This window comes from Phocoena sinus, chromosome 2 (genome assembly GCF_008692025.1).
Source record: "Phocoena sinus isolate mPhoSin1 chromosome 2, mPhoSin1.pri, whole genome shotgun sequence".
Lineage (NCBI taxonomy): Eukaryota > Metazoa > Chordata > Mammalia > Artiodactyla > Phocoenidae > Phocoena > Phocoena sinus.
The window spans coordinates 130,097,013-130,385,370 of NC_045764.1; the positions used below are offsets into that span (position 1 = coordinate 130,097,013).

At 38.2% G+C, this 288,358-nt stretch overlaps 5 protein-coding genes and 1 non-coding gene across 12 annotated transcripts; 3 read left to right on the forward strand and 3 right to left on the reverse strand.

Moving 5' to 3' along the window:
• Window positions 1-539: 539 nt before the first annotated feature.
• On the reverse strand, window positions 540-45,520 carry ERO1A (endoplasmic reticulum oxidoreductase 1 alpha). The gene is made up of 16 exons (XM_032622777.1): window positions 44,965-45,520; window positions 36,265-36,384; window positions 35,139-35,222; window positions 33,039-33,077; window positions 23,463-23,539; window positions 23,292-23,365; window positions 19,397-19,517; window positions 17,353-17,399; window positions 14,878-14,889; window positions 11,613-11,639; window positions 11,397-11,489; window positions 10,292-10,538; window positions 9,719-9,788; window positions 5,373-5,459; window positions 5,156-5,289; window positions 540-3,682 (listed from the first exon to the last, which is right to left on the reverse strand). The coding sequence occupies exons 1-16, from the start codon at window positions 45,076-45,078 to the stop codon at window positions 3,622-3,624; spliced, it is 1,407 nt and encodes a 468-aa protein (XP_032478668.1). The 5' UTR covers window positions 45,079-45,520; the 3' UTR covers window positions 540-3,621.
• Window positions 45,521-53,951: 8,431 nt separating this feature from the next.
• Window positions 53,952-72,423, forward strand: PSMC6 (proteasome 26S subunit, ATPase 6). Of its 2 annotated transcripts, none has more exons than XM_032623306.1 (14): window positions 53,952-54,087; window positions 55,096-55,175; window positions 55,269-55,308; window positions 55,555-55,607; window positions 58,284-58,351; window positions 58,957-59,071; window positions 60,890-60,977; window positions 62,663-62,724; window positions 62,812-62,935; window positions 63,303-63,364; window positions 64,917-65,037; window positions 65,181-65,261; window positions 69,007-69,078; window positions 69,963-72,423. In XM_032623306.1, exons 1-14 carry the CDS (start codon window positions 53,961-53,963, stop codon window positions 69,971-69,973), a joined length of 1,104 nt encoding a protein of 367 aa, XP_032479197.1. In that variant the 5' UTR covers window positions 53,952-53,960; the 3' UTR covers window positions 69,974-72,423. The 2 variants fall into 2 exon arrangements, with proteins under 2 accessions (XP_032479197.1, XP_032479196.1); XM_032623305.1 differs by having other exon boundaries at window positions 53,958-54,087; window positions 71,922-72,423.
• Window positions 72,424-74,284: 1,861 nt separating this feature from the next.
• STYX (serine/threonine/tyrosine interacting protein) lies at window positions 74,285-107,009 on the forward strand. Of its 3 annotated transcripts, none has more exons than XM_032622274.1 (11): window positions 74,285-74,671; window positions 80,042-80,074; window positions 81,675-81,728; window positions 85,034-85,131; window positions 88,173-88,233; window positions 88,645-88,681; window positions 89,111-89,150; window positions 89,243-89,293; window positions 91,634-91,706; window positions 100,649-100,742; window positions 103,471-107,009. In XM_032622274.1, exons 1-11 carry the CDS (start codon window positions 74,615-74,617, stop codon window positions 103,542-103,544), a joined length of 672 nt encoding a protein of 223 aa, XP_032478165.1. In that variant the 5' UTR covers window positions 74,285-74,614; the 3' UTR covers window positions 103,545-107,009. The 3 variants fall into 3 exon arrangements, 2 of the variants coding, with proteins under 2 accessions (XP_032478165.1, XP_032478166.1); XR_004348399.1 differs by having other exon boundaries at window positions 74,291-74,671; window positions 91,634-92,586; window positions 103,471-105,672; XM_032622275.1 differs by lacking the exon at window positions 89,243-89,293 and having other exon boundaries at window positions 74,305-74,671.
• GNPNAT1 (glucosamine-phosphate N-acetyltransferase 1) lies at window positions 106,613-123,355 on the reverse strand. Of its 3 annotated transcripts, none has more exons than XM_032622277.1 (6): window positions 123,142-123,330; window positions 115,271-115,438; window positions 114,195-114,257; window positions 112,470-112,597; window positions 111,480-111,541; window positions 106,613-109,950 (listed from the first exon to the last, which is right to left on the reverse strand). In XM_032622277.1, exons 2-6 carry the CDS (start codon window positions 115,422-115,424, stop codon window positions 109,803-109,805), a joined length of 555 nt encoding a protein of 184 aa, XP_032478168.1. In that variant the 5' UTR covers window positions 115,425-115,438; window positions 123,142-123,330; the 3' UTR covers window positions 106,613-109,802. The 3 variants fall into 3 exon arrangements, with proteins under 3 accessions (XP_032478168.1, XP_032478167.1, XP_032478170.1); XM_032622276.1 differs by having other exon boundaries at window positions 108,733-109,950; window positions 123,132-123,355; XM_032622279.1 differs by lacking the exon at window positions 123,142-123,330 and adding an exon at window positions 115,556-115,604 and having other exon boundaries at window positions 108,747-109,950.
• Window positions 123,356-183,361: 60,006 nt separating this feature from the next.
• Window positions 183,362-253,726, reverse strand: FERMT2 (fermitin family member 2). 2 transcript variants are annotated; one of them, XM_032621775.1, is made up of 15 exons: window positions 253,496-253,726; window positions 252,928-253,093; window positions 231,946-232,179; window positions 213,324-213,458; window positions 203,545-203,770; window positions 202,923-203,025; window positions 201,440-201,547; window positions 197,695-197,829; window positions 196,715-196,764; window positions 196,381-196,505; window positions 189,838-189,944; window positions 189,479-189,700; window positions 186,124-186,248; window positions 185,663-185,804; window positions 183,362-184,068 (listed from the first exon to the last, which is right to left on the reverse strand). In XM_032621775.1, the coding sequence occupies exons 2-15, from the start codon at window positions 253,082-253,084 to the stop codon at window positions 183,964-183,966; spliced, it is 1,974 nt and encodes a 657-aa protein (XP_032477666.1). In that variant the 5' UTR covers window positions 253,085-253,093; window positions 253,496-253,726; the 3' UTR covers window positions 183,362-183,963. The 2 variants fall into 2 exon arrangements, with proteins under 2 accessions (XP_032477666.1, XP_032477665.1); XM_032621774.1 differs by having other exon boundaries at window positions 183,362-184,661.
• A 26,619-nt stretch (window positions 253,727-280,345) lies between these two features.
• LOC116750048 lies at window positions 280,346-280,452 on the forward strand. Its single transcript, XR_004348792.1, has one exon. It is a non-coding gene; the product is annotated as a U6 spliceosomal RNA (small nuclear RNA).
• The last annotated feature ends 7,906 nt before the right edge of the window (window positions 280,453-288,358 follow it).

Consider the following 288,358-nt stretch of genomic DNA (forward strand, 5'->3'; position numbering starts at 1 on the left):
GAAACCTCTCCTCCTTCACAGCTCCCTCTTAGGTGCAGGTCCCATCCCTATTCTTTTGTCTCTGTTTTTTCTTTTGCCCTACCCAGGTACTTGGGGAGTTTCTTGCCTTTTGGGAGGTCTGAGGTCTTCTGCCAGCATTTGGTAGGTGTTCTGTAGGAATTGTTCCACGTGTAGATGTATTTCTGATGTATTTGTGGGGAGGAAGGTGATCTCCACATCTCACTCCTCCACCATCTTGAAGGTCTCTCTCCCCCTTAGATTCTTAAACAGGTATAAATTTATCTAGCCCACAATTCTGGGCAGCTTTTTGATTATTCAAGAAACTCTTCAGTGATGTGTTCCCCTGAAGGAAGAGTTCTTACCATTTTTTCCATAATAGGCCCCTTACATAACTTGCCAAAACCACACAAAATTTTGAATACAGTTTGAGAAGTTTTATTGACCCCCCCCGCTAAAATCCACAGACCCTTGGGCATCTACTGACTCTTACTGTAAAGAATATTTGGAGTGAAGATATGACCATTAACATAATGAAGTTGTCACTTTAAAAGCAATTTATTCAACAAACATTTATTAAGCGTTCATATGCCAAAAACTATGCTATGGAGATGCAGAAATGGATAAAGTTCCTTTTCCTGCCCTTAAGGAGCTCACATTCTAGTAAAGGAGACTTTATAAAACAAAAACAATACAGTACAATAAGTGACACAATAGAGGTAGGTTGTAATTATAGTGATGACACAAAAGAGGAAGTGAGAGGATCTTCCTTGGATGGAACAAGGACAATTTCACAGAGGTGTTGCTTTATGCTGGGCCTGCAAGGATACACAGAAATTTTCCAGGTGGGGAAGGATGGCTAGGGCACTTGATAGAAAGAGAATAGCAGGTATCAAGGTGTGGAGGCCTGACTATGCTGCATCTGAAGAACTGTGTGTTTTTAGCAGAACATGGGGGCAGGGGAGCAGAAAGCCCCGTATCAGAGATGCTTGTACACCAAGGAAAGGGGTTTGGCTTTCTCCTAAAGCCTCATGAAATCTCTGAGGTGTGTTAAGCAAGGAGTAACGTTGTTTGAGTGCTTCTAGAAAGCCCACTTTGGTAGCATTGTGGGACGAAAGAAAGGAGAAAGGAAACAGGCTTGGGACAAGGAGGAAGGTTCATATTTAGGGAAGAGCAGTGAAAATGGAAAGACAGTGATATATCAGAAACATGGAGATAAAATCCTTAGAGATTAGACGTCGGCTGGACAGGGGAGAAGTGGAGGAGAGAAGTGAGCCTAGAGAATTTAGATGATGATGGTTCTAAAATTAACCAAAGGAAGAAACACAGGCATAAGAGTGGGTTTGGGGGAGAATGACTTTTTAAGACACACACAGGTGTCTATGGGACGACCAATTGAAGATGTGTAGAAGGCAGATGGACTGAGAAGTCTGGGGTAAAGATAAGGATTTAGAGGTCATTTAATTGGAAGGACTCAAGAGTGAGAAGTGGTGGTGGTGAAGAGAGCAGGAATGAAAGCCTGAGGTATAACTTAAAGAATAAATGAAAGAGGCACCTAGGAGTGAGTGAAATATAAGGAACCCAGGGGAAAAAAGCTTTTTAAAGGAGGGGCTATCAACATTGTCTAATGCAGAAGAAAAGGTCAAGTAAGAAATGGCTTGTGAACGAAACCATGGATTTAGAATTGGGATTTTAGACTTCAAAGTACAATATTGTTAAGAACTACTGAGCCAAAAGCCAAATTTCATTTAAGGAGCAAGTGGAGGGTGACAAAGTGAAGATAGGAATATTCTTTCAAAAACATTAGCTGTTTAAGAAAAAAAAAAAGGGCAGGGACATAAGATGAGAGAGAGTTATACAGGTGAAACAACCATTTAAACCGATCTACCATATTTTCAGAGTACTACAAATGTCCTTATAGTTTTATATTTGGCACTCACTTCATAGTCCTTTGAGTCTCCAAGAATAATGGCTTAATAGTAGGTTAGTATCTTTCTTCTCCTGCCCTATTCAAATGAGGGGTAAAAGGAAAATAGGACATATATTGTGAAATTTAGTTCTGTGATTATTAATTTAAATATACTGACTACATTTTCATACATTCATTCAACGAATATTTACTGGACACCTACTATGTGTTTGACACTGTACCAGGCCTTACAGACATAGAGAAGAAAAAGTATACAGTAGTATAAAGTGGCATTTCTAAGCCATTATATAAATAAACCCTGCTTTATTAATAATGTTACATCTCAATATGATATACCTGCCAAGACATACAGAGAGGGCCCATGACTTTGAGGTATACAGTTTCTTTTTTCCCTACAATTACCATGTGGTATAAATTCCTAAACCCCTTCATATATTTTTATCACTGAAGGTCTTTTCTTAATGAAAACCACTAAAAATTACAGTTTCGTTTTCATGAGAAAAAAGAAATGAACATCATGTACAAAAACCAAAAATTATATGCCTTATGACTATGCAGATCGAGCATTAAAAGGGTAACAAAACTCAAAAAGAATTTTAGATTGGAACTCAAAATGATTCCTGATTCTAAGGCTTATAGTATTATATAGTTCCAGATCTCTTTTCCTGAAAAAAATCATTAAAAAATTATTCACACTGAAGTGTTCATGGTTCAAAGGGCACAATGCCTGTAACTGACTTTCAAATGATGGAGGAAAAATAGTATACGTGTGTATGTATACAGAGAGAGCATGAGAGATAAAGCAAATATGAACAATTAAGGAATCTGGTAAAAGAGTTCTTTGTACTATCCTGGAAACATTTCTGTAATTTGAAATTATATAAAAATAAAAAGTTTCCCCAAAATTTTATTCAGAATTAGGGAAAGTATTATGAGAATAAATATATAAATCTATTCAACTTTTCACACTGTTTAGAAATCCCCTATGCCTTTGAGTTATCATTGTATCTTTCTACACACCAAAATAAGCCAATCAAAATAGCAAGATAATTCTAAAACTGATTTGTTTCATACCAATGTATTGTAGGGTTGCCAGATAAAACACAGGACTCCCAGTTAAATTTGAATTTTAAAGGAGGAATAATTTTTTGGTATAAGTTTGTCCCAAATATTGCATGGAACATACTTGTATTAAAAAACTATTTGTTGTTTATCTGAAATTTAAATTTAACTAGGCATTCTGTATTTTTATTTACTAAATCTGGTCACCCTACATGTTGAAAAATTTTAGGCTGTTAATAATGGGTCATCAGGGGCCTGCTTAGCATTTTCCTATAAATGCTTGTCACGTTGGCCATAGTTTTATTTATATTACATCTTCTTACACAAAATTATTAAAACATCATTTACTTAGGGTTACCATATATGAATTTGATAATCCTGATTTTACTTAATATTAAACTTTAAAAGTTGTACCACATCATCAAAGTTTTACTTTTACTCACAATAATATTATACATAGACTTAACACAATTTTAAAAATTGTTTACTTAAAACAATATAATTCCCTTTTACAAAAGCAGCTTTATATAAAATGTTTGGCTTAAGACTGTCATTGCTATTAATGCCTTTGAACGAAATTCCATTCTTTGGCCTCCGTTGTCCAAAAACAGGCACATTTCAACTTGTTTTCCTTAATGAATATTTTGTAACAAGTTCCTGAAGTTTTCTAATTCTTTCACACTTGTTGAAATTCTGTAACCAAAAATAATTTCACTTAGAAACTATTTTAGATAAATTTTCTCTATACGTTATTCACTTTCCATTTTCAGAACACAGAAAAATATTTAAGTAATTTATTTCAGCGAATGTAAAGGTGCATAAACCATTTAATCTATTTTGATGCACTTCAGTTTTTTTTTTTTAACATCTTTATCGGAGTATAATTGCTTTACAATGTGTGTTAGTTTCCACTTTATAACAAAGTGAATCAACTATACATATACATATATGCCCATATCTTCTCCCTCTTGCATCTCCTTCCCACTCTCCCTATCCCACCCCTCTAGGTGGTCACAAAGCACCGAGCTGATCTCCCTGTGCTATGTGGCCGCTTCCCACTAGCTAGCTATTTTACACTTGGTGATACCAAATGTAAAATAGATAGCTTCAGTTCTTAATTTGACATGTCAAAACTAAGATAATATTGCCCAGAAATTAGTTATTTTTAATTATTCATAACTTAGTATTAAAGTTTCAAAATGCAAAATTATAAACTATGTAAGTATTAAAATATTAGGATATTTTAAGAATTCAGAAGTATATTCATATGCTTAGTATTTAAAGTACATAGGTATAAAGTATATAAGCAGTAAAATACGTATTTTAAATATGCATAAGTATATGAACACTTAAACTAATCAATATACCGTATTAGGTAAATATACAAAGAATCAAAGCCTTTGGACTATAAAGAGTGAGAACAGTAATTGTGTGATCAAACTGTTTTCACTAACTTTTATAAAAAAGTAGTTTGTTATTTTAAGTGTACTTTAGCTCTGTTCTCCACCATGAAAAAAGTTGCAAAGTACTCAAATATAACTGTCAAGCTTCTGTATACTAGAGAATAATTCTGAAGGTCAATTACATCAAACCCAAAATATTAGTCATAATTTTTTTAAGTGAAGTAATGTAGTCCTTAGAAAATGTTATTTTAATAAATCTCTGCATTCTTTAGATATGATAGGTTAGAAGAAATGTATCTATACTTAAATTTTATAAGGTAAGTTCCTTATTTCAAGTTTATTTTCTAATGATTTTGATGCAAATTATTTTTAAAAGAACTATTAACCTTTTTACACAATGGTGAGTTCACATGGAAATTTTATGTGTACACCTATATTACACAACATGATTTTTCCAGGACCTTCAAAAAAACATTTGGGCAGCACAAATACTTTTAAATAATACAGAAAAAATATACAGTTTCAGCAAGATGAATATTGAAGTCCACTCAGTGAATTAATCATGATTATAAAAGTCAACAGATGAAAATAAAGAATATTATTTAATGATTGTGTGTATCTACAAAGTTATTTCATAAGATCACAGGATTCTGTAGTGAGATAATTTCACTAAAAAGGGTATTTCTTACCCAGTTTTATCTGAAAGTATACATGTTGCATTAGACTTACTTGGCTAGCAGAAACAATTTTGGTAGAAACTAACCTTCCAAATGCATTAAATAATGATACTATTTCTTGTCTGGTTAGATGGAATTCATAACTGGGCCCACTTTCTGGCATATTTGCAATAAGTTTCTCCGAAAACAAGATCTTCAGAGCAGTGCCCAAACCCTGAGTCTATAATAAAAACAAGAAAAAAAGAAAAATCAGAAAATTGTTTGTGCAAAAGATGAAAATAGGATTGAGCCTGATATGCTTACCTGAAGCTTTCCCCACAGTCGACATTTCAAACAACCAACACAATCCATGATTCTTGAAATATTTCTAAAATGCAGTCGAAAGTCCTCCTAAAAATAATTTAAAATTTTATTAAAATATAGTATATAGTCAAGTACTAAGTATTTCTGAGTGCCTTCTATGTGCCTCACAGTATGCAAGGCACTGGAGGGCACCAAAGTGGGGAACAGAACTGAAGTCAACATCCACCGAGTACCTCCTACACACCGGAATCTTTACATATACAATTTCATTTCATCTTCACCACAAATCCAAAAGTAGATATCATTATAGTCTACACCTAATGAATTAAAAAAACAAGGTTCAGAGAGGTTACGTAACTTGCCTAAATTCCCATACCTAGTAAACAGCAAATCTAGACCCCAGCCTGCCTGCCTCCAAAACTAGACTATTTATAAATATACACAAAGGTAACTGAGTTGAGATGTTCTGTTGTATGTGATTATTAACCATATGCCAATATCAGGGGAGGGGGGCAGGGGTCGTATGACATCATTTACCAAAAAAAGAAAGAGGAAAAAAACAAAGGAGGATGAAGAACCTCGGGGTAAGACGGGAATAAAGACACAGACCTACTAGAGCCTGGACTTGAGGATATGGGGAAGGGGAAGGGTAGGCTGTGACAGAGTGAGAGAGTGGCATGGACATATATACACTACCAAACGTGAAATGGGTAGCTGGTGGCAAGCAGCCGCATGGCACAAGGAGATCAGCTCGGTGGTTTGTGACCACCTAGAGGGGTGGGATAGGGAGGGTGGGAGGGAGGGAGATGCAAGAGGGAAGAGATACAGAAGCATGTGTATATGTATAACTGATTCACTTTGTTATGGAGTAGAAACTAACATGCCATTGTGGGGCAATTATACTCCAATAAAGATGTTTACAAAAAAACCCAAAAAAAACAAAGGAGGGAGAGAGAAATAAAAACCTTTGGTTTCATAAAAGTTAGATTAAAACACTTCTCTCTGGTATTAATTAGGTAAATCAACCAGACCTTTGATTATTATTGACATTATTATCACACACACAAAAATATATAGAATATAATGAAATCCATGTACCCTCCACCAAGTTTCAGAAAGAAACCATTACAATGAAGCCTCCTATGTATCCCTTCAAAGTCCCATATCCCACCTTCTATAACTATTCTGAATTTGGTGTTTATCATTCCTTTTTTATATTTATACTTTTAATAGATATATATATGTCCATGAACACTAGGGTATTATATTGTTTATAAAAGGGCAACATGCATTAAACTCATTCAAAAGTAGTACATGTCTTTAAAGAATAAAGAAGAAAGAAGGGAAGCCAAGAACATATCCTTCTTTTACTACAGTGGAAATTATTAATTAATCCTCCAAGTGATTCCCTCTGTCCTGAACTTATAGTGGAATCCCAAGCTTACGGTACTTGAAACAGGAAATTTGACATACAGTTCAGATGGAATATTCATTATACCAAATGGCCTATAACTTTGGAAGCATATAACGTTTTGTTTTTCTTATGTGATAAACCACACACTGGGCTCAATCAAAAGAGAACGAGACCAAAGATCTAAAAATGGGAATAAATCAGCAAAGATTGGAACCTGCTATTCAAAGCAGACCTCCATTCATACTCTGGGGACAGTCTTTCCCCAGATGCTTCATTCAGCCTGAGACTTTGAAACAGCCATTACATGTATTAATAAAAGATTTACAATAGGATCCCAGATCTTAAATCTTACTGATTTAATACAAAGCCCAAATAATTAATATTAAATGTCACCATATGTTAGCAATATTCTATATCTTGTGTTTCTGTACCTTTTGGACTGAGTTCAGTAAGAGGTCATTCTAATTTTAAACATACTTAGAAAAAATATTTACCCAGCAATATTTCCCTAAGTAGATTTTTGGTGATTTGAGGTTTCCTTTAAACTTGTGTTTCAACCTTGAATTTAAGGAAATTCACACTTTTAACATTAATAACAGAGCACTAAAATTAAAGTAGATGTTCTCATCCAATGAGGGGCTCACCTCTGGAGGATTTAACAGTTGGTATAAGAGTCTACAAAATCCCTGTGTAGACAAGCATTTGTTTATAGACAGAACAAATAGCTCACATGTATGCACTATAAATTTCCAAATGGATATAAATTTTATGATTAATAAAACACAACTTTTACTTTAAAAGTGTTACTAAATGCATAGTGGATTTTTGGCAGTTATATTTTCACAATCAATAGATGCTAAAAACACCACTGTCGTGGGGAGAGGCCTTGAAAGTTCTTGACTTAGACTCGTAAAGGTTGGAAGCCTCTATTCAAAATGATTGTGCTTCCTTTCGTACACATTGTCTAACCTTGGTATTTGAATCTATGTTCACTAATTCAAACACTTGAATATGGCAACTCTTGAGTAAATCCCTATGTGGCATGTACAGAGAATAAACGTGGTTGCTTACAAGAGCCAAAATAACATCGCAAAATTAAAACCAAGCACAATTGCTTAAATGTACTTAATATGCTAGAACCAAATTAATAAGCTAGAAATTTACTAGATCAGAACAAGGAGAAAATCCTTGTGACTTCCACAAATGACAATCAATGTCCAATAACATGAGTATATTCTAAAGTTAACCCAGATTAGGAAAATGTATGATCCTTAAAATAACCAGAACCTAAATCATTTACAAATTCTCCTTGTTAATTTACACAGTTTTGGAGTCAATACTTAAAATTATAGTCAGTGGGTAGAATAATCAAACATTCTGTGGTTAAACATTGTGATCTATATTCAATGAAACCAACTGATCAAAAAACAATTCTCACCCAATTCTCAGATATTTTATAAGCCTTCAGGTGAGATCCTATTCTGTTGTGAATTGAACACTAAACAATTCTCTTTCATACAAGTCCTCTCTTTCTAACCATACACTGATAGAGTATAAAGGAGACAAGATGAGATTTTCAAATGAACTTATATGACTGTTCAAATCCATTATATTCACCATAAACTGCTATTTTTTAAAAAAGTAAATATCTGATATCAACAAGTTTCCTTGGTGTTTTACTCCTTTCTTGTAAAAGGACTCAGAAAAATTATGTTAAATTTCACAGGATATGAAAGCTGAGTGTTTCAGAGTTTCGATAAAATGAAAACGATGTGAGAAATATTTTAATCTGTACAATATAAAATGAGTAAATGCCAAACACTCTCCATAAACCAGCAAGTGTATTAAAAATAAGAAAGATATCGAAAATAGTAGGGAAAAAAGTATTATTACAGCATCTTCCCCCTCACTTCTAAGTTCCTGGAAACTGTTTGGGAGGTTATATAAGCACTGAGATATATATTTCTAGCAAGAATGCTTTACGTAGGAGGTAGATGGGAGGTCAAAAATAACTATTATCTAACAGTAAAAAAATGGAGTGCACAAAGTATTTTGTTTGCAAGCTGCAAAAAAATCAGGTTATTTCATTATCGAAAGAAACAAAGAATTAGAAACAAAGGAAGATTGTTTGTTATAAATATTCTGATGAAATCAGATTCAGCCCAGTCCTACTGAGGGCCACCTGCTTTACTTACCTATAGCTTTATAACTGAGAACAGTAATATAATTTTACTTAAGTCCTCAAAAAGACTTAGAAATCCCCTGAGGGTAGAAGCATCTCTCCCTTTAGTGACAAAAATCATGCTCTACACCCAGTGAGCGTTTAATAAATCTTCCCAGTGAGATTTTTTATTTGTAGTATTTTGAGGCAAATATGCACAAAGATGGTCTTGCCTGGGGTCATACCTCTACTAAGAGGTAAGGCAAAAACCAGAGCCCATTTTGTGTGATCTCAGGTCTTCTGTTCTTCCCAGAACTGCATCCTGGTGTAACTAAATTTCTTTAATTCCCAGTGAATGAGATGAATTGACAAAACAATACTGTAACCTCTCCTCCTAAAGGGCATCCTGTAATTTAGCCAAAACTATTTTCAGAATTCTCTCCAGCGAAAGACTAATTCTGCCCCTTGTGCTCTAGATCCCTTTCCTTTCATTCATAAGTTCTATTTACTACATGAGAGCATCAATGTGAAATGAAAGCCTTCTGTAAAGAGTACACATTTCTGTTGTTATTTTGAAAACAACACAAACTAGATCTTAAGTTGGATCTGCTTTTGGACATCTTTTTTCTTGAGGAAAAGAGATTATGACTCTGACTTTTCTTCTAATTTCAGGATGTATATCAAATTTATTGTTAAGAATAAAAACACAGTCTTTATTCATACCTGCATGAGTTTGTATTTAAAAATTAAGTTAGAGTATAAAATTATTACCTTTAGTTTGTTTGCTTCTTTTTTGTCCCCAGCAAAAAATGAATTCTCATCAAAATGCAAAGGAAATGACCTACATTAAAAAAAAACACATAAATAACATATATTCTCTGCATAGAACAGAAAATATTTTCATGTATTATAAAACATTAAAAGTCCTGCTGATACCACATTTTGCTGGTCAGTGATGAATAATATAAGTAAAATAGAGTAGAATAGATAGTAAAATCAAAAATTCTATGCCCCCAAACAAATTCTTATCCTCAAATATAAAAGCTAACTGTATAATATAGTAGAAGTTATGCCCCAAACCCAACCTGTTCAACTAAATGTGAAAATAATGCAAGTATCAAATACCAAAAGAATGGCTCTTAAAACTAAAACTATGTGCCTTTTAGTACATAAGTCAAAATGAAAACAAAACCAAAACTCAATTCTAAAAGACCTATGAGCAGAATTAGCTTTTAATTATTTTTTAGATAGTTTTCCTTTCTCTAAGTTGAATATTTAAGAATTTAATTTTGGATACCACTTGTCACTCTTCTATTAATGTATAAGTTGTAATACACAATTTACTTGATTTCATGAAGTATTTCCAGAAGTAACATTTTGTTTTCTGCATCTTGAACTTTATTTCCAGTGAAGAGTTGAAAATCCTGGCGCTCAAAGAATGGTACCACTTTAGATAAAGCCCTTAATTCTATTAAGTAGAGAAAGTACAAGTTCTTAAGCCTTCGTGGACCTTCTCCTTCAGTTAAAATTCCATCAAATCGCTGCTGAAATTCTGTAATGTTATGTCCCCATATTTTTTCCAACCAGGTATCTGAGAAGAAAGAAGAATTAAATATTTAAAAAACTGCATTTTAAAATTAAATAAGTTTTATTTTACTTATATTAGGTTATTGATGCCTGCAGAAGCTAATGTGATTTTATATTTTAAAATATATAATCAATACAACCATGAAAACTGTTTTACATAATTTAGCCTTTAATAGTTCCATATTAATATTTTATCTTCTAGAAGCCATCCTTAAAAGGAAAATAAACTCAATATTTTACTGAGAAACCAGGACCAATAAAATCAAATTTCTGAATATAAACATATCCATAAAACCAAGATACAGAAGTCAAAAATGACTATCTGACATTACTAATGAGTTTGAAGCCCTAATTAAAGTTACTATGATTTTGTTTCTAAGAAGTAAAACATACTGTAATTCTAGAAGAAATATGTTATTGATGAAACTCCAACACGGTCTAATTTTTCAACAGCCTTCGTAAAGCATGAAGAGCTGCAGAAAAAATGCTCTTACCTGTTAAACTCCAGGCCTGAAGCTGGCACACAAATATAGGGATTCTGATACAGTAATATCTAATGAAAAACAAACTATGCTCTTGAGAGCTTTTTTAATTCCCACAACAAAAGAACATTTCCAAAGTGACATGTATGATTTTGAGCAGCTTCTTAAAAGAAGGTGAAGAGAGCTAAGAACAGGCTGAACTTTATTCCTTATAAGGTCCATGGTTCCCACATTCCTGATTACTACCATTTAAGAATAAATCTTTTACTGCCTAATATTCAATAGGATCAATCCTTTCTCATCCAGGTAAATACCAAGAAAATTTTAAGAATACCTGAAAATAAGTGTGGTAAAGTGAATAAAAGTAAAATGTCACATACCTTGTAGAAGATACCGTGCACTCAAATGCACATTAATGCTTGCATGGAGGCCAGAAATAAGTCTGTAGAATGCTCTTTTTTCTACACAGAGGCCTGCAAAAAGTAATTTGGAAATATAAATTTCATATGTGAAATCTGTAAGGCAGAAAATTAATTTTATGTGCATTTAAAAATGAAAAAAATGTTATTTAAATTTGCTTAAAAATGTTCAATTACCTTCTAGCCAACTGTAAAAAGTGTTCTCTGAAATAAAAAGAAATATAAGTCACGAGATTGTAAAAATGCCAAAACGTAAGTTTTTCAAAAGTTTTAAAATACTATAGCAAATTTTGGACAAACAGTGATTCAAAGGTCCAAATTCTGTTTGTAAAGGAAAGAGAGGTTCTTGGTATGGATTCACTTTAAGTTCTACTTGGCTGCTCGGTCTTTAGAAGGCTTTAACACTGCCTTAGGTGGCCCCAGCCTCATAACTTTCTGGATAAAATGTTTTATATGAGGTCAAAACACAGAATTTAAATAGTAAATCAATACATGGAAAAATACTTAGCCTTAGTAACAATTCATGCTATAAAAATTAAGAACTCATTATACACTTTTAAAATGAGAAAAGTTAAATAAAAATTATAAAATAGTATTGGAGGTATATTATTATAGCTGGTAGTATTATATGCTATTCAATATTTCAAAAAAGCAATTCAAGGAGATGTTACAAAAACCAAACATCGTTTATATTTTATGACCTAATAAGATCACTGTTCATATACTTAGACTTGACAATTCTGCTTTTAGAATTATGGTCTTAAGAAATAACTCAAAATGGAGGTGGGGGGTGGATAATCTGCAGAAAGATGATTATGTTATATATAATTTTTAAAACCTGAAATAATCAAAATATACAAGGCCTAAGCTGACATGATAGAATACTATATACTAGTTAACATGGTTGAATAATATAAAACTGTTAAAATGAGAAGAATGTGGAACACGACAATGCATGAAAATGTTTATTTGAAATAATATATAAAAAGGCATAGGAAATAATTATTATAACTATGTGAACATTCTATGTATACATTTACTAGCGATGACAAACATTGTACTATATAGTTCTTTTTACAAAGTTGTTTATAGTAATATTAATAATGAACCAAACAAGCATAAAAGTAATGGAAGAAATGACAAAGGAGGTAAGCAATAAATTTATATATTTATAGACTACATAAAAACATAAAACATCTGTGTGTCAGAAAACTTTATAAACAAATGCAAACAACAAACCGGGCAAAATGCAAATACAACAAAGGATAATATCCTAAGTATATAAAGTATATAAAGAGCTCACAAACTGAATAAAAATGCCAAAGTACCCATTAAAAATGGGCAAAAAATATGAATAGAGAATTCATAAAGGGAAAATATAAATGGTAGTAACACATAAAAAGTGTTTAGCCTCACTAACAATAAAATGCAAATTAAGCATATATTGTACAACACAGGGAATGTAGCCAATATTTTAAAATAACTATAAATGGAATATAACCTTTAAAAATTATGAATCACTATGTTGCACACCTGAAACTTATATAATATTGTACATCAACTAAACCTCAATAAAAAAATAAATAAAAATTCAAATTAAAACTATAAAGATACTACTTTAAAGAGTAAAGGTAAAAATTTAATGCAGATGGGGGTTAGGTAAAACTAGCAGGCACAATGACTGGAAGGGGTGTAAATTAGCACACCCTTCCAATGACAAAAAGCAATCTGGTCATATGTATCAAGAGCCTAAAATGTCCTTATCCTTTGATCCAGTAGATCCACTTCTAGAAATCTAGGCTATTATGGGTGAATGTTTGTGTCCCCCCTAAAATTTATATGTTGAAGCCCTAACCCTCCCCCTAACCCCCACTGCTCCCCATGTGATGGTATTTGGAGGTGGGTCTTTGGGAGGTAATTAGTCTTTGGGAGGTAATCAAAGTAAGGTCATGAGGGTGGGGTCACCATGATGGAATTAGTGTCTTTATAAGTAGAAGAAGAGACCAGAGCTCTTTCTCTCTCTATCATGTGAGGATACAGTAAGAAGGCCAGCTGTCTGTAAGCCAGGAAGAGGGCCCTCACCATGAACCAGATCTGCTGGCACCTTGATCATGGACTTCCCAGCCTCCAGAACTATGAGAAAATAAATGTCTTTTGTTTTAGCCACCTAGTCTATGGTATTTTGTTAGAGCACCCTGAGCTGATGAGGATATAGGCTAAGGAAGCAAGTAGACATGGTAATGATAATATATAAAACTATAAATATATCTATTATAAAAATATAAACATGTAAATAATAATAATTGTCAAAATGTTAGCAGAGAAGCAGTATGAGATAGTAACTAAAGCACAGACGCTGGAGCCAAACTGACTGATGTGAATCCTGACTCTGCTACTTACAAATCATAAGATTTTAGCGGAGTTGCTAAACATTTTTGGGACTCATTTTCCACCTCTATAAAATAGAGATAAAAATAATACCTCCTAGGATTGTTGGAAGGATTAAATAAACTCATATTTGTAAATTGCTTTGAAAAGTACTAGCATATCTTCTTAGCCATTATCATTATCTATTATTTTGGGGTTGTGGGATTACAAGTGATTTGTTTCCTTACTGGGAATCTCTAGGCTTTGAGGGTTTTTTTTTTCAAGTTTTGGACCATGAATTGGGGGGAGTAGGAGTGTGACATTGCTTGGGACCTAGCCTTCTAAAGAAATTTTCAGTTCAGTTTTATAATCCTGAAGTAGATATTCTCTGAATGTGATCCAGTTAGATAATCACCTAATATATCAGCTTTCATATTTGACTAAAATGAATACTTATAAATATACTCATAAATAAGATATTTTCTCTAAGGACAGCCTCTACAGGTTAATAATCTTTTCTCTGATAATGAGAGACAGGTTGAGATCTTCAAATAGTAACAAAAATCATTTCAATCTCACTCATAAAGCAAAAACGTTCCCAAAAAGACAGAGTAAACCTAAAATATGTTAAAACTTTTAGCTTTATAATTAACTTAAAGAGCTGGCAATGATACCTACACCCAAGAGTCACCACAGGCTTGGAAGATGGTAGCTCAACACTCTGATCATGTCTAGAACCTTCCTATATGAGACCTAGTAGATACTAGAGTTCAACCAGTAAAGGAGACGTTTTCCCTGACAGAGGCTGGGGAAATGCCTAGCTTTCACGTGCAATAGGTAAAATGTACCAGTGAATTATCAGAGGCTGAGGCAGGCTGTCTCTACTGCCTGATCCCTGGCACAAAGAGTCACATTTCCCTTAACCTATGCTGTCACCCCTAGAATTTCAGGTAAAGAAATAAAAATTAACTTTTTCTTCGTCTCACATGCGGGAAGAACAAAACAAGTTTGCCCAACAAACATCTGAATGTATAAGCAAATTCATATATGTGATGTATGATAAAGACATACTTACCTTCACTTTTCCCTGAAAAAAGAAAACAAAATGCTTATTATTAAAAACTCCTTCCAGATGCTCCTTTTAAACTGCTACACTTCCACAAAAATAAGACTTAGTAGAGGTTACCTTTAGTTCATCAGTTCACCCACATAAATAAAATCTTAGAGGGAGATGTGCCTGTGACTGCAACTCTTTCTGGTGATGAAAGGAATTATGCCTGATTTGACTAAACAGTTTCATCGCCAAGAGCCTGGATAAAGAGTATTTTCAGCTTGTCCAAGATTTAATATGGGCTGACAGGAAAGAAAAATCTAATCTATCACCTGAGAGTACTCTTAAATATCTTAAGGACTCACAGTTATTTGGCTGTCAGAGTCTTTTCACTTATTTATTTGTTCTACAGCTATAACACAGTTTCTGCTAAAGATGCGTGTTATTGCTTCCAAACTCCTGGGACTGACATTATAAAATTTTACCTTATTCAGGAATATTTTTAAAGACTATTTGTAAGATTCAAATTATGCACAATTCAGCAGTTTGTATGCAGCTGCTCATCAACTACTGAAAAACTGTCTCCACTTTGCCACTTTTATTTAATGCCATTGTTTATTAAAGTACCATATGCTCATTGCAAATATATGTTAAAAAAAAGAAGACAAAGATAAAATAAAAAATATCATCCATAACTCCCTCTGCCCAAAGATAAATACCATTTACATTTTGGTAAATGTTTTTTTCTTTGTGTACAGGATATTTAGATATTATATCAATTATGTTTTTATAAAAAATATATTATAGGGCTTCCCTGGTGGCACAGTGGTTGAGAGTCCAGCTGTCGATGCAGGGGACGTGGGTTCGTGCCCCGGTCCGGGAAGATCTCACATGCCGCGGAGCGGCTGGGCCCGTGAGCCATGGCTGCTGAGCCTGTGCATCCGGAGCCTATGCTCCGCAACGGGAGAGGCCGCGGCAGTGAGAGGCCCGCGTACCGCAGAATATATATATATATATATATATTATACATACTGTTTGGTACCTGCTTCTTCTCCTAAATGTGCTATTGATCACCACTGATATAAATGAATATAAATTCTCAGCAACATTTAGAATGGTTATATTCTACTATATGAATATACCATAATTCATTTAACTAGTTCCCTAACGATAAACATTGAAATTGTTCCCATTTATCTTTAAAATAAGTGAGGGTGGTTAATTAACTTATCAGCTCATAATGTGAGTTCATAGTGAAGATCATCTCTTGCCTGGGAATTTGCATTTCATCTGATAGTAAATCAATAGTTTCCACTGAGTACCATATGTGACTCCATATAAATCCAAAAGCCTTGTTTAAAGATGCTCTTTCATTTCTAAGAATGACGAGTCTGCCAACATTTAGGGAATGTTGCAATCTCACTGCCTTCCAGGAGGAAATTCATGTTTATTGACTCTATGAGATCAGCAGCTTTTCAAATAAATTTAAAAAATGAAAACCATTCCACATTTGCTAAAAGTACATCAAAGATTTCATCAGTAAGCGCATATTCAGAGAACAGGGATATATATTTCCTAAGGAAAAAGCCTGAAATCATACACTTGAAATGGTTTATTCAACAAACTGTTCTGTCTCTTATAGACTGGGCAGGGTTTGTGAGTTTCAATTTTACATCCCCTCTGCACCTATACAGTGCCTAGCACATAGTAAATGGTGGATAATCATTTGTTGGAGGAACAAGCGATTTTCACTACTGTAGACAAGACCGTTAAAGGAGGAGGGTGAATTTCATTGATCATTTATCTAACAAACTATTCCATCTGTTATGTTCCAGACTCTGTATTAAGGGATGAAATCAATAAATGCTGCCCATATGTCCAAAGTACCAGGGTAGATCAATAGATATATAAATAATAGTAAAATAATGCTAGCAAGTGGAAAGAGCTGTTAAGAGGAACAAAACAATACATAAGATCACTTTATGAGGAGAGAGAGATTACTTCCAGTTAAGAGGATCAGGGAAATTTGGGCGGGGAAGGCAGCATTTAAGCCAAACCCTGAGTGTAAGTAGAAAATGAAAAATGTTAATGAGATATAAAGTCATGTGAATTTGAAATCAGACTCCCAATATATATAACAATTTCAAGTTTTAGGAAAGATGTGAGGCAGAAGTTTTTTGGATATTCATTCAACTAAAAGATGAGTACAAATAGTAGAAAGCCTGAACACACACATTCTGCAAAAATGCATAAAAGAATAAATGTATAATTTAAACTTAATCCTATGGTAGTCTAACACAATGAACTTCATTACAAAAATACTCCTTACTGAAGCGTAAGTATTTTCAACACCAATTTCTCTGCAAGAATGAGGCATAACTTCGGTGAAAACAAGAATATATGATCTCAACTGCTCTATGCCAACCCTTATCTTGCCTTCTCCTTCCTTCTAACCAAAGTTCACTGGCTGAAAAATAACAGTGCAAATAAATAACTCACCGTGACCAGAAGCCAAAGGATTTAAAGGTCTTTTAATCGTCTGTGGCCTACAAACAAAAGAATTAAAGTATAAAATATAAATATGTTACCCATCATGTTATAATTATTTAAGTAAAAGTGAATTTATCTCAGAAAGTTTTTTAATGACTATATCCAAAATAAAATTGTTTCACTGATCTTATAAAATATTTATTTTCTCTAACTGCTTTAAGGGAGGGTGGTTATTTGTTTTAGTGATAATAGTTTCTGATCTTTTCCCATTGTAGCAGCCAGAAAGTCATTTCCTAATCACCTCTTCAAACAAAGGAAGAAAAAAATACCAGTCAAGCTCTTCTCCTAGAGTTACTAATATTTTTTTATATATATCATATATGTGTGTGTGTGTCACAAAGTACACTGCTACTTGAAAGACAAACAAGCAAAAACTGTAAATATCCAACACAAGCACTAAAATAAAAAAGGGAAAAAACAGTGTGGGTAGATTATTTTCCACTTTGGTAATTTTAAGTACATCAGTTTGCCCTGAGGCCATCAAGTTTGTTATGATTTCAATAATAGGTAGTTTTTTAACAAGAAAAAAAAGAGAGAGTTAGTATGTCACTAAAGTGTTTTTAAATCTCAAAATAAATACTCATTAGTATCTTTAGTAGAGTGTAGGGATTGCTTTAATGTCCTTTTATCTATTTCACAAATTTGCACAGCTTGAGACATTTTGAGAACAGAACATGTAAGTTGTATTTTAACATCCTCAATTTAGTGCCTCATACATTGTTTATATTTTAGAAATATTATGGGGACCATGATATAAACTAGTTAGGAAATAACTATAAAACTTATATAAAATCTAACAAATGCTTTAGTTGGACTTTATTTTAGTTCACGTCAAAAAAAATTAAGGAAAAAAACCTTTAAAGTAAGTCAATAAACTCAGTAAACCAAACATTCCTAATAATAGTCAAGAGAATTTAAATGATACACGTGGCAGAAATGAGTAAATAATGAAAACTCTCCACTTCCCAAACTGTAGAAATTCTGCAAGTCAAAAAAAGAAATTGCTGATCTCTTATGCGTATATTTGACATAAAAAGTGAAATGTATTTTTGCCACATTTGGGAACTCCAGAAATCTTCCCAGAACTATCCCCATCTCTGAGATAGCATAACGATTGTGTGCACACAGGCACACAAACACACGCATCCCTTCCAAAAACCAATACATACATTGTTTACAACCTAGAGGCTTACAAGTGGACAAACTTGAAGCATGTCTCAGTCTCTCAATGATCAAATTGACAGCTTCCACTGTAGTGGGTAACAGTACAAAGGGGGTTCTTCCACTTACTAGATCTTTGACACTGGACAAATCACTTAACCTTTCCAACTCTCAGTTCCTCCATCTATAAACAGTGATGACTACAACACAGGGTTATTACAAGGACTAAAGGAGAAGATGTATGTAACATGCTTAGCACAATACCTGGCACACCGTGAGTCCTCAAATGTTACTAATTATAATTATTCTCTGAAAAGAATTTAACTTTAAAGCAGGTAAAATAACTATAGCCACAAAAAGAGGAGTATAGAGCACCAAAAAGAGAATTAGGAATTATACATCCTAATCTATTCCCTGCCACTAACTATATGATCTCTCTGGCTCTAGGTTACTTCATCTATAAAATGAGATTCTAGTACAGCAGAAACTAACAGAACATTGTAAAGCAACTATACTCCAATAAAAATTAATTTAAAAAATTAGATTCTATAATTCACTTAAGGAACATTTGTGAAATGCCTACAATATTCCCATAAAAGTCTAACACTGTTCTAAGTCTTTTAAAGAACAAAGAATTATTTGTTGAAACGCATGTCCACATGTTTCCCCAGAGGGCAACTGGATTAATGAACAAGTACATTTCCATGTCCAAATACATCCTTTAATAAGGTGAATTTGATTTGTTCTTTTAAATCATTGTGATTCTGTTTATTTGTTTATAAAGAGAAATGAACACATCTTTCAGGAATTTCGAAATGAAAATGACACGTACTTAAAACAGTTTTCTTCATAGATGACATTCCATATCATCCAAGCATCTGGTCCCTTGTAACCCGTGTAGCGCTCAGGATTCAGGAGCAAATCGACATATTCAGCATCAGGAGACTGTATGTCTGTAAAATAAAATGTTTTAATAATCTTCCTTCTTTTCAGTAACCTTAAAAAGCTAATATGACCAGACTGTATTCCATCGATTCTAAGGCACCACAAATGTAACAATGCATCTAGGATTTAAAAACACCTTTTTAGGAGAAATCCTAAAAAGAAGGGAAAAGAAGGAAAAAACACAGCCACATTAAATTACACACTGTTTACAAAGCATCTTGGTTTTAGAAATGGTAAAAAAAAAATAGGAATATGTGAATTTTAGAATTGAAGGAACATAGTAATTCAATCCTTATAAGCTATCCAGGCAAAGAATATACCATACATTTCTCATCACATTAACCACAATGTGATGAGTTCATCAGTAACTAAGGTAAATGAAGACATATTACTACCATACAGTTTGTTACCACATACTTCCTTCTTACATGACCACCATCAGGATCCACTACAAAGCTGCCCCAAAGGTATAATCCTAAATATTCAAAAAGTTATAAGCAGGATGATATTTGTATCAGCATTATTTATAAAAGGGAAAATCAGAAGCAACCTAAATGTCCAACAGAGCAGAGCACAGTCCCTGGAGCGAGACTGCCTGGGTTAGAAATCCAGGACCCACTACTTATTCACTTCGGTACCCTGGTCAAGTTATGTAAATTCTCTATGCCTTGGTGCCCTCATTTGTAAAATGGAGATAATACTCATAGCATTACTGTGAGACATAAAGAAGTTTATATGTGCAGAGTGCTTAGCACAACAGTAAGAGTATAATAAATATTAACTATGGCATTGGTATTATGATATATCTTAATAGACCATTTTACAGTCAACAGAACTGTTAAGTACAAAGGCTGTCTAATAAAATGAAAAGATAAGGCATTATAGAAAAGTTAATTACAGAGATATATGGAAAACATACCAAAATTGGTGGGATATTGGTTTCTCATACGTTCTATAAATTTGTATAATGTGTTATAACTTTAAAATAAAACCAAAAAATTATGGCCCCTGGTCCTCAGTGGCTTTGGGGAATTAGTTAATAACACGGTAATACCGGACTCATCGATAAAGCTTAACAGTATGAACCAACAAAGAATGAGGAAGTGAGTGAAAATGGCCCCAAAGCAACCAAAGTAGATGACAAAACTCTGAGCAAAGATGCTTACACGAGACTCCATCAAGCTCTCTAGAGTACCTACTTCTCATTTAAAAAACAAAGATAAAACTATGCTTGGTTATTTTTATCCCAATTCACAGTTCATTAGAGTCATAAATTAGGGGAAAATTTGCTTCTATAAACAGCCCAGTGACAGCACCTAGAAATAACTGAGAGTCCAAGGCAGAAGTAGCAATTAAAATAACTAGAAGAAGTAAAAATAAAAATTTTAAAAACAAATATGCATGGAATCACCTAGTTCAGGAACAGATATCTCTGTTCATCTCAATTAATACTATAGGTATTACCTCAGTATAGCAAACTATAATAAATTCATAAAAAATAACTCTGACTCTTAAAATATATATATAAATAACACTCAGCATCGAGTACTTTAAGACAGAATACTAACCACCAAGGAATGATTAAATTTTTAATATCTTGCCTCGTTAGAGATAAACATTAGTTGACATAATTTTACTTACAACAAATACTTCCTCTCTCCCAACTTTACTTAAAAAAAGGTTACTATAACCTTATTTTGCCAGAAAACAAAAGCTCAAATTTCTAATTAGGATTTACAAAATACCTTTTATCCTCTACCTACCATTTACATACATTATTTATTGCTTACAAAGCTGTCCTTTTTTTTTTTTTAATATTTACCCTCCTTTAACAGAAGAAACAAATATAAATGGACAAGTTATTCACCCAAGATAACAGAACTACACCATATAAAGGAGTGACTTATTGATTTGTGACACAAATGTAAGCATGTAGTCTTAAAAGGATACTTTGGTTAAAGTAGTACCATTCTTTCTCTAACACTGCAGGCCTAAAAAAATTATGCTGCATGTTATAAGTTGAATTTTATCTCACATAACAATGTTTAAGCCAAAGAATCCTTGCAGAAAAGATGGCAAAGTTAGGGTTGGGAGAGCATTTTATCCCCCTTTCTTTACTGGCCTAAAGCTAGATATAAGTCTACAGTTCTTTACCCAACACCCTTGGGGCCAAATGTATTTTGGAAATCAGAACTTTTCAGATTTTAGAAAGGTAATACAGTACATGCAACATATGTTCAATATTATTCTAGCAGGGGCTGGGACAGCAACCTTTAATCAAACACATAAAAACATGAATATAAACGTGCAGTAAAAACATGAATATTCACACTGAATGAATCTGTACTAAATTTAAGGAGAAAAATGTTCATTTTTCAAAGTTTTCAGATTTGAGAATTAGGAATAAAGGATGTTAGATATGTATCTGCCAAAATATGGTCATGGTTTTTATTAAGGAAAGCATATGTATCTTTTTTTCCAAAAATGAAGCCACAAATTAAAAATAAGTACTTTCCCTTTTTCTTCCCTCTTTTTGCTGGGGGAAGGGGTGTTGCAAGATTCATCTTTTGCTTATAATTAAAATGATCTATATCGTTCTTTTCACTGATTTTTTAGAAGATCATTAATCTGTTCCAAAAGAACCAAAGAAGGATACAAAAACTCAATTTGGTTTAATTTTGTTTAGCCAATTAAAAGGCTAACAAACTTACAAAAAAGTAGATAGTAAAAAAAAGGAAGACTAGGAGAATCTATAAATCTAAATAAATAAATCCATAAATCAAATGGTTCTAATGGGTTCTAGGGCTCCTAGATTTTAATCATACCAGAGCTCTGGCTTAGTTTTAGGTGTCACAGACACAACTCATGGTTCATTTTTCTCTTTTCCAAAAATAACACAGCCCATCATTACGGAAAATATTTAACAATCCAAGGCCAATATATCAAAAGCAGGTTTTTGCAATCTCTACCTTTTATCTATTTATGCAAAATACCTGTACATATCACAAAAATTATATATATTACTAAGTACACAGAACTGCAAAACTCAGGAGGTAAATTTTTCTTTTGCAGAAACTGGGTTTTCTTTTTAAATTGTTTTATTGTGGTAAAATATATATAACATGAAATTTGCCATTTTAACCATGTTTAAGAGCACAATTCAATGGCATTAATTTTATACATTCACAATGTTATGCAACCATCATTGCTGTTTCCAAACTTTTCTATGACCTCAAACAGAAACTCTGTAACCATTAACCAATAACTCACCATTCTCCCCACCCCCTAACTCCTGGTAACCTCAAATCTACTTACTGCCTCTATCAATTTGCCTACTCTCTATATATCATATAAGTGGAATCATAAAATATTTGTCCTTTTGTGTCTGGCCTATTTCATTTATCTTAATGTTTTCAATGTTTATCCACATTGCAGCATGTATCAGAACTTCATTTCTTTTTATGGCTGAATAGTATTCCATTGTACGTGTATACCACACTTTGTTCATACATTCATCTGCTGATGGATACTTGGGTTGTTTCCACCTTTTGGCTGTTGTGAATAATGCTGCTGTGAACATGGGTGTACAAGTATATGCTTCCCTGTCTTCAATATTTTTGGGTATATGCTGAGGAGCTGAACTGTTAAGTCATATGGTAATTCTGTGTTTAGCTTCTTGGGGAACTGCCAAACTGTTAGAAATAATTTTTTTAATTATTTTAAAAGAAGTTCTTTTCCTTAGGCACAATCTTAATATGCATAGTATAAAAAAAATGTTATACCATCAGCTTCACAGAAGTTGTCTGAGGAATCATCATGCTTGGTCCACTGAAGAACAGCCTTCTGCGTTTCTTCACTTTAAACAAAGAAAAGAAATAGAGGTATTCTTTTTCTTAAGTTAACATTTCACATGAAAAAGCATAAAATACTACTGCAAAAAAAAAACCCCAAACCTTAGAGATTCATCCACAGCTCCAAGTCGTTCGGCCTGCTCACATTCTTCAATGAGATTATTGGCTTCTTCAGAATACTAAAACAAAAGGGAAATAAATAGAATTCAACTGATTGCATTTTTAAAACTTTTAAAAAAGAATTTCAAAGGAATTTGGGGTTCTTTTATACCTAGCACCATCCCCCTGGCTTCAAAACTTTAAAAAAAGGGCTTCCCTGGTGGCGCAGTGATTGAGAGTCTGCCTGCCGATGCAGGGGACACAGGTTTGTGCCCCGGTCCGGGAAGATACTGCATGCCGCAGAGCGGCTGGGCCCGTGAGCCATGGCTGTTGAGCCTGTGCGTCCGGAGCCTGTGCCCCGCAACGGGAGAGGCCACAACAGTGAGAGGCCCGTGTACCGCAAAAAAAAACTTAAAAAAAAATAAATTAGCCTCACATTCCTCCTGGAGCTAAAAAATAAAAGTCTTTGCCCTTTGTCTTGTTGGCAAACACGATTTACTATTATGTTGACAAAATAAAGAATAGTTTATAGTCTGATAACTCATTATCAAAATGTCCATTAAGAAAATCTTTGAGGTTAAAGAAATCAACTTGGCAAGGAGTCATGGAGCAATGTCCCACTTTCCTAATGACCTAACTGTCAGCATCGGTTTTCTCTTCCATAAAATACGTGGTTGGGCTAGATCTTGTGTGTCTACGATCCATTTCAGCTCTAAATGCCATGATTCTAAAAATGCCCTGGAATCTACCAAATCTTATAAAAAGTATTCCAATATCTTTAGGTGCTTAAAATATATTCTTTAACAACCATATTTCTTCTCAATGTCTAAGTCACTATATATATTCTGTTAGCTGTGTGCATGGCACAGGGGAAGTGAGTGTGGATCATGAGATTTCACAACACACAAGTCATCACCACCATACAGCTAAAAGACAACATTGGAAGCAGGAGGCCACAAATTCAATCACTCAACAAATATTAACTGAGTGCCTATTATGTCCTTATTGTTAGGATGACCACACAAATGACTGTTCAGACTAGGACTCTTTTGAGGATAAAAGGGAACACTAAAATAACTGAAATGATACAATTTTTTGAAATGCTTATGTACTGAATTATAACGTGTTTCATTACACTGGTCGACCTAAAGACAGTTCAATTCAAAAACTACTTTCAAAAATGAAATTCTTTTATACATAATTAAGTATTAATGCATAAAGGGATATGATGTATTCAGCCGACTCTCAAATGTTTCAGAAAACAATAAGAATATGTATATACAAAAAGCATGCTGGGCTTCCCTGGTGGCTCAGTGGTTGAGTCCACCTGCTGATGCAGGGGACACGGTCCGGGAAGATCCCGCATGCCGCGGAGCGGCTGGGCCCGTGAGCCATGGCCATTGAGCCTGCGTGTCCAGAGCCTGTGCTCCGCAACGGGAGAGGCCACAACAATGAGAGGCCCACATTCCGCAAAAAAAAAAAAAAGCATGCTAAAACAAATGAGGCAAAATATTAAAGATTAGTGAATGTTTATAAAAAGTGTACAAAATGCCTTTATATTAATATTGCTACTTTTCTATAAGTTAGACATTATTTCAAAATAAAAAGTTAAAAATACTTATCAAAAAGTAAACAAAATTGTTCAAAAGATAACATATACCTATGTATTTTAATATACCTATGTATATTTAAAACAAAATTTTTTTAACTTTATCATTATAATTACCTGAATATTAAAACATAAGTTAAACAAAATAACTTTTCTTAGTTCCTACTTAATAATTTAATCAGCTTTGTAAGTCACGTCTGTCTCAAAACTATGTCCATTGGCATTTTTTCTGAAGAAAAATAATTTTTCCAATATGCTTATTATTTTCAATGTTTCATAAAATTGCCCACAATCATCTTCAAAGTTAATTTTAAGGTTAATTTGAAATCATCCATACCTTCAACTGACTCTTCCCTGCAGATATAATTTTTAATTGAGAAAATATTCTCTACAGGTAAATATATGAAAATGTTTTAGCCCACATATTTTCGCAGTTCTATTCTTTGCCTCTAAAGTAAATTTCTTCAGTAAATATTCTAAGACAAAACTCATCAAATAAGTTGTCTCTATTTTTTAAATTATTTTAAATGTTTTGCCAAATAGAGATGCTATGAAATTGTAAGCCTTCTCAATTTCATTCCATTTCAGGTCAGAATATAAATTTATCCAGCTAAAAGCAAGCATTCAACAAGAGGAGACTCTTCCCACAAGGGGAGATTCTCCAAAATACAATTATAAAATTTCAGAATTTAATCTAGTATACCATTTGAGCTTTCCTCACTTAATGTGTACAATTCCTCCCTCGTTTTCATAGGAATAAATAGTTAAGGTCTTTGTTTACAAGCTTTGTTATAAAAAGTGCAACTTGCTAAACCTTCAAAAGCTGAAATTTGTTTTGTTCTTTTCTTTAAGCATTCCACTAATTCATACTTTGAATAATGATTTTCTACTGATTTTGAAAATGCAACCAACATTTAGAGGGCTCATTTATTAAAAATCAATCAACACCAAAGAAGGACTCTTGGGTTGTTTTACAAAATAGCTCTTCAAAGGCTCAAACATTTAAAAAATTGGATTGATGATGGACAGCAAAGAAAGTCCTAATGCCATGCTAAAGTAATATTCTCTTCAGCATCATCTTCATTTCAAAACTTTATAGTCATTACTTAGTGTATATAAAAACAAAAACCTACGTATTTTGGCAATTACCACTTCTATCTTAAGTGGTAAGATATCACAGCATGTTTGGATGCAATTATGAATTTTGTATGTACCTCAACCAATTACAAATTCATTTCTGCTCCACAGATTTCTTGATTTAGTAAGGACATTGTTTTTACCAGGACATTGTTTTTTATCAAAATCTGTAGGTGTATTATCACCACAAAACAAACCCTTTGTCTTCAATTTTGAACTTTAAATGAATTTATACTAACATTCAGTGACAAGTGTTTTCCTTCAACAGAATGAACTTCCGAAAGTTTTACTTTGAGTCCATCAACTGAATGAAAAACCCAAACAATTTTTGGAATTAAATGATTTTCTATTGGAAACAGCTGATAATGGCATCATCTAATTATATGCAAAGCTCTGCACTGGAGCCAACACATTAATAGCTATGACTTCACTCTGTGTATGAATAAGAAAATGCGGAATCAAAAATGAGCAAAATTAGTTTAGATCTAAGGTGGAAAAAGTGCAGAACAGTGGTTGCCTCTGGGGAAGGAGTATGGATTGACTGGGACAGAGTATGAAGCAACTTTCTAGGGTAATAGTAACGTTCTATATTGAGACAGAAGCCTAAGTTACACAGGTGTATGCATTTAACAAATGCACACTTAAGATTTGTGCACTTCATTGTATATTAATTTTATGAAACATACACGTAAGCAAATATTGGACTCTACTTAATGATATACTTCCAGTTATGTATATATCTAGTTAATGACATATAGTGAGGGCAATGTGTACTGATGCTCACAATTTATTTGAAATGAGTCAAAAAAATAAGATGGTTTAACGGATGGCTAGAAGGATCGACAGATGGACAGATATGTGGTAAAGTGAGTTTATGAAAATGTTAATGGAAGAATCTAGGTGATTAGTATAAGAGTATTCTCAGGAAAATTCCTTCAACTTTGCTGTATGCATGAAAATTTTCATAATAAAATATCAGAAAAATTTAATTTAGAACAGTTATTTAGTCTAAATGAAAAATCACATATCCCAGAATGATATGTAAATGCACTGTCTCCAGCTACACATGTCAAATTGTTGTCTTTAACACAGTCTTCTTAAAACGAACACTAACTTACAAAGTAGGTGCTAAGGCTGTGTCAGCAGATCTGTGTGTTTGGATTTTCATACGATCAGTGATACTTCCATGGCCCTTATGGAGAGTAAACGATGACCTTTGTGCAAGTTATATGTCATCAACTGTTCTAAGAAATGAAAATTCAGTACTTCATTTTTCATTAAACATGTACTTCCTTTTTCCTCTTTCAGTTATTTCAGGCAAAAGGATTCATTGTAAAATTTTAAAAGTACTAAATAGTAATAAGTGGTTGATTTGCACTATGCAGTAAAGGATAAAGCCACTATAAAGGACTACTCTCTGTATGCAGGATGGCTCATCCTCTGTTTCCCATATATATTTCTCATAAGCCTAATCTATAATTTCCCAGGTTTTTCACTGACCAGTCAAATGGCAGCTTGGCAGCTTAAGATATCTCACAGGTATGACATATACCACAGTACAAATGGCTGCTAACTCCAAAAGACCAGCAGCATAGCAGTGGCCAATGCTTCTCCCCCCGCTTGCCAAGACTGTAAGGACACAGGGAGGGGGAAGGGTAAGCTGGGACGAAGTGAGAGAGTGGCATGGACAGATATACACTACCAAATGTAAAATAGCTAGCTAGTGGGAAGCAGCCACAGAGCACAGGGAGATCAGCTCAGTGGTTTGTGACCACCTAGAGGGGTAGGATAGGGAGGGTGGGAGGGAGATGCAAGAGGGAGGGGATATGGGGATATATGTATATGTATAACTGATTCACTTTGTTATACAGCAGAAACACACCATTGTAAAGCAATTATACTCCAATAAAGATGTTAAAAAAAAAAGACTGTATGGAGTTAGCTGTCCCCAGCCATTTGTGACTGACTGAAATTATTTTATCAGTAATCACCTAGGATGTTGTCTTTGAAAGAAAGGTTTAGTTTCCTTACATCTAGAAAAGGTCAGGAGAGGAAGGACAAGATATTATTGGTCATCTTCGTGTTGAAGTAAGAAGTCTTTAGTGTACATACATCTGAAATATTATATAAGAGAGAAGACAACAGAGGAAGCTAGAAATACAAAGCATTTGGTCAACCAAATCTATCCTAACTTATTTTAATGCAACTGTTAATATTTTATTTAAAAAATTTAAAACTCGAGACAAATAATAAATCAGACAGGATGCCAGAACAACAAGCATAAACTGGTTCTGTCCCAGGCAAACCTTGGCATATGGTCACTTTATTTGCTCTTGTTACTAAATAAAGGCTTTGGATTTTACTCCAAGGGAGATGGGACACTTTAAACAGAGGAGAGATACAATCTGATTTCTTTGTTTAAAAAAAAAAAAAATCACTCTGGGGCTTCCCTGGTGGCGCAGTGGTTAAGAATCGGCCTGCCGATGCAGGGGACACAGGTTCGAGCCCTGGTCTGGGAAGATCCCACATGCCACGGAGCAACTAAGCCCACGCGCCACAACTACTGAGCCTGTGCTCTAGAGCCCACAAGCCACAACTACTGAAGCCCGCGCACCCTAGAGCCCATGCTCCTCAACAAGAGAAGCCACCACAATGAGAAAGAAGCCCGTGCACCACAACGAAGAGTAGCCCCCTCTCGCTGCAATTAGAGAGAGCCCAAGGGTGGCAACGAAGAACCAACACAGCCAAAAATAATTAAATAAATAAATTTATTGAAAAAAAATCACTCTGGCTGCTGTCTTTAGAACAGACTAATATAGAGAGTATGGTTAGAAGTAGGCAGACCATTTAACAGGCTACTGCCATAATCCAGACAAAAAGTGATGATGACTTGAAATACAGCAGTAGCAATAAAGATTGTAAGATTCTGGGTGTATTTTAAAACGCTGTAATCAAAAATTGAATTTGTTCACCAAAAAGGCCTCGAAACAATGACAACCCAGTAAGAATTAGCACCGCAATGGCTCAGGTTATGATCACTAAACACCATTTCTCACTAAAAGAGCTAAGCGTTCCTTAGAAAAGTGGTTAATTCCAAGACTGAAGCACGAAAGGTACAAACTAAGCCTAGGACATCTTTTCGTAATGGAAAGCAAAAAAATCTACTAAGACTACTAGGATCATCTCAAAAGGCAACAATTCCTAACTTGAAGGAGCTTCTCATGGCCAAAGATGGAACTCAAGTATTGAAACAAATAATGACTAAATGACTAGAGAGGATTCCAATACATTAAATATGTCAAAACTTAAGTTCATATTAATACTTAAAAATAAAAACCTTATTGGGCAACTTTGGAGGGTGCTGGGGCATCAACTCATAATTATTCTGAAAACTGGTAAACAAAGGAAAAGAATGAAGCGTTTATTCTATGTGTTCCATATAAACTGTATTTCAAGGCATCCAAAGAGTTGACAAGAAAAGGTCTTTATACAATAATAACAGATAGTTAGTATAGGAAAAATGATAAAATTAGAATATCAATATTTTCAAACCCCTAATGAAATGACGCAACTAGGTAATAAACATCAAGGCCGCTAAAACCTTCAGGTAAAAAGCTAGTAGGGAACATTATAATGGACGTATAACGACCCAAAGATCAATCTTAACATCATGAAAAAAAAGAGGAAACCAGACATTATGTGATGCAATTGTAAGTACACAGGAACTCTAATGAATATACATCAAAAAATTAGTCTGAGTCTGATAAGCCTTAATATCTAACTACAGGGCACCACATGCAAAAGAATGAAACTAACCCCTTTTTTACCCCATGTGCAAAAATCAACTCAAAATGGATTAAAGGCTTAAACTTAAGACCTGGACCCATAAGAAAACATAGAGGGTAAGCTCCTTGGTACCGGTCTTAGCAAAGGTATTTTGGATTTGACACCAAAAGCAAAGGCAACAAAAGCAAAAATAAACAAATTGGGACTACGTCAAACTAAAAACCTTCCGCATGGCAAAGGAAATCAATAACAAAATGAAAGGGCAGCCTACAGAATGGGAGAAAAATATGCAGATCAGTTATCTGGTAAGAGGTTAATATCCAAAATATATTAAAGAACTCACACAACTTAATGGCAAAAAATCAAACAATTCAATTAAAAACTGGGCAAGAGGAACTGAAAAGACATTTTTACAAAGAACACATACAAATGAGGTACCTGAAAAGGTGCTCAGCATCACTAATCATTAGGGAAATACAAATCAAAACCATGAGACATCACCTCACACCTGTTAGAATGGCCATCACCAAAAAGACAAGATAACCAGCATTGGCAGGGATGAAGAGAAAAGGGAACTATTGTGCATTGTTGGTGGGAATGTAAATTGGTGCAACCACTAAGCAAAACAGCATAAAGGTTTCTCAAAAAATTAAAAATGGAACTACCAAATGCCCGAGCAATCCCATTTCTGGGTATATATCACAAGGAAATGAAAACAGGGGAGCAAAGAGATATCTGCACTCCCATATTCATTGCAGCATTATTCACAATAGTCAAGATATGTAAACAATCTGTCAATGGTTGAATATAAAAAGAAGATGTGAGATATATATATATGATGAAATATTATTCGGCCATGAGAAGGAAGGAAATCCTGCCATTTGCTACAACATGGATGGGCCTTGAGGGCACTGTGCTAAATGAAATAAGCCAGACAGAGAAAGACAAATACTGCATGATATCAATTATATGTAGAAACAAAAAAAAGGTCAAACTCATAGAAACAGAGAGTAGAAAAGTGGTTGCCAGGGGCAAGGAGGTGGGGAAATCAGGGAGAGGTTGGTAAAAGGGTACAGACTTTCAGCTATAAGATGAATAAGGTCTGAGGATCTAATGTGTAACATGGTGACCACATTTGATGTATCATTGTTGTTGTATCATTTATATTTGCTGAGAGTAGAACTTAAATGATCTCACCAAAAAAAAAAAGATAAATATGTGAGATGATGGATGAGTTAATTAACTAAATGAGAGGAATCCTTTCAAAATGTGTGCATGTATCAAATCATCACAATGTACACTATAAACATCTTACAATTTTATTAGTCAACTGTATCTCAATAAAGCAGAAAATAAGTAATTTTAAAGGGGAATCTGACTCTGATAAGCTATAATACTTAACTACCAGTTTATGGAAAATGAAGAGAGTGATATGTTAAATGACATGACAGGGATACAATCACTAAATACATAATGTGGGAAATTCTATAGGATATTGATTCATTTCCTTCAACACATAAGTGGCAAAGAAAGAAAAAGGGCAGTGGGGTGGGGAATGAATCTAGATTAAAAGAGACTTAAGAGCAGGAAATGTTCAAGTAGAACCAGAAAATAAAGAAGTGCTAACAAAAGGGAAAAAAAAACAGTGATGGGGGTATGTCAAAGGGACACAGGAGCCAACTGAAACAGCTCCCAAGTGTGAAAACTGAAATGATATGAACAACAAAATAAAGGAGTACTAGGTTATAATCCACGATAGAAAATAAATACCCACAAGACAAAGAAATGATTGAACAAATAAGGAAATGGAGGGAAAAGATAACAAATCTCTCACACTGAAGAATTCCAAACAATTTATACCCTCAAGGAGATGAAGCATCCTAAAATGTGGGTGGGGCCTAGTAACTTCCTTCCAAAGAATAAAGTATGGAAAGGGCAAAAAAAGAATAAATCTGCAGTGGAGAAAGCTGACAAAAAATACCTCAGCCAGGTGATCAAGGTTAACATTAACAGTGATAAGTCATGTTGATAGTATGTACCCTTGATATAGGATGTGATGAAATGGCACTTTTTCTTTTTTAACATCTGTGGTCTTCTTTCCAAAAATACATAACCCCAGTCTAATCATGAGAAAAATATCTGACAAATCCCAACTGAGGGACACTCCACAAAATACCTGACCAGTACTCCTCTGAAACACCTTTATCGAAAACAAGGAAAGTCTGAGAAACCGTCACAGTCAAGAGGAGTCTAAGGAGACATGACAACTGAATATAATATGGTTTCCAGGATGGGATCCTGGAACAGAAAAAGGACATTAGGTGGAAAACTAAGGGAAATCTGAATGAACTATAGACTTTAATTAGTGATAACATATCAAAATTGGTTCATTAATTGTAACAAATGCACCATACTAATGTAAGATGTTAATTATAGAGGAAACTGGGTATGGAGTATACGGAAAAACTGTACTATCTCTACAATTTTTCTGTAAACCTAAAACTATTATAAATTTTTTAATTTATTTAAAAAGAGAGAGAGAGAGACATAGAGACATCAACCAAGCGCAATGTGTGGAATATGTTTGAATCCTGTTTCAAATCAACTATTAAGGCACATATGAAACAACTAGAGAAATTGGAACCCTGACTTTGGTTATGTGGGGCTGTTTTAGTGCTTTTTGTCTTAGAGATGTATATGAAGTATTTGTAAACAAAATGAGTTATCTCAGATTGGCTTTGAAATAACTGGGAGAATGGAATGGGAGGTACAAATGAAACAAGATTGACCACATATTGGTAATAGCTAAAGCTGCGTGATGGGTACACGTTTTATTTTGTTTTCTCCCCTCTACTTTTACCTTTCAAGCTTTCTTTAATAAAGGGTTAAAGAAAAGAAACAAAAGAATTACAGCCACTGAGTACAAATAACTTTCAAGGGGTTTCACTGCAAAGGGGAGCAGAGAAGTCGGGTAGTAGCTGGAAGGGGAAGTGAATTTTTTTACTTTTTGCTCAATACTAGACACATTAATAAGTATATGTACATACCTTGTAGCTTGCAGATTTAATTCCATCAGGAACTTCATCCTGAAAAAAATTTTTAAATGCTTTTAGATGACATTTATTCTATCTTCTGAAAAAATATTTTAAAGCTCTATGATTTATAAGAAAAATTCACAGAACAAACTACTGAAGTTAACAGGTTATTTTTTAACTGAGAATAGTTAGGCAGTCTTTATGTTATTTCTTAAAAGTAAACAAAAAATCCGGGATGCCCTGGTGGCGCAGTGGTTCAGAGTCTGCCTGCCGATGCAGGGGACACGGGTTCGTGCCCCGCTCCGGGAGGATCCCGCGTGCCGCGGAGCGGCTGGGCCCGTGAGCCATGGCCGCTGGGCCTGTGCGTCCGGAGCCTGTGCTCCACAGCGGGAGAGACCACAACAGTGAGAGGCCCGCGAACCCAAAAAGGAAAAAAAAAAAGTAAACAAAAAATCCAACAAGTTATGCTATGGATTATACACATGTTATATTACAGCACGGAAATGTAAAAATAGCCACTTAGCCATTATTCCATTTTTTTTGTTTGTTTTTTGTTCTTTGGGTTTTTTTGCGGTATGCGGGCCTCTCACTGTTGTGGCCACTCCCGTTGCGGAGCACAGGCTCCGGACGCGCAGGCTCAGCGGCCATGGCTCACGGGGCCAGCCGCTCCGCGGCATGTGGGATCTTTCCAGACCGGGGCACGAACCCGCGTCCCCTGAATCTGCAGGCGGACTCTCAACCACTGCGCCGCCAGGGAAGCCCGCCATTATTCCTTTTAATGCTCAAATTGTCCCACATTTGGCCACTAGAAAACCCACTAAGTGCTGACCTGTGTCTTTTTTATCTGACCTGTGTCTTTATCTGCACCTGTGTCTTATTTATATTACCCCAGTAATCTTTAACAGCACTTTTTGTTTTCTGTTATGACAAGATACTCCAGGTTCATCTTATATATCTCTTGTTCCAGTCTTGGAATCAACCATTTTTTAAGGCGCTTTCCTCTTTCAGAGGAAAATGGTACTAGTTTTTAGTTGTATGTTGGCCACTTAATAACACAGGACCTATCTGCCTATCCTCAAAGTGATGCCGTGAGTAGAGATAATGATGTATGTGGGACAGCTCTGTAAATTGCAGGGTCCTATTCTAATGCTAAGTATATTCAGTACATTCCTGAAATAGATTACACCTGCCCAAAGGGAAGGACCCACACAGAGACAATCACTTTATTGTGTACTCTTCTACACTCTGAACTAGGTCAATGTATAGTCTTTTCCTATGACCAGATATTTAGATGGTTTCTAATTTTTTCATATAATAAACTATGCCAAATTTATAGACTGATTTCAGCAGAACTGACATCTTTACAATATTCAGTATTGCTTTATGGCCATCTTTGGACATCTATCTAATTATTTTTAGTAAGTGAAATTCTTAGCAGAATTGCTAGGTCAAAGGATATGTACCTTTTTTATTGTTTGGATACATTTGCTGAATTGATCTCCAAAAAGACTTAGCCACCAGAGTACTCATTTCTTATTCCCAGACTAACACTGGATACTGTTTTTCTTTTTCACATTGGCCAATTAATAATGGAAGTGAAAGAACATTGTTCTGATTCACTGTAAAGGGGATAAATAACTGGCCTTTCGACTGACAGAGAGTCCAGCCTCTATGGGCAGCCTATCTGAGAATTCCTAAGTAAAGCCAGCGGTTTTGTCCAGACCCTCCCCAAGGAAGAAAATTAATACATCCACAGAAAAAGGGAGAGATTTTATTTGTACCTCAATTAATTTCATTTTTTTTAATACTACAAACATAACTTTGGGTAAGACATAAGAAGAAAAACAAATATCAAGCCAAAAGAACTATTAATCTCAGTAATAAATCAAAGGATTATATTAACCACAAAATTTAAATTCTATTATTATGAAGACAGAATAATTCAAAATAGGTTTTATATTTGTAAGTTTAGGTTTTTAATATGTTAATTTTAAACAACATTATATTTAACCTAAGGATTGAAATGTTATTTCAGTTATACTGGCCCCTTTCAAAAGTCACAATTATTCAAAAAAACATGTGACAGTTCTTAAATGTATACACCGTTCTTACCGATTGACAAAGCTTGACAGCACAATCCCTTCTTCCACACTGGCTGATATCATTCCAGAAAGGACACGGCCTTTTCAGGTTTACCTGTAAAATAAAATATTAGAAAAAAGTTATAAAAGTAAGAATTTTGAGATTATAACAGACAGATGTAGAATTATGATACTATAACCTGGTCATGTTATCAGCTACAATTATTCTATTTCTTCCACTAAACAGCTGTCAAATTTCAGTGGTGGTATAAGTGTGTAGCTGGTATGAATAAATTGGTAGACTTGGTTAAAATGACAAACTCTGCTACTAAACAGACTCTGAACAGATGGCAACGGGGAGCCAAAGTAGCTCATGTTATCACTGCTCAACTCACAGTCTTCTTATTTTTTTTCTTTTTCAACTCACAGTCTTTTTTTTTTTTTTTTTGCGGTACGCGGGCCTCTCACTGCTGTGGCCTCTCCCGTTGCAGAGCACAGGCTCCGGACACACAGGCTCAGCGGCCATGGCTCACGGGCCCAGCCGCTCCACGGCATGTGGGATCTTCCCGGACCGGGGCACGAACCCGCGTCCCCTGCATCGGGAGGCAGACTCCCAACCACTGCGCCACAAGGGAAGCCCTCAACTCACAGTCTTTTAATGAAAGTAACAGCTAACAGACAATTGTGAACTCCGATTGTAACTACATACTCCAATGATGAGGTTTTCTAAACTCTTTCAATAGATATCTCAAGATAAAATGTCACAAGTGACTTGTTAGAACAATACAGGTCAGAACAAAGTCATGCTTCTTCTCAAAAATATTTCTCTTTTTAAATGAATTGGAGTAAATCTGATGTTTTAGAATGTTATGAACAACTCATGACTTTGATAACGATATGACAGTTTCTGTTCTGACTTCAATTTGACCAACTAGGTTCTAACTCTAGTGTTCAAAACTCAATTACTGAAATTAAAAGTATCCAATGGGTCATTTTAGAACCATATGGTTCATTCTTGTGAACTGCATTTTCCTAATATAGCCTTGCTCGATTTTAAATAATAAGCACAATTTTGAAGCTTAGTGATTCCTAAGAAAATGTAATTACCCATTTAAACGTTAAGTGTTCCTATACCAAAAAAAAATTGTTTTAAATACCTTGTAATATCTAAAGTAGTCGCTTTCCAGGAGTTTTTGAAGTCTTGGGAAAAGCCTGTAGTTATTAAATTTATCAATGGTTTCAACATCACAGGTACAATCATCCAAGTAACCACTAACCTGTTACAAAGAAAATGCAATATTATATCAAAATGTCATAGACGCAACAGGGTTTTTTCCTTACATGGTTATGATAAAAGAGCCCTTTACTCAACCAACCCCTAACTTCCCTCCTCCCCATAATTTTCTGAGATGGGACATGACCATAATCTAGTGATGCTATTGCCTTTACTATATACCTATAGGAACGCAGTGGATACCTTTTGTAGGGTGGGTGTACTGAGCTCATAATGACATACATACCCCCAAAGAGTTGGTCCCCTGCAGCCACTCTATAACCCTGCTCCCCAAGACTGACCGGGGGTGAGCATCTAAGCCAAAACAAGTCATGGTCCCCTCTCCAGGAATCAGGAATTGAGGCTAGGAAGGAGCAATGTCTCCCTCTGTCACTAAACCAGTGAACAAGTAAACTCAGACCATATTCCATCACATGAACTGAAGAGCACGTGAGCCAGTTGGCAGAGAGAGGAAAGATTTTTAAAGACACAGAGAAGCAGAGATAGGAGATGGAGAACATATGCTAGGTGGATTCCCTAGGGTTTGCCTGCTCCCACTTCCACCATCTTTCCTGAAACCCAGTGGCATTCCCATCCTTGGTTTTTCTGAGACTCTATATTCTTATAATTCAGTTGTCTCTGTCTTTCCTTTATTTTAGTTTCCCACAGGATGTGTAGGTCACAGACTAGCTTGGTGACTGTATAAAAAGAAGTGATATTGAATTTATAAGAGAAACAATAACTCATTATAAGGATCTAACAACCCTCAAATGTTGGCCATGACAATTTTTATAGATTTGAAATGGTACTTAGAAATGACTTATCCTTAGCAAAACTGAGATAGCAAATTAACCACAAGGCCAATCCTGATCTTCAAATGCTTAAAACCAATGTCTTAACTGTATTTACTAAATCAAACTATTCAATCATGTTATAATTAGAGGCAACGGGAAATCATATTAAAATCAGACATTGTTAACAGTTGTGAAGCTAAAATTCTGAGATGTTTATTTGGGACTAGGCAAACACCTAACAGAATTAATTAAGCAGCGCTTTTAAGTAAGTAAAAAATATATTATGATTTTTTTAAACTAAAATTTTTATTTTTTTAATATACAGCATGCTGCAGAAAAGAGATCCTTATACTTTGGTCTGAATATTTACATTATAAACCACTTTGGGTTATATTTGAGGGAGAGTTATTGACAATAAAAAATAATTTTAAAATCTGTTGGTAAGGAAACAAATTAAGAATACTTCATTGAAATACTGAATTTAGGTGTTTTCCTTTTGGAATATGTAAAATCCTACACTATCTTTTAATTTTAGAACATCACGAAACAGTAATGGAAATTTTTCACCTAAGAGATAAGAATGCTTGGGATGATGACGACAATATTCAAGAGCTAAGTTTTTTGTTTGTCTGTTTCGCCAATTTGTCTAGTCTTATTTGTTTTGCACTAAAGAATTCAGTTTCTAGAAATCTGATCTACATATTTTGTCGCTGTAATAACTATTTTCATTTCATACGCAAATGTGTCCTTGTTTCCTGTAAAAATTATCTGAGTACACAAGAATCTTAAGAGTCCTAATTTTGGGTACCAACAAAACAAAAGCGCTTCTAACCCAGATGATTTGATTTTTCACACCTCTTTCTTTTGAGCCTTCAAAGCAAAACTTCTAAGAACATAAAATAAGCTACTGTTTCTCCTCTTGGATACAAATTATTATACAAAGAACAACAGGCACAAAGGCTGCAAAGGCCAAAGAGACACATGCCAGATAGAGATATTAAATCACAAGAGAAAAAAACACAAAAATCTTAAGAGGAAGGGTTTGAGGCAATCCATTTCTCCCCCCACCCCAGGAATTCATTTTTAAGGTAAAAATCTATCCTCCCCTCTTTGGAAAGCTGCCCCTCAGGTACCACTCACCCCCTGCTCAGTTAACTGTCTCTCGTATGTGTTCCCATGACACTCCACATACTCCTACACAAGAATTACCTCACTGTACTGAATGTATCTATCTCACTCCCACCCACTAGAGTTAAGACCCTTGAGAGCAGGCTCATGTTTGTTCACTTTTGTATTCCCGGTACTGAGCACTGTAGAAAGCACACAGCAGATGCTCAATAATTATTTGTGGAATGGGTTGGTGAATGAATTAATGAATGCTGTCCATTGTCACTCTCATTCACTGGAGCCCAGCACTGCACTGCCTAATTATAACTATGTACTTCCATGTCACCTATGGTGGTGCTCAGTGCCAGACCATGCCAACTCAAGGGGCAGGAATGCACTCACAGAGCAAGGAAAGCAAGCAGCAAAGGCAATCAACCCTTTGTGTCCAATATTCTACTGATCTATATCCTAATTACAAAGGGAATGATAAGAAGCCCCACATCAGAAAGAAATGCAAGATGCCTCCAGAGCAGAGGTGGCTTATAACCTAGAGGCCACAGAGGAAGAGAAGGCAGGACAATGGGAGATTTAAAAATCTTCTGCCCCTTACCTTAGAAATTGAGGAGGTATTACCAACAATGACAGGCCACAAGGCAGCTAAGGAGGTACAGCAGCGGGTGAAAGGAGTTTCACTGGATGGAAAGAGTCCAGCAAAGGAGAGGCAGGAAGATACTTGGAAATCCAAGCCATCTGACTGTTCAGATAAGCTTGCCAACAGGCAGCAGAACCTGATCCCTGGAAGGAAGTCTGGCAGGTATGATTCCAGGCCCAGTTCTAGAAATTAGAGAACCAGGCATGTTACCAGAATAGAGTCTCAGGAAAAGTCTAAGGCAGAACTCCAGTTGATGGACCCAGGGCAGAACGCTGGAAACAAAGCAAAGTCCTATTACCTAAACTAAGACCAAAAGACAGGTGCTGATTTATAAGAAGAATGGCTTGAGGCTGTACTTCAAAATGCGCTATGGCTGCATAAATAACCGCTACACTATCTCCCAAAGTGAAATAGAACTCTGGCCCTACCATAGGAATCCAAATCTTTTAAAAATGCACCCCCCTCCCCGCCTCTGCAACATACACACAAAGTGCTAGATGAATGCTAAAATTTGAAGCTTGCTGCTCTAGGCTTCAGGTGATGATCAGCTTTGGTTTTGTGGAGGGCCAGACTAACAGGAAGCAATGGAAAGGCCCTTGTTGAGGGTGGTAGATATAAGGACCAAGGTAGGCCTAACACACAATATCACCCAGTTTAAAGTCCTGGTCTCTTAAGAGCTGGAAAGCCTTTGAAGGCCTTCTCTTGCCATCTTCAGAGCAACCCAGCAATCCCCTCCCTCACACACCCTCAAGGGGAGGTAGTGTATAACAGTGGATAGCAGGCAGGCTCTGGAGTCAGGCCTTCTAGGGTGGAATCCCATCTCTGCTACTTATTAGTTGTTGACATTGCCCCTGCTTTTTAACTTCTCTAGGCCTCAATTTCCTATCTGAGTACAAAAACAGAAGTAACAGTAGTTCCCATCTCAAAGAGTTGATATCAAGATAAAACGACCCACAGTAAATGCCCAGTAAATGTTGATCATTACTATTACCCTACCACCGCTTAAATGCTTCCAGTGACAGGGATCTTGCTATTCCCCCAAAGCAAAAGGCCAGGTTTGCAGTTAAAATTCTCCAAAAACTTTACATCTGAAGCTCCAGTGCAACACACAACTAGATAACCAAATGTTAGCTCCATTATTTCTCCATTGACTCTGACTGGTTTGGACCAAATACCAAAATACAAAAGACAAGGGAAAAGAAAATACACTGGCCTGCTTGTTCTCTAGTTTTTGGATAGAGGTATCCTTTACTTTGCAATGAAAGACAAAACAAAAAACACTTTCTAAATAGTCTTCCTGTGTCCCAACAACTTCCAGTCCTACCATAGATTTTTTTTTCCCAAAGCACTGTAAGAATATATTCCTCATACTCGTATGAAATACCTTTCAAAAGTGCTCAAAATGCGCTTTATTTGGCAAAGAACCGCAGTTGTGCTAAATTTTATTGAGTTTTAAGACCATTAGAAAAAAAAAAAGAACATGAAAAACATTCATTCACTGACAGAGCAGACTGGGACAACTGTTAAAGAAAGAATAGAAACACCAAAAGATTCAATCCTGGCTAGTAGGCACCATTCTAAGAACATGGAATGCTATGAGCTATTTCTTCTTTAAAGTCTTGGTCTTGCTAGAACTTTAAATTGTTGCTAAATGACCCAAAGTATGGCAACCAACGTTAAATACACTTTGGTCCACTTGCTTTGTTCAGAAAAGCCTGGAATGTTGGAAGCATTCACAGTCAATGGACACCTCTCCAGTATAACCTGTTTCAAAGATCCCTCTGACTAAGTATTAATCCTGGACTTATTTCCACCCACCACTTAGCACATTCTCAAGTGTCTCTTCCGTGGCCCAGCCACTCTAACAAAAACTCTTTTTTTTAAATTGACCTAAACAAGACACCCAGACAAGTAAGTCTGCTAAAATACATGAATGCAGAGTGTATCTACAACGCACTCCAAAGGAAAAATAATCCACCTTTGAAGTAGCTATTATGGATTATCCGAACTACTCCCCTTTCATTAACCTGATGGAGATTTACTGCATTCAAGCAAGTGGATCTGAGGGTTACCAGCATTAGCTATATTAAGAGAGATAAAACATTCTGAGTATAGAAGTTTACAAACTCATCTCTAATTTTAAAAAGATGTCCATACTGCCTCCATATCTGGGCTTCAATATCTCTTCTGAGGTGATTTCTTTAAAATGCATCCTGGGAGTCCATGAATTGGGACTAAAGTTCTGTTACATTCGTTCTATCTAATGGTGCATAACGAGGAAATAATTGTCACAAAGGAATAAACTCTAAAAAATATTCATTTACTTCAAGCCCATACCTACTACAATACTATTGTGATTTAAAGAAAGGGTGAGTCCTGATTTATGAGGTTTTTACACAAAACTGTACATGTGGGCTTCCCTGGTGGCGCAGTGGTTGAGGGTCCGCCTGCCGATGCAGGGGACGCGGGTTCGTGCCGCGGTCCGGGAAGATCCCACATGCCGCGGAGCGGCTGGGCCCGTGAGCCATGGCCGCTGAGCCTGCGCGTCCGGAGCCTGTGCTCCCCAACGGGAGAGGCCACAACAGTGAGAGGCCCACATACTGCAAAAAAAAAAAAAAAAAAAAAAAACTGTACATGTGTTAGACTTCACAAACTTGTATACCAACAGGGGGAAAATAGCCAATTTTCTGTGTAAAAAAAATTTTTTTAACATTTTTTAACAGAATGATACAGGGATTGGGGGAAAGAGAATGTATATAAGGAAGATTTATAAGTTCCAGACAATTGATCACTTATTTTGAGCAACTAAGCGGAAGCACTGTTCTCAGAAGAACTTACAACATACAGTGAAAATGGTTTTAATAGGATGTGATGTCAACTAACAGGCATATGCAATAGCTCAGGGGTCCCCAACCCCGGGGCCGAGGACCTCTACCGGTCCGTGGCCTGTTAGGAACTGGGCCGCACAGCAGGAGGTGAGAGGAGGGAGAGCCAGCGAAGCTTCATCGGCCGCCCCCCATCGCACGCATTACTGCCTGACCATCCTCCCACCTCCCAACCCCGGCCCTGGTCAGTGGAAAAACTGTCTTCCATGAAACCAGTCACTGGGTCCAAAAAGGTTGGGGACCGCTGCAGTAACTGACTAAGTTTAAATATTCATTGGAAGCTGTCAACCCATCTTCAATTAAGAATATACTTCAGCTCCTGTAGTGTTCACATCTTGTATTATAATTTCCCTAACAGTTGCTGAGCACCAATTATTTACCAGTCTCCGTACTCTGGAGTGTCAGGAATTGGGACTAAATTGTAATTTTTTAATTTATTTTTTGATCTCTCAAAACTGTTCATAGCCTCAAAAAATGCTTATTGAATTTAGTCTGATTATTTGTAGAGCTTTGTACATTTTACTTCAATGACTTTCTGAGGTCGAATAACTAACTACGTGCTGCTCTGGCTCAAATCAGAACCCCAAAGTCAGGCACCCATGGAACGGTGTGGTGAGGGGTGATGGTGTGGTAACTCAGGGCAGAAGTGGTAAGAGGCACAGGCAACAGGAAGGAAGAAAGGGGTATGACTAAACAAAAAGACAGTCCACAGGACTGTGTGGCCAGTTGGAAACTGCAAATAGAACCAGACAAGATTTGAACTTGTATTTCCAAATCTCAGGTGAAAATTTAGTTTCTAGCAATATTTACTAACTTTTTAAATTTTTAAAAAATACCTAGGATCCCCACCTCTTCCCAAGCCCCAAAGAACATGATGTGCTGAACTGTAAGCTCTTCAGAGCAGGGATTATGCCATAGTTATTTCTGTATTCCAAACTCTCAGATCAATGTACATAGTGTTTATAAATGTTTTTTGAATGAATAATTTGTTCCTCCCCTTATCTTTTCTTTCTCCATTTTTTTCTTTTATCTGTCTCTCCCTCTGTTTCGGTATGCATGTCAATATGTTTGTCTCCATCTTTCTCTTCATGTCTATGCGTCGCAGTCCCCTCCCTCCTTTCCTCCCCTTTCCCCCATCCCTTCTATTACTGAACATAATAGAACTAAGGTACGCGTGTTTCATTTATTGAATTGGAATTGATGGTCTCTGTTTTTAAGTTTATTTAACTAAACCATTTTAAATTTCCCTTAAATTTTTTTTTACTCATTTTATTACTTTTTAATTTGGCTCTGGAAAGAAAAACAGTCACTCTTGTTCTAAAAGAAAGAGAAAGAGGTCTAACAGATTTTTGTGTATTTTAATCTTGAAAATATTGTGAAAGAGTAAAAAAGCCTAACACTAATCAGAAGAAAAAGTAAATGAATATAAAAAACTAAAAGCTCCCCAATTTTAACCAAATATCTAAAATGGTTATGGGGGAGGGGAGTGAACGTTTAAACGTTCAACATGTACTTTTATTCCATTATCCAAATCTCTAGAATGTAGTTGAAAATGTTACAATGGAATCTTTCTGCACTGAATACCTTATTATTATTTTTTTTTTTGCGGTACGCGGGTCTCTCACTGTTGTGACCTCTCCCGTTGCGGCGGAGCACAGGCTCCGGACGCCCAGGCCCGGCGGCCATGATTCACGGGCCCAGCCGCTCGGGGGCATGTGGGATCCTCCCAGACCGGGGCACGAACCCCTGTCCCCTGCATTGGCAGGCGGACTCTCAACCACTGCGCCACCAGGGAAGCCCTGAATACCTTATTTTTAAGTCCACTTATTTCTAATTTACTTATTTTTAAATGCTTAAACTTTGTGATACATTATATTTGTAAGCAGAAGAAAAATTACCCTTTTTCTTTTAAGTACTTGATTGTGTACTGTTTATAATCACTGAAGGTAAAGGAGCTTTTCAATCTCTTAGTTATAAAGCAGCAAGTTTCTTTCAATTTCTCTTACACCTTCCCAGCTATCACTCACCCCAACTTCCAAATCACTCAGCAAAAAATAAAATCCAAGAATTTAAAGCAGTGAAAGAGATGACACCTCTTCTCATAATATTTAAATTCTTCTTTCCTCTGTGAAATAGTATTACCCCCCCTACACACATAAAATGTTATTTCTGATAAGTTAATAGTAACGTCTACTTAAAAGGAACAATTTGGATACCCATATCTCAATTTTGTATAAAATGTAATTTTTATCAACAGAAGCCAACCAAAAGGTGACTTTAAGAATAATGATATTAAAATAGCAGATATTGTGGGCACCAAAAACCTGTAACTTTCTTTGAATTTTTTTCTCAAGGAACCCACATCTCTTACTAACAGAAGGAAATTACCATAATAAGCTTGTAATTAAACTTGTGCACTGAGGACCGTTCTCCCAATTCAGACCAGCAATATGGATGTCACGGTAAAAGAGTCTCACTACATTCGGGAAAAACAAAGGACACATAGGGCGAGTAGTCACAGGGCAACCGCGGCCCCCAAGACACCAGGCAGTTAGGCTTAGACACAGAAAAGCCACACGAAGGCATTCTCCTGCCTGACAGGGAGATCTGAGGGCAGCCCCCCTGCAAAAGCCTGTCCTGGCCAGAAAGGCTGGAGAAGACATCCAGCACAGGCACAGCTCACACTGTTCCAAGTCAAATTAGAAGTCAGGAAGACCCAGGTTCTGCGAAAATAAAAATACTGAGTGTGACTGTGTGTGTGTGTGTATGTTTGTGTGTGTGCGCGCGCGCGCACCTTCCCCGGGCAGGGAAGACCAAAAAAGATGCACAAACCAACTAGGTAGAAACAGCAGTGCACCCACACCTCTCGTCCCACGCCTGATCGGAAGCGCGGGAGGGCGATTCGACGTCGGTTCAGGCTGTTTGGGGCGGGGGGGGGCGGAAGGGGGGAACCGGTCCACACCAACCCAGGCGAGCTGCAGAGGATTCAGCCCCTGCCAGGGAGCAGAAGCACAAGGGGTTCCTTCCGGAAGGGTGGAGATGCAGAGACGCACCCCTAGCGCCCCACCTGCCCGGGCGCGCGGGACAGAGCGCACGGCGGAGGCAGGGGTCCCGGGATCCGCAGCGCCGCCACGCACACCCCTCACCTGGCAGAAGCACCTCTGCGCCGCCGTCTCCGGGGGCTGCTGCCCGCCGTGGCCCGAGCCCAGCAGCCCCACGGCGCCCAGGAAGCCGATCAGGAAGCCCCAGCGGTGGTCCATAGCCGCTCCGGCCGGTCTTCGCGCCGCGCCTCTGAATCCCCAGCGATCGGGAGCAGGCCGTGAGTCCGCAGATGAAGCCCGCGCGGGCCTGCCCCCGGCCGCGCCCCACCTCCCGGCCGCCTCCCAGGCCCGCCCTCGGCTCTCCAGCCTCTAAGAAGCCGCCACCTCCCGGTGCAGCCTGCGGACGTGCCGGGGACCCCGCGGTGGCAGTCCGGGGCCTGAGGCCCGCTTCCTTCCCCACGCGTGAGGCTGACGCACCAACCCGCTTCCCGGCTCGGCCCCTCCCGGCGCGCCGCGCCCGCCCCCGGCCCCTTTAACTCCCGGGGCCCGGAGACTGGAGTGGGCTGTCTGCCCCCAGCCCCGCGTGGGAGTCGAGGTCCTTCCCGCTCCGAGAGCCGAGCCGGAGCGAAAGCTGGAGGGGTCTGTGTCTTCCGGCAGGGCCCCGCCCCAGCCTGCTCACTCCCAGCCAATCCTTCCGTATCTCAGTGCGAGGAAATCAAACTGTGAATTATGTGTCCATAGTGGCCCTGACTGAGTCCTAAGGCTGAAAAGGATATTCGTGATCATCTATCTAGACCAGGGCTGCATATCTAATCTAGATTTTCTGGTAGTCACATCAAAAGAGCAAAAAGAAACAGGTGAAGTTAATTTTAATAATCGATTTTATTGAAACCATTATGTGCAAAATATTTCAAAATATACTCAATAGTAGATGATTCATTAAATATTTTACATTTTTTATTTTTAGCTTTGAAATCTGATGTGTATTTTTTACGAACTAACCACATTTCATAGTCAGATGTGGCCAGTGGCTACTGTGTGGACAGAGGGGGAGATTACTCTTTATTTTATAGGAGGAAACAGGCCCAGAGAGGTGAGGCAATGTGAGCTATAGGAATGGGAGCTGGGCAGTGAGAGAGCCAGGTCCTCTGATCCCAGCTATGGGATGGGTCCATCAGCTTTTTTTTAAGGATAAATTTTCAAGGTGAAACTGGAAAACTGGAAAAATCTTACACATTACATTAAAAGCTAAAATATTTCTATTTAGTTTTTTGGTAAATCTTTTCCTGTTTGTTTCTGCTTCTGTTTTTTCTTAAAAAGCCATCACTTATTGACATAACTCTAGGATATGGTAGGCCTCAAATAGATATTATACTCCTATTTTCTAGCTGAGAAGAATAGGCATAGAATTTATATACGTTATTAAAAATCACTTGGTATGGTAGGGGTGAGACTCAAATCCTATGCTCTGTCCATCACTGCCAAGTGAATTGACATGTAATTAAAAAGTCACCAATCATCTGACATCCTGGTGGGCCGGGGAAGCTCTGATCTTAGTATCTACAAAATGCAATGTGTGCATATTAATACAATCTCTCACTTTACTCCGAAAGTTACTTTTTCACTATACTGTGTATGGGTTCTACTTATCCTTCTAGGGCCAGACCCAGCTCACTCAATCCCTCATCATGAGTCTTCCTGGTTTCCTCTTCACCCAGTTCCACTGGGTGGAACTTACACTCTGCCAGATTGAGCTTGACATTAGAGATATAAAGATGTATAAAACCCAGTCCCTGCACATGGATGGACACCCCATGGAATTTAGTATGTAATCTTTTATGACAGTTCTACTTTATGTTTCTACCACTGAACTGTAATCTCTTTTAACTCCTTAAGCAGGGACTATGTCTCAAACATGCCGGTGACTCCCAGAAATCTTTGCACACGTTTGTAAAATGAATGAATATATTTCATATGGCCACAGTATTAATATCTGAAGATTAAGCTATCAAAAATGAGAGACACAGTATGAAAAGGGGGAAACTAAATGAATAAAGCCTAAAATTGCAGAAAGAAGCAATCTGAACATCATCAGCTCTGGATTTCACTCTGATGCAATAGCCCGTAATTAGGGAGAATTTAAAAACATCAATATTCCCAGGATGAAGGCCCTAGTCCATAAGATTCAAATTCTTTTCCAGAACAAATTTCTAGCAAACTTCAAATCAGAAACAATCACCATATAAGACAATTTTTTTAATTTATTGTCTTTTCCCCCCAGCCTTATTGGAGTATAACTGACAAATAAAATTGTCAGATATTTAAAGTGTATATCTAACTGGTTTGACATACATATACATTGTGAAAGGATTCTCCCCATCAAGTTAACCCATCTATCATCTTACATATTTACCCTTTTCCCCTCCCTTGGTGAGAACATTTAAGTTCAACTCTCTCAGAAAATATCAATGATACAATACAGTGTTATCAACTGTGGTCACCATGTTACACACTAGATTCTCAGAACTTATTCATCTTATAGCTGAAAGTCTGTACCCCTTTATCAACCTCTCCCTGCTTTCCCAAGCCCCTTGCCCCTGGCAACCAGTTGTCTACTCTCTGTTTCTATGAGTTTGCTTTTTTATTATTATTATTCCACATATAAGTGATACCATGCAGTATTTGTCTTGTCTGACTTATTTCACTTAGCATGGTGCCCTCAAGCCCCATCTATGTTGTATCAAATTTCTCATGCTGAATAATAGTCTATTGTATATGTATACGACATCTTCATTATCCATTTATCTGCTGACAGACACTTAGGTTGTTTCCATGCTTTGGCAATTGCGAATAATGCTGGATGGATGTGGAAGTACAGATATCCGGGTATATACCCAGAAGTGAGATTGCTGGATCTTACTTTATTGTCTTGAAAATTATATTTTTTCCTATCAGATTTGTAAGTGATTTTAGAATGTGTAAAATACAGTTTTATACACATTGTATAAATATTACTGACATTTCCCTGAGAACCCTTTTGAGTTGGTCCTTTGTGTGAGTTCACTTCTTCAACTCTGCCTCCTCTCACACCATCTTGCCTATGTTAAGGCCATGAAATAACCGATTAGTTATCAAATAACTAAGGAGCATCCACAGGGTACATAGTTCAACCTTGGATTTCTGAAACTACAGCCTCCCATATATTATAACTTTGCTAAACAATAGTAAATTTTTTAGAGATGAACAAGGCCACGGTCTTATTATTCTAATACTAGTGATCATAACAATAACATGACTTAGATTTAATGTACACAGCATTTCTTTTTTTTTTTTTTTTTTACACAGCATTTCTTGATGGAATTCTGTTTACTCTGCAAATAACAGCTATTATTATTTTTTTAATGACCAAAGCAGGAAATGGCTTGAGTCCAATTTCTCAAAATGGAATTTCTGTGGGAAACTTCTCAGTACATGAACACTTTCTGACGTTGAATTGACTAGAAGGAAATGATTAAGGAAAAAAAATGTGATCAAGGAAAAGGATTATTATGACACACAAGAGGAAGAAAGGCTAAGTAAAAACCTAAAGGTCTGGTTCCGATACTTGATTAGATCTATGTAATATTTACTGAATGTAAGTGTGCACATGTTGTATTGCTAGACTTTTCTATTGGGCTGCTTGAGATCATCTGAGTTGGGGAGACCTGCCACCTAAGCTCTGTCATCACCTTCTTTACCTCAGGTTCCTGAAAGGATGAACTATAAATAGTAACTGACTTCACTTCCTAACTTCAGGTTCATACCTTAGCCCAATGTGCAGTCTGGTTGCCAACTCCACTCTCTTACTCTTCTTTACCTGACCTTCTTATTGGCAAATCTAATTGCCATTTTTCATTGAAAGCATAACATCTCTGCTGCATTTTGACAAAGCAGATTCCTTCTTTCTTTGATTCAATTTCCTGTGCACTGAACATTCCAGATCCTCCTTATAGTTCTCTGATATTATTTAACTGTCTCCTTCATGGGCTTTCCCTGAGCTTTCCTCTAAGATGTGAGTGTTCCCCAGTATTCTATCCTTTCTTCAGTGCTTTTCCTCATCTATACTCTCCCCTGGAGAAACTTGCCCAATCTCATGATTTTAAATATTTCCTTTATGCTAATGACTCCCAAATCTATTTTTCCAGTTCAGATCTCTTCCTTGAGCCTCAAAATCCAACTGCCTATTGAACACAGCCATCTGGTTTTCTCAGAAATGTTTGATCACGTTGCCATACGTATCTAGACAGCTAGAAATCAGGAAACCATCCTCAGTTTCCCCCTCTTTTTCACCTTCCATAACCTATTCTGTCCTGCCAGTTCTGTCATCAGTTTATTTCCTCCTCTCCATCTTTATGACTAAGGACTAGTTTCAGCCCTGATTGTTGCTCACCTGATTTATTACCATATTTCCTTAACTGATTACCCAACTTCTAGGCTTGTACCCCTCAAAAAATAGTCTTCCCTGCTAGCCTGGTTTCTCAAAAACATAAATCACACTTCTGTCTAAAATTTGTGATGCTCCTGACCTGATGCTTCTGAATAATTAAATTCAAGATTCTCAGCACGACATTCAAGGTCCCTATCTATTTCTCCAACTTCACTTCCAACACCTCTCTGCCTTATAGTTAGTGAACTGCTAACGATTCCTCCAGAGACCTTGTTTCCAGCTGCAACTGTTAGAAGTACTGATGAAATCTTCTAGATAGTGAAAGAAAAAGGCAGAAATAGATGAGAAGAGATAGAAAAAAAATAAGGGGACTAATTCAAGGAGAACAGTCTGACTAATAAGAGTACCACTTAGAGAGAACATGCAAACATAGGAAATAATCTTAGAAGTAATTCAAGAAAATAGCCAAAATGGAGGGATGGCTATCTAGATTCACTGGGCATACTAAATGCCCAGTCAGTGGATGGAAAGTGTCCCTAACAGAGGTAAAACTTTCAAAAAGAAGAAAGAAATCTTGGTTCCTGACAAAGAATTGAGAATCAGAAGGGTACTACAGAAGCACTGGAAGCTACAGGACAATGGAGCAAGGCCTCCAAAATTCTGAGAATTCTATAGCCAGCCAAACTATTAATCAAGTATGAGAGTAGAATTAAGATATTGTTAGATACAAAGAATAATGTACATCTTTAAATCCTTTCTAGGAAAATTCACTGAAAGGATATGATCCAACCAAACAAAGGAGTAAAACAAAAAAGAGGAGACCTGGGTATCAGGAAAGAGAAGATAGTACACAAGAGAGGAGCTAGGAAAGTTCTAGAAGGGAGTTATGCAGCATCCCTAGAAGAAGATGGAGGCCTCCAGTAGGGGTGTCTCTAGTTAAAATTGGGACTGGAGGGATACCTGATGTGACTTTCTGAAAAACACTATTCAGAGGAATTTTACAATTGTATTGTAAATTTGGGAAGAAAAAGTGATTTTAAAAAATAGCTAAGCATATTTTTTAAATGAGGCAGCTTTTAATTATAGGACATTCAAAACAATTTTACAATAAAGCAAATGTAACTATAGTATATTGCTTGACTTGCATAGCCCCACAATAAGACAAGTGCTGGACGGTGATTTAACCAAAACTTGTATATATTGTATATGGGGGGGTGGAAGTAGGGAAAGTGGGAATCTGGAATAATATACGGGTGCTGAATATTTATCTTTCTTATTAGGAAGTCAAAAGATAAAGCCTAAAATTGACCTAACAAGAAATAGCAGCATAAGCATATTAGTTAGAAATGTGGAGGTAAATACAAAAAAAACCAAAGAATTGGAGGGGCTTCCCTGGTGGCACAGTGGTTAAGAATCCACCTGCCAATGCAGGGGACACGGGTTCGAACCCTGGCCAGGGAAGATCCCACATGCTGCAGAGCAACTAAGCCCGTGCTCCACAACTACTGAGCCTGCGCTCTAGAGCCCGCGAGCCACAACTCCTGAGCCCGTGTGCCGCAATTACTGAAGCCCACATGCCTAGAGCCCGTGCACCGCAACAAGAGAAGCCACTGCAGTGAGAAGCCCGCACACCGCAATGAAGAGCAGCCCCTGCTCACAACAACTAGAGAGAGCACGCGCACAGCAACGAAGACCCAACGCAGCCAAAAATTAAAATTAAAAAAAAATTAATAAAAAAAAAATTGGATAGTGGGGCTCAGGGATAGAATAGGGTGGGGCAGTAGACTCTTCTTTTTCAATCTAAGACTTGTAGTACTAAAAAACAACTTTATGTATTACTTTGATTAAAGAAGAGTATTTCCCAGAAGCTAGGAATTCTAACTTCTATTCCTACATCAACATTTTGCTGCTCGGCCATAGACACATTCAATTAAGTGCATTCTGGTAAGTATTTGGGGGTAGATATTTGGACTGACAAATTTCTAAAAACTCGAGTGTTATAGCTGATGTGTGAGCAAAAGTAGTTGCTACTTGCCTATCTGGTACTGTTTCTCAATTCTCTCTAGAAAAAGATCAGTTCCTGTTGTATTAGTTATCCGTCATCATGTAACAAATGACCACAAACTTAGTGGCTTAAAACAACAAACATTTATTATCTCAAGTTTTTGTGGGCCAGCAGTTCAGGAACAGCTGAACTGGGTTGCATGACTCAGTCTCTCATGATGTCGCAATTAAGACTAGAGCTTCTGTCATCTGAAGGCTTGCCTAGGGTTGGAGGCTGTGCTTCGAAAATGGCTCACTCACATGGCTGTTGGCAGGAGGCCTCAGTTCCTTGCTGGCTGTTCCTTTCCGTGTGGGTCTCTCCACAGACCTGCTGATGTGTCCTCTTGGCATGACAGCTGGCTTCCCCCAGAGGGAGTGATCCAAGGGTGAGTAAGGAGGAAACCCCAACGCCTTTCATGACCTAGGCTCAATGGTTGTCTACTGTCACTTCCACTTTATTCTATTTGTCCAGAACAAGTCACTAGATCCAGGGGAGGGAAATTAGGCTCCACTTCTTGAAATGGGAAGTATCAAAGAATTTGTGTACATATTTTAAAACCACAACACCCATCAATGCTACATTATACGTTAGTAGGTTAGGAGACTATCCTTAAAAATGATTTTTTGAAGATCTAAAAAAATTTCATCACTGTTTGTTATGACATCACTTTTAATGACCCCTCCTTCCAAAACTAAGATATACCCTACCTTGTCACCTCACTTCTTCTCTATTCTACAATATTTTAAGTTCCTTGAGAACTGATGACATTTCTTAGTCTTTTTGTATCTCTGCTTACCTATCATAGTGTCTAACATATTCACAAATTCATTCAATAGTATATATATATATATACATATATATATATACCTTCTGGGGATACAGTAATGAGCAAGAAATAGTCATAGTCCTTGTTTTCCTGGAGCTTATAGTCTACTAGAGGGAAAATACACATTTAATTGCATCTTTAAGAACACTTATGAATGTATAATTACAAATTAAGCTATATTTTCTGATGGACAGGGATACAGTCTTAGAGGTGCATATAAAAAGGAACAGGGCTATTCTGTTGCAGGCATACCGAAGACAGACAGGAGGTTCAACTGAAGTTGGGATTTTGCCAGATGGGTGAGAGAAAAAGAATAAGAGTCAAGGGAGTTTAAAATATTGGTGTGTTATGTTGAAATAACACACTAGTATGTGCTTATAAATATTTATTGAATTGAATCAAACTGAGCTATATATATTTTTTTTTTCTTTGCCCCATCCTCTCTTCTTGATGTCAGAGGTGATATACTTTTGGTATAGTTTGACCAGAATAGTTGCAGCTGAGTGGGAGAAGGGACTAACCCTGCTCAATCCACCTTCCTTGTTTATTGTCTAACTGCAATTACCAGTTATATTTAGAATAAACAGAATAGAATATTCACACAATATCCATAAGATTTTTCCTAATAAATTTGAAGGCATCTTTTAATTTCCTAATAATTTGTTTGTAATTTAATTCACTTAAAATTGCAATTTATATGTATATATAAGATATACCTATTTAAACTCAAACATCCAGGGCCACTGGATAAGATGAGATCAAATGGAGTCTGGGGAATGTGACTGATTCTTTTGGAACAGCAATAAATTCTCCCTAGGAGTAATGCTGGGAAGAGGTACAGCAATGTGGACCTGTCCCGCAAAAACTGAGGTCATTACTACCCTTAAAATAAACAATTTAAAATAACACTACTGAATACTTACTATGTGCCAGATGTTGTGTTGATAGCTTACAGGCACACTATGTTGTTTAATACTCATGACATCCCTATGAGATAGGTACAAATATTATGCTCATTCTACAGAGATTTTGAGAGATTAATTTGTCCAAAAGCACAGAAAGAAGGCATCTTTATCTTGTGCCCCTCATCTCTACAACCTGCCCCCTTCCAGGCTCATTGGCCTTCTTTCTGTTCCAAGAAATGAGCCAACCCCCTTTTCACCTTAAGATATTTGCATTTGCTGTTTCCTCTGTTTGGAAGGTTTTTCCCCAGTTTGTTGCACATCTAGCTCGTTATCTCAGATATCTGTCCTAAATTAGTTCTCCTCACCTTACTCTATAACACCACCATGTTTTATTTTCATTATAGTATTTATTACACTTTGAAGATTATTTTTTTATCTTCCCACCAGATCGAACCCTTAGTACCTCACTCACTGAGTGAATAAATAGCCTACTCCTTCTGTACCTGGAGATCCTGGATAGTATTGGGTTATACCAGTAGGCTATCTGTGTTATACCGATAAGCCATCAGAGCTCTTTAGAGAGATATGTATATATTCCCTATTTCATTCTCATCTTGGTTTATTACAAAGTCTTTTGTGGTTCCAGAACAGCAGTGACTTAAAAATACCAAGGCCTCTCAGGGGACAGCGCCCTTGCTCTACCCAGGCTGACCTGCAGGGGATGGTATATCTGGAGGTCTCCTTCGGTGCACGCCGGCACCCTACTGCATAGAGACGCAGACGTTGGAGAAGTGGCGTGCAGAGGCGGGGCAAACCGGAAGGGGCAGTGTCTTCCGCGAAACCCGCCCCTCCAGGGAGGCTCTCCTGTCTCGCCCCGCCCCTTCCCCCGCCCGGACGGCCATGGCCATTCCCGGCATCCCCTATGAGCGGCGGCTTCTCATCATGGCGGACCCTAGAGATAAGGCGCTTCAGGACTACCGCAAGAAGCTGCTGGAGCACAAGGAGATCGACGGCCGTCTCAAGGAGTGTGAGTGCACCTTTCTTTCCACATAATCTCGTGCCCGGACCCGCTCCCGTCTCTGACAAAGCGGAGGCCTTTGGCCGAGCTCGGCAACCGAGCCCCGAGGAGAGAAGGCCTCAGTTTGGAGACAAGGCGCTTTGTCATCCCCGCCTATAGCTTCGGAAGCCGAGCCTCTTCGGGCGTGAAAATGGTCCAGTCTGGTCCAGGTGACAGAGAGAACATCCCCAGTTCTGAGATGGAATTGGAAGATGACCAGAGGGGAGTGGGGAAGAAGTGGGTCACAGGGATGTTTCCAGGTTAAGGTGCAAGGAGTGCGGCGTTGGTGGAGTCCCGGGACCCGGAGGCGGAAAGAGACTTAAGTCAAAGAAGCTCAAGCAAGAGACGAGACTCGGGTAGTTGGCTTGTTAGTGGAATGGAAAGCCGAACGCGGAGTTTAAGAGAGAAGTGTCCATCGGTCAATCATAGTCCTCTTCTTTTTTCCTCGTGTTTTGAATTGTACTCTGTCAGGCACACAATTTTCCCTTACTCCTGAACCAAAAGAGTACTTCTAATTTTTCTTAGTGCACCGTCACTGACAAACCTGAATGGTTTAAATAATGAAGGAAGACCTTAACTGTATAATTCTGTGGCGCTTTATTTAGGTTAGAAAGCCAAAGAGTAACAGTTCATGTGGGTAGGTGAAGTGAGGAAGGGTCTAACTCTTTTATCATTCGGGTTTGTAATCTCAAATCCGGAAGTGTCAGAATGTCAATATCTGTTATGAATGTAACCTAATATGTGCTCAAACAAGTAAGTGTTCCTGATAAAGAAAATAAAAACATGGTGCTTTCTCTGTAACATTTCGTTTTGAAACATGTCATCTGCAAATGGCATTATGTTTTTTGTGGTTTGATATAGTGGATATAAAATACACGTAAAGTGAAATAGACTTAAATAAACTTAAATAAAGTGAGACTTAGTGACTTAAACTCGCTAAGATTATTTAATTTAAAATGTTCAAATTATATTTTTCAGTAAGGGAACAATTAAAAGAACTTACCAAGCAGTATGAAAAGTCTGAAAATGATCTGAAGGCCCTACAAAGTGTTGGGCAGGTAGGTAATGGAGTTTGGGGTATAGAGGGTGATGGTGATTTGTTTTTTTAGCTCTTGGCAAAAAGTAATGCTTTTTTTTTCTTTCTTTCTTAGATTGTTGGTGAAGTACTTAAGCAATTAACTGAAGAAAAATGTAAGTGTATTAGATTGTTAGTAAAGAAAAAAAGAGCAGACTCCCCTCCCTCCCACCACCAACTTTTGAAATGCTTATTATTTTAATGACTGTAATGAAGGTAGATGATATTCTTGCATAGACTTAAGTTGTCTTTCAATTCTTGTCTTTTGGAGAACAGAAATAAAACTCAATCTGCCATCAATGTGGATATATTTATTTTTTACTTTATATTTTTCAATTTGTTTTTTCATTTTCTTCCTCTAGTCATTGTTAAAGCTACAAATGGGCCAAGATATGTTGTGGGTTGTCGTCGACAGGTAACATTTTACATTTCTATAGTGCTTTATAATTGACAAAAGTGCTTTCATGTAAGGTATTTAATTCTCAAGGTAAGCAGGTCAGGCATTATGCCCATAACTCCCAAAGGTGACTTGTTCAGATATAGCTAATTATTAGCAAAGCCTGAACTCAGACCATGGGTTTGACTCCCGGTAGTCTCTACTTTTCTGCTCTATTGCATTGCCTCAGTCAGCTCTACACACTGAGAAATCAAAGAATTTTAGAAGTGAAAGAATCTCAGATTATTTTATTTTAGTGTCTTTTTTTGAAGAGGTCTTAAAAGTATTAGACCTTATAAATTACATTTTATATTTAAACATTCAAAAATATTACTTATAGTCTTTACTAGAGGCTAAATTGATTTTGTATGAGTTCATTTAAATTAGAATCGGCAAATTGAAATAACTCCAGATTTTATCTTGCAGTCATCAGAAATCACCAACAAATGGCTTTGGATCATTTAGTAGCCTCTGAAGCCAATTTATGTACTACCCTATTCTTTAGAAAGCGTCTTTAGCGAATTCTTATAAACTCATTGGAAGAGCTTTCTAAACTGAATATTTGTTATGTCAGGTTCAGGTTTTAAAACATTGATATGACATGGCTACAGAATTGAATTTTTCCTAGGGACTAAATTCAGTCTTAAGATTTTGCCTAGCATGTAAGTGGGATGACATTTTCTAAATCAAAATTTCAGTTGCCTAATCCGACAGGATATTTATGTCCCTTTCAGGGCCCTCTGGATGCCAAAAGTTGGCATTTCTAAGATATTTTGTGGTTGTATGAGGGGCAAGAGAGTATTTGAAAACTGGAAAATATTAGAAAAGCCAGAGTATATATCCCCTATAGATGTAAATGTTGAAATAGCTTCATATTCATCTCTATTTAAGCTCATTTTCAAGTACAGTGGTCCCTTGTTATCCGTGGGGTGTATGTTCCAAGACCCCCAGTGGATGCCTGAAACCTGGGCATATACCAAACCTTATATATGCTATGTTTTTTCCTCTACATACATACCTATGATAAAGTTTAATTTAAAAATTATGCACAGAAAGAGATTAATAAAATAGAGCAATTATTAAAAAAATATGCTGTTACAAAAGTCATGTGAATGTGGTCTCAAAATATCTTGTACAAATTTAATGCCTTTTCCATCTTAACTCAGCACTTGTCATGCCCTGTCGCCATAACTTTTGCAGTTTGAGGCGTGACAGCAAAACTAGCACAGGTTTCTTTTTTCTTCTTCACAATTGCATGGATAGAGGATTTGTTCTTACTCTAGATTATAGCAACCTCAGCATATGATTTTTATTTCCTTATTAAGTCGAGAACTTTCCCCGTTTCATTAGGAAGCGGTCTGTGGCTTCTCTTTGCCATATCTGAATGGCCAGCATCACTACCATTGTGCTTTGGGGCCATTATTAAGTAAAATAAGGATTATTTGACCACAAGTACTTCAATCAGCAGGACAGTGGATCTGATAAGCGAGAGGGCTACTACGCTGGACAAAGGGATGATTCATGTCCCAAGGACAGAGCTTTCATCACGCTACTCAGAACAGCATGAAATTTAAAACTTAGGATTAGTTTATTTCTGGAATTTTTCATTTAATATTTTCAGGTAACTGAAAATGTGGATAAGGGGAAGACTACTGTACCTGACAATTATTCTTAGTTTAATCCATTATATTAAACCTAGTATTTAGTATATCTTCACTTCATTTTAATTGGCACTAAATCCTAAACTGAGCGCTGTTTGCAAAATCCTGTGAAAAGTGGTCAGTAATTTGTATGATTCTGAAGTTGTATTGGCAAGCAGTTTATTATTTTTTTTGTTGCACTTTTCGAAAAAACTAAAAAATTATAGTTTTTTCGAAAAATAACTTTATTTTTGACAAGTAACAGCCTGAGTGTGATTTGAATCTATTTGGATAGATTATCTCCACTTCTATCCAAATAAGTTAAATACGCCAATAAATTGTTAAGTATGATTCAACTTAATATGTACAGTAATGTATTTACCATAGTGTCTGGCATGTAGCAAAAGCATGAATGAAGGTTGCTGGGTTTTTTTTGTTTGTTCTTTAGAATTTTAATAAAAAATCTCTAAGGGGAAATAGAGTGCATATCCCCCTTATCTCCTATGATCACATAACACATACTTCCCAAAACTATAGTTTTTAAAATAAATCTAATGGACATACCTTTAAGATGCTTTCCTTTCCTTCCCCTCCAAATGTTCATTAAGGGATTTCTGTATAAATGCTTTGGTACCAATTGCCAAAGTCACTGTACTACAGTGCCTAAGTCAAAATAATGAGCAAAACTATATTAAATAGTGAGCCTTTGAAAGTAAAATATTGCAGTCAGTTCCTTCTTCAAAAACAAGGTTGTTGCCACCTCAGACTTTATATATTAGTGATTTCTCATTTCACACTGAGATTGCACAAAAGGGCACTCTTTTAAGGAGCAGAAGGAAATAACTTTGAATTACTACTTTTTATAAACCCTTCCCTTGGGCATGGTGTTTATAATCTAATCTTAGTGTTCTCTCCGAAGGGTAAAAATGATTATTTGGCTTCTAACTATGCTCTTGTTAGAGTGTTATTCCCCTTTTCAAGTGTTTGTGTAACACCTTTTGTTTTACACAATTAGCTTGACAAAAGTAAGCTGAAGCCAGGAACAAGAGTTGCTTTGGATATGACTACACTAACTATCATGAGGTAGGTTTCTTGTACTATTTAGTTTACGTCTCATTTTCACGGAGGGAAGATTTTATCCAAAATATATGCTTCTTGAGATCACTGAATATTTTGCCACTTTTCCGCTTTTCCTAATTTCAAATTAATTTAAACATGTTTTTTTTAAAAAATAATAAATTTATTTATTTGGCTGCATTGGGTCTTCATTGCTATGCATGGGCTTTCTCTAGTTGCAGTGAGCGGGGGCTACTCTTTGTTGCGGTGCACGAGCTTCTCATTGCGGTGGCTTCTCTTGTTGTGGAGCACAGGCTCTAGGCACGTGGGCTTCAGTAGTTGTGGCACGCGGGCTCCGTAGTTGTGGCTTGCAGTCTCTAGAGCGCAGGCACAGTAGTTGTGGTGCACGGGCTTAGCTGCTCCATGGCATGTGGGATCTTCCAGACCAGGGCTCGAACCCGTGTCCCCTGCATTGGCAGGCGGATTCTTAACCACTGTGCCACCAGGGAAGTCCCAGCATGATTTTCCAAGATCACCTACAGGTGCTTGCATAAGCAAGTCATTTATACTCTATTTGTAGGCTGAGAGAAAATACATCTTTTAAAAGAAAAATACACACCTTATTATTACAGGTATTTGCCAAGAGAGGTGGACCCACTGGTTTACAACATGTCGCATGAGGACCCCGGGAATGTTTCTTATTCTGAGATCGGAGGTTTGTCAGAACAGATTCGGGAGTTACGAGAGGTTGGTAGTGTGTGCTTTATTCTCTGAACTTACTAAGAAGTAGTACGGGTTTTAAAATGCCTGAAGGGAGAAAGAGGATGTAAAATCACTTTGTCCAAATAGTGTTTACTGAATATTATATATATAATATTTTTGACAAGAGAAGAAAAGCACTGAATCTCTAGCTATGAAAATTATGGGTTTTTGTTAAATTTGGAGATAATTTGGTGTTTGAAAAATCCTGCTCTTTTTATGACCAAGAAGGAAAAAAAGCTAAGAATAATGGATGTAATCCACTGCCCATACCATCTGGTATTTTGTTTATCTTAGTAGTTTAGTTGGGTCAGAGCACATTTGGATAGTGTGTGTAATGTAGTTTTTCCCATAACCTCATTGATTTCCTATTGCCCTTAAATAGAGTAAGTTATCTGTGCCTTAAATATTTTATTTTGATAAAGCTGTTTGCTGTCATTTAAGAAAAATATTGGCTTTAGCGTGGCTTAAACTTTAAGTTCTTACATGAAGAATCAAATCAGGGTTGCCTTGCTTTACAACACAGATAGCTTCTTAACAATTCTCTTTTAAGCAAATTACATTGTTGTATTGATTTCATCTTAATTTAGGATGGAAATACTCAGGAATGAATTTGATTAATTAGAATGGCTTACATTATCTGATTTAAGCCCTAAACCAGTAGTTTTCAAACTCCAGCACTTTAAATTTTCTGGAACTCTTATTAAAGATACAGATTCCTAGGCGCTCTGCATGGTTTTGATGCAGTGGCTTGGGGGTGGGGCACAGGAATTAGCGTTTAAACAAGCATTCCAGGTGATTATGAAACCAAGTTGTTTTTTTTTTTTCAACCATACTTGCAGAAGCATTGGCCTAAGCATAAATAAAAGCCTATTCTTTTCACATTATAGTTAATGAAAAGAGGAAGAACAAGTGCTTCATGAAACAGTGAAATATTTTACAGCGATTTGCTGCATCAGCCATAGGAGCAGAATGAACCTCTCTCACACACACACACAGACACACGCACACACACCAAGGACATGCAGTATATACATCTGCAGACAATTGCGAATATTAATTTCTCACAATTTTGGCGTGTCTTAATCATACCTTATGGACAGAGTTATTCAGTAGAGGTTTATCTCTCAAGTAAAGAGTTTAAACTGGGCAGTCAAATCCTCACTTTTGCTGTTCTCCACTTTTCTTTCTTTGAATCAGTCTTAGAACATTGAGAGCAGAATTTATGTTTTTTTTAAAGACTACTATGACAAAATGCCAACATAAGAACATTTTACGTACCATTTCTCTTAGTGGCAGTTATATCTTACCAAAGTTCCCCATTTTATAATTACTTTTTGTTGTATTCAGAAGCACACCAGTGTAATCTTTTTGTTTTTTTGCTTAACTGATTTTTTGTAGTGTTAATTGTTTCGTTGAGGCATAATTTACCTTCAGTAAAATTCATATTTTTTAAATGTACAGTTCAAATGTGTTTGACAGATTATATGCCCGTGCAAACATCACTCTAGTCAAGTGTGTGGTTATTTTAGCAAGTGTGTTAAATAATAAATAAATAGTTCAAAGTACCACATGCTTTTTAATTAATTAATTTAAAAAATATTTTAAGATTTTTAGATTTAAGAGATATCTTACATCTATCTGAAGAAAAACCTCTAATATAAATGGTTTTACATAGCACTGAATTCTAGATCTATTACGAATTATGATGTATATATGTAAATCTGCTGATAGTTTACTTAAAATATTTGAAAGTACATCAAAATCTTTACTAACGTTTTAAGAAACATGCAACTTCTTTTCTAGGTAATAGAATTACCTCTTACAAACCCAGAATTATTCCAACGTGTAGGAATAATACCTCCAAAAGGCTGTTTGTTATATGGACCACCAGGTTGGTATTAAATCATGTCTGCCCCACTATGAGCGAATGAATGAATGAAGGAGTAAAAAAATGAGATGGAGATAATTAACGTGACAATTCCAGCCTCCATTCTGTTCAGAGTAAGGAAGGGATTGGGGATGTGTGTCTACTGTTTTCTTAGTCTTGCTTAGTCCTCTTGTGCTTCATAGGGTATATATATCTAAACATGCCATGTGATTCTAAGCAATGGTCTTGTGTGGTTCACAGACCTCTGGGTGTCCCAGAGACACTTTCAGGGATTCTGCAAGGTCAGAATTACTCTTGTAATACTAAGATGTCAACACAGTGAAAAAGAAAAAAGCAACTAACATCTGTGCTGATGGTGCAAAGCAATGAGGGTAAAGCTACTCATGCCGTAGTATGAATCAATTAAGTCAGTGGCACAAAATGGTATAGTAGTCATTGTGTTCGGGGCCACTCACATTTGCAGTATTTTTTAAAAAAGATGTCAGTTTCACTTTAAAATGTCCTTGCTAAAGCATTAAAAATATTAACTTTTGATCCTTGAATATGTGTTGTATTCTGTGATGAAATGGAAAATACATATAAAGTACTTCTGTTGCATACTGAATAAGATATCTCCAGGAAAAGCATTTGTGTGATTATTTGAGTTGCCTGCTGTATTAGCTGCTTTTCACGGAATGCCATTTTTACTTGAAAGGATAATTTACAGTCAGTTATCAGACTGGTTATTGGTTACCTTGCACACATTTTTTTTTTTTAATTTATTATTTATTTATTTATTTATGGCCGTGTTGGATCTTCATTGCTGTGCGTGGGCATTCTCCAGTTGCGGCGAGCAGGGGCTACACTTCGTTGCTGTGTGCGGGCTTCTCATTGCAGTGGCTTCTCTTGTTGCAGAGCAGGGGCTCTAGAGCCCAGGCTCAGTAGTTGTGGCGCACGGTTTAGTTGCTCCATGGCATGTGGGATCTTCCTGGACCAGGGATCAAACCCATGTCCCCTGCATTGGCAGGCGGATTCTTAAGCACTGTGCCACCAGGGAAGTCCCTGCACACATTTTTTTTAAAAAATGAATGAAGTTAGCCAGTCATGTTAAAGTAAACAACTGGCACCATCTGTAGCCAGTGATAAAACTTGAGCTTTCAAACAAAAATTGAGTTTTTGAAAACTTTACCTCTGGTACTATGAGCTTGACAACTTTCTAATGTATTTGTTAATATAAGACAGGATGAGATCGGAGATGGTATTAACAAATGTGACTTTTTAATATTATATAATGGAAAATGCCAGTATTTGGAAGATTTTCATAACCCACTGAATCAGTAATTTCCAAATAACAAATACTTGACATTACAATATCATATGTAGGCAAAGGTCCACTCAGTGTTCAGTATAGCCCAATGTATTTGAATGTACAAGTTTCCATCACAGTCTCTTTGTAAGTTGGCTTTGATATATTTCTAAAGTTATGTATTCAGTTTGCTTAAAATAAAATTAGAAGGGATATTTTGAATAAAATTTTAAATTTTAATATTGAGTGGAAGTGCTTTGGGATTTTAAATGATTTTAAATGCTTTTATTTAAGACTTAGCTTACATTTTGCAAAATTTACTATTCAAAGGATTACATTCTTAAAGGCTTTTGAAAATTTGTTTTACTTTCCATTTAATTAGGACTTCATTTATCATTCCTAGGTACAGGAAAAACACTCTTGGCACGAGCTGTTGCTAGCCAGTTGGATTGCAATTTCTTAAAGGTAAAGGGAATATTCTTTTTGTAGCTATTGAAAATAAATTTTATTTGAATTTTCCTATGTTTACCATAATGTTTTTCCTTTAATCAGGTTGTATCTAGTTCTATTGTAGACAAGTACATTGGTGAAAGTGCTCGTTTGATCCGAGAAATGTTTAATTATGCCAGGGACCATCAGCCATGCATCATTTTTATGGATGAAATAGATGCTATTGGTAAGAATAACACTTCTTAAAATTTATTTTAAACTTTTCTTGAACTGTTAGGAATATTCTTTTAATCTAAAAGAACTTTTTCCCTCTCTTTTCACCTCTAACTGCAATTTGTGTGAAGTAGCAAAATGAATTGAATGTTACTTTAAAAAAATTCTTAAGAAAATTTAACCACTCTCAATAAATAACCTTTAACACTGAGAAAATGATAAACATACCAAAATCAATTCTAATTTTGTCAGTGTAATTCTTGTTAATTTATTTTCATCTTAATGTTTTAAACCCCAGATACTATCATTTTCATATTTTCTTAAATGATGCTTAAAGAGGAAAGGAGTAATGCATATGAGTTTCCACATCATTATTTTAGGTGGTCGTCGGTTTTCTGAGGGTACTTCAGCTGATAGAGAGATTCAGAGAACTTTAATGGAGGTAATATTTGGTAAAGCCTGTTTGTAAAGAAATCAATGTTTATAAAGTGAAGAAGTGAACATTGGATATTTGAAGGTCAAAATATGGATAATGGTTTAAATGAAGAATGCACTTAAGTATGAAATTTGAAAGTACAGTATTGACAGGAATGAACACTTTTCTTTACCACAATCTCTAGTAAGAAAGTGAGTACTAGAAAATAATAGGGATATCTACAAAATTTCATGCGAGTTACAGCTGTACCGTTCTACATTTTTTGAGCAGACTGGCCATTTAAAAAATTATATATTGTACCTACATTGTGAATGTGATTTTGTGTTCGTTTTATTCAGATATTTTATGAGTGACAAATATATTTAAACTAGTGGCAATAAATGAATTGTAACTATGTATGAGGCTGCTCTAAAAATTACTAATACTTTCCTCTCTTTATTGCTGAGAATGAAAGGAAACTAAAATAGTTTTGATTATTGAAGATGGATGATGGGATATTGAAATGTATATTAAAGTCTTTTCCCACTCCACATTCTGTGAAAGTGATGGCAAGATTCCAAACACATTTTCCAACTCCTATGAATAGATAGGTAGCATAGGTAATGCATTGTCAACTACTGTCTCAGTAGGGATGTTTGAAAATTGTTTTTTATAAATTGCTCAGAAAAGACAGTATTTTAAAATTAGTTGTAGAGTCTATTAGAAGCCTTAAATTGAGGTATTTTTTTAAAACGCAGATACTAGTTTTATTCATGTAGCTGATATGTTGTTAGCTAACACTTAGGGTATGTTAGACATATTGGCATGAAGAAATAGACATATTGTCAGGCTAGCTTTGTTTTAAAGTGTTTGTTGAATGCAGTTAGATTTTTCAACATTTGTTCAAGAAAACTTTAGGAATTGAAGGAAAAGTGTTAGGTATCTCAGTATTTCTGTGTAAGTAGAATTATATGAAAAGATATTTAATGGATTTATTATCAAGTTTGTAGAAAATCATTGTTTCCAGTTATCCTGATGTAAATTTTATGTCTGGCATGCCATAAGCTCTTGAAACATTATTTTAAAAGTAATTGTAACAAAAAAATTCGAATGTTGGAAATCAGATCCACATAACTTAGTTTCATAATTCGTGACTGGATGGATGCCTTCAGATTTATTAAAACTATCTGATAGCTATACAAAGGTACATAGTTGAATAATCTATCTTGGAGACTTCCCTGGCAGTCGATTGGTTAAGACTCTGTTCTTCCCCGGCAGGGGACACGGGTTCGATCCCTGGTCGTGGAACTAAGATCCTGCATACTGCAAGGCACGGCCAAAAAAAAAACATTAAATAATCTATCTTGGAACTTTTAGAATGGAATATATATCCCTTTATGTAAGAGAGAAAAAAATATGATTCCATCAAACGATCATTCTGCACATCACATATGTATCTGTAAGCAATACATTTCATGGTCTTAGTCATTTTATAAAAGGTGTGTGCTATGTGTTTTTTTAATGGTTGGGATGCTTTATAAAATGTGCCTTTGATTTATATTCACAAATATATTCTTAGCTACTGAATCAAATGGATGGATTTGATACTCTACATAGAGTTAAAATGATCATGGCTACAAACAGACCAGATACACTGGATCCTGCTTTGCTTCGTCCAGGCAGATTAGATAGAAAAATACGTAAGTTAAGCTTTTGTGCCTGCTGTCCATTTCTCTTTGTCTATGTCCATTTCTCTTCCCATACCTCCTCCTCACCCCCTACTTTATTTAAAAAACAAAAAACCTGACTGCAAAAGAATTTCTTATAATTTTCTTATTTTCAGATATTGATTTACCAAACGAACAAGCAAGGTTAGATATATTGAAAATCCATGCAGGTCCCATTACAAAGCATGGTGAAATAGGTAAGTAAATAACCTATTTTATATATATTTACATTTGGTAAATGAAGTAAAATGCTATTGGATATCACTGATAGTCTACCAAATCTAGTTTTAAATTCAGGAAACATGTGGTCTTGAATTTAGCTAATAGTTATTGAGCATGTGCTATATGCTAAGAATTGTCCTAAGTGCTGAGGATATAGCAATGAACAAAACAGATAAATTCCTGCCTTTATATAACTTACATTTTTGTCAGGAAAGGCAGGTGAAGAAAGTAAAATATTCACTTGACCCTTGAGCAAAATGGGTTTGAACTGTGTGGGTCTACTTATACGTGGATTTTTTTTTTAACTAGTAAATGCTATAGTACGACCTGGTTGGGGTTGGTTGAATCCACAGATGCAGAACCATGAACATGGAGGGCCGCTATGAGTTACGTGCAGATTTTCGACTGTGCCACCAGGGAAGCCCGAATGTATACATTTTGAATAGAGATGGGGAGGAGGAGGCACAGGGAACGCCTTACCAAGGTGATTTTTAAGCAGTGACGTAAAAGGTGAAGGAGCTAAGTATGGATATTTGGGGGAAGATCATGCAGAGGGAACAGCAAGTAAGAAGGCCTTGAAGTAGGTGCGTGCATGGAACATTCCAGGAGCAGTATAGAGGTCAGGGTGTCTGTGGCAGAGTTATTGGGATGGTAGCAAGTGAAATAAATCATAGAAGTAATGGGAATCAGATTGTATAGAGCCTTACTGAGGCCGTTGTGTAGGAACTTTGGCTTTTGTTTTTAGTGAAATGGATTCCATTGGAGGATTGTGAGCAGAGGAATGATATGACCTTACTTTTTATTGTTTTTAACTTTGTATTACAGAAAATTAGAAATACATAAAAGTAGAGATGAGTATAATCTTATCAGGAATTCATCCCCCAGCTTCAGTAATTAACCCTTGGCCAATCTTGTTTCATCTGTAATCTCTCCCACCTCTTACCTTCCTTCTGGATTTTTAAAAAGCAAATTCCAGGGCTTCCCTGGTGGCGCAGTGGTTGGGAGTTCGCCTGCCGATGCAGGGGACACGGTTCGTGCCCCGGTCTGGGAGGATCCCACGTGCCGCGGAGCGGCTGGGCCTGTGAGCCATGGCCGCTGAGCCTGTGCGTCCGGAGCCTGTGCTCCGCAACGGGAGGGGCTGCAGCAGTGAGAGGCCCGCGTACCACAAAAAAAAAAAGGGCAAATTCCAGTCATTATCATTTCATCTGTAAATATTTCAGAATTCACTTATGTTAAATAGATCATCTGGCTGTAGCCAGAGGGACAAGGATAGAGACAAGAGGATCTATTAGGAGGTTATTTCAGTAATGCAGGCAAAAGATGATGGTGGCTTGGTCCAAGGTGGTAGCAAAATCTTTTAAAATAATGAGATTCTGGACATATTTTGAAAATAGAGGTGACAGGGCTTGCTAATGAATCAGATGTAGGGTGTGAGCTAAAGAGAAGAACCAGGGAAGACTTAGGTTTTTTACTCATGCAACTGAACAAATGGAATTGCCATCAATTAAAGCGAGGGAAGACTGGAAAGATTCGGTTTTAAAGGGAGAATGAGGAATTTGATTCTGGCAATATTTAATTTGAGATGCCAGTTAGATAGCCAAGTAAAGATGTTGATTAGTAATTCTGTGTACATCAATAGTTCGTTGGGGTGGTCTGTGCTAGAGTTATAAATGTGGCTAATATCAGCATAAAAATGGTTCCAAGGAAGAGAATGTTGATAGAGAAGGGATTCAAAACTGGAGCTAATTCCAGCATTAAGAAGTTGAGAGGACATAAAAAAAGTTGAGAGGAAGAACCATCAAAGGAGACTGAGGAAGGTTAGTCACAGAGATAGGAGTTAACCAGGACCTGATGGTGTCCTGGAGAATAAATGAAGAAATACTATAGGGAGGGACTAATTTCCTGTCAAATGCTGACAGTGGGTCTGATAAGAAGAGTTCTGAGATTGGATTTACTATGTGAAGATCATTGGTGACCTTATCAAAAGAAATTTCTTTGGAGTGGTAGGAGTGAGAGCCTTGTTCAAATGGATATCAGAGAGATGGGGACATGAGGCATTGAGTTTAGACACCTCTTTCAAGGAGTTCTCTAGTGAAGGGGAGAAGAGAAGAAATGGAGCTGCAGCAGAAATGGAGATGAGGACTTGGGGTTTTCTTTAAGATGCATGTACTTACAACACTTTTTTTTTATGTTGATGGGAATGATCTAGGAGAGAGATACAAGTTGATAATGTGCTATTTTTGAAGAGAGGTTGGCTTTGTCTATGAGCATAGACTTCTCAGGAGAATAAGAGGAAAGGCAGCATATATTAGATGCTGATGATAACAGGTTCTTAAATACGGCAGGTACTTAGAGGATTTTTCTTCTGAATGCATTTATTCTCTCAGTGAAATAGAAAGCAAGTTAAGAGTGAAAATGGGAAAGTACTGTTAGAGATTTGAGGACAGAGGAAAAATTACAAAATAGTTATCTATAGAAGTGAGAGACCGGACTAGTGTAAAGGCCAGCGAGCCATGTATTCTACTGTGGGCTAAATTCTGTATGCTTTCTGTTTTTGTAAATAAAGTTTTGTTGTAGCACAACCACTCCCACTCATTTACATATTGTCTATGACTACTTTCCCACTACAGTGGCAGAAATGAGTAGTTTTGACAGAGACCATATGACCTACAAAGTCTGAAGTATTTACTGTCTTGCCCATTACAGAAAGTTTGCTGACCCCTGGACTAGAGGCATCTAGTATAATTGCTAAGCAACTTTAAAAACTTTTTACAAGTTAGTGGTCCAAAATAATTACAAATAGTTGACCATTGCCTTTCTCATTACTCATGTGAAAGTTTTGAGTTGGAAAGACTGAGCTGAATTTACCAGCTTCTTCCAATACTGAGCTCTTGCTAGGTGCTAGATGCTGTGCTAACCTTAGGAATTTCTGCTCTCCAGAAGCTTACATGAACTTGAACCTGAATGAAGACTAATTAATGAATTATCTGTGTGATTTCAAATAGAGATTGACATACTCCAGATTGCCTGACAAGGGTGTCTTATCACAGTTTTTCACATTGTAGTAGCTTATGTGTCTCTTCTCGCTATTCTACATCAAGTCTGTAACTGCTACCTTAAACCAGCAGCAGCTCTTCATTTCGTCTGTCACGTGGATAGAAAGGTCACTTAACTATTACTGTTATCATAGATCTGATACCTCAACACTTGGAGCTTTCACAGAAACCAGAAAAGCTAGTCAATGTTTACTCTAGCATTTAAAAATTCTGTATGATAAAATGATGTCTGAAGACTATTTTTGGTATATTTTATATTTGCCTTATGTGATTAAATTCCATTATGGTTACAGTTGGTTTTGAATATTCTAGATTTATTCAAATTAGATACTTGGTTACAGTTTTAATAAGAGTCATAGCTTGACATATCTAAAGTTCACATGCGCTTAACAGTTTCTCTGTGTAGAAACAGGTTAAGATGCTTTCAGATCTTGCTATTTCTTGGTTTTAGCGTTTTAGAAGTATGTTTATTTCTGCTTGGTGCTGGTTTACTTAACAGAAGTATTGATTTTAGTTGTTAATGTTGTGTAATGTTAACAGAGATGATGCTTAGCTGACTAAATTTGAAGCAAGCTCTTAAGTTAAATTTTCTATATGGGAATAAATCCAAAAAAGGTCTCCTATTATTATTTTTTAACTGATTTCCAGTATTTTTCCTAAACAGATTATGAAGCAATTGTGAAGCTTTCAGACGGCTTTAATGGAGCAGACCTGAGAAATGTTTGTACTGAAGCAGGTAAGGGTTTAAAGTACAGTTTTTACTATTGATTTTGATTTGTTTAATTTGCTAAAAATGTGTTTGGGCTTGTCCAAAAGCAGAGCCTGAGCTTTGCAAGGATTTGAGTGCTTGTTATTTTCTGGGAAATTGATTCCAAGAAGTAGAGAATAGGGCAAGTGAAATGGGAAGAGGGAAAGCTGTTATAAGGGTGCATCTTTGAAATAACTGTTGTAAGCAAGAGGGGTTTGATTCTGATGAGACCTCAGAGAAACATACAGAATTCTTTCCAGGATTATCTGGCTGCAATATGGGAGACTAGACATTTATTTACCAGCTGTCATCCTCCATTCCTCCATGGGATGAGATTTGCCCTTGGGGATGTTAACTTCTTTGCACTTATGGATGCCTTAGGGTAGAATGTGGAAAGACATGCATAGTGATAGCATGCTGTCCCCCTGGAGTAAGTCTGAGACTGTACAGAGCTATCTGCCACACCTGTGGCTGAAATCCGACTGGGCCAGCACTGGGGGTATCTGCTACAAAATGGATGACATGCCTTCTGATACTAGCCTGTCAGTAGTTACCTTTGAAAGATTGATTTATGAATTTTGTGTTCATTCAACTTGTGGAAATGTAGTAGTTTTTTAGTATAATTTTCTCTGTGGATTGTGTGATTTTATTTTTATTTCTGGTACCAAGTGGCTTTAAAACCATACATACGGTCATTTAGTTTTTGTCCTCCACACAGAATCTTAAAATTAAAAAAATATCTACAGTAGATTTTATAGTCACTGACTTTCATAGATTGCATATGAACACTTTTTAAGTATTACAATATGTGATTTCTTCTTGTTTTCATATCACCATTAGCCTTATTTTAACATTTCTTGTAAATTCAACAGACAGTGTTTAAAGAGGCTGCTCAGACATGGCTTCTCCATAGGAGTATCTTCATGGGTATACTGTGACTCAGTATCTGGATCAAAGAGCTGCAGGTCCAGAAACTCTCAGTACAAATCACATAAATCATGCTCACAAAGACTTACTAGTAAACAAAAATATTAAAAGGTAAGCAGTCAGTAGCCTGAACTACTAGGGGTAACTTATGACATTCTCCTTTCAAAATCTACACTAGACCAAATTATTATTAGAAGCTTGCTTTGGTGAAGATGGAATCCAAACAAAAGCAGTATCTAAATCTTAAAGGCTGATACCATTAAATTATATTCTCTCTTTTTCCACATATTTTTAAAAAGTTTATTTTTAGCTATTTCCAATAAAGAACTATAACTTCTGTGTGGATTACAATTTAAGCTTTTTAAACTTCTCATCTAGAGACATACTGAAATTCTTGAGTTTTCTTTTTATTAGTCTTCAAACCTTTTTTGTTAACATATCTTTCTGTGAGTTAAAATATACTTGATTCAATTATAGCTGTCTTTTTCCATTCAAATCCTGAGATTGTCATCCTTTTTGGATTAGAATGTATCTCACATTCACTCATTCACTAAATAATGATTTGGAAACAGTAATATGCACAAGGTTTGGAAAAATAACTTGCCTAATTTAGTTACAGCCTTCTAAACAGGTTTTAAAACTTCACTATTAAAAAAACCAGTCATTTCCATTCACCTGATTTCTGAGGACAGCATAGAATGACTATCGCCAAGATTCCTTATGTAGAAATCTTGAAAGGAAAGGGAAGACAGGAAGTAACCCTTGCAATTTTCTATTGCAACCCACTCATTTTATGTTAGTGAAAATTCAGTATAAGCAGATCCTCAATGAAAATAGTAGTAGGATTCACTTAATTAGTAGATAATGATAACTTACCAGCTTTAGCTTATCATGCAATTAGGATTGTCTCAAAATCTGGTACCCATATCTATGACACAACTAATGTTTAAAAAAAACCCACAAACCTTTTACCTCCTTGCCAAGTAGTATTTGACAAGTAACTTGTCAAAAACTTGAAAGCAAAAACTGAATGGTGATATTTGAATATGGAAGTCTTATAAAATACCAATTTGTACATAAAAAAGGTAAATTTTCTCACGTGAATGATGACACTGATTTTTGTTGACTTTCTTTAATTCCTATTCTCTATGCTTTTGATTATTAACAAGGAAAAGCTATGAAAATTACTGAGGTGTTTTGTGTTTTCCCAAACCATACATGTGCCCCCTACTTCCAGGGGATTGCTGCCTGTAGAGTTAGGAAACTTCTGCCTAAAATGTGTATGTGTTATTGATAGTTGGGTTTTGTTTTGTTTTTTTCAAAATGACATTGGATACAGGGACTGTGTGAGGTGGAATTTAAGTATACAGATAATTGGCTCACTGTTTTCTAGCTTTTGGTTTGGAAAATAGTGCTCACTATAGTTACGGAAATTAATTGAACAATAGTAGTGGTTTTTAGGAAATTAGAACTATTGGCTGAGAAGTAATACATCTAAGCTCCTTCACATTTATTCCATAGAATAATATTACATTATTTAGTTTTCTTTAAAGTTTTTTTAGATATAATTGACATATTAGTTTCATGTATACAACATAATGATTCAGTATTTGTATATATTATGAAATGATCACCATAATGAGTCTAGTTAACATTCCATCATCACACATAGAAAAGTATTTTTTTCTTGTGATCTACTCAGCATCTTTCAAATACACAGTGCAGTATTAATAAGTATAGTCACTATGCTGTACATTACATCCCCAGGACTTATTTATTTTTTTAAGTGGGAGTTTGTACCTTTTGACCACCTTTACCCATTTCACCTACCCTCTCTCTTAGTTTTCTTATAATAAATAATTCACATATTAAATATAGCAGTCATGTTGTTTTATTCTCCACAGGTATGTTTGCAATTCGTGCTGATCATGATTTTGTAGTACAGGAAGACTTCATGAAAGCAGTCAGAAAAGTGGCTGATTCTAAGAAGCTAGAGTCTAAATTGGACTACAAACCTGTGTAATTTACTCTAAGATTTTTGATGGCTGCATGACAGATATTGGCTTAATGTAAAAATAAAGTTAAGGAAAATTATGTATTGGCAAAAATGATCTTATTAAAAGAGTATGAATAAAAATGTATATGAATAACATTGTAAAAATTAGTAATTCTACTTTTAAGAAGTATGGAAGAAATTTGTATGTTTGTTAATGTTGCATTTATTGCAGCAGAAGTTATAAAAGAAGAGTATGTTGAAGCTTTTTGTATTTGCTGTGTATTTTGTAAAACCTTGAAAATGGTTTGAGACGGTAGTACCAGATAGCATTTCGTATGACTTATTTTATATCATTTGTTTTCCTCATCCTAAAAAGTTTAATAAAATCTGTTTGATTCAGTTCTCCTACATATATTCTTGTCTTTTATGAGACTACATTTACTATGGTCTAAACTATTTAATAACCAAGATGAAGTTGGGTTTAGATCGTAGACTTTTGAATTTTATTTTAAAACAGTACCTATACTCTGTGTTCATGAGAGCATCTTGTTATATGTAACATAGATGTGTGTCTGTATATATTCCTCCTTCAAGAAAGCCTTTATTTATTCTCCACCTACCATGATTAATCCGTGTGATAGTTAATTGAAATAGTACATGCGCATCCATAACCATTTTTTAGATTATGATTAAAAGTAACATTTGCTATTTAAATGTGACTTGGTTTTCTTGAGTTATGTGAAATGATAGTTCCCTTTTGAGGAGGTTTGTACACTCTTCTCAGAAAGATTCACACATACATACACACAATTTTGCATATATTAAAACTTAGGAGATTTATTATTTCCCAAGCTCACCCATGGACACTAGGTATCTATGGATACCAGGCTAAGGATCTGATGTAGGGGATGTTGATGTCAGAAATGTTCAGAACAAAAGTTCCGTTACCTATACACGATTCTTTCTCATATTATGTGGTAATTAAAGCTTTAACAAATTACAATAGGAAATCATCATTGGGCATCAATTAAGATTATGTTATTATTAAAGGTGCTGTTAAACAAAAGAAACTTCAGTTTCATAAACACTGAAGAATGAATGATATATGACTCAGGTAATAATACAATCATTCTTCAAATTAAAAACTTGCTAGCAGAGTAATGTGTGCCTTTTTATAACTAAAAGGGAGAGAACTGTTTACATAGAGGTAGAGAAAATGGAGCCCTCAAACTAGCCATCTAATACTCAAATTATTGAACAGTTCTATTTCTATATATGTTTAGTAGTGTATTTCATAAATATGACTATATAAAGTAATAGTATGTCAGGTCTAGGTCCGATATCCATGTGGTCCTTTTTATTTTATCCGATGTAATCTGCAATTCAGTTAATGAAAGACTCTCACTTTTTTACTTTGGTGGTGGTGGTAGTGTTTTTTTTTAAAGAATCAGGTTGGTGTACAAATCTTGAAAGTTTATGTGTGGGTTCTTCCACTTCTAAGCTTGATTTTCCTCATCTGTTTAAAAACAAAAGAGATAACATTATCTCCCTAAACCCAGAGAAAGTATTATATACCTGAACTTTATTAACAATATAGTATTAACTGACGCAAACTCCTTTTAAAGATATTGAAAGCCATATAGTTTAATAATACGTTGAAGTGTTAATAAGCTTAGAATTAAAGGAAGAGACCTTCAGTATTATGTACAAATTAGTGGGCTATCAATTGTTTCTATTAGGATTTTTTCTGTTTGCCATTTTTTCTTGATATTTTCTAGTTGTTATATTCCCAAGTATTCTTAAAAGTACACCGTTTCGATTTGCTTAAAAGTGATGGTGTTTCATTCTGTGGCATAACGTAATTTTCAGGTGAACTCTTCATTACTCTGGGTTATAACCTCACCAGATTGCGCAGGATTCTGAGAGGGGAGAAAACTATAGTTTCCTTTCGTATGCCAGTTTATGGTGGCTAGGATGTCTTCCCCGTTCTTACAACCAAAGAAGGGATTTGCGTCCAATCCGGAAAGGGCAGAGCTGAGTCGTATTATCCCGCTCCTCTTCCCAGGACCGTCCTTCGTGCTTTCCCTCCTACCGCAGTCTCGCCTCCTCCACACCCGGTGAGCTCCCGCCGCGGCGCCTCCAGGGCCCCGCCCCCCCGCGTCTGCGCTCTCGCGAAGGGGTGGGGCAGCGGCGCTCTGACACCTGGCGGCCGCGGGGGGCGGGCCGAAGGCGAGCGTGGGCTGGGATTGGCTGGGGCGGCGCGGGGAGGGCGGGGTGGAAAGAGGGGAGATGGTTGTAGGGCTCGTGTTGGTGCGGGAGCCTGGGCGGCCTTAGGGGCGCGGAGACTCGGCGGGGGAGGGAGGCGGCAGCAGCATGGCGGCCGGGCACGAGCTGCCCAGCCCTCCTCTTCCCGGCTGTCGTCGTCGCCGCCGCCGGAGTCGCTGGGACCCTTTAGTCTGCGTGTGTTAGTTGTAAGCCCGCTGCCTCCCCGTCAGTCCTCCGGTCTACCCTCCCTCCCTTTCACCGCCACTGCCAGCCCGAGTGTCGGGCCGGCGGGCAACTCCCACTCCCACCCCACCCAAAAGCCCGCGGGCCGGGACCATGGAGGACGTGAAGCTGGAGTTCCCCTCGCTCCCACAGTGCAAAGAAGACGCCGAGGTGAGTCTGTCAGTGACTGCCACGCGCAGGCCTCCCCCTGTGGCTCCTCAGCCGAGGGGCGACCCCAGGCCCCAACCGTCGAAGCCTCCGGCTCCCCGGAGTCCTGTTGCCTCTTGAGGGCGTCCCGGGACCCAGGGGCGGAGCCTCGCACTCCGGGGCTGTCAGCCCAGACCCCGGTCACTGAGTTCCTCTTCTCCTGAGTCTCCGGCGCCGGAGCCGGGTCTGGTCAACTGAATTCAATGAGATGAGCAAAAACAGCCCTTTCCCCCCAGGTTTGGCGTCGAGGCCTTACTTGGAGTAAGGTTCCCCTTTTATTGCCAAAGCAATGCGAGGGTAATGTTTTTAATCTTTTGAGGGGTAATCTTTGGTGTCGTCGATTCACTTGTGGGACACACGGCCCCACGTGTGGAATAGACGTGGGCCCTGAACTTGCTAAGTGTGCCTTCAAAAAGTTTCCCCGAAGTAGTTGGTTTGGTTTGGTTTTTGGTGTTTTTGAGGCAAGCCGTGACCAGCAGAATAAATGTCACAAAGCTAGCTCGTTCGAATCAGAAAACTTCAAAACCTTGCCCTTTGGAGGGAAGTTAATATGGGGAATAAAATTCTTTATAACTTGTTCTCCTGATTTCTAATTTGGGGTTCTTTTTACCCCACCTTACTTCTTCCTTCCCTAACGTTTGTACTGAGTTTTTTCCCATCTATTCCTAGTTTAGAATACTTTATGGTATTGCAGAATACTAAATTAGACTTTTTCTGAAGACTCAATTATAACAGAACAATGATATTCAGATATGCTTTAGTAGGATCGGGAAAGAAAGAAATCTAAAATCTCTATTTTTAAGAGATCATTCAGTTTATACCAAATATTCATTCTATTGAATGTCTTCATTTGTGGTTCACGTTTTTTATTGGCAGTGGATCTTTTGCTTGTGATAATAATCCTTGAGAATTTCATGTTTTAAGAGTAGACTCTTAAATAGGAAAAAGAAGTAGAATTTAGGTTAGGTTAAAAATGAATTTACACTTTTTTCTTTGTTTCATATGGAATAATGTGAATGAGGAGTATGCTTTTATATCCTCAAAATGATTCAGAAATTTCATCACTGGAAGCCACCTTAGAAATAATGTAGAGCATTCCTACTTTTAAAGTGAAGAAATTGTAGCTTACTAAGAATAAATGATATGCCTAGCACAAGACACAAGTGAGGACCTTGGTCTCCTCATTCTTAATTCATTGTCCTTTTTACTACACCTCAATTCTTCCCTGTTCTAATCTTAATAGTTCTAGTTTAAAATGTTTACAGACTTTGTATTTAATCTTTTATTGTGTAAATAATATATCTTATCTTTGCAAAGATTATAAAATCTTACGAGGAATATAGCTTCTTTTCTGTGTCGGACAGAAGTAATGCTTAAACCTAGTACATAATGATATTATCTACTGAAAGCCAGTTCATTCCTTATTTCACAGCACTGGATGTTTGTTATCTCTCGGTTACAAGTGACAAAAACCAGAGGAGCTTAAGCAAAAAAGAAAAGAAGTAACTAAATCCAGAAAGTTTGGAGTGCAGCTGGTCTCAGGGACTTGACTAGATGGTATTATAATGCATCAGAGCTGCCTCTGCCTTTCATTAGTGCTTGTCTCTACTCTCTGTCAGTGTCTGTTCTTTTTCTTGGGCTTCTGCACAGGTATGGAGTTTGGCCATCAGTTGCTCGAGGGTCATATGCTTACAGCATACACACTGAGGAACAAAAGTGCCTTTCTCTAAGCTTCAGTGTTTAAAATCTAGAAGATTGGCCCAATTTAGGTCATATGCCTATCCTTTGGATCAGTCAAGAGAGCCAGGAAGGGGTGAATACAGTGAGGGGTCCAGTCTAGGTCAGATACTCACTTTCTGCGCTAGGGGAGTGAAGCTTATCATTAGTAGCCTTCCCACCAAAACCATAGGAGCATTTCATGAAAGATGGAGGATGCTTTCTGGACAGACAAAACTGTAAATAACCATTAAATAGGGCATATAGTTACTCATGAAAAACTGACTAATAAAACAATGTAATTTTCTAATTTCCAGTGAGATACATAAAATGGCAAACAGTTTTTCATGGTTATGGTGACCAGCCAGCATAGTTCCTCCACATAGAAAGCACTACCAATCACAATCCAAATCTTGCTTAAGTAAAAAAAAAATTCAAGTACAGAGATTTCAGTGAAGGCTGTTAATGATTGTTGTGATCAGGCTATGGTAGCTTGATGATCCTGTCACTTCTATAAAAATATTACTTCCAAGTTTTGTGAAATACTGGTTAGAGCACTCTTTACAGGATAGTTGTTAGCAGAAATTTAGCTGTGTTTAGATGGGTTTCCAAAAAGATCATCATTCCTTTAAAACTGTTGTGATTTCCCATTGTTTTTTTTTTAAACATCTTTATTGGAGTATAATTGCTTTACAATGGTGTGTTAGTTTCTGCTTTATAACAAAGTGAATCAGCTATACATATACATATATCCGCATATCTCCTCCCTCTTGCATCTGCCTCCCACCCTCCCTATCCCACTCCTCTAGGTGGTCACAAAGTACCGAGCTGATCTCCCTATGCTGTGCAGCTGCTTCCCACTAGCTAGCTATTTTGTAATTAATATCTGCCATCTTTGTGGCTGTGATTCAGTTGTATCGCTTTTCATGGTTATTCATTTCCTCTTTTTTTTAAAATGAATTTTATATTGCGAGTTCATTGGAACCTATCTGTTTGAATTATTTCTGATCTAGGTTTAAGGTATGTTCCTCCAGAGAGAAAATGCATTTGCTTCTCCCAGGAACCCATGGACACTTTTTACCCAAGACCACTTGACATTAAATTTTCACTTGGCCTCACAAAGATAATTGCATTCTAATGCCAAACCTTAGTGAAGACCAGATTGGTTAGGAAGACCCCACCCCACTACTACCACCACCACCACCTACTCAGAACCAAAGCTAGGAAAGGCAAGAGTACTCATTTTTATGGGGATGAAGTGAGACCCCACTCCCACCACTTTATCTTTCACTGAGGGTATTGCCCTTTGGGGGTCCCAGCTTTTTGGTCATGATCTGACTTTGAGCAGGTCCTAGGCTTTGTCTCATGTGCCATGCCATTTAAAATTAAGTCCATCATGAGGATGTGTAACAACTAGAACTCCCATACATTCCTGGTGGGAGTGTAAATTGCTCTTCTAAAACTTTTGACAGTGTCTAGTAAAGCCAAATATAGGCCTACTCTGTGATTTAGTCATTCCATTGCCACTTATATATCCAAGAGCAATAAATGCATATGTTCACCAAAGAGCATATAAAAGAGTTTTCATTGCACCTTTATTCATAATTGCCAAAACCTGGAAGCTACTTAAATCTCCACCAACAGGAGAATGAGTAAATTGTGGAATATTTATACAATAGTATACTGCACAGCAGTGAAAAGGAACAAACTACTGACATACACAACAACATGGATGAATTTCACGGACATTAAGTTGAGTGAGATAAACCAGACATAAAATAGTACTGCTGTATGATTCCATTTACATGAAGTTCCAGAACAGACAAAACTAAAATCTATAGTGATGGAAGTCAGTGGTCACCTCTGAAAACAGGAGATATTGACTGAGAAGAAGAATGAGGGAACTTTCTGGGATGATGGAAATCTTCATCTGAGTGGTGATCATATGGGTATGTATGTTTGTAAAAATTGATTGAGCTCTACATTCAGATTTGGGCATTTTAGCACCTCATTATAAGTTCTTTTATACCTGCATTTTAAAAGAACAGAAAGAAATATAAGGCCATGAAAAGACTAGCAGATCTTCTCAGTATGCTCTGTTTCAGGGCTTACTACCCTTGCTGGTTTTGTGCTTTCTTGTGTTTATGAGTGTGTCTCTCTGGGGATTTCCCTCACTTCTTAGTTCAGCTATGCATTTAAAGATACCTTTAAAAATATATTTTAACAGGGCTTCCCTGGTGGCGCAGTGGTTGAGAGTCTGCCTGCTGATGCAGGGGACACGGGTTCGTGCCCTGGTCCAGGAGGATCCCACATGCCGCGGAGCGGCTGGGCCCGTGAGCCATGGCCGCTGAGCCTGCGCATCTGGAGCCTGTGCTCCGCAGCGGGAGAGGCTGCAACAGTGAGAGGCCCGCGTACCACAAAAAAAAAAAAAAAAAATATATATATATATATATATATATATATATATATATTTTTTTTTTTTTTTTTAACAGTCATTTCATAGATGGTTTCTCAGGCTTTATAGTCTGCTTCTACTACATTGCTGAGACCAGTTTTCAAGATTAAAAATGAAAAATGTATTTTGTTTCTCTATTTTTAAAAAAATGCTGACTTTGTAGGAGTACTATTCTCTCTTTCCATTACAGAGATACATTTCTACCTTAGATGTTAAAGATACTTTTCTGACTTGGGGAATCTGGATGGAGGGTAAAGGGAATTCCTTGTACTATTTTTTCAACTTTTCTGTAATTCTAAAATTATTTCAAAATACAAAGTTTTTTTTTAACTTTTTGCAGTTTTAACTTTAGAAACCTAATTACTGTTTATAATTCTGAGTTTTAAGCAACCAAGCTAGAAACTTTTGGAATGTAGTCCATTTACAAATGAGGACTATCTGTACTATATTTGATTCTTCATTTCAATTCACTGTATTGCTTTTTTCTTTTTCTTTTAAAATATTTTCTGTCTTTTGCCATTTTGCATTATTTTCCAACTTCCTTATCTTGGTCTGCATTCCAAGAATGAACTCTGTACTTTGGTGAAGTGTATCTGTAAAGGAACTTGAACTAGACAGAATCTTAAGCCCAAGTGAGATATGGGAAAGGCTGTTTGATGAGCATCTGGCAGTTTAGATCAGGAATGGCAAATAAATACTTATCACATTCTGTTCTTCTTTCATCATTGCAGATGTTGATTAATGACCACAGCACTCTTTCCTTCCTTGAGTCTTTCTCCACAGGGTTTTAGCTATCTACTGCCAGTTGATTAGAGTTGGCACGAATGACAAAAAGTGTATTTGACATCTCTGATTTAGAGGATCATTTTTGAGAGAAACTTCTGGAATACCTATCCTTATAATTATTGAACTATTCCATCCATTATAAAGTATAATTTTGGAAGCCCAGTTATTTAAAGAATTACCTTAATCGTTGTTTCTTGTCACTTAAATTTTTAGGTGTTTGTGAAGCCAATTGAATCAGCTGTTTTTATAGACCATTCTATAAGTATAATGTATTTTTAAAAAATCCATACACTTGTATATCACATCTTTAACCTTTAATTGGGTGACATTTTTCATATTGTTATTTACTTTTCTTATGTTTTCTTTCCATTTTTAAGGAGTGGACCTACCCTATGAGACGAGAGATGCAGGTATGACAACCTTCTCATTTATTCCAGCCAGCCCGTGTTACTGTTACTATCATTGTTAAATAATTTAACCTAATTTCACAAAGGATTTGAGTCCTGTTGACTCATGATCTGTAGGTTCATCACTGAGTATTTTAAATATTAACATATTTAAAGTTGATCGTGGCTCTTAAAAAGATGGGAGATGAAATTTCTTTCTTAGATTAGAACCATGGGCATAGTAATATATGTTTGTGCTTAATGAGTCACTTTGTCTTTCTTCATCTGAAAAATTGGGTACAATATTTGTATTATTTCTGAAAGCAGTTTACTTTCTGTGTTTGTCTAGCTTAGATAAACTCAGGAGAGTTGACTGTAAAGCACATCACCCTTTTGACTAATTGCTCATCTTTGTGTCTGATTCCCAGTCAACTTTCATAGTGAAGTTCTCCAGAAGATTGAGTTGAATACTCACAGTATGGAATGAATGAATTAGTGATAGCTAACCCACATAGCAGTACTTTTTTTGTTTTGCATTTCAACTTTGCTACTCCCAAGATCAAGCAATGTCTCCCCTTCTCAGGAATCCCTTGACTTCTAAAAATCTGTTTCCTTTCTCTTTTTGTGAAAATTCACTTTTTAAAAATATGTGATTACCCATGGGGCATTTTACTTGGTGCTATGGGGAATGCAAATATGAGTAAAATTTAGTTTCTGTCCACAAGAAGCTATTAGAAGAAATCACACCTATACACAAATAATTCTGATGTCCCATAGAACTGAACTACAAAATTATATTAGTATATAGAGTATGATATATACTCTATATACTAAAAACTTTCTATATTGAATTCACATAGAATTCACACTGAAAGCTTTCTATATTGAATTCACATAGAATAAATTTTAATTCACCATTCAGAAGTTACTTATTTAAATTGCTGAAACTCTGTCAATAGTCTTTTTTTTTAAGCTTTGCAAAAATACTTTACATGGGTAAAAGTTGTAATTGTTTTATCTTGTACTACTTTTGATTTGACTGAATAAGGTTTTGTGTAATTCCAAAGGGATGATTTTCTTTATACCTATTTCATTTCTAAACTATAATAGAGAATAGAAATAAAATTACGGGTGTTTTAGTAATCTAAAAGACAACAATACAATATAGTAATTCTACTCAAACTGCTTATAAAAAGCACAATGGAGGGCTTCCCTGGTGGCGCAGTGGTTGAGAGTCCGCCTGCTGATGCAAGGGACAGGGGTTCGTGCCCCGGTCCAGGAAGATCCCACATGCCATGGAGCGGCTGGGCCCGTGAGCCATGGCCGCTGAGCCTACGCGTCCGGAGCCTGTGCTCCGCAACAAAAAAAGCTCTATGGAAGTTCAAATATCTGACTTTTCAGAACTACATTTCAACTTTAAATATGTCATTTGATTATATAAAGCACATCTGCATTTCTCTTCCCAGTCATTTGCTCAGTGTGGCTAGAAAATACTCCCTAAATAACAAGCTTTTTAGCAAATTATTATAACAGCTATGAAAACACTCAGCTAATCCACTTATATGGTACATATTTTGTATAGATTTAAATTGCTGATGGTAAATAGCTCAATTTTTTTTCCTAGGAAATTTTGCCTGGATTGTTTTTAGGCCCATATTCTTCTGCCATGAAAAGCAAGGTAAGAACTTTAGATTAGATTCATCAAGAGACCTTATTAACCAACTATTTGGAGTAAAATTTTTTAGTAGAAAGAGTTTTATTTGAGGAAGGGTGCACCGATATAGCATATCAACAGTAGTTGTCACTCTGGAGCACCTAGTTCTTTCCAAATTTTACTGGATCAGTGATTCTCATGTTTAACCACAAATCACAAATGAGTTTTTGTATTTTTTTCCTCGTGAAATCCATGTATTTAAAAGACTTACTGAAAACTGACCTTTAATAATTTATTTACCCTCTAAGATACTAGACATCTGTAATTGCTAATCATAGTTTCTGAAAAATATGAGATACAATTAAATCACAAAATAAGGTTATTTAACATTTTAGTTAAAGGGTAAGAGAGTGTGTGTGCACAAGTGTATACGAATGCACTCATACACACCCACACATTTTAATTGAAGTGACTCAAATCTTCTGTTCTTCCAGACTTTAGAGGTCTGGATGTTCCAGGTTGTAAAGTATTGTACTATATATCTAGATGTCCTATATAGTTAACCTGAAATGTATTTCTTCAGTTACACAGTTAAAAGGGTAGATCTCATTCAAATATATGTAACAGTGTTATTGTCACTTCTAGAGGATTCAGCCCTATGAATTATGACAGTGCTAATTCTCTTTGAATTATAATGTGAAACATTGTGTCACAAATGTTTTCCCTAATAACCTGCCTATTTAGAAGTCAGTGTTCTTGTGTCTGATACTTACCTGCAGTAGGTTTTATAAAAACTGTAGAATTTAAAGCTTTTATGAAATAATTTGATGTATTTACGAATTTTAGGTGATTGGGAGTTTTTTAAAGTTAATGTCATTCCTTTTGGTACTGGAAGGCTTTTTGACTGTTGAGGACTATCTAAGAGCAACCCTAGTCATTTTGATGGCCTACAGCTAAGTTGGAAAGGTGGGACGTTGATAAAATATGTAAATAAATACTAAGGAAAGAATATGGTAGATAACTATAGAATTAACTGTGAATTACTTTGTAAAAACAAAGTTATGCCCAAATAATGTAATATTCACAAATACTGGCCTTCAGGATGATTTTAGACTATTTGCTTTTTGTATTCTCACTGCACTTTATAAATATACCTGTTATACTCTTTCTCACATTAATTTATAAGTGTTTGTTTACAGATCTATCGTCTCAAAATCTCTCCCCCCTAATTTCACCATAAGTTGCATTGGACTGAAGAAAAGCTTCTATGGCAAAATTTGATTATTTCCCACCATGAGTCATTATAGTACAGCCCATATTTCTTTTCATTTCATCATCCAAAAAAGTAACAAAAGAATAACAGAGATAAAGAAACCTTAGGGAATAAACTCCTGTTCTAATAAACTCGCTTAGTTTAGCCTATCTTTTATTACATTCAAATACAGTTTTAATAAAAGGGACATATTTAGGCTCCTTGTAAGTAGTGAACCATTTCTTTTTCTAAAATTTTTCTGTTGTTTCTAGGTGTGAGATAAGGTCATAATTTGCTTTGTATAAGTGAAATTCTGTTGAAAAGTAAAAACTATTTTGTGTGCTATTACTTTTGGGTTCTATCTTAAGGTTTGTTTTTCACTTAGTAATCTAATGTGCCTTCCAGGCTTGTTAAAACATGTTTTTATCCCTAATTTTATATATGTCTTCTTGTAGTTTCCCACATTAATAGAGTAGATATGAAAACTTCACATATCATATATCAATCATAAACAAAGGAATGAATATTGAATTTACTTTGGAGTTTCCGTAAATGTGAATACGGAACGTTGATTTTTTTTTTAAGATTTTTTTTTTTAATGTGGGCCATTTTTTTTTTTAAGTTTTTATTGAATTTGTTACAGTATTGCTTCTTTTTTAATGTTTTTTGGCTTTTTGGCCACGAGGCATGTGGGATCTTAGCTCCCCGACCAAGGATCGAACCTGCACCCCCTGCATCGGAAGGTGAAGTCTTAACCATTGGACCACCAGGGAAGTCACCATTGATTCATTGTTAATCCTACCAAATGCTTACCTCCTTTCCCCTGTCTCAGGATATACTCAGAAAATACAAAGATAATTTAACTCTAATCTATGACAGACATAGGAAACCTAGCTGCAAAAATTAACATTTAAAAACCACATTTTCGGGCTTCCCTGGAGGCGCAGTGGCTGAGAGTCCGCCTGCCGATACAGGGGACACAGGTTCGTGCCCCGGTCTGGGAAGATCCCACATGCCGTGGAGCGGCTAGGCCCATGAGCCATGGCCGTTGAGCCTGCAAGTCCAGAGCCTGTGCTCCGCAACGGGAGAGGCCACAACAGTGAGAGGCCCGCATACAGCAAAAAAAAAAAAGTCACCTGTAAATTTCACTGAAACCTATAGTCACTTGCAAATAAAAATTATTTGATAGTTCTTAGAGTTGTCATGTTAAATTGTTTTAAATGTAGAGCCCAAAGGCACCACGGAATATAATATACTTTGGAGTTGCCAGTTTTAACTTTAGAAGAATTTTTAAACCCTAAAAGGTTAATTAGATTTTGTGAATTTTATAACTTAATTCTGGCTTATAGTAGAAAAAGTGTACTGGGAGAGGCAGGGAGTAGTCTAGAGATCAGTGATGTTGAACAACTGCTTATGTCATAGTAGTCTTCTCTAAAAAATAAAAATTGTAGTCAATATATGTAACTGCCATTTACTGAAAACCCTTGCTGTGTGTCCCAGGCAGTATGCCAAACATATTTTCTTATATAATTCTCACAACCACTCAAGTGAATAGGTAGGGTTTTCCTTATTTTCGTGTGAGAAAATTGAGCCACAGTGCTCAGATCATTAGCAGAGCTAGGATCGAGAGCTTGGGCTCTCATGACTCCAAAGCCCATGCTTTTAACCACTATATAGTATTATAAATAAATAATAAAGAGTATATAACTGTAAATTATAAATAAGTAATAAAGTATATTACACATGATACAAAGGTCAAAGTGTACAATAAGGTATATAATGAAGGTATAGTATTGTTTCCCAAATAAATTATCTTTAAGGTCATATCAAGCTCTGAAATTATAGATATAAAATAATCCTGTTAGCCTTTTGAGGACATGTAGTCCTTGAATCATTGAAATATTTTGCTGATCACTTCAGGTATGTTATTATGAAATTAGCTTTGATCCCCTGTACTTAAAGCTCAGATGTGGCTACATTAGTTCTAAAGTTGAGTCCTGTATATTTTCAAATATCTGTTTTACAATAAGATGATGTTTTGTATTTTAAACTATTTCTCTCCCTTTTTTTTTTATAGCTACCTATACTACAGAAACATGGAATAACTCATATAATATGTATAAGACAAAATATTGAAGCAAACTTTATTAAACCCAACTTTCAACAATTATTTAGGTAAGAATTGTTGCTATAATTTATAAAAATGTTAAGGGTAGCAAACATGTTTTTATTTCAAGTTGATTTTATTATATCGGATTTTTCTCCTGTATATATATGTTTTATAAAGATGGGTCATACAGTACATCATTTAAAGAATAAACTTCCTTTAAAATATTTTTTAAAAGTAATTCATGCACAGGATGTGGAATTCTAAATGTTCAAAAACATGTATACTGAAAAGTAGGTTTCCCTATTCCTGTCCCCTAGATACTCAATTCTCCTCCCTGCAGGTATCCGTTGTTTTTGAGTACGTTTCCAGAGCTATGTTACATATATAAACATATTCTTACAGATCAAGTTAGCCTTTTTTAAAAATTATGTATTTTGGAGATGGCTTCATATTATTTCTTAGCTGCATTCTTCTTTTTTTTCCCCCCCACACTGCACAGCTTGCGGGATCTCAGTTCCCCGACCAGTGAAAGCCCAGAATCCTAACCACAAGGCTACCAGGGAACTCCCGCATTATTCTTTTTAAGTTGCACAGTAATCCGTTGTATTACTGTACTAAAATTTATTCAGCCCATCTCCTCTTGTTGGACATTTAGATTGTTTCCAGACTTTTGCTAATGTAGTGAGTATCCCTGTATATATCATTTAATTCATATGTGAATGCATCAATAGGATAAATTTGTAGAGGTGGAATTGCTGGATTAAAGAACGTGAGCATTTAAATTTTAATAGATGTTACAAATTGCCCTCCAGTGAGTTGTATCAGTTTACATTCCCACTGTGAAGTAAATGAGAGGTACTCTTTCCTTGGTATCTCTCTACAACAAAATTATAAAACATTAAAAATTTTTCCCAATCTCCTAGAGTAAAAAAGGTGTCTTGTTGTAGTTTTAATTTGCCTTTCTCATTTATCTTAAAATGATGAGATTGAGCATCTGATGGTTTTTAATGTTCTTTGTTTTAGCTTCATTTAAAAAAATAAAGCATATATTACACATGATACAAAGGCCAAAGGGTCAAAAAGATATATAAGGAAAATGTCTCTTTGCTCCCCTAAACCCAGCTACCTAGTCTATCTCTAGCTAGGAGGCAGCTGCTATTAACTCTTTTTTATTGATATCATTCTAGAAATATTTGTATAAAAGCATATATGTTAAAACTGTTTTAATGTTCTGCTTTATTGTTTGTAAAAATGAAAGCAACCTGAATGTCCATCAGTATAAGAGACTATAAAATATACTGTGTGAATACACAGTAGAATACTGTAACCATGAAAAAGAATGAAGTATTTCTATGTGTGCTGATATGGACTAATCTTCAAGATTTATTAAATGAAAACAGCAAGATGCAGACCCATGTGTTTAAAAATATATGCAGTACATTAGGCATATATTCTTGTATGTGCATAGAAAATTTCTGGACTGACAGACTAGAAACTTGATAGTAGTTACTTCTGAGAAGGGAAATTTAGGGTCTGGGATGGTAGAGAGACATTAGGTTTCATTGCAGATGTCTTTATACCGTTAGAATTTTTTATTGTGTGTACACATTTTTCAGTTAATAAAAACTAGTTTTAGGGACTTCCCTGGTGGCGCAGTGGTTGAGAGTCCACCTGCCGATGCAGGGGACATGGGTTCTTGCCCTGGTCTGGGAGGATCCCACATGCCGCGGAGCGGCTGGGCCCGTGAGCCATGGCTGCTGAGCCTGCACGTCTGGAGCCTGTGTTCCACAACGGGAGAGGCCACAACAGTGAGAGACCTGCGTACCGCAAAAAAAAACAAACAAAAAAACTAGTTTTAAAAAGGGACTATCTGTAATCTAAAATAAAATAGATTTAACTTTTTCTAATTGCAGAAGAAATACTTGTTCTTTATAGATATGTTGGAAAATACAGAATGACACCAAGAAAAATATTTTAAAAGTTATCCATAAATACACAACCCAGAGGAACATAACTTTAACATTTTGGTATATTTCCTTCTAAACTTTTTCTGCTGTATATGTGTATTATGTATACACACACATAGACTTGTGTATATTAAAGAAAATGAAAATGTTATATTTTAAAATGCCATACTACATAGCTTTCTAATTTGTATAGAATTTTTGTTTTTAGTGCCAAAATGTCCTGGATACAGCTTCTGTGTGATAAGCTCTGAATTTATTGAAGTTGCTGCCACCAAAATGATCATTAAAGCAATATTGACTTTAAATTTTATAACTTAATTACTTAACTAAGTTGTGTTAATAAACAGGTGGTGTTGGATAGGTTAGAAATGGAAGTTTTTATTTTTTATTTTTGGCCGTACCACGCGGCTTGCGGGATCTTAGTTTCCTAACCAGGGTTCAAACCTAGGGTCCCAGCAGTGAAAGCACCAAGTCCTAACCACTGAACCGCCAGGGAATTTCCAGAAATAGAAGATTTTCACAAATTAAGGCTAGTATATCAAAATGACTTATTTTAAATGTTTTTGAAGGTGTAAAATTCCAGGACAGGTGGTCTTTTGTTGCTTGTTGCTCTACTGAAGGTTAGTTCAAACAATGAATGTTTGACTCACGGCTCTGTCAGACTGCTGCCTTCTGTTTTGGTTAGTTTCTTCTCTCTCAGACTTTGGACTTCCTCTGAATTGTCCTCTCTAGGGTTGTGAGGAAAGGTGGCAGGGCCATCCAGAGAAAAGTCTTTTAGTCCTAGGGAAGTTGGTAGAAATAGAAGAATAACAATAAGGAAAACAGGCAATTCTTGTCTTTATTTTCCAGGTCCACTCTGATCTAGAGGAAGGTTTCTTCCTACTTGTGATTTTTCTATTTTAAGCAGATAGATTTTTTTAAATAATAAGATATCAGAGAAATGTTAACGTGTTACTTAAGGCTTTAAATGCTATCTATGCCTTCAAGCAGTATAAAGTCTATGGCTCGGTTCTTGGGAATACGGTATTTTGAAAGTTGTTTTGCATTATTTTCATGGTTGCCAAGAAATTTTCATATTTTTTATATATGAAGAGAGTTTTATCTGAAAATGTGCTTATCACAAAATATTCTATTTTCAGATATTTAGTCTTGGATATTGCAGATAATCCAGTTGAAAATATAATACGTTTTTTCCCCATGGTAGGTATCAATATTTTAATATTATTTAAAATTTATTTATGATTTGACCTGCTTAATTGTGGTTCTAAAACTTAATGAAACATGATTTTCTCCTATACTACTTTTACTTTGTTATGTCTGAAAATTGTGGGATTATATTTTTTAAAATATTTATTATTTTTAAAACCTTTTTATGATCTCCAAATATTTGAGAAATCACACTTCAGATTTCTTAAATTCAAACTAATATTTAAACTTGTAATAGTTGTATTTGCAGCATTTTGGAGATTTTTGACATAAAGTAATTTTTATTCATATAAATAATCAGGAAATTACTTTCAGTATATTTTGTTTCACTATGTATGTATGTATGTATTTTATGCTTATGTTACTCCACATGTTTTATTATAACACATTGTCTTTTGCCTTCAGACTAAAGAATTTATTGATGGGAGCTTACAAAGTGGAGGTAAATAATATTCCTTTACTTAGCTTACATTTATTTTTAGGAGATTATTTATGATAGTTAATTTTTTAGTTAGTATTTGTCTTAATTACAACTTTCATATTCTGCATTTATGTATAATAGACTTCCCAAATCTGTATTTTCCTAACTTCTTGTTTCATTTGGATAGGCTTTCTTAAATATCTCTATAGAACTATTTTTCATGTTCTGGGTCAGCTTTAAATCTCTTTAACCTAAAAGTCTACTGTAATCTCCACACAGTTAATATAAATAAATTCAAGGATTTGAAAATTAATAAGTATCCAAGTTGTATGTATAAAATACATAAAATGTTTAAGAAAAGATTTATTGTAGTATGATACATAGTTTCAATATATTTTAGCTGCTGAATCAGGTATCTTTCTATCAGAATAACTATTTCTTGTTTTTCAGGAAAAGTTCTTGTCCATGGGAATGCAGGGATCTCCAGGAGGTATGAAGTTAGAGATAATCTTTCTTTCTTTTGCATTTAATTAATGAGTTGTGTTTTCTGTTTTTTTCTAAAAATATTTTCCCCCTCTTCAGTGCTGCCTTTGTTATTGCATACATTATGGAAACATTTGGAATGAAGTACAGGTAAGAAAGTACTCTGAAACTCAGCCACAATTTAGATTCTCATTAAAATAAAGCTTAATGGAGACGGTTTAGGAGATTTAAGTTAATAATCTCCTGATTTTGTCATCTAGTCATGTTTGATTAGGCAGGCCCTTTTATCCCATGGTTAAGTCTCTTAATCCTTGTAGCTTGTCTACCTTGTATAGATCCACTTAGGCTAATGTTTGTTATTTTATGGAGCTAGTGCTAACTCTTGTTATTTTAACCAAAGATAATTATAGTTGGAATAACCCATGGAAAACTGCTTGCTTACTACTAGGGAATTGGTTAATCTGAGTTTGAAAACTCTTAGACAAAGATGTAATTGCTTCTTTGTTTAAGATTATTATGTTTTCCTTTAACAGTAGTTGGATGAAAAATTACCTAAGAATTGTTTTAGTGTCTGTTCACAACTCATTGTTTGTCTCATCCAAAATCATCTGTTCCAAGCATATTGCATAGACAAAAGAGAGAGAGAGAGAGAGAGAGAGAGAGAGAGACAGGCTGATGAACTTTTCACCCTAAAACAAACCAAGAAAACTGGCCAATGTACAGTATTTTCTTTCTTAGTGTGTCTTGTACAAGTTAGAAATCTGTTGTAATCATTGATACCTCCTTCTCTTTCACTCCCCATGTCCAAAACTGATCCTTTACCAAATCCTGTCTGTTTTTTGTCCGAAAATATTCCTTGAATCTGGCTCTTTCTCTTTATCATTATTTAATTTCCCTAATCCAAGCTCTAGTCATGTTTTCTTTGGACTCTTCCAGTAGTCACCTTCTTAGTGGTCTCATGTTTTCTTTCCTTCTCTAGTCTGTTCTGTTCTCCACACCACAGTGAGAATGATTTTCTCAAAAGATAAATCTGATCATATGTTACCTTACCCTAAAAAGCTTTCAAAGGTTTCTGATCCTTAATAATTCTTAACATGGCCAATGAAACTTCACATGACATGCCCCTATCAATCTCTCCATTCTAATGCTGTGTTCCCCATTAACCCTCTCCATTTGAGCTACGTTCATCATTGGATCCACATGTCTCACATACAGTAGACATTCAGATGCTTTAGTGGTTTTTTTTTTGCCAAGTTATCTTTAATTAATTTATTTATTTATTTATTTTTGGCTGCGTTGGGTCTTCTTTGCTGCACGTGGGCTTTCTCTAGTTGGGGCGAGCGGGGGCTACTCTTCGTTGCAGTGCGTGGGCTTCTCATTGCAGTGGCTTCTCTTGTTGCGGAGCACGGACTCTAGGTGCGTGGGCTTCAGTCGTTGTGGCTCGCGGGCTCTAGAGCGCAGGCTCAGTAGTTGTGGTGCATGAACTTAGTTGTTCCACAGCACGTGGGATCTTCCTGGACCAGGGATGGAACCTGTGTCCCCTGCATTGGCAGACAGATTTTTTTTTTTTTTTTTGCGGTATGCGGGCCTCTCACTGTTGTGGCCTCTCCCGTTGCGGAGCACAGGCTCCGGATGCGCAGGCTCAGTGGCCATGGCTCACGGGCCCAGCTGCTCCGCGGCATGTGGGATCTTCCCAGACCAGGGCACGAACCCGTGTCCCCTGCATCGGCAGGCGGACTCTCAACCACTGCGCCACCAGGGAAACCCTACAGGCAGATTCTTAACCACTGTGCCACCAGGGAAGTCCCAAATGCTTTAGTTTATTTGGTATTTTTTATCTAAAAATTATAATGGAAAAGTTTGCTTAAAAGTGTTAATTGTTAAATATTATTTGAATACAAGTGCTTTTATTTAACTGAAAATGATTAATGCCTGGTAGATTTTGTTTTATATATTCTCTTTATTATTTGGTGATGTATCAGTAATAATATTAATAGTGAAAATAACTTCCATTTATTGGGTTTCTGCCATGTGCCAGATACTATTCTAGGCACTTTTATCTCAACAACACACGGAAGTCCCTATACATCTCATTTATTAACCAGTAATAGTATCTGAGCATGAACTGTGTGACAGTTGCTGTACACGATGTGTTATACTTATTATCTTCCATCTTTACAGTAGTGCTTCAAGATAGGAATTATTATAATGCCTAATTTACAGTTGAGAAAAATAAAGCTTAGAGAAGCTGAGAAGTGTCCCCTTCTAGGACACACAGCTGGGAAGCAAACGAATTGTGATATTTAGTCTGCCCATGCTTTCAGTTTTTCCACTACAATTCACTACTTCTCTGTAGTACAAGCTGTATGATTATGATTTTCTATTTTAGGTAAATTGTTAGGTAAGTTCATATTTTAGATAAATTCTGGAAAAATTGAGATTAATTCATGAAATAATATTATCGCTTTAGTTTTCTTTTTTTGTTTTCAGAGATGCATTTGCTTACGTTCAAGAAAGAAGATTTTGTATTAATCCTAATGCTGGATTTGTCCATCAGCTTCAGGTAACTTCTCTCTTCTTCCTCTTTAAGGCAGTCAGAAAGTAGGATAATTAAAATCTTATGTTCATGTAATTTAGTTGTAGTATTTACTTTGTAAATACTTAAAAATTGCCATAACCTGATTAATTTGATTCTTTGTTCAAGTTTACATCTGTATTTAAAATTATCAATATTTTCTTAAAAGCTACCGTTAACAAGAAAAAAAGAGTTAAAGGCACATTTTTCAACCTAAAGTAAAATAATTGATGTTAGAAATGTCTTCAATTACTTCTTTATTTTAATCACACATACAGAGCATAAGAGTTTTGATTCTAAATGTATTATGTATAGCAGCTTTTTCTGTTTTATATGCTTTATCTTTTCCATATTCTTTCACACTTTGATGATGCCTAGAAGATGCACTAAAAAGACAGTAAAGTAAACTTGTGAATTTATCTGATTAATTTATTTGATTTTTTTCCAAGAAGGAAAATCATAGGTTGAAGAATGTGCTCTGGCTGATTCTATCCAGTTATGCAGGAATAAATCTTACATTGAGACATCAAGAGCACTACAAAATGGGTTGTCTCAGTTACCAAACTTTAAATTTTACTTCCTTTTTATTTTTAATTCACTTTTAGTTTTTACTTCATTTAAGAGAGAAAAAAATACGGTTAAAAAAATAAAAATTCAATAATGCCTAAGAAGAATACTTGAAAAGTAAGTCTCCTTAATAGTATATCTTGAAGATCACATATAGCTCTACCTGCATAATATTTTTATGTGTATATGTACATAGATGTATGTATGTATTGCAGTTTTATATGATCAATTGCTTATACATGGACCTTTAGATTGTTTCCAGCCTTTCATGATTTTAAACAACATTGGAAAGAATATCCTGGTAGGTACATCTTTGTTTACGTGTGTGAATGCACCTGTATGATAACTGATCAGAGTAGAATTGCTGGGTCAGAGGGCATTTGAAATTTAATGTTGCCATATTGCCTCTAAAAAGGCTTCAGGAAACAAGGGGTACCTGTTTACCCATACCTAATCAATACCAATAGTGAAAGTGTTTTATGAAACTTTTTGATCATTGTTATGGTGGTAAAAGTGGCAACTCCTTATGATTTGCCTATTTTTCTATCAGGTTGTTGGTCTTTTTCTCATTGGCTTGTAAGGACTCTGTATATTAAGAAAATCTGTCTTTATCCAACTGATTTGAAATGCCATTTTTATTATATACCAAATTCTGATCTATACTTGAGTCTGTTTCTGACCTTGTATTTTGTTCCATTGATCTGCTTATTGCCGCACTTGTATCAAACAATTTTAAATACTATAATATTATGTAAGTAATTTATATAACTTATATCAAGTAATTTAATCAAGATCCCCTCATTAATGTTTTTTCTGGAATTTTCCTGGTATGTTCTTAACACTTATTTTTTGGTGTGAACTTTACTGGAAAGAGTCCTGTAGTTGTTTTTAATAACATTATCTCTACATTCACAGTTCAGAAGGAATTGACACCTTTAAATTTTTCTCAGTATGTTCCTCTCTAAGAGTATGTTCCATTTATTCAAGTCAATTTCTATGTCTTTTAGTGTTTTAAAGTTTTCTTTATATAGAATATATGCATTTCTTAAGAAATTTATTCCTATTTTCTTTTATTCCCATTATAAATAAAATGTTTTTTTCCTTCAGTATGTTTTCTAATTACTTACTTATATATAGGAAAGCTGTTGATTTTTATTGTTTTCAGTTGGCATTAAACTCTAAACAATTCTGAAAAATTTTCTAATTGTCTTAGGTTTTCATCTCCAAATCATAATAATTTTGCAACTTTTCTAATTTTTTTTTCTTTCTCATTGGATGGTCATTGTATCAGAACCATGATAAGTAATAGTGGTATAGTACTTGTACTTTATTCTTGATTTCAATGTCAGTGCTTCTAGTATTGCACTGTGTGTGTGTGTGAGTGTGTGTGTGTGTGTGTGTGTGTGTGTGTGTGTGTGTATTCATCTGTGCCTATGTAAAGAGTTTTTACCAGGAATAGATGTTGAGTTTTAGCTTAAAAAAATTTTTTTTAATGGAATGACTGTAGTTTTACTCCTTTAAGCCATTAATATGGTGAGTTGAATTATTGGATCACATTATGCTAGATTTCTTAATTTTGAATCATCATTTTGGTTCACAAATGGATCTCACTTGGTTATGGTACACTATGTTCCATGAATGTTTTGCTAGATTCTATTTGTCAGTATTTTTTTTAAGATTTTGGAATTAGTTGAATAAGTGATATTGGTTTGTAATTTTCTTCTGTACTACCCTCTTCTGGTTTGGGTGTTTATCACATGATTCTTATTTTTAAAATGGAAACTTGCTTTCTCTTTATGTGCTCTAGAACAATGTAAATTAGATTGGAGTTATGGGCTTCTTGGTGTTCTGATATATGGTACTTGTGAAATCATTGGACCTTGATTTTTTAATTTAATTCAGTTATTCATTATTTCATTCATTTGTGTATTTTGAGGGTGGACCAATTCTTGGACAGCTTTTCTTCATTTGGTAGGTTAAGTCTGATTTTCATATACTCCTCAGGTCACTTTGGATGGTTTCATAATCTCCTATATAGTCATTCATTTCATAGGATTTGAGATAAAATTGAGGAAAATATTTTTCCATTCTTTTTTCAATTTTGTGTATCTGTGCTTTCTTTTTTCCTTGATCTGGTTAGTTTATATAACTTCTTTGTATTTGAATTTCTCCTTGCTTTCTGCTTTCCTTAGGTTTTTGTTGTTCGTGCTGCTGCTGCTGTTATTCTTTAGTGAATTTCCTGAGTTGAAAGCTTAGTTTTTCATTCTTTCAAGAATTCAAGACTATGAATTATCCTCTTAGAATTGCTTTAGCCATATTCTACATATCGTACATAGATTCTGCTATGCAATATTTTTATTATTGTTACAGCTTGATATTCTGTAATTTCACTTTTGATTTTATTTTTTACTTAACATTTGTTTGAGAGGTTTTTTTAAAAAAAAAACTATATTGGTGACAAGGTTTATTTTCTATTTTTGTTCATTTCTAATACTATTTACTTCTTGAATTTTTTAATGTTTTCTTCATGGCCTAATATACAGTTGTTATTACGACTGTCTCCTGGGCACTTGAAAAGAAGATGTATTCTCTGTTTTCAGGGCATAAAGTTCAATATACAGTCGTCCCTCAGTATCGTGGGAGATTGGTTTCAGGACACCCACCCCCCACCCCCACTGCCCCGTGAATTCCAAATCTTATATAAAATGGCACAGTACAGTCAGTCCTCTGTATCTGTGGGTTCTGCATCCGTGCATAGAGGGCTGATAGTATTTGTTTGATTCGTCTGTCTTGGGCTGAGAGGTGAATTGAAACTCCTTTACTTTATTATATTTCTGTTTATTTTTTCTTTAGTTCTTCTAGTGTCTTTGCCAATTTTGGTACTGTGTTATTTGGTAGATAAAATTCAAGTTAGATCTTCATTGTAGTTATATATTCATTATTCCTCCATTCAATTATTTTACTTTGAAATTAACCTTGTGTAATATTGTTTGTATTTGCCTTGTGAGTTTCTGCATTACTTTTCTTTCCACCTTTCTAAATCACTTTGTTTTAGATGCATTTCCTATATATGGTCTATGGCTGGATTTTGCTATTTGATTTGTTATCAGTATTTTTCTTTAATAGGTGAATTTATCCCACTTTCTTGCACTAAAAATGATACATACTTTTGTCTGTCATTTTATTTCATGTCACGCTTTCTCTTTTAAATGCATCTTTTTAAAACTTTTCACTATAGTTTATGAATTTTTTGTATGTTTGTATTCTTTTGATAATTTTTAAGTTTATTGTTTTTAGTTCTAATGGGCACAATTGTAACTTTATAGTATATACATATGTTTCTTGAGTTATCACTTTTAAATAACTATCAGTTGATTTCCACTATAAAAGATAAAAATTTATATACCTCTACTTCTTTCCTCCTTCCCCTCCACTACCTGTTTTGTTATTAGTCTTAGTTCTTCTAGGAGTTACCTCTTATACCTTTAAAAATATTTAAATATTATACCTCTTGTTACTTAGCAATATAAGATCATCTACTTAAACTACCTCCTGTTATATGTCCTGCCACCTCCTTTTTTTAAAAAAAAGATTATACTTTTTCTACATTGTTACAGATTATAATATTTATATTCTATCCTATAACCACATTTTCTAGTTGTTCATCCTTAGTTCTACATTTAAATAGGATTCTACCTTCTTTATTCAACTACTGGAGTTTGTCTTTGAGCATTATTTTCAAGAAGAGTTCTTGGAAACTATATTCCCTAAGTCCTGGCATTTTGGAAAATACTTTTCTGTTGCTCTTATGTTTGAATGACAATTGGCTAGATAAAAATTTTTTGTTTAATACTTTTTCCCTTATGGGTTTGTACACAGACCTGACATTGAATATTGCTCCAGAGAAGGCTGAGGGGAGCCTAATTTAAAATTTTTCCCCCTTAAAAGACTTGATTGGGAGGAGGAGGTGTTGTCTGGATGAACATAGGATGCTTTGTCAAGGTATATCTTGTTGATTGTTCTATATTAACTTCTCAGTCTTAGTATGCCCTTAGGACTTACAGATTCACACCTTCCCTTATTTCAGAAAGTTTTCTTCTACTATGTATTTGGCTTCTGTTTTTGTTGTTCTGTTTCATTTGCCTGTTTTTTTCTCCCAGAGACATATTTTATTTTGGTTCCCTTTTTCTTCCATATCTTCCATTTTCTCTGTAATTATTTTCAACTTTGTTCTTTTCTCTTGGCTTGATTTTTCTCAAGCTTTTCCTCCCTTTCCCATATGTCATTGTTTCATCAGATGTTTATTTGGCATTGTTCTAGGCAATGGCAGTAAAGCAGAGAAAAAAATAGAAATCTCTGACCTCATGAAACCTATTCTAATGAGAGAATTAAACAGAAAACAAAGTAAAATGTAGAAGGTCAGATAGTAATGGGTCACAGAGAAAAATAAGGGAGGAAGAAATAAGGCCATATAAGGAGATGCGACATGAATTGCATTTTTATTTTATTTATTTATTTATTAACATCTTTATTGGGGTATAATTGCTTTACAATAGTGTGTTAGTTTCTGCTTTATAACAAACTGAATCAGCTATACATATACATATGCTCCCATGTGTCTTCCCTCTTGCGTCTCCCTCCCTCCCACTCTCCCCATCCCACCCCTCCAGGCTGTCCCAAAGCCCCGAGCTAATATCCCTGTGCCTTGCGGCTGCTTCCCCCTAGCTATCTACCTTACTACGTTTGTTAGTGTGTATATGTCCATGACTCTCTCTCGCCCTGTCAAAACTCACCGTTCCCCCTCCCCATATCCTCAAGTCCGTTCTCCAGTAGGTCTGCGCCTCTATTCCTGTCTTATCCCTAGGTTCTTCATGACATTTTTTTCCTTAAATTCCATATATATGTGTTAGCATACGGTATTTGTCTTTTTCTTTCTGACTTACTTCACTCTGTATGACAGACTCTAGGTCTATCCATCTCATTACAAATAACTCAATTTCATTTCTTTTTAAGGCTGAGTAATATTCCATTGTGTATATGTGCCACATCTTCTTTATCCATTCGTCTGATGATGGGCGCTTAGGTTCTTTCCATCTCCGGGCTATTGTAAATAGAGCTGCAATGAACATTTTGGTACATGACTCTTTTTGAATTTTGGTTTTCTCAGGGTATATGCCCAGTAGTGGGATTGCTGGGTCATATGGTAATTCTATTTGTAGTTTTTTAAGGAACCTCCATACTGTTCTCCATAGTGGCTGAACCAATTCACATTCCCACCAGCAGTGCAAGAGTGTCCCCTTTTCTCCACACCCTCTCCAGCATTTATTGTTTCTAGATTTTTTGATGATGGCCATTCTGACTGGTGTGAGATGATATCTCATTGTAGTTTTGATTTGCATTTCTCTAATGATTAATGATGTTGAGCATTCTTTCATGTGTTTGTTGGCAATGAATTGCATTTTTAAACGGTGATCGGAAAAGGCCTTATTGCAAAAATGATATTTGAGCAGAGACCTGGAGAAATTAGGAGAACAAGCTGTGCTGATATTGAGGGGAAGGCATTCTAGGTAGCAGGAATATACGAGCAAGTGCCTTGAAATGGGAGTAAGCATAGTATTTTCGAGAAGTGCAAGAAGGTCAGTGTGGCTGCAACAGAGTAAGCAAATAATGGTAGGAGATTAAAGCTGGGAGGTAAGGGGCCACATGACAGGTGTTTGTAGGCCATTATAAGTAAGGCCTTTGGCTTTTATTTTAAGTGAAGGAACAACTTCAGATTGCCTGCTGCTGTGTTGAATATAGTATACTGTGTATATACTGTAGGGGTTTGTTGGGGTTTGGGCAGAAGCAGGTGCTTGAGTTAAGAGGCTGTTGCAGTGATGGAGTCAAGAGAGAGTTGGTTTGAATCAAAGTGGTTGCAGGGGGAGAGGTGAGAAGAGATCAGATGCTGGATTTATTTGACAGTAGAACTGACGGAATTTGCTGATGGATTGGATGTGAAGAGAGATTGGGATGAATTTAAGCCTTGTAGCCTGAACACTGGAAGAGGAACTGCTACTTGCTTGTATGGGAGAAACTGCATGAAATTTGAAGGGAGTAAAATCAAGAGTCGGTTTTGGTCATGTTAAGGTTGAGAGAGCTATTAGATAGTGGGCAGGTATACATATAAGCCTGGATTTCATGAGAAAGAACTGTATTTCTAGGGGTTATCAATATATAGATGCTATTGAAAGCTTTGAAACTGGATGAGATCACTAGAGAAGTGAGTGTGGATAGAGAAGGATTTCAAAAACAGAACCTTAATGTATTCGCAGCATGTAGAGATTGTGGAGATGGGGAATCGGCAGAGGAGGCTGAAAAGAGTGGCCAGTGAGTTAGGAAGAAAATCAGAATGGTCTGGTGTTTGGGAAGTCAAGTGAAGAAGGTGCTAGAAGAGTGGGGAATGACCCTCTGTTTCAAAGGTTGATAACAGGTTAAATAAGATAAGGGCTGAGAATTGACATTAGATTAGGAACATAATTGCTCAGAATTGAAAGGAAAATGGGAAGAGAGGAATGTGAACAGCAAGAATAGATAATTCCAGGAATTACGCTTAGAAGGGGAAAACAGAAATGAAACAGTAGTTGGAGGGGAAACTAGGATTAAGAGGGGCGTTCTGTTTGTTTTCTGAAATGGTAGGAAATGGCATAGTCATCTCTTTTATTGTCCTATTTCTTCCATGAATCCTTTTATCTCTTCTTTGAACTCATTTCAGAAATGCCGTATTCTCATTGATTTCATGGAGAATTGTAATTTTGACCTGCTGCATGGTGTAGTTTTCATGCAGTGTTCTTTATATATAGACTTTTGGTTATAATGTTGCTTTTCTTTCCCTTGTAAACATCTTTACATAAGACATACAGTGGTTCCTTTTTGATATTGGTCATCTTTGAACTGGAGACATTCTTCTTAGATAAGCTATTTGCCCAACAATAAGGTTGTGGGAAAGGGACCAGGGGAGTGGTGGGGAAAGGTAGGCAGTTTAAATTTTCCCAGTTGTCTTGGAAGACTTTCTCACCAACACTTTTCTCCAGTGGTATGACTCTACTTAGTGAGTGGAAAAAAAAAGAGCCCCTTTTGTCACAGGTTCTTCTTGTTTAGATTGATAAAAGTGCATGCACATTAGAATCACCTGTGGAACGTTACCCATACCAGTTAAATGAGAATCTCTGGGGGGAGAGGAGAGGAGTTGACTATATACCTACAGGTTTTAAGGCTCCTCAGGTGATTCTCAGGTATAGCCAGGTTTGAGAATCAATAGTTTAGCCTTTACTTTCAGCTGACCAAGATCAGCAGATGCTTGGCAACATGCAACCCAGTTTCTCCTCCACGTCGCTTGCGTCTTGCAGAAATGCCAGGTGTGGGTGTTCTCATTTTCCTTAATATGCCCTTCCTCCTCCCACAGCCCATGCACACTTCCTGGCTGTATCATACTAGGCAAGGGCTTGTTAGTTTGTCAGCTGTACCCACTCTGTCTGATATCCGCAGTCAGGCGTCTTTTGTGCATAGCTTAGTCTGGTTCCATTTTTTTTTTAATGTTATTGTGAAATATAATACACATATATAAAAATGCATAAAGTGCGAATAAACATCCATGTAACTGCCATCCAGGTAAAGAAATTGAACATTTGCCAGAATCCCAAAAGCCCTCTTGAGGCCTCTTTCTAATCATAATTCTCTTTCTGCCATCATAAAGGTAGCCAGTATCCTGACTTATTTGATAATTAATTCCTTACTTTTCTCTTCATTCTTCTCATATTCAGGGTTATGGATTTTTCCTAGCTTCTTCGAATAAGGAGTTCTCTATTTCTTGTTTTCAGAAAGGGGAGAGGGATAGGAATGCCTTTATTACTCCATCTTTAACTGGAAGTAGAGGACTATTGATTTTAAGAAATTAGAACCAAATATATACTTGAATCAATTAAATGCCATATATTAATCTGATTTTTTAAAATATTTTATTTCTTTTTATTCTTATAATCATTCTATGAGATTGCCAGTTTGGGTTTTGGGGTTATGTATGTGTTTTAACAGATGAAGTCAGAGATCATATAGCTTATGCCTGGTGGCAGAGAATACATACTGACTGGCAGTTCAATGTACAGTGCCTTAGTGCAAGCTATTTGCTTGACTTGATTTATAGTCTCATCAATAAACATGAAATTATAGGAATTTTAAGCCTTTCTGTTACAGCAATATGGCACCAGAGTTTTCAGTATAAACTAAGAATACCAATAATGTATGTATTAAACACTTTTAAAATTTTGTTTTGTTTTGGGTATCTAAGAATTTAAATGTATATTCAAGTTAATTAAAATCTTTTCTAGGAATATGAAGCCATCTACCTAGCGAAATTAACAATACAGATGATGTCGCCACTTCAGATAGAAAGGTCGTTATCTGTTCATTCTGGCACCACAGGTAAGGATTTTTTCATTTTGGAGAAATTTGGGAAGAAAGATGATGGTAGTGAAGAATAGAAGAGAAGAAGCATCTTTTGCTCATTAACAAGTTACACTGAACAATTTAAATTGTTTAGAAAATTTTTGGATGGACTATTGAATTAAAATAAGATAATTTCAAATTTTAAATTTATAATTAAATATGTATTATATTGAGCTTCTGTGTGTACACTACTAGTTAATTAGAACGTGTTGGTTGGAAGATCAGATTTCTACTTTGTTGAGTTTTAAATCTTTAAGCAGTATAACTGTGTTGCAAAGATTAAAATAATAAGAGGGGTCTGGAGATGAGGCCCTAAATACACTTTAGGTGATCTTATTAAAAATGAAAGGTGGGGCTTCCCTGGTGGCGCAGTGGTTGAGAGTCCGCCTGCCGATGCAGGGGACACGGGTTCGTGCCCCGGTGTGGGAGGATCCCGCATGCCGCGGAGCGGCTGGGCCCGTGAGCCATGGCCGCTGAGCCTGCGCGTCCGGAGCCTGTTGCTCCGCAACGGGAGAGGCCACAACAGTGAGAGGCCCGCGTACCGCAAAAAAAAAAAAAAAAAAAAAAAAAAAAAAAAAAAAAAAATGAAAGGTGGTTAGTAAGTAAAAGCAGGGTGACTAAATGTAAGCTACCTCAGTTTTTCTCTTGCCGTAAGTGTTTGAATCCTTTCTCCTTTCCCTATTGCAGTGTCCCCTCCCCCATTTTAAAAGTTAATGATCCAGGCATGCTCTCAGAATCCTAACTTTTGCCATCCTCTCCAAGACCTTGGTACCCTTTTTTGTCTCCTTTCTTTTTATTAGAGCATTCGTGGAATTTTTTTAGTTTATGGTTTTTCTCTCCCAGAGTTCCTTTCAGTCTTATTTGAACCTACAACCTTGTAAGTTAGGAGAAACAGGTTACATACCTGGTTAGTGTTGGACCTGGAAATTTAACACTGGCTGCTCCACAAGTCCAGCACTATATTGCACTTCCTTAGTGATAATACCATATACCCATCCTTCAGGCTCAACTTCCCAGTTGTCATTGACTCTTTGCAACTTCTATCTAATCATTTTCCAAAATGGGATGGTCTGTTTCCTCAGTACCTAGAATTCCCTTCCTTTTTTATAGTACCCTTAATTTCAGTCAAGTTCAGGTCCATATTGGCCTCCTGTTCCAACTCTTGTTATTTAGTCTGTTCTGTACATTGTGGCCAGACTTACTTTCATGAAAGATAGTTCTAATAGTGATATTCTTCCTGTATAAAAGTCTTCATTGGCATAATTTTTTTTCATATTTATTTATTTATTTGGTTGCCCCAGGTTGTAGTTGCAGCAGGTGGGCTCCTTAGTTGCGGCTCGTGGGCTCCTTAGTTGTGGCATGCGAGCTCTTAGTTACGGCATGCATGTGGGATCTAGTTCCCTGACCAGGGATCGAACCCGGGCCCCCTGCATTGGGAGTGCGGAGTCTTAACCACTGGACCACTAGGGAAGTCCCCACTGGCATAATTTCTACTGAAGAAAACACATCATAGGTAGTAATTAAAGGCCCTTTTGATCTTTATTTGTATCTCTCACTGTACCTCTATATATGTCCAGAAAATGGGACTACTAATGGTTGCCTGTGCGTGTCTTCTGTTCTCCACCTAGAAAGCATCACCTTCAGTCTCTCTCTCCATAAAAACTTGGTTCAGATGTCATCACCTCAAGAAAACATGATGATTAACTTACTGTTCCTCTAATCTCTAGTTCAAAACTGCCATAGAGCTTTATCTGTACCTCCTCACTTTCTGCCTTGTATTAGTTACCTATGTCTCTTACCTCCCTTCCTAGAATGCAGGTGCAACACTGCATCTGAAACTGTTACAACCGCTGTATTTAGACTTATGGCTAGCATATTTTCTTCTCTATTCTATCAATACTATATTTCTATCCTTAATTTTAATCTTACAGTGAAACATTAGTTTTCTGTTGGAATCCACCCTCTGTATTAACATTATTACCATGATTTAGCACAACCTTTAGGGCATAAGTTTAAGGTCATGCGATTGTTAGGCAGATAACACAGCAAACCCTCTACCAGTTCAGTTGTTCCCTAAAGTTTTCCTCCATTGAGACTCAAATTTCTTGATTATAACTGTTGGGCATATGGGGATAGCTCTGATTCTGTGTGGGAAACTTCTGTACTAGCAGACTCTGATGTGAAGAGTAGATAAAAGAAAATCTCTTATCGGCTACATGCTTCCTTTCTCCCAACTCTAGACTTGTTGGTAATAAAATCATAGTTTCAGTGGAAAATATTTTTGGCAGCATCTGTGGAAGCAAAAGGATAATTACATCTACAAAATAAAATTGTACAAATGTACAGTGTCCTAAGTCACATGTTTATGGAGCCTAAAAAACAAATTCAGTAACCAAACAATTGTGAACCGTTATCCCTTAAAAATTTCTATTTTCAAACTTTTAAAAATTAATGTTCATTATATAAAATACCTTAATACTTAATTCTTAAGAGGGAAAATGTCATGAAGATATAAAGTTCTTTGGGTTGTTTACAACAAAAGAATTTACAACAGTTTACTAAAAATTCAGTCATAGAATTTTCATAGTCATATATATGGTAACACTTCATGAAAAATGAAGCTTTTGCTAGTTGTAACATTCTAATGAATGAATTTATTTATTTAAGTTCCCATTATATGTTATGTTCACTCAATAACTTTTAGGCAGTTTGAAGAGAACACATGAAGAAGAAGATGATTTTGGAAACATGCAAGTGGCGACTGCACAGAATGGCTGACTGAAGAGCAACAGTATAGAGGATGTGAATTTCTTTTTGGGAAGGAGAAAATACTACAGACAGTAATAATGTAAAATGGTAAAAACACAAGTAGTTTCTTTTCACTTATATGTTGCTTCCAGACGTGTTTCTCTGCAACTTGTTGAGCAACATTTTAAGATGTCGGACTTCTGCAATAGATAGCACTGATGGTTTTATTCCTTTTTTTTTTTTTTAATTCTTTACAGTTTTATTATAAACAAAGAATTTTGGACTTGCAAAGAGGTATTATTGCAATAATGCACTTTTCATACTTGAAATTTATTTGTATGATATAAAGTTGTTACTTTAAACAAAATGCAAGTTAGGGGGGACTTGTTTATAAAATCTGGGTAATTTATAACAAGAATTTCCTAAAGTTTGCTAAAAATTCATTTTGTTTTACATATTACATTTTAAAAATAATTTTACAGTTCAATTTTATGATGGAGCCTCTTACAGAAACATTAACAAATGCAGGAATCTGCCACATTTCTTTTTAATATAATTCAATAGCTTAATTATCTTTTAGTTTTTTTAAACTTCTTGATCCCATCTTAATAATCTTTAAATCATGACATTAGCCATCTGTCCTTACTTTAACATGATCCAAGTATTGCTTCTTTTCCTACTACCTTCCTAATTTTATCCTATAGAAAAAAAAGTTTAATGAACAAAGGAAAATGTTTTGCTTTGTAATACCAGATGCTCAAAAACAAGGAGAGTTTTAAACTCGTGACTTTCCTTTAGCATTCTTAAAAGCCAAATGTTGTGTTTGTTCTTTTGAGTTGTGTAGCCTGTTTTTTCTTTGTCCAAAATGGTTCTAAATAGAATATAATAAACCAGTGTAGCACTATTTTTTTTCCTAAACAGAGCCCAAAAAAGAAAAGTGCCTTGCCTCATTAGAAAATATAAAAAATAAATCCTCACGTCCTCTAAATTAGTATGTAGAACAGTGAAAAGTTTTGAACGTTTTTCTGTAATTTTTTTTAAACCATAAATTAGTTCAAACTGAAAGTCTTAAGGCTTGAAGAAACCTTAGTAAATTATTTGGAATATGGAGCATTTACTCCATTTTTATGTTGTCTTAATGATTCTGTGAGATTGTTCTGGCTCAGAGAAATGCTTTTCTTTGAGGATGCATTTATTGGGGAAAAGTGATTGTGGGAGACTTCAGTGTATTATACATTAGTGTTGTAATCAGTTCTTGGCATTGCATTAATCCAAATTTCCCCCATAATTTGCATTAGCAAAGTCACTTTAGGGATCCTAGGTTCTCCATGTTTTTATTTATACATATAAAAATTGTTCTAAGAAAAACATTTTTGCTATTTTAAGTATGATGTTGGGGAGGAGAGGAGTGTTTTTAACTTTTTATAGTTGGTGATTTAGGGTAGCACAAACAAAACTCCTTTGTATCTCACTTTTCTCAGTCCTCTCTTGAGGTGCTTTACTGATGGGACTTGTAACGTAGCAAGTTACCTACTTCGCTTTCCTCCCTAACGTGTAATAATACAGTAAAAGCTTTTTTATCCAGCAGAGCAGGAGAGTGGCAGTGAATCAAAACTGCTTTGTTAATTAAGCGTTAATTCTGCTGCCCCAGGTGGTATTCCTCTTCTTATTTCCCTTCCCTTCCTTATTTTACCACCCGAAAATAACAGCATTATTGTCAATCCCATTGTAGTCTTGTATTCTGTTGTGTGAGTAGGTCATTGGGTGTGGTGGTCTAGTATAGTCAAGATTTGCATTGAGTGTTCAGAAATTCCAGCTGGTGAAGTGCCAGATAATACAACTTTCCTGTATATAGATCATTATTGGTTAGGTCAGCAAAGATCTCTTTTGCAAACTAATAATCTGTGATGCTTCATTCCACAAAAACGGCTTAAAAGAATCTTCGTAATAGTCCATTTAGGTTTTAAAAATGAGGCAGTTAAGATTTTCTAAATTAATTTCTTAAATACACATATCCTCTCTAGTAGTCTGGCCAAGAGTACAGGTTTGGTTATTAATTTACAGTTGGTAATTTTCCACTTTTTCTAACCACTGAAATTTTTATGTTGGCACTAAAGTGCCTGCCCAGCACTGTATATTAAAGACTCTCACAAACACTAGAAAAAAGGACTGTCATCTTCTTGAGTACAAATTAATATGGACAAAAAGTTTATTCTTTCTATAAGAATACTGCAAGTTTGTTTTATCTTGGTTTCATTCTTCCACCCAGTGTTCAACTAGTTCTTCTGGTAGCTCTTCCTATTCTTCTGTTTGGTTCCATTTCTATAATTCCTCTGTTTCCACTGATGTTTTGTGATAGCTAACTACAGTACATTTAACCAATCACGATTTATTTTCTAGAATATTTGAGTAATGTATGAGTGACCCAGCACCCAATTTTAAACATTCACCTGGGCACAGAATTTAAAATGATATTGCATCAAAACATAGGAGAACTGCTTTATTTTCCATTTTGAAAGTATGAAACTTCAATATTGAAAATATTCAAACTGGAATGGCAGTATTCTTACCTTGTAATTTCAGTCCATTGGTTCCCGTTAATTTCTTATCAGATGTTTAAACAGCAGTTACCTTTATTTGTATCTACTCTGTGGTGGAAGTATTAAACCATGATACCCTTTGCTACCAACTCTCAACCACCTAACTTTCAGAGCAGACTATTTGTTTTGGGAGGATTTTGTGCTTCATCTGAGTTTAGAAGTAATGTCAGAAAATGTTAAGCATGTCCTTTTAAAGAAAATATAAGGTTTATAATTGTCTTATTACCATGGTAATTTAAATGAATTAGAAGTATTTAACTGCAATCTTGAATTATAAAGTTGGGATGCATATATAGAGATATATATCAAAATCTCAACTTGATGTAAAGTAAATGAGCAGTTACCTGGCAGAGTTTTTTTTTCAGATAACTGTTTAATCCATAATTCCATAACAAACTTAGCTTCACTTCAATATTTATTTTGTCCATTCATCAGTGCTCCAATAGGTAAATGATAGGAAATAGCTGAAAATTACTAAAAGATTTAATTTTTTTTTTATTGATTAGAAAAATAAGTTCCTAGGGTCTTTGAATGCTGGATTTTTTTTTTGTCTTATCCATCCATGGCAGCTAAAAAAAAAAAAAAAATCACTCAAAATATTCAGGTTTACATGCTAGCTCTCTCTCATAGGGAGTTGCCATACCTCACAGTTCAAAGTGTATTTTGTAGATCAGTAACATTATACTGACATGTAATTGCAATTTACTATGCAGCAAAAATAATTCACAAAGAAAAATAACCTACAGTGTCTATTTACCTTTGTATAGACAATTGCTTAAGTTACTCTGCTTTTAACATCTGTACTTGGATCAAATGCTTATGTATGTATAGGAATGTCACAGTGCAAGATGCTGCTAGCTCAGGCACAAAGTATTAAAATTATTTTGTGAAGATTGATGGTTGTATTAAAACTGGTGTGCCATTATACCTCAAAAAGATTGAAAAGCTCGTTTATACTGCTTATGCCTCAGAACCTCTTTACTTAGATTGTTGTCTTCTAGGTAAAAGTAACCCAATTTTAGTCCCACACAGATTAAGAAGGATGAATGAACATTGGATATTGAGAAGCACTTAAGAGTATTTTCTAAAACATTGTGATCACACATAAAAATTATGGTCAGTACAGGGAAGGCCCAAGTTTAAGCTCAAGTATATATTTTTTTGGGGAGGTGGTACGCGGGCCTCTCACTCTTGTGGCCTCTCCCGTTACGGAGCACAGGCTCCGGACGCGCAAGCTTAGCGCCCATGGCTCACGGGCCTAGCCGCTCCGTGGCATGTGGGATCTTCCCGGACCGGGGCACGAACCCGTGTCCCCTGCATCGGCAGGCGGACTCTCAACCACTGTGCCACCAGGGGAGCCCCAGCTCAAGTATATTTTAAACAATTAGTTGAACAAGTTTGGAGTTGAAAGTGAGGAAATTTGTGAATGAAGGAAAGGGTAAGGCCACATCCATAGAACAGCTTCCAGCTCATTAAAAAAAATACTTTTTGCTTTCAGTTTTCCCCTTGTTAGCCTACCTACATAACATTCTTCATCAAATCTAAGACATCATCATTAGCATCTCTACACCATCTTTTTGATCCTACTAAAAGGCAAAAAATATTGCTGAATAAACTAAGACAAGCCACTGATCATAAAATGCATCCACATTTCCAAATGTTACAAGAAAAAAAAGTGCTTGAGAGTCAGTGAAATACAAATATATAAAATACATGGAGCAAAATAAAAATCACAATTGCCACTTCGTTATACCTTTTCAAAAGTAAACAATGCTCAAAAGTGTATATATTGAAATGTTCTATGCAGTTTTTTTCATACTCAGTTTTACCCACAAAATGGCTTAGAAAAATCAAATTTCTCTGGTTAACTAAAGCTAAATACAGATCATCAGTTTCCTCAATGACACAATTTTTATGTATTACACCTTACCTACAACTCTATTTCCTGTATGGGGGGGGATTTAAGATAAGACCTTAAGAACACTATTTAAAGGGATTTATTGAAATAGCCACCTTATAGTTTTACTTCAAATTGTTCAGTGGTAAGAAATGAAATAAAGTATTTAATTTTGCCTTTTATTAGGGTTTTTTTTGGTGCTGTTTTTTTCCTGGCCATGCAGCACAGCATGCGGGATCTTAGTTCCCCAACCAGGGATCGAACCCATGCCCCCTGCAGTGGGAGCACAGAATCTTAACCACTGGACCACCAGGGAAGTCCCTATTAGGTTTATTTGTTAACAGAGGTTTTAAATTACCAGACTGTACCTAGTAAAGCTGGTGTTATCAAGGTTATAGGACTCCTAAAAAAGCAAAACTTAGCTTTGTTGCTTTCACTAGGGACAGATCAATTCATCTGCCTATATCATTAGCAGGTGAGTAGTACACCCTCTGTTGGTGAAGAATTTCTGTTGTTTTAGAAAGCCGACTTTAGCTTTACTGCATGGAGGGAAATCTGAAATCTAGTTGAGGTAGGTGAGAATCAAAGGGATGAGAAACAGGTGATCTTTACTTTCTAAGCTCCTTTTACAAAAGGTACACAAAACTAAGATTTTATGAACCATGACTTGACCTAATAATTCAATAGAAAACTCAAGAAAAGCACAGAAAACATTTAGATTCTAACAAAAGACTATTCATATGAACAGGTTTAATGTAACATGAAATGTAAAAGATTCGAACCAGTAGTGAAGTATCTAATTCTTATTTCAACTTAAAAAAAATAATTAAATAAAATCAAAATAGGATAGTGATCAGAATAGTACCATTATAATCACATTAAATAGAAAAGCTTCCATCAACATTTTAAGAATGTAATAATAAATGCAGTATGATACATTTTAAAATACTCAATTTCGTAATCCATTTTCATAAAAATGTTACTCAGAAGAGAGGCTCGGACACCCCTGGAAAAATGAGAAATCAGCTTGGAAATACATAATATGCCAGGATTTACTAATTCACTGTTAAAAAGTACCTTATATTTCTCTTAGATATTTTAAACAAATGAATAATTATTACATTTAACATATAAGACAGGTGGTACTTCAGCTACATTAGAATTATATCAACTTTTAGATGTACATTTAAATTGTCACATTTTATAAGAAGTTAATTTTCATTTCTCCTTATTTTAAAGGCTCACCAGGTTTGCCAGTATAGTATTAGGATCAGCAAATGTTGGACTGAACTACATTTAGTTATAATATGTCTAACATCCAATTTCACGTAATATATGTGAAATGATACACCCCTAAGTGGTATTTAGATATATTTCTTTGAAAAAAATATTAATTTTATGAATGTGATAAGAAACAGCCTTATTCACTGTATGCTTTTTTTTTTTAATGAGCAGTACAGATAGCAGACATATAACTTCTTACTACCTATACTGACTACTAAGAAATAAAGCCGAACTTTAGAAAAATACAATGCAAGAAAAGATTCAAGTTAAAAATATACTCCTTTGGTTAAAAATCATCCCCTTAACAATTTCATCTGTAATCTAAACTCAGCATGTCTCACCAGCCCAAAGTAATCTTCTAAATGTCATTATACTTGTATTACAGTTTTTTTTCAATCCAGTATTTATGGAGGTCACTGGGTTGCGGCAACAAAATACTTTAACTCTAGGAAGAGAGTGTAGCCTTGTTGCATCAGCTCCTTTGACAGATGTCTTTCTTAAAAGGTTTTACTTCAGAAACCTCTGACACATGTAGTTTTCTTCAGATACTGTATATCCAAACTTTTTATAGAAACCAGCGTTTTGTGGTAGACATTCAAGGGTAATCTTATAACAGTTCAGTTTCTTGCTTAGCAAAGTAAGGGTTGATAATAACCTAAAATTAAAGAAAAAAAAGGTAGGCAAGGCATAGAGCATTTGTTAATAAAAATGGATTTTAGTAACAATGTGAGTGAATATCACATAAAACTTCAAGTTTTTATTACAGATAGGTTTATTAGATCATGGCCCTTCCCACTGTATTCATTTAAACATTCAAATTGTAAGTGGTTAAACATTTAAATCACCCAAAGCATTTGATTTTGTTTCAAATATACTTTAGTAATCTCCAGCCCATTAATAAATAGAACAAATATTATCCTAAACCCTGAACTCACCCTAAACCCTCTTTAAAAATAGGTTTTAACATTAATATTAACACCAAAGACTAGAAACCTTTTTAAAAATATGGCCAAAATTAATCTTTTTCTCTAGATCTATTCAAACTTTTTAGGAATAGCCAACATAAAATGGGTAAATAATTGCTTTGATCTTTATCATTTTTAAAGTTACTTAAATATTTGTGAAAGAATGTATTAGGTTAACTCTGGATTGGTTGTAACAAGTGTAAACAAGTGTAACAAGTGTAAACAAAGCAAAAATGTATACATCTTTATAAAAACTAGGAAAGATCTACAAAAATTTACCTGAAGGGTTTTCTCATGTTGTATAGATTGAAAAATCTTATTCTGAAGACAGAACCTCTTGATTGAAGTTACACAATTATAAAAGGCATGACTAAGTTACATGGACTAGAAATACTGGAAATTGGTCTCTTTCATTCACTGATGTATACCAAATACCTTGAATAGTATCTGGCATGTAGCAGGTGCTTAATATTTACTGAGTGAATTCCTTAAAACTCAGAAGGGATAATATTAAAAAGCAAGTTCTATTTTATAAATAAGCAATAAACCTATGAAACTTACTTTAAAAGATTTAGATAAATGTATAGAGGATTACACTGTGAAGGCTGTTTCAGTACATGCTTCTAAAACTTCGTAACCAAGAACATTTCCTTTGTTTTTAAATATGACAGAGAAATGGACAAATTACTTGGCTCACCAAAAGTTTGTTTCCTACTACTATAAGAGTACTATTGGGGCTTCCCTGGTGGCGCAGTGGTTGAGAGTCCGCCTGCCAATGCAGGGGACACGGGTTCGTGCCCCGGTCCGGGAAGATCCCACATGCCACGGAGCGGCTGGGCCCATGAGCCATGGCCGCTGAGCCTGCGCGTCCGGAGCCTGTGCTTCCGCAACGGGAGAGGCCACAACAGTGAGAGGCCCGCGTACCGCAAAAAAAAAAAAAAAAAAAAAGGTACTACTATTAAAAGTTAATAACTAAGGTGTTGCTGTTTTAATAGTACACTTCCAATTTCCAAACTTTATGGTAAAAATTATATAAAAATGCCTTATTTCTTCATTAAATTCAGTCTAAGCTATGGAGTGAGAATGAGTTCATAATTAATGATGCTTAAAAAACTTCAAACAGTAAAACACTTTTAAAAAGGTATCTTGCAAGAAACCGTAAACTGAAACACAAAGAGTATCTAATTTATCCAGAGTTACCTTGTTTCTGCCTACTTACAATTTGCCAAGCTGCTTTCCTCTGCATTCATCACTAACAACAACATCTTCTACTCTTCCTCTCTGAAAATATTTACAATGTTTAAAGGACTGAGCGTGTAGTTTTATTTTAGTTAAATCAACAAGTGACGGTAAGAATTAATTGATAAATGTTTTGTAAACCTGAACTTTGCAAAATGCAGTTTTTTAACTTACTATTATAGAGGAGATAATACAATCAATCAATTTGTGGCCTAATTTTGCTTTGTCTGTATCTTAAACTTTCCCACCCCATTATTTTAAAGTAAGTCTCAAAATCCACATCACCAAAATGTAATCTTGTCATGAATGTACTACATCCATCATCCTACTCCTTGCTTAATTGCAATTTATTTCAGACATCCAAATACAGTTTATTAATTTCTAGTACAGAAACCACACCAAAATTCATACTTCACAGAATAATTCCAAGTGTTTTCTATCATATTCTCATTGGATTACCTAGGTTTTGTTTTCTTTACTATTTCATGTGAGTCATGAGGAGTGAAGGAAATCTACAGGCATTAGAAGTGTCACAATTAGAACAGAATATATTATTCTGAACCCTTTACTACTGGGAAACTGATGGGAATTTGTGTTAATGTAGTATATTCAAAGTATTGTTTTTGAATAAAAATTAGCATTAGAGATTCCAAACATTACTGCCGAATTCCACGATGCTGATTCGATTTCTCTTTGTCTATACCAATTCTAACACCTTACAGAACAATTTTTAGCAAACAATTCATATTATTAACACATTTTCTTCCTCATAACTCTTAGAAGACAATGTGAAATTGACTGTTACTAAGTGATTTCTAAGAAGCAAAACTTTTATTCTAGCCAATATTTGGCTCTCTCATTTTACAATAAAAAGCAGTGGGAAAACAGACTTGTCTAATGGTAACTCAAAGTCGATTTTGCTAGAAAACACATATCCATTTTACTCATAAGCATTAATATGAACTCATACCTTAGCACAGGAATGGATGAATTTATGTTCTATTATCAGAGTTGCTGTAGCAACTATCTGTCCTAAAGTTACATCTTCCACAACTGTAACATAATAATCCCCAGATTTCTTCATGTGCTCAAAAGATTCTGTGGAAATTGGAAAACAGTGTTATGTGGCAGACATTAAACTTTATTAGGACCATTGTAAAGCAATTATACCCCAATAAAGATGTTTAAAAAATAAATAAATAGATAAAAAAAAAAAAAAAAACTTTATTAGGTGCCAGAAAAATACTAGAATTAGCTTACTTCAATAAATATTATTGAATATTTATAGCTATTTTACCACAGTAATTTTAAAGAAAATATCAATTATTAAAAATGACCAAGTAGTTGAAATATCAGCAAGCAATCAATATCAACTGGGACATAGTCCATACATTTAAAAAAATCTTCTAGCAAAATAAAGTAAGACTAAGATAGCTATTTTAGATGAACAGCACTTAAAATACAAATAAATTGTACATGTTGCCATTTCTGTGATTAGTGTATGGTAACTTTTATATCTTCATTACTAGTTAACTTTAAATTGATTAACGTTTTCACTTAACAGATATTCACACAGAACAAAACTCTTTGCAGATTTTAATAAGAGAATGTTTATGTGTCTCCATTCTTTAATTTTTAGTCTTTTGATTTTAAAATAACTTGACAAAGTAGTTCTCAATTTTCCCTTTGTGCTCTCAAGTGTTCCATGATTACATGACCTGTTTTAGAAATAGAATCATCATTTTTGTTTGCTTTGAAAGCACCTTGTGAAGTAGATAAAAAAATAAGTCTTCATTTCCCAGCTTTTCCCAAAGCCACATAGCAAACAGGAGCAAAAGTGGAATAAATATCTTCCCCTCAAATTGACTTTTAGTACTTATATTGATGAAATAACATGATTTTTCATCTAATCTGATATGCCTGCAAAGAAGAATTCAAGAATAAAAACTGAGCCTAACAGTCTCAACATACTGTTTATTTCCACAGTCTTGTTCTAGTAATGGGTCTGGAGTGGGAAGAAATAAATTCAATGAAGGAAAAGAAACAATGAGAATCAGGAAATAATAATCTTCATCTCAGGAAGGTCATATAGAGTACAAAATAAAATTACCTATTGAAGGAAATGAAGAAAATAGGAAGACACTGTTAAGAGCATTGGATGGAGTCAGGAAGGTTGTAGTTCTTTTCTTACCAATAACTTCCTGTGATCTTGGGAAGTCATTTGGCCTCTCTTTTAATTTCCATCCTCTCATATGTATTAAAAAGGGGGAGGGATGAACTAAAAGATAGCTGCCAACCTTAAAATTCAATATAAATGAACCAAAAAATAAATTTAGAACATATTTTCTTACATTTTTGATTGGGTGATGAAATTTCTGTGAAATGACCTAACCACATGAAAGGTAAACACTACAATAAAAAACACTCTCTAAGGTTGCCACACAGGCTCTATGCTACAGTAATTATCTAAAAGTAGCCAGGTATTTTGTAAAACATGGTAGTTGCTACATTTGGATTCTAAAACAGTTCAGCTACATTAAACATTTAAATAAGAAAATAGCTAATTTGTTATTTGAATAATTTCGAGCTATTTGAACAAAACCACAAGTAGACACTAAACAGAGGTCTAAACAAAAATAAAATCTTGTTTCCCTTTATTTCTTTTCCTTCAGGAAAAAGAGACTGTAGGACTTACTCATAAATTGTTCCGGGTTGACAACTCCAGTCTCTGTCAGCTGACCTAGTACCTTAAAAAAACCTAGTTTTGAAAAACAGATTTCAAGTCATGAGAACAGCAAATGAAATATATATCAAAAGAAGTAATGTGTCAAGCTGGTGAGCAATTATTTTTTCAAAACTTCATGTAATGAACTATTTTAAAAGATTAAACTGAAACCCATTATTCTTTCTATTATCACTACGTAAAACAAATAGTAGTAGGTTTTACCAATGTTTTTGCCTGCATAACATTTTTGGAATAGTGCTGACCTTAATACTCAATATTTACAGAACCAGCATGTACAGCTTTCAGTGTAATTTGCATTACATTCAACACAAGGGATGCCTAATTTTCCCAAATATGTGCTTTGGTTTTACTTAAAAATGCAAGATTCTCATTATGACCAAATATGATACTATTTGTAAAATAAAATATAAATAACATTGTTGAGACTACAGTTTTTAAAGATTCCTGATTAATTTCATTAATGTTACTTTAAATTAATGTGAATAGCATAGAATGTTGGGAATCTTAACTTCTATACACCCAATAATTAATATGACCAAAATATAATAGTTTCTTAAGATTTCCTACCAAGAAGAAAACTGTAAAAAGTTAATTTTTGATTACTGAAATTTAAGGAAGTCATTTTGGAGAATTTAGATGTTAAAAAAAGGAATACATGTAGACAAAACCTTTTGCAACTTATCCAAGGCAAATTATCTTTATCCTCATTCTCCATCCAGCTTCTTAGAGAAGATTCTTCCTTACGTGTCATTATACAAGATAATTTCCCCTTTTTGGCTGCTTAATTAGGAAGGAACACTGTTGTACTTAAGTCATTTGAAATACTGTAATACAGTACTGTAATACAGTAACATCTGGTCTGTACACATTGGAATTGAGTTCTCAGTCACTTTAAAATTTAAGCACAAAGAATAATATAAAAGTCCAATGGTATTTTTAAAAATTATAGGCATCATCATCGTGTTTGTGGAGAACACAGAATGCTAACTATAAGTCTAACCAGAATTTGTAAACTGAGTCCATACCTCTATTTAAATCAGCAGTACAAAGAGGCCTCAAAACCAAACCTTCTCCAGGATGTGTTGGGGAAATGGCTGGAGAAAATGTAGCTGTATTCTGACTCCAGTCCACTTCTTTGAGTAGACTTGGGTCAAACATAGGCGTTTCATCAGGTTTCATCTTTGCAGTAAGGTCTAAAATAAAATTTTAAATGTTAAGCCATTTTGTTTAATAGAAGATTGTTGATTGTCAAGAATGTCAATTTTTTTTTTTTTTTTTTTTTTTTTTTTTGCGGTACGCGGTCCTCTCACCCCTGTGGCCTCTCCCGTTGCGGAGCACAGGCTCCGGACGCGCAGACCCAGCGGCCATGGCTCACGGGCCCAGCCGCTCCACGGCACGTGGGATCCTCCTGGACCGCGGCACGAACCCGTGTCCCCTGCATCGGCAGGCGGACTCTCAACCACTGCGCCACCAGGGAAGCCCAAGAATGTCAATTTCTTAATAAAAATTAATGCGATTAGAAAAATTCTTTAACAGGTATGCAAGGTATTTTATTTTAGCCTATCCTGACTCTAACATCAAATGCCACAGCTAGAGCTCTATAGAAAACTCACAGATTCTATCAGACAGTAAACAAGTGACTAAATTTAGAAGTTTTACACTTGAAAACTCCATTTTCTAATAGGACCTTTAAAGCATTTTTTCCTCTGGGTCAGTGCTACTAGTGTAGCACTGTGAATAGCTGACTTTTCAGGAGCTCTTTTTTTTTTTTTTTTTTACATTATTTAATTTTATTATTGGGCTAAGGAGTAACTCATCAGTTTTACCTGACACTAAAGAAGACTTACTGGGTGTGTAACTTTTTAAAATATTATTAACCATGAACAGAAAATTCTCTGCATTCACTGGAATATTTGGTCTCAGCTATGATAGATTCACACCAAGACTATCTACTGGATTTTGTTTTCACAGCAGTCTTTCTAAAAACCTGTAAGTTTCTCAGCTACATCTAAGCAGCTTAAGAATAGCCAGTGTCACAAAAACAGAAATATAGATCAATGGAACAGGATAGAAAGCCCAGAGATAAACCCACGCACATATGGTCACCTTATCTTTGATAAAGGAGGCAAGAATATACAATGGAGAAAAGATAGCCTCTTCAGTAAGTGGTGCTGGGAAAACTGGACAGCTACATGTAAAAGAATGAAATTAGAACACTCCCTAACACCATACACAAAAATAAACTCAAAATGGATTAAAGACCTAAATGTAAGGCCAGATGCTATCAAACTCTTAGTGGAAAACATAGGCAGAACACTCTATGACATAAATCACAGCAAGATCCTTTTTGACCCACCTCCTAGAGAAATGGAAATAAAAACAAAAATAAACAAATGGGACCTAATGAAACTTAAAACCTTTTGCACAGCAAAGGAAACCAGAAACAAGATGAAAAGACAACCCTCATAATGGGAGAAAATACTTGCAAATGAAGCAACTGACAAAGGATGAATCTCCAGAATTTACAAGCAGCTCATGCAGCTCAATATCAAAAAAATAACCCAATCCAAAAATGGGTAGAAGCCCTAAATAGACATACAGATTGCCAACAAACACATGAAAGAATGCTCAAAATCATTAGAGAAATGCAAATCAAAACTACAATGAGATATCTCACACTGGTCAGAATGGCCATCATCAAAAAATCTAGAAACGATAAATGCTGGAGAGAGTGTGGAGAAAAGGGAACACTCTTGCACTGCTGGTGGGAATGTGAATTGATACAGCCACTATGGAGAACAGTATGGAAGTTCCTTAAAAAACTAAAAATAGAACTACCATACGACCCAGCAATCCCACTACTGGGCATGTACCCTGAGAAAACCATAATTCAGAAAGAGTCATGTACCACAATGTTCACTGCAGCTCTATTTACAATAGCCAGTACATGGAAGCAAACTAAGTGCCCATCAACAGATAAATGGATAAAGAAGATGTGGCACATGCATACAATAGAATATTACTCAGCCATAAAAAGAAACGAAATTGAGTTATTTGTAGTGAGGTGGATGGACCTAGAGTGTGTCATACAGAGTGAAGTAAGTCAGAAAGAGAAAAATACTGTATGCTAACATATATATGGAATCTAAAAAACAAAACAAAAAAAGGTCATGAACCTAGGGACAAGATGGGAATAAAGATGCAGACCTACTAGAGAATGGACTTGAGGATACGGGGAGGGGGAAAGGTAAACTGGGACAAAGTGAGAGAGTGGCATGGACATATATACACTACCAAATGTAAAATAAATAGCTAGTGGGAAGCAGGTACATAGCACAGGGAGATCAGCTCGGTGTTTTGTGACCACCTATAGCGGTGGGATAGGGAGGGTGGGAGGAAGGGAGATGCAAGAGGGAAGAGATGGGGATATATGTATATGTATAACTGATTCACTTTGTTATAAAGCAGAAACTAACACACCATTGTAAAGCAATTATACTCCAATAAAGATGTTAAAAAAAAAAGCCAGTGCTTTTCATGCTATTGAAAAATGATCAATTACGGTATTTTCCTCTCTTTTGAACATTCAGAAATGGTCAGGTTCTTATTAGGTGTGGTCTAGTAAAACTGAGACTTAAATAAGATATAATGATAGAAAGAATGAAAAACATATGAAGCATAAAAATGGCTGGGGGTGGGGGGCGGTGCTTCCCTGGTGGCGCAGTGGTTAAGAATCTGCCTGCCAATGCAGGGAACACAGGTTCAAGCCCTGGTCCGGGAAGATTCCACATGCCACAAAGCAACTAAGCCCATGTGCCACAACTATCTGAGTCTGTGCTCTAGAGCACGCGAGCCACACCTACTGAAGCCCGTGCGCCTAGAGCCCGTGCTCCGCAACAAGAGAAGCCACTGCAGTGAGAAGCCTGCACACCACAACGAAGAGTAGCCCCCGCTCGCCGCAACTAGAGAAAGACCGCACGCAGCAATGAAGACCCAACGCAGCCAAAAAGAGAAAAAAAAGGCTGGTGGGGCACACTTCTGTGGAACAGAGCTGCTGGAGGAAAGTCTTTCTAACAATTATTAGGAGATTGTAAGGCAACCCTGAACTTTGATTTGTAAGCCCATGCCCAGCTAAAGAAACCACAGTTGACTCTTGAACAACATGGGTTTAGGGTGCCAATCCACACAGTCAAAAATGCGCAGTCGAAAAATCATGTATAACTTATAGTCGGCCCTCTGTATCTGCAGTTCCATAGCCGTGGATTTAACCAACCTTGGAATGTGTAGTACTGTAATATTTACTGTTGAGAAAAATCTGTATATAAGTGGATCCTTGCAGTTCAAAGCCGTGTTGTTAAGGGTCAACTGTATTCTATTTGATACCTGCCTGTACTCCTTTGAAATGAAGAATTTAAAGATATATATCCATAACATACTACCATAAAACAAGAAAGCAATGCCAGAAAAATTAAAGTCCACTTAATAACAGAACAATTTCCCCAATAACCCAACTCCCAGATGTTCCCTATTTCATAAGTCACAATATGCTTAAGGGCAACTATTCTTAAGTTTTCCTTAAAGGTCGACTGAACTGTATAACCCTATGTAACTATTATATATAGGTTTTATATATATATATATATATATATGTATATATATATATATATACTCTGCTGCAGTATAGCAGAGGCTTTGGGAAGGTACTGTGATGTAATAATAGAAGTTAACATTGGTTCAGCACTTATGTGCCAGCATTGTTCAAAGAACTTTACACATTACTAATTCACTTACTATAACAATCCTACAGGGTAGGGATGATTATTATCTCCATTTCAACAGATGAGGAAATGCAGGTGTAGACAAGTAACTTGCCCAAGGTCACAGAATTAGCAAAGCTGAAATTGAAACCTAGACGTGGAAAGAGCATGAGCTCTGGAGTCAGACCTGGTGTTCAAACATCAACTGTGTGATGATGGCTAAGGAAGTTAAACTGAGAATGTTTCCTCATTTGTAAAATGGAGATGAAATTGTTAGAAGAAATGAATTACTGTATACAAGTACCTAACAGTGCCTGGCACAGGGCAAGTGTTCAACAAGATACACTGATACTTCAGTTAGCAACTAATTTAAAATTTATTTTTATACGTCCTTGTTAACTTTGTTCACCTTTAAATTAATTCATGAGTCAGGCGCTGTGCTGGGTACAGGAGCTACAAAAAGATGATCTATTATGTTTATGTTAAACTGAAAGCATTCTTGGAAAGGAAAGAAAGAACTTTAAAAATAATAGATACAAAAAAAAATAAATAATAGTTACTATGTAGAATACTGAGAGGTTTGTTTTCTTTCCCTCAAAAAGGACTCAAATCATGTTATGCTGTAAAAACTATGCCTGGATCTAAGAATAGTAATGTAAGGAAATTGTGATGATCAAAACAATCATTCATAAAATTTAACAAGCTTATGGTCCACTTGAAACAGATTTTTTTGTAGATTAATTTTAGTGCATGCACTTTAGTATTTGTCCCTGATAATTGGACCCCTGAGGCTTTTGAGAGTACTCTAATCTGAAAGATGGATAACAAAATTGTTTTTCAGGTATACAGATAAACAGGCAGAAGTCTGCCTTTATTTATCAATAAAGTAAAATGTGTACACTAAGTGCAGAAGTCAGAAAGTATTACAAATTTAAGTTCTTCAAGACAACATACCATTTAAACATTTTGATGTTCATGCTATTGAACATACAGTTGTAAGCATGAAGTTTAAAGAAAGCTCAAAAGGAAATGTGGATGGACATTAAGATAATTTAAAGTTAACTAGATTTCTTCTTCCTATAAAGTTGCCTGAGTTTACAATGAAATGTGCCTAGAAAACTCGCAAAATAGGGTTAATAATTTCTGAGAGAGAGGGGAGGTACACAGGAGAAGAATTAGGATTATGAAGCTTTAAAGGATTTTAAACAGTAAATACTAATATTTTCCTGTGCTTTTCTTTAATCGATGGTCTTATTCCATGAATGATAAAAATAAATGATACTGGCTAATATTTATTGAGTACTTTATATACAAATGAAAATACAATGAAAGATCTATCAGACTAGAAAGCAGGCACAGTAACTAGCTCAAGATAACAGAGCAAATAAGGAACAGTGAGGATTCGCAACCAGGGCCAGCTTCAAGGACACAGGGCCCCGCACTTAATTCTCTGCTGCCACTGTCGAAATTGTTAATGTTGCCACAAATTATGCAACCATTCCTGCGTGACTCCAGACTCTCTACTCTGTAGTACTACAGAGGCACTAGTGAAGGTGAATTCTCTACTTTATTGTGCAAGAGTTTAAAATTTAGTCAAAGCAGCACTTATATTTGGAAAGTGAGAATTTCAGGCTAGTTAAAGTACTTAATGCATTCTGGATAGAAATAAGAATCCATATTCTTATGGCAATCAAAAATTAATATCAAGGGACTTCCCTGGCAGTCCAGCGGTTAAGACTTAGCCTCCCATCGCAGGGGGTGCAGGTTTGATCCCTGGTTGGGGAGCTAAGATCCCACATGCCTCGTGGCCAAAAAACCAGAACATAGAACAGAAGCAATATTGTAACAAATTCAATAAAGACTTTAAAAATGGTCCACATCAAAAAAATCTTTAAAAAAATTAATATCAAAATGTTTACATGAGCTATTTTACAAAACAGAGCCATACTTAAGGTTACCTTCTTTTATCTTATTCTGTCCCCATACAGTAAATTCTGCTGGTGCCCAATTAATATGCTGGGCAAGTTAAAGTAAGATGTGATTTGATACTAAATTTCAAAAGCATTTATAAAAGAGCAAAACAGGTAAATTTATTTGGTTTACAAAAGAAATAATTTCCAGCATCTTAAAGTGCCCGCAGGTACCACAATATAGGAAATTTCAGTAAACAGAAACGCACAGTTGTTTGAAGCTGAATTTCACCATTATCATTGGGGTCTTATTTTGTTTTGTTTCTTTTGGTTTTGCTTTTTTGGGTTTTTTTGGCCACGCTGCTTGTGGGATCTTAGTTCCCCAACCAGGGATCTAACCTGGGCCTACAGCAGTGAAAGTGCCGAGTCTTAACCACTGGACCGCCAGGGAATTCCCTCATTGGGGTCTTATTTTGAAGATTTTAGATTAATTTTAAAAAGTAAACCCTAACCCTTCTTAAGTATTTCTCAAGTACCTTTTCTGTTTAACTACTAAGTTAACAAGCATTTAAAGGCCCATATATGCCTAACCTTAGCCCAATAAATGCCTAGTGAATGAATAACTAATGGTATAAGACTTATCTGGTTAAAAAAAAAAAAAAAAAAAAGACTTATCTGGAGATCACATTTCAGAATATTTAGAAGAAAAAAAGATTACCAAACTGCTACAAGTGATATCACAAAAACCATACACCAAATTCATTTTTACTAAGATCACATCAGGTTTTCAGTCGGTTGACCATTCTTTGGACATAGTTTCAACAGGTTTCTCAGCATCTATAGTGCACTAGAATATACGTGGGGAGGAGCTGCTGCTAGAATCAAGCAACTGAGAGCAACAAGTAATAAGATACTGGGAATGAAGATTTCAAAAGTTGATATAAAAATTAAAAAAAACAATCTGAGGTCAAATCTAAATGGACTTTACATATCTCAGGAGCTTTCGGGGCATTACTGTATGACTTCAGTACATGGTTAAAGCAGGAAGGGGGCCCGTGTGCTGTTTGAGACTTTGGGGTTCGTCTACATACATTTTATAACTATTTCAATAGTAATTTGACTGAATTGTGAATCTAAAGAACACTTCATTCGGTGATGATTTTAATAGGCCTAGCTATATTTATTAAATTATGCAATTACACTTCAGTTGAGAATTTTAAAATTTCCTGATAGTTTATTTGATCCCTGTGACTTAGGCATTATTCCCAGTCTACCCACGAGCAAGCTGGAGCACGTGGAGCTTTCAGTACTTGACCCCAAGGTAACACAGCCAATGAGTGAATTGGGACTAAATTCTCCGATGTTCTCCCGTCTTGAGCTCTACAGTACCATACTCAATAGAAGCCAATATTTACATCATCGTGCCAGACAGGAAGGTGTCTCCCCTATTCTAAAAAATGTCAGTGAATCCTGCCTAATGAAACTGACCTAAATGATTTCTTGAGGTCCATTCTAGGATTTATTCACGAGTGTATATCCTAACAAAACTATAGTCGCCCTTCAATTTTTTATGAAATTTTAAGAGTTCGACTTACATAAACAGCTCCTATAAGAGAAATCACAGTACTCAGTGTTTCTAGGGGTAGAAGCCCCCGGAAGAGACAAAGGATGTCCGTCTTTCCTGCGGTGAAAACCCCGATTTAGTCAGTGCAGGTGATCTTCGGAGCCGAATCATGCCCTCAAGTGGCTCCTGACCGCCGTGGGGTGCTACGCGGAAAGGAACGGTGGAAAACAGGGCCAGAGGCGTTCGTGCCCATTTCAAAACCGATGGCGGCAGAGACTGTGAACAACTGTCTCAATCCCCCACGCTAAAGCCTGACGAACGAAAAATTAGTTTCGACCTCAGTCTCTGTTCCTGCCTGCTAGGGCCACCTCCTGCACGGCTGGACCACTGGCCATCATCCCTAACCTCTGCTCCACACGTGTGTCCGCTCAACTTGCTCCAAACTGCCCTCTACGCCCTCATACGCACCCAGCTGGCGAAGATAAATGCCCAGCTCCCCGAACGGAACCTCCCCCCGCCCCGGACCGGGCCTAGCCCGCCTCGCCCGGGGGTAGCAGTCACACCTGTTTGATAAACCTGAAGGGCAAGCCCAAGCCGGCACCCAGGGCATCCGGCCGGGCCCCGCTCTCTCTCCCCGACCCCCGGTCCCCCTCACCCGTAGAGACCTGCAGTCGGCGCTCCTCTCCAGGCCCGTCGGATTCTCACCCACCCGGGTACACAGCACTAGATCCACATCCGGCTTCAGCGGCAGCCCCACCTCCTCCACCTCCGGCTCTACAGTCTCCCGCAAGGCCGCCGCTCCGCGAGCCGCCGCCAGGACGTGGCAGCACCGACACCTCCAGCCCGCCCCTGCCCGCTTACGTAGGGCCGCTTGCAGGCGGAGGAGGCAACTGCGGGCGGAGGCGGGGTCGAGAGCCTGGGGGCCGGGCGGGGGCGGGGCCTGCGGTCGGCGTCAGCACGTGAGGCGGCGGCTGAGACGTCGTGGGGACTCCACCAGGCAGGCGTGCCGGCAACGAGTCCTGGCACCGCGAGGCGCCTGCTCCTCGCTCCCTGAGGCTTCCCCCGCGGCCTCAGCATCTCGGCTTAACTGGACATAATTCTGCCTCGGGGTCAGCTAAGCACTGTAAGTGGTGACTAGTGTGTGCATCTTTGGTTCCCAGAGACCAGAGTCTCGGCCTCTTCCCTCTTCGTTTGCCCCTCGTTGCACCTTCGCTTCGTAGTCAGTTCTTTCATTGATTAGGACTTTGGCTACTCGCTGGAGGCTCGAATCTCCTCATCCCCAGTTTTCTGAGTCGCACATCCTGCCTCTGTGAGGTGGGACCCCTGCATTCTACTCTGAGACTACGTTTTATTTCTCGCTCAGATCCTTTTTGGATGAACACGGGGGTTAGGACAATGATTCTCAGCTGCGGCGATTTTGCCACCCAGGAGGCAGTTGGCAATGTGTGGTCATTTTCAACCTCAAGTCTGGGTGAGAGGTGTTACTGGCATCTCTCCAGATGATAGAGGGTAGATATGGGTAGAGATCAGGCATGCTGCGACATGTTTTACAATACAGAGGACGGCTCCCCACAATAAAGAATTACCTGGCCTGAAATGTCAGTATTGCTGAAGTTGAGAAACTCTGGGTTAGGAGAAGAAAACTGACTTTTCTCTGAACTCCCACTTACAAAGCGTCTTACCTAACTAGCACGTGCCCTCATTTTACAGATTGGGAAAGAGTTTCAGAGATGTTAAGTAATTTGCCGAAGTTACGTAGCTAGTAGCTCCCATTCCTTGCCTTGTACCATAAATTTCAACTGATTGAAATTGTTCATAATACGGTTCAAAGAATTAACACCATATATAGTCTGCCAGAAATAATATTTTCTGCTTATTTGTGAGACTTAAATTTCAGATAACTCTTTTGCTGATTGATGTATTCTCATAACTTCAAATATCTCTGTATCCTTGTTTTTACCCTTAAACATACAAAAGAATTAAGACATAAACAAAAATAAACACCACTAATCTTAAACATATAACCTTGTTTTCTTTCAGACTTCTGGCCCTATGTTTACAATGAGCTCCTCCTGAGCAAAAGAACCCTGTAAATTTTATCATTTATCAGAGTGAAACAATTAATTATAAAATGTATCAGAGACCACAGGAGTTCTAAGAGGTACCCCCAAAGATCTGCATTTGAGACATACTACTCCTTACCCTCATTGTGCCATAGGAACCCAATTCCTCTTCAACAAAGTCAGTCACTCTGACCAGACAGTGACCATTTTTCTTTGATTGTTGCAAAGAGCAGCCCAAGGTAGCCAGGTGACAACGTCACCTTCTAGTTTAATAGAACCGTTGGTGTGTCCTCTGGTGATTTTTATTTATTTTATGGATTCTTTTTTTAATAGAGATATAATTGGCATATAACATTATATTAGGTTTAGGTGTACAACATAATGATTTGATATATGTATATATTGGGAAATGATCACCACAGTCAGTTTAGCTAACATCTATCACCACATATAGTTACAGATTTTTTTCTTGTGATGAGAACTTTTAGGATTTATTCTCTTAGCAACTTTCAGATATATAGTACAATACTGTTAACTATAGTCACCATATATCACATTATATCCCTGGGCCTTATTTATCTTATAAGTGGAAGTTTGTATCTTTTGACCACCTTCCTCTCATTTCACCCCCCATCCCCCTACTCTGGCAACCACCAATTTGTTCTCTGTATGTATGAATTAGTCTTTTGTTTAGATTCTACATATAAATGAAATTATATAGTATTTGTCTTCCTCTGTCTGACTTTTTTCACTTAGCATAATGCTTTCAGGGTCCATCCATGTTTTCACAAATGGCAAGATTTTCTTCTTTTTTATTGCTGAGTAATATTCCACCACGTGCATGCATGCCTAAACTTCTTTATCTACTCACCTGTCAGTGGATGCACAGGTTGTTTCTATGTCTTGGCTATTGTCAGTAACGCTGCTATGAACATGAGGGTGCATATATCTTTTGATGTATAAGATAGAGATTTTTGTTTCCTTTGGATAAATACCCACAGTAGGATTGCTGGATCATATGGTAGTTCTGTTTTTAATATTTTGAGGAACCTCCATACTGTTTTCCATAGTGGCTGCACCAATTTACATTCTCACCTGTAGAACACAAGGGTTTTCCTTTCTCCAAACCCTTGCCAATGCTTGTTATCTGTCTTTTTGATGATGCCATTCTAACAGGTGTGAGGTGATATCTCGTTATGGTTTTGATTTGCATTTCCCTAACAATTAGTGACAATTGAACACCTTTTCATACACCTGTTGGCCTTACATATGTCTGCACTGGAAGCTGTCTATTCAGCTCCTCTGCCCATTTTTTAATCAAATTGGGGTTTTGTTTTTTTTGGGGGGGGTTTGTTTTGTTTTGGGGGGAGATTGCTATTGAGTTGTATGAGTTCTTTATATATTTTGGATATTAACCTCTTGTCAGATATATAGTTTGCAAATGTTTTCTGCCATTTGGTAGGTAGCCTTTTCATTTTGTTTATGGTTTCCTTTGCTGTACAGAAGCTTCTTAGTTTGATGTAGTCCCACTTGTTTATTTTTGCTTTTGGTATCAAATCTAAAAAATCACTGCCAAGACTGATGTCAGGGAGCTTACCCCATGTTTGCGTCTAGGAGTTTTCTGGTTTCAGGTCTTATGTTTGAGTATTTAATCCAGTTTGAGTTGATATTTGTGTAGGATGTAAGATAGGGGTCCAGTTTCGTTCTTTTGCATGTAGTTGTTGCTTTTTCTAACACTGTTTATTGAAGAGGCTATCCTTTACCCATTGCATATTCTTGTTTGTTTGTTGTAAATTAATTTATCATACATGTATGGGTTTATTTCTGGGTACTTTGCTTTGTTCCATTGATCTATGTGTCTGTTTTAAATGCCAATGTCTGTTTTAAATGTTCTAGGTACGGGATATACCAATGAAGAAAACATTTGATAATCCCTACTTTCATATAGTTTACTGCATTGCAAACAGATAGGAAATATAATATTTTAAAAGTACAATATGTTAGAAAGTAATAAATATTATGGTGTGAAATAGGGGAAATGTAGAGGGTGTTCTGAGGATACACTTTTAAATAGAATGATCATGGAAGGCCTCTTTGAGGTGATTTGATTTAAATTCTAAAAGGTATGAAGAAGTCAGCCTTGTGATTATTTCTAGAGGATGAGTGTTTCAAGAAAATAAAATGATTAGTGTGGTTTGGTGATGTGTACATGAAAATGCATTTTTCTGTTTTCGTATGTGTTTAAAATTTTCCATGAATAAAAGTTAAAAATGAAAAAGTAGCCCTGGTTGTAAAACCCACATCCAAATTTTATACCTGTATTTTGGAAAAACAAAATCATGACAGAAAATTTAATAGACCTTCTCAATTAAAAAAGAAAGATTTTATCAAGTTACTTCCTCAGAAACAATGTTTTAACTTGTTTATTTCTCTGCATCCTCACTAAATCTGGGTACTAAACAATCTAGCATTTGATTACATATTGCTGTTTACCCCTGAATACTTGTGTATGTTAGTCTTATTTTTCTTATTATTTGTTAAACTCTTAATCATTACCTTTTTATCTCCCTTTCTATCATTCCTTTAATGTGATTAGACATACATTCTCTATGAAAATTATAGATTGAGAAATAAAACTTAGTGATGACCTTGTTAAATACAACATCAGTCCCTAATCATTCTTACAGCATGTTGCTGTGTTGAGAATATAAAAGAAAGAAAAAAGTAAGCTACACAAAATAGTACATCCACAAGCAATTTCAAAGTTTTGAGGATTAGAGAGCTGGCTCAAAAATACTTTAGGTACTTTTTTCAAGTAATTGGCCGATGTGAGGTATAGTTTGAATAGAGACTTTTCTTAGTTACATCCTTAACATGATTCTTCCACTAAAAATTTTGTTCTTCCAGTGATTTACTTTCCGTTGCCATGGAACTAGGCTACATTGCACAAACATTTTGAGTAAATTCTGTCAGTTTTTCCTTAAAATGACCAAGTGTCTCAACAATTAGATGATAATGATTGACGCAAAAAAAATGAAATCAGCCCAAAGAGTTTACTGGACTCTCTCAAACTTACTTGGCTAGATTGTGAGGCCACACCCAGACCCCAAGGAGGAGTGTCTGAGAGATCACTGAACACCCCTGCATTTAAGGGAATTGATGACAGGCTTGGTCAAGCAGTGAGGAAGACTCTCGTCAGGGCAGATTTGGTCAGTGTTAGTCATACAACCAGAACATCATGTTTAAAGGAAAATGCATGACGCTGCTAGGAAGCTATTTTGGAAGAGCTGGGCCAAAGAAAAGAGAATTACAAATTTAGAGAGAATTGCACTTCGGTGACACAGATAACTTGGAAGTCTGATGCATAAAAAGTTTTGTTTTCATAATTCAGTTCACCCTAGTCATGATGTATTTTATGAGGCAAGATCTGTTTTGAGAACAATGTTGTTACCTCAGGAAGGAAGGATTACTGCATTATACTGACATTCAGTTGGAAACATTTTTAGGATTTGGAATGATTAATTTTTCAGTATCAGACTGTCTACTCACAGGCCTTATTTAATCATAAAAACAGTTTTAGAATAGTGGCCATACCTCAATGTCAAACGCAGAAAACATATAGCATCATCTTAGTTCAAAGGTCACAAAATTTCTTTGAGACCATGAACAGTAATTTTGATCTCTGAACTTAATTGCCTCGTCTGAAAACTAGGGATACAGATTACCTTCCTTCTGCATTTTACTGGTATGGTTTGAGTATACCAAAATCCTGAGCCTGGTTGTTCCAGGCAGAAACCCGAACAAAGGGAAAAATAAAGAATCATAAAAGAACCATTCCTGTGGCCCTTCAAACGATTGTTCCCTATGTTAATTACTAATCCTTCTCTGAAGGGAGAATTTCCTTAGATTTCTACCTGAGGACTAGAGCTTTGCTTTATACTTCTTCACCGTATCACAAATTCTCTATTCAATGATCATTCATTCTTTCTTTCTTTTCGTGTTTTGATCATTTGCTAAATATTAAGATCCTACCATGTGCCAAGTAATGCTAAGGACTGGTGATCCAAAGAGGAATGAGACAGACAAGGTCCAGCCCTCATGGAACTGTTAAGAGAGCAAGGGACACCAACATTATACAAGTATCTATAAGTGCAGTGAGATTGTGCAGTAGCAGAAAGCTCCCTGTGGGAGCTTTCAACAGGGGATTGTGTAACCTATTTGGGAGGTCAGAATGGATTTTAGAGATGTCAAAGCTAAAACAAGAAAAAATGAGGAGGAGTGGGCTGGGCGAAGAATAGAGGGGAAAGTGGTTTAGGCAGAGGAAACAGCACTGAACTGATTTTGAAGTACTGAAAGGAAAGCCAGCAGGGCTGCAGTGAGAGAGACAGGAGCCAGATCTCTGAGGCCTTATTGTAGGTTTGGTCTCTATTCTGAGAGTAATAGGAGGGAAGCCACTGAAGTTTTCTGTTTGTTTATTTTTTTGTTTTATATGTTTAAGCAGGGAAGTGACACAGTCACTTGCATTTTTCAAAGATCATTCTAGGCACTATGTACAGAATGGAGGAGAGGATGCTGTACAAATATATGTGGAGAAACCAGTTAGGAGGCAGTTAGAGGAAATGAGTTAGGAAGTTGGAAGAGAAGAGGAGGAAAAAGTGGACTGATTCAAGAGATACTTAAGAGACAGAATCAATAGGCTTTGATTGCGAGGAAAAGATGAATCAAGGCTACTTCCAGACTTCTGGGTTAACCAAACGGGGGGATGTCATTTATTTAAATAAGGAATACTGGAAGAAGAGAAGGTTTGGGAAGGAGAGTCGTGAATCATAGTTGACCAGCACGTAGCATATACAATAAGCCATTTAGAATACAAAAATCTCAGGTGCAGATTACATATAGATATGCAAATACAGATTCTCATCAAAATTATGCTTATTACTTGATCTCCAAGTCTTGCTTTATAAGTTTTGGATATTTATATCCTTTTAGTGGTCTTTTACAGTCCTGTTCATGGGCATTTCAGATCCTTTTAGTCCAGGCATTGGGTGTTGTACTGGCGTTAGCTTGAAATTGCACTATGTAAAGCCTACCCTTTCTTACAGATTCTAAAACCATAATTTCTTGTTTTCTCTTATCCTTAATTCTCTCATGTAATGTCTGATTTCATCTGAAGATCACTCCCACAGTTTGAATTTTCTTCATTTATTATACTTTTTGTTCTCCGTGGCATTCTAATACACTCAGTCACTTTCTACCCTCCAGCTGCTCATCTTCCCTATGTTTTACCAATTTCCAAAACTGAACAAAAAATGAGAAAACTATTATGAAGGAAGAAGCATATCTTTATGACAAACTATTATTGCCAAATGTTGCTGGGGGATGCCTGTTTCACAGCAGTGAAACAGAATTGAACTGAATGTCTACAAATCTTCACAAAAGCTATAGCTGAAAGTAAGAATCTGGAAAGGTTGAAAACAAAAGCATGGAAAAGATATATCAGGCAATAGAAAAGCTAGTATAAATCTATTAATATCAGAAAAAAGTAAGAATTTAAAGCAAAGAGCATTACTAAAAATAAAGAGGTTGCTAGATATGATAAAAGAATCACCAGGAACAATAAGGAATTGGAGACAAATCCCACAATCATAATGAAGGATTTTAACACCCATTTCTTAATGAAAGATCAAGCAGACAAAAAAAAAATCAACAAGAATATAGAAAATTTGAACAAAACAATGAATATACTTGATTCAATGGACACATATAGAACATTCCACCCCAAAACTGCAGAATACACGTTTTTCAAGCGGAATATTTATGACCATGTATTGGAAGTCTGCACAAATTTCCAGAGAATGGTATCATATATATTGCTTACTTTGAGCACATCGGGATTAAGAAAGAAATATGCACTGAAAAAATATTAAAAGTTCATGTTTGGAAACTAAGAAACATACTTATGAACCACTAAGAAAATAATGGTAATTTGGAAATCTTTAAACTGAATGATAAAAATATTGCATATTAAAAAATGATGGGGATTGCTGCTTCTAGACCTGCTAGAGTAACTAATATTGGGCTTAGCTTTGTGCCACAAACAACTATGAAAGTAGCAAAATATACAAAGCAAGTGTTCTCAGGCAGTGGACAGCAGCACAGGGCAATGATCCTTAACATAAGGGAAACATGTGAGGTGACCTGCATGTTTGCCTTGCCTTTCTGAACAGGAGCGCTTTTTTTTTTTTTTTGGCTGTACGCTGGCCTCTCACTGTTGCGGCCTCTCCCGCTGCGGAGCACAGGCTCCGGACGCGCAGGCTCAGCGGCCATGGCTCACGGGCCCAGCCGCTCCGCGGCATGTGGGATCTTCCCGGACCTGGACACGAACCTGTGTCCCCTGCATCGGCAGGCGGACTCTCAACCACTGCGCCACCAGGGAAGCCCTGGGAGCGCTTTTTGATGTGTGGTACAGGGAGGTGGGCCCAAGTGCAGAGCAGCAGCCTTGCTGAGTAGAAGAGGCAGAGGTCAGATTTGGGCTGCTGAGGTGGCTGTAATTTGTGGGTCAGTATACCCAAAATGACAGAGCTGTGAAGAGGGTAATCTCACAGGGGGTCATCTTCAGGACTATGGCTATGTGGTGGGCTGCCCATATGCAAGTCAAGACCATGAGAGGCCTGCCAGTAGTGACTGTTAGGGGACTAAGAGCATTAACAGAAATACCACTGCTGAAAGAGTGTGGAATCCAATCCGTTCAGACTGGAGGGATCTTACTGAGTACCTTGAACATTCAACTGAAACTCCAGTAAGGTCCATGCCCTACATTAAGGACAAAACCGGTGTAGGATCAAGGTGAGTCAGTGTAATCAACAACCTGCCAGAAAAAAAACTCAACACACTTTAAAGAAAGAGAGTATCATACAGTTCCTCACAGTGTGGCAGCCAAAATTGTTCCACATACAGGAAGAAACTCGTAGAAAAGTAACTCAAGAAGCAGGGGAATGTGACCCTTAATCAAGAGACAAGATAGTCAATAGAAACATAAGTGACTCTGGATGATGGAATAAGTAGACATGGACTTTAAAGCGGCTATTATAAATATGTTCAAGGGTTAAAAGCAAAAGATGAAGTTTTCCTTGAAAAGTGTGAGTGAACAGGTGGGGAATCTCAGTAGAGAAATGGAAACTAGAAAAACAGAACTAAGTGGAAATTCTATAAGTGAAAAATGACAGCGAAACAGAGCTTCAGGGGAAGTTTATTGTCTTAACTCCTTCTGTTCGAATTGAAGAAAGGCTGGAAATTAATGCTCAAAGCACAAAACTTAGGAAATTAGAAAAGAAACAGCAGAATAAACAAAATGTATGGAAGGAGACAGTAATATAATAAGAGGAAAGTAATAACATAGTAAACAAATTTATACAAGGCCAATGTAAGAGTCATAACAACAGCAAACTTCTAGCAAGATTCATCAAGAAAAAAAGAGAATGCACAAATAAACAATAATAGGAATGAAAAAGGAGGCTTAGAAATGCTTCCAACAGTAAAAAGATAAGATATTAACAAGTTTATGCTAACAACTTTGAAAATTAGATGAAAATTGATGGTCTTAGAAAATATAACTTCCTCCAGCTATCTCAAGAAGAAAGTGAATCTCTGAAAAGTAGTTCTATAGCCATGAAATACATTGTCAGTCAATTAAAATCTTCCTGCAGAGCAAACTTCAGACCCGGAGTTCTACCAGTCAAGTAACAAACAGTTCCAATATTATATAAACTATATCGGAGAATAGAAAAAGAGGTGAACTCCCCAATTTTGTTTATAAAATTGGTATAACTTTGATATCAATATGTCAGTGTAACCTAAGACAGTAAAGGACCTGTCCTGACCAAAGTGAAAATCTTAATAGTGAAAGTCTTAAATAAGTTCAGTTAGGAAATGGAATCTTACGTATGTAAAAGTGATAACACATCATTACCAGGATGGGTATATTTCACAAATCCAGGATTAGTTTAATATTAGAAGCAAAGCATGTATGATAAAATTCAACACACGATTTTTAAAAAATTCTTCTTAACAAGGAATAAAAAGGACCTTTCTAACCAGATAAAAGTTACCTACCAAATACAGCAGCTAACATTATTCTTAATTGGTTATGTTGAAAGCAGTCTCTTTAAGTTCAGGAACAAGGCAGGTAGCATAAAGGAAAAGAAGGTCTAAATGGATCTCAGGATGAGAGATACCCCTGGAACTTTACCACACTGTGTAAGGAAGTAAAGAGATGTATCATGTTTATTGAGTATAAGACTCAATATTATTTTTAAAATAATTTCTTCCCAAATTGATCTATAGATTCAGTGCAATTTCAGTCAAAATCCAAATGAAGTTTGTGTGTGTGTATGTATGTGTGTAACTTGTCAAGCTGTATCCATAATTGATATGTAAGAGCCAAAAATACACTTGTGAAGAAGAACAAGATGGGGAGAATTGCCCTACAGATTAACTTATTAAAATATGTAGTAATTAAGGAAAGGTGCTGCTGGTTTAGGGGTAGAAAAAATGACCAACGGAACAGAATAGAACACTCAACCAGAACCCTGCCTAAATGGAAAATTGATTTGTAACAGGCTTGCTTTGCAGATCAGTTGAAGAAAGAATGGACTTAAAAAAAAAAGTATTAATACAATTTAAATGCATGACGCTAGACCCCTACCTCCCACCATGTGCTAAAGTAAATTCCGAATAGATCAAAGGTCTAACTGAAAAGGGCAAATAATAAAACTTTTAGAAAAACACATAGAAAAATATTTTATGGCTTTGGAGTCCAAAAGGATTTCTTAAAGAAGAGCCAAAAATTATAAATCAAAAGGTAAAGATGACAGCTAAGACAATCTTGAAAAAGAAGACCAAAATTGGAGAACTTACACTTCCCAACTTCAAACTTTATTACAAAACTACAGTAATCAAGGCAGTGTGGTATTGGCATAGGATAAACATATAGATTAATGGAAGAAAATGGAGAATCCAGAAATAAACCCTTACATTTGTGGTCAACTGATTTTCTGCAAGGCTGCCAAGACAATTCAGTGGGGAAAAAATAGTCTTTTCAACAAATGGGGCTGGGACAATTGGATATCCACATGAAAGAATAAAACTGGACCCCCTACTTCAACTATACACAAAATTAACCAAATATGATCTAGATCTAAGTGTAAAGAAACTACAAAACTACTAGAAGAGACACTGAGTAAATTTTAGTGACCTTGAGTTAGGCAATGATTTCTTAGATACCAAAAACACCAAAAGGACAAGTGATAAAAAAATAAATTTGAGGGACTTCCCTGGCTGTCCAGTGGTTAAGACTCCGTGCTTCCAATGGAAGGAGCGCAGGTTTGATAGCTGGGTGGGGAACTAAGATCCCCCATGCCGTGCTGTGCAGCCAAAAAAAAAAATTGATAAATTGGACTTCATCAAAATTTAAACCTTTATAGGTCAAACTATACCATCAAGAAATTTAAAGACATCCCACAGAATGGCAGAAAATATTTGTTGAGGGTGGCAAAGAAAGCCCTCTAGCAGTGCAGGAGATGCAAATACTGGCAGTCAGGAAAGCAAGCCCTATTAATGTTGAGACCTGAAGGCATATGGGCAGGGCACCAACAGTACCTGCAGCACAGTCCCAGACTCTCTTCAATAGTATTAGGCAGGCCCCAGTCTTAGCTTGGGTTTCCCCAGCAACTATACATAGCCTGAGGCAAAAGGCTTATGTGCTATCACTTTATTAGGGTAAGCCGGTCCAAGAAACAGGAATAAGAAAAAGAGTGAAGCAAGGAAGGAGGGAGAATCAATATGAAATTGCGTTATGGAGTTGGCCATTATTAAATGCCATTGCTTGCTTGATCTCTTGGAATAGTCCTTAAGAAGCCTTAAAAAGCCCTTGGACTTTATATCCAAAGACCCAAAAAGCACCTGAATACAGTTTTTAAAAGAACAATCAGTTTTCTCCCAAAGGTAGTTAATTGATATCTGTAAACTAAGACTCTCTTAGACCTCCTTCATACCTCAGGTTCCCTTTAATCAACATCCAACACATAATTGGTAGAAATGAATAGCGGGGATAATTGAAATCCACAGAATAATAGCTACCATTTAGTAAGCACAAGGCAGTTTTATATAATGTCTAATCCTCACAAAGTAGCTTTTGTTATACTGATTTTATTAATGCACAAACTGAGATTCAGCTAACTTAAGGAACTTGGCCAAGGTCACAAAACTAGTAAGTAGCAGACCAGGTTTGGGAACCAGATCTGTTTTGTTTTTTTTTTTTTTAAACTCCCAAAACAACACTCTTTCTATTATACCATGAAATCTCTTAGAAGAAAGGCTTGAGATTCCTAAATCTCCTCTTTGCCAATTTTCTTAAAAAAGGTTATTTGTTTTTTAAAAATAGGTCATACAAACACATGGTTCAAAATTCAAGAAATAACAAAAGGGTATCCAGTGAAAACTCTCCTTTTAACCCTGTCCACCCGTCACTCAATTCTGCTTTTCAGGAGCAACTGATGTTACCAGTTTCTTGTGTATCTTTACCAAAGCATTTATACATAAATATAAATAGTCTTTTTCACCCTTTTAACAGAAATGACATAAATACACACTATTCTCACTTTGGGTTTTGTTTTTTGTTTTTTACTTAACAATATGTCTTGGAATTCACATCCATATCCGTACGCAAAGCTTAGCTAACACTTTGAAATGTTCTCGTCACTATACCTTTTATTATTAAAGAGTACAAGATACAGTATAGTAAAGTTTATTTGCTGTTTTCTCTGTCCTACTTATCCACCACTGAAAAAATAAACAAAAAGCAAAATGGTTAAGGATCTGGCAACAAGAAAGGAAAGGAGAAACATGAAATACACGTAAGCTCAACTGCTCTTAAAAGACTTTCTTGTCTTCTCTCAGGTTGCTTTGGCCCTAATGCATCTGTAATTTTCAGGTGTGTTTCATCAAGTACTCTTCCCTTCTGTTGTTTATATGTATGAGTGGAATGTGGCTATATGTTTGTCCTTTTGGCAGCTCAGACTATCTGGCCCCAATGTTCCAAGATGAGAAGATAACGTTGTGAAAGTGAACGGGTAGCCTAGCTCTTGGTTCTCCAAATTTCATAGTCCTGAAGTCTCCATCACACAATATAGCACTTGATTGCATTTAGTCTAATGCTTTTCACGGGTTGTTTCTTTTACCTAGACTATTACAGCCTTCAGGGCTGAGACCATACCTCACAGCATGGTGAAAGCTGTAGTTGGTGCATATTAGTAAGTACAGGAAGGGAGAAGACAGATTTGGTGGTCCTGATACTTCCTCCTGCATTGAGAAGAGGCTAAGAGAGCTGGTGGGGGATGTGGAGAGAGTCGAGGATGGAAGTAGATTGGAATCACAAGGAAGATTCCTCAGGATATATGTGCTAGTCCAACCACACTCCTACATCAACATCTCAGTTGGGGAAGGGAGAGGGAAGGGGGATACATATTTTGAGAAGGCTTCTTAGATGATTCTCATATTCCTCCTTCCTCATACCCCTAATTCATAATTGTGGCTAAAAGAAAGGAGAGGCACAAAGAGCAAATACCAAAAACCCGCTTAAGCTGAAAATTATTAAACAATTTATTTTAAAGGGAAGAAGACAGGGCTTTCTTTTTCTCTCATAATTTTCTTCTTGTCATCATGGTAACACAGAAAGGGCAAACGGTAGTAGTGAAAGCTGCCCATAGACACAACCTAAGAGGCTCGGATGGCCTGTTTTTGTTTTTTCCAGGTTATCTAATTTGTTTGGTTAAAGTTGTTCTATCTTCTTTGTCTTATTTTTCCAAAAGATTCACTCAGAAACATCCTGAATCCATGATGTTAATGTCCACTAACATATACACTAATGTTTTCTAATTTTCTAATTCAGTGGTTCTTAAACTTGAATTAGCATCAGAATCACCTGGAGGGTTTGTTAAAAGCACAGATTTCTGGAATCCATTCTCAGATTTTCTGATTCAGTACATGTAAGGTGGAGTCCAAAACTCTTCATTCCCACCAAATTCCCATTTGATGCTGCTGCTGCTGTTTGGGGATCACACTGTGAGAACTAGTGTTCTGGGCATTATTAATTTCATTCTTTCTGCTGTAGAGGGGTAGGGAATCCTAGGAAGTAGGAGGAGTGATTGGGAATGGCAATCCCAATAAATGTGAATAGGAGAAGATGTTACAATGCACGTTTATGAAGAAGAAATGCTCTTTTGGCATAGTAAAATCCAGAAGTTTCTCTAGCATCTGGATGAGTCTTCTACATAGTCCTAGTGAGAGCTTTTGACCTAAAGTCCATCCTCCCAGTGTGAGAATTCTCATTTTAAAAAAAAAGGTGGAAGGAGAAGGTTACAACCCATCTTGATGTTTCTTTTTTCCAATCCAGCATGAAGTATGTTTTGGGTACACCTACTTTTCTCCATTTTTATTGCCGTGATCCAGTTCCTAATCACTGTCGTCTCTCACCTGGATACTGCAGGGTCTCCCAGTTACTTAACTTACTACTTAAAGTGTGGCTCATAGACCAACAGCAACAGCCTCAGAGCTAGGAGCTTTATGGAAATGCAGGATCTCAGACGCCCTCCCCCTCCCCCCACGCCAGAAACAGCACTTTAACAAGACCTCCAGGTGATTTGTATGCACATTAATGTTAAAAGGCAATAAATGTGCCTAGCTGTTCTATCAGATATCATGTCTGCCCCCTTCAAATCTGTTCTCCACAGCTGCAAGAGTGATCCTCTCAAAACAAATTAGATCAGGCAGTTCCCCTCCAACAGAACCCCTCTGACAGGTCCCATGGCTCTTGAAAGTCAGACTTGGTATCTTGACCCATAAGGCCTGAGGTGAGCTGGTCCCTTCCTGTCTAATCCACCCTCATCCTGCGTCTTGTTCCTCTCTCTCACTGTGCTCCAGCCAAACCTTACTTCTCAGTTTGTCTCACAGGTGAAGATCTTTCTTGCCTTCAAACAAGTCGTTCCTTCTGCCCCGGAACATTCTCCTCCAGCATCCATTGCAAAATCTAGCTCCTTCTCATCTTTCAGCTCCCAGCCCCCTCAGAGAAATTTACCTTGGCCATCCAATTGGTACCCCACTTCCCATTATTATTTATTTCCTTCATGGTACTAATTTATAATTGTTTAATTTGTCGACTTTGTGGGTCAAACACCACCCTTATAAAGGGAGTAAGCCTCTCTTGGTCACAGTGTCGGGTACCAGTATGCACTCAGGAAATATCTACTGAAGGAATGACCCCTTGTGTCTTTACTGAGCAAGGGAAAATTGGATTGGAGGAGGGGAATAGTCTAGGATTTTAAAGGTCACAGAGGAGATAGGGCCTGTATATTTTGGGGTAAAGGAAGGAGGTGGGGAGTTGAGAAAAAAATAAGAACAAAAAACAAGGTGGAGGGAGGCAAAGGGAAAATTTTTGTTGGTTGAGGCATTATCCACATGGGGACACTCCAAAGGGACAGCTGAGCCCACTTCTCCTGTGTGGTAGCGGGGCCAGGTTGGTGAGTGAGTTAGCTAGCTCCTTCGTTTGGTGCAACACCTGGCTTGTGCTGCACTCACCACCTACTCCCAGCCCCTTGTCAGCTGAATGGTTTGAATTCAGTGGTTTGAATTTGAAATCGTTGGCTACCAAGGATAGAGAAGGAGGGAAATATGCTTCCACTTCAACAGTGGCCACCTAAGATGCCCTCAGTGCAGGTAACAGGGATGCTCAGAGTCCCACCCTGTGTGGAGCTTGCACTCAAATGGTTAAAATTATATTTGTAACTAATGCTTCGCTCTCTCTCCAAAGGATATCTCCAGTCTTTCCCCACTAGCCCAGGTTTTCTTTTAATACAGTGATATAATTCTCATTTGCACTACTGCATCCTATTCTGTGGTTGATAGGGTTAATCTAGAGTAGAATGCTGATAATCAGATTTCTTAAACATGTCTACTTCCTTCTGTTCCTAAACATCTCGAATTTCTAAATTAAGAAGTATTAACCTATAAGACATCATTCACGTGTCAATTTTGTTAATGCTGACTTCGAATGTACTCCAAAGGTGGTTGTGAGTAGTACACCGTAAATAAGGTAGTGACAATGAGGTTAGTGTGGGTTTTATTCTGCACTGATCACTTAGATTTTTATAGAGAAAAACTGACGTGGTTATAAATACCTCAGCCAATTATTCAGAACAGCGTTTTTCAAACTTGAGAAAAGAACAGCCCTCCCATAAATACTCCTTGTAAATCTCTAAGAATATGTCAGCAGAGAAATATTGACTTAATAAGCTAAAAAGGCTTTTTGTATAAAAATACCTTTGAATTGTGAATTCTGATGAAAAATAATTTATAAGTGGTAAACGACTGTTTTAAAAACAATCGGGAATTTGGGGACCCTAGTTTAAGAAATCTTGAACTATGTACCAGTTGAGAGAGTGAAGCTGGCATAGTTACTCCTCACCACAGATGAAAGAACAGTTCCATAGGCTTCTTTGTCTCCTTGACTAAAATAAATAATCATTAGAACAATGTGGAAAGTTCACTAGAAGAGGTGGGAATAGGAGACACTTAACTCTGAAGATGACAGAAATCTTCCTGGAGGATGTGACATTTGAACTGAGTTTGGATTTTATGCAGGACTTTGAAAAGCAGATGGAAGAATGAAAAAAATCCATCCCAGGCAGCAAAACAAACAAACAAAACCATTATATGCAAAGATGGGGGTGAAAAAGACCATGACTCATTTCGTAACTGCAAATTGTGCAGGATATTTGAAGGGCAAGACACATGTGGGGGAGTGGTGGGCAATGAAGCTGTAAAGATTGTTAGAAGTTAGATATTTCATCCAGAGGAGCTTAGACTTGATGCCATAAGTGATGGGGAACCACTGGAGGAGCTTAAGCAGAGGCACCATGATCAGATTTGCACTGTTAGAAAGTGTACATTGCCAGCAATGTGGAGAATGAATTGGAGGGGGTCAAAACAAGAAGCTTGGAGACAAATTAAGAAGTTACTGTTATAGCTCTATATGAAGGTAAGGAGTATCTGAACTAAATAATTCAAAGAGGAATGCACAAGACATATTGAACAATATTTAGACATATTAATGGAATAGAATTCCTAGGACTTAGTAAAAATTGGATATGGGTATGAACATGAGCAAAGAGTCATAGGTGAATCCCAAGAGTCTGGCTTGGATAACTGAGTGGTTTACGGTGTGATTAAACAATACGAGGAAATAATGAGGAACTGGTTTGGGAAATGAGCTAATAGTTTAGTGTTGGGCATGTTGTCTTAGTTGCTGCGAGATGTCTGTAGATAGATAGGTGGAACAAGGGTTCAGAGAGGAGGTCAGGACTAGAGAAAAAAGACTGAAAATTCTTGGTGATCCCTACCAGTGTAAGGTTGCTGTCCATGCGCTTTAACCTTATCGCTGGGCCTGGTAGTTCAAGTCCAGATGGCAGGTATAGATGAGGTTGTCCAGTGAGAGTTACAAAAGGTGAGAAGAGAGCCAAAAACGAGACCCTAGGAAACACTAATGTTTAAGAGATGGATGAAGGAAAAGAACTTGCAGAAGAAACTGGGAAGTAGAGAGGAAGAACAGGTGAAATCAGCTGCCTTGGGGATGGGAGAGGGTGGTGCAGAGACAAGAAATATAAATGAGTGAACTGGAAGGTTTTAGGTGTCAGAAATTAATAGGGAGTGATGGGTACTTTGGAAATTATGTCTTCTCCAAAGTGGGTAGCTGCGCCTTGTCACAGGAAAGTAGCCCTGATGTTTTCAGATATTTTGATTTTTCAAAGGACAGTGGATGTTTCGACTTTTATGCCAAGTCTCTTCTTATACAAATGTTGATTCAAATTATAAAGACAACAAAAACTGTGTATGACCATGCTTGGTAGGATCTTTGAGATAAGAAAACCAGAGAATGGCACCATCATTGGATATACATTATTAGAGAATATTACATATCTGTACAAAGCTGCTTAGGTAAACCAAAAATGAAAGAGTTATATTTGATGATGGTATTTCCTGGGATTAGTCTACCAAATGTATACTACTGTTAGACATCTGAGACTATTAAAAAGAATGGCTATAGATTTTAGGTATTTTGTATATCAGAATGTGTAAAAAGAACTTTTCCAAGATTGCAGCTTTTTTTTTTTTTTTTTTTGTTGCGGTACGCGGGCCTCCCACTGTTGTGGCCTCTCCCGTTGCTGAGCACAGGCTCCAGACGCGCAGGCTCAGCGGCCATGGCTCACGGGCCCAGCTGCTCCGCGGCATGTGGGATCTTCCCGGACTGGGGCACGAACCCGTGTCCCCTGCATCGGCAGGTGGACTCTCAACCACTGCGCCACTCAGTGAAGCCCCAAGATGGCAGCTTTTGATGAATTCTGTTCAAACTATAATTTATTATTATTTACCATATCCGACTATTACCTCTGCTCCTTACAGCTTTTGTTTACCCTCTCTTTTCTGGTAAAGAGCCAGATAGTAAATATTTTAGGCTTTGTGGTCTCTGTCGTGACTACTCAACTCTGCTGTTGTAGCACAAAAGTAGCCATTGACAGTATGTAAGCAAATGGGTATGGCTGGGTTCCAATAAAACTTTATTTACAGAAACAGGCGATTGGCCAGATTTGACCTGGAGGCCATAGTTTGCTCACTCTCTAGGGGATACAGTACTTTTTTTTGCACGGCTTGCGGCCACTGCAGTGAAAGCCTGGAATCCAACCACTATGCCACCATGGAACTCCCTAGGGGATACTTCTTAAACTGAAAAACACACAGTAGTGTACCAGCAGATCAACATGATGAACTAAAGCCCTGATTTGTACGGTTTGTCAATTTGGGGAGTTTAAACGCTGCCAATGAAATAGCTGATTTCAAGCTTCCAACGGTTTAGCAATTGGATTGCGAAATTCCTGAATATTTAACAGTTGGCTCTCAGGAGCTGGTGAGAGCCAGTTCCAGCACACCACTAGATGCATACCCCTGGGATAAGGACAATGTATTGGGAATAGGTAAAGCCAAAGAAAACATAGGGAGAAAAAAGTTTTTCTTTTTTTTTTTAACTAGTCTTAAAGGGCTTAACACACATAAATAAGCAAAATTAGTTGATTGTCCTTTTCCATACTCACTAATATTTATGTTGTTTTTGTTTGATTGTAAACATGGAGGGAACTAAATTTTATGTACATGAAATGATCACTTTCGCATTATCAGGAAATCTGATGGTATTAGCACTGAAGTTAAGTCAAAGTGAAAAGGGCTGGAAGAAAAAATGTGTTTGTGTCTGTATGCAATACATGCATGTATATATTATGTGTATATGAAAATTACATATATAATATTTTATATATATTATTTTCAGGTCTTTTTCTGGTTCAGAACTTGTTGCTTTTTTCTATGTCTAGTGATTTTCTGTTTGATGTCATAGATTATAAACGTTATGCTGTTGAATGCTGTTGAATGTTTGCCTTTTGTTGTCTTTTTTCAAAGAGTTTTGAAGTTTGTTTTGGCGCACAGGCTAATCTTTAGGTTCGTTGTGGATCAACCTGATCAACCTGATAATATTTTAAGCTTTGTTGGAGTGTGCCTAGAATAGCCTTTATTCAAGGGCTAGTTTAGCTTTAATACTAAGCTGTGACCCCCTCCAGGGTTTCTGTTGATTGCCCTCTGGCTCAGTGAGGTCTCTCTACTCTGGTTGGCTAGAATTTGAACATCATCTAATCTGTGTGCTGAGAAATGTTCAGTTTACAGCCTCTGGTAGTAGTTCTTTGCCCAGCCTTGTGGAGTTTCATTCTGTGCTTGTGCAGATTGGTATTCAGCCAAAGACTCAAGAAGACCCCTGTGCAGATTTTGGAATCTCTTTCTCTGTATAGCTCCCTCCTCTCTGATACTTTGTCCCACAAATTCCAGCTCCCTCCCCTCCAAAAATCCAGTCTCTATCTTCTCAGTTTAGTGAGACCACTGTGCTTTGTTTGAGTTTTTCTTTGCTGTGCTGTAGGTAGGAAGCTGTAGCATTTTATTTTCCTTCTCTCAGATATCAGTCTTTCCCTGTCATTTGCAAACAGTTGTCTCATATCTTTTGTCCAGGTTTCTGGTTGTTTACTGTGGAAGAGCAAGTTCTGTGCCACTTACTTTGTGATCAGTAGTGGAGCTTAGCATCTTTATGATGCTAAATCTTCCGATTCCTGTATATTTATTCAGGTCTTCTTGAGATTTTAAATAAACTTTTAAAATTTTCTCCATAAATTCTCTGCATAGAATCTAATATTTAGAGTTTGATATATTCTCTAGCCTTCATACTTTTATGCTATTGCAAATGGTATTTTTTTTTTAACCTACGAGTTGGAAGTATAAAGGAAAAAAATAAATTTTGCATATTGATTTTTCTACCCAGTAACTTTGTATATTGATTTTCCTATACAATAATTAATTGAAGTATTATTTTGAATTACTTAGATGTCATTTTCAAATAATGAATAATGATAGTTTTGTTTTTTTAATTCTAATCCTCATATATATTTTTTTCTTGCTATGCTTCACTGTTTAAGAGCTACAATGCAGTGTCAAATAGTTGTTCCTTTCTATTTCTACTTAGCTAAGATTTTTAAAAGTCACAAATGTTGAATTTATTAAATGCTTTTTTCTGCATCTATTGAGATATTTGTATGATTTTTCACTTTAATCTGTTAATGTAGTAAATCACATTGTTTGTTTCATTGTTTGGTTTTTATTCTAATGTGAAACCAACTTTGTACTTCTGAAATAAAACCAACTTGGTCATGTTAGATTTTCCTTTTTATACTTTGCTTGATTTGCTTTGCTATTATTTTGCTAAAGATTTTTTCATTTGTGTTTGTGAATGAGATTGTCCTATAATTGTCCTCTTACTGTTTCTATAGGTTCTCACTTATATGTTACACTAGCCCTGAAGCATTTTGTAGTTACTTATTTCTTTAATATTTAATAGAACTTGTCCAGTAAGCCATCTCAGACTGGAGTTTTGTGAAAATTTTAACCTCTTTATCTCTATTAAGGCTTCTTGCCTTAAAGTTTATTTTGTCTCATATTAATATGCCATACTAGCTATCTTTTGGTTGGTATTTGCACAATGTATATATTTTAACATCTTTTTACTTAACTTTTCTATCTGCCTTATGTTTTGGATGACTTTATTTTCCACATGTTTTTTTTTTTTTTTGCGGTATGCGGGCCTCTCACTGCTGTGGCCCCCCCCGCTGCGGGGCACAGGCTCCGGACGCGCAGGCCCAGCGGCCATGGCTCACGGGCCCAGCCGCTCCGCGGCATGTGGGACCCTCCCGGTCCGGGGCACGAACCCGCGTCCCCTGCATCGGCAGGCGGACTCTCAACCACTGCGCCACCAGGGAAGCCCTGGATGACTTTATTTTACAGAGTGTATCATTGGGTTTTTTATTTTACTTAGTCTGATGATCTAACCTTTTCACTGGAGCATTTAGTCCATTATCATTAAGTATCATTTCTCATATATTTAGGTTTAAATCTGTCATTTCATTTTGTGATTTCTATTTGTACAATTTATTTATTTTTCTCTTCTTTATTGAATTCTTTTGGGTTGATTGAATCCCTCCATGTTTTTCCCTTTATTTGGAAGGTATACTATACTGTTTCTCTTCTTCAGTGGTGACTAGAAATTTCAACATGCGTATTAACTTACCAAAGTCCTAAAAAGCAATACTTCTGCCTTTGGTATAACATAAGAACTTTAGAACGCTTTTAACTTCATTTATTGTCCTCCTTATTTATGTTATTGTGATTGTGTATTTTAATTCTCTGTTTCTTTACTCCATAAGCCATTATTATTATTTTATATCTGTACGGTATTTACCAAGAAATTTTCCACTTCTTTTTGCATCCCAGACCATATAGACAACTCCTTTGGTTAATAACAATCTTCATGAGTTCTCTTCTGCTATCTGTTGTTTCTTACTCATGAGTCTTCGTTTCCTGTGTGCTTGGTTATTTTTCTTACTGTAAACTGCTCATTTCCCTGAGAATTATTTGTGATGATTCTGTGAGGCCTTGGATGAGGGTGAATTCCCTCAAAGAGTGTCGTACCCACTTCTACCAGGTTCTTAGAGTTCTCCCAATCCAGGACCACTTTAAAACTGTAGCTTGAGGTGTCAGGAATCATCAGGTGGTGTTTTAAAGAGTATTTTAAATGTTTATTAAGCATTTTTATTTATCTGTGGGAGAGACTGTCTGTATAAATGAGTATGCCATATTGAAATGGAAGACATTGTCTACATTTTCTTCTGAGTTTTTAAAATTGTGGTAAAATATACATAATTTTTACATGCATGGTTCAGTGGCTTTACGTACCTTCACATTGGTGTGCAACCATCACCACCATCTATCTCCAGAATTTTTATCATCTTGCAGAATTGCAACTCTGTACCCATTGAAGTAACTGCCATTTCCTCTCCACCAGCTCCTATTACGTCTACTTCCTGTCTCTGTGAATTTGACTACTCTAGGTACCTCATATGAGTGGAATAATATGGCATTTTTCCTTTGGGATTGGCTTATTTCAGATATTTTCAAATTTCATCTGTGTTGTAGCAGTTATCCTTCTAAGAGTCTTAAAAGGATTTCTTTCATAGTTAGGTCCTTAATTAACCTAGGATTAATTTTTGTTGAGCTGTGAGGTGCAGATCTAAATTTATTCCAATATTGATATCCTGTTGTCTCAATACCATTCGTTGATTATTGCATCCTTTTCACATTGATTTGTAATGTCACTTCTGTCATATATCAAATATTCATATAAATATAAGCCTATTTCTGAGATATATGTTTTGTTCAGTTGGTCTATCTATCTATTCTTATACCAGAAAACAGTATAAGTTATTATGGCTTGAAAATAATTCTTAATATATGGTAAGGCATATCCTTCCATCTAGTAGGTCTGGGGTTACCAAGCCTCAGCTCAGCTCATAGGGAGCTGCCCACAGGCCTATAGTTGAGGGTTGAGAGAAGAGCAGGAATGTGGTACTGTGTGTGGGCCGAGTGTAAACCACCTGCATTGTCACTCTGCTTGTGCATTCAGGTCCTGTTGGGTTCAGTTCAGATATATTGTATCGACCTGACTTCTAGAAATGGCTCAGGTTATAGCTAAGTGGAGCAGAAAACACCCACCTCATGGCACTGCTTAGACTCAGTGGTCTGCCAAGGTCCACTGTCCTTTCAGAGCCTAATAGATGCCTCAGGAGTTAAAACATTCAACATATCCATTGAGTAAATATTTATTGAATGCCTACCATAGGCTAGCACTGTGGGTGTAGCAACAATCCAAGCAAATGAAGTCTCTGTTCTCATGACATTTATGTAAACTATTCTAGTTTATTAAAATGGAAGTAGTTATTTTTTTTGTTGGGTTCAGTGCTTTACTAAAAAGTGCTAAGGGTCTTCTACGTGATTATTAATGAAATTTGGGCCTACTGGTCTTTGTTCTCTATATTTCACATATTTCTGAGGATATGAAGACATGTTGATTTGAAAACTGCTCGATTGCTGGTGATGAAATCTTCAACAAAGATCAGTGTTTTAAAGAGCATAGCATTCACTGGGCAAAAATTTACATACGTTTGCATAATTGAGGCCAAATTTATGACAGCAAAAAAACAAAACCCCTGCAGGAGTGGGCAAGGCTGCCACCAAAACCTCGGCACACTCTGAACACACCTACCCACCTGCATCCTTCCTGAAGATACCTTACCCCAGAGAATGTGCCTTTTTACTTTCTCAGCCTGTGAAGTGGGGTGGTTTAAAAACAAAAGTAAATTTTGCATACACTTTTACTAATACTAGCCTTTTAATGCAAACTAGTCAGTCACACAAAGAAATAACTGAAAAATTGCTCTTTTGGTTAGATATATGCTGGCTCAGGGGAGGTACTGGCAGGAATTTCTTTGAACAGGTTTAAGTTATTTCCCTTCATAGAGAACCAAAAAGATATCACAACAAACTGTTAAAATCTAAATAAGATGAATGGGGACTTCCCTGGTGGCTCAGTGGTTAAGAATCCGCCTGCCAATGCAGGGGATATGGGTTCGAGCCCTGGTCCAGGAAGATCCAACATGGCACAGAGCAGCTAAGCCTGTGAGCCACAACTCCTTATCCCACGTGCCACAACTACTGAAGCCCGTGCTCCTAGAGCCCGTGCTCCACAACAAGAGAAGCCACCGCAATGAGAAGCCCGTGCACCACAATGAAGATTAGCCCCCGCTCGCTGCAACCTGAGGAAGCCCGCGTGCAGCAATGAAGACCCAATGCAGCCAAAAATAAATAAATTTAAAGTAAATAAATAAGATGAATGACTCCATCATTCATCTAACAAAGTTGGCTTTATTTAGTAGATTCAGCTAACAACTGGAAGGCAGAATTATACATTTCTGTACAAGATTGCTGTAATTAACATTTATCATGGAAACTATGAGTTATTTCAGATTCTTCACTCACATATCATAGAAATTATAGTATTCATGGTAAAAATCATCATCTTTAGTCATCTTTCTTTTCTAAACAGTTCTCTGACAGATACGTCTCTTAGATTCTAAAAGAGACTGACAAAGTATCAGAGAATATTTTAGCCCAATAAATGACATAAATGTCTTACTTTCTTGCCAGGTAATACTTATCAAAATGTTACCAAAATTAGGCTGCAGTGTTGCATTCTATCACCTCTTTTGCGATGGTCTGTGTATATCTTGTCAGGGATTAGCCTGCCATAACTCACAAAGATTAAAAATTGTTTGCTATTTATATCTCTATGTTTATGTGAATCTAGGTTGTCAAAATCCTGTGACTCAAAAAAAAAAGAAATTGCCTGAATGCTAAACTTATATTTGCTATTGGCTTCCTTTTAATTAGTGTCCAAATTTGATATACCCTATAGCCTGACAAAACAAATGGGAAACTCTTTTCCTCCTTGATGCTAAATTAAAAACCATTTTTAATATTAAAATAAAAGATTCGGATCTATTGAATAGATGCAAAATTGGCATGAATTGTAATTGTTATCCTGTGGCAGGTCGCTTGAGGCAGCTAATGGTGGACTGCTCAAATATTTCCACCAAAGTGCCTAGAAAAGCAGGGGAGTGTGGATGAAGGGCTGCCTCTACCTCGGTGTATTGTCACAACAGATTAGGTACTTTACCACTATCACACTTTCATTATAGTTTTTCCATCAGAATGGACAAGTACACCATGTCTCATTTATTCCACAGCTGTATATTAGTACCTGGTATGTTCGAGGCTCTGTGCGAAATTCTCTGGATATAATGGTGAATAAGTAAAATACATCAGAATATTCAGAGGTAAGGACTTTATCACCATGTGACATAACAAAAAACTATCTCAAATTTTCTTGTGAGGGCTTCCCTGGTGGCGCAGTGGTTGAGAGTCCACCTGCCGATGCAGGGGACACGGGTTCGTGCCCCAGTCCGGGAAGATCCCACATGCCGCGGAGCGGCTGGGCCCGTGAGCCATGACCGCTGAGCCTGCGCGTCCGGAGCCTGTGCTCCGCAACGGGAGAGGCCACAACAGTGAGAGGCCCGCGTACCGCAAAAAAAAAAAAAAAAAAAAAAAAAAAAAAATTTCTTGTGAAAATTAAATAGGAAGATCTGTGTAACCTGGGACAGAGTAAGCACCCAATAAATGAATGCTTCAAAAACAACATAAACTACATGTAATTCGTAGTCCTTGATTGTTTTTTTAAACAGCTATAAAGGACGTCCTTGGGACAATTACGGACATTTGGATTTCAACTGGATATTAGATATTAGGGCATTCTTGTCGATTTTCTTAAGTGTGACAGTGACACTGGGGTTATGAAGGAGAATATCCTTGTTGTTAAATGATGCTTGAAGTATTTGGGGGTGAAGTGTCATGATATCTGTAACTCAGTTTCAAAGTTTCAGAAATAAATATAGTTACATAAAGAAGAACGTTAACAGTGGTTAAAGGTAGTTGGTAGGTGTATGGGTGCTTATCATACTATTCTTGCAACTTTTCTGGATGTTTGAAAACTTTCAGAATAAAAATTTGGGAAAAGCGTTTAGTCTCTTTTTCTCTTCCCTGTTAAGAACAATGCATGATTATGCATTTCCCCAAAGGGAATCTATTCCCCGAAATATGAGTTAGAAATTGGAGATCATACAAATTTAAGGCAGTTTCAGAAAGGATTTTGTTGTTTTTCTTTTAAGTCTAAGTTACATCAGTCAAGGGTAAACTCAGGTCTTAGGCAACACTCTGAACGTTGTCACAACAGTTACTTAACCTTTATTTGCCCAAGCTCCCTTTTACCTTGTACATTCACATTTGCCAGAGGAATTGTGTCTGCATAGCCACTAGCAAGGTACTTGTCACTTATTCCACAGAAACGTTCCCATTATGATAGGCCTGGAAGGTGGGGGGCTTGGCCCCAAGGCCATCAGAAGATGCAACTTCACATGGCGAGCTTACGGTTTAGTTGGAAGGTTAAGCATGATGAAGCTGAAGAACACACTCAGAACAATTTAGAAAGTATAAATGAAAACAGTGCAGTTCCAGAGGGTGTTACAGAAGCTGTTCTTAATATCAGCGTGGAAGCAAAGTGTTGTAATATTCTAGATGTTAACAGCGATTGGGCATCCATAGACTTATCTTTCCATAGATTAAAATTTTCCTCAAGTCCAAGTAGATTCAGGGCACCACCACTGGAATTTTTTGATGCTACCTGCGTTTTCAACCCAGGCATTATTTTCTCTGAAGTTGAAGCCAGGGAGTGACATTGTGTTTTAATCATGGAGAAATTGTGTTTTTATTCATTCATTCATTTGGCTGCATCAGGTCTTAGTTGTGGCATGCAGGATCTTCGTTGCAGCATGTGGGATCTGTTGTTGCGGCACGCGGGCTCTTTGTTGTGGTATGCGGGCTTCTCTGTAGTTGTGGTGTGCAGGCTCCAGAGCATGTAGGCTCAGTAGTTGCGGCACGCAGGCTCTCTAGTTGTGGCACGCGGGCTCAGTAGTTGTGGTGCACGGGCTTAGTTGGCCCATGGCATGTGGGATCTTAGTTCCCCTACCAGGGATGGAACCTGCGTCACCTGCATTGGAAGGCAGATTCTTAACCACTGGACCACCTAGGAAGTCCTGAGAAATTGTTTTTTGACCATGGTTTTCATCAAGTCCACAAAGCTTCAAAGGGTAAAGAACACCTCCAGTATACCAAATATCTATTGTACACTATGATGCATCGCATTAACCTATCGTGACATCTATGGTCCTTAGAGTCGGACTTCAGATAGCGTCATGGATTTTCTCCAGCAATGCCAATTTTCTCAAGGTTGATCCCCTAAAAAAGTGATGGTAGGAGGGCTTCCCTGGTGGTGCAGTGGTTAAGCATCTGCCTGCCAATGCAGGGGACACAGGTTCGAGCTCTGGTGGGAGGATCCTACATGCCACGAAGCAGCTAAGCCCGTGCACCACAACTACTGAACCTGTGCTCTAGAGCCCACGAGCCACAACTACTGAGCTCGCCTGCCACAACTACTGAAGCCTGCGTGCCTGCCCGTGCTCCTCAACAAGAGAAGCCACCGCAATGAGAAGCCGACGCACCACAATGAGAAGCCGACGCACCGCAACGGAAGAGTAGCCCCCACTCGCCACAACTAGAGAAAGCCCGTGCGCAGCCACAAAGACCGAACACGGCCAAAAATAAAATAAAATAAAATAAAATAAGTGATGGTAGGGAAAAATGAGCTAGATTTACACAGGAGCTAAGAACTCTTGCAGATGCTGTGACAGATTCATTTTAAAAGTTTGATCCTGTATTATAGAGACTATTAAAATTCTAATACATTTACTCAGGCAACTTTTGCTAATATAAAATTTATCAACTTGATATTTTGCTGAAGACTAAAAGATTGCTTGTTAACCTAGGGAAAATGTATAAAAGTATTTATTTTTACCTCTAGGTGGTGCTGTGTATTGTTCTATGTTAGGCACAAGACTGCCTACTTTTGAAATGGAAAGATTCTCAAAGATTATGCGTCTTGTTTTACAGATGAACACATGAGACTCATTGAAATTTGGCCTGTTTAAGATAAAAATTCTGGTTTGAGGCAGAGCCAGGACTAAAGCCTCTTTTTTTGCAAAATGTTTAACATATGATTTATTTGAGGAAAAATTAGTCATTCCATAATTATTTCATACAGTATTATGTATACTGTTGTGACAGGTTTAAGAGTTTATTTCACTTTATTGATTCATGAAGTTTTCTTTAGGAAGTTCTAAAAGAAAATAAGTTGCCCAATTAATGTGAAAATAGATTGTAAGGAAAGATAATGAGATATCATTTTATATATATATATGTCTAAATTACTTTACCAAAGAAGAACTCTCAATGGTTGAAGGACCCAAAGAGGAATATAGATTGCTAGTAATTATGTGAAAATATATTACAACTCACTAACAATCAAATCAAAACTGAAGAGCAGTGTAGTGCCTCAAAAGTTTGTAACGCTCATCCTCAGAGACACGAAGGCAGTGGTAAGACAGGCACCTCATCGCTGGCAGAGGGAGTGTAAATCGGTACAACTTTTCTGGAAGTTAATTTGACAAATGTTATAAAGAAACTTAAATTGTTCAAACTGACCTAGTAGTTCAGATTCTAGGCTCCTCTCTGTAGGAATAATCAGGAATGTGGACAAGGATTTACATACAAAGATATTGATAACGGCATTATTTGTAGTATTTATAAACAAGAAAATCATTGTATAAGTTAGGGTGGGTTTATGATATAAGACAGCCATTAACAAACTACTTGCAAAATAATTTTAAATGATAAAAGAAAGTGTTCATAGTACTTTACTGAATTAAAGAGGTTAAAAATCTATAAACATGGGTTATCTAATATAAAATATTACTGCATTTGGAGAAAAATAATGAAAAACATAGGCAAGCATTAATAGAGGTTACCTGGATGTGCCTGGAGAAGAATGAGTGCTTTGCTGCTTTTTCTTTTCTCTCTGTTTTGCAAGTTTTCTACAAAGTATACTTTCTACAGAAGTATAAGAAGTGTACTTATAGACAGAAAAAATGTTATTTTTTCAAAGAAAGAAGTAGCATTTAAAATGATTTTGAAACCTGTCACTCTGTGGATCGTCTGAGGCCGGCAGCTTTTCTGCCTTCCTATTTTGTCCCCTTGTACTTATTGTCAGGGGGAGGAAACCCTACTGCATTATTTCCCAGAGCCAGAATTACTGCGTCTGACTCGCTTTCCCTTTTATCTCTTTGATTAAGAGTGACAGAATTCTAAACCCCAAAGTCTGAAGTTCATTTTGGACAGTGGTAAACAATCACCACGTCTAAACAAACCTCCCTCAATATATGGTGTCCACTTTTCTTCTTCAAGATTTTCCTTCTCCCTTCTTCATTTTATTCTGTGGTTTTTACTGACTCAATTTTGGGGATCTATTTTTGTGCCTTAAAGTGCATGTTAGGGGCTTCCCTGGTGGCGCAGTGGTTGGGAGTCCGCCTGCCGACGCAGGGGACACAGGTTCATGCCCTGGTCCGGGAAGATCCCACATGCCGCGGAGCGGCTGGGCCCGTGAGCCACGGCCGCTGGGCCCGCGCATCCGGGGCCTGTGCTCCGCCACGGGAGAGGCCACAACAGTGAGAGGCCCGCGTACTACAGTTCACACATTTAGGTATTTTGCTAGCTGTTCTAAGGAACCAGTTCATACTTGAACTGGTTACTGAAAGGTTCTCAGTTTAATTGAAACTTAAGCTTGGTAAATTCCCAATCCCCAACTTAAAACCCTTCATTCTTGTCATAGGAGGAAATGTTGGCTCATCTGAACTTTCCTTTTTAAATTCAGATTGTCTCGTAATGATGCAACTCATAAAAAACATATTCAGTGTTATATAGTGAAGAAAGGCTAGAACTAAATTGCAAGAGACCTTGACTTTTGTCCTGGGGATTGCTTAGAAGGACAGTGAGGAATGAACAGTTGAGCATTTCCATCTGGCACTAATTACTTGTGTGCTCTTTGGCAAATTATTTATCCTCAGTTTCTTTGCCTATAAAATTAAGGTGGTGGCCCAGATGACCTATGACTCATGATCTGACAGAGGAGCAGAATATTTGAAATTATGCTTGTAGTGAAAAATCTGGGTCACAAGTCTCCCATAGGTTTAAGATTCCTTCTGATTCTGAAATGCTTTTCTGGTCACAGTGTCCCTTTGAAACCACACAACTCAGATTGGGACTCGAGCCCACTGATTGGGACTCAAACCCAGCCAAAACTCAGACAGACTTGAACCCACTGTCTTTTAATTGATTGCACACCTGGCCTCAGGACTTGCTGAAGTCTCAGCGCAGAAGGAATTCAGCGAGAGGCATGGTGATAGGTAAGAAGTAAATTTATTGAGGGAGAGACACGCTCCATAGACAAAGTGTGGGCCATCTCAGAAGGCAAAAGGCCCTGAAATACGGGGTGGTTAGTTTTTATGGGCTGGGTAATTTTCTAGGCTAATGAGTGGGAAGATTATTCCAGCTATTTTGGGGGAAGGGAGGGGGATTTCCAGGAATTGGGCCACTGCCCACTTTTTGGCCTTTTATGGTCAGCCTCTTGGAACTGTCATGGCACCAGTGGATGTGTCATTTAGCATATGCTAATGTATTACAATGTGCGTATAATGAGGCTCAAGGTCTACTGCAAGTCGAATCTTCCACCGTCTTGGACCTAATTGGTTCTAACCAGTTTATGTTGTATTCTCAACAGCTATTTCATTCTTTTAAAGGTTGTGCCCTGCCCTCTTCCCTCCTGTTTCACCTTCATAACAGTATCTACAGCAGGAGCCTCCTGGGTCCTTGTCTTTCAAGTTTGCTTCCAGATCCCATAGTTTAGAGGCCACTGCTTCCATTTTCTTAGTTATTCAGAGAAGGAAGTACTTCAGCATTGGAGCTGGTGGCATAGGAGCTGCTACTGAACTCCTAAAATAATTTAAAAGCTGCAGCCATGAATACATCTGGAAGGGTACAGCAGCATATGCACGAATGTTCCTTTATTTTTACAGGGATGTGTTAGCAGAAACGGTTAACGTGTAACAATTCCCTGATTCTCTCTATCCAGGGCCTGCCTTAAAGTGGACAGAATACATAGCCGGCATGATTTGAGGGGACACCAGACAGGGTGCTTCATTCAGAAATACTCTACTGCCTGTTAGTCCAACATTATTAAATAGCTTAACTTTGGCTCTTGAAAGCTACCACAAATGCTTTAAAAACACATCTTTCAAAAAATGGAAAGAAATCTAATTTTAGAAGAACAGGAACATTCATAGAATACAGTAGGTCAAGTTCAAACTAAAACTTTGGTGAGGCTTCAGTGAGACATTAAGAAAGATATTTCAGTGTATATATCCTCTGACAGGAGGCCAAGGGCATCTACTTCTAACCCCACAAACAGGTACATCAGCATCTTCACATTTCACATTTCTCGCTATTCGTCCCTCGGTTATCAAGTGTACCATGCTTTAATGCTAAGTCACGAAGTCTTCTCTCAGGTTGCCTGTTTGTGTGTGAGTTGCTATTGAAAAATAGATTTCAGGTTAAGACTTACTTTGTGCCTGTTTTTAGAAGTATTTATTTGATCTGAGTCATATTCCATTTTTGGCCATCAATGTGTTTATAGGCAAACTTCTTACACTTATTTCTGGCTGCTTTGTTTTAACTACCTTTAAAGGCATTGATAATGAAATAAACGTTTAAACAAGAGATTGCGAAAATGTATTAAATATAGGGGAAATTTTTATGCCTTGGAAAGTTCTTAGAGTTATTTATAGTTTATAAACATAGTGATGTTATATAAGCTTATAACATAAATTTATACTTTTAAACTTAGCTTATATTAATTAGTGATGAAGACAAAAGTAGATTCTGAGAAAACAGAATTGTGAGCATCCCAGATGAATAGTATGGTGTGACCTTGTTTGGCCAGAGCTTGCCTGTGAGATTTATGATGCGCTTGACCCATTTTGTTGATTTTTCTGTGATTCTTCTTCCTCCTGTACATTAAAAATATTCTCTGAAGCTTTAGACACCTATCCATTGGTTCAACAAATTATCTCTTATTCACCCACTGTGTTCTGGGCACTGTGCTTGTGCCTGAAGCTACAAAGATAAGACCGTGTCCCTGTCAGTGTGAGTGGGTGACAAAGACAATGACAACGTGACGATACACAAACAGAAATAGGTTTGAAGTTCCAAGAGGTCTCCTGGGAAGGAGCTCCTGGTCCCGCTGGGAATGTCAGGGGAGACCTACCTGAGGGAACAGCTACCTGAGGAACACACACCCGCCATCACGAGCTAGAGCAGGAGGAGGCAGGTGTATGGGGTGCGCGTTTGGCTGAGGGAGCCCTGGGGGGCTTGCCGCGTGCACCTCGCCCCGCCTGAGAGGTTCTGGGGAGGTGCTTGGAGAAGGACCCTCTAGGGGTTGGAGGAAAAATATGGAATAGGGGAGTCTTCCAGTAAGGCAGAGCGGAGGGCCAGGGCATGAAGGTGTTTGCTAACTTATTCAAACAGCTCAGAAAGGCTGGGAGACAGGATTTGTGAGGGGAGTTGATGAGGGAGTGGGTAGTGGCATATAGACCTGGGAAAGATAGCGGTAGTTAGTACTTACTGAGTTCTTACCATGTGCCGTGCACCATTCTAAACCCTGACATGTCTTAGCTCATTTAATCCTCATGTAACTCGATGAAGCTTCTATTATTATCTCCATTTTGCAGAAGAGGACATTGTGGTGGTATTAAAATATGTCCACAAATTCTTTGATAGGCTTCCCTGTAAGTATACCCTAATTCTTCTCCCCTTGGGTGTGGGCTGGCTAATGTCCTGCTTCCAACTAATAAAATATAGCAGAAGTGATGATTGGTGGCTTCTGAAACTAGGTCATAAAAGGCATTATGGCCTCCTTCTTGCTTTCTCATTCACTCTGGAGGAAGCCAGCTGCCATATGATGAGGCCACTTAAGCAGCCTTACAGAGAGGCCCACATGGCAAGAAACAGAGCCCTCCGGCCAAGAGCCTCCTGCCATCTGCCGTGTGAGGGAGCTGTTTTGAAAAGAAGATCTAGCCTCAGTCAAGTCTTCAAATGACTGCAGCCCCAGCCTTGACCACAACCTTATGAGAAAGCCTGAGCCGGAACTACCTAGCTCAGCTGTTCCCAAACTCCTGACCCCGCCCGCCCCCCCCCCCCCCCCCCCCCGCCCCACCGCAAAGCCTCTGGGATAATAAGTGTTTGTTGTTTTAAGCTACTAAGTCTTGAGGTAATTTGTTACGCAGCACTAGATAACTAATACAGACACTGAGGCATCACATATTAAGTAACTTTTCCAAGGTCACATAACTCATCAATTATGAATTTGAAATTTGAACTCAGGCATTCAAACTCCAGACTCTATTCACCTCAGCTGTACTATTCTGCCTTGAAAAGTAGGTTGGGCCTGTCTCTGGAGAGCCAGTGCTTATATTACACTTACACACACACAGACATATACATACACTCTCCCTCTCTCCCTCCCTCTCTATTTTTTTAGGACTTAATCTTGATAGTTATAGGGAACCACTGAAAGCAGTTACATGTTGGAAAGATCCTTTGGCTTAGAGGCTTGATTGTAAGGGGCTCTAACTAGAATTAGGAAGAACAGTGTCAGGTAATGGAAGTAATCCAGACAGGGAATGTGAGGTCCTGAACTAAGGCATGGGATAGAAAGGATTAGACAGGTTCAAGAAGTATTTAGTGGGTAGACTTGAAGGACCCTTACATGGCTGACTAGGTATTTGTAGTGCTGGGCTGTGAGAGGGCGAGAAGAGTCACTGGGTAGATCTGGTGCCATGGTAGGTGGGTGGGTGGGTGGGTGGGAAGGGGATGTTGGCAGCTGGTAGAAGAGTAGGGGAGGGTCGTGATGAGTTCTGCCTTGGCCATGGTGCATTTGAGACATTTAAGAGATACCTGAGGGACTTCCCTGGTGGTCCAGTGGTTAAGACTCTGCACTCCCAGTGCAGGGGGTACAGGTACAATCCCTGGTTGGGGAACTAAAATCTCCGCATGCCGCACGGTGTGACCAAAAACTAAATAAATTTCAAAAACAGTGGCTATGTAAATGAACCATACTTCAATAAAATTAAAAAAAGAGAGAGAGAAATACCTGAGAGGTGGGATCCCAGCACCACTGGACTGGAGTTGCTGAGCAGAGGTCTGAGCTGAGGTGGGGACTTGGAAGTCATCAGCCCACCTCTAGAGGATGCTGCAGTGATGGCGCGGGTGACTGAACCCTGGGAGAATGTGTGGAATGAGAGGAGGAGAGTCTCTACAAGGAGGCCTGGCCTAACCCTGACAGGGGGTGGGCAGAGAGAGGAGCCAGAGAAAAGAGAACCAGGGAAAATGGCATCAGAAAACTTAGGGAGAGAGAATTTTGGAAAAGAGAGTATTTTACAGTGGCAAGTGTAGCCTCAGTATCTGACAGGTGCCACTTTCTGAGTCTGTGAAACCTGGCCACTGTGACTTCTAGGCCGACCCCTTGGAAGAGCACCCCGCCATGGGCATCTTTCCACTCCACCCTCTGAGGCATCCCTGAAGGTTCCCGCGGAGCTTCCTATGCTCACCTGGTCTCAGCGGATCTACTTAACTCATTTCAGTTCAACAAACATTTATGTAAACTTTAGTACCTAGTAGGCACGTAATAAATGATTATTGGATGACTAAATACTTATTAATAATATGTGCAAGGCACTGGGTAGGGCAAGGCTTGACTCTCTTTGCACATGCAAAAGTATTATAAGAAGACTTCTCCATGAGTCCACTGACTTATTAAGTAGCTGCAGATTTTAATGAGGGTTTTTTTTTTTTACATCTTTATTGGAGTATAATTGCTTTACAATGGGGTGTTAGTTTCTGCTTTATAACAAAGTGAATCAGTTATACATATACGTATGTTCCCATATCTCTTCCCTCTTGCGTCTCCCTCCCTCCCACCCTCCCTATCCCACCCCTCTAGGTGGTCACAAAACACCGAGCTGATCTTCCTGTGCTATGCGGCTGCTTCCCACTAGCTATCTATTTTACGTTTGTTAGTGTATATATGTCCATGCCACTCTCTTGCTTTGTCACAGCTTACCCTTCCCCCTCCCCCATCCTCAAGTCCATTCTCTAGTAGTTCTGTGTCTTTATTCCTCTCTTACCCCTAGGTTCTTCATGACATTTTTTTCCCTTAAATTCCATATATATGTGTTAGCATACGGTATTTGTCTTTCTCTTTCTGACTTACTTCACTCTGTATGACAGACTCTAGGTCCATCCACCTCATTACAAATAGCTCAATTTCGTTTCTTTTTATGGCTGAGTAAAATATTCAATATTCCATTGTATATATGTGCCACATCTTCTTTATCCATTCATCCGATGATGGACACTTAGGTTGTTTCCATCTCCAGGCTATTGTAAATAGAGCTGCGATGAACATTTTGGAACATGAGTCTTTTTGAATTATGGTTTTCTCAGGGTATATGCCCAGTAGTGGGATTGCTGGGTCATATGGTAGTTCTATTTGTAGTTTTTTAAGGAACCTCCATACTGGCTGTACCAATTCACATTCCCACCAGCAGTGCAAGAGTGTTCCCTTTTCTCCACACCCTCTCCAGCATTTATTGTTTCTAGATTTTTTGATGATGGCCATTCTGACTGGTGTGAGATGATATCTCATTGTAGTTTTGATTTGCATTTCTCTAATGATTAATGATGTTGAGCATTCTTTCATGTGTTTGTTGGCAGTATGTATATCTTCTTTGGAGAAATGTCTGTTTAGGTCTTCTGCCCATTTTTGGATTGGGTTGTTTGTTTTTTTGTTATTGAGCTGCATGAGCTGCTTGTAAATTTTGGAGATTAATCCTTTGTCAGTTGCTCCATTTGCAAATATTTTCTCCCATTGTGAGGGTTGTCTTTTGGTCTTGTTTATGGTTTCCTTTGCTGTGCAAAAGCTTTGAAGTTTCATTAGGTCCCATTTGTTTTTATTTCCATTACTCTAGGAGGTGGGTCAAAAAGGATCTTGCTGTGATTTATGTCATAGAGTGTTCTGCCTATGTTTTCCTCTAAGAGTTTGATAGTTTCTGGCCTTACATTTAGGTCTTTAATCCATTTTGATCTTACTTTTGTTTATGGTGTTAGGGAGTGATCTAATCTCATACTTTTACATGTACCTGTCCAGTTTTCCCAGCACCACTTATTGAAGAGGCTGTCCTTTCTCCACTGTACATTCCTGCCTCCTTTATCAAAGATAAAGTGACCATATGTGCGTGGGTTTATCTCTGGGCTTTCTATCCTGTTCCATTGATCTATCTTTCTGTTTTTGTGCCAGTACCATACTGTCTTGATTACTATAGCTTTGTAGTATAATCTGAAGTCAGGGAGCCTGATTCCTCCAGCTCCGTTTTTCGTTCTCAAGATTGCTTTGGCTATTCGGGGTCTTTTGTGTTTCCATACAAATTGTGAAATTTTTTGTTCTAGTTCTGTGAAAAATGCCAGTGGTAGTTTTATAGGGATTGCATTGAATCTGTAGATTGCTTTGGGTTATAGAGTCATTTTCACAATGTTGATTCTTCCTGTCCAAGAACGTGGTATGTCTCTCCATCTATTTGTATCATCTTTAATTTCTTTCATCAGTGTCTTATAATTTTCTGCATACAGGTCTTTTGTCTCCTTAGGTAGGTTTATTCCTAGATATTTTATTCTTTTTGTTGCAGTGGTAAAGGGGAGTGTTTTCTTGATTTCACTTTCAGATTTTTCATCATTAGTGTATAGGAATGCCAGAGATTTCTGTGCATTAATTTTGTATCCTGCTACGTTACCAAATTCATTGATTAGCTCTAGTAGTTTTCTGGTAGCATCTTTAGGATTCTCTATGTATAGTATCATGTCATCTGCAAAGAGTGACAGCTTTACTTCTTCTTTTCCGATTTGGATTCCTTTTATTTCCTTTTCTTCTCTGATTGCTGTGGCTAAAACTTTCCAAAACTATGTTGAATAAGAGTGGTGAGAGTGGGCAACCTTGTCTTGTTCCTGATCTTAGTGGAAATGCTTTCAGTTTTTCACCATTGAGGATGATGTTGGCTGTGGGTTTGTCATATATGGTCTTTATTATGTTGAGGAAAGTTCCCTCTATGCCTACTTTCTGCAGGGTTTTTATCATAAATGGATGTTGAATTTTGTCGAAAGCTTTCTCTGCATCGATTGAGATGATCATATGTTTTTTCTCCTTCAATTTGTTAATATGGTGTATCACGTTGATTGATTTGTGTATATTGAAGAATCCTTGCATTCCTGGAATAAACCCCACTTGATCATGGTGTAGGATCCCTTTAATGTGCTGTTGGATTCTGTTTGCTAGTATTTTGTTGAGGATTTTTGCATCTATGTTCATCAGTGATATTGGCCTGTAGTTTTCTTTCTTTGTGACATCCTTGTCTGGTTTTGGTATCAGGGTGGTGGTGGCCTCATCGAATGAGTTGGAGGTTGCTCCTCCCTCTGCTATATTTTCGAAGAGTTTGAGAAGGATAGGTGTTAGCTCTTCTCTAAATGTTTGAAAGAATTCACCTGTGAAGCCATCTGGTCCTGGGCTTTTGTTTGTTGGAAGATTTTTAATCACAGTTTCAATTTCAGTGCTTGTGATTGGTCTGTTCATATTTTCTGTTTCTTCCTGATTCAGTCTTGGCAGGTTGTGCATTTCTAAGAATTTTAATGAGGGTTTGATGTCTCCTATAGAGTCAGAAAATTTTGTTTCTGTTGTGGAAGAGCTATTTGTGTTAATAACAACAGAAAAAGGAGTCAAAGGCCACTCTGAAATTTTTCCTGATATTTAATGACTGTGTTTACGAAGGTATTCTGGAAAGTTAACATGGCTTATTAAGCTGAAATTTTAAAAAGCGTTTCTTTAATGACATAAGCTTCTTTCAACTCCAGCTGTTCTAAATGGCAGCTTCCTGTCCAAGAGTCATTATTTTTAAAAGTCGTATTTAAGGTAACTGAAAAAAAACTCTTTTAGTAATTATAGTGATTAGATTCTCTTTTAAAATTATGCTTGGATTTTCTATTAGGAAAACCATGGCAAAGTCATAAAATCATAGATCCATAATAAAGTTTCAAAGGTCTGAAAACTTTTATGGACTAAAAAATACTGCATTTTCAAAATTGAATTCTGTGGCTTTCATATTAAAGGCAAGCAGAAGTTTCCCACATCTTTAAATAATTAAGACAATTAGAAAACTGTAAACCAAACTTTGAATTCTGTAGCCCTTCAGAGTATGAAAGCTCTGTTGTAAATCTGCTGGATTTATTAACTGGGGGTGCTCATTGAGTAGGGCATAAGCCATATCATATAATGCTACCTACTGAAGGCTTGTTTTGTTCCTTTGTTGAAACACTTCCCCAGAGTAAAAAGACTGGGAAGAGAAAAGAGTTAACTGAGTTCATCTGAAAGAACCTCCCTTCCCATCCCCAATCAAAAACTTCTCACCCTTAAATCCCGCCTCCTTTGACTCTGAGCCCTGCCCCTTTCCAGGCCCTTCTCACCTGCTTTGAATCCCTGTGCTCTGTACCTTGGCATGGAGCCTTTCATTCTATCATTTTTAAGTTATTCTACAGTGATTTCTGGGGTACTTAGTACAGGTTTGTCCCTACAGTTTACTCTTCTTGAAGACAGGGTCCACTCTATGCTTTGTCTCCATTTTCCCACAGGAGTTTAACCTATGCTGATCACTGAACTCTCTGTTTCCAGAACTGTGATGGTTAATTTCATGTCAACTTGGCTAGGCTGTGGTGGCTAGTTGTTTGGTCAAACACTGGTCAAGATGTTTCTGTGAAGAAATTTTTTTTAGACGTGATTAACTCTTAAATCAGTGGACATTGAGTAAAGCAGATTGCTCTCCACAGTGTGAATGGCCTCATCTAATTAGTTGAAGGCCTTAAGGGCAAAGACTGAAGCTCCCTGAAATAGAGCGCATTCTCCTCAAGACTGCAGCGTAGAAACCCTGCCTGAATTTCCAGCCCACTGCCCTATGGATCACACTCCAGATGCAATATCCGCTCTCCCCTGAATTTCGACTTCAGACTTGCCAGCCCCTGCAGTCACATGAGCCAATTCCTTAAAATCTCATTCTCTCCTAGTGGTTCCGCTTCTCTGGAGAGCCCAAGAATTAAAAACCTACATTAAACAATAGATACAATAATAAGAGATTTCAGTGGGCTGTATCATTATTATAGTAATTCTCTGAAGAAAGTACCTTCTGGCTCTCAGTTTACAAAAGTGATACGTCTTGAAGGAGCCTTAAAAACTTAGCCACTCAACATTGTCCCTGTCCCCAAATCATGCTACCCTCATGCCTCATTGACGTTTTTTAACTTTTTATTTGGAAATAATTTCAAAGTTACAGAAGTGTTGCAAGAGTAGGAATAGTGCAAAGAAAACTCACATATACTTTCCCTGACTTCATCTAGTTTACCCATTTACTTTATCACTGTGCATGCACTGTCTTTCCCTGTATGCACGTGCGTGCACACACATTTGAGTGTAAGTTATATATAACATAACTCTTTACTTCTAAATGCTTCAGTGTGTGTTTCCTAAGAAGAGGGATACTCTTACTAACCCAGTACAATTATCAACTAAGAGAAATTTATTACTGATATAATACTTATATCTATTCCATTATCTGTATTCCGGTTGTATCCATTGGTCTGACATTGTCCTTTAAAGCATTTTAAAATTCTTTCCCGTTATAGAGTATTACAAGATATTGAATATAATTCCCTGTGCTATACAGTAGGATCTTGTTGTTTATCTATTTTATATAGAGTAGCTTGCATCTGCCAATCCCAAACTCCTCATTTATCCCTCCTCTCCCCCAACGTTCTGCTTTGGTATCCATAAGTTTGCTTTCTATGTCCATGAGTCTGTTTTCATGTTGTAAATAGGTTCATTTGTATCATATTTGAGATTCCACATATAAGTGATATCGTATGATAGTTGTCTTCCTCTATCTGACTTAACTTCATGTAGTATGATAATCTCTAGGTCCGTCCATGTTGCCGCAAATGGCATTATTTCATTCTTTTTTATGGCTGAGTAATATTCCATTACACACACACACACACACACACACACACACACACACACACACACTCTGCATCTTCTTTATCCATTCATCCGTTGAAGGACACTTAGGTTGCTTCCATGTCTTGGCTATTGTAAATAGCACTGCTGTGAACATTGAGGTGCATGTATCTTTTCAAATAAGAGTTTCGTCCAGATATATGCCCAGAAGTGGGATTGCTAGATCATATCGTAACTCTAGTTTTTTAAGGAACCTCCATACTGTTTTCCATAGTGGCTGCACCAATTTACATTCCCACTAACAGTGTAGGAGAGTTCGCTTTTCTCCACACCCTCTGCAGCATTTATTATTTGTAGACTTTTTAATGATGGCCATTCTGACTGGTGTGAGGTGATACCTCATTGTAGTTTTGATTTGCATTTCTCTAATAATTAGCTAAGTTGAGCATCTTTTCATGTGCTTATTGGCCCTCTGTATGTCTTCTTTGGAGAATGTCTATTTAGTTCTTCTGTCCATTTTTGATTGGGTTGTTTTTTGTTTGTTTGATATTGAGTTGTATGAGCTGTTTATATATTTTGGAAATTAAGCCCTTGTCAGTTGCATTGTTTGCAAATATTTTCTCCCATTCTGTGGGTTGTCTTTTCGTTTTGTTTATGGTTTCCTCTGCTGTGCAAAAGCTTAAAGCATTTTTTTTCTTTACTGTAGGATCAAGTCTCTCTAATCTGGAACATTTCCACAGCCTTTCTTTGTCTCATATGACATAGGAGCCATCAATTTTGATGCAAAATTTCCAAGGAAATTCATTGTTTAGCTAATGCTAGTTTTAGCAAAACTCAGAGTCAGAGATAAATGAATTTAAGATGTAATTTTCCTCTTAGGAGTTCATAAGGATCACACAGAATTCTGGATATGAAACACATACCCTAGTAATGCCTGACTAAATCACTTGATGTCCCATTGCTCTCTATTACACTTTCCTAACCTAGGTTTTCCTCTGCCCTGGGCGCAGTCAGTGGGTAAGGCAGACTTTGTGCCTGAAGTCCTATGACTAAAAGCTTATTGTCAATTAGATCTCGGTTTGGAAATTAGAACCAGATCTGGTTTTCAGTTAATTAATTCATAAGAGAAAACTAAGGGCTTGAGATTAAAAAAAAATATTAATGAGAAAACATTGAAGTCACCGGGAATAGGCTTTTCCAAAATATACTCCCTTCAGCTTTATTTAATATATTTTATAAACAAACTAATATAATTAAGCTAGCTTTAGCCCATAACAAGCTCTGGCTTCTTTCTTTCTTTCTTTTTAAACAGAGGGGAACATTTGATTAAATTACTATTCATCTGAAAATATTATTCGATGGGAAAAAACCCATTAGATGTATAAAGACAGATAACATTAAACAGTTAATTGTGAATAAAGAATCACGTGATTTAACATAGATGACTGAGAAAAAAAGAGTTCTTGGTTTTGAAATACATTTTTATGCAATGTCATATAGTTAAAATCACTGTCATGCTACCTTCTGCTCCAAAACTGGAAGTCATATAGTACATCGTGTAGCATCCTCACTCTGGTTGACTCGCTGTCTTGGCATGGTTTTTGCTGCAGATGGGTATAGAGACGGTTCTTGTCATACTTTAGAAAAATGTCATTGTTCAGTAGAGTAGAAACACAAGTGAGTAAGCTTCCGAATTATTAGATATTTTAAAATAGAGAATTTAAAGATATATTCTTATGACCAGTGAAAACTATTGTTTTTAAACAGGAAAAATATTAAATTAGAATTTGATGGGGGGAGTGGGGCAGAGTGGAGAGGGTCGTGCATGTTTTAGGTGGTTAACAGCTAGCTGACTATCAGTCAGAAATCCCCCTCAGAGTAGATATTACTTTTGTGAAGAAAACTTTTTTGTTTGTTTTATTTATAGAACTTGATAAATAAGATGATGGCCATTAAAAAAAAAACTGAATACCATTCTCATTGAGAGACCAGCTAATTGTGGGACCTATAACCAAGGTCAGGAAGTTAGTAATAAAGTTTAAGACAGATGGCTCAGTTACCTAATTTAGTCAACACCCCTTGCTCTGGAAACCAGAATGGCCTTGGGCCTAAGGAAGATCTTCCCATACTAAGTATAAAGCATCTCTGATGAAGCAAAGGTTTCCAGACGCATTTCTACAACATTTTCCATTATTTACCACACGGGAGGTTAGGTGTGATGCAAATGAAAGGTAGTTATTTTCTGTTTGTGAGAGCCACCCACACTTCCCTGGGACACCTTGACAAAGGACAAAGACACTGCTTTCTCATCATGTAAAGGGAATAAATTGTTTTGCTCTGAATGGGTCTGTACCCATTTGGCTCAATGCAGAAGCAGTCCTGTGCCCAGAGATGAGTTCTGGCCTTTGCCTTCCAGCTTCTTCAAGTGGTTTTCCACCCCTTAATGTACCTAAATGGAATACAGGGAGGCTGCTCCCTACTCCCTCCCAGAGAGACAGCTCCTCCAGTGAGTCGTGCAGACAGACACGCTCCAGCGTCCTGGGCGTTTTCTCTCTAAGCAGACTGGCTTGCGTCGCACCAGCATGCCGCGTTGCCTACAGCGTCAGCTGTTTCCCAGACGACACTGCCAACTCTGCCTAATGCCACCGCCCTGAGAAACCAAGGCCTGGGTCTAAGGATCCTACGGAGTGGGAGGGAAAGGGGGTAACTGATGCCCATTTCACAGGAGCAGCAAGGGCTGAGGTGGACTGGTGGACATAGTAAATGGGTCCAGACTTTGGAGTGCCTGCAACTGTATTTCAAGCCCTAGGCACTGCTTTTTAAATCACCATGAATAATTTTTTTTCCATTCTCCCAAGAGAGCTCAGATGTGAGCATTAAATTTTCCTCGCTTTTAGAAGATTATGAACCTCTGGGCTCAACCACTGTTGTGTTTTATTTACCAGAACACAATTAGATGATTGAATAAATTATTGGTTACTTTGCCAGTAACTGTGACCCCCATGGGATTATTGCTTTTGAAATGCTAAAATGTTTTTAAACTTCCAAGATTCCTGCTGATATGTGTTAAAGAAAAAATTATTCTGATACTTGTTAAATCAGTAAGGAAAACTTTTCCAGGACTCTTGTAAGTCAGAGCATTGCAGTAGGGGAGAGAGAAGAGGCTCAACTCCAAACACAATAGACAGCCGGGGATTACCGCCAAACAGCAGAGGGAGCGGGGTCAGTGGATGGAAAACTACTAAGAGGATCAAGGGTAGGGAGATTTGCTAAAACTACCTAACAGGATTCTTGCTGAAGGCAGGTCAAGGACACATACGTCAAATGTGAGGGATGAGGAACTTGATCCCAGCAAGGATGAGGGCCGAGGTCGAGGCCTGGTAGACCGGGGTCTGACTCAAGTTTGGTCAAGGAGAGTATCTTTGTGATGTGTACTGCATCAGGGTTTCTACTGCAGAGAGGGGAGGAGGGGCTCTGGTGCAGTTGACCTGAGAGGGGAAAGGCCCTTCTCAGACTTGTGCTTGGCAGGTAATACACACAGGGTTGCTCTGCCCAGGACTTCCCTTCTGGGCCAGCAGGGTCACCAGTTGGGATGATGGTTCTCAGGGCCAGACAGAGCTTCCAGGCTGCTGCCCCCTATGCCCCATCCCCACCCAGTCCAGCCAAGCAATCTACTGTTAAACTGGGTCCAGGGAGACTTGGAAGTTTTTATTGTGCTCTGTTCCAGAGTCGAAATGGAAGAATCAGATCACCTTTTATTAGTTTTATGTATTAAAAATACTGGAAACACAATTTTATTTATTTTAATTTTTTATTTATTTATTTTTATTTTTGGCTGCGTTGGGTCTTCATTGCTGCGCGCAGGCTTTCTCTAGTTGTGGCGAGTGGGGCTACTCTTCGTGGAGGTGCATGGGCTTCTCATTTGCAGTGGCTTCTCTTGTTGCGGAGCATGGGTTCTAGGCATGTGGGCTTCAGTAATTGTGGCACACGGTCTCAGTAGTTGTGGCTCGTGGGCTGTAGAGCGCAGGCCCAGTAGTTGTGGCTCGCGGGCTTAGCTGCTCCACAGCATGTGGGATCTTCCCAGACCAGGGCTCGAACCCATGTCCCCTGCATTGGCAGGCAGATTCTTAGCTACTGCGCCACCCGGGGAGCCCTGGAAACACAATTTTAGATTATAAACTTGACCTTGTCAAGTACAGTTTATTCAGCTTTTTAAAGTTGGGGTAAAATAGACATAGAATAAAATTTACCATTTTAACCCTTTTTGAGTGTACAAGTCACTGGCATTAAAGTATGTTCACATTCATCGCTATCCATTTCCAGAAGTTTTCCATTATCCCAAACTGAAACTCTATCCCCATTAAACACTAATTCGCTGTCCCCTCCCTCCCCTTAGTCCTGGGCAAACATTGTTCTACTTTTTGTGTCTATGAGTTTCTGTCCTCTGTGAGTGCCTCTAGGTACCTCATGTAAGTGAAATCATACAATATTTGTCCTTTTGTGACTAGCTTATTTCTTATTTCACTTAGCATAATGTCTTCAAGTTTCCTCCGTGTTGTAGCATATGTCAGAATTTCCTTCCTTTTTAAGGCTGAATAATATTCCATTGTATGTGTATACCACATTTTGTTTATCCATTTATCTGTCAACGGACACTTGGGTTGCTTCCACCTTTTGGCTACTGTGAATAATGCTGCTATGAGCATGGGTGTACAAATATCTGTTTGAGTCCCTGCTTTCAATTCCTTTGGGTATATACTAGATCATCTGGTAATTCCATTTTTAATTTTTTGAGGAACCATCATACTGTTTTCCACAGTGGCTATACCATTTTACATTCCCGACAGCAATGCACAAGAATTCCGAATTCTCCATATCCTCGCCAACATTTATCTTCTGTTTTCTTTTATAGTAGCCTTCCTAACGGGTATGAAGTGGTATTTCACTGTGGCTTTGATTTGCATTTCCCTCATAATTGATGATATAGAGCATCTTTTCATGTGACTGTGGCCATTTGTATATCTTCTTTGGACAAATGTGTATTCAAATCCTTTGCCTATTTTTAAATTGGATCATTTGCTTTTTTGTTGTTGAGTTGTTAAGAGTTCCTTATTCTGGATATTAATCACTTATCAGATATATGATTTGTAAATATTTTCTCCCATTCTGTAGACTGCCTTTTCATTCTGTTAATAGTGTCCTTTGATACAGACAAGTTTTGAATTTTGACAAGGTCCAATTTATTTATTTTTCTTTTGTGGTCTGTGTTTTGGTGTCATACCTAAGAATTCATTGCCAAATCCAGTGTCATGAAGCTTTTCTCCTATGTTTTCTTCTAAGAGTTTTATAGTTTTTAGCTCTCACATTTAGGTCTTTGACCCATTTAGAGTTAATTTTTATGTATGGTGTAAGGCGTGGGTCTAGTTTCATTCTTTTACATGTGGTTATTCAGTTTGCAAGCACCATTTGTTGAAAAGACTGTCCTTTCCCCATTGAATGGTCTTGGCACCCTCGTTGATCATTCACTTTTATTTTACATTGAGAAGAGGAAACTGTTAGAATTACATTTCATCTTTTAGATTTACATTTCATTTTTTGATAGGTTTTCAAAATCTATCCATCTGCCACATTTCTTTACCAGCCCTTTGCTCGAGAGTCAGTGCGGGTAGTGACTTTACCTCTATTAGGGATGACAAAACTTTGTCAGTCTGATGGTACTTGGATGGTTTGGGGAATCCGGACTGCTCCACATTTTCTCTGTTGGGTGTCCTACAGATTGAGCTCTCCTCCTATGGAACATATTAACAAACTTCTGGAATGCCAGTGCACATGGGAGGAATAAAAAATATTAGTCACTCACATGCAAGTGTGAATTCATTTACATTCCTTGCCTCCCAGTTGATTACTGAGAAGAAGGCAATTTTCACTTTAACTTGATTAGAGGGTTGGGGAGAAGTAGGAGAGGGAGAAACACTATTTTAAGGACAAGGCAACATTTCAAGAAGGGCAGGCCCAGGTGTGGTGCTACCCCAGACAAATGAGGCATGGAGCACTGTGGATGGACCCACAGAGAGGACCATGGCCCAGACAGGGAAGTAGGAGAATCTAAAGATAAATTTTGCATACTCCACAGCTGTGCCAGGGAGGGGCTGTGGGAGTGAGCGTGAGTACCCCAGAGATGTGCAGAGCCAAGGCCCAGCTCCTTCGTCGTTATTTTAAGGCAGTAGCCCATATTTCTCTAGGCCTGGACACATTTCTTTTAGGTATTGTCTGTCTAATCCTTCTTTCAAGGGAAAAATTAAAAGAGCGCAGTGCTGAAGAACATCTTACTGGGGGAGTGGGAGCTCTCAGACAGCTAATGTGTCTGTGACCCTCGCCTCCACCTCCAAAACACACACACACACACACACACACACACACACACACACACACACACCCCTCTCGGGAATTTGTCCTCATTTTGTAATGATTCTAATTTGAGTTGATTGCACATATTTACATAACAGATATTTAAAATGTAGACTATATTGTTGATGCTGGTGTACCTCTGGTGAGTACTGGGTATTTTATTTAATTAATTTATTTATTTTTAAAAATAAATTTATTTATTTTTAAAAATAAATTTATTTATTTTTGGCTGTGTTGGGTCTTCGTTTCTGTGCGAGAGCTTTTCCAGTTGCAGCGAGCGGGGGGCCACTCTTCATCGCGGTGCGCAGGCCTCTCACTGTTGCGGCCTCTCTTGTTGCGGAGCACAGGCTTCAGACGCGCAGACTCAGTAGTTGTGGCTCACGGGCCTAGTTGCTCCGCAGCGTGTGGGATCTTCCCAGACCAGGGCTCGAACCCGTGTCCCCTGCATTGGCAGGCAGATTCTCAACCACTGCGCCACCAGGGAAGCCCACTGGGTATTTTAAAAGTTCCATTCGTACATTTCGAGAATTAGGATGATTTGTAAATTATTAAAGATTCACAGTTTGTCCTGTAAGCTCCTGTTTCTAGCCAAAATCATCCCTGCTACACAGTAGAGAAAAGTAGTTTTACAATTTGGTTCTGTTATCTTTAAAGCATCTTTTATTCACAAAGGGAAAGATGTATCTAGATCACATTCAAAATTTCACTAATGCCTCATTGATCTAATTAATTTGGCCACATAAGACTTGACCATTGCTGGGAGTTAGTCCCATAGAAAAGTATCACAAAGGTCACACCCTTAGCAGGGAACTAAGGGTTTTCCCTTTTCTATTACAGAACTACTTATCTCTCACTTCTTGATCTTTGTACTGTTACAAGAGAGTTGACTTGTGACACTAGAGTGCAGGATATCACAAAGCACTCCAGCCAATGCTTTTTCTCTTTAACAAATCACACTTGACCGTTAAGTTAACAAGAGAGGCTATCTTATGCTATCATTAGGAAGCTGGGGCTTCCACTTTCCATTATCTTTCCATCCATTTCTTTTTTTTTTCCCCACTCATGTTGTCCAACAGTTCAGGCCCTCAAATTGTGTGACTAATTTCCCCTACTTTCAGGTAGACTATGTGACCATCCCCTTAGCTGCAAATATATATATACGCCAAACAAACAAAAATATATTTTAACACAGTAGTAGATATCTTGCTTGATTAGCTCTTATATATGTCCTTTATTTACATTTTGGGGAACACGTCTTTTTCCTATTTGGAATTATTACTATTATTTGAGGTAATCTCTGACTAAAATAGCTAGAAAGTTGTTTTGTTTTGTTTTGTTTTGTTTTGCGGTACGCGAGCCTCTCACTGTTGTGGCCTCTCCCGTTGCGGAGCACAGGCTCCGGACGCACAGGCTCAGCGGCCATGGCTCACGGGCCCAGCTGCTCCGCGGCATGTGGGATCTTCCAGGGCCGGGACACAAACCTGTGTCCCCTGCATCGGCAGGCGGACTCTTAACCACTGCGCCACCAGGGAAGCCCCTAGAAAGCTTTTGAATAGGGTAGAATAGAAAGCACCTTTAACCTTGGAATAAGATTTTTCTGATAACAATTTTTTCTTTTAACGATTCCAGTGTGGGGACTTCCCTGGTGGCACAGTGGTTAAGAACCCGCCTGCCAATGCAGGGGACACGGGTTCGAGCCCTGGTCTGGGAAGATCCCACATGCCGCGGAACAACTAAGCCCGTGTGCCACAACTACTGAGCCTGTGCTCTAGAGCCCATGAGCCACAACTACGGAGCCCATGTGCCACAACTACTGAAGCCCGCGTGCCTGGAGCCCGTGCTCCGCAACAAGAGAAGCCACTGCAATGAGGAGCCCACGCACTGCATTGAAGAGTAGCCCTCGCTTGTCACAACTAGACAAAGCCCACACACAACAACAAAGACCCAACACAGCCAAAAATAAATAAATAGATAGATAAATAAATATTTTTTAAAATAAATAAATAAAAATAAAGATTCCAGTGTGGTATCATGGGTGTATGCATATGTCCAAACTCATCAAATTGCAACATTAAATATGTGCAGGGTTTTTTGTGTATCAGTTATGTCTCAATTAAGCTGCTTTAAAAAAATATAGCTTTGTTTCTGTCTGGTAAATAGAGACTCAGTCTTGCCAAAAGAAAAAAAAAAAAGATTCCAATAAATGGAAAGAGATACCATATTCATTGATTGGAAGACTCAGTATTGTTAACATGTCAGTTCTCTCCAAAGTAGTGTAAAGATTCAATGTAATCTCAGTAGGCTTTTTAATGTGTTAGAAATTAACAAGATAATTGTAAAATCTATATGGAAATGCAAAGGACCTAGACTTGTCAAAACAGTCTTTAAGAAGAATAAAGCTAGGAAATAAAGAGGAAAGTATGGAGTAAGGACATAACAGAAAGCCCAGAAATAGATCCTCACTTACGTGGTCAGCTGATTTTTGTCAAAGGGTCAAGGTAATTCAATCCAGGAAACAATAGTGTTTTCAACAAATGGTACAGGAATAACTGGACAACCGCATGTATAAAAATGAACCTCAACCAGTACCTCACAGCATATACAAAACTTAAGATGGATCCTAGACATAAATATAAAAGCTAAAACTATAAAGCACTAGAAAGAGAACATAAGAGAAAGCATTCATGAAGTGGGGGTAGGCAACTATTCAGACAGGACTCAGAAAGCAATAACCATCAAAGAAAAAATTTATAAATCAGATTTCTTCCAAATTAAGTATTTGTTTATTAGAAACACTATTAAGAAAATAAGCAATCCATGGCCTGGAAGAAGACAGTGGCAAATGTATATCTAATAAAGGAGTTGTATCCAGAAGATATAAGGAACTCCACAATTCAATAATAAAGACAACCCACTTCTTCTTTTAACCTCATCAACATTTATTGAATTGTGAACCGTTGCAAATACTGCTGAAATCTCAGACTCACTCACTCCAATCCCTCTCTCAGTTTCCGCTTGAAAAGGAAGCCTAGAGAAGGCACCCCAAACACCAGAGGGTAGAAGGGAGACATGGGAGAACGCAGGGAGATGGGACATAGGGGGAAGAGGAAGGAAGGAGCAGGACCAGCCTGCATGGTTAGCCTCCTGGGACACACACACACACACACACACACACACACACACACACAGGCAAAGACCAGGGGTGTCCATCTCTGCCCCCACCCGGTGGCCGTGAGGACATCAGGGAAGGACCAGGCATCCATGAGACATTTCAGTCCTTCCTGTCATGAAGCGAAAGCCCACCTTTTAAACGATGGACAGAAATCTTAAACCCACACTTCACAAAGGAAGATACATGAATGGTCAGCAAACACATGGAAAGATGCTCAACATAATTAGTCATCAGAGAAATGCAAATTCAAACCACAATGAACTAGGACTACACACCCATTAAAATGGCTAAAATTAAGAAGACTGACAACATCAAATGTTGGTGAGGCTGTAAGCAACTCCTGTGCAATGCTAGTAGAAATATAAAAGAGTATATCCACTTTGGGAAAAGGTTTAGCAGTTTCAGATAAAAATCAAACATACACTACGCTTTGACTTGGAAATTCCACTCCCAGAGAGAAATGAAACACATGTTCACAAAAAGGCTTGTACAAGAATGTTCACAGGAGCCTTATTCATAATAGCTCGAGAATGGAAACATCCCACATGTGCCTCAGTAGGAGAACGGATAGACAAATTGTGGTGTATTCATACAAAGAATGAACTACTGATACATCCAACAACATTGGATAAATCTCAGAAACACACGGAGCAAAGGAAGCCAGACACAAGGACATGCTGTGTGATTCCATTTATAGAAATTCTAGAAGAGGCAAACTAAGGTGGGAAAAACAACAACAAAGCAGTGGTTGCCTCTTGAGTGTGGGGAGGAACTGGGAAGACATAGAGGCACTTTCTGGGGAGACGGAATGTTCTGAATCGAATGAGGAGTGTGGATTACAGCTGTGTATCCATTTGTCAAGTTGTACAGCTGAGATTGGTGCATGTCAGTGGATGTAATTTTTACCTCAAAAAAGCTGCAAAAACATAATAACTGAGTGAGGAGTAGGAAGACATAAAGGTGATGCAAGAATGTCAGGATAGGGCTTCCCTGGTGGCGCAGTGGTTGAGAGTCCGCCTGCCAATGCAGGGGACACGGGTTCATGCCCTGGTCCGGGAAGATCCCACATGCAGCGGAGCGGCTGGGCTCGTGAGCCATGGCCGCTGAGCCTGCGCGTCCGGAGCCTGTGCTCCGCAACGGGAGAGGCCACAACAGTGAGAGGCCCGCGTACCGCAAAAAAAAAAAATGTCAGGATATTGGTAATTGTGTGTGATGGATACGTGGAGGTTCATTATACGGTTCTCGTTATATGTGTTTGAATTTTTCCATAATAAAAAGTTTTGAAAGTGTGTATGAAATTAAAAAGTGAATTGATGTATGGATCATGGGTTGCTCTGGTTGCCATACTTTTCTGGGCAACGTTCAATTATCCATATTAATGGGGGAGGACAGTGGTTGAAGATTACAAGCTTTGGAACCATTTACTAGCTCCATGGCTTTGAGAAAACTTGATTTCTCCATAGTTCAGGTCTGTCATAGGGCTTTGTGAGGTTTAAATGAGACGAAATATGTGTAAAGTGCTTTGCCAAGTCCTTGCTCAATAAATGTTAGCTATTACGATTAGCGGAGGGAAGATGTGGCAGAGATCACTTTAAAAATTTATTTTTACCTGGCTTTGAAAAAATCCTTTTCTGTGTAATTTGAGTGTGACTGTTTCTGATATTTGAGGAATCGATATGATGGGATCCCACTGGGGAAGGTTTGGCTGAGAAGAAATTAGAAAAGCGCTCCTGCCCTTGCAGTGAACTTGGAAATTAACACCTAAACTTTATCTCCATGAGGTTGTCTTCAAATTCCTAACATGAAACGATGACGTAGACAATCCCAAAATCTTTTTTTCTTATTTGTTCACTTTTTGAATTTGAACTTTTTTTTTTCTTTTCTTTTGGTAGCACCTGTCTCTGGGATGTTTTGCTTGGGCCAGTATTTAAATTGACCGTTTTGTAACTTCAAAACAGCTAGTGGTAGGGAGAGAAGGCTAAGATGTTGGGACCTAAAAATAGCAAAATAAATAATCCCCAGCTGGCTGATAAAAAACCAAGTATATAACCGTATTCACTCTCAGGCCTGGAGAACACTTGATTCAGCGTCTTTTGTTAGCAGCTTCTAACTCCAAGCCTTCACATTGTTATAGGAAATCTTTTGCTTTATAGCTAGAATTCATAACCTCATTCATTCAGGGAAAACATTTTGAGCACCTTGTTCATCCCGGCCGTCAGGCGCTGGGGAGGCGAGGCCGAGCACGGCCCTTGGCTCTAAGGCTGGGACACACTCAGTAAATAAGGATGATCTCATGGGGACACAGGAAGGGTTGTCAGGGAAGGTGTCTCCGAGATTCATGGGTGCACGTCCTGTCGGATGAGAAGGGCTCTGTTGGTCTCTCTTTCTTGCTTTACATACTGTTGGGTTTTGGTGTCATTTTCTTTAAAGGACCTAAATGGAATTTGCCAGACAGAGCTGGCTTTGAAGACTGATTTGTGGTGACACTCTTTCCACTTCACATTAGTTTCTCTGAGTACCACACATATTTCGTTGTAGAAAAGCAGCTTTCAGCCCATCTGCTCAGGGTCAAAGTTCTCCACACACCCTCACGTGTAGCAGAGAGGTTCCCACGCTTGGGCTCTGGGCGCTGGCCTGTGATTCCCTCCTTCCCTCGGCCCCTGAGGGTGCTCACGCGCTCTGATCTGTTTCCGCCATCTTCCTCCTTATCCTGAAATGTAAGGAGCGTCTTTTCAAATGGAATTTGGCCTTCCCAGGAGTCTTCTCCAGGACATCTTGTTTTGGAAACTTCAGTGTGTTATGCCCCTTTATCTTGCATTTTTATAAAACCTCTTTTGTTGTTGCTTTTTCATCTTTTTTCCTCCGCTTTTTAAAAATAGAGGCATTTATACTAATTAAGGTTATAGCCGCTGCTTTACGTGTGTGTATTATTTTCCACGTTTCTTCAGGATGATTTTGAAGGGCTTGTCTCCCTCACATTCTGGTTTCCCCAACTGTACTTCTGAAATAATTGGCTAAATTTAGTTTCGTTTGAATAACTCAAACACATATCACATTACTCCACACGATTTCTGAGTATTTTAATTAGCTGGGTTTTTTTTAATCCCTCTTTTACGTTTTCACAAATATTTATTGAGCACCTACCATTTCCTCATGTCAGGATCGGGATTTTCTCAGTAACCTGGACCCTTGCTTCTCACCCTCCTGCCTTCAGACACCCCCCAATCCTGCCTTCAGACACCCCCCAACACACACACACACACACACACACACACACACACACACACACACACACACACACCTCTCCGTGTCCTTCCAGGCCTCGCCGCTCTGGTGTCCCTGTGGTCAGGCGGTGCTCCTGGGCTGCTCTGGCCCGCGGCCCTCTCTGCCTCGTGAGCACTTATCACCTCCATCACTGGCTTGGCAGTTAGTCATAAACAGCCATGTGACATGTACCAAACTTCTCCTGTACTGTCTTCCACGATTACTAGAGTCTTTTCATCTCTGGGTCCTACATCACTTAATATAGTACTGTCTTCCTCCTGAGTGTTCAAAATTTTAGATTTTTTAAAAAAGATTAATAGCTCCTTGCCTTCTACTTCTCCAACTTTAGCTTCAGGCACCTACTTTGGTTTTCAGATGATCAAGAAAAGTTTCTCCCTTTCCCAAAAGAATAGTCAACCAGGCAGCTTTACCTGCGTCACCGAGGAACTCATCTGAATTTATAGATGTGTTGGAACAAAATGAGCTGACTGGCCTCCAGTGATTTGTGACCTCTTACTTAGAGACAGAACTCAATTAGGTATTACACCACCAGCAACCCCCCTTTAAATAGTTGCCTAACAGATTGCAAAAGACTGTGCCCCAGGCTTTTATGGAGCACAGCTTCTTAGTGCAGTTTCTCAGAATATAAATCAAGGGCAAGGTTTATAATCAAATCTCATAGGTTTAAGAATCATTTTTGCTTAGAAATCAATATAATTTGATCTCAAACAGTTCTTGGGACTAGAGGAAATATTTTAAATTCCTTTTGTCTGCCTAAAAAACAAAAATCAAAAGACAAAAACCCTCTAGAATTTCTACATTCCACAGATTTGTCTTAACCAGTGAAGATGAAAGGAAACATCTGTTCAGTTCCCCTCTTTAAAGATCTTCATAGGAGGAATTCTGGGCATGTGAAAGGAGTCAAGGTCACAGTATAGGCTTCCATCTACAGTACAGCCAGGTCTGGACAGGGCGTTGCAAGGAACTCAGTTCTGGCTTCCTGCTAAGGATAAGTAGAAGGCATTTACTCTTCATTATGTGGTTGCTTTCAACAAAATTTATGAGAAAGCAAAAGGAAGTTTCTAAACTACTGCCATATGGCAAGTACTTGGAGCACTGAAATGAGACTAAAACCCAATCAGAAAGAAGCATAACCTATTTAGGACAAGACATCCAGGCCTCTTTTGAAACTGAAGCATTTCCAGACCTTCTGTAAAGACATATAGGCTGATTATACAAAGGTATTTCTTGAGTATAACATTTAGAAATAAAAGTCAAACCTGAGTGACAAAGATGACCTCAAAACAGTCTATTTGCTGTCTGTCCTTTGCTCTTGTTAAGTAAGTTTCTTCCCTATTAAAGCTACTTTTGAAGCTTCTTTTTCCTCATCTTCTGTACAGAACAACTGGTATCATCACCCCCTGGTACAAATGATGGCTTTTCAAAATATACCCTTGTAAGAACACTTGATATGTATCTTGTTTAGTCCATGATTCTATGTGTCTTTTTCCATTCTCACTGAAGCCATGCTGAGCTAGTCTTACTAATCCATTATTTTTAACCTTCTGACAGTTTTACTTACTTGCATCACTCCTTATTCTGGTACTTTCTGTATGAATGGGGACATTTTTAAAACAAACAAATCAAAATAGATTCCAGCTATTTTCAAGATTGCCCTGCCATGTAAGCAGTGGCTTTTATCTATCTTTCCTATTCTGTTGACTTTCTGTTCATATATTTATAAAGCACTTTCAAATCATGAAAGCCTAATTTCTTGAGAGTCAACATTTTGTTCAGAATTCCTCTCTTATAAAGTCAGCATCTGTAGAAGGCTGGATCTGAAGGACACACTTTAATACTAAGGTGGGCAGCAAGGGAAGGTGTCAAGTAAGTTCCCTGACTCCTCTGCTATGACCTGGATGGTTTAATAAGATCTGAGTTGATATCTTCACTAAGGCTTATAAGTAACAATGCTGTGATTTGTATATTGACCAGAGCCTTGAGCTTTTTTTTTTAAAGTTATTTATTTATTTATTTTTGTCTGTGTTGGGTCTTTGTTGCTGCACGCGGACTTTCTCTAGTTGTGGTGAGCAGGGGCTATTCTTCGTTGCGGTGGTTTCTCTTGTTGCGGAGCACAGACTCTAGGTGTGCGGGCTCAGTAGTTGTGGCGCACGGGCTTAGCTGCTCCGCGGCACATGGGATCTTCCCAGACCAGGGCTCAAACCCATGTCCCGTGCACTGGCAGGCGGATTCTTAACCACCGTGCCACCAGGGAAGCCCCGAGCCTTGAGCTTTAAGTTGATTTTCTTTTTTTTTTTTTGCGGTACGCGGGCCTCTCACTGCTGCGGCCTCTCCTGTTGCGGAGCACAGGCTCTGGACGTGCAGGCTCAGCGGCCATGGCTCACGGGCCCAGCTGCTCCGCGGCATGTGGGATCCTCCCAGACCTGGGCACGAACCCGTGTCCCCTGCATCGGCAGGCGGACTCTTAACCACTGCGCCACCAGGGAAGCCCTAAGTTGATTTTCTGATTGAGCTGATAGATCTTTTCTTATCCAGTCCTTCATGTGACTAAGCCTGCCTGTTCACAGAATAGTGGTGCCGCCCGTGAACATGAAACAGAGCAAAACCAACTGGACCGCAAGGGGAATGAACCCCTGACCCTGGGCTCATTAGCTCCATTCGTAAACCAGGGCAGCCCAACAGTCAGCCAATTAGTGATTCACTTGGCAGGATGGGCCAGACCCATGTGCTGATCCAGTCCAAATCCAGGAAAGTCTATCAGAGGAATAGAGTGGCAGCTGTCAAGAGCAAGACTCGCTTACTTCCAATTTTAATGTTAAAAAAATCTTGTACATTTTAAAACTTGAATCATACTATGTGTTCTGCAAGCTAGATTTTTGATTCATCATTAGGTTGAGATTCATCTGTGTTGTTTTGTGCATTGGAATTTATTCGCTATTTTGATTGCATTTTATGACTGTGTTATATTTGATCCGTGCTCCCGTAATGGACACTTGATTTCCGGTTTTCTGCTATTATAAGTAGTTCTGCTGTGCATATTCACGTTTGTGTCTTCTGGATTGCACGTGCAAGAGTTTCTCCAGGTTCTATACATACCTAGGAGGGGAACTGCTGGCCTATAGGATACATCTTTAATTTTACCATTTGATATCAAAGTGTTTGTGCAGGGCTCTGTTCCAGTTTATATTCCCACCAACAAGTATTCCAGTGATTACACATCCTGGCCAATACTTGATATTGTCAGACTTTAAACATTTACCAATGTGGCATGTGTGAAGCTGTATTTTAGTTGTATTTAAAATTTGTTTCTTCCTCCATTTTCTAGAACACTGGTAGAGTTGCACAGTTCTCTGTAGATTTACTGGCCATTCAGCCTTCCTCTTTTGTGAAGTACCCAGTCTTCTGTCCATTTTTCTTTTGGCTTCGTCAGTGAGCATGTGTACTTAACATTCCAGATGGTAACGCTCTGTCAATTATGTTGCGAATCTCTCTCCCAGTTTGATTTGCCGTTTTACACTTTATAGTATCTTTATAGTTCTCATTTTGATGGAACTGGTTTGTACTTTTTGTCTTATTAATACACAAGCTCTTTCCCCACTGTCACAGAAATGCTCTCTTACGTTATCTTTTAAAAGTTTTATTCTTTCCCTATTTAAGTATTTAATCCATCTGGAGTTGACTCGGACTACTACATTCATAGATGAGGTGAGTGGTCTAAATTCCTCCCATAAAGATAAACACCAGCACCGTTTGGTGGGCAGTCCTTGTGTTTCATGCTGGTCTGCAAGGCTGGCTTTTGGAAATCAAGTTTCCCTACGTGGGCATGTTTGCTTCTGGGGTCTGTTCGGGATCTTCGATTATTGTATTTATCTCTGTGCCAACACCACACTTTCCGTCTAGTGTTACACGACTTCTTGCTGTCTGGTGAGGCCTCACCTGTTGTCCTCTAGGAGCATCTTAGCTATTCTTGGCCCTTTGTGCTCCTGGAATAGAAGAAATGCTGTTTTCTAAATGTTCCTTCTACGAGCTGAAGGATTCTCCAGGATTCTCTACTGAATTTGCAGTTAGACGAGGAAGATAGAAACAAGGTTTAGATGTTCTGAACAGTAAATATCAGAGTAAATGTTGTTTACTTGAATTTTACTTGGTCATAAAAATTAAGTTCATGAAATTTAGATTTGAGATGAGAATTTATGCTCAAGGTGTTTTTTTAAAAAATTGTCCAATATCTACAAACCATATTAATACAGATATGTTAAACCCGTCTGGTTGGTCGTGCTGTTTTTATCACAAATTTAATTAACATTGAACTTGGACTACTTCCCTGAGCAGTAATATAGATAGTGCTTGGCCAATGAAGTCACATGAGACCATAACTAGAGCTCATGAAATAATGGTCTCAAATTATTTTAAGTGCTTGTAATTTTTCGTAATATGCAGGCCCAGGCCCAGATATCAAAAGGGAAACTCAACTAGGGGTATGTGTGTGTGTGTGTGTGTGCGCGCACTCTGGTAACTGTTCAGTAAGGGAATAAATAGAGAATTTTAATGTACACATTCAGCCTGGGAAACTTTGTATTGTTTATTAAATAAAGCAGAGAAAGCAAGAGAGGAGTCAGCACAGCGGGAAATAAGGTCACCAGATAAGGCTTCTTTGCTACCCTGTTTCCTGTTCTGGATGGCTCTGCCGTCCACTCGGAGTTTCATTCCTCTTACCCAGCTTGACAGTTTCCCATTTCCTGTCACTCTCTGTCACCTACCCCATTCTTGAGCTGCCAAACCAAAGCAGTTCACACAGATGAAGACAGTTAATTTGTTGAAGAGCACAGAGCTTTCAGTAAACACCTTCTTCCTGCACAGTACTGTGTAGAGATGATGGGAGCTTTATCAGCGGAATGAGAACTGGATCAACTTCGTACTGTACATGTCATTAGGTCTACACCCAGATAGCAAGTCAGCTCACCTCTGCCTTTCTTTGCAACTATATAGCTGCAAAAAGAGGGAATGGCTACAGGAGCCACAAAAATGTTTTGGGAGGGGGTGGCAGGATTTTTTGGAATCAGTGTCTGCATTTTTAGAGTAAAGCAGAGCACAGACGGCAGCTGTGCGGGGTCATGTGTGGAGGAGAGGCATTCAGGAATTATCAGTGATGATACTCTGTCACAAAGGGATGGATTTCAGAAAGCCCTGTTCTTATTTTCTGAATTATCAAAGTGGTGAAGACATTACCATGTTTTGATTGATGGTCTAAGAACAGCAGCAGCCCTTGTCAAACTTAATTATAGGGGGTAGAAAGAATTATGAAAGGTACAGGATAAGGATGCATTCCAGAGAATCGAAAAAGTTTTGAGTTTAAAACAACCTAACATTTTACTAAGAAACTACTACATTCAGTGTAGGTACGGTTAACTCTGTGTGGTTTTTCCTACATAAATTAAGGGTCAGGAACCTAGGTTGGTCTGATCCCACTACATCACTGATAACTAAAGCACCTTAATAAGACTTTTAACATTAAAAAACAACTATGGAATACAAAATGAAATACGCACCATCTGCTACAGTGTTGCCCTTTGTCCTGTGTAAGAGCAAGTCAACTGCCAAGTGGCTTTCCTTCTACAAAAGTTCATGTCTCTGGGGTTATAGATGTGTTAATTAGCTAGGTGGTGGGAATCCTTTCATAGTGTGTACCTACAGCAAATCACAATGTACACTTTAAATATCTTACAGTTTTGTCAATTATACCTCAGTAATACCGGGGAAAAATAAGTTCACGTCTCTAGGTACCTGACTTGAAGTTCAAGGTTTTGTAAAAAATAATTTGTACTAAGTGAAGATTACTGACTAACTATATCAGGGGCTTCCAGCTGGTCTCTAACCTCCTGATTTAAGAGAGTCAGAAGGGAGCTTAGTCTCCCATCCCCTGAGCCTTCACGTCCACTTAAAGCTGAGTCACTGAGCAGAAACCAGAAACTTGTGTTGCTGCAGACCCTGCCAGTGTTCTTTTCATGGACTGGTATCATCTCTGTAGAGAGATCACCACCACTAGGGTTCCCCAGGATTCATGAAGGCTTTGTTTTTAATACCACTGGACAGGGAGATGGAAACCAGGGTTCCACTTCTAGCTCTGCCTTGGCACTTGTCAGTTATAGCTGTGTGACTTCAAACAGGTCACTTGGCCTCTCTGAGCTTCACCTGTAAAATGAGGTTGAATTGCACAAATCTTTAGATAACATATGTGAAAGCACTTAGCATGCCCCTTAGTGCACAGTTGGTGTGCCAAAAATGTTTGTTTCCTCCGTACTAAACTATGCTGAGGCTGAAAAATTCTAAGTTGTAATGATTCCTTGATTTCCAAGATGGCCATCACTATATTCAATAAACAAATGTATGTGAATTGATCCTAGGTAGAAACCATGAGGCTCAGATCCAGTCCTCAAGGAAGTAATCATTTATTAGGGGCAAGAGGATATACTCAATAAAGATGATTGCTCTTAAGTTCCAAAAAGGACCAAATTCAATGGCAGTTCAGAGTTAAGAGAAAATTTTTGGCTACAAGGAAACTTGGAAGTATTCATGGAAGAAAGAACACTTGAGCTCTTTCTAAAATGCTACAGAATGCTGAGATTTGTACAGGTGGAGACTAGAAGGTTTGGGGATGAAGACATCCCAGGTGTGGGGAATGACTTGGAGATGGGCAAGTGCAAAGTGTGTCTGCAGCCGCCCAGTCTGAGTGAAGTATGCAGAAGACTGTTGGGAGATAAGGGTGAAAAAATGTGACCTGGGAAACAGGCCACAGAAGACCTCTGAGCACTTAACTGGGGACTTTTAGCTTTTATGCTGTAAGCAACCAGGAGTTATTAGAGCATAACCTGTTGCTGTGCTGGGGCTAAATTAATCTTGAAATCACTGGGAGGGCAGCGGGGCAACCAGAAGCAGGGAAGTCAGCACAGAGGCTCCTCTCTCCCTTGTGGGGAGGCCGTGGGACCATCAACGACTCGGGCACGCCGTAGACTAAATGTATTTTAGGGCTTTTAGCAAGAGACTGTACAAGTTGGTGATCTGTACTTAAGGGAACGTATTATTATTATTATTATTATTATTTTTAATGGGAAGGCGCTCTTAAATTTATGTTATGACCTGGCCTTAGAGTACAAAGAAAAGCCATGGAGAATGTGACACAGACCAAAGACCTGAATTCAGGGGATGGTGAGAGCAATGACAAATGAAAGACACTGGGCTGCATGAGGGAAATATCAACAGGGCTTGGCCTGATTAACTGCACGGGGTAAAGGAGAAAAGTTCAGAACTGAAGTTCTGAGTCTGAATGATGATGGGATAGCAGTAACAATACGGAGTCAATTCATAAAAATTGTAGTTTTTGAAACTGAGTCATTTTGCTGTTTAAAACCAGTTCTGCCCAAGTCAACAGTGCGGTTCATCTGTCATATTTCTGTTTATAGCTACATGTCTAACAAACATATAAATATTTTACAGTTCATTCCTAAGTAGTAGGAAAAATGAGGGGTTTCTATTTTTTAAGTGGAAGACTCCATCTTAGAGATTAAGTATGTCTGTCTGGTGACACTACAGAATACTAAGGAAGCTGTTCTCACAAGCTGCAGGTAGAGCACTTCCAAAAGGCAAAAGATCACTTCTACAAAGTTAACGCCATGTAAACAGTAAAAACAAGAAGTACAAAAGAAACATTAAATAAAAGATTTTGCTTTTATTTAAAATAAAATGCATTTATACAGTCTTTAAACCATGGATTATTGAACAATACTGGTAATCTACCCCCTCCCTGGCACCCTTTTGGGCTACGTGAGCTAGGAATTTTCTGACTAGCACCAATGCGGATTGTAACAGCGCAACAGACTAGAACACAGCCAGTCCAGGCATTCGGGTTAAGGACACTGTGGCAAATCATGACTATGATGAAGTCATCCTTAAGTTAGCAGATATTAAAACTGCACATTAATTATATTTTAAAGAGCATTTAATTAATTGCAAAGATGCAACATCCAAGCCATTTGCTAGTTGTGAGTAGTTTTTTAAAAAACTGTACAATCTTTCTTATAAAATTTGTGTTTGTACATTAGTTACACAAAATGCATACTTCATAGACCTTTACTTCATATTGTAAAGCAAAGGCTGCATATTTTAGGCAGACAGTGAATATGCTGGTGAATACTAAAAGTGTTGTAATACAATATGGTGTAAAAATAAAAACACAAGACAATATACACACATGCTTATTCAAGGACAAAAACAAACCAGGCATGACGACTAACAGCTATTTCCTTCAAGATCAAACAACGACAGTATTAAATATCAGGCACCTTCTGCAGGCCTGATTTATTTGGGGGGTGGAGTTGGGAGCAGACAGACGACAAATGGCGACCAGAAGTATAGGCTGTTTGAAAAATACGAGGTCAAATTAAACATACATTAAAACACATGCATTAAACATGATAAACAGACTTCATATAGTTTAAGCCCTGGATAGCTTTAAAGTAGATGGCTTGAGTTTCTTACATACAGTTTGGCTAGCTTGAATCAGTGATGTTTTGTTTCTGACTTGCCCACTACTTCAGTTTTCAATTCATGGCCCTAAGGAACGTGTGCCATATTCAAGTCCATATATTGTATCATGACAGCGATTAATAGTCGTGCTTGTTAGTGCACATATTAACTGGTCTGGTAAGGCAAAAATGTTTTCATGATAAAATAATAAATTTCAAGCTTACTTTATTAAGCAGCATATAACAAACAACAGCTTTTAAACTTAAATAACTGTTATGGCCATGAAGCTTCATTACACAGCGTTTCTGTTCACACCCAACCACTGGTAAGTTTGTAGAACATCTCTTCATCTAAACTCTCGTTTTGGTCTTTTGCACGTGTTGAGAGAAATATGTAGCCACCAATGAATTCATGAACCACTTTGCAATCTACTTCAGTACAAATGAAGGACAATCGTACTTCATCTGCAAACTCTACAGTGACCTAGAACAAAGACAGAACGATCAGGCCCTGCAAAACTCCAGATGGTTGGGTCCAAGTGAAACTACTGTGCTTAAGGTCTGTCCTTACCACAAAATACTTGCTGGTCCTCAAATATGTTTTTAATCCTAAACTAATAATGCCTTTAAGTCCAAAAGCATAACTAAAGTTTACTAGCCCCTCCCCTCCTCCTTTTTAGTTTTCTTGTTCTGAAAAGGAAGACTGAATGCAAGGGGGCTTAGGTCATTAGGTTCCCAAATGGTCTCTGGTGATTCAGTTAATGAGAATGTCTCTCTTGAAGTCCTGGGAGAAAACCTACTTCCTGTGTTTAATATCTGCTTTAGATATTTAACCTTTAGGTTTCATGTTTGAATATTTCAGAAATACAAGGTTCTATGATGTAACTGAAATCGATACAACAAACCCAGCGACCCTAACACAGATGACTTCCTAGTAAAACATTCTGTTTATTTTAAATGATAGTCATGTAGTCCAAGGCTAGGGGCAGCATGACATGCCAGGCTTGAGAGCCCCAAGTAACCCAGTGTGAATCCTGATTCTGTTACTAAGTGTGTGGTCATGGACAGCGACTGCCCTCAGTCCTCTAAATTCTAGTGTCCTCATCTGTAAAGTGGGGATAATCCATCAACCTTACAGGGCTGAGGTGAGGTTTAGAAATATGGTACGAATATAAAACATCTAGTATCATGCCTGGCACAGGCATTCAATAAAGAGTAGCTGCTATTTGTGAGTGGAAATATTTATTTCCACTCACAAATACTTACCTAAAGAGAAATATTTATTTATCCGTTATAGAAGGATAACCTTAACGATGAGGCAACAGTGTAACATATTATGTTCTTAGAATTTAATATCTAGGCTAGTTATGAAATAGGCAAGTTTAAGTAGGAAATGAATAGAATTTATAGGCCTTTTTCTTCTTCATTCATTCATTTTTAGCAGACGAACTACATACGCATTCAAGTAGCATAGTTACAGCTTACCATTTTTATTTCCCAGTTTACATTCCACTGTTTCATGTTGCTGAAACGCCAGGTTTTAATTGCATCTCCTGTACTGGCGTCCATCCTAATCAGTCTGTTGTATGCAATTCCAATAAGTTCTTCTTTTTTGCCCCCTTGGAATCTACAGCATTAAAAACATAAATAAATGTTTTAAAACATGTTGGGGGTGGGAGGGGGACATGTTGGTCTGTTTTTCTTCAAGACACGTGTGTTTTAATTCTAAAAAAAAGCACAAAACAGAAATGCAATCATTTCGAATTTTTGATGAAACAATTTTAAGTATAGAAAATACATTCCAACATTCTTTAAATTTTACTGTGTAACAGGTTAATGGGTCTCAGGAGGTAGCTTTAAATGTTCAATTTCTAATTATATGAAGTAGATTAAGTAAAAAGGCACAGATTATGGTTTACACATAGGTGCTTAGTAGAACCACTGACCTTGCAATAAAGTGTGTGATGCCGAATTCTGGTAATGACTGCCAAGCTTGGATAAATCTCATCTTGGCTTCAATTAGACTCATCTGAGCTACATTCTGATGGGCCTCCAAGATTCTTGCTGTTATCTAAACATGATTAAACATCATCTTTACCATTAGATATTATTCTTTCATGATAGAATCAAGGCAAAAAAGATTAAAACATTGAATTATGTGCCTCACCCAAAATTATGTATTGCAAGAGTTGGAATTAGAAAATACCTGAAGCTACATTTGGGAATTTTAGTAAAATAATGACTTTCCAAAATAAACCTCAATATATATTTTTTCTTAATTTTAGTTTCCATATGTCAAGAAACAGTGAACTATTAGGACTGCATAACTGCCATTCTTGAGACATATTCAAGTACACATACATATGATACTGCATTATAAAACTATATTTTCTAATCCTCATATACATGACGGGTTTTAAATTCAGTACCAAGATAACATGATCAGAATGAGTACCTGGCATACAAGTTTCTAGCAGGAATAATATATACTTTTAGCAGCTTTAAAGTACTTGAAATCACTGTAATAACTTTAAAATTTTTCTAAAGGAATCATCAGAAAGGTTAATTTTTTAATTTAAATTATACTCACTTTGGGATGACTATTCCCTCAAAGAGTAGAAGGAAATTAATCCATGAGGGGAGACTGTAGCTAGGGCTTTAAATATTTTTAGTTATTTTCTTTTTCTTTCTTTCTTTTTTTTGTAAATATGGAGAACTTACCAAATCTCTTATATAGCCTGGCTGTAGATGGCAATGCGAGGAAAAGAAAAAGGAAGCAGAAAGAAAAAAAGGCAATCAGAAAAAATGGCAATGAAGCAAAGAAAAAGTTGCGGTAACCTGCAAACCAAAATTCCAGCCAAAAACCATGCAAAAAATTACTTTAGATGGAAACCAAGCAAAGTAAATGCAAGCATGAAAATGAAAATGAGAAAGCAGCGATTACTTTCCATTTAGAATACTGAGAAACACTCCCCATTATTTTAGATTGTTAAGTGTTACTGAAATTAAGGGTAGAAATTTGTAGGGAGAAAATTAGGAGCAAATAACCTTTCCCCCTTCATGTACCAGTTCTTACTGGTTAGGGTAAAGCTAATTATTTTAGTAGCAAAATAAAAATTAATATTGAAAAGCCTTTAATGTTGTCTCATATTGAGTCAGATAATATGTCCATGCACCGCTTTTCAGAAATAAGTTGAAGGCATAAAAATAAGTGCAGTGACCATACTGTTTTCTTATTTACACAAGAAAAGCAAATCCCTCAATTACCATCTGTTTTTTGCATCCTTTTTCCTGGAAGGGAAAATAAAAATATGCCATACACTACAGTAGGAGTGGTGGCTATAAACATACTGGTCCATTTCAATTTGGATTAACATGGATAAGACGTAGAACAATTCTTTCCTTTAAAATGTTAAAATCCAGTTTGGGAGACATCTATGTAAAAAATATCCATAGCAAATTTAATTAATATATAGTTTTTAGGAATTAAAGTAGATTAACTATAACAAAGGCTATACTGATGGACCCAAAGACTTTATGCCCTGGTAGGGCTGAATGACCCCATGGCCTGCACGTCTTAGACCTACCTGACCCCGGAGTGCCACCGGATCATACAGTTTAACAAACAGTTACTGAGCAATATGTCCAACGACTAGTACACACCTGACACAACTAAACTAAACTAAACTAAACTCCTGCTTATCAGCACTTACTAGGTGTCAGAGCAATAATATGACTCAACCTCCAAATCTAGTTAGGGAAAGGAGAACTCAAAAAGAATGCGCATTTGATAAGATGCCAATGTGGAAGACAGGGCTAGAAAGATCCTTAATCTCAGACCACACACATACTGCCATCCTGCCAGTTAAAGACAGTCACACATTCTCTGTTCTCAAGAGAATTTTCAGCTGACATCTATTCAAGAACTCACCAACAGAAAAGTACCTTTTTAAAGCAAAAACTATCATTTTAAAGGCTTCTGAGAAAACAATACCTGTCTGACAACTAAACCACCATTTGGCAGTCTTCACAATTATACTTTAAGATCTTTTTTTCCCTAATACCTGATAGTGAAATGAGATTGCTAAAGATCTGAAACTATTCATTGACTTTGAAGGCAAATGAATCCACTTTTAGAAACAAGTCTCTCTATAAATAATTTTTAAATGAATTAACTAAGAATAAAAAATGAAATTAGAACTCGATTCACTTTCCCTTTTTAACTTACAATCTACATTCCACAAAGCTCCCCAGGGCAGCATTTCCTCCATTCCTCACTACTCCCACTTCATATGACCGTGGGATAGACCATTTCCATGCAGTTTACACAACCTCTGCAACTTAAAGATGAATACTTGGTGATTAAAACTTCTGAACATTTCTAGCTAAGTGATTTCATATCCAAATGATAAAGACTGTATTTAAAGTTAAGAATTAGTAAGTGTTCTGGATATATCATTGGGCCTTTCCAGGAATGTTTTAAAATTACTCAACAAAAATAAAAATGAAACTAGATAAAAATGAAATATTTATTTCAAAGTTCTTCTTCACTCCCCTCCTAAACTGGAGCCTTTTCCTTTTATGGCATGATGCTGGGTGTAGAGAATACTGGGGGCTATCCCAAGTGAAACTCCCCTGGCAAAGAACCTTTTACGTTGTGGCAAAGAACCTTTTTCCTAAATAGCAATCCTCTTATGGTATTAATTTCCAGGAAAGGAATTCTAAACAGAGGGAACAAAAGCAGTGAGTTTCAATGAAAATTTACCAAACTTTGTCACATTATGCAAATGTTGCCTAGGTTTTGCCTGTTAATGTTAAGAAAAGACAATGTTCAACGTGGACTCTATCTACCCTCATAAAGTTTATTTCCAAAGCTGAAAAAGTCAATTTTGACAGCAAGAAGAGTCATCACAGATTTGGTTGGGAAATGCTGGCTGTGCTTTCTATCAGACTTCCTTTATATACGGAGTAAAGCTGATGAATTAAGGAACACAATGCAGTAAGACCGCATTCAATCACCCTGTTAGCAGAGTGATTTCCGCAGGTTTGAGAATAAATATGCTCCCGATATTCCACCTCATTATCTTCCATATTAAAATAATAAGGCTTTTCTTAAACGACCAATTTAAACTGACCGAAAGCTATTTATTTATTATTTTATGTTTTAACCACCTGATACGAAATTAAGACTACCAATTAAAATGAAAAGGTTGGGTTTAAGAGGGGGAAACTAAAGTGTATGTAGAAAATTATAAAACAAATCAGCAGAAAATAGCAGATGAAGTAAAATGAATCAAGTACCTGCTTGTTCTTGTACTTTTTTAGGTAGCGAGGGGACACCAAACACTCAGGATTTATATCGGTTGTGATCTGCTCTGGTATTAACTGAGGATCTGGATTTAAATGCTGCATCTTCAGAAAGGAAAGAATATTTTGAACTTCTAAGTTATAGGAACTGTCCGCCATGGTCTTGCCTTTGGAGGCCAACCTGCAGGCTGCCATCCAGTGTGCATACTGTTTTTCCTGTTGAAAAGAAATACTGAGGTTTGAAATCTATCCCATGATGGCGTCCTTTGAGTATAAAATATAAGAATGAATGGGCAACTCACTAAGTAAGGAAGCAAAGAACACTGAGTTTTACTTTTAATCAGAAAACTTACATTGTCACAACGAAGCCAGATTTCATTCATGCCCTCTGCAACTGGAATGAGGAGTTTAATGTTAAATTTTTGGCCTGAAATGTTCACATCTGGGGTAACTTCACACCCTGTAGTAAAAAAGTTATTAAAATGATCAAATTTACTCTTAAGAAATCCCAAGCCAATATAGGTAGCCCTCATTTTATGCCATCTTAACATGCTGAATTTGCTGTCGTGGAATCTATAAATCAGGGAATAAATTCTTTATGCTCAGTAATTTTGTCCGGGGGTGGAGCAAAGAATCAGATCTATATAACATACAAGAGATTTAACTGCACAGAGTTTGTGGCCCTTGACTGAGAAGAGAAGCAAAGAGTCCTATTAAAAGGATATTTTACCAAAAACACTTGCACTCCATCCCACAAGTTTTATATGTATTGTTTTAGTATCATTCAGTTCTTTGAATCTTAAGTTATTTGGGATTTTTTCCCCTAGGTTTCTAAATGTACAGGGATTTTTAAATATCTTTCTATAATTAAATTCTAACTTAATTGTGTTTGGGTCAGAATAAATGACTTTTATGATGCTTTAAAAAAAAGGCATGTTTCGGGTGGATTACCCAGTTTGAGCTAGAGTCCTATCATAAGGGCCTCCTTAGGACCCCACTGCTCCCTAACTCAACTGCTCTCCTCTCCTATTCCTGTGTAGAAGCACGAAGCTTAATGGCACAGGGGAGGGGAGGCACACGATCTCCTGATTCAACTGAGTGCTCCTGGGCACAGGCCTCCTTCCAAAACTCCAGGGTGTTGGAATACTTAACAAGTAGTTCGATTCAGAGGGTGATCATTTGAACAAAAATAGTTTCTTAAGCATTTCTTTGTACATATGAGAAATTAACTGTAAGCACAATATATTAGGAGTCCATCTGGTATAGAAGGTAACATAAACTTATATACATGCGAAGTCAGTATGAAAATAAGTGGCATGCAGAATTTCACTCTACTGGCAAGTTTTCAGGAATACATACATTTATGGATTATAAAAATCCATGTAATCAACTCTGTTAACCATGAGCTGGTGGTTTTACAGAAGAGAACACAGATTTATTGAATGTATATACCCAGTTAGATAACGGGACAATGGTCAGCATAAATTAGTAACCAGTATAATATAGTGAAGAAGAGCTCTGCAAGCAGACAGATTTGGGTTCCAGACCCTTCTCAACCACTTCATAATCATGTCCAATTTATTTATGCCCAAATATCCTGACCTTAAACTCGACCTCACAGGGATGCTGTAAGGATCAATAAGATAATGAAGATGTCAAAGCTCCCTAAAGAGTATTCCAAGTGTTAGTACTTAGGTCATGTCACCCTCAATACGTGTTAAGACCATCCAGTAGGCTCTATGAGGAAGAATGTAAACTGTTAGCAGGGACTGCTGTTGCCTTTCTCCTTGTACTGGAGCAACTTCTCCCGGCACAGAGAGTACAAGGAACAAGATAATAAACCTCTATGTATCTATCACACAAAAAGAACATATGTTTAAATTGTCATTTTTTTTCCCCATCACATAAGTGTTTTATGTATCATATAAAAGAAACAGAACATGTCAGATAAAGGAGAGATCCTCTCCTCTCCAGAATTAACTTCAATCATTAATTTGATGGACCTTCTCCCCTCTTTGCTTTCTTTTTAGAATATTTACTCCACATAAATAGCTACCACGTTAACTCCTATACAGTCATTAGAAACAATTAGGAAGTTGTGTGGCAATATGTTTAACCTGCAAAGTTAAAACAAAGAGATGTTTGAAGATACACAATCTTTGCCACAAATTTCATTAATCATGCAAGTAGATTTACAGTACCCAAGCCCATAATAATTAGACCTCTTTTTAAAGTAAAATGCCAAAAAAACCAAAAAGGAGAGACCAAGCGAGTGGTAACTCAGGCACTAGTGTAAGCACAGAGGCACTCAGTAGCCACATTTCAGACAGTATTCACCCCACGCCTCCTCCAAGCACAGGCTACCTGCTTCCACGGTAACATGCTGGACCTCACTGTAACCCAATTACTAGTTCTCTGAAGCATTAAATGCAAACAGCCCACTCTGATCACAATCTTCCACCCTAAGTCTCCCCAAGTTCTTTGAGAGACCCCATCCTGTGACCTCATCACTTTCTCCCCATCATGTTTCCACCTCTTCCTTCTCTGCAGTCCAGCCTGGACCCCGCTGCACCAGCTGTCACCTCCAACTCTCCAGACTCACTGTCTTTCCATTACACACACTCAGCAAACCCTGAACCCTAGCTCAACCCAGCCATCTACCACTTACTTGCCTCTGCTCTGGCTGCTGAGCACTCTGAGGGGGGAGGAAAAAAAAAAACAATCACAAAACTGAGCAGATAAATTTCACCAGCAATTCGTAAATTCCCAACCTTAGCCTGCCCCTTGACACTGGCAAGCCTTCTGTGTTAGCAGACATTCTCAACAATGTTTATTTCACATCTTCTCAGGCCTCCTATGCCACTCACTCTCAGCAGACAACCTCACATGTTACTTTCCCAAGATGAAAGCCATCAAAAGTGAGGTGCCCCAACTTCCTGCCACCAAAGCAGATAAACCCTGGCTGCCCTTGCTTCCACACAGTGGAAGAGGTGTCTCTCCTCCCAAGGCTCTTACGTCCGAGTGGGCTGCATTTTCTACCACCCGTCAGGAGCCTTGCTCCATCACAGAGATCTTCTCCTCCCACCTCCCTTCCTTTCCTTCTACTGTGACGTTTCCATCAGCATTTAACTTCCTTGAGTCTCTCATCTTAAACCATAAAACGCCTCTCTCCTCTACCTTATACCTCTCTCTTCTATTACTGCCCTCTTTCCTCCTTCTCTGTCACAGATAAGGTTCATCAAAAAGCTATCTTTGTTTCCTATTTACCTCTCAATGACTGTACTTGTACTTTGGCTCCCATACTTAAAAGCCCATTGAAATCTGCTGAATCTGTTCTTAATCAAGGTTACTAACCACCTCCATGTAGCTAAATCCTATGGAGGCTTAATCTTACTTTTCTGTAGCATCTGACACTATTGACTACACTGTCCTTTTCGAAACAACTTTTACCTTAACTTCCATCATGCCTCATTTCCATGGTCTTCCTATATATTATTTTTTGTGGTTTATTTCCCGTGCAAGTTCCTCCTCCTCTAATCTGCCCTGTCCCTTAAACATGGGTGTCCTGCAAGGTTCTGCTCTTAGCCTTTTCATATTGTAGACAACTATTCCAACGGCTACATCTACCATTAATACTAGCTGCTACCACATCGCTATCTGCAGCATGGATCTCTCCCGTGCTCCAAACAGATATCCCACCAGCACCTCAAATTTAAAATAACCCAATTAAATTAAGCTCATCTTCCTCCCCAAACTCATCTCTTCTATATTCTCAATCTCAATACCACCCTATCCACCCAGCTATACAAGCCAGAATCAAGTCCCTCCCCGAGCCTCTCCCAGGCCAATCACCCAGTCTGTTGATCGAACTTCCTCAGAATCTAACGAAGTTGCGCCCTCTTCTCCACCCATATTGATAAACGTAATTTGGATCACTATCACTGCTCTGAAATTGCTCCTCTACACTGTAGCCAATATAAATATGATGGATCCCATCATTTTCATAATAATCTTTCAGTGTCACTTCACTGCTGCCAGTTTAAAAAACTTAACAATTTTATCCTCCAATTCCTGCCAGTTTCTTCTGCTATTACCTCTCATAGTTAGCAGGAATGGATTCGACAGCTATTAAGGAAGGGTTCATCCTCCCCGCTCTAACTCCATGTTCCGGAAGCACAACCCGCCCGGTGACTGCGGATGCTTCTCTCCACGCGTTTGCACACCAGTCTCTTTTACCAACTCTCCTCCTTCCTTCCACAGATCACAATTTTCTCTTTTGGATCGTAACTGTGACATTATTTCCCCCATGAAGTCTCTCCTAATTCTCTCCAATGTCACTGAAGACTAACTGGTACAGCACCCTTACCTCTTTGCTCCTCTAATCTATTGCTTACTTTTTTTTAAGATTTTTTTTTTTTTTTTTTTTTTTTTTTGCAGTACTCGGGCCTCTCACTGTTGCGGCCTCCCCCGTTGCGGAGCACAGGCTCCGGACACGCAGGATGTGCAGGCTCAGCAGCCATGGCTCACGGGCCCAGCCGCTCCGCAACATGTGGGATCCTCCCGGGCCCAGGCATGAACTCGTGTCCCCTGCATTGGCAGGCAGACTCCCAACCACTGCGCCACCAGGGAAGCCCTATTGCTTACTTTTTAAAGTACTATTTACTGCCCGAATTGTAGCTGTTTATCTCCTGACATGCTCTAAAACACCTTGAAGGATGCGACTGTAATCTGTTCTTGCTCCTGTCTCTAGTACCTGGCACAGCTCACGGCAGGAGATCCATCAGCATCTGCTGAACTGCACCTTTTAGAACTGTGCGTTTTAGATATCTCAGGGGCCTCAGAGAGCATCCAGTTCAACACTCTTGTTACTCAGAGGAAGATGCTAAGGTCCAGATAGGCTATTTCCAAAATCACAGAGCAGAACAGAATCTAGGCCATTTGATTTAGTTTAGTGGCAGAGCAGAATCTAGGCCGTTTGATTCTTAGTCTAGTGTTACCTTCACCAGTGTGATGTGCTAGAAAAGTGCTCCTTGGGAGGACTTGGGAGAAGTGGGACTCGGACACCCTGTAGGCTGTTCTCCATACCGGGACTTAACTTCTCAGTTATAGAAGGAGAAGACTAAGGATGTAATAGGGACAGAGAAGACAGGGGCCAGAAAACAGATTAAGTCTCTAAATCGAGAGTGGACAATTGCAGCTGGTCCTGAGCAGCTACAAAGGGAAGCAAGAGGACAGCTGCAATAGATTTTGAGAGTAACAAATAATGGTAAAGACTCAAAAGTTAAACTCGTGACTTAGAGAAAAAGACAGTGAGTCTAACTAAAAGTTTTAGGAAAATTACAGAATTTCAACACATGGGCACAGCAATCATCTACCCAGGGCAGAGGTCTTTCTATTTATTAAAATGTGTGTAACTACACAGCAATAGTTCGGATGACTACTGGGCAGAATAGAGATAGGGTAGAGATTTGGACATCGGGTTGAAATATACTAAAAATATACTAATGCACAATTTACTAAGAAAAATTAAGAATACAGATGTAACTCCAGAGCCCGGAAGCACCTAACTCCTTCCTTAACTGCCTCTCTAGCCCCTTAACTCAGGAATTCAAGTCTCACAAGAATGCATCCGGCTGGAATCTAAATCCCACTGGAAATGAGTCTGGAAGATGTATTTTAGTCTTGCAGCTTTGCTGTAAGGGAAGGCACAGTAAAAGGAGTGTGGAGCAGCGAGGAGCCAACCTGCCGCGTCCCCCACCAAGCATGCTGGGTGCCCGGGGCAGCAAGTGCGGGGGAGCCTGTGGAGAGCAGGCTTCCTGGAGGAAGTGGTATCTACACCGGAAGTGAGCTGGCAGTTTTAAGTAACATCACCGCGAGTGAGAGGCTCATGAACGATCTGCAAGACCAGACGAAGGCTGCAGAGAATCACAGAAAGAGGCAGCAGGATGTCCTCCAGCCACAGAAGAACCAGACCAACCTGGAGAGGGAATTCTCCTACCACCTGAACCACTGCATCCAACAGATGAGAGTGGTGAAGGAGCAGTGTGAAGGACCAACAGAACTCACTAAAACCAAATGAAGCTGTAACTCCACAGACCTGAACAGAAAAAAAAAAAAAAGACCAAAACCAGCAGCTCTGACCCTTGGCCAGGCTCAGCCTGGGCCACAGGAAGCAAGCCCGCCACAGCTGCCACAGGACCGCGGAAACAGGTCCAGCAATGTGTGCCTCAGGTACCAGCCCCTGTTCTGAGACAGCTTTGGATCTGAAGAAATAAGAGGAAACCAATAGATTCAGGTTGTCAGCTAGGAGGAGCCTCAGAGGGGTATCCTGGGGCTGCCCGAGGGGCCAGGACGACAGCAGTGTTGAAGATGACGAAAATGTGCAGGGAAGAGGTGTTGGGAAAGGGGAAGAACTCAGCTAAGCCCTGCAGGTGGCTAACCCACCGGTGAGCCAGAAAACCTAGAGACTGGGGACCTGAGCTGGACCAGCTTGTTAGCAGTGATGGTCAGGGGGATGCTGATGAGGAAGGGAGACCCCAGCAAAAACTGGGAGGAGATGTGACTACAGCACAGGTGAGAATGAGGCAGACCCTGAAAATTAAGTGGGCAGCTCCTGCAGAATGAGGAAAACCTAAATGTCCTAATACTGAAGAACAGAAAAGGGACATCATACATTTACTTGGGATAAAAGTAGAATCACACACTTCAAGTGAGGACTGTACAGAGATTACAACAAAATATTCATGTGAAATTGAATACTAAACATAAAAAAGTACCTAAAGCAGTTAAGAAACTAAAAAACTAAACAACTTTATCCCCCAGCAAAACAAAGTTTATTGAATATTAGCTAACAGATATTCCACCATCAATACTGGTCATTCCAAGGCTTTCCTTACCTCTTAGGTTCATCTGATGAGCTGGTGTGCCACTGGATTCTTCTTTGCTCTTATAGCAAGAAATAGATGTGTCTTTAAAGGTGCACCAGTACTGCTTGTAACCTTTTAGAGTCAGCTTTTTTGGCCTATGTGTCAAACAGAATTAGAAGGAAAAAAAAAAAAAACACTTTTGAAATAACTTTATCAATGCTATGTTTTAGCAGCATTTGGTAATTTGGTAAAGATGGTTATTTTCCCTCATTTGCCAGTCAGAGTAAATTTCAAAAATGTGAACGTGGCTATAAAACTGACATTTATTCATTAATATTTGGAATTCCTCCCCTTTTGTACTTACTTGAAAACTTTAATATAGTCAGCAAGTTCAGGAATGGAAGTGATGTCCCCCTAGGAAAAGAATTAAGTCATTTTTTTCTCATGAAAAAAAAAATCTGAAACTCTACTGTTTAGTATCTGATATCAAGAACCAGCTTATTCAGTAAATAAGGAAAATTACATAAAATACAGATTATAAAGATTTTAAAGGTACAATCATATTATATGGTCACATAGTACAATGGTATTTTCAAATGGCATAAAAAGCTATTAAAAATTTGATCAAAATAGCAATTTATACAACCCACAAGAATATACTGTTGATTTTAATATAGCTAAAGCTGCTTAGAGCTGCATATGGAACTTTTTTTTTTTTTTTTTTTTGGTATGCGGGCCTCTCACTGTTGTGGCCTCTCCCGTCGCGGAGCACAGGCTCCGGACGTGCAGGCTCAGCGGCCATGGCTCACAGGCCCAGCCGCTCCGCGGCATGTGGGATCTTCCCGGACCGGGGCACGAACCGTGTCCACTGCATCGGCAGGCGGACTCTCAACCACTGTGCCACCAGGGAAGCCCCATATGGAACTTTTGTAACTCCTAACAGTCCTTAAAATAGTGTTTCTTCTGTAATAACTAACACCTAAGCATTTAAAAATTTTCCTGAGATCTATTTTTCTTTTCTTTTTGTCATTTCAAATTTGGAGATCACTAAATGGATTTTACCATGACTTGAGATTAATTTTTCCTCTGAAGAAACATTCTCCCTCTACTTGTAAGAGAATGTGCAGACTGTCAAGATCTATCTTTACTGTGTTGGAAGCACTAGACACTAGAACAATATTAATGTTAAAAATTTCCCTGAAAGTTTCTGGAAAGTTGATGTCTGTATTTTCTAAAGCATGAAATATTTCTCTGTATCCTCCAAACACTGCATGAAAACCTAATTCCACAGAAAGGTATAAACATCTGTTCAAACTAAATCAGTAGGTAAAAGATTCACCCTACCAAAATTGTTGATGTTTTACCCCCTTCCAAAGTAATCTCCAGGTCTGAAAGGGCAGCATCAACTTCATCCACTTCTTTGTCACTGTTGTTCAAATGATTCTCTGATGTCATGATCGACAACTTATTGATATGATACTGAAACCAGAAGTGATATTTTATTTAAATGATTGTTCTAACTATAAATTTTAAAATGAGATATTATCTGTATCTATACTGAATGTCTTTCATCACCTAATCTGAAAAGCTAAACGTCTCTAAGAATTAGAAGGATAGGAAAATAATGGGCATGGCACCTGAAATCAATGTCCTAAACCTGCTAATAAATGTTTACTCAAAAAAGTAGGGTCCCTGGACAAATACAAATGAATTCAGTTTGGGTGTCCCTAGGATTTACAGAGTTAACACCTCTGAACTCTACATGAGCAGACTTTTTTTAAAAAAGAATAAATTTATTTATTTTTGGCTGCACTGGGTCTTCGTTGCTATGCACGGGCTTTCTCTAGTTGTGGCGAGTGGGGGCTACTCTTTGTTGTGGTGCGCAGGCTGCTCATTGCAGTGGCTTTTCTTGTTGTGCAGCACGGGCTCTAGGCACGCGGGCTTCAGTAGTTGTGGCTCGTGGGCTCTAGAGCGCAGGCTCAGTAGTTGTGGCGCGCAGGCTTAGTTGCTCTGTGGCATGTGGGATCTTCCCGGACTAGGGCTCAAACCTGTGTCCCCTGCACCGGCAGGTGGATTCATAACCACTGCGCCACCAGGGAAGTCCACGAGCAGAGACTTTTAAGTGTCTTTTTTCCCCCACTGCAGTATTCCACGTCTAAAACGCAGGCTAGAACCAACAAGTATTGGATGAATGAACAGAATATGCGTAAGGTCTTCCGTAGAAATGGATTAACATTGGTTACCTTATATTACTACTATTATCCAGCAGAGGAAACTTAGTTACCACTATTATGCTGAAAACTAAAGTTCCACTTTCCCCCATCCTCAATTCAATGCTGAAAACCTGATCAGAGAGAGATGACATTTACCTTCTCATTCATACATTAGAATAAGGTAGAATACATTTATATGTGAATACATATACCACCACTGACACACATGAATACTCCCATATACATATATGTATATATATAATGAGTAGTGATAACTCCTCCTATATGTAGATAGAAAGATCTTTGGGTATAGAACTAGTCATGATTTTAAATACACTTAGGTAAGTGGTTTAGAACAAATATTAATGATTAGATTTTGATGCTAAACTTTAGAGAGGTTTTATACAAAGTTAAGCAGAACTTTTAAATCACTTAATCAGTTACCTTTCAAAGCACTAAGTAGCAATCCATATTTCTGAAGGATTCATTCACTGAATACAATCTATTCATGGGAACATTTAGTGAACTAATCCTGAGGCCAAATATCAATGTTCCTCTGTATTTTAAGATGTAGCAAATTAGTAATGACTACTCTCTGGCTGTATCTTCAGTTGTGCTGAAATGAGATCCTTATAGTGGTAGAAATTTTCATATTCACAAATCATGAAGAAAAAGGCAGGGTGAGGTCCCCAGGCAGTGGCCGCAAATATCAGAGCATATTAAGAAGCATATGGAGAGCTGGTTAAAAATATAGATGCTTAGGTTCGTTCACCCCCAGAGATTCTGATTCAGCAAATATGGGGTCCAGCCTGGAATCTGCATTTTTACTAAGTACCTTAGATGATTCTGATGCAAAAGGTCCTTCTGAGTTATACTGGAGAAATCCTGGATGTGAATGGGACTGGTCATAAAATCCAGTTTTGATTTCAAAGGGGCATGGAGTATCTGTTAAATGTTACAATACATGATTGGACCTAAATACTTGAAAAACAGTGTTACTAACTTACCTAATTTAATTTTTTTTATCCACAGCTTCTTACTTTGAATTATTTTTTCTTTTTACTATTGTAGACTTAATTTACACAAGGAACCAGAAGCTCTAAGGACAGAATAGTTCAGATTGTAACCTATGTCTAAAATAAAAAACCCTAGGCATCTCCTTGCCATACTTTCAGTTTCCCCCTTCTTGTACTCGATGGCTTCCAAGAGGCTTTGGGTCAGTCTCTTGGAAGGCTTCCAACAACTCAGGGGATTTGTAGTCCAAAACTCTCTCAATGAATCTGTATTCTAAAATGGTCCAGGAAAGCTATGCTTTGGGGCATTCAGTCTCCATGAATTAAAATCCATGGTTCTGAGGTGTTTTTCACTGAATCGAAATGGAATATCTAATGTTTATTGGGTTGGGGTGGGAGTTGGGCAAAGCTGAAGAATAATCCCATTTCTATGACAGTATGACTGGGTGCATACTCATTCAACAAATATTTTTTGAACACCTATGTGCTGGGATATATCTGTTGGCTTTTTAAAAAAATGCATTATTTTATAATAAAAAGATAAGAAATACTATATAAGAAAACCTGTGGTTTCCCCCACATACATTTTACATGTATTATTATTCTGTCATTAGCAAAACTTTCACTAGAAAATTATGAGCCCATACTCTAAGTGAGAAAGATGTAGAGAGAACACTATATAAAACCAAGTGAGAAAAAAAAAAAAAAAAAAAAAAAAAAAACCAAGTGAGATTACTCTGAACAAAATTGCTCCAGAATTTAATTAAAGAAATTCTTCAGGTAGTCTGAATCACCCACAAACACAATATGAGAGTCTTAACTGATTAAGCATGTCTCTAGAAAATAACTAAACTAATTCATCTGTCACTACCAATTTTCCCTGTCTGAGCTTCATTTTGATTCCCTTCTTTCAGTGTGTAAAACTAAGGAGAAATGAGCTGCTCTTCCTCTCTAAAGAACAACTTTTTTGAGTCTTAACTGAGAAACTCTTCTGGGTACATAAAAACATTTGGAAGATTGAGGGCATTTTTATTTGTGTTCTAAGGAAAAAATTAAATCATTGTGATAGTGAAAGATATTCATAACTGAATGTCAACCTTGCTTCGAGTACTTAAATAGAATTCCACCATAATCTGAGAACACTCGCCAAAGCCTCACGCAGATATCTGAAATTATTAATCTAGAAAAATTAATCTAGTGGTCAATCAGACCTCAGTGTCTCCAAGAATGATTTGTGGATGCCACCTTAATGTTACTTTACCAGTGGGAACAGCAGTAATGAAGTGGGCAATTAATTTTTTAATAAGCCCTACTGTAATTCTGAAACAGGTGGTAAGCAAGAACCACATTTGGAAAAATACTAGTTTAACATTAGCTACCTACTTCTTAAGGATTACCATTCTAAAAACTTATCTATGTTTAGTTTCACTAGTCTCTTAAAATTTTATCATCTTAAAAGGTATTAATTTCTGCCATAGCCCATTTTACAAATATTACCATCCCCAGTTATTTATCAAGTTATGCAAAGCTTCATTTCAGAAATCTGATACTTAATATAGATTTTATTTCCAGGGGAAAATTGGACAGTTTTAAGCTTATATACATCTAGGGGTGGAAGGATATTTTTCTCCTACAGGATATAGAAAAGTAACTATTAAGTATACCACTAATCTCTTACATAAGACAAAAATTAAATTAAATTCACACATATTTTGCCTTCTAAGTGTCTGTTCACTTTCTACATAGCAAAAAGTAAAAACACTACCTATCAGAATGCTACTGGAATTACTATGCCTCTCTACCATCTAAATAATCCCCTACCCTTTCCCCTGAAAAGTCCCATTTACCAATACTCGCCACTACCTGCAAGGCTGCAAACATCATCATTTCTTCTTCCGTGCATTCAATTTCTTCCAAGATAATAGCCCATTTGGCCTGCTCATAAAGCTGATTAATTCTGATTGCATCATACTGCAGCAAAAGAGATACAATTCTTTTGTAATATATTACCTTTTACATTAACAATAAGGAAAAAAGCTACCTATAGGCTTACGTATCCCTAAATATATCCACATCTAATTTTTCATTAAAAATGGCATTAAAATATGCCATAAGATTTTTACATATTCAGTATGAGAAGCAGATTCTGTATGTTATTTTCCAGGGAAAAAAACATTAGGTATTACAGACCTTAATAAAAGGAATTTAACTTGAAGACATTAAAGTAAGGTAGAACTGACTGTTTGTCAGTATTGTTGTTGCAATTTACCACACTAACATGTCATAATCAGACAGTAAGTTAATTATTTCGGGGAACATCTTGCTCACTGTGGAAAAGCATACCCAGACAAAGTGGCAGGTCCTTGGAAAGAGTAATTATTTTAAGAATCAAAAATAGAGGGCATACACAAACACACATAAGCACACACACACATTTGTAGAAAAGATTTACTTAAATGTTACTGAATTATCCATTTAGTTACGTTAATAAAAATCAATAGTAATACTGTAACAATACTATCTTAGAATGGTAACAAAATACATAGCCCCCTCCCACCCCATGCAAATATAACTATGTTCCCAGAACAGCTTTGGCTTTACCAAAATTAGGTATGATATAACCTAAAAAGGGATTAAAATGATTTTTTGTAATTCTACTATATACATTTTACTATTGTATGAAGAATTATTTAAGCAGATAATTTAAAATGATAAATATATACATTAAAATCTAGGCTATAATCTAGACATGAAAAGGATGAGAAGCAGGCAAGAGAGGTCCCCTAACCTGCAAGGATGACAAGAAAGCAAAAGACTCAAATCTCTGTGCCATGTGTTTTCTGGGGGAAAACATTCCAGATCTCTACAGCAAATTTAAATCTTATCAGAAAGGCAAAGTACTTCAGTAGCACAGATGATGCCAACCATCTGATAGTAAAAACATATTACAGTGTTTGGCTATTAAATTGAGAGAAATATAGACTTAAAAAGGATTTTTTTTTTTGAAGCAACATCTTCTGGAATATATAATTATGTACAGTTGAAGAGAGATGTTAAAAAAAACAAACACATAAACTAACTTTACCAATTCCGTAGTACCTAACTAGTTCCTTTAAAATACAAATCAACCAAAAATTCAATTATTTAACAAAAAGAAAAGGGTTTAGTTATGCTTCCAACTTACTAAAACAACAGACTACTTTAAAATACAGGTGCCTTTGTCCAAAGCTTTGAGTTTTTAATATTATTCAGGACTTGCTATATATATCCAAACAATTCCTTACCCCACCAACTTCCAAAAAGCAAACAAAAAGGAACAAAAGAGATCCCTCTAAACCCTCGGTACCTTTGGATTCAAATCAAAAAAGCTGTAATACTTGAATCGGAGCAGCAAGGCCTCATTTTCCTTCACATCCTGTTCCATTAGAGATCTTGAGGAATCAAGCCACCTGGACAAATTAACAATAGTGGAACAGAGCAAGACAAAATTAATTCTACCTCTATGTGGATAAAGGAATTCTTAAATTGTATCTATACTTTAAAACTTACTCTTGGTTGGGCAGGATAAATTAGGAGGCTGGGATCAACATATACACACTACTATTTATAAAATAGATAACCAACAAGGACCTACTATATAGCACAGGGAACTATATTCAATATTTTGTAATAACCTATAAGGGAAGAGAAACTGAAGAAGACTATATATACATATATACATACACACACATATTTATACACACACACACATGCTGTATGTATATATAGCTGAACCACTGTATATGTGTGTGTGTGTGTGTATATATACACACACACACACATATATATATGAGTGAACCGCTGTGCCGTACAATTGAAACTAACACAATAGTATAAATTAACTATAACTTCAGTAAAAACAAAAACAAAAAAAACTTGTAAAGTAATTGGTAAACAGCAAAAAAAACAAAACAAAACAAAAAACTTACCCTTGGTTGATTTTTGCTTTGTCAAGAAGGGCTTGAGGCTTGAACATTTTGGCCAAGATTTCCGGTGATGTTATTGGCTGACTGACAGCAAGTATACCAGGGTTGCCTTCTGACAAAGCACTGTCACCGAACCAAGCAGAAGTTGGTGACAAGGGGCTTCCATCATGAGCATCGTAAGTGGGGGTCATTGTTTTACTATAAAGTCCTGGGCTTGAATATATACTTCCTAATAAATAACATGAAAAACAGGTAGTAAGTATGAAGTATAGTTATCTTAGTTTTCAGTAATACATGCTATAATGATATAAAGCATACTGAGAAACACAAGCTTCATTCTGGAAGGAAAAGCTTTAGTACATTATTTTACCTCTCTTAAAAACAAGTGAAATTAACTTACTTGTATAACCTTAAGAACATGTATAACAATAAGGTCAAAAAATATAACTAAGTTGGAAACTCTAGGGAAAAAATCAGTTCAAGAGAGTTAGAATATAAGTTAAGGATATTGCTGAAGCAGATAGACCAACACTTTTGTTTTTTAATTGTGCCAAGGCTCACCTTTCAGAGGGCCAATGTAAAGAACATCAGTGCCTATAGAAAAGGAAAGAAAGGAATTCAGAAGGTAAAGAAAGGCAATAATAGAAGACAGAAACAAAGAATGAAAATGAAAAGAAAATGGGAAGAAGAAAATACAGATTTTTTCCTAATTGTGAATCATAAACTGAAGTAAATATTCCAAGTGTATTTAAGAGTAAAGAACCTTAGAAGCTATAATCTAAGTAAAACAAGTTTTGTCCAATTCAGAACAATGAGGTTGGGCCTCCCTGGTGGCACAGTGGTTAAGAGTCCGCCTGCCAATGCAGGGGACACGAGTTTGAGTCCTGGTTTGGGAAGATCCCACATGCCGCAGAACAACTGGGCTCATGTGCCACAGCTACTGAGCCTGCGCTCTGGAGCCCGCATGCTGCAACTACTGAAGCCTGTGCACCTGGAGCCTGTGCTCCACAACAAGAGGCCACCGCAATGAGAAGCCCGTGCACCACAATGAGGAGTGGCCCCCGCCCACCGCAGCTAGAGAGCCCTTGCAGCAATGCAGCCCAATAAATAAATATAATTTTTTTAAAAAGTCATTAAAAAAAAAAGGTTGTGCTCTAATCATGTGTGACAAACATGTATACATTTATCACCCTTTGAAATCACTGTACCCTGTTTTAAGATCGCTCAATGTAACTGAATAAACTCACATAAATTAAGGGAATAATTTTCTCAGTGAATAGCTAAACTGGCTCCAACAGATTTACAAATAAAGTATTCGAGCAAAGGGATATATAAATATTGCCCTAGAAAGAGGCTTACAAGGTGCATTTTATAATTAAACCCCTGAAGCTGTAGAGATACTGTCTTTTTAATCTGCTTTCTCAGTGTTAAAGGGCTAGGTATGTAGTAGAGGCAACATTAAAAAAAATTGGTGAATTAGTCCACTGATGATCTATCCTCTGTCATTTAGACTACAAAAATTAAGGAGATTAAGTTAAGACTTTAAAAAAATTCAGAATGACATTAAAAGCACCCCTTCAAAGTTCTAACTCTGTTAATATATTTTATCCTGTAGTCATAATTTTTAAAAAGAAAATGTGTAAATGGGTGTCACATTGTTAATGGATGATGTTAATGGAATGGCTTTTTTCCTTGACTAATTTAGGAATATGCTTAGGAATTTCTCTCCTTTCATCTCTAATGACATACCACCCCCAAACACACAATGATAGAAACAATTACCTATGAAAAAGTGGTGGTAATGCTAGAGGTTTCTGAAGTTGTCAAGATGGAGTCTAGGAAGAGAACACAAAGTGGAAAAAAAAAAAAAAATCTCTTACTAGCCTCTGGGTATCTGATTTGATACCCCTAAATGTATTCTCCCAATGGATGCTTAAAACAACTTGTAGAATGTGAACATTGTTAAATAAGCAACAAAGAAAGCTGTGAATGCTCCTTTTCAGCCTTCAAGGAGGAACACTGGGATATTTAGTTGTACCTATAAAAGCAAGAACCTTAAACCACAAGGGCATTTTCTGAAAGAGTTACTTATTAAAAGGGCTGAAAACATTACTCCAGCTCATCTGAGCAAAAAATAATTCTGCTATAGGGAGTATACATGTAAATACGGTGTGGAAAAATAACATTACCTTCTAGGCAGAATCTTCTCATTGTTTATTTCAAAGATCTAGCAAACAAATCTTTTACTAAATATGTCAGAATACTGACTGAAAATTCATTCCTGATATGAACTATAATTACTATTCAGAACTGAGTAAAGTTAGAATTGATTTAGAAACTTCTTTATGAAGTTTCTAAAACAGAAAATATATTCCCCTACATTACACATCATTTAATAGAATCAGCCAGCCAATCAATTCCTTTCCCTCTTATTTACCTATACTTTGTGTAATCTACACGTCGTTATCTGATCACTTCATTTTTCCCGTTTATTCTTTTTTGTTAGGCAATCTACAGTAATAACTCGTTTAATGTTCCCAACAAACCTATTATTGTCATTTCAGAGGAGCAAACTGAGGCAAGGAGAAGTTAATATACACGTCCAATGTCAAGAGCTATTAAGTTGCAGAGCCAAATGTAAACCAGCAGTCTGACTGCAGCTAAATACACTGCCTCCCAGGTACCGTAACTTATTTAAGCCATTCCCAGTTGGTGTGCATTTATTCATTTTAGAGTTTTATTATTGATGTCACCACTGCTGTTGCAAACAGTGCCTTCCAATAAACAGTTTTGTACCTATTCTAGCGGCATTGCTGGGTCAGAGGGTATGTGTGTTTAAGTCCCAGTTCAGTGATAATCGCAACCAGTCTGTATTCATGATTGCCCAGTTTAATCCATGCTTGAAGCAGAAAACTAATACAGGGTAAGATGAAGTAGCAATAAAATATGAGTTTGCTGAACAACATGCAGTGATAACTTAAAAACTATAAGGATGAGAAACAAAGACTTCAATAAGCACTACAGTCTTGGGACACCTACTATAAATATGAAAAACCCAATGTAACCTAATAGCTCCTGAGAGTATCCCTATATTTTAATACAGTAGAATCTGCCTCATAACTTAGTGATTATATACACATATATCCTTTTCTAAAAAATACTAAAGTATTTAATACACTTAAGAAATTTTTCCATCAAGGTATCTAGCTCATATCATACTTAGAAAACACATTACAGGTGAATTAAAAATATGAATATTGATATTACAGATAAATTAAAATATATAAATATGAAATAATTATAAAGGTATTAAAAGGAAATATAGAAAATTTTCTGTAATATTTGTGAAGATTTTATTAACAGTGAAAACAGAGAACTACAAAATAAATGCCAGATTTGACTACATAAAAATGTAAGACTTTAGTATAGTAAAAAAAAGAGCACAAACTTAAATACAGAATGCCAGTATAGGGAAAATACTTATCACATCAAAAGATTAGTATCACTAAAACAAAAACACAGATAAAAGAAAATGGACAAGGTCCATAACTGAAAATTAAGAGAAGAAACAGGAATGGCTAATAAATACATGAAATATTGTTCAACCATTGTTCACACTCAGTGTTTACCAGGGAAATAAAAAAGTAATTCTGAGATACCTGTCACACTGGCAAACATTTTGTCAAGATTTACAACAGTCAGTATTGGGCAGAATGTCGGAAAAGGGGCACTTTCATATACTGTTGATGGGAGTGCAAAACCGTCGCCTTCATAACTCTTTCTCGGAGTACAGTCAACCCTTGAAGAATGTGCAACCACATTTGAACTGTGTGCGTCCACTTACATGTGGATTTTTTTCAATCCTAAATACTACAGTACTACACGATCTGTGGTTGGTTGAGTCTGTGGATGTGGAACTTCGGGTATGGAGGGGTAACTACAGGTTATACACATATTTTCGATTTCGAAGAAGGTTGACCTCCCAACCCCACATTGTTCAAGGGCCAACTGTATGTCTGAATCTTGGAGAAACTTTCTGGAGTATATCTGACAGAAAAATTAGATACTAGTTAGCTAGAGAAACAGTTAAATGTAGTTCTTCTACATGGAAAAATCTGACACTATATACAAAGAAGTAGGGAGACCTCTACTCTGACACACAGAAAGATCACCAAAACATACTGTTCAATGAAAAAACTCATACTGTAGAACAAATATATAATATATATGTCTCTCATTAATGTTATAAAAACAAAACAAGACATGCAAGTAGATATAAAACATACAGAAAAGGTACTGGCAACTTGTACTCCGTTTACAATATAGTTATACACAGTGATTAAGAAATGGCTACTTCTTGATAGGGAGTACCAAGGGAATAAACTGAAGTCAAATTTCCAGCTTTGGTTTAGTACATGTTCTATACTATGGTACTTTTATTTTTTATAATGAGGCTGTACTAATGTATAACTTTTGTAATTAAAAAATGATATAGGGGCTTCCCTGGTGGTGCAGTGGTTGAGGGTCCGCCTGCCAATGCAGGGGACATGGGTTCGGCCCTGGTCTGGGAAGATCCCACATGCCATGGAGCAGCTGGGCCCGTGTGCCACAACGACTGAACCTGCGCTCTGGAGCCCGTGAGCCACAACTGCTGAGCCCGTGAGCCACAGCTACTGAGCCCACATGCTGCAACTACTGAAGCCCACGTGCCTAGAGCATGTGCTGCACAACGAGAGAAGCCACCGCGGTGAGAAGCTGGTGCACCGCAACGAGGAGTAGCCCCCGTTCGCCGCAACTAGAGAGAGCCCCCACGCGCAACAACAAAGACCCAACACAGCCAAAAATAATAATACAATAAATAAATTTATTAAAAAAAGATATAAAGTCCATTAGTATGCATCACTGAGTGAAAAAAACACAAATTATAAATGCATGTATAACACAGTCTCACTTTCATCATTAAAAACATAATTCTGTAATATTTGAATTTTTACTATGAGCATGCATTACTTTTATAATTTTTTTTTTTGGCCACGTCACACAGCTTGCAAGATCTCAATTCTCCAACCAGGGATTGAACCCGAGCCACAGCAGTTAAAGCCCAGAATCCTAACCACTAGGCCACCAGGGAACTCCCATTGCTTTTACAATTAAAGAATAGTTTTTAAAGAAATTTTTTGATGTTTAAAATGGCAAATTCCAGTTAGGAAAAATGGCATCCTGCATGGTGATCTTCCTGACAGTGCCAAGCAAGTTAAGTACTGAGTACTGATTACTTTCTCTATTACTTTAGGACCCAGACTTTTCCTTTGTCTAGCTGCTTTTAAGATTTCTTAGGAAAGTTTCTAATGAAGTCATTTTCTATTTCTATTTACATAATAAATCCTGAAATTGGTAGTCTGTAAGTCAGTGCTATACAGTAAAGTTAATTCTTACTTGGAAAAATTGTTTCCCCCAGACATGGGATCAGGCTATTTAAATGGTTCCCTCCTCACAGGTATTTGGAGATTAGATATTTACCTAGTTACAGCTAAGAAGTGGCAAAGCATCAAGAGTGTATCGCTTGAGCACAGTCTGTAAGCAAGGTATTTAAAAACTGAGAATTTTATCATAATTCTGTATAAGAGTTTGACTAAAGTCTGAGAATCATTAATTCACTCATGACCCTTTACCTCTTGAAACATTACTTTTAAAAAAAGCTTTGTTGAGGTATAATTTACACACCAATATTTTACCAAATGTTCGTATTAGAATTCATAAAATATTTACTTTAAATGTTATAATTGGAGAGATGATGTTACATAATGGTTAGAAACATGAGTGCCAGAGCCAGAGCAACCTGGATTTGAATCCTAGCTGTGTCCCTAATTAGCTTTGTGACCTTGGGCAAATTACTTAACCCTTGTAATGTTCTTTCCTTGTAAGTAAAATGGGGATAGTGCCACCAGAATCATAGGTGTTCTGTGAGGATAAAATGAAAGATAATGTATGTAATAAATAATAATCATCACTTATTGAATATATACACACATATATATATAATTGTTAACCATGCTCACACTGAGATGGCTCACAATTCAAGAAGCACATGGGCACTAAGGGAAACTGAGCCTGTTTCCTCCTCAGTAAAATGAAAATTACACCTACTCCTTACCACACCCTGCAGTACAGGAACATCTGTGAAGCACTGAGCACAGTATCTGACACCCCGAAGATATCATAAACTGAGACATATGGACCTGTTGCTAGTTATTATGGGCACAACATGCAAGTGATCATATTTCTCAGTTATTTGGTCCAATATTTGACTCACATGACTGATAAATCATAAAGTCATGCAAACTAGATATTTGTTTTAAAAATTAATCACATGTTGGGGCTTCCCTGTTGGCACAGTGGTTAAGAATCCACCTGCCAATGCAGGGGACATGGGTTCAAACCCTGGTCCGGGAAGATCCCACATGTCGCGAAGCAACTAAGCCCGTGGGCCACAACTACTGAGCCTGTGCTCTAGAGCCCGAGAGCCACAACTACTGAGCCTGCGTGCCACAATTACTGAAGCCTGTGCACCTAGAGCCTGTGCCCTGCAACAAGAGAAGCCACCACAGTAAGAAGCCCACACACAGCAACGAAGAGTAGCCCGCACTTGCCACAACTAGAGAAAGCTCACACGCAGCAACAAAGACCCAACGCAGTCAAAAATTAAATAAATTAAATAAATTAAAAAAAAAATTAATCACGTTACTTTTCATGTGTATATGGGACTTCTCTACAGATAATCAGTCCTCTACATGTCACTATCTTTGTGTACTTTCTTAGGATTTCACATCAACTCGTCAAATGTTTTTTTAATTAATTTATTTATTTAACTTTTTTTGTTGGGGGCTGCACTGGGTCTTCACTGCTGCACGCAGGCTTCCTCTAGTTGCAGCAAGTGGGGGCTACTCTTAGTTAACGTGCGCAGGCTTCTCATTGCAGTGGCTTCTCTTGTTGCGGAGCAGGGGCTCTAGGCACGTGGGCTTCAGTAGTTGTGGCACGCAGGCTCAGTAGTTGTGGCTTGCAGGCTCTAGAGCACAGGCTCAGTAGTTGTGGCGTACGAGCTTAGTTGCTCCGTGGCATGTGGGATCTTCCTGGACCAGGGCTTGAACCCGGGTCTCCTGCATTGGCAGGCGGATTCTTAACCACTGCGCCACCAGGGAAGCCCAAATGTTTTTAATTAAACTGCTTGAGTGTAGAAATGTTTTTAATTAAACTGCTTGGGTGTAGACAAATAAAACTTTTTTTTAAAATTCTTTCACTGAAAACACAGTCACTTCACAGACACAAGAGAGCACACACAGTGTATGATTCCATTCACATGAGGTTTAAGAACTGGTAACACTTCTGTGATGAGAGAGGCAAACAGTGGCTATTTGGGAAAAGGCATGCGAGAGGCCTTTTGGGGTGTCGGTATCATGCTATACGCTACGTCAAGTTCTGGGTGGTTACAAGGTATATACATCTTCAAATATTCATCCGTAATTTAAAATCTGTTCATTTTACTGTATGTAACACCTCAATTTAAAACAAGAAAGAAAAGAAACCCGTAATTACTTATTCTTAAAAGATCTGGAGCTTTCCCTTGTCTTAATTCATTATCTTTTGTCTTCAAATTGTATTTTCTTAAAGCACTATATAAAAGCTCTCACTTGCAATTCTAAGACCAATCCTGACTGATTTCAACCACTCCAAAATCATCCCATAAATACTTTTCTATGTAGTTCTTTGTCTTAAGAATTAAATGAGTTTCCATTTAAACTAAAAAATAACTTAAAGCAGGGGTTGTGTCTACTGTCAGATACCTTCATCTATATAGTCAAGTCTAAATCTGATTTTTTACCTTATTCTAATGACAGACACATTCTTTTATTCTCTTTCACCTCCTAATCTGTAGGATTCTACCACTACTCTTTCCCCTCATTCCCTCCTCCACATTTTACTGGAATTAAATCTGATATTCTTTCTAAAATAACGATTTGTTCATTTTGTAACATATTCAGAAACCAATGACTCTACAATGCACTAGCCTATATATACCTCAGCCTGACATTAAATACCCTCCAGTGTGATCCAGAAGTTCCTTGGAGGTCTCTCTCCCATGAATTGGCTCAAATGGTTTATTTACGCATCTTGTACTTTTCTTTTGCCAGGATGTTCTTTGTTAATATCATTCTTTCTACCAGGATTGCCTTTTCTTCCCATCAAAATCCTAGCCACTGGAATCCTAGCTAATTCACAAACTTACCTCCCCAATCCCCAAACTGAATATACCCTATTTGGAATTGCTTTGTCTTCTGAATTCTTATAACATTATATTCTGCAACACTCATTTAACATTGATGTATTACCTCCTTAAATACAGTACCTGTAACTGTGCTTTTCAACGAGCCTATAAACTACTTAAGAGTAAGGATTGTCTTATTTCTTGGTATCTCCCAAATGTAATCAGTACATGAGGAGTGACATAAAAGTTACAAGGCATGTAACCTTAGACATTCCTAAACTTACTGTGCCATAATATCTTCATACTTATATGTGAGTAATAACATAATCCACCTCAATGGGTTGTAGTGAGAATTAAATGAGTTTCCACGAGTAAAGTGTATGAAATAGGTCTGGGCATACATGACCTCTATGTTCACTGTGTACTTTCATTACCATCATCATCACCCCAGAACTTAAAAAACCAGGAATGAACTGAATAGTAAAATTAGTTTACTTATTTGCTGCTGGGATCTATCCTAAGAAATGGATTTGTAAATGTGTGGCCAATGGAAACATGGGAAACTAATTTCCTGGGACTAAAGTACCATGTAATCTAATTAATTAGTCATCTAGCCTCTCAAAAGACACTGCCTACATTCCTGTTGCATGCCATATGCTGAGTTGGGTCCTGGTAACAAAAAGGTAAGAAACAGTCTCTTCATGCAGGGGCTCACGATTATTAGGGGAGAACATGTAGTATAATACCAAACACAGAAAAGTCTGGTGACTTATGACAGAAGGATAACCTAATTCAGGTTGGGGAGGTAACAGAAGGAAATCTGAGAAAGCTTCTTAAAGGAGCAACACCTTAAAGGGAAAAGAGAGGCACTAAGAGACCAGCATATGCAAAGCATAGAGACAGTTTTAAGTAACCTGATAAAACCAATAATGCCTTAACTAAATACTGGTGGTTTTCACAAAATACCAAAAAAATGGAACTAAATGCTAAAAAAAAAAAACTGTCCAATTTCCACAAAGCAAAGAACTGAGGCCAGTTAAGGTACTGTCTCCTTTTGACTCTTCCTGAGCAGAGAACCAGCTTTTCTTTTTATTGACGCGACTGCTACCACCTGACATGACGATCTGCACATAACAGACTCTGCTGATGATTTCAAGATCGAGGGAAAAGATGCTGAGGGAGAGTGTTCTTTAACTTGACCACTCTCCTGGCCTACACAGTCCATTTATCCCAATATCAAGAACACAGAGGGAGACCTACTGTATAGCACAGTATATACTATACACAGTATATACTCAATATTTTTTAATAACCTATAAGGGAAAAGAATCCGAAAAAGAATATATTCTTTTTCTGATTTACACACACGTGTATGTGTGTATAAATGAATCACTGTGCTGTACACCTGAAACTAACACTATATTGTAAATCAACTATACTTCAGTTAAACACATACACACACACAGAGGCATACAGTCCATGGTTCTCACACTGAGCCCATGCTTAGTCAAAGCCTTACCAGATCCAGGAGTGATAAGAGGCCCCTCTAATTCAAGTGCCTCATCTTCAGACTGGTCATCTAGCTTTTTCTTTTTTTTCTTTGTTGGATCTCTGGGTTTTTTCAATAGAGAAAGCTCTTCAGGGTGTCTGATATCTGTTAAAATAAAAAAACATTATTTTACTAGCATAACAGAAAATTTAAACACATTACACTTGGTAAATCTGTTAATCCATTCAAGAAAAGAATTTGTAATTTCCTTCTGTGTATGTGTGTGTTTGTGTTTTGCCAGATACTAATGCTATGCAAAAGGTTGGAGTATGACACTTTTAAAGACAATATACCAAAGCACTCTTAATTCATAACTATCCAATAAATGTAGTTACCTCAAAGTGGAAAGATAATAATCTACTAGGGTACAGAAAGAAAATACTGGAACTCTTATTTACATATTTTTAAATACAAAACTGTAAGAAATTAAGGTTTATATTATATGGTAGCCCTCATTCATTCTGTATGCCGTAAGTTAACACAAGATATGTCAAGTAAATGTAAAGAAAATATTTTCCCATCATTACCAAATCTCAAAATTTTAGTCGACTCAAACTTTTCTACCTTGATATCAAATGGCTACAAGTTTTTCTGTTTATTCTATTCATTTTCATGTGAAGAACCTGATGAGAAGCAAAATGGTTACAGGAAAGTAACAAAAAGAATTAAAATGACCCAAATAAGTATAAATATCACATTACATATATTATATACCATGTTCATAAATTGCAAGAATGGTTAAGAAGTCAGTTCCCCCAAAACTTAGCTAGAGATTCAATGGAATTCTAATCAAAATTCCAGCTTACTCTTTTGAACAAGTTGATTGTAGAATCGTTCTCATTTCCTTATAAATTTTATGAGTCAAAGCAATTTAAAATAAAGCTGGAAGACTTATACCACCTGATTTTAAGACATCATAAAACTACAGCAATTAAAACAGTGCAATTACTGGCTAAATGATAAGACGTATAAATGAATGGAATAGAAGAGAGGACCCAGAAACAAACCCAGATACAGGCGGTCAATTATTTTGGACAAAGGCGTCACAGCAATTCAAGGGAAAAGGGAAATCTCTTCAATAAACAGTGCTAAACAAGAGATTCATGTATTTTTCTAAAAGAACGTTAGCCCTCACCTAACACAATGTGCAAAGAATACATAAGAATAAACAAGAAGAATATGCGAAGATGCTCAACATTACTGGTCAGGGAAGTGCAAATTAAAACCACAACACACATATACACCCATCAGAGTGGCCAACATTAATAAAACTGATAATACCCAGTGTTGGTGAGGATGTGGAAGAACTGGAACTCTCATAGCCAGCTGTTGGGAATGTGAAATGAGAATTTCTGAAAACACTTAGGCAGTTCCTTATAAAGTTAAACATATACAACTCAGACACTCCACTCCTAGTTGTTTACTTAAGACAATGAAAAGCATATTTGTAAGCTTTACTCACAAAAGCCAAAACTGGAAATAACCCAGCTGGATAAACAAAATGTGATCCTTTCATATCAGCGGAATACTAGTCTTACAATGTAACACAACTCATCAGTAAAAAGAAACAAACTATTAATACATGCAATAACCTGAATGCATCTCAAAATCATTATCTAAGTGGAAGAAGCCAATTAGAAAAGGGTATATACTGCATGATTCCATTCACAATATTCCAGAAAATGATAACAAATCTATAGTGACAGAGCAGAGCAATGGCTGTTAGGCTAGAGTTTGAGAGCTAATGGAAATGGTCTATATCCTGATTGTGGTAGTTTCAGAGATGTAGGCATCTGTCAAAACTCATCCAACTGTACACTTTAAATGGGTGCAGTTTATTGTACATCAATTATACCAAAATAAAGTTAATTAAAAAATAAAGAGGGTAAGGAGAGGGAGAGCAAAGAAAAACAGTAAAAGAAAAAAGAAGCACTAGGTCATATCTCACAGTGTTTGGTGGCACTACCCCATATGTCACAGACAACAAAATCCAAGTCGCTGCATAACTTGAAATGATGCAGACTGCTAAGTCACTGGATCAGAATTCGACAGGGGGTAGTTTGTACCTTCAGGAACCCACAGTACTCACTAGATTCAATCCAGCGTCACAAATTCAGGAAGCTTTTTATCAGTAGGGGAACTCAAACTAGGGTGGACCACACCTGCTGCAGCGCTGATGGGGCACAATTTGAGGCAGAGGCACACGGCCAAACTACCTGGATCTCAGCTCCACTATTTACGAGCTGTATGACTTGGGCAAGCTACTTATTAGCCTGCCAGCATCCAAGTTTCCTCAGCTGTAAAATGAGACTAATACTACCGCAGGAGGTTTTTTGTGAAAATTCAGTGATTAATATGGGTGAAGTTTCTTGCACAGGGCCTGACAAGTACTTTGTAAGTATTAATGGATTTTTCCCAATTTTAAAAAGTATACAATTATGGTATAAATTTGGAAATTATGAAAAAGTATAAGACATGTAAAATCTGTTCTTGAAAAATGGAATATGACTATGTGAATCAGTGATCATTTTAATAGACGTATAAAATTGTATTAATATAACATAATTTAACCATCCTTCTAATACTGTGCCCATTATAAATAATGGTTCTACAAACATCTATCTATATACATATTTTTCCACATTTTATTTCTTTAGAAATTCACTGGAATCAAAGGTTATAATAATTTTAAGGCAAAAATGGAGGAAGATGGGCACTTGTGTTATTTTTTAAGGCTTTACTTTTAAAACAGTATGTTTATCTCCTTGTTTTAATTTACATTTCTTTGATTAATACTGATGTTGTACACTTCCTCATGGGTTTTTAGCCATTTATATTATTTCCTTCCTTCACTCATTTTTCTATTAGATTTCTTCAAAGTTAAATTGCATATAAAGATTAACATGGTAGCAATCACTGCAAACCACACTGAACTTTCTTTTTAATTTTATTTTATATATATCTTGTACCATGTTTAAAAAAGAAATGCAAATAAATCTTTTAATAACTATATGGATTTTTTGTTTCTCTGTTGGTTATCTGATTTTTACTATTAGGAACACTCTGGTACACATTAGGTTTTTGTTTTGTTCTGTATTTTTTTTTTATAAGTTGTCTTATTTTTTTAATATTAATTTATTTATTTAGGCTGCACCGGGTCTTAGTTGTGGCACACGGGATCTTCGTTTCAGCGTGAGGGATCTTTAGTTGCAGCATGTGGACTCTTAGTTGCAGCATGCATGTGGGATCTAGTTCCCCGACCAGGGATCGAACCCAGGCCCCGTGCATTGGGACCACAGAGTCTTACTCACTGGACCACCAGGCAAGTCCCTTGTTCTGTATTTTACATGCAATTTTGGGGGGAATATTATTCTGAAACATGAAAATGGAATCAGCAGTAAAATTTGTCCTCAACAAATACTTTAGCAGAGAATAGGTGAACGTAACTGCTCCTTACTTACTAATAAATTAATAAATTTGGGCTAAGTATGTCTTAGGTACTAAACAGCAGAAATCACGATAAAAATAAATTCTTAAATTCTGTCACTTTCTTAAAAGCTTCCCTGGCATGTCTTTTCCAAGTTAAAAATAGGACAGCATATTCTTTAGCTAAAGTTACAAAATTATGGGACTTCCCTGGTGGTCCAGTGGGTAAGACTCCCCGCTCCCAATGCAGGGGGCCCAGGTTTGATCCCTGATCCGGGAACTAGATCCTGCATGCATGCCACAACTAAGAGTCTGCATGTCGCAACTAAAGATCCCTCATGCCGCAACTAAGACTAGCGCTGCATGCATGCATGAATAAATAAATAAAGTTACAAAATTAAAAATCACAGATTTTCTTCAGTCTTGTATATTCAAGTTGAGATAGGCTGGGACCTGGTACCCTTTACCAGAGCGCTTGCACCTGGACAAATGTCGGCTGAAGCAACAGAATACATAGAAACTATAAGGGACTAAAAATAGCTGCATGCATGTGCAGTTAGGGCAATTATGAACAATAAGATACAAAAAGGCCACAAACCAACTGCCATTCTGGAGGTGTTGGGAAGCAAAACTAGGGTACTGAGCATGATCCCTACACACAGCACCAAGGGGTGGGCAGACCATCTAAGCCATCGCTCCAGCACAGCCCACCAACCTGCCCCCGCCCTCACCCCATTTAAGGGACCAGCCCGCCCTCCTCAGAGAGCCAGGAAGGGAAACTGTTGCTTGTTTCTGCTCTCTTGTGCTGCAGCACAAGTCCCAGTAAAGCCTTGCTGAATTCCTTGTCTGGCCTTTTATTGATTTCTATTGATTAAAGAGTCCAAGGGCACAAGTCGGTAACAAAGTTAACCCATTTACCCTCAAAAGTAACTTTTGAATCAGTAGCGCTAATTTCTATCATTATGTAGATTCAGAAACTCAGAAGATATTTCAAGCATGTCTTTTGAGCCATATTTATCTAATTAGCAGAAGTGAATCATCATTTCCTAGACTACTTTTAAAAGAAACAAGATTTAACATGCTAAGAGACCTAATGATTTACGGGTTGTACTTTCAATTCTCAGTGTACCCTCAGCTTTGCTATCACTGCCATGTTGGGAGAAAATAAAGGCTTTAGAAAATTCCTAGCTTCTGAATAATCATTTGTCCCCTCTGCTTCGGTATTAAGTGTGGGCAGGGTGGTAATCTCTCTCTCCACCCATTCATTTCCCCAAAGTAAATCATAAACTGGTACAGGGTGAAAAATCTAAAAAGTATGTAGGGACATAAAACTAATCACGCCTGAGAGATATGACACGCTTCTATCACAATTTGCCATTAACAAGTTTAGCGGGAGAGGGGAAAGCAAGCATGTATAATTGGAAAAAGCCTCCTAAATGTTTCTGGTATGTCCTTTCTGCTTGAGAAACACGGCACTACATGATTCATCCTTTGAGATTTTTGTTCCTAGGTCATTTCCTGTCAGCTCACAAGCCAACTATTATTAGAAAAATCAGTATTGTTAACTAGCTTTTTGGTCAGTCATAGGCAGATGAAGCAGCTCCTAACTTGTATGTGCCCATGAGAATTGCCTGTGATGTAAAAATAATTATATTAAAAATATATGCTTACGCCACACCCCCAGATAATACTCTTAGTGACTCAGGGGTTCCAACAGCTTGTTTTATGGAAGTTCTAGTGATGGATGTTAACGAAACTTACTGTGGTGATCATGTCACAATATATACAAATACTGAATCATTATTTTGTACACCTGAAACTAATATAATTTATAGGTCAATTACATCTCTATTTTAAAGAAAGCGCTATCGGTAATTTTGATTCCAACATTTCCTTGAGAACTAGTAGCTTAGGGAAAGGGGAGGAGGGAGAAGGACTACATCTTATTTCTCTAATTGGAGCAACGTAGCCATTGGCTACACATGAAGTCTGTGAATAAGTGGTTTTCACTTCATTACAACAATAACAGAAAAAGTGAAGTAAATCCATATAAAATACTATTTCATTGATACAGGATTTTAGGACTTATTATTTACTGTGTCTTATATCAAGGAGAAATTAAACTAGTGAATTTAGGAATCTGAATCACATGTGTAAGACTGGACTTGGGGAGGAGCATAAGTAATTAAACAAGGTTTATACTAAAATAAAACACACCTAGAGGACTATGAGTTATAAAAACTTTAAAATAGGCACACCAAAATACAGTGCTATCTTTCCTTTGTGCTAAATTATAGTTCAATAATAAAGATATACTAGCATTATGAGTCACTACACAAAGCAATGATCCAGGATCTATTTATAACAAAAGGATAAACTACATAGCAATAAAATTTAACGTTCAAAATCAACATAATGTTATCAAGTAGAATACAAATCTAGTGGAAGACTAAATAAATTATATAATTATGTAATTATATATAGTACATATATATATCTCCAAAACTATGGGGCTGAGGAAGTGGGAAACTAAGGAGCAGAGAAGGGTTCTCAGGTAAAATAATAATCATTTTAGTTTAAAAATAAAATTTTCTGGAGCGTTTCCAGTTAAACATGTATGTTGAGTTTGTGCGTTTACTTTCACTCCTTTCCAAAAATCATACCAAAATGTAAAGAAATAAAACATGAACCTAAAAGGACAAAAATAATAGGAGAGAAACATCAGATAAGCAACATCAGAAGAATGCTGAGACAAAAGCCATATGGGAAAGAAGCAAATGACTTAGCAAAGTGGACAAATAGAAAATCAAGGTGTTTGCAGGAAGTACCAATGGGAAACACACTGACTCACTTGTGCCAAACATCAAGCATGTTCATGTACTGAAAACAGAGAGACAAGAAAAATGAATCCTGCCCCACATCGGATTACACCTACCCCTTAGATACGCACCCTTTAGGATTCCTCACAGGAAAATCTGAAAAGCCCTAGGGAAGAGATCTTTTAGATACTGACATTTGAAAAAGTGTGCTCAATGTCTAAATACCCTGCAAAAGGGTGACAAGCTAAACCCCGTTCAACTAGAGTTTCCTATTAGGTATATGTATGAATGGACAATTAGAATGGACAATCAATGACTGACAGACATTATAGAAAGGACTCTGTGGTAGGCAGAATTCTAGAGATATCTCCTTAAAATTCCTGTCCCTGGTTATACAATCATACGCTAATCTAGGGACTACTGTGAAGAGACTTTGCAAATGGAATTTAGGTTACTGATCAACTGATTTTAGGGAGATTATCCTGAAGTCTCTCAGTGGGTCCAGTGCAATCACAGGAAGCCTGCCTAACAGAAGAGAAAGGCAGAAGAGGGAAGCAGAGCAGAGGTCACATAGATTTGAGGAGTAAGAAGAGCTGGACTTGCTGTTGCTGGCTTTGACAAACAAAGAGACCACAAGTCAAAGAATTCAGAAGGCCTGTGGAAGCTAGCAGACAAGCCAAGGGGAACGTCAGTCCTAGAGCCACAGGGAACCCAATTCTACCATGCAGAATTCTTTCTCAGGGCCTTCAGGAAGGAACAGAGCCCTGCTGACACCTTAATTTTGGCCTTATAAAATTCTAAGCAGAGGATCCAGCTGAGCCATGCTGTGCCCAGACTTTTCACACAGAAACTGTGAGATAATAAATGTGTGTTTTAGGCTGCTAAGTGTATGGCAGCAATGGAAAACTCACAGACCTTCCAATGTGAAAGAGAGCAAATAAAATGAAAAAGAACAACTTAGGGAAACAGAAATAATGCAAAGAACAGAACAGAATAAAACATAAACCTCTTAATTACAAATCTCAAAGATAAGACAATGGCATCCGTGAAAGATGGAAAGGATGTTAAAAAATAACCAGAGGGACTTCCCTGGTGGTGCAGTGATTAAGAATCCACCTGCCAAATCAGGGGACACGGGTTCGAGCCCTGGTCTGGGAGGATTCCACATGCCGCGAAGCAACTAAGCCTGTGCGCCACAACTACTGAGCTTGCACCCTACAGACCGTGCTCCGCAACAAGAGAAGCCACCACAGTGAGAAGCCCACGTACTGCAATGAAGAGTAGCCCCTGCTCGCCGCAACTAAAGCCCGCACATGCAGCAACAAAGACCCAACGTGGCCAAAAATTTAAAAAAAAAAGAATTATTATTTTTAATTAAAAAAATAAACAGAGATAAGAAGGGGCTCTTGGATATTAACAAGGGGGAGGAAGGGTCCTTTCCATTTTTAAAAAGATTTTTTTTTTTTTTTTTTGCGGTACGCGGGCCTCTCACTGTCGCGGCCTCTCCCATTGCGGAGCACAGGCTCCGGACGCACAGGCTCAGCAGCCATGGCTCACGGGCCCAGACGCTCCACGGCACGTGGGATCTTCCCGGACCGGGGCACGAACCCGTGTCCCCTGCATCGGCAGGCCGACTCTCAACCACTGCGCCACCACTTAACTATTTTGTTAAGGTTTAACTTATATAAAGTCTACAACTCTTAAATGTATTCATGAATATCTGGGTAATAAAGATCCAGATAGAAATATAAAACACTGAAAAATAAAATTTGAGAGCCACAATAAAAAAGCAACACACAAAATATAAAGTCAGGTAAGAGGATCAATCCAAGAACTAATATCAGACTAATTACTAGCAACAAAAAGAAGAAAAAAAACACAGGGGAGGAATTAGGGCACATTACTATGAAATTTCAAAATGGCAGGGAAAAAATCCTAAAACATGCCAGAGAGAAAAAGCAGTCTACAAAGAAAGCATAAAAATTAAGAACACTATCAGGACTATAAATAGCAATATTGGAAGCTAAAACAACTGAACAATGAATTCCCAATTCTGAGGGAAATTAATTTTCAACCCAACAATTCCTATCAAAGGACAAAATAAAGACATTTCAAATATGACACCTCAAAAATTTACATCCCATCTACCTTTGATGATGGAGGATATAGTCCATCAAAATAAAATAGCAAATCAACACTGAGGAAAATGCAAGGATCAAATATGAGAGAGAAGACACTTTCCCTGGACAATGGTGGAGGGAAGTTCTGGGGCTATAACTGTACAACTTGACCTAGAAGCCATCTACTCCAGATTGGAGCAGGAGGATGGAGGGACTTCACAGTGTGTTTAGGAAGAAAAAAAAGGAGGGAGGGAGGAGATTATTATCAGATAATGTATTTGATCATCAAAATTATAGAGAATCTAGAATGTAGAAGAATCAACAACAGAGAAGTTTCAAAACTAAGTAAATGATAAACAAAAAGGCATATAAGTTAGAAAAGGTAAAAGTATACACTTTGGTTCAGCAAGTAAAAATACCTTGTTAAAATAATGCAAACAATGATATTGATTTAATAAAAAATTATAATAGTTATAATAAAGTGAGAAAGAAAAAGTTGAGAAAAAAGAAGTGAGCAGGTATCTAAAATGGATAAATCAAGAAATAACAGGGCTTCCCTGGTGGCACAGTGGTTGAGAGTCCGCCTGCTGATGCAGGGGACGTGGGTTCGTGCCCTGGTCCAGGAAGATCCCACATGCCACGGAGCGGCTGGGCCTGTGAGCCATGGCCGCTGAGCCTGCGCGTCCGGAGCCTGTGCTCCGCAAAGGGAGAGGCCACAATAGTGAGAGGCCTGCGTACCGCAAAAAAAAAAAAGAACAGCATAAGCACTTTATTTAAATTACGGAACTAAAAGAAACAGTAAAAAAGTAGAAAGTGGTAGGGAATGTGCTTGGGGTTGGGGAGAAATAGGACAGAAAAGTCATTTTATATGCTTTTTTAGCTTTAACTCTGTTATCTATGGCTTTGATTAAAAAAATAATTTCAAAATCTTTCTGCTTATTGTGTAAAGAATGAATTGGAAGGAACAAGGATGGATAAAGCAGACCACTTAGGAGGCTGCTGGAACATTCCAGAAGAGAGATGGTGGTGGTGTGGCCTATGAGAGCAGTAAGGATGGTAGAGATGGAAAGATGTGGAAAGATTCAAGATACATATTGGAGGCAAAATTAACACTTCTGGGTGATGGATGAAATGTGTATAAGGAAGAGAGTGGTACTAAGGATCACTCCCAAGTTTCTGACATATATCTGGGATGGTGCTTTTACTGCTATGGAGACTTCTGAGGGGCAGAGTGGGAAGGGCAGAACACAGAGATTTGGAAAGGAATACCATGAGCTCAGTTTTGAACATGTTCAATTTGAAATTTCTGTGAAAGAAATGGTTTTGTTATTATAAATAATGCTTCAATGAGCAAATGATGGCTTTCTAAAAAAGGTACATGGCTAGAAGAAAATCAAGGATGAGTTAAGAATGGTCTCAACTAAGACGGAGCAACAAGAATTTGATTTACCCTCCTGCTTTATTTAAACAATAAGAAAGGAAAAGAAACTTTTTCAGGTATTAGACAACAAAGAGCACAGGAGAGAAGAGAAAAGAACCAGAATGAGCTCTTTGGACTGTACCAGCTTACTGCCTAGAAGTAGTTCGGGGTGGGGAGGGGGCAAACAGAGTCAGGTCTCGCTGAGTTGAGAGATCTGAGGTGGAATCCAGGGAGGCCAAGATGGCTAAAATTTGTGGGTCAGAGTACCAGAGAGAAGAGAGCTCCACAGAGAGATCTGGAGATCTGTAGTTATCCGCTGGGATCTGGGTGAATACTGATCTGTGCATTTGTGAGGGGAAAGTCTTCCTAATACACAGGATATTGAGAAGAATCCCCAGAAGGAAATTAGCCCTGGACTAATGGTGGCTCTGGACCTGCCCTAACAGAGCTTAAAAGCAAGTGTCAAAAGGATCCAACTGATTCCAAGTAATATGACTGAAAATTTTGACAGAAAAAAAGCCAATGCTACTTTTTAAATTTATTTATTTATTTTTGGCTGTGTTGGGTCTTCGTTGCTGTGCACGGTCTTTCTCTATTTGTGGCGAACGGGAGCTACTCTTCACTGCGATACGCGGGCTTCTCACTGTGGTGGCTTCTCTTGTTGTGAAGCACAGGCTCTAGGCACACAGCCTTCAGTAGTTGTGACGAGTGGGCTCAGTAGTTGTGGCTCGCAGGCTCTAGAGCACAGGCTCAGTAGTTGTGGAGCACGGGCTTAGCTGCTCCGCAGCATGTGGGTCCTTCCTGGACCAGGGCTCAAACCCGACTCCCCTGCACTGGCAGGTGGATTCTTAACCACTGTGCCACCAGGCAAGTCCCAGCCAACGCTACTTTAAGGAATACAAAAAGAAATCCAGCCACCAACAATGAAAAATTAACAGACTCTAGCATTCAATCAGAAATTACCAGACATAAAAGAAGCAACCCATTACCAGGAGTAAAAGGGGGGAAAAAGTAGCAGAAGCAGAAATAACTACAATGATAGAATCAGTAATCAAAGATATTAAAATATCTATTATAAATACATTCCATATGTTTAAGAAAGGAGAGAAAAAGATAAAAATAAGGAAGAAAAAACTGAAGATTTATGTATTTTTTAAAAGTCCAAAATCAAACTTCTAGTGATGAAAAATACATCTGAAATGAACACTGGATGGGATTAACAGCAGATCAGCAGAAGACCAATGAACTTCAAGACAACAATGGACACTATCCAAGATGGAACATAGAGAATAAAGACCGAAAAAAGGAAGAGAGCATCAGTGATCTATGGAAGAATAACTGTGGCTCTAACATATATGAAACAAGCCCAACGAAGGATAGCTGTGGGAAGGGACACCAAAAATTATTTGAAGAACTAGTGGTTGAAAATTACACAAATCTGACGAAAACCGTAAACCCACAAATCTAAGGAACACCATGACCCTAGAACAGAATAAACCTAAAGAAAACTATGCCAGCACACATCAGAATTAAATGCTGAAAACCAGGATAAAGATAAATTCTTAAAAGGTTAACAGAGAAAACATTCAGAGGGGAAAAAATAGAAGAGCCATAACGGACTTTTCTGAAATTATGCAAACCAGAAGACAAGAGAAAGACATCTGAAAATTACTGAAAAGAGGAAAAATCTAGAATTCTTCACATAGCTGCAGTATCTTTCAAAAATGAAGGCAAGATTTTTGTAGACAAAAGGTAAAAAAAAAAAAAAAAAAAAAATTATCACCAGCAGACCTGCACTATAAAAAGGTCATATGAAGTTCCTCAGATAGAAGAAAAAGGGTATCACATGGGAAGTATTCTTACAAAGAGCAGTGAAAAATGATAAATGCATGGGCAATTATAAAAGACCGTTTTTCTTATTTTTTAATATTTAAAAAGACAATTATTGTTTTAGGGGAAAATAACATTGAGTTTTAGCATATTTGAAAGTAACACATATGACAATAGCACAAAGAACAGGAAAGGGGAAATGGAACTATACTGTTTTAAGATTATTATACTATGTGTGAAATGGTATACTATTTGAACACAGAATGTGAATAAAGTTAACGTCATACACTGTAACCCCAGAACAACCACTAAAAAGACAAAAGTGGTAATAGCTAGTAAGTCACAGGTGACAATAAACGTAACTGTAACAAGCAAACCCCCCTCAATTTAAAAGAAGAGAGGGAAAAGAAAAAAAACAGAGCACACAGAAACCTTAAAATAAATACCATATAAAAAACAAATACCAAGGTGACAGATTTAAACTCAACGACACTGATAATCACATTAAAAGTAAATGGTCTGGGCTTCCCTGGTGGCGCAGTGGTTGAGAGTCCGCCTGTCAATGCAAGGGGACACGGGTTCGTGCCCCAGTCCGGGAAGATCCCACATGCCGCGGAGCAGCTGGGCCCGTGAGCCATGGCCACTAAGCCTGCGCGTCCGGAGCCTGTGCTCCACAACGGGAGTGGCCACAACAGTGAGAGGCCCGAGTACCGCAAAAAAAAAAAAAAGTAAATGGTCTATCAACTATGTTGCATGCCAATTTGATATTATCACTGTAAAGCAATATTACACTTAGAAACCTAATTGTTTTCCCATAATCACTGAATTCTCTGATATCTTTTTTCCAACTTCCTAGCATTTCCTCTCTGAAGTATCTAAATTAACTGTCCTGCCTGAAGTTTCCTTTAAAAGGCAATGTCTATAAAGTCCTATGGCTTCAACATATTCAATTTTGTTTTGAAAGGTAATAAAAATAGTGAATTTCTATTCCTACATCTAAACCACTGGAAAAAAATAAAATAAATAATCTAATGGAAGCAACCTAAATGTCCATTGACAGATGAATGCATAAAGAAGATGTGGGGTGTGTGAGTGTACGTGTGTATATGTAATGGAATATTACTCAGCCATAAAAAAAGAATGAAATAATGCCATTAGCAGTAACAGATGGACCTAGAGATTATCATAGGAAATGAAGTCAGACAGAGAAAGATAAATATCATATGATACCATTTATATGTAGAATCTAAAAAAATGATACAAATGAACTTCCCATTTACTCTTAAAAAGGCTCGTCATTTGTAAAGCCTGCATGTCAGAACCCACCTTACATAAAAGAATTTAGCATGCTTTGCCAGCAGTGTTTCTTTCAAAAAGGAAAGGAAAATGTAACTAAAAACCTCATTTAATCATTACACAGAAGCATCTTCTTAAGAGTTATGTTATAAAAAAAATCAAGATACTTTTTACCAAATAAAAAACTTAGCAGTCTGCCAAAACTCACACAAGAAATAGACAATCTGAATAAGTCTATACCTATTAAAGAAATTGAATCAATAACTAATAACCTTCCAAAACAGAAAGCACTAGGGCCAGACAGGTTCACTGGTGAATTCTACCGAACATTTTTTCTAGTTTTACTGAGGTATAACTGACATGCAACACTGTGTAGGTTTAAGGTGCACAGCATAATGACTTGACTTACATAATATTACCACAGTAAATTTAGTTAACATCCATTATCTCATACAGATACCCAAAGAAAGTTTATTTTGCTTATGGTAAGAACTCTTATGATCTACTCTCTTAACAACTTCCAAATAAACCATACAGTAGTGTTAACTCTAGTCATCGTGCTATATACCACATCCCCAGTACTTACTTATCTTGTAACTGGAAGTTTGTACCTTTTGACTACCTTAATCCAATTCCTCCCCTTAGGCTGTTTCCATGTCTTGGCTATTATAAATAATGCTGCTATAAACATGGAGGTGCAGCTATCTCTCCGACACAGTGCTTTCATTTCCTTTGGATATACTCCCAGAAGTAGAACTGCTGGATCATATGGTAGTCCTACTTTTAGTTTTTTGAGGAACCTCCATACAGTTTTCCATAGTGGCTACATCAATTTACAATCCCACCAACAGTGCACAAGGGTTCCCTTTTCTCTACATCCTTGCCAGCATGTATCACTTGTCTTTTTGATAACCATTCTAACAAGTGTGAGATATATCTCATTGTGGTTTCAATTTGTATTTCCCTAATGATTAGTGATGTTAAGCACATTTCCATGTACCTTTTGAACATGTTTGGAAAAATGTCCGTTCAGGTCCTTTGCCCATTTTAAAAAGTGGATTATTTGGGGATTTTTTGCTATTAAGCTGTATGAGCTCTTTATATATTTTGGGTATTAACTCATCAGATATATGGATTGCAGATAATTTTTCCCATTCCACTGGTTGTTTTTCATTTTGTTGGTCATTTCTTTGGCCATGCAGAAAATTTTTTTGTTTGACGTAATTCTACTTGTTTATTTTTGCTTGTGCTTTAGGTGTTATATCCAGAAAGTCACTGCCAAAACCCATGTCAAGGAGCTTTTTTCTTGACATCTGAGGAAGAAATTATACTAATTCTCTATAATCTCTTTCAGAAGATAGAAGCAGAGGAAATATTTCCTAATTCATTCTATGAAGCCAGCATTACTCTAATACTAAAATCAAACAAAGCCATTGCAAGAAAAGAAAACTACAGACCAATATCTCTAATGAACATAAATGCAAAATCTTTAATAAACTATTAGCAAATCGAATCCAACAATGTATAAATAGAATTATACACCATGACCAAGTGGGATTTATGCCAAGTATGCGAGGCTGGTTCAACATCCAAAAATCAATATAACCCATCACATCAAAAGGCTGAAGAGGAAAAATCACATGACCGTATCAATAGGTGTTAAAAAAAAAAAAGCATGACAAAATCCAACACTTATTCATGATAAAACACAGTAAACTAAAATAGAGGGGAACACTTCCTCAAGTTTTTTCTTTTTGGCTGTGCTGTGTGGCTTGTTATGATCTCCCTGGTGGTCTAGTGGTTAGGATTCAGCGCTTTCACTGCTGCGGTCCAAGTTCAATCCGTGGCTGGGGAACACTTCCTCAACTTGATAAAGAGTATCTACAAAAAACCTTCAGCTAACAACATACATAATGATGAGAAACTAGAAGCTTTCCCACTATAACAGGAACAAGGCAAGGATGTCCTCTCATAACACTGCTTTTCAATATTGTACTGGAAGCCCTAGCTTATACAATAAGACAAGAAAAGGAAATAAAAAGTGTACAGATTGGGAAGGAAGAAATCTGTCTTTGTTCACAGATAACATGATCATCTCTACAGAAAATCTAAAAGAAGTGACAAAAACTCCAGAAACAAATAAACAATTATCGCAAGGTAAAGGACACAAGGTTAATATACAAAAGTAAATTGCGGGCTTCCCTGGTGGCACAGTGGTTGAGAGTCCGCCTGTCAATGCAGGGGACACGGGTTCATGCCCCAGTCTGGGAAGATCCCACATGCCGCGGAGCGGCTGGGCCCGTGAGCCATGGCCGCTGAGCCTGCGCGTCCAGAGCCTGTGCTCCGCAATGGGAGAGGCCACAACAGTGAGAGGCCCGCGTACTGCAAAAAAAAAAGTAAATTGCTTTCCAGCAGTGAGCATGTGGAATTTGAAATGTAAAACACAATACTATTTACATTAGCACCAAAAAGTAAAATACTTACATATAAATATGACAAAATATGCACAGGATCTATATAAGGAGAACTACAAAACTGTGATGAAAGAAATTAAAGAAAGAAATAAGGGGAGAGACATTCCATGTTCATGGTCAGGAAGACTTGATCTGTCAAGATGTCAGTTCTTCTCAGCTTGATCTATAGATTCAATGCAATCCCAAACAAAATCTCAGCAAGTTATTTTATGGATACTGACAAACTAATTCTAAAGTTTATATGGAAAGGCAAGAGACCCAGGATACCCAACACAATATTGAAGGAGAAGAGCAAATTTGGAGGATTGATGCTACCTGACTTCAATCCTTACTGTAAAAAGCTCCAGTAATCAAGACAAGGTGGTATTGGCAAAAGGACAGCAAACAGATCAATGAAAAAGAATATAGAGCCCAGCAAGCGACATATAAATATAGTCAACTGGTCTTTGACAAAGCAGCAAAGGCAACACGATAGAGAAAAGATAACTTTTCAATAAACAGTGCTATAACAACTGGACATCCACATGCAAAAAAATGAATCTAGACCCAGACCACACACCCTTCACAAAAATGAACTCAAAATGGATCACAGACCTAAATGTAAACTGTAAAAGCCTTAAAAGATAACATAGAAAAAACTCTAGATGACCTTGTTTGGTGATGACTTTTTAGATATGATAACAAAGGCATGATCCATGAAAGAAATAACTGATAAGCCAGACTTTATAAAAATTAAAAATTTCTGCTCTGTGAAAGAAACTGCCAAAGATAATGAAAAGATAAGCCACTGACTGGGATAAAATATTTGCAAGACATATCTGATAAAGGACTGTTACCCAAAATATACAAAGAACTATTAAAACTCAACAGTAAAAAAACAAAAACTTGACTGAAAAATAGGCCACAGACTTTAACAGATACCTCACCAAAGAAGATGTACAGATGGCAAATGAGCGTATGAAAAGATGTTTCACATCACGGAAATGCAAAATTAAAACAATGATATACCACTATACATCTGTAAGAATGGCCACAGTCCAGAACACTGACAACACCAAATGCTGGTGAGAATTCAAGAGCAACAGGAATTCTCATTCACTGCTGAATGTGAATGCAAAATGGTATAGCTACTTTGGAAGACAATTTAGCGGTTTCCTACAAAACTAAGCATATTCTTACCATATGATCCAACAATCATACTCCTTAGTATTTACCCAAAGGAGTAAAAAACACATGTTCACAAAAAAAAAACCGGTACATGAATGTTTACAGCAGCTTTATTTATAATTGCAAAACTTGGAAATAACCAAGATATCTGTCATTAGGTGTGGAAAATAAACTGTGGTACATCCAGACAATGGGATATTATTCAGCGCTTAAAAAAATGAGTCACCAAGCTACGAAAAGACATGAAGGAAACTTAAATGTACATTACTAAGCAAAAGACACCAATCTGAAAAGCTACGTATTGTATGATTCCAATTGTATGACATTCTGTAAAAGGCAAAACTATGGAGACAGTAAACAGATTAACAATTGCCAGGGGTTGGTAGGGGAGGGATGAAAAGGCAGAGTACAGATTTTCAGGGCAGTGAAACTATTCTGTATGATATTACAATGATGGATATGTCATTATACATTTGTCCAAAGCTGCAGACTGTACAACACCAAGAGTAAACGCTAATGTAAACCATGGAGTCTGGATGATAATGATGTATCAATGAAGGTTTATCATTACAACAAATGTCCCAGTCTGGTGTGGGGTCTTGATAGTGGGGAGGTTGTATGTGTGGGAATGAGGGTAAATGGGAACACTCTGTACTTTCTGCTTAATTTTGCTGTGAACCTAAAACTGCTGTAAAAAAAGTTTATTAAAAAAACTGATAAATGATATAAACAGGCAATTCAATAAAGAAACTGAAATGGCCAGTAAAGACATAAAAACATAGTTATCTTTATAAACTAAAATGAAATACTGTATTTTTTCACTCAGAGAAGCAAACACTAAAAACTGACAACATTCAAGTGTTAGTGACAACTTGAGGCAATGGGTTTTCACACACTGACAGTTGGAATGTAAACTGGTATAACCACTTGGGAGAGCAATTTGACGGTATCTGAAATGAATTATGTGTACACTTAAAACACAGCAATTCTACTTTCTACTTCTACACAAACACAAAAGAGAAATTCCTCCACACTCGTGCAAAACGGCATTAAGAAGATACCTGCACAGCAACTGCAGGAACATTTTGTTTTTGGATATACACACTCACAGATGTGGATACATGTATGGATGTTTACATACTTTCAAAAGTACTGGAAAGATACATATTAACCTTATGCAGTAGTTGCTCTGTGAAGGGAGATTGGAGGAGAATATGTATCAAGAACTTTACCTCTATTATTTTGACTTAAAAAATAGTTTAGCAAAATGATAAAATATCAGCTATTAATTCTAGATAATAGGATTTAGGTAAGTGTTACATAATTCTTTATATTTTTCTGTATTTTAATTTTTGTCTTAGAAATTCCATTAAACATTAAAAAAAACCTCGTAATTTGAGTCATTAGAACAATACAGTAACGTCCTGTATCTCCCCCAAATCTATGGTACAATGGAGTTATGTACTAATGGTAATGACAATGGTTCACATTTTCTCTGATGGTTGAATATTTCCTGTCATGTGACAGAATTGGGTCAGCCAAAAGTAATCTACATCTCATTTCAGAAAACATAAACAGAACTGCTACAAGAGTTTTCAAATTGTAGACTGGTTAAGGACGACAACACTCACGGTCATTTCCTTAGGAGCTGTGTCAGGCCTTCAAGGAAGGAACACAATCTGCCTGAATCACTAAAACTGAATATTGACTTACGTTGAAGGAAATACTACAAAAGCTACATCACTCTGCAAATAACTGCCTGTTCTCTTCTCCTTCCCATGAAAATAAAGTCATCAGAATGAGGTATTAAATAATAATATATATTTCTAATAGGGAAATACTAGACACCTCCTGTTCTACCTTAACATTTCTTTACCTTAAAGTAATATAAAAACTTTAAAGAATAAAGTAATATTTTCACAAATACACAAACACAGATAGCTCACCCCAATCCCTACTCCTTGAGATAAACTCAATGTCAGTCATCAGTCATATACATATCACGCAACTCATAATTTCATGAATTTATCTAATACTTACTAAAAGTCTTACAGATGTCAGAAACAGCTTTGAAGACTCTGTCAGAGAAATTCACTTTCACCTTCACATACTTCATGTTGGGAAGTTGCAGGCGGAGCAGCTTGTGCTGGGGGGTGAACTGAAGCTTAGCATCTGCCTGAACGCCATACTTGTCCAAGGTCCAATGTGTCTTGAGGAGCCAAGTTCTCTTCTTTTCCCACCACAGAGCGTGGTCAGACCAATCTTTTTTTACATCTGTTAAACAAACAAACAAAACACTTCTAAAAATCATCAAGATCACCTTGAGAGAGATCATAAGCAGAAAACTAAATAACTGGGTATTTAATATGATCAACTAATTAAATACTAAGTGCCTGTTTTGTGATAGGTACAAAAGAAATACTAAATAGCTGAGAAAACATTCTGCCCTTGAAAACTAGTATAGAAGGGAGCTGAGGCAGAATACACAGGGTAACCTAGTAATGCTTAAGGGGGACACACAATGAGGAAGAGAGTAAGTACTCTCTGTAGGCATTCCGAGAACAAAGAGAACCCTGGGGACTAAGGATTAATGATGAGGCGGAGTTGGTGGATTCTGAGCCCAGCCTCGAGGAATGGACAATATTCTGATGATAAAATAGGTGAGAAGGCTGAGATATATGAGGCTGCAGAGGCATGCTGAGGTTAATCAGTGGTGAAAAGTAAGATGGAACCAAAGTGAACAAAACCCAACATCCTAGGTAAAGAAGAGACTGGAAAAGAAAACATCCACGAGTAACACTTAATAACTTATTAAGAGAAAACAAAAACAAAAAAACTACACTCCCAACCACACACCCAAATACATTCCAAGAAAAGTAACTTATAAGTCACACTGTCCAACTTTTTTTCCCCAATATATTTCGGTACAAGAGAAAACATTAATATCTCTTATACTCTTTAACATCCTTATGCAATTAAATTAAATGAAAATAAATTTATACCAAATAAAGAGTATAATTTACACAAGATTTGGCTACCCCCAGATATAGCAGATCGTAACAATAAACTTGCAAATAAAAGCCAACTTTAGCGAGTTCTTAAAGTAGCAATAAAAGTAAAGACTTTTTGGATCAATTATATGATAAACTAAGAACCAAAAAAGGGGGACAGGATATTTTTTTTTAAAAAACAGTATTAGCCAAACAAAGCTTTCCAGGGGAAGAAAATAAAAATGAAAAATATTATCATGATTCTGATATAAAGTTCATCTTAATACAGTTTTAAAAAGAATTGTTCAATTTTAAGAAGATAAATTTAAAAGTATACACTAACCTGAAATTTCTTTTTTAGCACCTGTCTACCAGAAAGCTTCAGAGTAAAAAAATCAAACCACCACACTGATTATAAGCCTAGAAACACTTTCTATAATGGTGAAATTTACTTGATATAATTAACTTCTCCTCATTATGGAAGAAACACATCACAGGTGGGAAAAAGACTTTCAATTCCCCCAGCCATTTTTAAAAAATATTTTAATTAGTAAGTACTTTAATGGGAGAACTGTAATTACTTGTGATTATATTGCCATTTTGAAATTTCAATATTTGTTTTGGGAAAGCCCAATTATGTTATTTGAAGTTTGGCTGCAGAAATACATATTTTACAACTACTTAGTTGTGACACAATGTATATAATACCCTGCATCTTAAATTATTTTCCAGCACAGAATTTATCAACTAACTTTTAGAAACAACAAATCTGATCTAGCTCATAAGAGCACAACCAAGGCTGGGACCTTTTCATATACTATGAGGTAAATGTCACACACATTACAGATGGTTTACTTTTTTCTTCAGGAATAAAGAACCCAAGGCAGAAAAAGATAATTTGTAAAGAATGATAGTAACCAAGCAGCGCAAGGCAGAGCTGAACTGAATTAATTGTAGGTAGGTATCTAATACTTTCTTCCTCATATCTCAATCCATTCACTTCTGCTCCCAATATCAACCATTAAGGAAGCTACAACATATATTTCCAGTGGGGGGAGAAGAGAGGAAAAAGCTGTACACCGCTAATAATAATAATAGTTTTGTAAATACTGACTTAAGTCATTTGGGTTCCCTTTGACTTAAATCAAAAGACAATCCTGAAATAAGAACTTTGGCACAAGTAGCTTATTTGGGGTGGGGGTGGGGGGACCCCAGGAAGCATACCTGAGGGGATTAGGAAAAGCAAAACAGAGGGAGAAAAGTCTATTAAGGATTCATTAACTTCTGTGGATAACTGGAGTTCAGTCCTGTGAGATATCCTCCGAGGAATTACATAGAACATGACTTAGAATTATTCCCCTAAGGAAAGAGAAAGCTGGGGCATCTATCCAATTCCTTGGTTGAGGGTTGCTCGTAGGGCCACTCAATTCCCAGCATTTCCCCAGCTGCCACGCATGGGCTGGCCACCCTACACTCAAGCAGTTAACTCACCAAGGCTGAAATATTTACTACGTGGACTTTTTACAGAAAGACTTTGTAGGCCCGGATGCAATAAAATCTCAACTTTGCATCAATTAGGCTTCAAACGCTGACCTCAGAAACAGGTACTTCCCGTGATCTTCCTCTTTAAAAATTTAACCCTCCCCATCAATTCCACCTTGGGTTTTTTACACCAAAGGAACGGCACCCCTGCATCCAATAAGAATAAACATTGACAAGGACATATAATCCAAAGATTGTGTACTAGAAACCTATGAATAGTTTGTTTACCCACAGAAAGAGAGAAAATCTTTTACTGACTGGCGACACCTGTAAAATCAGTCTTTTTTACCCACAGAAAATAGTAGATAAGTAACAATATAGGAAAGAAAAATTACCCCAAATAAAAGCAGAAACAGGACACCAGAAAAGATCTGAAGTGTTGATAGGGCACATGCCAAGAGACAAAAACAGAGAAAAGCAGGCATTCTGACAGCAAAAGTAGTAGTCAGTGTTAGAAGATGGAATGGTTGGACTATGGGAGCCTGTAACATATGTTCAAATAGTATAATTTTTGGTAGCATTCTTGAAGACTCAAAATACCAGCAACCTAATCAGCATTAATTATAAGATAATCACTACTACAGAACAAGAACAAACAGCATCTATAAAATATTCATTAATTCCACAAATATCTACTGAACATTTACTATGTGCCAGAAGGCACTATTCTAGTGCTAGAGATACAGTGATGAGAAGAACAAAGTTCCAGCATCTTTGAAGAAGGCCAATATGACTAGAATTGAGGAGGTGAAGCATCAGAGAGCTCGGCAGAGGCCTTGTATATTATAAAGTCGTTTAGCTTTTATTATGTGTGTGAGAGAAGCCACTAGAGCAGTGTTTTTCAGCTTGTTTGGCATTAGAATTATCTGAGCAACTTTTCAAATAGAGTAATGCCTGGACTCAGCCCAAACCACTCTGGGTGTGGGTCTAGAAATCGATTTTAAGCAGGGGAGTGATTTTTCCCTCTTCTCTCTCACATCTTCTTTTGGCTCAAGACAATCCCTCCTATATGAAATGATTATGTTCCAAAGTTCCTTTAAGTCTTAGAATTTAGATTTGCCACAAAGAAACATTATAAATAGGTTCCAAATCAGACTGTTACTCAAATCTAAAATAGTCCAAAGTATACTACTAGCAATATTACACTAAACTGATATCATAAGGCTTTTGCAGAATATATGGCTGATGTTCAACTAGAGATGTAAGGAAAACTGCTAAGTTGCACCTGAAAACTGTGGGTTGGATGGAGAGGAAGAAAGACAGCGTTGCTGGTTAAGTTGTGAGGGAGACAAGGGCTTCCTGCTAAAGTAGGGCACTTGGCTACTCCCTCGTCATCCTTCCATAAACTCCAGGAATTAACTGGCCTCCTTCCTCTTTCCCAGCTACAATTTGTTGTCTTAAGCCAAGGTTTCTTTCCTCTACTAAAGCTCCTAAAAACAGAAGCGCTTTACCTTCTGCTTTCCTCTCTAATTCCTGAAACATACAACTATTCTGATGTTTCTAATGAAATGTTATTGCCAATAATGTGTAAAGACAAGGTCTACAAGTAAAATTAATGCTTAAGTAAGTTTAAAAAATTATCTCTATAATGTTATCCCTAATGTTTATTGAAATGTAAAGGACATTAAATATTAATTTCACTTTTCGATCACATCATCTTTTGTCCTTAAGAACTCCTCACTCTCACTCTTTTAGGTCTCTCTCCTCCCAAACTCCTTTTAATTTCAGAGGTGAGGCAGCTGAGGATACTGCTCCCTTGTTTTTAGGATGTGCCCTCGTGTTCTTGTTTTTAATCACTCAGACCTTCAAAAAAGGAAACAGGCAAAATGGACAAAGTGTTGCTCTTCAGGTACACAACCAATAAATGAATCAATAAACATTTTCCAGGGACCTACCATATGCCAGACACTAAACTAGGCCATGGGAATATATAATTAGTTTCGTAAGAACTCCTATCAAAGAGTCACTTACAGTCCAAGTGAGGGACGCAGACAGTGGCAGAAAGATCAGAATCCAGTTCTAATAGGTATCTAACTGACATCTCAACTGAAGAGTCAGCATGAGAAAATGGGCTCACAGACTAAATTTATGTTCGCTCAGCTCTGCCCAAGGTTAACAAACTCTGTCTCCCAGGCACACAGAGACCTGGTATTTCCACTTTATTTAATAATTTCTTTACCTCCCTACAGATGTCCAATCTGTCCTCTTCCTCACTCCTAAATACCTATTTCCTATAAGACTGATAGTTCATTAGGGTCTCAAAGAGCTACAGGGAAATAGTCACTCAAACCACTCCATTTCTCTGTTCCAATACCATCCATACTTTGGAATGTCAATTTATTTATATATAATGGACCCCAGTCCCCTCCATACACCAAGAAGCTAATCAATTCAAGATATATCCTAAGAAAGATAAGGATTACACCAGATAATTAAGGACTAGACCATGGAAACTGTGATTCAAGTGAGGGTTAGTTTCAAGAGGTCCTTCCTAGAACCGGCCAACACTACAAAGTGAGTCATCAGTTCACTCTCAAAACACCAAGTGTGAAGGAATATTTATATTATGCATGTCTTTAACTGATTTAACAATGGCAGCTACAGACAATAAAACTCAAAAAGGTTATGGTTAGTAGCTATTTTACTATTTGAAGAATGAGTATAGTACTATGCAAAATTAAACTGAGTTCAAAATAAGTGAAGAACACAAACAGGTATCAACTGCAAAGACATAATTTAGAAAAATAATGTAATTAACCACTTTTGATTTTACATTAGAAACTAGAATTATATTATAAAATGAATACTCTATCATCTAAAAATAATTGAAATAACTTCCAAGTCATTCCTCCCTTAAGACTGTTCTACAGAGACCAGAAGTAAGTGCCTCAATTATTTTTAATCTTAGAAGAGTAACCCTCCCTTCCAGACTACGCTTCATTCTAGAGGAATAATCCCCAACAGATTCGCAGCGGTGTATTCTATACTACATTACTACAAGGCTATCTATGACTGAATCAGTTACTATAATAGGGTTATTAGTATACTAGAAAGAAGTATATTCCTGATTTTCCACAGCTATGAAAAGCAGAAACAGACTGCTTTAAAAAAGTCCCAGAGCTCACTCAGCTGACATACACTTTTGTTAATCAATAAAATGAAAAAAGGAAACACTAGCAATGACGCACGTAAATATTCCAGAATTCAGTAACTGTCCCCTACTCACCCCGTCCATTCAACAAATTAAGGGAGACTACACCAAGATCATATAAATAGTAATTATATTAACCTCATCTTTAAATCTTTAAAATTGAATCTCTCTCTCCAAGGTCTAGTTTCTTCCTCAGTTTTTCTTTCTATCCAAGTTCTATGGAATTTACCTCTCAAGCAGCTGTTAAATTTGTCCCTTCCTTTCTTTTTATTACACTGCTCTAGCTTAAGTCCTCAGCATCTCTTGTCTGAACTACTATAATCCCATTTTTTACAAAACTATCTGAATTATCTTTTAAAATGCAAATTTGATCATTTTGCTTCTCTACGTAACTTTACAGGTCCTTCTGTTGCTGAAGTGTTTTATCACCTCTTAGCAGGTTACACAAACCTTAACCATCTGTGCCCCACACTGCTTGGCTATCCCCAGGTACAGCTCATGCTCTGGCCCAGTTTGTGAAACAACTTGATGTTTTGTGCGTCCTTGATTGGATACCTTTCTCTTCCTCCCCTCATCAAGCTGACAAAATCCTACACAAAAACCAAATATTACCATCTCCAAGCCTTCACGGACCCTCCTGTTAAAGCAGTTACGTACATCTTAGCACTCTGAATAATATACCACACTTCATTATAATTGATTTTATGTCACTACCTTCTTCCACTCGATTATGGGTCTTTGATCTTATTTATCTTGTACCTCAAAGGCAGAGCCCAGGGACTTTCCTGGTGGTGCAGTGGTTAAGAATCCACCTGCCAATGCAGGAGACACGGGTTCGATCCCTCCTGGTCCAGGAAGATCCCACATGCCGCAGAGCAACTAAACCCGTGCGCCACAACTACTGAGCCTGCACTCTAGAGCTTGCAAGCCACAACTACTGAGCCCTCATGCCACAACTACTGAAGCCCATGTGTGCCTAGAGCCCATGCTCCACAACAAGAGAAGCCACCGCAATGAGAAACACGTGCACCGCAAGGAAGAGTAGGCCCCGTTCGCCGCAACTAGAGAAAGCCCGTGTGCAGCAATGAAGACCCAACATAGCCGAAAATAAATAAGTAAAATAAATAAATTTTTAAAAAGGCAGAGCCCAGGGCCTGGCACATGGAATTAAACCAATAAATATTTGCAATATGCAGGCAATGTGTAAACTCTTAAGTGTATACAGGCAAATGAAAAAATAATAAAACTGGTATTTACTGTACTGTAATTTAAAACATTAGAAATATTGAGAAGTGTTACACTTCTTTGTAAAAACTTACCAAGAGTAGTTTTATTCATTTATTTATTTTCGCTGCACCAGGTCTTGCTGCATGAGGGATCTTTAGTTGCAGCATGCAGACTTCTTAGTTGCGGCATGTGGACTCTTAGTTGAGGCATGCATGTGGGATCTAGTTCGCCGATCAGGGATCGAACCCGGGCCCCCTGCATTGGGAGCGTGGAGTCTTACCCACTGGACCACCAGGGAAGTCCCCAAGAATAGTTTAAATACTACTTGTCTATGCCCTGGAAAATTATCATACTCTTTCTAGGTTTGGATCAATTTCCAACATTTTATCCTGCGTACTTTCAATGCCATGCTATATCTCCGAGAGTTCTTTTAATATGCAGTTTTTTGCTGGTGTCACTTCCTCTGAGACATCTTTGTCTTTTTTGTCGTACCACTTAATCTCATTTATGTCAATACGTTTGCCTTCACTAAATTCCTCTGGCTGTATATCTAGAATCTCTCAAATGGCAACAGCACCCGCATTCCCATGGTGAGCTGTTTCTTCTATAACTCCATTTATGCTTGATTCAAATTTCAGTTCTGGCATCACCACTTTTTGGATTTTTCTGCTGAACATTTATCTTTGTTGGCCAATTCCCTCTTTCAGTTATCCATTAAAAAAAATCTCATGAGTTTATCAGTGGGAGAAAAAGAAGCAACACAACTACGTATGCTGTCTTATGCATGAACACAAATATACAGTAACCAATCATGGACAGACTGAAATATGATATGACTGGTCACTGATCATGATACACATGTTACTGACACAGTGAATTGTAGACTGAAGAGCTAGAAGCAAAGTTGGTACTTTATGCAGTTACTCAAAGTATGGTGGTAACTAAAATGTGAACCATGTTGTTGGATAACTGGTGTTAACTAAACCATGATAACTGAAACATGTGCATACTGAAACTGTGCAAAATACTGACGGTTTCCAAAAATATGATATGTCCTTTTCTTTAAAAAAATGTTTTTCATCTGTTAGCATAAGCAGTAAACTGCTTCAAACTTTACATATCATTCAAATTGCCAAATTATTTCAATTGAAGTACCCCATTCAATTTTAGCTTAAGAAAATTATTGGTTTACATTAAGACTTCAATGACTGGCTAAAGCAGATGCATCACCCAGTTTTCAAAAACATTTAGAAACTAAACTCCTGATTAAAAAGTGACTCACTGATGTTTCTTTGACATAGCTAACTTGATTAAAAATTAGGAATTCACTCATCAAAACAAAACAAAATCAACTAAGTTTACAAATGGCCTTCTGAAGTTACTCACAAACCCAAAATAATGTTTATCAATTTCAATATCAATTATTTCCTATTATAAAATATACTAACTCAAAGTAGTTGAGGAGCTTTACCAGATGACATACATGCATGCAATTACAGAGTGCGCACAAAGAGAAGTCATGTCAATTATTCATTTCCAGAGGGTGGGTAACTTTCTATCCAATCCAACGGCTTACTACTAATTTTGTTCAACTTGACTTAGTTCCTAGAAGACTGGACTCAGAGTCCATGCAATGTCAACATGTAACAAATTCTAAGAGAGTTAACATCAAGGCTGAATGTATCAGTTAGTATTTGACTCACAGAGGTAATATAACTGGATTTGTCTTTTAAAGTTGGTCAAAGGCACTAGCTATTCTATAGTTCAAAAAAGAAGTAACTTAAGAATATTTTATTGGCTTTGACATTTAAAATTTATCTCAGAAACAAATTCTAATACAGGACTGGAGTGCAGACTACTGAAAAAATATTTCTTGGAATCCAAGAGGCTTAATACTGCTTGTATCTTATGTTACTGACACATATGTACATGATGAACTCCAAATTTGTAAAGATCTAATGTCTCTTCCAATTTAAAATCTATTATTGGTATCTCACAGCTCTTAGTACAAGTGTTTTAAACCTGGTTTACAACGCACTTCAAGCACTTGCTTATTTCTTAAGCCTGTCAAGTCACGGGTTCCCCAGGACCATTCCTCCATCATCATTAGACTTCTTTCAGTTCCTCAAATGGCAGCCTTCCCTTGTTCCCATGCTCTCATGCTGGGACTTCTCATCTTCTCCCAACCTGCTGTTCTTTTATCCCATGCCCCCATGCTAAGATCCTCTGTCACTCTTCTGGCTAATTCCTACTCCACCGTCAGCCCTCGTTTTAAAAGTAATTTCCTCCAGAAACCCTTCCCCATTGACTAGGTCAGATTCCCCAGTACATACTCTCAGAACTATTTCAATTATCCTAACACTCATCACATTATAGCAATTACTTATTTAAAGACTGTCTTGCCCCTAAGACTACAAGTTGAATGAGTGTAAGGAAGAAGCTAATTTTGTTCACTTCCTGTCTCTCTCATTCATAGTATGGTATCCAGCATTCAGCAGGTTCTCATTTAAAACATTAAGTGGGTGCGTGAAGGAAGAATAGAACAGAATATCATTTCCTCACTTACTTAACTATATCTTTCCTCTCTATAATTATTATCTTCTACTTCTCTAAGCTAGTCTCCAGAACACCATAAACACCGCAATCCTCAATCCAGAATGCCTTTCTTCCTAACTTTTCACCCTGGCCCTCTTTAAATAAAGCCAGTCTCTGTTCATGATTCTGAATCTCCACCACCTTCCTGTACCACTTATTTGGCACTTCACAACCAGACTGTCAACTCAAAGCAATCTTCTGTTTCCATTTTGGTACTAGAAAGCTGCTCACGTTTTGAGTGGGGACGATGTCCCATTACCTAATATAATGGTTGGCCCTCCATAAATGTTTTGCTTGCTGCTACTACTGATGAGGTCAAGTTCATGTACCTCTTTAATCCCCACAAAAGTCTCATGTTATAAACCTCTCTAACCTACTGAAAACAGAATATGAGTGTACAGACTTTAGGTAGGAATATTTACATGCGAATGTCTCCTCTTGCTCTAAAGCCCCTCTTTCCTAGTCTGAGTTCTTTAAGGCATTTATTCCCCAAACTCATAAGTTAAGGTATTTAATAGTGAGATATCCCAGAGGTCCATTAGGACCCTCAATAAAATAACACCAGTTACTCTAACAGAACTTACTATGTGCCACTGTGTGCTTTACACATAGGTATTCATTTAATCTTCACAACAACCCTATGAGGTAAGTATACCATTATCTCCATTTTACTTGTAAGGAAACTAAGTCACAGCAATGCTAAATAACTTGACGCAAGGTCACAAAGCTTATAGGGAGTGAAGCCAGTATTTAAACCCAAGGCAGTGTGGCTTCGGGGAATATATTCAGAGTTCAGAACCATTAAACAAAACTTCCAACAGCAAGAAAATAAGAAGGGGTTTCTGGTTAAGTACTACATAAATACAATGAAAATGAATTAGCCTACTTCAATCCACAGTTCAAATTTATGTTTTAGGTTTACATAGTATTTGAAGGACAACTGAGGATAACATTTTTTTGAGCTCTTAATATAGGCAGTCTACTTATTACCAGGGATTCTGTTAATACTTTTAACACCATACTCAGTCGGTTAACTGAGTAACTCCAATAAACAGGGAAGTAAACTAAGGTTAAGGTTAAATGAGACTAATAATCAGGAGAGGTTAAAATAACATGCCAAGGTCATATATAACTCAAAGTGGCATGTCTTAGACTTAAGTTCTTAAACACTAACAAAGTTCACCTTTTAAAGAAGGCACTTGCCTAAACCAGAATATTAAATTTATTGGAAATACCCTCCATTTAAGCATAGTTTATCTATAATTTTGTACATATTGAAGCGTAAAATCTACTGCTTCTGAAACATGTTATACTTTTTAAAAATATTACCCATAGTGATGCAAGTTAGCATAATAAAGTTAAAATGCATTCCTAATATGATAGAGGATAAATCAGTACTATTTGGCTTACCTTTATAAATGAAACTTTCTAAATCTTTTATAAAATATTATTTCTCTAGCTCAGTAAAAGGGAACATTTTACACAGCTACATTTCATCACCAACATAGCTACATTTACAAAGGCTATTCTAAAACACTTCATATATATTAACTAACTGAATCCTTATAATAATCTTAGGATAAAGATACTATTATTATTCCCATTTTACAGATGAGCAAGCAGAGGCACAGACAGGTAGGTCACAGAGCTGCACAGCCAGAATATGGTAAAGTCAGGACTGTGACACAGTCAGGAGGCCCTCCCACAGTCTATGGTCCACAACAAGGGCATTCTATCACAGCAACAGATTTCATCAACCAACACCTTGCATAAAACCTTAAAATGATACAGCAATTGTTTGCTTTCTTCAAGTTATTTTTAATTTCAAAGGTTATGAAATTCAGGAGCTGCATTAAGGAACAATAAGCCGGGAGGCACTTATCCAACAGACATCTTCAGCTACAATAAATAATGCTGGCACTTGATTGGTGTTTTATTCATAACCTTGAGCGTTCCATTAAGAAAAGATATCAAAACCATCAATACACTGATGCTTTAACATCACAATTGATCTTTAAAATACTTAATGTAGTTTTTAGTTACAGCATAATATAAGATAGGTAAATATCTCAGAAAAGATTCACTACAGATTCCAAAGCAAATGTCACCTCCTCTGGGCTGAAGGTTATCGGCTCCATAACCTTGAAAACTGTATAAGGGTTGCCCAAGGATACACTGAAACTGGATGGTCCTTATACAACTAAATAGTAGATAATCGAGTCTGAAAACTGAACCGTGAAAGGAAAGGAAACTGAAATGTAAACTCCACATTTCAATGATTTATTGCTTATCTTCTTCTCTTAAGAACACTGATTCACTTAGAAGCAAAATTATTGAAACTGAGAGAAAATATCAGAAAATAAATTTTCAAAACATTTTACCACGTAACTCTGAGTCACTATGAATAAATAGTGTAGTATTCTCAATGAAGGAAGGTAGACCAGGATTCGAATAATGACCCTTTATACACAACAGTACTGTTTTAGCTTATCTTCTAGTTTAGAGAGATCATATTTGAAAATCTTTCAAAGAACTCTAATAACATTACAAAGGTAAGGGACAAACATAAATGAAGGCGTATTCTGTGTTCATCTATACTGTACAAATAAGGAAACTGAGATCCTTAACGTGAAAACCCTGACTTAAAAAATTTTTTAGGGCTTCCCTGGTGGCGCAGTGGTTGAGAGTCCGCCTGCCGATGCAGGGGACACGGGTTCGTGCCCCAATCCGGGAAGATCCCACATGCCGCAGAGCGGCTAGGCCCGTGAGCCATGGCCGCTGAGCCTGCGCGTCCGGAGCCTGTGCTCCGCAACGGGAGAGGCCACAACAGTGAGAGGCCCGCGTACCGCAAAAAAAAAAAAAAAAAAAAATTTTTTAAATCACACAGCTATTAAGTGGGATGGTCAGGATGGTCAGGATTGGAATCCAGACTTAATTCTTTCTATAACATTAAACCCTAAAACGTTTATTATTCAATGATGCTTTACTATAGATCTATTTTTATGACTAAAGTTCTAAAAAATCTAACTTTTCTAGTAGATCGATGGTAAATCAGTTTTCATTGGACTATTATTTTACACCTCAGATTCTACCAAATTAAAGTTGTAATTACATTATTTTAAATTGATATGATGCAATTATTTCCTTTCTAATACATTATCACTACTGTACCTCACATATTCCTCCTTATTAACATACAAATAGACAGAAGCTATACAACTTAAAGGACAAAATCTCTGAGACCTTGCCTAGGCCAATTTCCTTGCATGAGACAATTTTTTAAAAGTTCAATCCAGAAAAGAAAAAACTTGATAAAATGGACTTCCTCTAAATTTTGCTCTTTGAAAGATACTGTTAAGAAAATAAAAAGACAAGCCACAGACTGGGAGGAAATACTGCAAAACACATACCTGATAAAGTACTTGTATCTAGAATAAAGAACTCTTAAAACTCAGTAAGAAAACAAACACCACAACTTAAAAAAATAGGCGAAAGATATGAAGACTGTTCACTAAGATATACAGATGACATATAAGCATGTGAAAAGCTTCCCATCGTTAGTCATTAGGGAAATGTGAATTAAAATCATAATGAGATACCACTACATACTTTATTAGACTGACTAAACAAAAATAAAAACAAAAACACCTGACAAATACCAAGTGCTAAGGGAGGACTGAGAGCAACTGGAACTCTCAAGAAAATTTTTTTCAATTCTTACACCATGCTGATAGGCATGCAAAATGATGCGGTCACTTTGGAAAAGCTTGGCAGTTTCCTAAAAAATTTAAGCATGGGGGATGGTGGGGGTGGGGGTGGGTGGGATGAACTGGGAGATTGGGATTGACATGTATACACTAACATGCATAAAATAGATAACTAATGAGAACCTGCTGCAGAAAAAATAAAATATAATAAAATTCAAAAACTAAATTTAAGCATATACTTAGGATACTACCCACCAATCCCTCTCCTTGGTAGTTATCCAAGAGAAATGAAAATACACATTCATGGAAATGTTTACAACAGCCCAATTCATAATCTCCCCAAACTGGAAACAACACTGGTAGACTGGAAACACTGGAAACAAGTGGTAGATGGATAAACTGTGGCACACATCCATACAATGAACTACAACTCAACAACAACAACAAAAAACTACTGATACGCACAAATCTAAAATGTATTATGCTAAAAATATTTTTTAAATAAAATAAAATGTATTATACTAAGCAAAAGAAACCACCCTCAAAGCTACGTGGTTCCATTTATATGACATTCTAGAAAAGGCATTCAGTGGTTTTTAGAAGCTGGGGTTGAGGGGATGGGCTGATTATAAAGGAACACAAAGACATTTTTTGTAGTGTTGTGAAAGTTCTATATCTTGATTGTGATTGTTTTACATGACTGCATGGGTTTGTCAAAACTCAGCACATTATACTAAAAAGTATGAATTTTACTATATGTAAATTATACCTCAGTAAGTTTGACATTAAGAAAAAATTAACAAGCAAAACATGCAATAATTATGCAAAATTTTGTTACAAATGAATTATACTGGATATGAATTTGTAACCACAAACCCAAGTGTAGAATGTCACATCTCATTTAAAAAATTATTTTATAATATTCTTTTAGAATATTTGTTTACCTCACACTGGGCATATACCATTTTGTAATGTACAGTGGCATCAGCATTATTAATTTTTATTTCAGTAATATAATTATTTAAATAAAAATACTGAATATGGGGCTTCCCTGGTGGCGCAGTGGTTGAGAGTCCGCCTGCCGATGCAGGGGACATGGGTTTGTGCCCCGGCCCAGGAAGATCCCACATGCCGCGGAGCAGCTGGGCCCATGAGCCACGGCCACTGAGCCTGCGCGTCCAGAGCCTGTGCTCCGCCAACGGGAGAAGCCACAACAGTGAGAGGCCCGCGTACCGCAAAAAAAAAAAAAACACTGACTATGTTAGCTTTTGTCTTAAACCACTTTCATTAGTTTCTAAATGGGATTAATGTTTTCATATGCCAAGACACAATATTGTATCATTCCTTTGTTATAAGTGAATAAAACACATACTACTGAGGCCTTCGTGGTTATAAATTTTTCAAATCTCTGGAATACCATCGTCCACTTGTTGGTCCATTCCATTTCAGAAATCTCACGAAAACAGTAGTTAAATAGCTCTTTGCTACATTACAGGGGCAGGTGTGTTTGGAAGTGAGCGAAAGAGCGGAATGAGAGCTATTTTCCTTGTTGTTTAGGGGGTGAGAGCACAAAGCAGTCCCAAACTAGGCTCCTTCTGAGGAGTACAGTTCTCCACGATTAAAGCTAGAACCCATTAAACAGTCTAGATTATATCTTAACTCCTTTCAAAAGGAGTCCCTCCCTGATCCCCACCCCCAGTTCAGGGTACTCAGGGACTTTCAATGCCACTCTCATTTGTATAGCACAAAGAGTCCATGTAATGCATTTTCACATGTAGTATCTCTTTTCCCACCAAGACCTATGAGAGAAAGTTTTCTTAAATTTGCATTTTACAGATGTCAAAACCCACTCAGCAGATTGGATTAGCTGTCCAGTGATCACACAAACCAATATGTGGCAGAGCCAGAATATTGTTTATTATTCTATGGATGCATTAACATTTACTACAGTCTAAAGACAACCCACACTATGGGAAATCTATACCCAATGATGTCTAAAACTATTATCTATACCTTATCCGATAGAAAGCTAAGAAGAAAATTGAACTTTAAAGATAAAAGTGTATGAAAAAGAACCTATAAAAATATCATTCTAGGGCTTCCCTGGTGGCGCAGTGGTTGAGAGTCCGCCTGCCTTTGCAGGGGATGTGGGTTCGTGCCCCGGTCCGGGAAGATCCCACATGCCACGGAGCGGCTGGGCCCGTGAGCCATGGCCACTGAGCCTGCGCGTCTGGAGCCTGTGCGCCACAACAGGAGAGGCCACAACAGTGAGAGGCCCGCGTACCGGAAAAAAAAAAAAAGCTAAGGAACTGTTCCATAGGGTGGCTAGGAAGTCTGAAAACAGGTACAATTGCTTTACATGTATCTTAATGTAATATTAATAGACCACATATTACATATTCTCCTATGGTTCCAAACTTGGTAGCCATTGTGTATATTAAAGGAAACTAAGTAAAGAGGTCAATTTAGTGACAGTTAAATGTAGAATGAAATCCTGGATGGAAAAGACGAAGGCCAATACTGGAACAACTGGCAAATCTGAAATACGGATGCATGTCAGACAATTAGTATTGAACATGTTAGACATGTTAGTACTGAATCAATGTTACATTTCCTGAATTTGATTAACTGTAATGTAATACCTAAGAGAAAGTCCTTGTTCTTAGGTGGTACATATTTTAAGTACTTAGGGATGAAGGGTTATGATGTGTGCAACTACCTCAAATGGTTCCCAAAAAATGTGTATGTGTTTACGTGTACAGAGAAATCAAATGACAAAATGTTAACTGATGGTCTAGATGAAGATTATAGTGTTCACAGTTATTATTCTTGAACTTATAAGTTTGAAATTTCAAAAAATAATTAGTTGAAGGTAAAAAGCAAAACTTTAAATTTTCTTTCAATTTTCTTCAATAGCTAATAGACGTTTCCGACAAGATCTTTTCTAAGAAACTGAATAAAAAAGATATATTCTTTCTAGTGCCTCAATAAATAAGTTAACTCTAGTTGGAATCAAACAGTATTTGTTGATCTTTTAAAAACTGTGTATAAAACACGGGAGCAAACCACACATAATGTATCCAAGGAATAGCTTATACTTTATTAGGTGCTATGAGAATTTCAGTAAAATTTACATACTGCCCTTTATTTTAAGGAGCTTAAGATGTGCTGAGAAACATAAAATTCAATGTCCAGCTTCTGTGGATCATTAACAATACTCTAAACACTCATAAGACAGTACATATTTAACTAAAATTTTCCTCACTCTAATATATATGATTTCACCATTAGGTGTTTCTCCCACCCCACTCCAAAAGATTTTCAAATTTATTTTTACCTTAATATATTTCACTACAAATGCAGTGAGGCTGCATCATGTAGACATTTTACTTCCATGAATTCAACCATAAGCTCTCAGGGGGAAAAACTGAGTATTTCAACAGCACAGCACCATTCCACAAAATAAGCATACCTTCCCCAAGGAGCACTAAGCAGGAGTATAAGGGAGCTGTCCAGTAACATATGTGTCTCTCCCTGTGTGCATCTTGCCAAGCTCTGATCCTAGTATTCAAAGTATTTTTGTGTAACAAAGCCCCTAATGCAAGCCAATTTCTTCATCTGGTGCTCAACTAAAGAAATTTATCTTTGGAGTTTCTGAAGGAAAAACTAGCTATTTTGCACTCCTGTGAAATGAATGTATGGAAACCATACTTCATGATGACTTTAAGGGATTTTTAAGGTCATCTGAAACAAAATCTTTTTTTTGGCGGGGGGCGGTCATCACGTGTGCTAAATTCACAGTTTAACTCAATCCTAACATGCAACTCCAACGCAAATGTACTCTATTTCATTATTATAGCAAGAACATGACACACTTTAAAGCAAGGATGACTTCTTTCCAAAGGCTACATCCAGAAACATATTCCTCAAATTTTCTAAGTCAACTCCATATATTTTTTTAGGTGCTCCTGAGTTTGCCAATTTACATTTTTTCCTCTGGATGATCATTTAATCTGATTTAACCCAACTTCTACATTCTTCCTACCCATAGAATCAGAGTTAGAAGAAACTTAGAAATCACACAGCCTATTCCTCCCTCCAACCTCACAGAGCTGTTGGCTGGAGATTTCCATTCACTAAGTTCCATGTTATAATAAATTCCTTACTTTCTAACTACCATAAATTTTTCTAGAAAATTAAAGATCTAATTGTACACAATTCTAAAAAGACAATTTTTATAAAGTGATACTAAAATGCAGTGAAACAAAGCATCTCTCTGGCATTTTGAATCCTCAACACGTACTAACCTCTGAATCCTATGGAGTAGAACAGTTTTAATAATTCTCAATGATCTCCAGAGGAACGTCAGGGAATCCCATAAAATTGGGCCTCTTCCTTACAACATTTGTTTTTGAATACAATTATTTTATAATTTTATCCTCTGATGTCTTATTTTTATAATCCTTAACGCTGATGTCTTATATTTTAACTCTTTTCTTAAAAAAAACAAACTAGGGACTTCCCTGGAGATCCAGTGGTTAAGATGCCGTGCTTCCACTGTAGGGGGCGCGGGTTCCATCCCTGGTCAGGGAACTAGATCCCACATGCCGCCTGGTGCGCCCCCCCCCCCCCAAAAAAAAAACAACTATAAGCTTTCAAAACTTTTTAACAAAAAGTACAATAAATTTTAAAAATTCTATTTAAAGTTTCTAATCTGGATTTTTTTTTTAAATAAAGTGAAGTAACTTTTCATTTTCAGAATGAGGTCGAAATTATTTGTCTAGTAGCAACCTAAAGTCACAGATGCAAAAAGTTTCTGTGACATCAGGATATAATTCCCTAAAGCCCACCTTTTCATGGTATACTCTTTATTTTCTTGTAAAAGGTTAGTGCAGAATGACAAATGTGTTGTGTACTAAAATTTAAAAGGGATCGTTCAGATCTTTGAATGAGTCATAAATCTAAGAATCACGGTTGAATGACCTTAGCTGAAGAAGCACACAAGTTCTTTATAAAATTCTAACTAAATACAAAAATGTTGTTGACATTCTAAGGAACCATTACTTACTTTTACAGCTTGCTTAATTAAAGTGCCTAAGTCTGGGATGAACACTGTACCTTCAAAATAAGCCTGACCTTCAAGGGCCAAACCTTAGTGTTGTATCATAACCCTTTTCTTGATCACAGACCTCTTTGTGAATCTAATGAAAGCTAAGAAGCCTCTTCCCAGAAAATTTCACATGTGCACATACACACAAAATTTTAACACAATGTTGAGGGAAGGAGTCAGCATGGACTCTATCCATCCCAGAGAAATAATTGCTATCGCTGATTATATGGAAGACAGCCTTAAAACATAATGCTTTGGTATTCATACACACTCTGATAAGAAGAAGAAGGGTATCAAACACGCATCCGGAGTTTGAAAACGTAGGTGAGGGCTGTTCTGCAGCAGCGTAAGTGTTCTGAGACCAGAGCACCCTGGTCCTGCTAACTGTCCATCCCTGCTCCGCAATCCCCTCCAACATGACACCCTGTCTCATCGCTACCATGACCTCCACCTCTTATCTACACTCGGCAAGCTGCTCTGATCTACTTCATTGACAAGTAACCATCCAGTCTGCCCTTTAATACCTTCAGTAACACAACTTAGGGCTTCAGAAGGCAGGCCATTCCAGTTTTAGGCAACTCTGAAGCATTATAAAGTTCTTTTCTAATCTGATTAGACTGGTTTGTAAATTTTAAATGCTGTCCTGAATTTCTCCTCTATTTATTTGCCAATAGGTAACAAAATAGCTTGCCATTCAAAGTATCTAATCCTAAAACCAGGAGCAAAAAATCATTTAGCCTTACTTTTTCCCAAACAGGAGAGTCAGAATTAAGCTGAAAAACACTTTCTATTTGAAAGTCAAAACCTAAGAGGATCAGTATTGGCTCAGTTCAAGAAAGATGTAAGGCTTTCACGTACACAACATCTCCTACCTTGCTGGGCTTCTTTTCACTGCATAAAATATTTAAAATGCATCAACATTAAAAGATTAAAATTATAATCACTGCAAATTAACATCAGTTCTGTCTAAAAATAGTTTCTTCTCTGTATTTCTATTTATGCCTGTGATTCTGTAATAAACAGCTCTAATCAATGCAATATAAATATAGAAGTCATTATTTATTCATTAGATAAAGCCTGGCTTTCAAGAACTACAAGTTATCTCAGTCACCTTCAACAGGTCCTTTTTCACAATAAGAAATATCTCTTATTGAAACCAGAGTATTAATAAGGCCCATTTATCATATATAAAGCAATATCTGAAGAAAATGCTTGCTTCCTTTGAAAACAAAGGAAATACAAACAATTATATTTGAAATTTTCTTCCTTAAACGTAACCCCTCACTAGTGCTGAACAAGAAAGGTTCAGAAATATTCTGCACAGTGATTGATTAATCAGATAAGAACAATGCTAACCAACAGTTAAGTGGATAAACACACAGCAAAATCTCATTTTCAAAGGGCCACCCAGGGGGGGCTCTGTCCTGGGTTTTGTCTCAGAGAACCAAACAATGCACAGTCCTAAGGAGGAGGCTACCCTGCAAGGAGCTTCTTTATTGTCCTTCAATAATTAAACTTCCTGCAGGAATCCAAAGAAGGCCCATCTAAATGAATGCTGTCTTACACTGCAAATTACATTGGAGCACTATTTTGGTAAGTTTATGTGGTAGGTATACACTAATCCCTTGGTAAGAAATACATTTCCTGATAAATAACCACTTCTCTACTTTTCCAGAATGGCCAGAAGAAGGAATGCTGTGTTTTAAAGACACACACACACAAAGCCTAAAAAGATAATGCCATGCATTTCCACTTTTCAGAACCTGTATTACAAACAAATGGCACATTAAAGCTCAGGAACAGTCCTTCAAGCATTTCTCTTGTAATAAAAGCATCTATTAAATCATTTTAGTTGATTCTTCCAGCTGAAAATGGTTTCATCCATCACAAACGTGTACTGAAAAATTTTCTTACACTTCACATTGTTGGATACCCTATTATTTAAGACTGAGTCAGTTTTAAATCAATCAACACTTTAAAATCAATATATTTGTACCTACGCAAATATGTCAATCTCGACTAAGTTCAATAATGTCTGCTTTTTAAAACAAAATTCTTTCACCAGCTTGTTATTCATATAAAATCGAACGCGGGAAATAACTTACTTAAAGCACGGACTACTATAGGTAGTCAAACACTGCCCTACCCCTTGTAAGAGTGGATGACTGCAACATTTTGATATACTCCATCACGTAGAAGTACAGCTACAAGACCTTCACATCAGCGCCAGAAGTTGCACACTTTCCAGTAGAATTTATTCTTAAATAGATTTTGCATCATCCTCAATACCAAACGTCACCAACGTCCAGGTACACTGAAGATAAGTAATTGACAACCACAAACCCTGTAATATAACCCTCTCAACATTCACTTGCGCACTCTTTCATTTCTTTTAATGTGAAATCGCTAAGTGTAAAGAATTAAGGAATCTTCTCCGTTTACTACGCAGTTGAGCGTATTAATCGGGAGGCTGGAATCACCAAATTATGAAAATTTCAGAGTAACAATACAAAACAAGATTCAAAGGGAAAAAGGTCTATTTGCTTAAATACTGAGAGGGCTTACATTTTTTAAAAAAGTATTTGCGGGATGCCAAGCAAGATTTCCAAAATCCACCCGTCCTCCCGCCTTAAGTCACCCGCCCAACCCCGCGCCCAGCCTGGGTAGTCGTTAATTTGACGCGGCCGGAATGCTACTCACCGAGTTTTTCCACCAACTTGAGCATCACCCCTCCAATGTGCACCTCCCCGGTCACTCTTAGGGTGACATCGCGGTTCAGGTCCGTCACATGAACGCTCAATTCCCACGTCCCATCCGCATAGCAGCCATCTGGCATCCTTATCCCGTCTAGAGCCATGGCTCCTTCCTGCAAGCACGGAGGAAATGGCTCTCGTCAGCGTCACTCCCCCAAAGGCAGGCAAATCCCACTGAACTCGCAGAGTCGGCCGCGAGGTGAGAGAAGGTGGAGAACGCGAGGGTTTCCGCACGAACCCAAGTTCGGGAGAGGCGGCGAGACCAGCTGCAGGCAGGATCCTGCGCCCCTTCCCAGCGGCTGCCCCACGCTCCCGCCCCGCGGCGGCCCTCGGCGGACACGGCGCCGCCCGCCCCGCGCGGCCCCAGCCTAGCGGCCCTCGCCTAGCGGACCGCGGCGGGCTTCACCTGCCCGCCTGCTGGCCGCACCCAGGCTCGGGAGACGCCGCCTGCGGGCTCCACAGTCCTCCTCCCCGCCCGCGCACCCCCTCGGTCCCCGCCGGGCCCGGCCCCTCACCGCGCGCTTCTCCCGGCCCGGGGCTCCCGCGGCAACAGGCGCGGGGCGATGGCTCGCCCGGCGGCGGCGGCGGCTGCGGCTGCTGCTGCGGGTGACCTCCTGTGCGGCCGAAACGCTGCGTCCCGGCCGGAGCAACTAATGGAGTCCGGTCGTCACGGCCCCTCGCCTCTCCCTCCGCGCTCCACCCCTCTCTCCCCGCCCCCTCAGTCCGAGTCCGGCTCCCTCCCCCTCGCCCCGCCAAGGCGCACGCAGCGGGTCTAACCGCCTCGCCCCTCCCCCCGCGTCCCCTGCCGCCGCACTCGGGGCCGAGGCCGCGCGGACTCCCGGGCTGGGGGCGGGGCGGCGCGCGGCGGGGGAGCGAGCAGTGCGGGGGAGGCGGGGGCGCCCTCGGCGGCAGTAATCTCTGCCCCGCCGTGCCGCTGCCTTTTATGGAAATGAAGGACCCGGCGTAGGGATTGAATCCAACATCCGGGCTCTCGGCGGCGGGACCTGAGGAGGGGGAGCCACGGGAGCGCAGCTGCCTCGCACCGGGGCGCGGGTGGGCGCCGGGCGCTGGGTTCCGCGCTCGCTTCTCTGGCTCAGCGAGGGCCCGCGACGGTGGGTGTCGGCGCTTCCAGCCGGCGGAGGGGGCTCGTCCGTGAGAAACGGCCACAGGAAATTCCCAGGGCAATGTCGTTTGCAGGGAACAAAGTCCCCCGCCCCCTTCCCGTGCCTGGAGCGAGCCCAAAAGTCTCAGGGCAGTGAGAGGGGCCGCACTCTGGGAGCTGGAGACAGAGGGTTGGGGACGTGAAAACTTTAAAAAGTAAATGCCCAGGCCAGCTCCGTGAACCTCCAACAAAAGAATGAGAAAACCCGGAGGGAGGTGAACCACAAAAATTGCTTTGCAAGCAATGTCCGGCACAATCAGCAACTCCTACTGGACTCCCAAGAGTTTGCTTGCGCTCTTAACCCATTCGGAAGCTCCAACCAGGAGTGAGTCATTTAGGTCCTACGATGCGCTAGTTAGAGGGGGAAAAAAATCAGGGCAATGAGTTTTACTCGGAAACTGTTTTTTCCAGCCTTTTCAACTCTTTGTACGTATTTGTGTTTTTTTATATGCAATTTAGCACTAACAGCCTACTAAGGCATTTAGATGGAAATACATCCTCAACCGCACCCTGAGCCACACCTTGAAGGAATTTTAATAGTTCTGGACCGGTGCCAGCAGATACGGGCAGAACTAAAGAATGTTACCTGTGGAGACTGACCAGTGATGGAGAGCGGTCCTCCTGCTTCCCACTTTACTTCCACTTCCCCCTTTTACTGGCGTACTCTGTGGAGAGGGCTCCGGTCAGAAACAGCTAGCCGGGGAAATTGCCTCGCTGGCAAATGCATGGCTCGACGAATTTAGGTCAGGAAGATGCAGATAAGATATCCCAGATCCCACAAAAGACCCCAGTTTTAAAAGTCTCAAAGTCTTCTTGAACTGTGTAAAAAAGACGGACCTCACCACCACCACCCCCCACCCCCCACCCCGCAAATAACCCTGTGTTCAGCAACACAATTGGGAAACGAGGTTAGAGGCCTCAAGTAAGGGGTGGGACCCATAAAGGAGTGAAAGAAAAGCAGCGAAATTTAGTCAGATGCCAGAGGTTTGGCACCAAAAATAGGGAAAACCACTACAGTATTTTCAGCTAGTCATCATGGAGAAATTGATGCCTCGAGTCTGCAGTCTCTCCACTCTCCAATCATTTCTACTCATGGAGGGTCTAAATAGTGCGCTTGGAAGCAGTATGAACTTCCTGAGAGGAGGGAATGTTTTTGTAAATTATGGTGTTGGAAATATATAGGAAAATGTTTTTAATAAAATAGAGAATAGCTTGTTAGGGTAAAAAAAAAACTGTACAGAACTGTACATGCAGCTGTAAAATCACAAGCGTATCTAGTCCTAAATATTCAGAGAAAAAATACTGAAAGGAAACACACCAAAATGTTAAAAAGCTCTCTGGGTGTTGAGATCAGGAGATTTTTTTTTCCCCCCCTCTATTCTTTATTTTCCGAAAGCTCCAAAGCTTTGCATTCAGGACTTGTCTGTTGCCGGCTTTAATTGCATCCAGCATCTCGATTTCTCTGGGCATGCCATTACCTTCACAATGATAGACACAACTGATAGAGCAGCTGCTGGACACCTGGACAGGACTTTCAGAGGTTTCCTTTTGTGTTTTTTAATATTCCCAAATAAAACATGAGTACTTTGAGAGCAGGGACTTCAAATTCTTTGCATTGCCCACAGATTCACAAATAGCTTGGCACAAAGAAAACGGAAAACATGCTGGTACCAAATCAACACAAATGTCAAGGAAACACTAGGTCTGCCCCAGGGAGAGATTTCATTTTGGGGGAAATCCTGGCTTTTAAATCTATGTGGTTTATTTCCACACCTTATCCTCTAAAGACTTATGGCAACGTATAAGATGCATAAACTGTGAGATAGCATACATTATAAAAGGCACAAAACAACAGGAAAAAAGGTGGGAAGTGGAGGGTTAGAAATTTCAAATACAGCCAGGAATGAGGCTAAGAACTGTACCTTAACAACCTTCGCAAGTGCTCCAGTAAGCTCTGAATGACTATGGCTTCTCAAACATGCCTTTATAGAACCAAAAATATCCATGTCCTGTCTGAATATTCCCTTCTGTCGAAGCCAACTGTCGTGTCTCAGAAACCCTTTTAATGCTCAGTTTCCACATTCTAGTTCTTGTTTTCTCACTCTCCAGTGAGTTACTTTCTGAACAACCTCCCACCACAGTGCCCACTACTCTGACTGCTGCCCACTTCTGTGAATGATCCCTATATAAGGGACGAGGAGCTGGAAGGGGAGATGTTAATATTGCAAATTACCAGCCCCATTTCTTAGCATTGGAAACAGCTTGATTATATCTTTATAAGAGACTTTACTAGCTTTAGAAAGTCAGCAGTTCATGTTTGAGCAGGATAAAGCACAGGAAGGCAGTGACCCTCTGAAGGAACCACTGGAGGAATAGTTAGGCTGAGATGGGTGCAGCTGGTCCCTTTAGGCCTTCTTTTTTGAGTATTTCAAGCTGTTGATTGCTCTGAAGATTAAAGAAGAGTCAGACTTGAATCTCTGAAACTGGGGATTTTTTTCTAGATTATCGAGTGAGACCTTCAAGTGCATTTCTTAGATGTTTACTTCCACCTAACGTTTCCCAGTATGTTCAGATGTGGAATCTTATCTGAAATCCCCCACTAGAACCTCTAAGACAATGCAATACTTCTGGTACTTACATCATACTGAAAAGTAGCCGAGAACTCCAGTGTTTGGAAGAACAGCTCAAGCATTGAAAGCTGCAATATCCAAATAAGGTACCAAGCACTGGGCTTAGGTTTAGACCAAATGATACCTCACAGATCGGCCGTCCAATGCAGCTCTCCCTCCGGCTTGGTTATCCACAGGTTGACTTCAGCTTTTTCTCTGAGCCTGCTTAAACTGTGCTTTATATTCTTAAAAGGTTAATACAAAATATAACCACTGAGTTTGAAAGAAAGAGAGGTTGAGGGAGAGGAGGACAGAAGGGAAGGTTTGTGTGAGTGTGAATGTGTAAGGGTAGTTTAAAATGCACGTAAAAATGCCATATGAGGCCAGCAAGATGAAATGTAATGAATTATTCCTGTCAAATACCAGGTGAGCAGAATTCCTGTTTGTCTCAGGGATTACCAAAAATGGAGCCCACTGGTAAAGCTACTAAGGGGGTAGAAATCAAGGAGCATGGAGTGTGAACTAAGAATGGGAAGGAAGGTTGCAGGAGCCACTTTTCTGATAGAAGTGGATACTCACGGTAAACAACAAGAAAAGGCCTGGCAAACTGAGCAGCAAGGAAGACTTGCTTCGGAGTGGGGCTGTTTTGACACAGATGTAAAGAAAGCCTCTCAGATAACAATGAAATCTCTACTTCAAGGGGACAGAAACGCACTGCTTGCATTTACTGGTCTAGATTATAGAAAGCTTTTCATAGAAAACCATGCTGGGTGATCCTTAGAAAACAATTTTTGAGCACCACGCCATCTTGTGAAATGTTCTGCCTCTGACAAAAATATGAACGATTCACACAAACAAGGCAGCTCACTGTGTGTGTAGCACAGTGCAGGGCGCTGAGACACACGTGTCGATGTATAGCACACACCACAAGCGCTTAAGGAACATCTATCTAATACAGGAGACATATTTAAAACACCAGAAAGGATGTCCATATGCAAAAAGAGTTAAATTAGACTGCTGTCTTACACCATATAAAAAAATCAACTCAAAACGGATTGTAGACCTAAATGTAAGATCTAAACTATAAAATTCTTAGAAGAAAACAGAGAAGTAAATCTTTGTGACCTTGGATTAAACAATGGCTTCTTAGATAGGACATCAAAGCCAAAATGATGAAAGAAAAACTAAGTTGGATTTTATCAAAGTCAAAAATGCCTGTATTTCAAAGGACAGCATCAAAAATGTGAAAAGAAGGAGGGAATTCCCTAGCAGTCCAGTGATTAGGATTCCACACTTCCACTTCAGGGGGCCCCAGGTTTGATTCCCTGGTCGGGGAACTAAGATCCCATAAGCCAAGTAGTGTGGCCAAAAAAAAACAAACAAACAAAAAATGTGAAAAGACCCACAGAATAGGAAAAAATATTTGCAAATCATTTATCTTTTAAGGGACTTATATCTAGACTATATAAAGAACTATTACAACTCATCAATAAGAAGAAAAACAAGCTGATTAAAAATGGGCAAATGATCTGAATAGGCAGTTCTCCAAAGAAGATGTGCAAGAGGCCAATAAGCACATAATAAGATGCTCAACGTCATTAGGTGTCAGGGAAATGCAAATCAAAACTGCAATGAGCTAACACTTCACACCCACTAAAATGGTATGATAAAAAAAAAAGATGACAGTAACAAATATTGGCTAGGATGTAGAGAAATTACAACCCTCATACATTGCTGATGGGAATGCAAAATGGTCAGCTGTTTTCAAGAAACAATTTGGCAGCTCCTTAGAACATTCAACATAGAGTTACCATGTAACCTAGCAATCCTACTCCTAGGTATATACCCAGGAGAATTGGAAACATATGTCCACACAAATACTTATATGCAAATATTAATAATAGCCAAAAGGTGGAAACAACCCAAGTGTATTTCAAGTGATGAATGAAAGACATTTGGGTTATTTCCATCTTTTGACTATTATTAATATTCATATAGAGGTGTTTTTTAGCGATTCATTAAAAAATCAGAAGGGAGAAAAACTCTATTACTCTAAGGACTAAATTGTGAAGTATAGACCCACTTTGAAGACTGTGATAACCTAGCCTGTGAAAGAAAGTCATCAATGCAGTCATGGAACATTTTATGAAGAAGATAAATCTAAGCAGATATGAAGGAGTAGATGGAGTTTGGCCTTTCCAGGGGAGTGATATGTGAAATCAGGAGGCAGAAGTGAGCATGGCATGATCACCAGCCAGGGAGAAGAAAGGAAGAAACGTCAAGGAGATGCTCTGAGGAAGAGTGAGCATGGAGTGAGGCTGACGAGGGAGGACAGAAATTTAGAGTCTGAGATAGAAAATGGGGAGCCATTAAAAAGTTGGCACATAGTAATAGCATCACGAAAGCAATGTTCAAATAAGATTAATCCAAGAAAAATATGCATGATGGATTGGAAGAGCAAGGGACTAGAATTCAGAAGGTAGGCTTGGAATGTGTTCATAACTTAGATGTAAGAAAAAGCCTTTGGCTGATGAGGTAAGTAATAGGGGGTGGGAGATGGAGGAAATTTCAAAAAAATTACTATTATCAAAAGCTTTTGTGCATTTTTGACGTTCTAAGTGCTATGCAGGGTACTTTACTTGTTCCTCACAACAACCTTGAGTTTTTATTATTATCTTTATTTAACGTGAGTTAACTGATAGGCGGAGTGATTATCTGGTTGTATAACTTGTTCTAAACCACACAGTTGGTACATGGAAGAAGTGGAATTAAAACCGAGGTCTGAAAACAGAAGGTCATAAATCCTTCAAAGTTTTCACGTTTGGGTGACCAGGAAAAACAGTGGAGTTACTGAACTGGGAAAGGGAAATTGGGAGGAGCTGATTTCAGGGACCAAGGGAAAGATGAGGCTTTTAAAAAAAGAAATATTGAACTTGGGGTGAAAGCTGTATATCGCAGTGGAAACATTTAGATAAATAAGCCTGGCAATCTTGTGAGAGGATCAGATCACACAGAGAAAAATCATTAACAAAGAGGTGAGCCTTCATGGATGGCTCAACCCCCCAAATGAGACTGACCCTTGGGGAACTGCTCCCCAAAGGCAGAAGCTGGAAGAAGAGGCATCTAAGGCAACAGAGAAGAAAGGATCAGAGGTGGGACAACAATCAGGTAAGTACAGTGTCAGACAAGCCAAAACAAAGAAAGAAAGAAACCATTTCAAGAAGGAAAGGTGGTCAGTAGTATCAAACGATGCTGAGAAGTCCAGGAGAATAGAAGTGCTTAAGAACACGAGGCTGGTGAAAATCATTGTTCACCTTGCAGAGACCACTTTATAGCTGACCGAGCAAAGACAGAGTTCAAAGACCTAAAGAAAAGGGAAGTTTATCAATGAAAGGAAAGCAAGAAATAGGATGGTGATTTGGAGGTGCCACAGGAGCAAAGACGCTTTTTTGAAACAAAGGAGACCTAAGCATTCGTAAAGACTATGGAAGATATAAGGGGGAAATTGTTGCTTAACACTGAAACCAGGATTCCCTCCAGGATTATCTGGGATCATGCCAAAGATTCAGGGGGAATAGGAGCAGCCCTTGCCAAGACAGAAGAAAGACACACCAGGTTGCAAGGACAGAATTGGGTTATTGGAAGGCTGGAACCATCTTATAAGCGTGGAAACACACCACAGGATACAACAAATCAGCGCATAAACATATTTAAATAAATAATGTTTATATTAGGCAATAAGAGGGTGGGGCTGGCTGAGTTATTGTGCTGCTTGGATGGACACCCTCCCAGGAGGTCAGATTAGGGCCAGGATGTAAGAAAGGAAGGATGTGATTAAGAGATTATTTCAGTACAACGAGGACAGAGATTCAGAGGCTCACAAGGGAAAACCAGTGTTAACAGCACAGATGCCAACTTGCCTGGCCCATAGGAGCTGCTGGGGATCAGCTGGACTGGAGACAGTACAGCCATCACTTGTAAATCACTGGAAGCCCACAGGCCAACGAGGCCAACCCCCAGAGCTGCCTTCATGCAGTCACTTCCTGCAACACAGCAGAAACTCCCACTAGATTAGTGTTTCCCTGTTAATGAACACACTAGACTCCTCCCAGATTTTCAGTGTTATTTACAGTCTAGCAAGTTCCTCCCTGTTTTTCCTGGCTGGTAAACTGCTTACTCCCAGCCCTCATTCTGAGAAAGGCTCCCTATCCTTTGTGCTTTGTATCACAATGTCCTCTTCAAATGCATAAACCCTGTATTCTTCCTAAACCAGTAGTTGCAATTCCACTAAAAGAGCCAAACCAGAAAGCCACCTACAATTCCAGTTGCCCTAAGGCCAACTCAGTTCAACCTGGAAGGACAAAAGTGCCTTTTATCAGCTTGCTCCTAGGCAGGTACTCAGGTGACAGAGGATTGACCTCAGCTGAACATCACCACCTGGTGCCTGGGAGGTGTCACTGCAAATCTTTTCTCTCCCTTGGCCTGGGAGGTGTCACTGCAAATCTTTTCTCTCCCTTGAACCAAATTCAACATAAATTTCAATGTGAACTTAATGAGCAAATGGAAAAAATGCATCTATTAAAAGATAAACTCTTCATTTTGGGATCCCATCCTTTCTTTAGGACAGCGCTCTTGGAGGTATCCACCTATTCCTGCATCAGCAGTTTTTCCCGCTTCATATAATTTTCCCCTTGCTTTCTAGATCATTGCAATCACCATATAAACAGACTCTACCATCTCCCATTTAAAGAAAGAAAGAAAAATGTCTTTCTTGATGACATACATCCCTGCACTACCCGTTACTGCTATGGTCCCTTTGAACTTAAAACCACTCAAATGAAATACCTATATGCAACATCTCTACTTCTTCAAGTCTAAATTACTTTTTAACTCACCCCCAAATTGGTCTCTGTTTCCACCACTCCACTGAAACGAATGGCCTCTCTGTTGCAAAACTCACAGTGCTTTTTCCATCCTCTTCTCACTCGACCTCTCAGCAGCACTTTTTTTTTTTTTTTGTGGTACGCGGGCCTCTCACTGTTGTGGCCTCTCCCGTCGTGGAGCACAGGCTCCAGATGCGCAGGCTCAGCAGCCATGGCTCACGGGCCCAGCCGCTCCGCGGCATGTGGGATCTTCCCGGACCGGGGCACGAACCCGTGTCCCCTGCATCAGCAGGTAGACTCTCAACCACTGCGCCACCAGGGAAGCCCATCTCACAGCATTTGATGCTGTCTGCTCTTTCTAAATGCTCGCTCCTCTTGGACTCTTTCTTCTACCTCTCTGTGTTCTTTTTTCCGTCTCCCTTGCTGGATCCTTTGCCCCTAGCCAATCTCTAAATTCAGCATGGTAGGTAGGGGACCCAGCTTGGGACCTCTTTTCTTCTCTATATGCATTCTCTCTCTAGCCTACCTCCCTCTGCCTCGAGACTTTAAATATTGTCTCTATGCTGATGATTCCAAGTCTCTAGCCCAGACCTGTCCTTGGAACTCCAGACCTGGAGATCCACGTGTAATAGATATTTCAAACTAACCGGTGCAACATGAGACTGACTTTCCTACAATATCTATTCCCACTCCAGTGTTTTCCATCTCAGTAAATGACACTATCATGCATCCACTGGCTCAGCCTAAAAATCTGGAAGTCAGCCTTATTTTCCCACATTCCTTCACCACCCCTCCTCCAGTGACTCAGTTCATGCTAAGTCTGTCTCTACAATATATCCCAAATTCACCCACTTCTTTACATCTCCACCATCACCTGCCTGGTCCTGGCCACTGTCTTCTCATTTGGATTATTTATTCAATAGCGGCATAAATTGTCTCTCTGCTCTTCCCCTCTCCAGTCCATTTCCTACACAGTACCTACAGTGATCCTTTATATATGTAAATCTCAACATTTACTCTTTTTTCTTTAAATTTAATATTTATTTTTGGCTGCATTGGGTCTTTACTGCTGCGCGCGGGCTTTCTCTAGTTGTGGTGAGCGGGGGCTACTCTTCTTTGCAGTGCGCGGGCTTCTCATTGTGGTGGCTTCTCTTGTTGCGGAGCACTGGCTCTAGGCGCTCAGGCTTCAGTAGTTGCGGCGCGCAGGCTCAGTAGTTGTGGCGCATGGGCTTAGTTGCTCTGCGGCATGTGGGATCTTCCTGGACCAGGGCTCGAACCCGCGTCCCCTGCATTGGCAGGCGGGTTCTTAACCACTGTGCCACCAGGGAAGCCCCTACTCTTCTCTTAGAGATATCAACAGCTTTCCATTGTACTTAGAATAAAATCGAAACTCCTTACGGTGTCTTAAAAGGCTTCACCAAGACCAAGACCAACCTACCTTGCTGACCTCCCACTCATTGTCTCCAGTCAGTCGGGCCTCCTGGCTCTCCTGTCTTAGTGTTTGCCACTCCCCTGCCCCCAGGCTTTTCCCTGGCTCTTTCCATGACTCTGTCTTTCTCAGCCTCAATCTCATCAACTCAGAAAAGCTTTCCCTGGCCACACAATTAAAGTAGCCTTTGCCCCCGCCCTCTACTGCCCAGTTACTTTCTAATTCCTCATCTGCTTTTTCTCTTCAGTAAAATTTATCAAAAATTTGAAATTATCTTGTTTGTTTGCTTATTTGTCTCCTTCCCACCCAGCCTTCCCCTCTGCCATTAGAATGTAACCTCCTTGAAGGGAGGAAACTTCCAACTGCATCGCAATGCACGTGGGCACCGTTCGTGTTGTAGTCCGTGGGAATGGAGGTCCCTGTGGCCACCTGCCCTCCTCTGCCTTGTGCACAGCCATAGCCTCCCAGCACCTAGCACAGTGCCTGGCACGTGGCAAGTGCTCAATAAAAGGTTGTGGAACCAATGAAAGAGTGAAATGTAGTGAACCAGACGATCCCAGATGTACATCTCAGATCCAAGCCTCCAAGAAACGTACACTCTAGAAGACCGTTAGAACCAAAAGTATAAACATGACAGATAAACACTGATGGGTTTCTTCGAGCCACATGCATATTTAGTAGCATGGTGCCTCTGGTCTTTGAGCTATAAACAAGTGTATCAATGTAGATAGATGCTGTCCTCATCCTCACACAAGGAGAGTCCACTTGAGAAAATCAGTTTGAATTCAAGCAATAATTCTTTTCTCCAGTGTTTAAAAAAAAGTCATTCTCCAATCTTCTCCACTGTCCTTGAATAGTCAGCACCGGCCCCTTCCGTCCCAGCCTCCCTCCTCACTCTCCCACGTCTTCATCTCCCATCTCAGAGTGAATGTTGAAGCCATCAGGGTAGAACTGCCTTGACCTACATTACAAATCTTCCATCATGCCTGCAGCAGCACAGGTGCCCTCTCCTCTTCTGTTGCCATTAGGCAGAAGAGACATCCGTGTTCTTATCCAAAGCTAATCCACCTGTGTCCCGCATCCCACTTCCTCCTATTCTTAATTCATCAATTCTTAATTATGCCTCTCCAGGGTCTTCAAACTCTCTCCTTAAACCAGAGACTTCTCATCAGCATTTTAATACTCAAGTCTTTCCCAACATTTGAAAGGCCAGTGGAGAACAGGTCAGGAAGTCTTCCTGGACCTCACAGTCTCCCTAGTTGCTCTCCTCCCCTTCACAGAGAGCAAAACTTCTCAAAAGTATGTTGAACATTGTCTATACACTCACTGTCTTCCTTTCCTTACTACTCTCTTACTATGGAACCCATTTCATCCTTGTTTCTACCTCCACTGAAGTGGCTCATGTTGGGGGCACAATTACCTCCAGGTCATTATACTCAAAGGCAGTTTTTAAAAATAAATTTACTTATTTATTTATGGCTGTGTTGGGTCTTCGTTTCTGTGCGAGGGCTTTCTCTAGTTGCGGTGAGTGGGGGCCACTCTTCATCGCGGTGCCTCTCACTATCGCAGCCTCTCTTGTTGCGGAGCACAGGCTCCAGACGTGCAGGCTCAGCAGTTGTGGCTCACGGGCCCAGTTGCTCCGCGGCATGTGGGATCCTCCCAGACCAGGGCTCGAACCCATGTCCCCTGCACTGGCAGGCAGACTCCCAACCACTGCACCATCAGGGAAGCCCTCAAAGGCATTTTTAACCCTCATCTTACTTGATTACTTGGCCACTCTTTTTTTTTTTTAATAAATTTATTTATTTTATCTTATTTATTTATTTATTTAGGCTGCATTGGGTCTTCATTGCAGTGCGCAGGCTTCTCATTGCAGTGGCTTCTCTTGTTGTGGAGCACAGGCTCTAGGCGCATGGGCTTCAGTAGTTGTGGCACGCAGGCTCAGTAGTTGTGGCTCGCAGGCTCTAGAGCTCAGGTTCGGTGGTGGTGGCGCACGGGCTTAGTTGCTCCACAGCATGTGGGATCTCCCTGGACCAGGGCTCGAACACATGTCCCCTGCATTGGCAGGTGGATTCTTAACCACCGTGCCACCAGGGAAGCCCTCCTGGCCGCACTTAACACTGGCAATCACCTCTGCCTTGCAACACTTCCCTTGCCTCCTGTCACACCATGTTTTCCTGGCCCTTCCTTGTTTCTTCTCAGACCCCTTGGCCGGCTTATGTTCCTCATCATGTTCGTGATTTGTTGGAGCCCTTGAGGTTCTTCCTGAACCCCTTTCTCTTCTCATGCAAGGATCTCTTTCTGGCCCACGGCTTCAAACACCAGCTCCATGTTAATAACTCCCAAATTAAATCACCAGCCCAGAGTGCTCTCTGAGCACCAGTGTTCTATACCTAATTGCTCATTCCAGATCTCTACTTGGATGTGCCACATGGACCTCAAAATGAACATGCACACAAGTGAAACCTGGGTCTTCTCTTGCCAGTGAGATTCATCAATTCAACTGTACAGACCAGACACTTTGGAGTCATCTTTTATGCATTCTTCACCTCTTTCCTCTTCTTTTTTTTTTAATTTTTAAAATTAATTTTTATTGGAGTATAGTTGCTTTACAGTGTTGTGTTAGTTTCTACTGTACAGCAAAGTGAATCAGCTATACGTATATGTATATCCCCTCTTTTTTTGGATTTCCTTCCCATTTAGGTCACCCCAGAGCATTGAGTAGAGTTCCCTGAGCTATACAGTAGGTTCTCATTAGTTATCTATTTTATACATAGTATCAGTAGTGTATATATGTCAATCCAGTATCCCAATTCATCCCACCCCCGACCTTCCCCCTTTGGGGTCCATACGTTTGTTCTCTAAGCCTGTGTCTCTATTTCTGCTCTGCAAATAAGTTCATCTGTACCATCTTTCTAGATTCCACATATATGCATTAATATACGATATTTGTTTTTCTCTTTCTGACTTACTTCACTCTGTACGACAGTCTCTAGGTCCATCCACGTCTCTACAAATGACCCAGTTTCATTCCTTTTCTCTTTCCTCTTCTTAATCCATCACCAAGTTCTGCGGACTTTTTTCTCCTACGTATTTACTAGATGCACCTACCTCTCTCCATCTTCACTGCCACCGCATTAATCCAAGCCACCATCGTGTCCCACCTGGATTTGCAATAGGAGCTTACAGGGGTCCTCACACCTGCCTTTGCTCCTTCTCATGTTCTCAGCACTGTAGCCAGAATGCAAATCTGATGGGCTCACTCCCCTGTTTAAAACCACTCGAAGCCTTTGACTTTCTCTTAGGAAGAAGAACAAAATCCTTCCCACGCCCCAGGCCCTGACTCATCTGACCCCCCCACACACACTTTGCCAGCCTCATCTTGTTTTGCTCTCTCCCTTTTGGCACTACCTTCCAGTGGTCTAGCCACACAGACTCCCTCCAGCCTCAGGGTCTTTGTAGAGGATTTTCTCCACCTGAACAACCCTAGCTTCCCTCTCACCCTTTGTCTACTTAGCGCCTAGGATCCCTTAGTTCTTAGTATGTGGCGGATACTCCTGATGCCTGCCCCATAGCTGGTCTGGAGCAGTGGTTCTCAACGTGTCATTCCTGAACAAGCAGCGTCAGCATCGCCTGGCAATTTGTCAGAAATGCACATTCTCCAGCCCCACCCCACACCTACTGAATCAGAAGCTCGGCGGTGCGGCCCTGCAATCTGTGTTTTATTCAGTCCTCGAGGGGATTCGGATGGTTTGAGAACCACTGGCTTGTGGTGTCTGTAGAAGCTTCCTACATCCCTCTGCTTAAGGGGGTGGCTGCGAGCGCTGAGAATTGAACACCCCTGGAGTGACCCTTAACGAATGAGGAACGGGAGTGGGTGGATAACTATCCCAGCCTCATACCTCTTCATGAGACGTTCTTAAGGATGTTCCGCAAAGTCTCCCAGAGGGTCCCCAGGAGAACTGAACCCTGGTTACTCATAGTGGCAATTTGCTCATTAATGGTTTTCCTTCCTTTTCTTACTCATTCACAGAGCTTTCCGGAGTCAACTCTTAAATAAGTCACCTGTGCCCAAATCTTTGTCTTAGGGTCTGCTTTTGGGGAAATGCAAACTAGGATACACAGTGCAGATAGCCCACGTGAGGGAAGCTTTCCTTTACTCCCAAACTAAATCAGTTCACTCTGCTACATGCTCTTTTTAAGCCCTCTTCTTTTGCATCATAGCACTTTCCACAGTTTATACTTAGATATTTGTGTGATTCTTTGGTTAACGTATGCATCCCCACCTTGAAGGAACAGTGTCTATCCCACCCTGTTTTATCCTCAACACCTGCCGGTGCCAGGCACAAAAATAGACACCCAGTAAATGTCTGTCGAATGAATGACAATGAATGGATAGTACCCTTTCATTCGTAACTTGCGGAAGGGCTAGCTGAGAAATTCTCAGGTTTTCTGTCACCTACATTTCAACATATTTTTCTTTTACATTCTTTCTAGTCTCCTTCTCTCTCCTTTCATAAAATTCAATATTTTTCATTTCATATTTAGGACAATGACGTTCTCCACATAATACTATGACTCTCCCTTAGTTTGGTCCAAGTTTATCTTTTAAAGAATTTCCTTTCCAACCAAAACATTTGTCCTCCTATTCTAACTATAGAAACGACTCCTTCTGTAATAAGACTTTAAATTTCAAATCACAATATTCCTAGGCATCCATCCTCAAAGCCTATAAAGGCTTTTCATTGAAGGTTTCCATTGGCTTTCACACTTCTACAGGAGGTGAACATATGAATACATATTAAATAATTTTGCATTCCTGAGAATCAGCCTTCATAAATAATTTACCTTTGTGTGCGAGAAAATGGGAAAGGACACATTCCCCTTCTCCCCACAGCTTTAGGTCTTTGCCCACCTCTGTTTAGATTACGAGTTGGGGCAGTTTTGTTAACAGGCAAGTTTACTGTATGTTAAAGTTGGCACCTATGTCCAGCATCTTTTGCATGGTAGGTATCCTCCTCCTGGAGCAGGCTCCGTGTCTCCTCTCTCCCATTCTATATGGTTTCCAGAGACTCAGGTTCCTCCTATTTGGGAGAAAGAAATGAGACCTCACCTAGACCTCAAGCAGAAGCTACATTCTCCAATCCAGCCAGAGACTCCCTCCCTCTCTGTGGGAGTATGAAGTGCTTGCTCAGATATTAATGAAGGAGAACTTCACTTTTCTCTTTGTTTTCATGTGGTTGAACCAACTGAGCATGAAGGATGCTTGGCAGACCTGGGCACGCCTAGGTCTCTAGACTAATACACTCAAAAAAGGACTCAAACCCTACCTCCAACCTCTATGAAAATACTTGTTTTTTTCAGGAACTCTGAATAGCAATTTCAGAGCTTATGCCTGAAACTGAGCACATGGGGCTTGCTTCTTGGCAGAACCTTTCAAATAAATAATAGAAAAGCCCCAACAAGACTTCCAGTCTGTCTCCCCAAAACCAGAAGAGGATCATTTCCTACATTAGGCCTATCTAATGTTTTATCTGATTTAATTTTTAATATTTTGGATGATGACTTTCACAACTTCCCTGAGGAGACCATTTCATAATTCAATATTTATCTCCTAGACTGGGAGTGTTTCCAGTAATCAACCCAAATTTTTAAATTTCATCTTGTTCTCATGGAGATTATTTCCTCTCTGTGAGAAGATAAAATTTTCAAATATGGTATAAGTATACCAACAGTTTCCCAGTAGGCAATCTATTCCTTCAGTCTCTTCAATGAAATTAATACCTCTAACCATTTGTTTTATGAACACCTATCATTTTTTTCTATCCTTATCTATATGAACTTATTTTCTACTTGTAGTCTCATTCTTTTTTAAAATTAACTCTTTTTTTTTTTTTTTTTTTTGCGGTACGTGGCCTCTCACTGTTGTAGCCTCTCCCGTTGCGGAGCACAGGCTCCGGACGCGCAGGCTCAGCGGCCATGGCTCACGGGCCCAGCCGCTCCGCGGCATGTGGGATCTTCCCGGACCGGGGCACGAACCCATGTCCCCTGCATCGGCAGGCGGACTCTCAACCACTGCGCCACCAGGGAAGCCCAAAATTAACTCTTTTTAGTAGTGACTTCTTGGTGGTAAAATATACATAAGATAAGATTTACCATTTTAGCCAATTTCCAGCGTACAGTTTAGTAGCATTAAGTACATACACATTGTTGTGCAACTATCACCACATCTGTCTCCAGAACTTTTTCATTTTCCCAAAGTGAAACTCTGTACTATTAAGCATTAACTTGCCATTCCCCCCAACCCCAGTCCCTAGTAACTGTTTTGCTTTCTGTCTCTATGAATTTGACTATTGTAGGCACTTCATATAAGTTCATCCTTATTTTTTAAAGGAAGTAACACCTCTAAACTCTAACAACTATGCTTTTAAGTGATGACAAAAATAACAATAACCTTATTACAGCTGTATTAATTCAAGGATGACATTCAAAATATTTAACAACTGGCATGGCAGGGGCACTGGGCTATGAGAACAAAGCTCAGCCCAGGCAGAGTGGATGACGGATGTAAAGAACAGCACAGCCTGGCCAGTTCCTACACCTGCACGGCAACTGTTTCTCTCATATAACTCATGCTAACGTTGCTGTTTGTATTGTAGTTTTAGATATTTCCTTTTCATGTAATATAGGTGTGCAGCTGATTTTATTGACTACCTAGTTTTTTTTTTTTTTTTTTTTTTTTTGGCAGGCCTAGTGGAGTTTTAGGTCCCCTAAAGTACTTGGGGGAGAGGACTAAACTACATGTCTCAAGGAGAATGCTGTCAGTGGTAAGGCACAGAAAACTCCCTCAGAGTCATCCCATGGAGGACAGGGTTGAAGCCTTGGTGTAAAAGAGCATTCTGATCTATAAATTCTAATAAGAGAATTTATGGTGATAAGCAAAAGGAATGCATTTTTTACAAAGGATACTAGGAGATGGCAGTCTGTGGGAAGTCACAGCATAATCTTCAAAAACATGAATTTTATATAAATGTATAATACGCATATGTCAAAAATTTATTTAACTTATTAATGAAGGAAACAGTACGATGGTGAAATTGATCCAGAGGGGATCTAGGAAGCTGATATATAGGATTGGTGAAAAAAAGAATGCTGGAATAAGATGGCAAAATTAGATACAAAACTGGTAGATGTCCTAAGGGCAGTAAAACCATAATCTTTGAGGTTATCTTATTGACTGGACAAAAATCATTATCAATTTTCTATGTTAATATTTAACTTTACAGAGTCTAGGCTCTGATCAACAGTAAATGGTCAACCAAACAAAATTACATTTCCTACACAATCAGCCTTGTTAGGCAGTCTCATTAGAGATAACGCTCTAGTAGAATATTGAAAGGGCACACAGTACTTTCTGTTTTACTTGTTAAGTTTTGGGTATTTTTCTTTACAATGATGTGCAGAGAGCCAGTCTTCTCAAATTTCCCCACTATCCTTTTACTAAAGGCATGTCTGTTTTGGTGGAAAATCCTTCCCATCCAGAATGAGGTCTGAAAGTTTGGAGAAGACCTGAGCGGGCACTCACCAAGTTTTTTGTACTCCCCAGTCATGTCACCATGAAACTCTAGCATAATTACCTTAGATAGTTATAAAATCTGCCTTTAACAAGTCATGTCACCTAGTTCTACCATTTGGGTTCCAGGTACAAGCTCTTATACTATGTCACCTATGCCATAGAAAAATTGCAAGAACAGTACTATGAATACGCATATATCTTTTGCTTAGATTCACTAATTGTTAGCACCTTGTAAGTTTGCTTTATCTCTTTCTCTTTCTCACACTCCCACAAATATATTTTCTGGAACCATTTGAAAGTTAACTATACATATTATGAAATTTCACTCCTAAATACTGTGGCATATAGTCTTAGAAATAAGAACTTCTGGGCTTCCCTGGTGGCGCAGTGGTTGAGAGTCTGCCTGCCAATGCGGGGGACACAGGTTCGAGCCCTGGTCTGGGAAGATCCCACATGCCGCGGAGCGACTAGGCCCGTGAGCCACAGCTACTGAGCCTGCGCGTCTGGAGCCTGTACTCCCAACAAGAGAGGCTGCGATAGTGAGAGATCCACGCACCGCGATGAAGAGTGGCCCCCGCTTGCTGCAACGAGAGAAAGCCCTTGCACAGAAACGAAGACCCAACACAGCCAAAAATAAATAAATTAATTAATTAATTAAAAAAAAAGAATTAAGAACTTATTTTTTTTAATAGTAGATATTATGATGCTTTCCCCAGATGCCCTTTCAGGGATGAAGAAATTATTCCTCCCTAATTTGGGAGTGCCACTGGCAGATAGCCCTTAGCTGTCGACCGTCCCTGGAAATTGTCTTAGCTGGGGAGACCAAGTAAACCATGGCCACACCCTCCCCAGGGCCATCTGAATTCCATGAATGATTGATGTGAGTTATAAAGGCCTGGACTCCTTCCTGAATGAGGACAACTTGGAAAGGCCATTCCAGCTTCAGCCCCCCAAGGGGACATGAGGCCTTAGCTGAGACTGCATTGCAGCCCAAACTTTCTCTCTGTTCATTTCTGCTTTTTTCCCTCTTCCTTTCTCTTCCATAGGTGTTGATTCCAAGAGCACTTCCCAGTGAAATTCCTGCACATTAATCTCTGTTTCAGAGTCAGCTTCTCAGGAATGTCAACCAGAGTGGTGCCGGAAGTGGCTTGAGAGAGCTGAAACTAATATTATCAGTTTTAGTGACTCATTCCAGAATTTTATCATCATGGCAGCTAAAAAGTACTTTCTCACGTTAGACTTAAAACTCTCCTGTTTCAACAGGCTCCAAGATATATTAATTGAAAAAAATTAAGATACAGAGTGTTGTATGTTATGAGCTTCCATTTGTGAACAAAAGAGAGAATACGAAAAAGGGAGAATACATTTACATATAGGCTTATACGTGCATAGAATAACTTTGTAAGGAAATACAAGAAACCTGTAATAGAGGTTGCCTCGGAAGTGAAGGTCAGGGGTCTGGGGGCAGGTGACTTACTTTTTACTGTAAACCCTTTGATATTATTCTAATTTCTGTCATGCACTATATGACTTTTTTTTTTTTTAAGGCTGGAAACAAAATAAGACAAAATAGTAATGGCTACTAATTCTGGGTGGTAGGAATATGGGTTTTGTTGTAGCGGTTGTAATTTTCTGTAGTTTTTAAAAATTAAACTTTCTAACACCAAAACTCATCTGTTTAAAGTGATTTCTTCTTGTGGATCTAGAGACCATCCTACTTACTGAAACATTTCATTTATTTGAATGTGTTCGGTGAATGAATGAATGAATGAGAGTTCATCAATTATTACACAAAGAGGGAAATACCCTGTCATCGGATACAGGGCCACTGAAATTGGGCCCCCTGCCAGTGGCACAAATGTGAAATGTCATGAAGTGCTTGTTAAAGCTGGCTGGATCCTCTCCCTTCTGCTTCCTGTTTGCCGAGCGTGCAGAAGGCAGGGCTTGATGAACTCCTCCACTGATGAGAAGGCCGGACATCAAACCACAGAAGGGGAAGAGCTAGCACAGCTTTGCACTCAGTAGATACTCAGCACACGTTTTTGACTCACTGGTGACTATGTGGACACTATCAATGTATTTGAGTCTCCGGGAAGGGCCTGATGGTTTGCCTCCTGGGACGCATCATGAATTAGTTAAGGTCACAGTGGTGCTGCTTTGCTTGCAGCGGCTCCTGAGGACTAATACATTCCTGAAAACTGGAAAAAGGCCAACTTCATGTCTTTCTGAATGAGGGATGAAAGGGATGACCTTGAAAACTATTAAGCTTGCGGCAATACCCTGAAAAGTAGTGCAATAAATCAGCCAAATATCAATTTAGAAATGCTGAGAAGAGAACAAAGCATAAGGTATGGTTTTATAATAAATGATCCTTGTCTGACTTGTTTAATTTCCTTCTAGGCAGAGGGATAAGCCTGGATGAAGGAAAAGAAACAATAAATTAAACAATTTTTAACCTATCAAAAAATTTCATTTTGTCTTGTATAACAAATTAAAATGAGAAAACTATATTCTAGGCAGATATACTGGTAAGAGGATTAAACTCTAAGAAGAATCATTGTCAACCTTACAACAAATGTGTTCCAAAGGGATTTCAAAGGGATCATGTAGATACTGGCTCTACATTCATTTTAAGGAAGACATATTTTTTGAACACTTACTACTTTCCAGCCTCTGTTCTAGATGCTGGGGACACAATATTGAACAAAGCAGACTAAAATTCTTGCCCCCGTGGAGCTTATATCCTAGGGGGAAATAAAATATATACAGACGCTATGTTAGATAAAATTAAGAGTTAAAAAGTAAAAAAAAAAAGCAGGGATAGGGGATAGGAAGTGTGGGGTAAAGCCTTACAATTTTAGATAGAATAGCTATTGGAAGGCCTTATGGGAAAATGATGTTTGTATAAAGATTTGAATAAGGTGAGAGAGAGTCATGCAGACATTTGGGAAAGAGCACTTTAGATGTGAAAATAGCATGTACAAATGCCCTGAGGCAGGAGCATACTTGGTGTTTTGCATTGAGGCTACAGCAGAGTGAATAGGGGTTGAGGTCAGATCAGGACAATTTATTGACCCTCAGCCCCAACCTCTGAAGTGGAAAGGACCCTCTCCCCACTTCCTGGCCAATGAGGGAGCAAATAGACTGGGCAACTGATTGTTCTTAGGACTTGGAGCCATAAGAGAAAGAATCAAAGCCTTTGGCACAGACATGGTGGCAGTAAGAGCCCCATGGCAGCCGTGTCCACTGTGCAGTGTGTGCAGTGCCAGCAGCAGTGCCCCGCCCGGAGTGTCATAGTGGAGTCACTGTGGATATGCCTTCCACCCAGTCTTCCTTAGGCTCTGTCCATGTTCTGAGTCTAGTTCTCCAACCTTCCTATCTTCTATGAACTAACTGGTAAACCAACAAAAATTCCCTTCTGCTAAAGCTAGCCAGAATCACTTCCTGTGACCTTGGAACTGAAAATACTGATGGACACTCATGAAACTCAGGATTATAGTTCAAAACCTCCTTTAGAGCTGAGGTACTGATTAGTAAAAAGCAGACAGACACAGAGAGAAAACAAATAAACTAATACTAGATTCATTACTACTGCCCACAACTATGGTTTATAGTGGATTAACAACTAACATAAAACAGGTCTGTACAGTAGTTCATGGTTCCAGAGATTGCTGCAATGATATCACCCCTCCCACATGCTCTTCTGCATCGTGACCTTGCCATTCCCCCAACAAGAAGTGGTCTATGTTTCCTCTGTCTTTGAATCTGTGCTGGCTCTGTGAGCTATTTTGACCAATGAAATGTGACAGAAGTGATATGTAATTCCCAAGGCTGGTCTTCCATCTTGGAAGTCAGCTGCCACGTAAGAAGTTTCCTTGCTCTGCTGGAGACCAGTGGAGAGGGGCCTGAAGACACCTTGAACACTCCAGCACCAACCAAACTCCCAGCTGAACACAGTCCCATGAGTGAGCCCAGCCAAAGTTATATGAAGCAGAACCACCAGCTGAGTCCAGCCCAAATTCCTGATCCACAGACACCTGAGCAAATAAAATGGCTGTTATGTTAAGCCTCTTCATCATGGGGCTGTTTGTTACACAGCAATAGATAACCGAAACATACAAATATGGTCACAGTACAAAATTTTAATTAATCAATTGCATGAGGGTTCAGTCAGGAAGTTTACAAAGACAGGTGTGTGTGTGTGTATTTGTGTGTGTGTGTGTGTGTATGTGTGTGTGTGTTGGGGGAAGGTCAAAGAGATGTCTAGGGAAATTGAAGGAGGAGGAAGAAGAAAAGGGAAAGCAGTTAACAGAAGGGCTCACCTTTCAGGACCATATTTTAACTTGAGAAGCACTGGAAACCAGTTTATTAAACTGACTTGCGTTCAACTATTGATCATAAAAAACCATTTATCTACCACCCCACCCTTCCGTGGAGAAATTGGTAGAGACATGATTTCACTGGTTTTGCTCACTGATGCATCCCCAGGTGACTGGAAGGGGAACTCATAAGTGCTCACTGAGGACTTGTGGCAGGAAATAAACACACATGGAAACCATAATATAATTAAAAATTCTTACCTAATAAATATCAGAAATGGAATAGAGTAGTTCATCCAATTTAGGGTTTCCAACCTGATGACTGGTGAGATGGGAAGAGGCGGAATGAGTTACTTGGAGAGAGTTCCAGAAACCTATAAAAGAGATATAATACCATTACCAGAGGCTCAAAAGAGTTAGGAAGGCTCACAGTCAAAATAAAGCCAAGGTTTGTGAAAACTATTCATAAAAAGGCTTTAAATCTATATTTTTCAGCAGTCGTTCTCTCTAATTTAGACCTCTGATTTTACTTTCATCTTTTTCTTTTGTTTCATTTTCTTAAATCAGAAAAAGGCCTTCACTTTGGGAAGTATAAAATATACACGTACAGAGATAAAGGAGGTGGAGCACGTCACTGCTTTAGATGAGCTTAGGTCTCTAGGCCCCAAAGCAAGGTTTGGCAGAGGGTGGTGTGGCCCCACTGAGTGTCCTCAGTTGCTTCTGTCTCAGAGGGCCTGGAGGTCCAGCCTTCTTGAAGGGAGATGCATCTCGTATTGAGGCTGGGTCTAAAGCTCAGACATTGTTTAGGCTGAGTAGCTTCATAAGACCCACTGTCCTTCTCTTTGAGGAAATGAGCTCCTACAAGCCTTTGGTAAGTTCTAGTAATACTCAATTGGCCCTTTCCAGCCCATCACTGCCCTCTAGCAGATGTAGCATGTGCCATGCCTGAGGGCTCGCCTCATTAATCAACCCTGCCAACCAGCCACATAGGAGGGAGCCACTGGATGGAATGCCCTGTGGCCAAGTGGGACACCAGTCTGTACAGGAGCAGGTATGTACAGGATAAACATACAGAATCCCACACATGTCTGTTCTGTGCTGGGCAGTAGACAGGGAACCCACAACTGACCTCAGCCTTTGGAATGAGCATGGTTTGACACTCATGCATTATGCCTTCCTACAAAGACTTATGGTGCTCTGGATGGACACACTGAGTCCTTCCTCTTTTTGTAACTTCTGCTGAATACAACACATTAGCATCCCAAGTAATATTAAAATATTACTGATCATCAAAAGTATAAGAATGATTAAGATTTTTCCCAAGGGGAATCCCAGAATGCTCCTTTGTCCAAATGACCTTTGCAGAAACTGCAAAGCTTACACATGCGCTGCCTGCTCCATTAAAATGAACTCATACTCTGCTATGTCGTCCAACATTCTTATGGAGAAATGCCCAGAAATGAACTCATAAAGTTAAATAACTTTTTCAGGTCATTGATTTGTGGTTTAACCTTAATGTATTCTTTAGCAAATGTCATGTATTGATGGGCCCACAGATGGAAAGTTTCTTGAAATAAAGTATAAAGTCAAAATGTTAAAAGAAATACATTGAATAGTATAGCATCATGTCTAGATTAAATGTGCATTGTTATCGTAGAAAACAAACTCATGTTTACCAAAGGGAAAGCAGGGGAGGGATAAATTGGGAGTATGGGATTAACAGGTGCATACGACTATAAATAAAATAGATAAACAAGGATTTACTGTATAGCACAGGGAACTATATTCATTATCTTATAATAAACTATAATGGAAAAAAATGAAAAAGTGTATATATATATAGAGAGAGAGATATATAGATATATGTGTAACCGAATCACTTTGCTGTACACCTGAAACAAATACAGGATTGTAAATCAACTATACTTCAATACAAAAAAATAAATTTAAAAAATTTGTAATGTGCATCATTATAGGTGTTACAAAAAAAGACTAGAAGCAACTCAAACGTCTATCAATAAAGGTTTAGTTAAGTAAATTATGATGCATTCACATACTGGAATATTGTTCAGCTGTACAAAGGAATGAGGAAACAAGTTATGAACAGGTAAGGAAAGGTTTCCAAAACCTGTTAAGTAAAAAAACAAAACAAAACACAGTTCAAAAAAGTATGGCATGCTTTGGTAAAGAAGTGAGAAATATAAGAATGTATATTTGAAATTTGCTTGTATCTGCACTAAACAATTCTGGAACTAAGTATATGTAAGAAATTAAGAAGAGTGGTTACATATGGAGGGTAGGAACTGGGTTAATGGAAACATTGGTTGGATGAGGGGAGACATTTCACTATATAACTTTTTATACGTTTTGGTTTTGACTCATGAGGACGTATTACCTATTCAGAAAGTTAAATTAGAAAAAAAAATCCCTAAAAGTGTGTAACAGCAAAACTTGTGTAACTCAGGTCCTACTCAGGGAATCTGCGGTGAGTTGAACATGTTAAAGGCAGGGGTGGTGAGTTTTGTCTTCATTCCATGGGGAGGAGGGAAGTGCAGAGATGCTGGAAGAGAAACAGACGTTTCTCCCAAGACTCCAGCTCTTGTAGCGGATGAGTGGGGAGAGAAGAGGAACATGCCTGTATCTTGGTCCTAGCTTTATCCAGGTCTTCTGCAGGAAGTCCAGTACACATGCAAGTTTTTAACAAAAGCCTAAAACCATTGGAGACATGCATTCAACAAACATGAAGTACCTACTATGGGCATATAGACATTAATAACAGTCAACTCTAGTCCTTAAAAGAATCATGATCCAGGAGTCAGGGGGCAGGAAAGTAAAGTGGTGTGAGACAGCATGAGAGGCGTATCCTCCAGCCTAGGAAGACATGCACGTGTGCGGATGGGGAGAGGTGTGGGTGTAGGTGTCAGGATTGCCCCAGCAGGAGAGAGGTGAGCTGAGTTCTAAAAGACTACCAGGAGTTAAGTGAAGAGGAAGATGGGAGGGGATTCAGAGAGAGAGCTTGTGAGGTACAGAATCACAGAGGAACGATTCTCCCAGCTCATGGTATGGGGGCAGGGGGTGAGAGGGAAGGAAATGGCGATGATAATGCTGGAGAGGAGACAGAGACCAGATTTTGAAGGGCTTTGAATGCTGGGCTAAGGTTCAGATTCTGGAGTAAAGGCTAAGGGGACTGACATATTAGGTTTGGGTTGTGGAGAGAGTTCCGCTGCCACTAAAGACGGAGATGGAATACTTTGCCTGGGAATTACTGCTTGTGATGGTTGTTGTCCTAAAAGGTACAATTGCCTTACTAGGTTCTGGTAATATGTACAGTATTTGCTACTATCATTTTTTGTGGTATGCGGGCCTCTCACTGTTGTGGCCTCTCCCGTTGCGGAGCACAGGCTCCGGACGCGCAGGCTCAGCGGCCATGGCTCACGGGCCCAGCCGTTCCGCGGCACGTGGGATCCTCCCGGACCGGGGCACGAACCCGTGTCCCCTGCATCAGCAGGCGAGCTCTCAACCACTGCGCCACCAGGGAAGCCCATGCTACTATCATTTTTGAGAGTTAAAACAAAGCAATATGGTCTCAGTCAGAGTGCTAACAGGAAACAGATGGCACATTCAAAGGATGATTCTAGGAGGGTTTATTTACAGAGGGACAACACACAGGTGTGGGTGTAGGCTAGGTGTGGGCAAGGGATGCCATGCTGACCTGGGTCTCATAGCAGTGTGGCTGACAACACATGCCTAGGCCTGTTATGGACTAAATGTTTGTGACCTCCCTACCCCTCTGCAGCCCTTAACCTCCCAGTGTGATGGCATCAAAGAGGTAATTAGGCCTTTGGGAGGTAATTAGGTTTAGATGAGGTTATGCAGGTGGGGTCCCCATGATGGGATTACTGGTTTTATGAGAAGGGACCAGAGAGTTTCTCTCTCTCTCTCTCTCTCTCTCTTTCCTCACCATGTGAGGAGGATAAGGCAAGTAGGCAGCTGTCTGCAAGCCAGGAAGTTGGCTTTCACCAGAAGCTCACCATGCTGGCACCCTGATCTCAGACTTCCCAGCTTCTAGACTATGAGAAATAAATGTCTGTTGTTGAAGCCACCCAGTCTATGGTACTTTGTTGCGGCAGCCGAAGCTGACTAAGCTGGGATGACCAATGCAAAGCCCACGTGGACGCGGGCAGGGAACTGCTACTTGAATCCGGAAGCAGTGAGACAGTCATGTGAAACAGCCAGATTGAGAGGAGTAATGAACTTCGGATAGGACCTCACAGGGAGCAAACCAGGGCCAGAAATATCCTGACCTCCCTACCCTCGCTCCCACTCATCTCCCAGGCACTCAGAGGGCCGAGAGGCCCAGAGATGGAAGTCAGTCTTCAGGGACTGAAAGCAGGGTACGGAAGGATGGAGCATGGGTTTAAAGGGGCAAATGACAGAGGCTCCGCACAAACATTATAATTAAATTTCCCTTAACTTGTCCCTTCTTGTGTGTCTCCTCCCTCCCCCAAAAAAGTAAGAGGGAAGAATTTTGCTAGGCAAGTGTATGACTTAGAAAAGGCTAACTACTGCAACAGACTGACCCTAAAATATATCATGTCTGAAATACCATAGAGTTATTTCTTGTTCACAGAACAGGACTGGGTAAACTGCGTGGGTCAGTGGGGCTCCTCCTTGTGTATCATTTGGGCAGCCGAGCTGATAGAGGCTCTGCTGTCTTTAACGGGTGGCTTCCAAGGTGGTCCTGGGGTCATCTGCCTTCCAGACAGCTGCAAGGGGCAAAGAGCAAGAAGGGTCAGCACGGGTTTTTCGCGGATCAGGCTTGGCAGTGGCACACACCAGTTTAACTCCTCCCACTGACTGGGACTCAGTCACAGGGCTACTCCTGTCGGCAAGAGGGGAGCTGGGCCATGTGGTCTAGCCACGTACCCAAGAAGAAGAGGAGAAGCAGTTAGCTTCTCTGCCATAGAATGGAAATGATGTCCTTTTGCAGAACTGGTTTGTACTAAAATATTTTTTAATTGAAAAAAATTAAAAAAATTTTTCTAATTCTAAAATCAAGACTAAACTTTTGATAGAACCACACTATTCAAAACAGTTTTATAAAGTTTCTGTCTAGCTCCTAACAGTGAGAATTGTAAAGTGTAGTGCAGTGCATGGACCAAATCACTACAGTTCTGAATTAGCCAACAATGTCAAATTTTAATTGCAAAATGTATAGCTCCTTCATTTTATTTTCCTTACAGAGAATTCTCTCTCTGCTTCCAATTTATACCTCTTGTTTGATGGTCATCATCCTCCCATGACGTATGTGATTGAGCCCAGTGAAGTTCTTGAAATTTGCTAAGAGCACATCAGGAATATACACTGCCAAGAATCACAGACATTCAGTGCTCACTTCGGCAGCACATACACCAGAATTGGAACGACACAGAGAAGATTAGCATGGCCCCTGCGCAAGGATGACACAAAAATTCGTGAAGCATTTAAAAAAAAAAAAAAAAAAAAAGAATCACAGACATTCATAATATAAGACAAATAAACAATTCTGTTCAGATGGCCTGGTATTACAGTTATAGTAGAGTAATATAGTCCATCCTGGAGCCATTAACAAAATTAATCATCTCTATGACTTTTACTGTCTGAGGTCTCCTCTTTAAGCTCCTCGCGGGTCCCTGGCATGGCAATTCACTCCTTTCATGTGGGCTGCTGTGTGCTATTACTGTACCCATCGTAGTGAATCATGCATACTCAGCTACAAGTCTGTCACCATCTTGAGAGCAGACTCCCTGCCTCATTGCTTTTGTCCTTAGCCTCTAACACATTACAAGGCACATGCAGGCAATACATTTGAATGAAAGAAAGAAGAAATGAATATCAATGACTGCAGTTTTATTTTGGATCTCCCAAAATGCTTACTTATGGACAGACACAATGATCACTATCCTTAAATTTAACGCATAAGCCTGTCTCAGCTCTCTGTATGGAAAAAAAACCACCCAAAACAAAAAATGGCTGGGGTTACTTTTTTTCTTTTAAGAGAATCCAGTGGTAACAATCATCCAGCGTGCCCTCACTTTTATCTAACCGTATTGTGGAAGGTGTAAACATACCTGAACAGTCCAAAGCTACAACAAAGAAATTAAATAAGTGGAGGAAGACAAATTTGACTTGCCAACAGATTTCAGGCAGCGGCAATGTAACAAAGCACCAAAATCTCACAACTGGTATTAGTAACATCAGTGTCCTTTTAAACAATATTTTTAAATTCAGTATGCTTGATATACAAAGAAAGCTGTACATATTTACCTGGATGAGTTTGAAAGTAAGTATACGGCCATGAATACATGAATACCACAATAAACATTGCCATAAACATAACTATCACCTCTAAACATCTCCTCCTCCCCTCTTTTTTGTGATAAGAACATTTAATACAAGATCTACATTCTTAACAAGTTTTGGAATATGCAGAACAGTATTATTAACTATATGTACTATAGTGTAGAGTGGATTTTCTAGAACTTACTCATCTTGCGTAACTGAAACTATGTACCCTTCGGCCAACACCTCCCGATTCTCCCTCCTCTCCACCGCCCCCCATAACCACCCTGATTCTATCGCTGTTTTTTTTTTTTTTGTTTTTTTTTGCGGTACGCGGGCCTCTCACCGTTGTGGCCTCTCCCGTTGCGGAGCACAGGCTCCGGACGCGCAGGCTCAGCGGCCATGGCTCATGGGCCCAGCCGCTCCGCGGCATGCAGAATCCTCCCGGACTGGGACACGAACCCGCGTCCCCTGCACCGGCAAGCCGACTGTCAACCACTGAGCCACCAGGGAAGCCCTCGATCGCTGTTTTTTATGTAAACAAATGAATAGTTTGATAGTTGTTTGTTTTTGATTAAGCAATTGTTGGCTAAAAGGTACTCTTACATAACTCTGTGAAAACTACATCCTAGTTTATAGAAGCAATAGGAATACTATGCTATTTTTTTCTTAACGGTGCGTTTGTATGTTAGGGAAAGGAAGGTGCAAGATAAAACCTCAAGTAGCACAAAAGGGTATATACTTCAAAATGTCTCCTTCAGTAGAGGCAACAAATGATACCATTTCTTATATATCCCGAAGTTAGAATTCTAAGCATATATAATAAGCGAGTTGTTTTTAAAAAGTTATATATGTAGTTGGCAATATGATTTTAAAGGGTTTTTATTTGGCATGTAAGTTATGAAAAATGATCTGAGTCATACATTTTTATGTAAGTCTTGGAGATGATTCTTCTTAATCACTTATAATCAGAGGCCCAAGGAAGAGGGTCTCAGAGAAGTGCTTAAATCCTGTATTAGTTTCCTAGGGCTGCCCTAACAAATGACCACAAACTGGGTGGCATTAACCAATAGAAATGTATTCTCCCATGGTTGTGGAGGCTCGAGAAGTCTGCAATGAAGGTGTTGGCAGGGCTGCGCTCCCTCTGAAGGACCAAAGGGAAAATCCTGCCTTTCTCCTTCTGGCTTCTGGTGGCTTCGGGCGTTCCTTGGCTTACGGCAGCATAAATACAGTCTCTGCCTCTGTCTTCACTTGGCCTTCTTCTCCCTGTGTCTTTGTGCTTCAGATCTCCCTTTCCTCTTATAAGGACACCAGCCGTTGAATTTAGGGCCCACCCTAACTCCAGGATGATCTCATCTTGAGATCTTTAATGTAATTGCATCTGGAGAGACCTTATTGTCAAATAAGGTCACATTCACAGGTAGTAGGGATTAGTACTCGGACATATCTTTTTTTGTGACATAATTTAACCTATTACAAATTCCCATGGGTAGATAAGCCACTGGTTCCTTTCTGACCTGCCATCCGGCACCTGGGATTCCTCTAGACCCAAGGGGCTGGGTTGGATGGATAGTTGACTCAAGACATGAACCAGGTCTCCATCTGGAAGACATTAAAGACAGGGAACCCTTTTCTGGGATTCCCTTCTCCCCTTTCTCCTCTCTCCCTACAAGTATTTACTGAATGCTTACTATATGCCAGTCATAATTCTAGAGTACTGGGGATTTAACAGCAAGCAAAGCAAAGTTCCTACACTTATCAAGCTAATATTCTAGTGGGAAGACAAATTATAAACAAATAAAACCTAACGTGTCAGATGATGAGGGCTATGAAAAATAAACAGAAGAAGGGAACAGGGAATTATGCTGTTTTAGACAGGAAGGTCATAGGAAGCCTCTATGATGAGCAGAGACCTGAATGAGAGAAGGAGTCAGCATTTCAGTGACACCCCCCCAGCCACAGCAGATGTAATGGGTGCAAAGTTCTTGTGATGGTTACAAAAAATATGTCCATGAATGCTTGGTGCTCTTTAAGAGGTAGAGCTTGACTCCCCTCTCCTGGAGTGTATGCTGAATTTGAAGTAAACAGAATATGGTAAAACTGATGATACGTTACTTCTGAGATTAGGTTTTAAAAAGATTACAGCTTCCACTCTGGGTGCTCATTTTCTCTCAGATCACTCTCCCTGGGGAAGCAAGCTGCCAGGAGAGCTGCCCTCTGCTCTACAGAGAGGCTCACGCAGCAAGAAATTGAGGGCTGTGTCTGGCCAGCAGTCAGGGAGGAAAGGAAGCCCTCAGTCCCCAAATCCACGAGGACCTGAGGCTTGCCAACAACCTCGTGAATGAGCTTAGAAGTAGCCCCTCCCCCAGTTGAGCCTTCAGATGACACTGGAGCCACAGACAAAAGCTTGACAGCAACCTTATCAGAGACCTTGATTCAGAACCCCCCCCCACTGGCTTTCTGACCCTCAAAAACTGAGAAATAATAAAGCTTTGTTATTTCAAGATGCTAAGCGTTGGGATAATTTGTTATGCAGAAAAGTATAATTCATTAAGGCCCCAAGGCTGCAGCTTGCTTGCCGAGTTGGAACGTGGCTGGAACAAAGTGAACAGGAGGGAGCATGGGAGGTGATGAGGTCAGAGAGCAAACAGGGAGCCAGCTCCCATGGAGAGCAACAGTAACACTCTGGCTTCTAAGCTGAATGAGGTAAGGATCCAGAGTGCAGAGTTTTGAGTAGCTGAGTGACATGATGAAAGGACAGGCTTGACGGGACAGACTGTACAGGGGAGTGTAGAATGTGGGAGACCAACTGGAAGCCTACTGTCATAGGTGACTGCTTGGATTAGAGGAGAGGACCTGGGATATAGAGGTAGTGGTGACAGTGCTGAGAGGGGACTGGACTCCAGATAGATTCTGATGGTGGAACCAGTCATGGAGGAAAGAATGGCAGAAACATTTCTGAAGAGGCTGCCCTCTTTGCTAGAATTAGGATAATTTTATGAAAGTTTAGGGAAAAAGATGAAGTAATAAAATTGGTTTCCAAAGCATCTGGCAGCCTGTCCTTTTGGCTTCCTGCAGAGCCTCTTGTCCTCACATGTATCTTCATGTTCTTTTTCCTTTCCCCTTTTACCTACTAAAATCTCTCCCAGGGAAAAATCTATGGAACCTGTCCCAAGTAAGGTATAAATAATTGATGAGACAAAAATCAATAGCATTTCTTTACACTAGCAATAATAAACTAGAAAATACATAATAGAAAAATAAGACGTATTTCACAGCAGCAACAGACTATTAGAATATCTAGGAATTAACGAAGAATACACTAGAGCTCTGTAAGAAAAAATTTTAAACTCTATTAAAAGACATAAAAGATCCGAATAAATGAAGAGGTATTCCACACTCATGCACAGAATGGCATAATATGAAAATGCAGATTCTCTCCAAATTAATCTATAAATTAAATTCAATCTCTGTCAAAATGGCAGGGTTGGCTTGTTTGTTTTTTGAGAAACACTGAAAATTTATCCTAAAATTTATTTGGAAACACAAGTCCATGATTTAGCTAAGTCTACCTTGAGAAAGAAAGGCAAAGAGTATTTAAGAATACTACTAAGCTATATGATTCAAACGTTATGGTACTGGTTCAAGAACAGACAAAATGGACAACTGGAACAGAATGACAGAACTCAGAGATAGAACTGTGTTTAGATTGGAACTTGGTCCCCACATATAAGTCTGGGAAAGGATGGACTGTTTACTAGATAGGAAAACTGGCTCACTATATTGAGAAAAATTAAACCAAATCCCTATCAATTACATAAACAAATGTTGGCTCCAAAAGGGTTAAAGACATATGTTCAAAGCTATCATGAAGCTAATAGAAAAATATATATATATACTTGTGACCTATGCGTGGGAAAGGACTTCTTAAAATGCACAAACCATGAGTGGAAACAAGATTTTCTTGACATTGTTGAGGTTGCCCTTTCTGCTCACCGTGGCAGCTGTTGAGTGCTGGGCCTCCAGGGTCACCCATTAAGACAATTTTATCTGAGCCAACCTGATAGCTCTTCAGAGTTGTCCACTCTGCTGATGGGTAAACTCACTCCCAGAGACACAGGCAATTTCCTCAATCCCTTACCTGAGACACTGTGCAAATGGAGTCCCATTCCTCTCACTTCCTGGAAACCTGTAAAAGCTACACTTTCCCAGCTACCCAAGTTTGGGGAAATGCCTAGTTCTTTTTTTTTATAAACTTATCTATTTATTTATTTTTATTTTTGGCTGCGCTGGGTCTTCTTTGCTGCGCACGGGCTTTCTCTAGTCGCAGTGAGTGGGGATTACTCTTCGTTGCGGTGCGTGGGCTTCTCATTGCGGTGGCTTCTCTTGTTGTGGAGCACGGGCTCTAGGTGTGCGGGCTTCAGTAGTTGTGGCTCGCGGGCCCAGTAGTTGTGCATGGGCTCAGTAGTTGTGGCTTGCGGGCTCAGTAGTTGTGGCTCGTGGGCCCAGTAGTTGTGCATGGGCTCAGTAGTTGTGGCTCACAGGCTCTAGAGCTCAGGCTCAGTAGTTGTGGTGCCAAGGCTCAGTTGCTCCACAGCACGTGGGATCTTCCTGGACCAGGGCTCAAACCCGTGTCCCCTGCATTGGCAGGTGGATTCTTAACCACTGTGCCACCAGGGAAGCCCCGAAATGCCTAGTTCTAAGCTCAGCCTTATCCCATCCTCCCCCACACTCACTTAGATCAATCCTCCGTGCTGGGCTTGAAGTACAAAAACTCTCTCCTTTTCTCTGGGAGAAGAAGAGTAGTAAGGACCACTCAGACACAATATACAACAAATTTAGCACAAACAACACAATGAGTAATTGAGGAAGAAAAACCCTGATGTAACATTTCCTCCTGCACTCCACCATAGTTACAGGTTCTGAAAATTCAGAGAAGTCTTTACTTATTCAGCACCTCCCCTTATATACTCAGAGTGCTATTCTGATTTCAGTTTTTATACCTGGGGCATCCTACGGGGCTTTTGGAATTACTCTGAGATTTGGAAATGAACATTGGAGTTTTTGTGCCTGGCACTCATTCTTAAGTTGCAGGTCCTATACAAAGACATGGACAAGGAGAACCCAATCTCTGCCTCAAGCACCCCACACCCCCCAGTGCGGGTGACTGGCATATATAGAGAGAAAAATACAGTGGGAAGTGGGAAGTCTAAGGAGGCCTGTACACGTGTAATGCTGTGGGATGCCCCCTGCTTCCTTGAGTATGACAATTACTGCAAAGCTGAGCTTCCTTTGCTGCTCTGTGTTTTGAAGCTGATCATACATTTCGATAGTTTAAAATTCTGATTGAACTAGTACAGCTCATGAAGGTAATTGAACTCCAGTTAGTTTTGAACATCCTCAAAAATAAGTGAAAAGGCTAAAACAATAAAAATACAAGATATATGTTTGACCAAACTAGGCAACTTCTTTAATTCTGTACTAATTAGGAAGCTTTTGACTGCAAGTAGCAGAAAGTCTGACTCAGACTGGCTTAAAAAATAGGGAAATTTATTAAGTCATATAACAGGAACTCCAAAGATATGTCAGGCTGGACAATATCATCAGTCACCCAGATTTTTTCTGACTCTTTTTGCTGTTGTCCATAGGATTCATCTGAAGGCTGGTTCCCCTTGTGTTCCTCTTGTGGCTGCCCATAGCAATTTGGGCTACCTGATCTCTTGTTCACATCCTCTAGGTGAGAAAGTCATAAAAGTCCTGATGGGCCAACTTAGTTCACATGCCTGCCTCTGGATCAATAACTGTCACCAAAGGGATTGCCACGTGCTATTTGGCTCAAACCTCGGCCACTGAACCAAACACAGGTGAAGAAGGGGGAAGAATTACTGAAATCGGTTTAGGTCAACCACAGCCCATTTCTTGACTGAGAATCGAGGGATGGAGCCATCTTCACCCCAATCTCCTGGGCTGTGTGTGGGCATGTTGGATGCTTGAAAAAAGTTGGGGTTTTATTAGAAGGAGAGAAAAGGGGAATGGTACTGAATGGGCAACCAAAGTGAAACTACAAGCCCTGATCAAAGAATAAGTGATGCCAGATGCAGTGAGGATCAGTGAGGGCTGGTGCAGGTGCCAGGCAGAGGCCCTTTAGTGTGGATCCCAGACAGATTCCTCCGTGTGGCGTGCCTACGCCACGAGGGAGAATTCCACACTCCCTTGTCAGAGAGGGATGCAAACAGGCTGGCTTAGGCAGCTGCAGGAGTGCCCAGGTGGCACTGAGGAGTGGCAGGGTTGGGAGGGGTAAAAGAAGAAACACATACCCTTGCTGTATTTGCTGGAAACAGCCTGTCAGTGAAATAAGGTAGGAAAAAAATACCTATAAATTGTGAATAGTCCCGCAGCTGTTGATCGGTACTGACTGGGGATCAGAAAGGGCTAAAGCATCACACACACGCACACACACATGCGCGCACACATACAACTTTGTGTTACAAGGAACAGGGAAGAATTTTTGCCAGCTGGCAACACCGGTTCAGTTCCTCCTTCACTCAAACCTCCTATAAATTATTCTTCCAGGAATACTCATCTTATGTCTGACTCTGCCACTTACTACCTGCACGCTCTCGGAAAGTTATTTAACCTCTCGGTACTTCATTCTGCTCTTAGGTAAAATAAGGGTAACAATAGTACTCACCCTCATCGGGCTGTTAAATAAGGGTTAAATAAGTTAATATGTGTAAAGCACTTAGAAAAGTACTTGGAATTAGTAAGCACGATGTAAGTGATAATGATGAAGGCGGTGACTAAAAGAGGAGTAATAAAAAATAAACGATATGTATTTATAAAGAAAAGAGCAGGAAAAAACAAATGCACGAAATAGAATATTGCTGTTGAGCTATGGAAATTTTGAACAAACCCAAACCTGTGAGTTGCTATGGACAGTGACTCCTTTGCACACCCCAGTTTTCTCCCTTTCTGAATGGGAGTGGCTCTGGCTGTCATCCTTTGCCATCCCACCTCTGTATGTCGGGTATTTGGGCAGATGACTTGTCTCATTAGTCTCACAGGTTCACAGGCAGAGG

Coding starts and splice junctions, on each gene's coding strand:
- ERO1A (XM_032622777.1), bottom strand. CDS start 45,078: ATGGACCACCGCTGGGGCTTCCTGATCGGCTTCCTGGGCGCCGTGGGG. Junction 23,366..23,462: donor GCTGTGGATGAATCTCTAAG/GTTTGGGGTTTT, acceptor CTTTGTTTAAAG/TGAAGAAACGCAGAAGGCTG. Junction 5,290..5,372: donor GACTGTGGGGAAAGCTTCAG/GTAAGCATATCA, acceptor TTTTTATTATAG/ACTCAGGGTTTGGGCACTGC.
- GNPNAT1 (XM_032622277.1), bottom strand. CDS start 115,424: ATGAAACCTGATGAAACGCCTATGTTTGACCCAAGTCTACTCAAAGAA. Junction 112,598..114,194: donor CAACCCGGAACAATTTATGA/GTAAGTCCTACA, acceptor CAATTTCCACAG/AATCTTTTGAGCACATGAAG. Junction 109,951..111,479: donor GGAAAGCAGCTTGGCAAATT/GTAAGTAGGCAG, acceptor CTTTAATTTTAG/GTTATTATCAACCCTTACTT.
- PSMC6 (XM_032623305.1), top strand. CDS start 53,961: ATGGCCATTCCCGGCATCCCCTATGAGCGGCGGCTTCTCATCATGGCG. Junction 55,309..55,554: donor GCAATTAACTGAAGAAAAAT/GTAAGTGTATTA, acceptor TTCTTCCTCTAG/TCATTGTTAAAGCTACAAAT. Junction 58,352..58,956: donor ACTACACTAACTATCATGAG/GTAGGTTTCTTG, acceptor TTATTATTACAG/GTATTTGCCAAGAGAGGTGG.
- FERMT2 (XM_032621774.1), bottom strand. CDS start 253,084: ATGGCTCTAGACGGGATAAGGATGCCAGATGGCTGCTATGCGGATGGG. Junction 203,771..213,323: donor TCTTATCACTCCTGGATCTG/GTAAGGCTTTGA, acceptor GTTATTTATTAG/GAAGTATATATTCAAGCCCA. Junction 201,548..202,922: donor TTTTTGATTTGAATCCAAAG/GTACCGAGGGTT, acceptor CTTTTGCTGCAG/TATGATGCAATCAGAATTAA.
- STYX (XM_032622274.1), top strand. CDS start 74,615: ATGGAGGACGTGAAGCTGGAGTTCCCCTCGCTCCCACAGTGCAAAGAA. Junction 80,075..81,674: donor CTATGAGACGAGAGATGCAG/GTATGACAACCT, acceptor TTTTTTTCCTAG/GAAATTTTGCCTGGATTGTT. Junction 81,729..85,033: donor CTTCTGCCATGAAAAGCAAG/GTAAGAACTTTA, acceptor TTTTTTTTATAG/CTACCTATACTACAGAAACA.